The following is a 241,913-nucleotide window of genomic DNA, read 5'->3' as shown; positions in this document are numbered from 1 at the left end:
CAAAGCCAAACCTTTTTATAAAAACTGTCTAAATCTGTCTTTATTTCCTCTCCTCCACCATCTCAGTTCAGGTTCCATCACCAGCTGAAGCTGCTTTCCTTGAGGTCTTCAATAACCATCATCATTGACTACTTGCCATGAAAAACTCTCCCCTGGACTCCATGATGACTCAGCATCTGGTTTTCCTCCTACATCTCTGTTCCTTTTAATTCTTCAGACTCCTCTGGCTGCCTTCTCACTGATGTCTTTTTCCTTGGCAGTTTCATCCACATCCATGATTTCATCTACCGTCTTTAGGCCAATTAAATCTTTGTTTCTCCTGCTCAGTCCTCTATTGGGAGGCACCTCACAGCATACCACATGCAGGGTCACCACTTAGTCCAGGTTCTCTTCTACTGTTTCACATTTCGGGGTGGAAATATAAAATTCATCTGGTTATGTAAGCCAGAAATGCAGCAGTCATCCACAAGGCCTTCCTGTTTCTTGTCTACACAAAACATCACCAACCCATATCAGTTTTACTTTCTAAATGTCAAAGACTTCACTTCTCCCCAACTACATTGCTTCACTTCATTGCTTCACTCTAACCTTAATACTGCAAAGGCCTCCCTTCTTCCATTCTTGCCCCCCTCAGATATATTCTCGTAACAACCAGAGTTAGCTTTTCTTTCTTTAAAAAAAATTTTCTTTAATGTTTATTTTTGACAGAGAGAGAGAGAGAGAGAGAGAGAGAGACACAGAGTGCAAATCGGGGGGGTGGGCAGAGAGAGGGGGAGAATCTGAAGCGGGCTCCAGGTTCCAAGCTGTCAGCACAGAGCCCAATGCAGAGCTTTAACTCACGAACCATGAGATCATGACCTGAGCCAAAGTCCGAAGCTTAACTGAGCCACCTAGGGGCCATCCCCCCCCCGCCCCCCGCCTTTTTAATGTTTCAGAGTTAGCTTTTCAAAATACAAATCTGAACCTGTGTAAAACCATTAATTTTCAATTGCTCTAAGGGTAAACCACAGAATTCCTAAAATGGTCTGGTTTCTCCCACGTTCAGGATCTCATCCCCCACTTCAGTTATTCTTCTCTGGCTCCTTCCCTTCAGATAGTCCCAATGTCTTGGGTTTTCTTCCTTCTGCAACTATTCTTTATACAATCCCTATCTATTCCTATGGCTTTACCAACTATTTGCTGGTAGTTGTCAAATCTGTGTCCAGCTACTACACTTTCTATCAAGGTTTTCCTAGTATTTCAGACCACCATAATGGATCACTACATCATTTTCTCTCTGGTCTGCTTATTCCACTAGAGCCTTCCTTATATACTGAAGCCAGTGATATTCTAAAACATAAATGTGATTATAACACTTTTGTGCAGTTGTCTTTCAGAAACCCCTCCCCTCAGGCTAATCTAGTGATGTTTCTCAAAGAGAATACCACTGGCACTTGAGACAGCTGCCTTGTGCATTACAGGATGCTTAGCATCTCTGTGCCTACTCTTTCCTCAATCACCCCCCACTTCTAACCTAAGAGAGGTAGTTCCTCCCTCCCACAAACTGTTGCAAGATGTGCTTGCCCCCACCTCCTTCACCTGTGGTATTACGGTGCTTCTAACCAGATCCTGATCTACATGGGAGGCTCCCCCAGGCAACCAGTTACCTGTGTTCTCAGTGTCCAGTACAGGCTGGCTGAGGGTCTGCTGCCAATGACTGACTGAAGGAAAGAGGAAGTGAGTTCAAGAAGGGACTGAAGGCTGAGGGGCCAGACATCTACTTGTGGACTCTGGCGCCACAGGCAGGGTACGCCCTCTGGCGGCCACAGCCTTCTCCATGCAAGGTGACAATGAGTTGAAGGGTGCAGGAGGCACCCAGCCAGTGGCCCTGAGGCATTTTCCTGTCTCCAGTCCTCTGGACGCCTCTCCTTCAAACCTGGGCATTGGATTATGGGACAATTAGTGCAAGGCCACAGTTTGAAAAGTCCTCCATCACCATGGAGGTACTCCACCACAGCTTTACTTTCTGCTCCTGTGATGCCATCTCCTGACTCCTCCAACACAATGGCCCCATAGATGTCCTCTCCCCTCCCACACCACCTGCTCACCCACCCACCAATGCAGTCCCACTCACTGGGGGCCATCCACCTTGGTAACGTCTACTTCCGTTGCTAAGGCCCATCTGACAAAAGCCCAGGAAGGGCTTACTGGCTACAGACATTAAGGCATCTCTGTGTTTTCACCTCAAATGGGCTTTCAGTGTTTTAACAAGTCATTTCTCCCTTCATTTCAAAACTCTTCCCTCTCTTGGATTTTAGGATTCTCTTCTTGCTGCTGTTTCTAAGTCCTCTTTATTTGCCTTAAATGCTAGTGTTCCTCAATGTATCACTATTGATACATTGATGGCTCTCAAATTTCTATCTTCAATCCAGATTTTCCTACTGAGTTCCAGGCCCATGCATCCAAGTTACCTTCTGAATGTCCCTCAAGTACCTCAAATATATCCCAAGTTTAACTCTTCACCTCCTTCTACCTCATCGTCTGGCCATGAAACACTCCAAGTTAGGAGATAAATATGGGTTGTGGAGTCAGGAAAGACCTAGGTTCTAATTGTAATTGTGCCCAAGCTATGTTAATATCTGAAAACCCAAGTTCCCTCCTCTATAAAGCCAGAATATTAGTTGCTAAGGGGTCTTCTATAACTCCCCATCACTTACAGAAAGTCTAAGCTCTTGGAAGATCATTAAATATGGCCCTTGCCAAACTCACTAGACCCATTTCCACTTTGTTTTCTGTTTCTTGAATATACCAAGTATATGGTAAGTGCTGTACTTTTTGCTTGGATACTCAGACTAATGCCCCCCCACTCTTCTAACCCAGCAAACTACTATCATCTGTCCTGGAGGTTGGAGCTCAGATGTCGCAGTCTCTGAGAAGCCACATTGGGCTTAGGCAACCCTCCCCTGACAGGGGAAAAGTGTGTTATTCACCACTCTATTCTCAGCAGTAACAAAGACCTTGAGTTACATTTGTGTTGACTGAAAGAAACAAGACAAAGATGGTTTCCAAGAGCATGTATTACACAGATCTGAGTGCAAGAAATGGCAAACGACTGTTAGGTTTGCTTTAAAAGCTCATCAGGCACCAATGCCAAGTCCTGATGCTTTTGAGGGCCTGCTGGGTCTCGGCCTCTCCGGAGCAGGCTGGGCCCAGGCTCCTGGGTGAGAGGGCAGCTTCTGCGTGGAATGTCCTGCTTCCTATCACCTGAGGCATCAGGCACTTTGGTGATGCCCAGGGCTGGCTCCTCTTTCTCTATTTGTGCACATTCGGGCTCCCACAGCCAGGTTTGGCGGGGAAACTCACAAGGTGGATGGACCGGCCCAGGGGCACCAGGTGGCCATGACTTCACCTCCTGTCTGGGAGACGGGTTCTCTGAGTGGACTGGAGTTATGGTTTCCAAATCCTGGGAGCTGGCCATCCCACCTTCCATTGTTGCCTTTCTGCTTGGGGATGCCCTGTCTGGACCCTCAATAAGAAATTTCCAGGCCCATGGGCCTGGTTCTCCAGAGGTCGAGGCGACAGCAGAGGGACTGGTAGGGAGAAGTCCTGAAGAGCTAGGACAAAGTGCTGTTAGTGCCTGGGTATGGAAGTGCTGGGCCTTCCAGCAGCCTTCAGGAGGGATAGGGTCTGTGGGTCCAGCCTTAACTAGGCTGGGGGCCGGTGATGAGGAGCTGGCAGCCTCTTCAAAGGCTTGTGGGATCCCAAGCCTCCTCTGGGGGACACTGGGGCCTTCCATTCCGGGATCCTTCAGTGTGATCTCTGTCAACAGGCCTGGGGCCGCTGAGCCCTGGCTCTTGGGGTCCCTAGACAAGAAGGCATCCTCTTCCTCACCCTCTCCTGCTCCTCTGAGGGGTGGGTCCCGGCCCACTTCTGGGCTTGGTGCCAAGCTCGGTTCCTGTACACCTTGGCTGTTCTCCGGCCCCTCCTTGGCATCATCCTCTGAAGAGTCAACCTCACGGATGGCTTCCTGCTTCTGCAGCGACTCTCGCCGTTCAGCCCGGTCCTGTCGGAGAGCGCCTAGGGCCCATGAGGGAGAAGACTGCAGCACCCCCTTCCCTGGCAGTGACCCTTTCCCAGACAGCACACTCCTGGTCCCAACCACCTCTAGAGGGCTGACTTCCCTGGGCGGCAGTTCCTTCTTTAGCTCGGGGTGGGGCAGGTCAAGGCTATGCTTCCGAGAAGTGGCTAGCTTCTTCTCGGAAGCAGCAAGCGCAGCTGCCAGTTTCTCAGCTGACTGTACCCTCTTAAGTAGTGGTGAGCGGGGCGGCTCTGCACTCTTGGGTCGTGAGAGCTGCCTGCCCAGAGGAGGCGACAAGTGAAGCTTGGTGGGGAAGGCCTGGGCTCCATGTCCAGAAAGGGGTGATGGGGAGCGCTGGGGTGAAGCTGCTGGCGGTGGGGAAGGGGTATGGGCCAGTGGTGACAGAGGGATGCTGCCGGCCGACTTGCGCCGCGGAGAGCGGTACTGGCGCTGGAGCTTGGGTGCCAGGCCGTGCAGGGAGCTGGGTCGTGTGTGCCCAGAGCCGGCTGGAGAACTGGGCACGCTGGAGCTGGGGGAGCTGCTCTGTGATGAATTTCCTCCCACTTTGCACACACAGACAGACACACAAAGGCAGAACAATGTTAGCTGACAGAAGTGACTGAGGGGCAAGGCAGGGCTAGCCCTAGAATGTCCCAGGATCATCAAGGTGACCCTAGCCAGTGAACCAGAGCCCAGGCTACAGAAATAAAGTCACCCTCCACCCCTGTCACCTCCTCCCTAGGACTGCTGAGTCTTTCAGGGGGAAGGGTGAAGGAGTTTCAGAGTGGGGCCGCAGAGAAGCACAGAGGGCCTATAGGCTCTTTCCTACCTCCCAGGGGCTGTCTCTGTGATGTGCAGGGAGCACTTCATACCTGAATGCAGAGCATCAGGGGTCACCCGGTAGCCCTGAGTGGGAGATCGGGGGGAAAGGCTGTGGCTGTGTGTAGGAGAGCCTGGCCCGCTCTCCCCTGATGATAAGGAGCGGTTAAGGGAGGAAAGGCTACGGCTGGTGTGCAACAGGGATGCCTGCTTGGTGATCTTCCGGAACAGGGAGCTCCTTTTTTTGCTGCAGAGACAAGAGTCAAGGGCTGTGTGAGTTGGTGCACGAGGCATAGCATATACTGGGCCCAATAGCCAGGGCTCCGAGCACACACTAGCACCTAGGTGGCTCAGTCATGCTCACCTTTCTTGCCCATCTTTGCCCCGGCTCCGCTTACTCCTTCGGGCCATCTTGGCCTTATAGCTGCCCTTCCGAGCTGGCCCCACTTTAATGGATGTGTTCTCCAAGGGCGTTGTTGAAATAGACACCTTGTTTCCACTCTGGGGAACAGAGCGTGAACCCAGGCTAAGGCAGGGAACATATTTTTGCTCCTACCCTCACCCTCAGGCATGGCTACCCCACAGCTCTAGCTTTTGTCCCTACATTGACAGGTGTGAACCATAGGCCTGTCTTCCTACTTCACAGATTAGGAAATGGCTCCAACTGGAGCCTGGACAGTTTAGGGTTGGGAAAGTGGAGAAGAGGCTCATTTGTCTTGTTCTTCAGTCCTATCCATGGCTCAGAAGGATCCCTGGGCCTTGGTCAGTGAGAACGCTGCTTTCCAGCAAAAGCCCACTGCTATGGGTGCGTCTGTCTTCAGTGCCATGGGTGTATGCACCCAACTCTCCCAATTCCCCGTAGTAAGTCATAGACTTATAAGGCAGGGTCACTGGGGGACCACGTCAGGTAGCATACCCAGCACTAACCTTCAGAATCAGCTCCACCACTTCTGTGTGCACCAGTCCATGCACAGGCTCCCCGTTGACATGAGTGATGAGGTCACCCTGACGAAGCCCTGCCTCACTGGCTGGACCTCCATCCTCCACGTGCTGCCCCAGGGAGATAACAGTCCTCAGCCTGGAGCCTGAGTGTAAACTGTGGGGCCTGGTTCTGCTGTTCCCCACCCCCACTTTATACCCTGAGGATAGTTTAGGCAGAGAAAGAAGCAGGGACAGACAGGCCCTGATAGGGGGAAGGCAGAACAATGACAAAACTGGGAGACAACAGGTCTGGATGGCCAGACATACCCACACCATGTGGTGCACAGTGTAGACGTCTGAGTCACCCATGTAGACACGGATGGCCCGCAAGGTGAAGCCATACTTCTTGCCAGCTCGGTGGATGACGATGGGGGGCCTCGAGCTGCTGAGGGCTGGCAAAAAGTCCCTGCTTGGAGAAGAGTCCCTGGATGATGGGTTGGATGACTGGGAATGTGGGGACATGGGGCTGGCCAATGGAGAGCAGGTGTGTTCTGGAGAAGGAAAGACAGGACTGAGCAGGTCAGAGGACCCTGGCCTGGCCATACTTCCAGCCCAGCTCCATCTAGGCTAGGCTGCTGATGCCTCACAGCTGTAGTCACAGGCAGAGACTAAGCCCAGGGATGTCTTCACCACAGACTCAAGAGCAGCAAAGCCCCTCACATGCCCAAACCACCCCGCTTGGCCCAGGAGGTGATGGCAGGTAGCACTTACTGAATACATACTTGTATCCATCAGGGGCCATATACGCTCTCTGTACGTATTCATACGTCCCAATTACCCTACGAGCTACCACTAGTAAGTTCTACGATTTTTGATGAGGAACTTGAAACTCAGAGAGGTTAAGCAACTTTGTCAAGGTCAGGAGCCAGGATCTGAATGTAAGCTCTCTGCCTCAGAGCCTGCACTCATTACATAGTGCCATCTCGCCTTGTGGCATATGCACACACAACCTGATACCAATGCACACTTTTAGAGACCTCTCATCTCCTAACAAGGAGGCAGCAGTGACACACAGTCTCTCAGATACCTGCCATGCGCAGACCCTGCCAAAGGCCCACAGAGATTCCAGGGCCCTTCCTGTGAGTTTTATCCTAGTTCCCTGGGGGGGCTTACCTGTAGGAATGAGGAGGGACAGGGTTGTGGCTGAGGCGGACTTGATCACTTTGTTGATGGGGCGAGTGGTGCGCTTTTCTGCTGAGTCCCCGGAGAGCAGTCGGTGGCGGGCCCTGCGTACCGCCAGGTCACTGATGGCCTTGGCTGTGGCTCCTTCAGTCAGCTGTGGGGTCCCACGGCCTCCTCGAGTCTCCAGAGCTGTGGGCCCAAGTGAGCACTGAAACCTGCAATGCAGTGGAGCCTCACCCCCCTGCCTGCCTGCAGCATCCTCCATTCCAGGCCTCCTGGCCACCTGCTGGGCCACACCTGGACTGGAGCTGCAGCTCTGGCCAACAGGCTCCTCATCTAGCTTCAGTCGCCGCTCGACTGGCCGTTCAGGGACAGGCCCAGATACCCCTTCTCCAGATGGGGGTGTCAGAAGCCATGTACCCTCCAGCTGCTGCCTCCTGGGGGTGCTGCTAGCCTCCTCAGGGCCCTCAGGGAAGTGAGGAGCATCCAGGAGACCTGAGCAGCGGCGTCGCACTGTCAGTGGAGGGCTTGAGTCGCTCTCCGTGTGGGATGACTCTGACACTGACAGCCTCTTCCGCAATCTGTGAGACACAAGGCCCAGGGTGAGATAGGCAGGTGGTCTCCTTCCTCCAGCTCAGGCTTCCTGAGGGGCTCACAAGAGTTGTAAGTCATAGAACTTCTTTCCTCTGACATTCCCTTCAGCAGCCATCCCTGGGATACCCCCTCACTGCCACCAGCACTGCCCCACAGCATCTGAATCTCGCCCATGATCTGTAACAACTAATGGATGGCTATGCTGCCCACCCTAGGTGGATTCTGGGTGCTCACATCTCAGGGGAGCCAATCACCCAGCTCCGGTCTCGGCCCTTCAGCCCTGCCAGGCCATCAGAGCGGTCGTCCTTCTCCTCACTCAGGCTGCGCTTGGTGGGGGGTGGTACCCGGCGCTCCTCAAGCAGGGACAGCCGCTCCATGCTACTGTACACCTGTGGGCACAGAGTCTGTGCCAGGGACAGGCCCCAACAGCCACACCTCCCAAAAGTATCCTTGGCACCTGAAACCCAGGAATTGGAACCAGTTTTCCCCTTCCCTCCTCCATACCAGATGAACAATTCGAGGAAGCGGCTATTCCACTGGCCTGACTGGGCCTCACCCCTGGCATCTCTGATGTCAGGGCCTGGAGTGGTTCTTGCGATATCTGTCATATGCAGGCTGGGCCCCTTCTTCCTCTTTTCCTAGGGGTAGCCCCGTCACATGCTCCCCCCAACCTGCCCCAGGCATATTCCTTGACAGGTCCTCTTCTCCCAGTCCTCCCCAGCCTGGGCCTGCTCCATCGCACCTTGCTGAACCTTGGAGAGCACGATGAGAACTGGCGGATCTCCAGGCAGCCATCCTCACTCACTTCTTCCTCATCCTCTGAGTCCACGTGGTGGTAGCGCTCAGAGCGGGCTGGGTCAGACACACAGGACAGTTCCCTTTAGAGGCCCTGGGTGGTGCCTCCTTTTGACCTTTATCAGACCTCAGAGGGCTGGAGAAGTGACTCCCAGTACCAAGTGGAGGGTGCACAGGTGTTTCTGGGCAAACAGGTAGGATCCCCACTTCTCCCCATCCCACCAGTGGCCTTACTGTCAAAGTAGCTGGTATCATCCTCTGACTCCAGTTGAGGAATAAATTCAGCCTTCTGGCGAAGAAGTCCTGTCCAGTCCAGACCAGTAAAGAACGGATGCTGCTTCACCTCAGAAGCACTGCCTGTGGACAGGGAGGGTGTGGGCGAGGCGCAGGATGAGCTGTGTGGAGTCCAGGCCAGCAAGTCCAGTGAGAACCCAGACCTCAAGAGGCCAGTCCTGAATGCCTCGGCTATGGCACCTTTCTCCTTGTGCTCACAGGAGCAGGGCAGTCTCAGGATCAGATGCGCTGCCCATATCTGAAGCCTGAGCTTCCCGGTTGCATGGACTCAACCTCCCTCTTCCCTCTTCCAAGTTGTGAGAAAGGTCAGTGGGGCCTGTCCTACCTGCACCCAATCTCTCCAGAGGGTTCTGGTGGAGCAGTTTAGAGGTGAGGTCCTGGGCATCTGGCGGCAGTGCATCCTCCCCCTCAGGCCACACAATCTCATCTGAAGAGTTAGGGGTAAGAGGGAAGGAGTGGTTTAGAGAAGGGTCTCAGAGGTTGCAGGCAGGCAGAGTGGGGAGATAAAGAAGAGGGTTCTGTGGTAAGACATGGGTAGGGAGGCATAACGGGCCCAGCCCAGAGCCACTGAAAGCCTTGCCCAGGACCCAACTCCTTAAGTTCTATAGGTTCCTGCCCTCCTAGGGGGTCGCACATACCCTAGCCCGAAGCTTGCTCTTGATCCAGGACTTCCCCTGTCCTGAAGCTCCAGCTCACCCTGCCTTTACACTTCAGACACTAGTATACTCACACATACACAACACAGGCATATGGGGGATACATGAACACAAATAGAACAAGCCCCACATGACACACACAGTGCACATGTACCCACACACATTCGCATCTAAGAGGCAAACATACTACACATACACACAAATTCAGAACAAGAACTCATAAGCCTCACAGGTGCATGTGTAAATCATATTTGTGGATCCAGACTCTGTCTCCCCAGTATGCCAGGGTGATGGTACCTACCACTGATCACTTGCCCAAAGAGCTCCTCCGGAGTATCTCCAAAGAAAGGGACGCAACCCACCAGGAACTCATACAGGATTATGCCCATGGCCCACCAGTCCACTGGCTTCCCATAGCCCTGACGCAGGATCACCTCAGGCGCAATGTACTCCGGGGTCCCGCATACCTGGGCACAGAGAAGCCAGGCTGGCTCAGCATCCTGAGGTAGCTCATTGGCATAATGGCTGAAGAAGTGGGGATGTTCCCACCTCTGGAGAAGAAAGTCTCTGAAGGAAGACTTGGCTTACTTTGGTTAAAGAACAAGATCAATAGGAACCCAGGGTATCGGATTTGGAACTGTTGGTGGAGTGAATTTACATACTTCCTAACTAACCAAAACATACACTTCTAGCCTGGAACAACCACTCCCTGAGCCCTTAACAACTCTTTCTGGCATCTTGTTCCCATAACTGGCCTCTGTCCTCCAGCCTCTCAAAGGACAGACCCTATAGTTAGTCACATGACTACTACAGGGACTTGCAAATAGTCACAACCTGAACTGTCAAATCAAGGAACATCCAGAGGCTACTCTCAAGAAGCTGGACCATAATCCAGTGGAGACTTGGAGCAGTGTTCCAAGAACAGGCTCCAGAAGAGCCTTGCCCTTGACCGAGGCTATAGGAGGTTCAGGACAAATCTCAGGTTAGTCTCTGAGAGTAACAATGGTTATACGACCTATTTTCTCCAAACCCTGAGGAAGATGATTTTGGATTTTATATCCATATGATTCTTGTGGCCCACCCTATTTTCCAAATGTGCTACCTACCTCAATACCTCCGTGGAACCAAAAGGTGGAAAAGATAGGAGCTCCCAGTCTTAATATCTAGCTAAGTATATGGCCCCCTACCCTTATTCTGAAGTCTGGAACTCAACTCCCAAGGTCTCAACTATCCTTCTGTACCTGCTTGTCCAGGAACTCCCGGGCATCCTTTTCAATGTGGCCCTCATACAAGTTTGTTGTCAGGCTCATGAGGCCAATTTTAGAAAGGCCAAAGTCAGTAAGCTTGATGTGCCCCATGGATGTAATCAGGAGGCTGGGAAACCAGAGAAACAAAAGTATAGGGTTATTTCCTAGTTTTCTAAGAGTGCTGATTTTTTATATGCCAAAATTTCCCAGTCAGGCTTCCACAGGGTTCCTGTGGGATATAAGCAGGGTAGCTTCATCAAGGAGACCGGCCCCTATGAAAAAAAAAAAAAATCTCTGGCTTTGTGAGTACTACATTCTGCACAAGAACTAACCTGCCTTTTGCCCATTCCCCCAACTCATTAATGTTTACTCCCCTCAACTGTATTCTATGCTGGGGGCAAGTACCAGCCAGCTGACGGACTGACTTTCTTCCACAGAAAGATCAGCCGCATCCCAAGGCTCTAGCCATACCCAGCCCTCTTTTCTCACTGGGTGTCTCACGATACCCAGACTCAGGGAGAGGCGAAAGGGGTGAATCATCTTGCTCCATGTGCACAGCTGGTTTTAAAATTTTTTAAAGCTTATTTATTTTGAGAGAGAGAGAGAGAGAGACACACACACAGAGAGACAGAGAGAGAACAAGCAGGGGAGGGGCAGAGAGAAGGAGAGACGAGGGGCAGAGAGGAGGAGAGACAGAATCCCGAGCAGGTTTTGCTCTGTCGGTGCAGAGCCTGATGCCGGGGCTTGAACTCATGAACTGTGAGATCATGACCTGAGCCAAGATCAAGAGTTGGTCACTTAACTCACCGCGCCACCCAGGCACCTCTCCACAGCTGGTTTTAAAGGAGGGTTGATTGGGAGAAACCAGAAATAAGATCTCACAGAGAATGGTCTCTCTGTTCTCCCATTACATACTCTGCTGGGACCATTTCATTTCATGACAAAGGCTTCACCCTGCCACCCCTTTATTCTGATTCCCAAATCAGCATCTGACTTCTTTTATGAGCTTCATGACTACTAACTGCCCAGATGTCTTATGGACACCATGAACTCAACCTGTCCAAAACAGAGTCACACCGCCTAAGTGGTCTTCTCAGAAAATGATTTTTGTTATCTCCGAGTTCTGTGACAAGTAGTTTATTACTTATAAAAATATCCTGGCTCCCAAAAGGTCTTACACAGTAACTAATGCAACAAAGACCAGTATTAATAATTAAAAAATAAATTAAATAATTAATTTATTATTAATTAAAAACAGTTGATTAATAATTGATAATGAATAAGCAATTAATAAATAATTAATAAAATAATAAAATAATTAATAAAATAATTAAAAATTATCCCCAATTTTTTAAGAGGAGGAACATGAGGTTCAGAGAGGTTTAATGAAAAGACCCAAACTCACAGAGTTAACAACGGGTCATTTGAACTCAGGTCTGTCTAGTGTCAAAGCCACTTTTCACAAAAGAGGCTATTCCCCATGCATTAGTCCTGAGCTAGAAGTCTGGATGACATCCCAGACTCCTGCTCCCCTGCTTCTCTTCCACCACCCACCCCAACCTTTTGGTTTCCTTTCTACTTCTTAACACTATCCCCTCTCTTCTGCATCCTGCAGGTGTGGTTGTTTTGGGCCTGATCTACTGCAACAGCCTCACCACCTTTTCCACTGCACAGTGGACTCTCTAAACCTAAACTCTGTCATTCTATCATACCTTTGGCTAACAGGCCCTTTGAAAACTTGTTAGGACCCTTTTATTTTATTTTATTTTATTTTATATGTTTATTTTTGAGAGAGACAGAGGGAGAGACAGAGAGTGAATGGGGAGGGGCAGAAAGAGAGTAGGAGACACAGAATCTGAAGCAGGCTCCAAGGCTCTGAGCTGTCAGCACAGAGCCCGACATGGGGTTCGTACTCATGAATTGTGAGATTGTGACCTGAGCTGAAGTTGGACACTTAACCAACTGAGTCACCCAGGTGCCTCCAACCCTTTAAAATAAAACCCAAACCTAACAAAAAGACCCCTGATGATCTAATCCCTGCCTATCTCTCCAGCCTTCTCTCTTACTACTCTGACCAATTAACGATCTCCATTTCCGCATACTGTAGTTCCTAGGTCTCATTCTCTCACACCTGGGTGGGTGCCTTTGCAAATCCTGTTTCCTGGCTTTAGAAAGCTCCTCTCACCTTTTCCATCTGACTTATGCCTTCCGAGAAGCAGCCTATACTCAGATATTTCTGTTCCCATACTAAACTTATGTTCTATAGGCCAGGGACTATTTTACAGTCCAGATTATAGCGCTTGGCCCAGAGAGGCCAGTAAATGTTAGAACACTTGTTTATCCATCTACTAGATGTGCCGATTCTTTCGTTCCTGCTTGGTTTCTTTAGTGGAGCTTCTCAGTGATTCTTACATGTCACCGAAGTCTTATGTGCCTGCCAGACTTACTGGCAATGGTCTTTGCATCTGGGGTGGTCAGGGGCTAGAGTACTAGGCCTAGACGGACACCCACAAGAGCACTATTTCCTAGCATCCATTCTAGGATAGATTCAAACATGCTGTGTCTGCCTCCATCTATTTAGAGATCCAAGAGAGACCCTGGACAAGGAACCAAGAGTGTGGGCATACTTGTCAGGCTTGAGGTCACGGTGCACGATGCCATAGTTGTGTAAGTACTCCAGGGCTAGCACGGTTTCTGCGAAGTACAGACGCACCATGTCCACAGGCAGGGCCCCGATGTTCTTCAGCAGAGTAGCACAGTCTCCTCCTGCAACAAGCCCAGGCTACCATGAAGGAAGGATCCAGTTCCCTATGGTCTTAGGCTTTATAGTCTCTGAGGTCCCAGAGGAGACAGCCTCACAGAATAGCCTGGTGCTAGAGACTGTGAATCTAGCCCTTCCAACGCTGGTATGGGGGCAGACAGAGTGTGGAGACAAGTAGGCAGCATGGTGAATCTGCCAATGGCTGTCAGGGCCACTGTTCAGGCCAGAGAGGGTAGGAACCCAGGCTTCCGTACTTGTGAGTGGATTTGCAGGGATGCAGCTGCGTTATTTTAGGGTATGAGTCCTGTATATTATAAACACATCTGACCGAGACTTCAGCATTTGTTCACTTATTTTCTTCCTGACAACTATCCTCTGGTTTTCCAGTAAGATAACACCGTAAACTCTCAGCATGTACCCTGAATTAAAAGGGGAGTTTTGTGTTTCAACTTCAAGCCTTAGGCAAAATATCTTTGGCAGTTGTACACAGCAGCGAGAAGGGAAGTGGGAAGGCCACTGGCAAAACTGCTCTCTCTCCCCCATATGCCCCATGATGCTCTTTTATTCCATCCCCAGAACATTTTGTGTTCTCAAGGGGTGATCCCTTCACAAGCCATCAGCCAGGCCAATGGCATTCCTTTCTTCTGAGGGTCCAGATACAGTCCTCCCAGCACGTAACCTTGGGCTATGTGGCTCTGCTACCTCCTTTGTTCCTGCCTGACGCCAGCAGTAGAGACCGTCCAGGCTTTGAGGTGCAGGATTCTACAGCTATTGGGCTGATACATCTTGTCCCAGAATGCCTCTCGTTGCACCTGACATGGGGAGCCGCATGGCAGCTACTGCTCCAGAAGCCTCTCCCTATGAGGGGCAGGGAGATTTGTGCCCACCATGGCCAAATGGTCTCTGAGATCCTAAGGCAGAAACCAATGCCAAAGAGAGATTGGGAAGCTGGGCTCTGAAACTTCACCCCTATTCAAAGCTGTTGGTCTTAGCTCAGGGCTAAGCCTCATGTTGTGCCTTGGCTTCCATGCCAGGTCACCCTTCCCCCAGTACCTTCCACATACTCCATCACCATGCACAGGTGGCGCTTGGTCTCAAAGGAGCAGAACATGCTGACGACAAAGGGGTTCTCGGCAAAAGTCAGTATGTCACGCTCCACGAAGGCCTGCTGGATCTGGTTCCGTAGGATCAAGTTCTGCTTGTTGACCTTCTTCATGGCAAAGCGCTGCCGAGTGGACTTATGCCGCACCAGGAATACAGCCCTGGGAAACACAGCCCGGCCCAGCCCCCATGGGCCCTCAGCAACCTGGGCCGTGCTCCCCACCACCCAGAGCTGGGGTGTCCAAAATGCCTCCTATCACACCTTGTGAATGCACAGAACAAAGGAGCAGGGGTGAGCTTATCGATGAAAAGGATGTGGGCCCCCTGCCCATAGAGCTCTTCAATTTCCCAATAACACCAAGTCCTGAGGACACAGCTCAGACTTCCCCAGAGCTCACTACAGGAGGAGTGCTACCAAGAGAGGTGGGGACCTTGTCTGGGAAAGGAACAATGCCCACGTGTCAGAGGAAAATCAACTCCTGTCTCTCCTGGACTCCTGGCTTTGGAGAGGGAGAGGGTCTATCCTGAGGCATCTGCTGCCCGGAGAATTGGGTATCATATACTTCTAGAAGGAAGAGTCCAAGGGTTGACTTAGCTCTAGTCCTGGCTACACCCTCCCCTCTGCCTTTACCCATAGGCGCCATTGCTGATGAGCTTAATGGTCTCAAAGTCCTCTTCAGAGGGTGTCTTTTTAGTCAGAGATGCCCCACGGCCCTGGAAGACAAGAGCAAAGGCAGAAGGCAGGCATGCTTCTCAGAGCCCACGTGCCTGGGGAAGCTGAGCCCCAGGATCAGCTCAGCTCTTAGTCCTGCTGCGGCCCCAGCCCATTCTTCCTCAGTCAGGAGCTGAATGACTTCTGAGACAGTATGCACAACCACCCACTCCTCCAACCCTCCTTTTAGATATTCTCTCACAGAGGACTCACGGGCCTTTGCTTCACAGGGCCCAGTCTCTGTGATTGGGGCAGAAGCTCAAGCTCTTTACCTCAACTGAATCATCTGTCTCTGGAGTGTCAGGACTGTCATAGCTGCTCAACTGGGCCATTTCTAGAAGCAAAGCAAGGGCACAAGAGAAAGGTGTGCATAGCAATGTCAGTAGTCCACTCACATCACATGACAGGTACGTGCAAAGTAGGCATTAATATTTCCTGCATCTGTGCACTCCTGTGGCTCTATCCACAGAAGAGTCATAGCTTTTGGACTTAATTGCCAAATAATACTGCCACTCCTATTTCTAGAAGTCCAGTGCCATTCATAAGGCCTGGAAAATTCTAAAAAGTTTCACTCAAATTTAGGACAATTCCTGGAAAACAGGGCCCAAGGGTGGGCTATTGGTCCCTATCCTGCTTTGCCGGATGGGGTTGGGGAACAGAGAAGGCAGGAGCAGGATGAGCACAGAGCTGGGACTTAGAAGCCCAGGGTTCATGAAGGGGCACAATGTGAAGCCCCGTGTCAGGACACATCAAAGACACAGGAGAACTTGTAAGGTGGCAGACAAGGAGGTAAGCATGCAGAGGAGGGAGCCATTTTTGAAAATGTAATTGTGGTCTTTTGTTATTGACCTCTTTTGACATTCTAAATCCAACCCAACTGGCCTCACGCCAATCCAGATTGGGTTAATGTCAGGCAGATGCGAACAATTCTGAAGGAGAAGCTGTTTTCTGACAGAGAATACACGGTTCCTCTGATAGCCCTGAGGCCCCTGATGCTGAGTTGTGACTGTGTCCAATCTAAGTCTCTTCTCCAAGTGGCTTTCTTGAGGTTAGAGTTTGTTGGCTGTGGGGCCTCTTCACAGCCACCAGGCAGCATGCTCACCCTCTAGGGGATCCCGTGTGAGGCCCAGTTGACTAACGATGTAGCGGGGAATGTCACATTTAATCCCTTGTCCCTCTTTGGCATGGCCCTCGGCTGCTTCTAACAGGTGGTAGAACTCTTCAGGGTCAAACTCCTGTACCAGGGGAGAGAGGTGGTCAGTGGTGAGGGCTACAAGTGAAGGCTTTGGTTTTCACAGCACATACCTGGAGGAAGATGAACAAGAAGACTTTCTCTTTGTGATGGGACACCCCTGCCTCCGAATACCCAGAAACATCATGATTCATGGATCATGAGAATGGGGACAAAGTTGTCTTCCAGGTGAGCTCCAGACTGGACATCCTAAGCATGTGTTGTCTTCCTCACACTAAGAACCAAAGCTTTTGGCTTCAAGATAGCTCAACCTATTCATCTGGTCCAAAGCCTCTGCCAACCAGATGGCACTATCACACACACACGCACAAGTACGTGCAGGCCTGCCTTCAGATATTTACCGAGCACCTCCTACGTGCTAGGACCGGAGTGCCATGTGGACAGCACATGAGTCCTTGTCTGCACAGAGCACAGAATAGTGAGGATTCTATTTACTGAGTCCCTACTAAGTGCTACACTCTGGGCTAAACCCAGCTAACACCTCTATGACCTCAGTGAGGAAATCAAGGCCCAAATAGATGCACTGATTTATCCATGGTCAGAGAGACAGGAAGGGACAGAGAGCCAACATTCAAACCCAGGCCTGACTCCAAGCCCTGTCCAAGCATGGACTTCATGTTTTTGAGGAAGAGGCCCTCTGCTTGACCACAAGTCCAGCTTCCACGGCTTCCCTCATCTCTGGTCTCAATATTTTGGAGAAACATCCACTGCCAGAGGAGAGTAATCTTACTCTCCTATGAATTTAAAACGTGGATTAATCTACTAGGCAAGATCTGGAAGTCCTTCTAACTTCTTATTCTTTCCTCAGTCCCTGGTCAGAGTGTCTGTCTCCTAAACCCCTAAAGCTCCTCCATCTACCTCTTCTCTGTGCCCCTACCACTGGCCTCCTCAGGCCACTCCTATCTGCACACGAACTGCTGCTTCTGGCTATTTGCCTGGTCATCCTGCCCTCTCTTCCAATTCACCATCCACGTTGCCACCACAGTAATCTTTCTCAGGAGTAAATCTGATGGAATGTTACTCATAAACAAATAGGAACCCATTAGTGATACATGTAACATGTATAAAACAAAACAAAAAAAAATTATGCTGGAAGAAGTCAGAACATACTACATAATTTCATCTACATGAAACTATACAAAGGGCAAACGTATCCACAGTGGAAGAGAGCAGATAAGCGGCTGCCTGGCAGTGGGAGGTGAGGGATGGGAGAGACACTGACTGCAAAAGGCACAAGGGAACTTTTTGAGGTGAAAGAAATGTTCTCTATCTCAGCTGCAGTGGTGATTATGCAGGTGTGTATATGTTAAAACTCATTGAATACATCAAAAAGGATGTATTTTATTGTATATAAATTATGCGTTAATAAAGCTGGTTAAAAAAAGTAAATCTGACCATATCACATTCTTACCTAAACTTTCTGATGGCTCCAAGTGGCCCTCAGGATAAACCCAAACTCTGGAACAGGGATCCTGACCCTCCATGATGCTTCCCCGCCTACCCTCCAGGTTTCTCCCTCACCAATTCTTCACACTCACCCTGTGCTCCATCGAATGCCCTTCCCGGGCAAAATCATAATCATCCTTCATGTCCCCCAAGCTTTGTGTCCTCTAAGGAGCTTTCACCAAACATCCATCCCAAGGAGGACTAAGGCACCTCCTTCCTTCCCCATGTTCTTGTCACACTTTGGACTTCCCTCAGTTGCAACACTACTTGCAGTATCATAATTATTATTTCTACGTCTCCATGCCTCCTACCTGAGGCACTGAAAGACCAGCTCCACTACAGAGGGAGTACCTTAGGCTCAGGGACTCTGCTGTGTTTAAGTCTGTGTCTCCAGTGTGTGGCGTGGAGCAGGTGCTAAGTGCTGCTGCATGATGAACTGATGGACTCGACTTGTGCCAATGGTACTGGCCTATGCTCCTCACCGCCCAAAGCCCACTCACCTGGGGTCTGCTCTCAGTGTGTGGGGGTCAGACGAATACCCCTCAGGACCAGCCATTTTCCTCACAGGAACTCATTTGGGCCCAATGCCAGCATACCACATTTAAACAAGGACGTCAGCAGCAGAAATGACGGTGGTACTACCATAGTTCTGCTGTTAACAGGATACTTCCTCTGTATGCCTCACCCCCTCCCAACCTTCTCTGGAGTCCACTCACCAGGCATTCCAAGAGCCGAGCTGGGCGGGCAATGACAATCATCAGCTTCTTCACCAACTGCATCACAAAAGCCACTTCTGAACTCTCTGAGCGCTCATGAGCCTGTAGAGAACACAAAGGTTGGTTAAGCAATCCACTGGCACATCGTGGTTGGGCTAATGCAGGACTGGGCTGGGCAGAGTGGACTCTGGGGAGACACAAGTTGGTAGAACAGAGACTTCTGCAAAATGAAGGACTTAGGGAAGGCCTGTGTGCCATGAGAGACAGCAAGCCACTCACAGGAACTGTGTGAACTTCAGGACACTACATGACACCGGGGAATGTCACAGAGACCCTGGCTCAAGGGACAATCCTCAGGGGAGTTTCATTGTTCACTCCCCACCCCAGGCAGAAGGTCAGGAATAGAAAGGCTTCAAAGCAGGAGTGATGCGACCAGACAGTATTTTAGAAAGATGGCTCTGGCTGTAGTGTGGATGGTACACTACAGAGCACAAGCCTAAAAGCAGAAAAACCCATTAATGGACTGCTGTAATAATGTGCATAAAAAAGGCATAAATCAAGGCAGGAAGAATAGAAGGAAACACAGTCTGGGGCCATTTCAGAGGTAGATGACTGAGTACAGCGGAGGGTTGGCCGAAGCAAGAAGAGAAGGGAATTGCAACTACAGTTTTAGGGAAAGTTCAGTGAACCCATAAATAAAATAGGAAATGTAACAAGTAGTTCAAGTAAGGGAAGGTGGAGAAGCTCCATTTTGGATTTGCAGAGTTTGAGATACCTAGATTAGATACTCTATTGGGTATTTACTCAGCCCAGGAGCCTTTATCTTTTTTATGGAAACTGCTCTGACTTCTAGTAGCTACAATTGTATCGTGTGGCTGAACCTTCCATCCCACCTCCAACAGCTGACAAGTGTGGATTACTCTCCTAGGAATTTAAAAATAGACGGAAAGACGACTGTTATTTATCGGTGTGCTAGAAGAGTATAATCTACTGTTGGATGAAAAGGGATGGCCACATCTACCAAAGAGACCTAGGAAAAGCAGCACAGAGAAAAATGGCAGGAAGGGGAATCACCACTTCCTGAGCTTCCCACAGTTTCTGGTTTCTAGTTTTGGTCCCTTAAGACCGGGTTGCATTCCTGTCTTTAATTCTCTAAAACCCACCCTTTTCATCTTTATAATTAGTTTCTCCTTCCTGCTTAAACTACTTTGAGTTAGCTTTCTATTACTTACAACCAAAAAATACTAACCAATCTGGAAGTCGAAGTGGGAGTGGAACCAATAAACAGTGGACTGGAGCTCCAATACTGACCACGGGCTAAAGAGAACAGGGAGAGAAGCAGCCAGGTGGCTGTCCTCAACACATGGGCGACAATAGAAGGCACAGAAGATGAGGTTGTCAGAGAGCGTGTGAAGAAAGGAGGAAGAGGAGACCAACACTCAGGGCTGTACCCTGTGGAACATCAACATTTAATACTTTTATTTTATGTATTTTTAAAGGTTTTTTTTTTCCCCCAATAATCTCTACACCCAACATGGGGCCTGAACTCATGACCCCAAGATCAAGAATTACATGCTCTTTCGACTGAGCCAGTCAGGCGCCCCCTAAAGCCAAATGAAAAGCATTTAAGAGATGGGCAAAAAAGGAATTTGTGAAAGGGCAGCAAGACTGCAAGACTGGAGAGAACAGTGCCATGACCCCAAGTGGGGGAAAAGTCCAGGAGACAGATTCACACTGTAGAGCTCTGCAGAGTTGTGAAGAAGGATGAGGATGGAAAGAGGCCATAGGATCTCTTCGGCAACTGGTTGCTTGGTGGCAAGCTGGTTGCTTGTTGACTTTAGCCTGAAACAGTGTTGTGGAATGGTGGGAAGGGAAAGTAGAAGGCAGAAGACTGAGCAGGTTGTTAGACTGAATGGGTTGTTAGTAAAGAAAACTAGCAAATAAAGACCATTACAAAAAAAACTGGTTATGAAATGAAGAGAGAGGCTGGACACTACGTGAAATCTTGTTTATTCTTTTAAGACAACCCAAATAGCCACTTTGTGAACCCTCACTGAGATCCTCTGCCTGTACCTCCCACCCCACCCAAACACATAAGAACAGGAACTAACTGCTCCCTCTTCTATGTTTTATTTGCTTACATGCCATGGTGCCACATGTTTGTTTTTTATTTTAGAGAGAGAGAGCAGGAGAGACAGGGAGATGGGCACAGAGAGAGGGAGAGAGGGAAGGAGAGAGGGAGAGAGAGAGAGAATTTTAAATCCATGCATGGAGCCTGACTTGGGGTTCAATCCCATGACCCTGGGGATCATGTCCTGAGTGTCAGACATTCAACTGACTGAGCTACCCAGGTGCCCCCCACATGTTGTTTTACAATTAGTTATCTGTTTCTACGGCTACACTGTAGAGCCTTATGAACAGAGACACTATGTCTTTTGTTCTTCCTTTACATGCTAAGACTAGCATAGTGCCTCTTACAGAGCAGATGCCAATGTTTGTTGATTAAGTGTTTGAAAGTATGATCTTAGGCTCTGGAATAAGACAAACCTGGGTTTGGGTTCTAGCTCTGTTACTTAAGAAATGAGTTACCTTTGGGGCGCCTGGGTGTCCGACTTTGGCCCAGGTCATGATCTCACGGTTCATAAGTTCAAGCCCCACGTCAGGCTCTGTACTGACAGCTTGGAGACTGCAGCCTGCTTCGGATTCTGTGTCTCCCTCTCTCTCTGTACCTCCCTACCTCACGCTCCCTCTCTCTGTCAAAAATAAATAAACTTAAAAATTTTTGTTTTTTTTTTAAGAAATGAGTTACCTTGGGCTAACCTAGCTTCTTTAAAGCTTTGGTTTCCTCACCTGTAGACTTACAGAATAGTAGTACCTTACCTACAGTGTTGCTATGAAGATTAAATTAGATAAATTAAATGAGATAATGCAGTATCTAGTATGCATTAAGTGCTCTTCAATAACAGTTATGTTTATTATTTTAAATATAAATTTTACCATGCCATTTTCCAAATTACAACCATTAATAATTTTCCCACTGCCTTTATGATAAAACCTAAGCTCCTCACAGACACTTCAGCCTTTGCCCATCCCTTCCTAATTTTCTCTGCAGGCATCCTTCACCTGGTCATGCCAAACTACTTTATCTGCAATTCCTGGAATGTCCCAAGTTCCTTTACACCTCTCAGAGTGGCCTGATTCCTGGGGCTGGCTGGTGCCAGCTGCTGGTGGGCAGACTGACCCTAAGTGGTTGTTCCTGTGTATCTTTTGATGACTCTCATGATGCATTTACTGTTTACATTTGTTTTGTTTACACAGGTTTGTAAATATTATTGCCTAAGATGTTTGTATATAACTTGTAGCTTTTATTTATTCAAAATTCACGTTAACGACTTATGATGGTGTCCTACTCCCACCATTACGTGGTTAAAAAAGAAAATAATTCCCCTCAAAAATTTTTTTAATGTGGAAACAGTAACTTTCACAGGAGAAAAAAAAAAAAGGAAAAAAATAACAACAAAAAATTTTTCCCTAGTGAACTCCTACCTACTTGTCAAGACTCAACTTTTCCCGAACTCTCCATGCAGAGTCAGCATATCTTCCTCCGTGCTCAGAACTGACCTCTAATATTTAGTGCTCACCAATTCACAATTACTATAACACACAAAAGTGAGATAATTCACGTACTCAGTGTAGTGTCTGGCACACAGTACACTTCAATAAATGACAGCTGTTCTTTTTACTTGTTGATGGGTCTGTAATCCCACTTAACAGCAAATTCCTTGAGCTGGAACCTGCAACAAACTTTTTTCTGAATTCCCAGGACCTAGCAAATTAGGGAGCAGATGAATGCACTGACTCCATATTCAGTGTTCTTGCTGCACCAAACAACCTACTCCCAGGGGGACAGGAGTTTGGGAAAACGCCTGAAGGTTTTGGGCAAGGCTCTGACTTTAGCATTTTTGGAGATCAATCTTAGATATACAAACAACCTGGGAAGTCACTCTACCTTGATCCTTTGCCTGATGCCACAATCCCAGATTCCTATCCACTGTTGGAAAGTTATTCTTGAACAGAAACAAAGAGCTGCCAGGGATATGCATGAGAATTTAGTTGCCTAAAATCAAATTTCTACGATGTCTGAATTTAAGTATTATTCTTGAAATAAGAAAAAAAAATTTTTTTTGTAGAAGGAAGTAATTTTTCATCTATTAAATCAAAACTTTTCTCACTGTAACACTTGCCCACTGGGTTAACAGGCCTTTTAGAGAATGGAAAACAATCTGCTACCTATTATATATGAGAAATCTTCCAATATTTGACAGTAATAATCATGGTCATTTTTAATCATCTGTCTCTAGATTCAAGTGTTTCCTAATTAAAAAAAATAAACTCCCTGTTCCTAATTTCTAGACCAACACACTGAAGTCCTGTTTGATCATTAGCCCTGGGTTCTCAGCTCAGTTGGTACTACCCCAGAGCAAGGTCATAGGTCTAGAAGTAATAGGGGCCTGGACTAGGAAATACTCTAGTACACAAAGAGGTACATGTCCTTCCCGTTAAACTGTACTAATGGTGTAGTATGGGGCAACTGTCATTTGAGTGGGCAGGCATCCGACCACCTATTTGTAGAGACCAACAGGAAAGCAAACTCTGGAGCATGAAGCAGTAGTTAAGAACTCACTGGACACTCTGGTCTTGACCATCTCTGGGTTATTTTATCTCTAGCCTCCTAGAGAAGACTTTTCACACTGGGGAGGATCGGGTCTCTAAATACCTAAATCCCTACTAACAAAGTTCTCACCATGTAAACAGAATGTCAGCGAATAGATAAACCCATAGTACAAGCCCCAGCCTGTTTCCCCTTGGCTGAGCAGAACCAGTCTGAAGGCTCTGCTTATACCAGTATTTCTACTAGAAGAAAACTCACCACAGCCGCTGGGGCCACTTTCAGGCTTTCAGTATTTTTTATTTTATTTTTTTTATTTTTTAAAATTTACATCCAAATTGGTTAGCATATAGTGCAACAATTATTTCAGGAGTAGATTCCTTAATGTTCCTTACCCATTTAGCCCATCCCCCCTCCCACAACCCCTCCAGCAACCCTCTGTTTTTTCTCCATATTTAAGAGTCTCTTATGTTTTCCCCCCTCCCTGTTTTTATATTACTTTTGTTTCCCTTATGTTCATCTGCTTTGGGTATTTATAAACACTACCAATGTTGGAGCCTCAGGCAGAGGAATCAGAATCAGAAAAAGAAAAACCCCCCAGAACTGAGTGCTTCTCACACCACACAGGCTTCTCTTAGCAATGCAGGGAACTGAGTAGGAACCAAAGTCCATCAGCAACCACACTCGGGGGTGGACTCTGTACATGAGTAAGGAGGTGGGGGCAAGCTGGCTGACAAGACTGGAAACAAAATCTTAGCCTTAATCTTAGCTTGGAATTAATAATCCACTACCTCACAGAGAATTTACCAGAATTCCAGCACAAGGACACTCACATCTTGCAGAAGTTTCTCTAAATTCTCTTGAAGCTCATAGAAGTAGTGTGATGTAATGAGACGACTCCGAGATTTATCCAGGCAGTCTCGGGCCATCTCAATCACCTGATGATGAATAAAGCTCAAGGTTCCATCTGCCAAGGGCAACACACTGTCTGGAGTGTTGGAGGAAATGAATTCTGCAAGACGCTCTTCCATTTGTGCGGTGGCCTGCAAATAAAAGCAGGAAAAGTGACATTTCGCTTCTAGTTCCAGCTCACTTGGGAGCTCAGCCTGAAGGACCTGGTAATAACCTGAGGATAAGCTCTGTGATCCTGGTTTCCTGATGTTGCATTTGGGGAACCTGAAAACTGGACATATGAAAAGATCACCGTCAGGTCAAGTCAAAACATTACAGTCAAGGCCCTCTCTCACGTGACCTTGCCTATCTCCTCACTTCTTGGAAGATGTGCTCTTTTGCTCTGAGGACCTGGAAGTGTTTGCTGCTCTCCCCCTTTAGCATGCTGCTTCATGCCTGTTCATGCTGTTCCCTGTATGTAGCTTTTTCACCTGCCAAGCCTGACTGGCAAACTCCTATCACTCCTCTAATCTCAGTTCACACATCACCTGTCTCTCCTGGGAAGTCTTTGATTCCTCCAGGCAAATAGGGTTTCCTTTCCTCCATGCTGCCACTAGACCTCCTTGTGTATAGGCACTGCTAGTTTCTAAACATTTCTCTAGACTGGGAATTATAAGTCAGAGAGAATTTGATTTATTTCAGGATCCTCTTACTTGACCTTAGGACTCAACTCAACTAAGCAGATGCTCAGAGAGTGTTTACTGAAGGTGTGAACCTGCCTCTTCACGGACCCAGACCTTCAACAGAGCAGAACAAAAGTTTAGCTCAGAAGCCTCTGGGGGACCTAACTGCACAGTCATGTCAAATGATAAATACACACCAGTTAACAAGTTCATAGCTGCCAATCTAGGACGTGGCCTAATCTTTCCTTTGCCACCAGATGGCAATTTCTGATTTCCAGTGTGTGTTTAGGTGGATATATGTGTGTCTGGTATTTTCATCATAAGCATTTTTGCCACATTTTTACTGTATAATTAATTGGCCATAAGGCAATTTTGCTTTATGAAAAAAATAACTGGTTGACAGTTTGGTTTCATTTCTCCAATAATGCAGTATTCCCATTTTGTATCATATAAACCTTAGCCTTCATAATGGTCTATACAGTGGCACCGAGTTTTGAACCCACATTTCCCATAGAACTTTGGAACATCTATAAACCGACATGTGACAACATGCTAAGAACAAACAGCGTCGAAGGCTTTCACAACAATACAGAACTCAGTTATAAATATGTACCCAAGTATTTAGAGAAACTGATACTTCTCTTAATGAAGGATGAAATTTTGATCAAAAAAGAAAAAGTGTGATGCCAAACAAGGAGATGAATCAACAAGCAAAAACAAAATGTATAATACTATGACCAAAAGACTTTGAAGACAAATGCTTACGTACAATCAACAAAATAAAATCAGTTATTTGTGCTGTATTGCAATTAATCTACACTACACATTTTGAATGTATACAAATATTTTGTGTATTTTGTTTGCAAATAGCCTTTTAATTTTGTGATTTGTTTTTTGTGTTTCATTATGTTCTTTTCAATGAATGTCCCTCATTTATTTTTTGCGACCTTATCCTTTACAACAAAATTGCCCAATGGCCAATTAGTTATGTAGTAAAAGTGCTTATGGAAAAACTACCCAGAACTATGTATATAAACACACATCTAAGTACAAACACACACACACACACACACACACACACACACACACACACACAGTATGTGGAGAGAGAGAGGAAACAGAAGGAAAGGAATCTTAACATATTTTTTCTAACAGTTCGTCTTTACATGAATGACTTGGAGACATCCATACGAAACAAATACACAATGTTAAAATGATAATATAACACCTAACATTTAAGCAGGAGGAGATGCATTTTAAACACTACACACTCCCAAATTTCTTTGTAAGGATCAAGCATAAAAAAATGATTTCCTAGAGGCTCCTGGGTGGCTCAGTCGGTTAAGCGTCCGACTTCAGCTCAGGTCATGATCTCACAGTTCGTGGGTTCGGGCCCCGCATCAGGCTCTGTGCTGACAGCTCAGAGCCTGGAGCCTGTTTCAGATTCTGTGTCTCCCTCTCTCTCTCTCTGCCCCTCCCCCACTTGCACTCTGTCTCTGTCTCAAAAACAAATAAACATTAAAAAAAAAAAAAAAAGATTTCCTAGCTGTTCATTCTGCCTATCTTCTTCACTCTTACTCTCTAATGCCTGCTCCAAGGCATAGAAAGCACAGACCACAGGGCACTGGGCAACAAAGAAACAATAGCTCACACTGAGTGCTTATTATGTCCTGGGCACAGTTAGAAAAGCTTAATGTCCATTAACTTTCATAAACTCTCTATGAGATCAATACTCTTATTATCCCAAATTACAGATGAGGCAAATCAAGCTCAGAGAAGTTAAATAATCTGTCCGGGGTCATATAGCTAGTAAATGGTAGAAACAGATTTAAACCCATTCAGTCTGGTTCCAGAAAGTGTGTCCTTCCTAACTGCTATGCTTCACTGTGTATGTCAGGAGGGAAAGTACAGGGTGTCATATCATTTCCCTAGGCCACCCATGTGTGTCCAGAAGACTATACTGGAGTCTAGAAAAAGGACACTCTCAAAAGAGTAGGAAACCAACTGCGCACTGCAGATCCTATACACAGATGAACAGACCCAGGGAAGTCTGGACAGAGGATGAAGATAGAGGCTTGAGGACTCCATGCTCCTTGCTGTCATGGACAGGGAGGCTGAGTCAGTCCCTGGTTCAGACAGAGCTGGCTGTGTTCTGCAGGAATAGGGCCTGGCACGAGAAGACCAGGTCAGAATGTATAGGCGTGCTGTGCAAAAAGGGAAACAAAGGCCTTCGTTCCATACACTTGGTGGTTTCCAGCCAAACCATAGAGCTGTGGAACCTACTTCTCCACTATCCCAGGAGAGTAATCTGCCTTCCTCCTTCAGCATTTTCCTGCTTGAACACTCTGTCTCCCACTTTCCTGCTCTCTCTGGCCAACCTCCTGCCAGTCCAGCACACCTGTCTGCTGTGCACTCTATGGGCCTGGTAATGAGGCTCTGCTTAAGAAATCTGCATCAAAGGAACGTGCTCTCTGATAGCTAATTCCATTCTATGGGGACCCTGACTTACAGACCTGATGTGCATGGTTAGAAACAGGGTCCCAGTTCTTCCCTTCCTCACTAACATATAGCAGAACATCTTTCTAACATTTCTCTCTAGATACCTCTCCAGGGAGCGAAGAAATATAGGCCCTGCAAGCATGAGCCCCAGACTCATAGTCCTCTGCTGCCTGCCTCTTCTCCAGCAGTCTGGAAGCCTTGTGTTTGTATCCTCCTCCTGCCAGGGACCTTTCTGCTCCTCTTGATTACCTATGGAGAGAGCATTCCATCCCCTCACCCTCAGTCTTCCCACAGGGGCAGCCCTCCTCAGAATCCTTACCTTGGGAAATCTTTCTTTGTACACATGATTCATCATTATTATTTCACTGTCAAAGGAAACTGGGGACCGTCCAGGACTAAATAAGAAAGAAACAACTGTGTTACTTCAGTGCCATGGAACTATCAAGAAGAAAGATGACCATTCCCAGAGTCCCACTCCCACAATGTCTGCAGAGTTCCCTCCCACTGTCTGCAGCACCCACACACTCCCACCTTAATGACTACTGACTTCTAGAGTCTTCCTTTTTCCTGAAGCTCCCAGCATACCTTGTTTAGCTCAAAATGCTGCCATCTGGAACTAGGCTACTTTCCTGCAAGAAGCCTAGCTTTCACAAAGACCTTTGCCAGTGCCTGAAAAGGCCTAGAAAGGAGGAGACTACTTCTGAGACTACCTGTGGTCTTCCTAGGATGACCTCCCCCAGAACAGGACTCTCTGAGTCTTCTTTGCTTTGGCCAGTAGATTGAGTATACCCCAGCATGTTCTAGGAATCAAATCAAATCAAACCACGACCAAAACAGCCAAAGGAAGACACTGTATACCTGTATCTTTTTCCAAACATGCTGGAGCCAATGAGGCTAACTTGGGCTCTGACCTGGGGGGATAAATGAGGCCAATCCAGCTTATAGTATGTTATAAGCCTGGGTCCTCTATACGTTCTCCTTTGACCCACGTGTGGTTACATCTTCTTAAAGGATTTCAAAGTTTGAGCCACACAAATGGATATTTAGGTCCTGCCCATTTTGGTGCCCCTGACATGTGACCCCAACTGAGCTAGGTTCAGAACCGTTCCTCTTTGCCTTTCCTCCCTGGTGTGGGGCCATGGTCTGCCTGCTGTATCAGTATACATTACCAAGTATTTTAAGAGTAATACAGCAATGGGGCACTTGGGTGGATCAGCTGGTTAAGCGTCCGACTTCAACTCAGGTCATGATCTCAGGGTTTGTGAGTTCGAGAACTGCAATGGGCTCTGTGCGTACAGCTCAGAGCCTGGAGCCTGCTTCAGACTCTGTGTCTCCCTCTCTCTCTGCCCCTCTCCTGCTCACACTCTGTCTCTCAAAAATAAATAAACGTTAAAAAAAATTTTTTTTAAAGAGTAATATAGCAGGGATTTCCCTGAGATACTGTGGTCCCCTCAATCTCAAATGGCCGAAGATGTACCCTTTACCCTGTGGATTACGGAGAACACCAAGATTTGGGTGTTCCCCTGAGTGAGACAAAGAAAGGCACTGGGATCCACACTCCACAACCACTCATTTGTGTTTCTCATCCTCTACACTACAGTCCAGTGATCATCTTCATCAGTCTATGAACTCAAACCAGTCTTTATGGTCTGGCTCGGCCCATTCCCCAATACTCAGAGTAGCAACATTACCTGAGGCGATTCTTCCTGGGAGGCCATGCTCCTCTGGGTCCCCACCCCAAACATATTAACCAATTTATTATTTCCCAGGGGCTCTGGAAAGCTGAACTCAGTCATTAAAGTCATGCCCATTTTAATTTCCACCCTCTTCCTTAATCTGGAATTATGGTGCAATTTTATCAGCTAATGCCAAAGAAAAGAGTGAATTAGTCTAAGGATTCACAGACAAATCAGCTGCTACAGTTTGTATGGTTTGATGAGCCCAGATGAATCAGGGAAATGAGTTAGATTCAGATGGGCATTTAATTCTGCTTCTGAAATTGGCTTCTTCCCTAAGTCAGCCACAAGTGTCTTCAGCAGCAACTTTTGTAGCTGGCCTAGTTCATATACCCTGGGATGGTGGGTTCTGCAGCCAGGTAAATATCAGAACAGATCATACTATTACTCTCCTCTTACTGAATGGAGCTTAAAGTATATTTCTACTGCTAACTACTTTTTTTAATGTTTACTATTTCTGAGAAAGGGAGAGACAGAGCACGAACGGGGGAGGGGCAGAGAATGAGGAGACACAGAATCTGAAACAGACTCCAGGCTCTGAGCTGTCAGCACAGAGGCTGACATGGGGCTCAAATTCATGAACCACGAGATCATGACCTGAGCTGAAGTTGGATGCTTAACCGACTGAGTCACCCAGGCAGCCCTCTATTGCTAACTACTTTCAAAGGGAAAAAGAGAGGGACCACTCGACAGCATCATCAGATATGCTTGAGTGTCACTGGACTTAACTCATTTGAGCTGTGCCAAGGTGCTGTGCCAGGGGTTGGCAAACTATGGCCCACAGACCAAATCTGGCCCGCTGCCTGTTTTTGTAAATAAAGTTTACAGAATGTCTGTGGGTGCTTTCGCACTACAACAGTAGAGTTAACTAGTTGCCACAGGGACTGTATGGCCTACAAAGCCTAAATTATTTACTATCTTGCCCTTTATAGAACATCTGCCAATTCCTATGCTGTGGAAACAGGCTGAGTTCCATTGGTCCTGGGGTAGCAGGCAGAGAGGACTCCTTACCTGAGGCTGCGAGAACGGGGCCGCATGGCTGGGGACTGCCGTCCCTCCTCATCTGGTACACTCTCTGTGCTGAAATGTTTCGTCAAAAAGTGCAGCTCATCAGCTGTAGGTTGGAAGGGCAACTGGTGAAGCTTTTCCTGTGAGGAACATGATGACTAAAGGGAAAAACATTAAAAAACAGCATTATAGGCATGTCTAAGTGCAGTCCAGGAACAGAGAGAACTTCCCAGTCAATGTGAACCCAAAGGTAACCAAAATCAGGCCTTCTTTGCTTTGTTCCTTTTAGTCTCCATTGTGTAGGATTCCCCTCTCTACTCCTTCAGAGCCTTTAGTCCTGAGGAAGCCAAGATACTAGGAGCTGACTTGAAAACAATTAAGAATTCCAAACATGGCCCAATGACTGAGATTCCAGACAAGAGCCCACTGCCAACCATAACAGACCTTTGAGGGAGCGAGCCGTGCTACGACAGGAATCCCACCAGATGCAGCAACTGCTGTGACAGCCCTATGCAGCACCAGAATCAGTGAAGTCCCCCTTTCCTGACAAGGGAGCAGGCAGATCTAACACCATTGGCTCAGTTTCTGTTCACCAACTGATGAAGAATCTGGGGTTCAAATATCTAAATCCATTTAGAGTCAAAGCTGCAGCACCACACTGAGGAAATTGTTGCCACAAGTAAGCCTCAACACCAAGTGAAAAATCAGAACTTTTTTTGAGCTACCGGCATAGGTGTCTGTCATGGAATGCTATCACATGAAGCTGTAAATAGCTAGTGGGAGGTCTCCACAGGGCTCTGTCTTGGCCACATTTTTGGAAATAGTTTGGATAGAATTTGCAAAAAGTATCTTCACCCAACTGCCACTAAGATGAGGTAAAATTGGTTTTTTAAAGTATCCCAATAAAATAAGCTGCAGCCATGGGTTGAGTCTATTAAAATTTATTGAACAGGTATATGTCATATATATCTTTATCTTGCCTTAGGTTAAAAAATCATCATCTGAGTAAAGGGTTATAGGGGAAGGGATATTTACCAGGCAGAGATCTAAAGCTTAACTGCTGCTAAAAGACCAGTGAGATCTTTGGATTAATTTATGAGAAACATCTAGGTCAAGGGAGGAAATGATACTCCTTTTACCTGCTTGGTATTCATGAATGTCAAAACTGCCTAGGAAGACCTGAAGAATGGCGGAAGACATGGGGAATGGGTCATCCAGCCTGCTGCCCAATCCAGCCTCCAAAGCCTATAATACTTACTATTTGGCTCTTTACAGAAAAAGTTTGCCAACCTTGTCATCCTGGCTTCAATTAAAACTTGCTCAATGAGGAAGACTCATTTTACCGTCAATTGTGCACAGCAGCAATTATGACATCTGTTGTGTTTTAGGCTAAACCTTCTCTAAAAGAAATATAACTAGAAGTTTTAGAGACAGGCTTAGCTTTTTTTGCTGATATATATCAAACTTCAATATAAAATATCATCCTTCCTTTCTTTTTGAAAGGAAAAGGTGAAAGAGGAGAAGGATGGTCCACCAGGCCTTTGGGACATGGGAGGGTCTATCTGCTCTTGGTTGCAGGTCTAGAAATAAGTTGCGGGAAGATTCTTGCTTAGGATCCCCCATGTCTGGCAAAGCAAAAGTCCATCCTCAAGCCCTCCTCTAACTCAACTAGGAAAAACTGATGCCCAGAGAGCATGCTGGTTAGTTCTTTCCAAAGGTGTTTAATGGATTTGGCTATAGCTGTTAAGGGCCACCACTGCCCCACTGAGCCTCATCCCAAACAACCTGAGTTTGGCTTTGGCGGGAAAACTGAGAATCACTTTGCAGCACACTTTAAGGACAGGCAGCAATAATCCGTAGGGAAGTATTTCCTTGGGGTGATGGAGGTAGAGCCACAGATTTGGCTACTTACTGAGACAGTAGAGCTAGGAGTGTTGGTTCCATAGCCTGAAGAGGGCAAAGAGGCCAAAGACCAGCGCCGTCCATCAGTCCTATGTAAGATTAAGAATATTAGGCAGTTTCCACAGGACCCCACCCTGAGCCCTGGACCTGCCTGTCTTTCCATTAGCATTTTTTGGGCAGCTGGTTCACTGGTAGGCTCTTCTTGGTCTCTACACAGTACTGCTCGGTCTAGTACATGCCTTCATGTCTCTCTCCCACATGGGGCCTATGGTTGTGTGTTTTCCACTGCAAAGACAAACATCTCTGACTAAAAAGAAGTCTGTGACTTTGAATAAGAACATCTGGTATATAATACTGCGGTTCTGAAATAAAAATCTTTATACTCTCAACCTATTTACTTTTAGAGAAGCAATGACAGAGGGCTCCAGCTAAAGGCATCACCACAAGGAGAGAACTGCCACTGAAATGCAGCTATTCCCTTTTCCGAGGACTCCATGTGAAAGGCTCTTTGGTCTTCCCAGGCCACTGGGTTGATGAGGAAGAAGTGGATCACCATCTGTGTCTGAGTATGAGTTAATCATTGGCAAACAGTCCAAGGTTACTTAAGATCCATTAGGGCCTATAAAACCAGTCTTTGAGAATGTTTGTAAAGAGTGACAGTAACCTCATGAAAGAAGAGCGAGGTGGCACAACCTTGGCTGTGTATAAGATTTTGGAGTGGGCTTCCTGCTGCTCTTGAGAGGATGCACCTCAAAGCTCTCATCACAGAGAACCACTTATCTGCTTTGCTGTGGAGGAGAAAGAGCAAGCAGGTATCTGGTTTGACGCTTTTAGTACATGGACAAGTGATTCTTTCCTGGACTATGGGATGTGCTGTTCAACAAGTGTTTTTTCTTATGAAGCCTGGGGGGATAGCCTGGTCTGGGTGAAGATGGAGAAAATTTCTTTTCTGCTCCCACAGAACCTTAGAACATTAGCAATGGAAGACGTTTAGAAGTTAAATACCCTCAATCTTTGAGAAAACACTAAGGTCCAGGAATTTGGGTGATTTAGTCCAGACTTCACAGTTAAGGGGAGTGGGGAGAAGCAGGGAGAGAAAGGAGAAAAAAGAGGACTCAATCTTGCCAGGTCTTTCCCTTTTGAAGCATTCCTCTCCACCCCCACCAATACTCAGCAGCTTTTCCTACTATATTCTGCAAGGGGACAGTCCAGGGTTCCATGCCACATGCACCTGATTCAAACTTCATGCCACCCAGGCAGCTAGTTCTGCTGGAACCTAGTCTCTGAGGCAAAGAAATGTCCAGGAGGCTGCCTGACATGATGTTCTCTCTGACCTCTTTGTTGGGTCCCAAGAGCTCTACACAAGAAAGCAAGTCAGTTCCAGGAAAACAGAGCTCACCAAAGACAGTATTAGTCTAATTCAGCGAGGAATTTCCCAAACCCTTGTCAAATAGACTTTTTCACAGATCGTTTTTCCTTCCTTAGATAGAAATGCAAACAAACTGCAGGGCAGCCATTTTCTGTAATCTGAAGAGCAAGGGCTACCACAGTCAGAAAGAAATGCCACTACAGGATGCCTCCATCTCCTCTGCCTGGTCATCTCATTCGGTGACTGAGGAAATTTGTGGGATTGAGGGTGACTTGTTCCTAGGCTCAGAAACTTGGAATTATTCAGCAATTCTTGCCCCTAAGTGTATGGGCTCTGAGCCTTGGTTCCAGCAGGGGGTTCCCTTAGGGCCTCTGTGCTAGATATGAAAGGCCAAATGTTCATACCCACAGTCAGAAAGACTCATCACAACCAGTTCTCACCAAGCACAACATCAAAAACCATATTGTCTGGCCATGCATAGCAGTTTCCCAGTCCCTCTCCCCATTAAGTCCACTATTACCTGTCTGCTCTGTGGCCATGGCTGTAGTGAAAAGACATATATTATAATGAGAATCATATGGAACCAGAGAGATTGATCTGTTTGAGCCCTGGCACTGGGTCATGCTTGGCAGGGGCAAACTTTGTTTAGGAATGTGTGGAAGTTTGAAGTGAAATTGTAGGATTGATAGACCTATCCTCAGCATTTCATCAAATCTGTGTTTTGTGTGATATTGCAAACCCATGTGGTCCTACAAGGCTCAAGTCAGACCTTAGCAACCTAGCAAAAACAATTTCTGAGTACCCTGTTTGCAGGGTTGAAGTCCGCTTCTCCACCCCTACCAAAACCTAGCTGCTTTTCCTACTATGTCCTATTATGGGGATAGCCCAGAGTTCCATGTTCCATGCACATGACTCAAACTTTATGCCACCCAGCACAGAACTATTTGGATCTCAGTGGTAATACCAGGCCCAGAAATCCCCTAGCTGATCCTACTCCTAAAGCCCAGATAATGAAGCAGAGTCAAGGGCACCAATGGAACATGTTATTCCTTCTGCCTAAAATGGTCTACACCCATGTTCTCACTTTCAACATGCAGGCTCCTTCTTATCCTTCAGGTCTTACCTTGAAAGTCAGACCCCTTCAGAAAGGCCTTACATGACCACCCCGTATATATTCTTTAGCCCCATTCCCTTCCTATGCTTTCATGCAGCATCATGTTCTTTCCTCTCATGTTGCTTATCACAGTTTATAAACGTTTGCTTGTTCATTATTCTTCCCCATCACTCATTCAAACAATAAGAGCTGAGTGAGTACTTATTATACACCAGGAGACACAGCTTTCAACATATTAAGGCATCTCTATTAAAGATACTTTTATTCTGGTTGAGAAGAGATAGAAAACAAGCACATAAGAAAATACCAGGTATTGAAAAGTACTTGTTTGAAAATAAACTAGATGATATGATGGAAAATGAGTGGGCTCCTTTATATTGCATGGTTAGTGAAGGCTTCCTTGATAAATTGACATTTAAGATGAGAAATGAAAGACAAGAAAGAGTTAACAAAGTGAAGATCTGAGAAAACAGCATTCCTTGCAAAGGGAACAACAGGTGCACAGACTCTATTAAGTCTACTAAGTTTTAAGAAAGTAGGCACTATGGTGTGGGTTTTTTTGTTTGTTTTTTTATGGTTATTTTGTTACCACTATATAACTAGTTACCCAGCATAGTGCCTGGGGATACTGGATGCTCAGTAAATATTTACTGAATGAACCAGAAATGACTCAATACCACTTAAAGAGATTGGTCACAGATCTTGCTGTCTCAGCACAGATGTAATCTGAGGCTACAGTTCACACACAAGATAGGAAGTCTGGGGTAAGAAACACTTTCCAGCTGGACTAGGAAAACAAATGCATCAATCCAGTATATTACTATACTAGAAATGCTCCTAAATAGATGCCTGGGTAACTAATTTTAAGTTACACAAGGTAGGAGAGATCTGTCCACGGGACAAACTTAGATATTTGTTTTGAATAAGGCAACTGGGTCAGGAGGAGCACCCAAGTCAGCTATCCAATTTTCCCCAACCTATCCATGTCCTTTTCAGCTATAGAGAATCATGGAGAGGAAAGGGGTGGATTTCTTCTGGGTCCTCATTTGAATGGTGAGTTAATGCTGTTTCGAAGAATGTGCTCTTTTTCTATTATCTCTTTTTAAAAAGGAGTCTAAGTATAGAAACTGCTCTGGCCTCAAGCTGCAAATATCATTCTGTGTCCACTAAAGGTTCCAAATCTGGAGCCATGATTTTTCTGGAGGACTTAATGCCAAATGCTGATTCTAACCAAAAATACTTTTAAAAATAAAAAATAAAACCAGAGAACATGAACTCTGCCAAGAAAGAATTTTAGAAAAATTTTTGAAAAGTAAGGCTTTTTCCATTTTATATGGAGCCATGGTATGTAGTTTGGATGAACTCATCTCAATCAGCTCAGTACTTCTCAAGAGGCCCTGACAATGGGCTGGGCTGTCAGGATTGCTACCACTTCCAGGAATAAGTTTGTATCACTTCCAGAGGGTGAAATGCCAGGAGGAATATAAGCATGGCCTTTTAATGCAACAAATCTTTCTAAATTCATGAGAGGATAAGTGAAGACTCTATAATCTCTTTATCCCCCAGGAAAGATCCTTTCAGCTCCTCAGAATTAGCTGAGTAAGAGGAGTAAGAATAAAACCTTGGGTCCCTCTGAGAGGAGAGGCCATTTTCTCATTGATCACACTAGGATAGCTCTCAGTCAAGAGTATAATGTTTTGGAACATATCCTCAGGAAACCAGAGACTTGTGTTCAGGATTGTAAAAATAAATTCACACTTCTTATATCTACTTGTCCATTCAAACTAAATGCAAATACTAGGGCTTTTTAGAAAGCAAAACGTGAACAAGATGATTATGATGTGGGTGAGGAAAGCAGGGAAGGAATTTTGATGGCTGACTGCCCAGGTAACACACTTGAAGGGCAGTACCTCAAAGGAAGAAGTCAACATTTAACTGACATTCATGCAAATGCCACACATGTTTGTCACAGAGGAGGTTTTCTATCAACTTACCTACGGGCAGGAACAAAGGAAAAGTGAGCAGGTGCATTTGGAGAGAAATTCCGGGGACTATCCAAAGGACTGTTACCTGTGGGTGGGAAAAGGAAAAGAAAGCCTATATGAGGTCTGTTTCTGAGGACTGTGACAACCTTTAGGGAAGAAATCTCCCCCTAGTATCGGCAATTGGCACTCATATAGTTATGTTTTCAGGCTTACCATTAGTTTAATGATTCTCTCTTTGTAAAAGTCTGGTAGTCCAGAGGTTTCTTCCTTGTTCCCAAGTTGCCTGTAACCATCTATGTCTCTCAGGCATCCATTCTAGTTCCAGCGGCAACTTGTCAATTTCCTGCCCTCCTAGGAACACCTCAGGCTCCAATCTGCTTAGTCAAGTTACCCCAACTTTCCAAAAGCTTAAAGAACTCATTTGGTGCAGATGGCATGGCCAAATGCTCAAACATTTCTCAAAGGGCAACAGGACTCCTGGTCTAAAAGTCTCTTGCACATATATCTCCGCACACTGCATCCAAGGCTAACCCAGAAAAATGCATGCTTAAGAGAAACTTAAGTTCTTTGGTGAGGACTTAGGATAGCAACATTCCTTAAAAAAGACCATACGCAAGGGCCAAGTCTGTAAAGCATGCCCAACTTCCTCACAGTATAAGAATTAACTCCATTTTCCCTTATTAGTTTTCACATGTCCCCTGTAACTTGCTAACCTACAGACAGAAGGTTTGAACAAAACTATGGTTACCTTTGCACTAGTTACAACAGTTCTTGGGCCTAAGACTGCCATACTTCTCTGGTCTAACTCCCACCTGGGGGGTTGTATTCAGAAGCTCCTAGATGGCAGAAGCTGTCAATGTGTCTCTATACAAAGGGCCATGTCAAACCAAGTACCATACTCCATTATGTGCTGACTACTCTGCCAATCTCTGTCTGCCTCCCACTTCTGTACTCACTTCCCCACACAGCACCTCTGCGACAATTATGTAAAGCCACTCTCAGGACACCTGGCTGGCTTAGTAAGTGGAGCAATGTGACTCCTGATCTCAGGGTTGTGAATTAGGGCCCCACATTGGGTGTAGAGATTACTTAAAATATTTAGATGGCACAAAAACAGACACTCAGATCAATGGAACAGATTAGAGAACCCAGAAATGGACCCACAAATGTATGGCCAACTAATCTTTGACAAAGCAGGGAAGAATATCCAATGGAATAAAGACAGTCTCTTCAGCACGTGGTGCTGGGAAAACTGGACAGCAACATGCAGAAAAATGAATCTGGACCACTTTCTTACACCATACACAAAAATAAACTCAAAATGGATGAAAGACCTAATTTTAAGACAGGAAACCATCAGAATCCTCAAGGAGAAAGGCAAAAACCTCTTTGATCTTGGCCGCAGCAACTTCTTACTCAACACATCTCCGGAGGCAAGGGAAACAAAAGTAAAAATGAACTACTGGGGCCTCCTCAAAATAAAAAGCTTCTGCACAATGAAGGAAACACTCAGCAAAACTAAAAGGCGACCAACAGAATGGGAGAAGATATTTGCAAACAACATATCAAATAAAGGGTTAGTATCCAAAAATCTATAAAGAACTTATCAAATTCAACACCCAAAAACAAATAATCCAGTGAAGAAATGGGCAAAAGACATGAATAGACACTTCTCCAAAGAAGACATGTGATGGCCAACCGACACATGAAAAAATGCTCAACATCACTCATCATCAGTGAAATACAAAACAAAACCACAATGAGATACCACCTCACACCTGTCAGAATGGCTAACATTAACAACTCAGGCAACAACCGATGTTGGTGAGGATGTGGATAGAGAGGATCTCTTTTGCACTGCTGGTGGGAATGCAAATTGGTGCAGCCACTCTGTAAATCAGTATGAAGTTTCCTCAAAAAATTAAAAATAGAACTGCCCTACAACCTGAAAGGGCAGACCCACGCCGGCCGACTCCATCTTGTTCTGTGTCCTTCACCTTGACCACACCTCCTCCCCTTGAGTAACTCCCCCCCCCCCACCTGCCTAACAGGACTCGGACCGTTCCCCAGCCAATCGGCTGAGGCCACAGCCATTACCTCGCCAACTGCCCCTAGGCCCCAATAAAACCTTTGTCCTTTTGAAACTCGCTCTCTCTCCCCGGTATCTCACCACTGCCTCGGTGCAGGTAGGGATTGAGCTCGAGCTAGCTCGAATAAAGGCTCTTTTGCTTTTACATCAGACTCGGCTCCCTAGTGGTCTTTGGGGATCACGAATTCTGGGCATAACAAACCCAGCAATTGCACTACTAGGTATTTATCCAAGGGATACAGGTATGCTGTTTCAAAGGGGGACATGCACCCCCATGTTTATAGCAGCACTGTCAACAATAGCCAAAGTATGGAAAGAGCCCAAATGTCCATCAATGGATGAATGGATAAAGACTCCATTCTTAGTTTATTTAAAGACTCTATTAAGGAAAACATCAATCTCCGATATCTTACTGATAAATTCTACCAAACAGTTAAGGAAATCTTTCTCAATTGACTGAGCCACCCAGGCACCCCCATTCTTTTTTTTTTTTTTAAGTTTATTTATTTTGAAAGAGAGAGAGAGTGTGTTAGGATGTCCTTAGAACCACAGTAGAGGTTCCAAGTAGAGGATGGCCATCTTGCCAGCGCAACCCAACTAAAAGCCCCTAGTAGCGTGCCAGAACGAATTGGAGGTCAACCAATCACTGAGCGACAGCACAACCGGACGAGAAAAAGGCCCACCCGGACTTAAACCTGGAACCGCAGCAGCTTAAAAACCCCACCCCACCACACCTGGGCGCCACTTCCCTGACTCCTCTCTCTCTCTCCCTGAGTCACGGAACCTCGCCTGAGACCTTAGTTCCCAAATAAAGCCTTTGCTAAAATTTTTTAGCCTCTGACTCCTATCTTTACCCTGCCTTACGCCTGACCCTAACAGAGAGCATACGCACACAAGTGGGGGAGAGGTAGAGAGAAAGGGAGACAGAGAATCCCAAGTAGGCTCTGAGCCACCAGCACAGAGCCCGACACAGGGCTCGAACCCAGTGTGAGATCATGGCCTGAGCTGAGATCAAGAGTCAGATGCTTAACTGACTGAGCCACCCAGGCACCCCTATATGCATACATTCCTAATGAAACTTCAGAAAATCAAATCCAACAATTATGAAAAGGGTAATACATTATGACCAAGTATATTTATTCCAGGAATACAAGTTAGTTAAAATAAGGAAAAATCAATCAATATAACCCACCATTATAATAGGCTGACAAAAACTATATGATCATCCCAATAGACACAGAAAAAGCACTTGATAAAAATCCAACAACCATTTTTTAACATTTATGTATATATGTATGTATGCATAACCAGTGAGATCAGAAAGGAAATAAAATAATATTTATTCATAGACAACGTGATTGTCTAGAAAATCTGACAGAATCTATAATAAAATTACTTATATGAATTTAGCAAGGCTACAGGATACAAGGACAATATACAAAAATCTATTATATTTCTATTTGCTAGCTATAGCTAGCTATTTTTATAGCTATACTTTATGTGATCACGAAGTGAAAATAAAAACACTAGCATTTATTGCATAAAAACATGAATACTTAGGGATAAATGTGTCAAAAGGTGTATAAGAGCTATATAAAACACCGTTAAGAGAAAGGCATTAAGAGGTACAAACTTCCAGTTATAAGTAAGTTATGGAGATGAAAAGTATAGCACAGGGAATATCATTAATACTATAATAACGCTGTTTGGTGACAGATGGTGGCTTCAGTTATGGTGAGCGTTAATGTACAGAATTGTTGAGTCACTATGTTTTAAACCTGAAACTAATAAAACATTAATGCAACTATACTTCAATAATAAATTTTAAAAATAAATTTAAAATATTTTTTTAAATGGTAAGAGAAATTAATAATGGCCTACATAAATGGAGAAATATACCATGTGTAAAAACATTCAATATTGTTAAGAAGTCAGTTCTCTTCCCTAATTGATCTACAGGTTCAGAACCACCCAATCAAAACCCCAGCTGCCTTTTTTTTTTTTAATAGACTATTTTTTAGAGCCATTTTAGGTTCATAGTAAAATTGAGCAAAAGGCACAGGATTTTCCTAATGCCCCCTGCCCTCACTCATGCACCACCTTTTTCTATCAACTACCTTTTGGGTAAGCTGATTTTAAAATTCATAATGGAGGGGCACCTGGGTTGCTCATTTGGTTGAGAGGCCGACTCTTGATTTTGGTCCAATCATGATCCCAGCTCCAATCATGATCCCAGGGTCGTGGGATCAAGCCCTGCATCAGGCTCTGTGCTGAGCATGGAACCTGCTTAAGATTCCTCTCTCTTGGGGCGCCTGGGTGGCGCAGTCGGTTAAGTGTCCGACTTCAGCCAGGTCACGATCTCGCGGTCCGTGAGTTCGAGCCCCGCGTCAGGCCCTGGGCTGACGGCTCAGAGCCTGGAGCCTGTTTCCGATTCTGTGTCTCCCTCTCTCTCTGCCCCTCGCCCGTTCATGCTCTGTCTCTCTCTGTCCCAAAAATAAATAAACGTTGAAAAAAAAATTAAAAAAAAAAAAAAAGATTCCTCTTTCTCTCTCTCTGCCCCTCCCCCAATGTGTGCACATGCTCCCTCTCTCAAAAATAAATTAAAATAAATTAAAAATAAAATTCATATGAAGGGGCGCCTGGGTGGCTCAGTCAGTTGAGTGGCAGGTCAGCTCAGGTCAGGATCTCGCAGTTTGTGAGTTCGAGCCCCTCGTCGGGCTCTGTGCTGCCAGCTCAGAGCCTGGAACCTGCTTCCGATTCTGTGTCTCCCTCTCTCTCTGCCCCTCCCCTGCTCATGCTCTGTAACTCTCTCTCAATAATAAATATACATTAAAAAACAATTTTTTTAATAAAATTCATATGGAAATGCAAAGGACAAGTGGACAAAAAAACACACTGTATGATTCCATTTAGATAAAATTCTACAAAAGTCAAATTAATCTATAAGTGTTGAAAGCACACCAGTGGGTGCCTGGAGATGGGAAGAATTATAAAAGGACAGGAGGAAACTTTTGGACAATAATGGATATTTTCACTATTTTGATTGCGGTGATGGTTTCATAGGAATATATATATATCAAAATTTATCGAAAGGTATTCAAATAGGAAAGGAAGAAGAAAAACTTGCACTCTTTGCAGATGACAGGATACTCTATGTGGAAAACCCAAAAGACTCCACCAAAAAACTGCTAGAACGGATACATGAATTCAGCAGTCTCAGGATACAAAATCAATGTACAGAAATCTGTGACCTTCCTATACACCAAAAATAAAGCAGCAGAAAGAGAAATCAAAGAATTGATCCCATTTACAATTGCACCAAAACCCATAAAATACCTAGGAACAAACTTAAAGAGGTGAAAGATCTATATGCTGAAAACTATAGAAAGTTTATGAAAGAAATTGAAGAAGACACAAATAAATGGCAAAACATTCCATGTTCATGGATTGGAAGAAGAAATACTGTTAAAATGTTGATACTATCCAAAGAAATCTATATATCCAATGCAATCCCTATAAAAATAACACCAGCATTCTTCACAGAGCTAGAACAAACAATCCTAAAATTTGTATGGAACCAGAAAAGACCCTGAATAGCCAAAGTAATGTTAAAAAAGAAAACCAAAGCTGGAAGCATCATAATTCCAGACTTCAAGCTGTATTAAAAAGCTGTAATCAGGGGCGCCTGGGTGGCTCAGTCAGTTGAGTGTCTGACTTCGGCTCAGGTCATGATCTCGTGGTCTGTGAGTTCGAGCCCTGCGTCAGGCTCTGTGCTGACAGCTCAGAGCCTGGAGCCTGTTTCAGATTCTGTGTTTCCCTCTCTCTCTGCACCTCCCCCGCTCATGCTCTGTCTCTGTCAAAAATAAATAAACATTAAAAAAAAAAAGCTGTAATCATTGGGGCACATGGGTGGCTCAGTCAGTTAAGCGTCCAACTTCAGCTCAAGTCATGATCTCGCGGTTCATGAGTTCAAGCCCCATGTCGGGCTCTGTGCTGACAGCTAGCTCAGAGCCTGGAGCCTGCTTTGGATGCTGTGTCTCCCTCTCTGTCTGCCCCTCCCCCACTCACACTCTCTCTCAAAAAAAAAAATTTTTTTTTTAATTAAAAAAAAAAAAAAAAGCTGTAATCATCAAGACAGTATGGCACCCGGCACAAAAACATACACCCAAATCAATGGAACAGAATAGAGAACCCAGAAATGGACCCACAAACATATGGCCAACTAATCTTTGACAAAACAGGAAAGAATATCCAATGGAAAAAAGGACAGTCTCTTCAACAAATGGTATTGGGAAAACTGGACAGCAACATTTAGAAGGATGAACCTCGACCACTTTCTTATACCATACACAAAAATAAACTCAAAACAGATGAAAGACCTAAACATAAGACAGGAAACCATCAAAATTCTAGAGGAGAAAACAGGCAACAACCTCTTTGACCTTGGCCACAGCAACTTCTTACTAGACATGTTTCCAGAAGCAAGGGAAACAAAAGTAAAAATTAACTACTGGGACCTCATCGAGAGAAAAACCTTTTGTGCAGTGAAGGAAACAATGAGCAAAACTAAAAGGCAACCTACAGAATGGGAAAAGATACTTGCAAATGACATAATAGATAAAGGGTTAGTATTCAAAATATATAAAGAACATATCAAACTCAACACCCAAAAAACAAACCAGTGAAGAAATGGGCAGAAGACATGAATAGACACTTTTCCAAAGAAGACTTCCAGATCGCTAACAGACACATGAAAAGACACTCAACATCACTCATAATAAGGGAAATACAAATTAAAACCACAATGAGATACCACCTTGCACCTGTCAGAATGGCTAAAATTAACAACTCAGGAAACAACAGATGCAGGCGAGGATGCAGAGAAAGGGGAAAAATGCAAACTGGTGCAGCTACTCTGGAAAACAGTATTAAAAAAATTAAATTAAAAAAATTTAAAATAGAACTCCCTACGACCCAGTAATTGCATTACTAGGTATTTATCCAAAGGGTACAAAAATGCTGATTCAAAGGGACACATGCACCTGAATGTTTACAGCAACACTATTGACAAGAGCCAAATTATGGAAAGAGCCCAAATGATGTCCATCCATCAACTGATGAATGGATAAAGAAGATATGTGTGTACACACACACACACACACACACACACACACACACACACACACAGAGGAATATTACTCAGCAATCAAAAAGAATGAAATCTTGTCATTTGCAACAATGTAGATGGAACTAGAGTGTATTATCCTATGCAAAATAAGTCAGAGAAAGATAAGTATCATATAGTTTCACTCACTTGTGGAATTTAAGAAACAAAACAGATGAACATAGGGGAAGAGAAGGAAAAATAAAATAAAAAGAGAGAGGAAAACAAGCCATGAGAGACTGCTAAATACAGAGAACTGAGAGATGTTGGAGGGGTGGTGGGTAGGGGAATGGGCTAAATGGGTGATGAGCATTAAGGAGACCACTACTGAGATGAGCACTGGATGTTATATGTAAGTGATGAATCACTAAATTCTATTCCTGAATTCATTATTACACTATATGTTAACCAATTTGGATTTAAATAAAATTTTAAACATTTAAAAATTTAACAAATTATATACTTTAAAACAAAAACTTTGTAAGTTAAATTTTATTCATGGTACACAATTTTTTGCTCCTTTTATTCTGAGTCTAGTACAATTGAAGATGGTTCATATTTTTAGAAATTTTAGGTCTTTTTGCAATTTAGTTTTAAATTTATTTTGTGAGTTGGTTTTATTATAGATGAAAAATAAATGTCACAAAGATACACAGCTCCCAATGGAAGAAGTCCATTACTGGCTCTATTTATTAGATCGTGATACTTGTTTTTCAATTCCACCCAAAGGATGGTAAATTTCTATCTTCTTGTGGTAACAAGCAGTTTCTCTTGAAGATGAATAGAAACGTTTATGTTATATTTTTAACAAATAGGTTCAAAATCTATTAAACCTTTCATTTGGAAGAGGAGAAACATGTTATTTCCAATGTTTTTATGAGGTAGATTTACCTGTTTTAATAGGTGGCATCAGTTTGTCAACAAAATAACATACAGATGGGAACACACCCAAAAATTCATTTTTCAAAATACTCTTTCCATGGCACAAATTTCTTTCAAAACGCAGCTACTTTTTCACTCACTGTTACATGTCACCTTCACCTTGAAAGGATAGACTAAGAATATCTGCCACTGTTGCCTCCATCCCCAATTCCTAGGCAGCATACTACTCAAAACACTTGTTAGCACAGGAAAGTTCACCAAATGTGGAGCACTTGACATTTTGTAAAAGAAAACTACTACAACATTTAGTTTGACCATTCTTTTAATTTGCCACAAGACAACCAGTAAATTTCCTTCTTACACAAACCATTTCAAAGGTTCCCTCCATATTGTATTACAAAGTTTTGTGAAAATGCATCTGTAAGAGAACAGGTGGTTGCCAGGGTCGGGGATGGAGATGGGTGAAATAGGTGAAGCGATTAAGAGTACACTTATTCTGATGAGCATTGAGTAATGGATAGAATTGTTGAATCATATTGTATAGGTGAAACTAATATAATACTGTATGTCAACTATACTGGAATTAAAAACAGAGACTTAAGTAATAGCAAAAACTGGGGGGGGGGGGGAATGCGCCTGTAAGCTGCAATATGTTACAATATGATCAAGGGAAATGATGACTGAGGGTATAGAGGGGCTCAACTCTGTTCATGGTATATTATGTACACTTTGTGACACAGGGTTTAATGTGGGTAGTACCATTGTCAATCCATATTAGTACTGGTAAAACCTGATTTAATTCTCAATTTTCATTGTAAAAAATAAGTAGAAGTTTTATTATTTTCCCCTCATGCCCAAATGGATTGTCTTTAGAGAACCACTTTGGAGAATGTTGCTATTCAAAAATTCTAGGTAGTAGAATGACAAGTACTAAGTGATACATTAGGAAGAAAATGTCCAATTTCAAAATTTAGAATGAACTGAGTAGAAAGAAAAAAGGAGTTAGGGGTTTCTTCAAATAACTCAAATGAAAGGTGATTAGGGCCTCCATATGACCATAACAAAGTCAGAATATATTCACCCAGAATTAGTTTATTAAAGGCTCTCTCTCTCTCTCTCTCTCTCTTTTTTTAAGACAGCGAGAGAGCACTAGAGGATGAGGGGCAGAGAAAGAGGGGGAGAGAGAGAATCCCAAGCAGACTCTGTGCTGTCAGTGCAGAGCCCGACATGTTGTGAGCCCAATATCTCACAAACCATGAGCCAAAATCAAGAGTCAGATGCTCAACCGATTGAGCCACCCAGGCATCCTGGCTTTTTCTAAGTCTTAAACTGAATATGTCCTCTGTTTCTCCTCTGTTGGCCTATTTCTAAATCCTTGATGGCATCTGTCATAACTAAAGGCACTGTATAGTTCATCTTTATTCCCGTGTCAATAAGGTAAATACTTGTTAATTTATCAGTTTTTAAGGTTTATGCATTTGTTCATTACAACTTTTTAGAGCTGGTTCACAAATCAACACTTAATTATCAGATATGGCCAACAAAGTAAGGAAATGGTTTGCAAGGTGTGGGGTAGTTGCCAGGACACAGCCAAAACCCCTTGCCTGTGTCTGTGATGGTAATGTCTCGCAAGAAAATTCTGTAGTTCAAAAGGAAATAATAATGGATTCCCAGTATCTGAAAGCTGACAAAATAATAAACATTGTAATAAGCATTCCTTCCAACTGGCCAGGCTCCAATAGACTTTTCAAAGGTACTATTCTGACACTAACTGGGTGTACTGAAATTTAACCACACAGAGTTAGTGCAGATCTGACAGACAGGGCAAGGTCCTCAAGCCTGCCTCACTTCCTACACCAACTATAAATCTTCAGGGAAGGAAGGTGGCAAAGCCACCTGTACTGTGGACATATTGACTATAAATTCAGAGGTTTCTACAGCTCCCCCCTCCACATTCAATAATTCACTAAAACAAGTCAGAGAACTCAGAAAGCATTATATTTACTATTACAGTTTTATTATAAAGGATGCACATGAGCAAGGTCAGGGAAGGAATGCAAAGCTCCTGTGCCCTCTTCTTATGTAATCAGGGCGTGTTGCCCTCCTGGCACATAAATTGTTCACCAACCAGAATGTTCTACTCTGAGCTTGCTATCTACAGTTTTTATTGTGGTCTCACTAAACAGATATAATTGATTAAATCATTGGCTGCACAACTGAACTAAATCTCCGGCTCCAATTCCCTCCCCAGGATGGCCCAAAGTTCTAAATTTCTAAACATGCAATTGGTCTTCCTTCCCGGTGACCAAGCCTCCATCTTGAAGCTACCTAAAGGGCCACCTTGAACTGCCCCATTAGCTAACAAAGACACTCCTATCATTCAGGATGTTCCAAGGTTTCTAGAAGCTCTGTACCAGGAACCTGAGATAAAGACCAGAGAAATTGTTTATTATACCACCAGATGCCATGCCTAAAAAGTTTGTGCTACTTTTCCTAGGTTTTCTCTACTTCTACAACATTCATTTTACCTTAAAAAGTCAAAATTACTAATATGATGGTTGTAACAGAATAAAATCAATATTTGAATTGGTCTTGGTTTGAGAGAAAATTAAGATGTTAGAATGGAGATGGTTGTGGGGATGGGTTACAAACATGATGGGGTGTAAGGAGTGCACTTGTGATAAACACCAGGTGTTGTACAGAAGTGCTGAATCACTGTACTGTACATCTGAAACTACCATGACACTGTATGTTACCTAACTGGAATTTAAATAAAAACTTTAAAAAATGGAACTATCCTACAATCTGGTAACTGCACTGCTAGGTATTTATACAAAGAATACAAAAATATGAATTCAAAGGGCTACATGCACCCGATGCCTGATTTTCCACATGGACCTGGTGGTCGCGGTGTGGGAACTCCAGCCTGGGAGGATGGTGTGCATCCCTTGCTGCGTCATGGTTCTGCTCTGGATCTACAAAGAATTCCTGGTGCCATACATATGCCCTCTGCTTTCCCCCTTTGTTAGTCGCATGTGGCCTAGAAAAGCTCTTCTAAAATCCCATGATAAAAACAAAGGCAAAGCAGACTGCAAGGGTGCAGACATAAGTGGACTGCCAACAAAAGGACCAAAGGAAATCTCTGATAAAAATAAAGACTTAAAGGGATTGTTCTAAAGGATCTCACTGTTTTAAAAACGGACGTGATAATATGAAGCACCTTGCTTGTAATTGTCTCTGACCTTTTTCTGAGACTAGGATTTGGGATAGGTAGCTTAGGTACTTACCCGATACTAATCAGGAAATACATGATATTTATATTTAAAATGTGTTTAGTGGGGCGCCTGGGTGGCTCAGTAGGTTAAGCGTCCGACTTCAGCTCAGGTCATGATCTTGCAGTCCATAAGTTCAAGCCCCACGTCAGGCTCTGTGCTGACAGCTCAGAGCCTGGAGCCTGCTTCTGATTCTGTGTCTCCTTCTCTCTCTCTGCCCCTCCCCCACTCGTGCTCTGTCTCTCTGTCTCTCTCTCTCTCAAAAATAAAAATAAACATTAAAAAAAATAAAATGTGTTCAGTTATATTTAATGATCTCATTCCTGTGTTCCTTTTTCATTAAGGTAGCTTTCATTTCTATTATTGCAGTTATGAATGAATAGAGGGTTTGTGCCAGTAGGCACTGCTACTAAATCAGTACTCAGAAATCCTTGGGCCTCTAGCTTTTGTTCAAGCTCTTTGAATTTGAGCAGAGTACAATGTTACCGTGAAATAGTGCAATGAGACAATGCAGTGAAAGGAAAAGGGGTTTGGGGGGATGCTAAGGACCTGAAACATAAAGATACAATTACTGCTCAATACAACAGAGAAGCTTACTCAGGAGAGTAGTAATTACTGCTTCTGACTGTGAGGAAAATAGAAAAGACAGGAAAATAGGGGAAACACCTTTGAAAAATGTAATACTTTAAAATATCTAATGTACATTATAAAATTCTAATCCTGTTGCATTCTTTCTATTCTTACAAAGTATACCAAATACTCTGTTCAGTGGGGGGGGGGGGGGGAGAGGAAGAAACAGCCTTAGTGTCCATCAACTGATGAATGAATAAAGATGTCAGATACACACACAAACACAAACAGTGGAATATTACTTGGCCATAAAAAAGAATGAACTTTTGCCATCTGCAACAACATGGATGAGCTAGAGAGTATTATGCTAAGTGAAATAAGTGATAGACAAACACCATATGATTTCACTCATGTGGAATTTAAGAAACAAAACAAAGAGCAAGGGGTAAAAAAAAGAGACAGTGAGATGCAAACCAAGAAACAGGCTCTTAACTATAGAGAATGGATAGTTACCAGAAGGGAGGTGGGTGGGGGGATGAGTTAAATAGGGGATTAAGGGGTGTAATTGTTGCAATGAGTACTGAATGATGTATGGAAGTATTGAATCACTATACTGCATATCTGAAACTAGTATTACACTGTATGTTAACTAACTGGAACTTTTTGTTTTTTGTTTTTTTAAAAAAGAGAGAGCATGAGCAGTAGAGAGAGAGACTGTTAAGCAGGCTCCAAGCCCAGTGCAGAGCCCGATGCAGGGCTTCATCTCAAGACCCGCAGATCATGACCTGAGTCAAAATCAAGAGTCGGGTACTTAACTGACTGAGCCTCCCAGGTATCCCAGTAACTGGAATTTAAATTAAAACTTTACAAAATAAGAAAATTAAGATGTTAGAATGTTAACATTTTGAAGAAAATATTTAATTCTTTCATTAAAATTTTTTGTTTGTTTTTGACAGAGAGAGCGCGCGGGGTGCGCGCACACTCAAGTGGGGGAGGGGCAGAGAGAGACACACACAGAATCTGAAGCAGGCTCCAGGCTCTGAGCTGTCAGCACAGAGCCTCACACAGGGCTCAAACCCATGAACTACAAGATCATGACCCGAACCAAAGTCGGCTGCTTAACCAACTGAGCCACCCAGGTTACCCTAATTTAATTCTTAACAATCACATTATTGAGAAGAACTCTTTCATAAAAAGAGCCAGAAATGGATCAACAGTCCAAGTAACTGAGGTACTATGGAGAAGAAGCTCACTAGAAAACAAGAGTTCAAACAACCAAAAGTCCTAAGAACTGAAAAATCAGCGAATGTATTCAAACCATCAAGAATAACAGGAGTTAGAACTGAAGAGTAATAGTGAGTCAAGAGCTAAGATAACTACACGTGCATTGATGGGTAGTGATACAATTTAATGGTATAAGATTAAAAGTTTGGGGGCATTAAGAAAAAGAGAGAGAGAATAATGAAAAGATAAGGACATCTTCTCTTCCTTTCAGGCCCAATGCTATAAGGCCATGGGAGAGGCAAAAGCTAACACTTGACAGGGTTGTAGGACAATCTTATTCTAACTTTTCCCTTTCCCACAGGATTCCACTAGAACAAGATTGAGCAGGGGCACCTGGGTGGCTCAGTCAGTTAAGCATCTGACTTTGGCTCAGGTCGTGATCTCCTGGCTCCTGGGTTCCAGCCCCATGTCAGGCTCTGTGCTGATAGCTCAGAGCTGGGAGCCTGTTTTGGACTCTCAGTGTGCCCCCCACCAAAATAAATAAACATTAAAAAAAAATTTTTTAAAGAACAAGATTGAGCATATAGGAGATTTTGCTGATAATAAATTCCAGAAGGTACATTGGAAGGGTTTCAAGAGTCAGAGGGTTGAGAAAAAGGGGCAAAACAGGGAATATTCTGGAATTTATAGGAATTAAGAATGTAGCATACAGGAAAGGAGGGTGCCAGGGGATTCCTGTAGTGACAGATATAAACAGGAATAAGGGATGATGAAATTAGCCCTAGTGGATTCAAGGAAGATGGAGTGATGAGCCTGCAAGTGTTAGGGAGTAAAGAGGAATGAATCCTAGGACTTGCTCCAAAGCCTCAAGGAAGTCATACTCTAAATCCCAGTACACTCATTGAAAATTAGATGATATTTAACAAACATCATATAAACATACATGCCCACTGACCTGTTAATCTTATTCCAAAAATTTACACAGTATATTCCATGACTCACCAGTTTCATGTCTACATACACAGGCAGAGAATCCGTTAGGACACAGTTGAATTCTACAGCACCACCAATCAACTGGACATAACTGACATGTATAGACTACTTAATTCAATGACAGCAGAACACACATCCTTCTCAGGATCACATGGAGCATTCACAAAGATAGACCACATTCTGGACCATAAAGCACACCTTAACAAATTTAAAAGAACAGAAATCATACAATGTCTACTTTTAGATTCACAATGGAAGCATACTAGTAATCAATAACAGAAGATAAGTGGAAAATGGCAAAATACTTGGAGATTAAAAACACACTTCAAAATAACACATGAGTCAGAGAAGAAATCTCAAGATAAACATTTTCAACTAAATGAAAATGAAAATACAGCTTACCAAAATTTGTGAGATGCAATGAAACACAGCTTTGAGAGAAATTCATAGCCTTAAATGCATATATTAGAAAAGAAGATCTAAAATTAATCATCTAAGCCTACACCTTAAGAAACTAGATTAAGTTTAAAGTAAGCTGATGAAATAATAAATACTTGAGAAGAGGTCAATGAAATTGAAAACAGGAAGTCAACAGAGAAAAATCAACAAAACTAAAAGCTGGTTCTTTGAGAAGACCAACAAAATGGATAAACCTCTAGCTAGGCTAAGAAAAAGAGAGAGAAGACAGAAATCACTAATATTAGAAATTAGGGGCACCTGGATGGTTTAGTCGGTTAAGCGGCCGACTTCAGCTCAGGTCACAATCTTGTGGTCTGTGAGTTTGAGCCCCACATCGGGCTCTGTGCTGGCCCCTGGAGCTTGCTTCTGATTCTGTGTCTACTTCTCTCTCTGCCCCTTCCCTGCTTGCTCTCTGTCTCTGTCTCTCTCTCTCTCTCTCTCAAAAGTAATAAACATTTAAAAAAAAATTTTTAAAGAAAAATTAAACAAGAGACATCATTACAGGGTCCATGGACATTAAAAGGATAATAAAGCGATGCTGTGAACAGCCCTGTGTCCATAAAAATGATAACCTAGATTAAACAGACCAATTCCTTAAAAATCTAAATCTACCAAAGCTCTGGCAACAAACAGGCAATCCGAATAGGCTTCTATTAAAGAAAGTAATCAATAATTAATAACCTTCCAAAACAGAAAATACCAGGCCCAGATGTACTCAATCAAACACTTAGTAAGAAATTATAACAGCACTCCGCAATCTCCTCCAGAAGACAGAAGCAGAAGGGAGTTAACTTACTCTATGAGCCACAATTATCCTAATACCAAAACCAGGCAAAGACATTACAAGACAAAAACTAAAGACCAATCTCTCTCATGAAAGATGTAAAATCCCCCCCCCCCAAATATTAGCAAATGAAAGCCAACAATGCATAAAAGAAATTATACACCATAACAAGGGGGGATTTATCCCAGGTATGCAAGGCTGGTTCAACATTTGAAAATTAATCAGTGTAATCCATCAAACCAACAAGCTAAAGAAGCAAAATCAAATGAGCATATTGGGGCCCCTGGGTGGCTTAGTCAGTTGAGCATCTGACTTCAGCTCAGGTCATGATCTCACCATTCATGAGTTTGAGCCCTGCATCAGGCTCACTGTTCTCAGTGCAGAGCCTACTTTGATCTTCTGTCCCCCTTTCTCTCTGCCCCTCCCCAGCTTGTGCTCTCTCAAAAATAAATAAAACATTTAAATTTTAAAAATGATCATATTAACAGATGCAAAAAAAGTATTTGATAAAATCCAAAACCCATTCATGATTTTAAAAACTCAGCAAATTAGGAATAGAAGGAAAAGTTCATCAATTTGATAAAGAACACTTACAAAAAACCTACAGTTATCATCATACTTAATGGTGAGAAACTTGAAACTCTCCCACCATGTGGTACCTTCTCACCACTGCTTTTCAAGATTGCAGTGGAAGTCCTAGCTAATGAAGATAAGGAAATAAAAAGTATACAGATTGACAAGGGAGAAATAAAACTGTCTCTGTTCACAGAAGACATGATAGCCTATAGAGAAAATCTGAAAAAAAACCAGAAAACATCCTAGAACTAATAAGCTATTACAGCAAAAATTCAGGACACAAGGTTAATGTACAAAAGTCAACACTTTACTATATACTCTCAATGAACATGTGGAAATATAAATTAAAAGCCTATTGCCATTCACATTACCACTCCCCAAAAATGAAATACTTAGTTATAAATCCAACAAAATATGTGTAAGATCTAAATGAGGAAAACTACAAAGTTCTGATGTTTGATATCAAAGAACTGCATAAATGGAGAGGGATTCCATATTCATAGATAAGGGGATTCAATATTGTCAAGATGTCAGCTCTTCCCAACTTGATCTATGGATTCAACACAATTCCAATCAAAATCCCAGCAAATTATTTTGTGGACGTTGAGAAACTGATTCTAAAGTTTATATAGAGAAGCAAAAGACCCAAAAATAGCCAACTCAATATTGAAGAAAAAGAACAAAGTTGGAGAACTAATGCTATCCAACTTCAAGACTTACTATAAAGCTGTGGTAATCAAGACTGTGTGGTGCTGGATAAAGGAAAGACAGATTAATGGACAATATAGAGACAGAACAGACAGGCAGAAACAAAACCACATAAATACAGTAAACTGATCTTTGACAAAAGAGCAAAAGCAACAAGACAAAACAAATAAAAAAAAACACAATCTTTTCAACAAATAGTGCTGGAACAAGTGGACGTGCACAAGCAAAAAAAAAAAAAAAAAAAGAATAGATATAGACCTTCATAAAAACTCAAACGTATCACAGACCTAAACCTTGATGACCCTGACTATGGCAATGACATTTTAGGCACAACACCGAAGGCATGATCCATGAAAGAAACAATTAAGTTGGGTTTTCATTAAAATTAAAATTAAAAACTTCTGCTATGCAAAAAAGAATAAGGCAACAAGCCAAAGACTAGGAGAACATGTTTGCAAAAGGCCTCTGATAAAAGACTGTGATCCAAAATAATACAAAGAACACTTAAATCAATGATAAGAAAACAACCTGATTAAAAAACAAGCAAAAAATGTGAACAGTACACGTCACCAAAGAAGATGACAAGTAAGCATATGAAAAGATGTTCAGTGGCACCTGGGTGGCTGAGTTGGTTAAATGTCCGACTCTTGATATCGGCTCAGGTCACGATCTCACCAATCAAGAGACTGAGCCCCGCGTCAGGCTCTGCACTAACAATGTGGAGTGTGCTTGGGATTCTGTCTCTCCCTGTCTCTCTGCCCCTCCCCTGCTTGTGCAGGCGCTCACTGGTTCTCTCTCTCTCAAAATAAACATAAAAAGATGTTCAACATCATATGCCATTAGGGATATGCAAATTGAAACGAGATACCACTACAAACCTATTAGAATAGCCTAAGTCCAAAACACTGATAACATCAAATGTTGGTGAAGATGTGGAGCAACAGGAACTCTAACTCACTGCTGGTGGGAACGCAAGATAGTACAGACACTTTGGAAGATAGTTTGGCAGTTTCTTACAAAATTAAACATACCCTTAACCACATGTTCCAGCAATCAAGCTCCTTGGTATTTATCCAAATGAACTGAAAACTTATGTCCACAAAAACTCTGCACACAGATGTTTATAACAACTTTATTCATAATTGCCAAATTTGGAAGCCACCAAGATATCCTTCAGTAGGTGAATGGGTTAATCAACTGTGGTACATTGGACAATGGAATATTATTACTCAGTGCTAAAAAGAAATGAGCTATCAAGGCATGGTAAGACATGAAGGACTCTTAAAATGCATATTACTAAGTAAAATGAGCCAATCTGAAAAGGTCTCATACTATATTATTCCAACTATATGACATTCTGGAAGAGGCAAAACTATGGCAACAGTGAAAAGATTAGTGGATGCCAGGGGTTGGAGGTAGGGAGGGATGAAAAGGCAGAGCACAGGGAGTTTTTACATCAGTGAAACTATTCTCTGTGATAATACAATGACAGATACATGTCATGTACAACACCAAGAGTGAACTCTAATGTAAATTATGGAGTTTGAGGGATAATGATGTACCAGTGTAGGTTAATCGATTTTAACAAATATACCACTCTGGTGCAGGATATTGATAGTGGGGGAAGCTATATGCTATGGGACAGGGTATATGAGAACTCTCTGTGTTTTCTGCTCAATTTTGCTGTAAGCCCAGAAACTGCTCTAAAAAACAAAGTTTATTAATTAAAAAACAACAACAACAACAACAACAACGAACTAGGAAGGTTCTATTTCCAGAATTACTAAGTACCTACTAAACTGACCTTGTAGTAGTTATAATCTACTTACACATAGTAAGTATTTAATAATAAATTGAACTGTATGGAATAAATAGACCTACTTTCAAGTCAACAGGCCTCACATTACTCAACAGATTCCAGACTTAAAATTAAAGTTGAAGGGTCTTAGGACATCCTGTGGACCCAAATATCACGATGTATTAAGACTGGAGGATATAATCTAATGTGAAGTTTGATTTGCATGGAACAATCAGTGCTGCTTTTCTCAACATCTAGGTAAGTAGAGAGTCTACAGCCATGAATTGGGCTTTTAAGTCAATTCTTCCCTGGGTCTGAGGCCCACCTGGATTTTCTACAGTGATCTGGGGAGAGATGATGATGATGACAGGTCACATTTATGGAGTACAAACTATGTTACATGTATTAACTCAAAGCTAGAGTCTACAGCCCTAGACAGGCTGAAAAGAGCAGATGATGTTCTCAATCAAAGCCACCTGAATAGGGAAGATTTAGTCCTGAACTGCCAGGAATCTAAATAGAGAGACAATCATCTCAGAGAGGAGCAGGCACTAGTAACATGCGCAGAATTCACATTATAGTTATGAAATAATGTATAAGGTCTATACAAGCTAAATTTATTTCTATAGATGAAAAGGCCAGGTCAGAGATATATGCTGTTTTTACAAAGTTCCAGTGTAGAGTGCACATAACCCAGTCAATTTGAGGGGGAACATACCTAAACACAATGAGAGCTTTACTTTACAGGCTCAGTATGCCTCCAATTCCCTGGTCCCCCCTGTGCACTTGTGGTGTCTTCTAATATGAGAGTTAGTGTTTGAGAGTTTTATTGATTTCTGGAGAAGGGCCATGAGCACACTGAACAGCTGGATTTGAGCCCAGTAAAGTGAGACCTTTGTCCCAAGGACAAAAATCAATTTCAGAACCACAAGACTCTCATTGTACTTAGACAACTACTCCACATGCACCCTCATTTTCCTTCCTCCAAAGACACAGTAAACTGTGAGAAAAGAGACAAACCCAAGTGAAACAGGTCTGTCTTATCTGGCTTGATGACGAGCTGTTTCACTGCTGTGGTTTTTGTTTGTTTTTTTAATGTTTATTTCTATTTTTTTTCCTATTGTAATCTGTACTTTTATGCTATTTTTTTTTAATTCTCTTTCAATTCCTAAACATATATCCTTAGTTGAAATATTGCTCTATGCTCTGTGGACAATTTACAAACACTTAAAATACTTTCCAGGAAAATTTCATTTCATTTCAACTTGTGAATCCTTTAAGCCTTTTTTTTTTTTTTTTTTAAATATCCAAGTTAGTTAGCATACAGTGCAATTATGATTTCAGGAGTAGATTCCAGTGATTCATTTCCTATGTATAAGACCCAGTGCTCATCCCAACAAGTGTCTTCCTTAATGCCCCTTGTCCATTTAGCCCATCTCCCCACCCCTAACCCCTCCAGCAACCCTCAGTTTGTTCTCTGTAAGAGTCTCTTATGTTTTGTCCCCCTCCTTGTTTTTGTATTATTTTTGCTTCCCTTATGTTCATCTGTTTTGTATCTTAAATTCCTCGTATGAATGAAGTCTTATGATATTTGTTTTTCTCTGACTAGTTTCACTTAGCATAATACCCTCTAGTTCCATCCACAGAGTTACAAATGACAAGATTTCATTCTTTTTGATTGCCGAGTAATACTCCATTGTATATATATTCACCACATCTTCATCCATTCAGCTGTCAATGGACATTTGGGTTCTTTCCATACTTTGGCTATTGTCGATAGTGCTGCTATAAACTTTGGGGTGCATGTCCCCCTTTGAAACAGCACACCTGTATCTCTTGGATAAATACCTAGCAGTACAATTGCTGGGTCATAAGGTAGTTCTATTCTTAATTTTTTGAGGAACCTCCATACTCCTTTTCCAGGGTGGCTGTACCAGTTTGCATTCCCACCAGCAGTGCAAAAGAGATTCTCTTTCTCTGCATCCTCGCCAACATCTGTTGCTCCCTGAGTTGTCAATTTCAGCCATTCTGACTGGTGTGAGGTGGTATTTCATTGTGGTTTTAATTTGTATTTCCCTGATGATGAGTGATGTTGAGCATCTTTTCCTGTGTCTGTTAGCTATCTGGATGTCTTCTTTGGGAAAGTGTCTATTCATGTCTTTTGCCCATTTTTTTCACTGGATTATTTGTTTTTTGGGTGTTGAGTTTGGTAAGTGCTTTATAGATTTTGGATACTAACCCTTTACCTGATATGTCATTTACAGATATCTTCTCCCATTCTGTTGGTTGCCTTTTAGTTTTGCTGATTGTTTCCTTCGCTGTGCAGAAGCTATTTATTTTTATGAGGTCCCAATAGTTCATTTGTTTATTTCTATTTTTGAAAGAGCACAAGCGGGGGAAGGGCAGACAGAGGGGAAGGGCAGACAAGCGGGGGAAGGGCAGACAGAGGGGGACAGAGGATCTGAATCAGGCTCTGTGCTCACAGCAGTGAGGGCTTGAACTCACGAACTGTGAGATCATGACCTGAGCGGAAGTCAGAGAGACACTTAACCGCTGACCCACCCAGGGACACCCAGGTGTCCCGCTTTGGTACTCTTTTATTGCCCAAAGACTGACAAGGCCCATGGCTTACCAAACCCAGGCAGCAAGCTCTAAGTGGCTTCCCACGGTTTCAAGCCTGCTCCATTTCCATTACCCCTAGGTCTGGAATTTCCACTGTAAATAATGTAGCAACGAACAGTGTTTAACCGTGCAGCAACCCCTTTAGCAAACGCTCCCCTGGGATGCAAAAATACATGTCTAGGCTAAAATATATGTCTAACTCAAATGAAGTCTTCTGCCTTATAATTTTTTTATATTCCTCAGTCATAGGTAAATAAATCAGTCCTCATACTGGCTAGAGGAGCTCACGTTCCAAAAGGAGGAGAGTCTGAATACATGAGATCATTTGCTTCAATTTCAGTATGTGAAATCAATACCAACATAAATATTCCTCTCACTTTTGTTGACTCCTTTTCTATTTTTTATGAGTTTATTTAAAAAAAATTTTAATGTCTATTTTTGAGAGAGAGAGAGAGAGAGTGAGCATAAGCAGGGGAGGGGCAGACAACGAGGGAGATACAGAATCCAAAGCAGGTTCCAGGCTCTGACCTGTCAGCACAGAGCCCGACACAGGGCTCAAACTCACAATCCATGAGATCATGATCTGAGCCAAAGTCAGACACTTAGCCGACTGAGCCACTCAGGTGCCCCTGTTGAATCCTATTCTAACAGAGAGAAAGTTATCAGGAGTTCCATGAAGCAGAAAACCATCTTTGTGAGGACTTCCCCTTGGCCATGGTAGGACAAAATGTTAATGAAGCCCTCTTCACATGGCCCCAGATGACTAGAATCGTAACACACTCTCAGTATACCAGAACAGAGGCCATGAACCCAGGATACATACCTGGCCCCAAGATATGTACAAGACCAAAAGAAAAGGTGGCAGGTTAAGGCAAAAAACACCTAAGTCAAAAACAGACTGAACATATTCTCCCATAGAAAGCATGCCCATGAATTCTGTATGCCTCAGTCAGCCACATGAAATGACAATGTGATGTGCTGAACTACACAAAGTGAGAAGTAGGAAAGAAATTAGGCGTCACTGACCACTCTTTTCATTCTGCCTGTCCTTTTTATCATTCCACCTTTCTTAACCTTCAAGCACTCACCTGTGTGGCCATGGAGTGGTGAATGTGGCCGTGGTAGTGTAGGTGATGTGCTAGAGGTCACAATCAAACTCTTACGGTTACTTGTCCGACAACTGCAATGAAAACACAAATGTCAGTTATAACAGGGGCCCACCTTGGGCTCAAGGAACTTAAATGGCTATTGAAGAACAAAAGGGTGACACCATTACATGAGCTGAGCAGTATACCACTTTCAACTGAACCAGGTCAGCAAATCCTGTTTGCCCCAGAAAGATTTCATAATTCATTGTGTTCCACCTTATAATAATTTGTCACCGTCTTGACTTTTGTATTACTACTGCACTTTTCCAATGTTTAGATTTTGCTTCCCAAGAAAACACAAGGAGCTCCTCTAAAGGTAACAACCATGTCTTAAATAGTTTCTAACGAAGAATGATCATGGTAAATTTGATTTAGAAAACAAAAAATACAAGTCACATTCTCATATCTCATAAAAATTAATGTTCTTGCCATAAAAATAAAACCATTAACTTAACCTGTGAAATTTATTTCTTAAAAACTGCTTAATCACTGAATGAAGTAATACTTTCATTTCACCATAAATTTTAGAACAGGCCTGGGTTCCTTCTAAAAACTCTTTCCATTACATGTTAATGCCTGAGGCTTTTTCTTGTAGTTGGGAGAAAAACAAAGCATGATGAAAAGCCACCTTATGCTGTACCTGCCAATGAAAACTGTATATAAATTTATTTGAAAGGCAATTTTGGAAGCTTGCCATTTATATTCATCCAAATATTTACCAAATACCTACTTTGCACCAGACAGTGTTCTAGATGCTAGGGAAGCAACAAGAAACAAGAGAAAGTTTCTGTCCTCAAACTGGCGTACTGCTTGAAGAAAGACAAAGATAGAGGAGTGGAGGGAAGGGGTAGAATGTTCAAGAAATAGTAAAGTGGGTGACAGGAGGGGAGAATGACAGGAAAAGGAATAGCTTATAAAGGCTATGGGGGTAGGTCACAGCCAGACTCTGTAGGACTGGTAGACGGTCATAAAAAACTATTGGAAATGTGAGGAGAAACTACTGAAAGGATTGAGGTCAATCTCAAGAATGCAATTATGATTAGAAATAATAAATACTCTTTCCTAAGAAACCATGAGGACGAATCTAATCATGTCTTACAGCCCTCATTATCTCAGTCACCATCATATCTCCAAGCTTTGCTTTCTCAATTTGACACAGTCTCCCTCTATTCTCTGATCTTCCAACAAAAAAGCTTACACTGTGCCTCCCATGAACTCATTCTGTCGTCAGCAAACTCCCTATATTCTCAACTTCTTTGTTCAAAAATCACTTTAAATTCTAGTTCTAATTAAAACTTGGCCCAACACACACACACGACACCACAGTCCTGGTGAAATCCCAACACTTTCAAACCCAGCTTTCCATCTATTTTACAACCGCACTCAGGCAGCTGAAGATTACTAAAGAAAAATCCAAAGTCATGCTGGCTACTGTCTCTTTATATTTATGATGATAAATATCAAGTGGGTCTCATTAACCATACTACAGTCACCTAGGCAATGTGCGCGCTCGCTCGCTCTCTCTCTCTCTCTCTCTCTCTCTCTCTCTCTCCAAGACAACTAATTTGCACCTTCTCTCCAAACCTCTAGTACTCCTTCCCCAAATCTCATCCTCATATGCTGACTTTGCTTTTTATCCAACTGGGTGTAAAAAGAAACAACACAAGGGGCGCCTAGGTGGCTCAGTCAGTTGAGTGTCCAACTTCGGCTCAGGTCATGATCTCACGGTTTGTGAGTTTGAGCCCTGCGTCAGGCTCTGTGCTGACAGCTCAGAGCCTGGAGCCTGCTTCAGATTCTGTGTCTCCTCTCTCTCTGCTCCTCCCTTGCTCACACATTCTCTCAAAAATAAATAAAGATTAAAAAAATATATATTTCATATTCCTGCTCTACAAATCCACCAACCTAAATTTGTACCCATATACTCATTTCTTATCTACAACAGCAGAAGGAAGACCATACTCCTATTGAAGGCAACTCCTTGAATCTCCTCCTTAAGAAGTCTGCACCTCCACTGCCCTCCCTCTCCTATGCCATGAATTTCTACTTCTTACTGAACCATTCTCATCATCATAAAAACATGCTGTCATTTCTTCAATCTCAAGAAAATAAAAAGAGGGGTGCCTGGGTGGCTCAGTCAGTTAAGCGTCCAATTTCGGCTGATGTCATGATCTCACGGTTCATGGGTTCGAGCCCCGCATCAGGCTCTGTGCTAACAGCTCAGAGCCTGGAGCCTGCTCTGGATTCTGTATTCCTCTCTCTCTCTGCCCCTCCCCACTCAGGCTCTTTCTCTGTCTCAAAAATAAATAAACATTAAAAAAAAATTTTTTTAAAGAAAGAAAATAAAAAGAAAATCTTTCACAGACTTCCCTGACTTGTGCAGTTCTTTCCTCCCCTGTTTAGGAAAGAGTCCATGTAGGTAATTCTGTACTTGTCACTTTCACACCTTCATTTCCTATTGTCTTGTTAGTCCATTCTAAACAGTCATCCCCATCTTTGCCATTAAAACCACTGTTATCAAAATCACCAGTGATTTTGACCCTCATTTCATGTAACCTCTCAACATCATTTGCAGTTTCAACTCCCTCTTTAAAAAAAAAAAAATTGGGATATAATTTGCATTCAATAAAATATATAGATCTTAAGTGTTCTGTTCAATGAGACAATTATATATATCCATATAACATCCAAAACAAAAGATGGAAATATTCTATTACCCCAGAAATTCCCATGTGACCCTTTTCCAGTCAACCCCCTCGTCCCTCAACTACTTTCTTCTATCACCATGTTATTAATTTTGTTTTACTGGATCTCCTATAATTAGAATTGTACACCATGTATTTTTGTGTGTGTTTGGCTTCTTTTGTTCAACCTAATATGTGTAACTCTTCCTGAGATACTTTTCTTTGTTTAGTTTCTGGGACCTGATGATTTCCTGGTTTTCTTCCTCTCACTAGCTGCTCATATTTTATTCTCCTTTACTTGTTCCTTCTCTTCCTGACCTCTAAATAATTTAGTACTGAAGCTCAGATGTGAAATATCTTTTTTCTCTACCTATACACACTCCCTAAATGATTTTTTTCCAGTTTTCCAGTTTTAAATCTTTGATGTTGATGATACCCAGCATTTTATTGCTGACTCTGTGCTCTCTCCTGTGAGTGCAAGACTCATATATTCAAGTGCCTATTTGACATCTCCAACTGGATGCCTTAAAAGGCATCTCAAACTCACACTTCCACAACAGAGCTCTTGAATTTCTAAAATCCGCTACTCCTCCCTACATTGTACTATCTCATTGTATGGAACCACCATTCCTCCAGATGCTTAGGCAAAAACCTATGAATCGTTGCTTATTCTCTTTTCTTCACACCCACATCCAAAACAACCAGCAAGTTCTGTGGAATTATACCCTAAAAATATATCCTGTGTCCAAGCCATTCTATTTCCAATACTACCACTACTTCAGTTAAAGTCTATAAGATATTTTTTCAAAATTTTTTAATGTTTATTTATTTTTGAGAGTGGGGGGAGCGAGGGAGGGAGGGAGGAACAGAGGGAGAGGGAGACACAGAATCCGAAGCAGGCTCTGAGCTGTCAGCAAAGGGTCTGATGCAGGGCTTGAACTCACAAACTGTGAGATTGTGACCTAAGCTGAAGTCGGATGCTTAACTGACTGAGCCACCCAGGTGCCCCAAACTCTATAAAAGATTCCTAAATGATTTTCCTTCCACTTTTGTTCTTCTTACTCATTCCCCTGCCCCTACCAGTCTATTCTTCACCTCAGCCATAGTAATATTTTAAAAACCATAGATGAAATTATGTGAATTCCTTGTTTTAAAACCCCAATGGCTTCCCATCATACGTGGAATATAATTTGGACTCCTTACCACAGTCATTCAAATTAACCCTACTGTAAAGAATTTTGGGGGGCACCTGGGTGGTTCAGTTAAGCATCCAACTCTTGACTTCAGCTCAGGTCATGATCTCATGGTTGTGAGATCGAGCCCCACGTCCAGCTCTGCGCTGAGGGAGCAGAGCTTGCTTAGGATTCCCTCCCTCTCTCTGCCCACCTCTCCCCCTAGCTCACATGCACACTTGTGCACACATGCACGTGCTCCTTCTCAAACTAAATAAACCTAAAAAAAATTTTTTTTAAGAATTTTTTTTTGGGGAGCACCTGGGTGGCTCAGTCAGTTAGGTGTCCAACTTTGGCTCAGATCAAGATCTCTTGGTTTGTGGGTTCAAGCCCCACATCACGCTCTGTGCTGACAGCCCAGGGCCTGGAGCCTGCTTTGGATTCTATGTCTCCCCTCTTTCTCTGCTTCTTCCCCACTCATGCTCTGTTTCTCTTTCTCTGTCAAAAATGAATAAGCATTTAAACAAAAAGATTTTTTTTTTTTAAATTAAGGCTCTTAGGTAAGGTTTTGTATTTTGGGTTTTCTTAAAAAGAATCATACCTATGCTTATTCAATCTCTTGTTCTAAGGGCAAGTAAGATCTAAATATTCTCAAGAAAATAAACTCTAGACCCTTCAAGTTCTGAACATGAGACATTTTACAGAATGTACATATGAAATTATACTGACCATTGAAAAGCTAACCCAGATCAAAGGAATCCTGAGTAGAAAGATATCTCAGAGACTTCTGTACTTCAGGTCACTATTCCCTCAACAGTTACCCTTCCCTCCTTGACTTACTCAGTTTTACCCAATTTTTAGAAAGTATGAGCTCAGATTAGGTTTTATGTGAATTTTCCTTTATTCTTTCAAGCAGAAAAATGTTTCTCTTCCTCGCACCCCCTTAGCACTTGTGGCTTATCCTACTCACAGTCTTAGTGTCACTGTGGTACACTAGAAAGAGATAGGACTTTGCAGTTAGAAGATCTGAGTTTGAGATTGGCTGTTTGACCTTGAACAAGCCTCATAAATTCTCATGCTCTGGTGTTCTAAAATATAAAATGAAGATAATATAAACCTTATGTGTCATTCTGGACTTTTCTCTTTCTTTTATATATCAACCCATCATAAATTTTGTCGGCCTTAACATCAAAATATATCCAAATTCTGATCATTTCTTACTTCTTTCACCATTACCACCTTGGACCAAGCTACCATCATCTTTTATTTGAATTAAGTAAAATAGCTTCCTCACTGGTATTCGTGTTTCCACTCTTGTTCCCTTGTCATCTATTTTTAACAAAACACCCTTTAAAATATAAATCAGAAAAGACTTCCACTTCCAATCATGATGGAATAACAAATAATATATTTACCCTCTCACCTTATATAACTAATAAGCTGAATTAAAAAAAAAACAATTTTCAGACATTGGACAAGTAGTAATTCAGGACAGTGATCGCTAAGAGAAGGGATTACCTGAGGTTACTATCTGAAAAGACCTCCCAGCAACAGTGCAGGGAGGACGTGACCTGCACAGGGCCTGTCAGTGTCCCTGAATTGAAAAAACTACCCAAGAGAAGGAGGTGAAAATTCCTCAGTGTATACATAGGGTTAGGAATAGTTTGTGTTCCTACCAGTCAGAAGGAGAAAACCTGGTAATTCATGGTACAGCAGCAAGAAAATATTAGTCCCAAATGTTACTCTGGTCTTACCTAACAAAGCTTAAAAGCAATCCTTAAAAAGATCAAACTATTTCCAAGTAACTTAACTGTGTCCCAGAACAAGGCTCAAAAATATGGAAAGCAATAAAAAATGACATACCTGATAAAGGGTTAGTATCCAAAATATATAAAGAAGTTATAAAACTCAACAACCTCCCCCAAAAATAATCCAGTTAAAAAATGGGCAGAAGACATGAATAGACATTTTTTCCAAAGAAGACATCCAGATGGCTGACATATGAAAAGATGCTCAACATCACTCATCATCAAATACAAATCAAAACTACAGTAAGATATCACCTCAAACCAGTCAGAACAGCTAAAATTAGTAACACAAGAAACAGCAGGTGTTGATGAGGATGCAGAGAAAGGGGAATTTTCTCACACTGTTGGTGGGAATGCAGACTGGTGTAGCCACTCAAAAACAGTATAGAGATTCCCCAGAAGGTTAAAAAATAGAACTACTCTATAATCCAGCAATTGCACTACTAGGTATTTACCCAAAGGACACAAAAATATTAATTCAAAGAGATATATGCACCCCAATGTTAATAGCATCATCATCAACAGCCAAATTATGGAAAGAGCCCAAATGTCCATTGACTGATGAATGGATAAAGAAGATGTAGGGGCGCCTGGGTGGCGCAGTCGGTTAAGCGTCCGACTTCAGCCAGGTCACGATCTCGCGGTCCGTGAGTTCGAGCCCCGCATCGGGCTCTGGGCTGATGGCTCAGAGCCTGGAGCCTGTTTCCGATTCTGTGTCTCCCTCTCTCTCTGCCCCTCCCCCGTTAATGCTCTGTCTCTCTCTGTCCCAAAAATAAATAAACGTTGAAAAAAAAAAAAAAAAAAAAAAAAAAGAAGATGTGGTGTGTATATGTGTGAGTGTATATATACACAATGGAATATTACTCAGCCATAAAAAAGAATGAAATCTTGCCATTTCTAATGATGTGGATGGAGCTACAGAGTATTATACCAAGCAAAATAAGTCAGACAAATATCATATGATTTTACTCATGTGTGGAATTTAAGAAACAAAACAAACGAACATAGAGGGAAAAAGAAAAAAAAGAGAAGAAAACCAAGAAACAGATTTTTAACTATAGAGAACTGATGGTTACCAGAGAAGAGGTGGGTGGGGGGATGGGTTAAATATGTGATGGGGATTAAGGAGAGCACTTGTTGTAATGAGTACCAGGCACTGTATGGAAACATTGAAATCATTCAATTGTATACTCGAGACTATTATTACATTGTATGGTAACTAAATTGAATTAAAAAAAAAAAAGGAATATGTTCAGCATATAAGCTAAAATTCATAGTTGTATATATAATAAAAAAATTACTAGACATGGAAAAAAGTAGGAAAATACGACCCATAATTAAGGGGGAAATCAACAGACCCAGAAATGACACAGATGATAGAATTAACAGAATATTAAAACTGTTATTATAAATATATTTCATATTTTCAATAAGGTATAGGAAGGTATGAACACGTAAAGGAGAGATTATAGATGACATTTACAAAACACACAAAAAAACTTCTAGAGATTAAGAGTCTCAGATGAAAATTAAACTGGATGGCACTAACAGAGATGAAGCACTGCAAAAGGAAAGATTAGCGAATGTAAGCATAGCAAGAGAAACTATGCAAAATGAAACAGAGGAAAGAGAATTTTTAAAAATGGAAAGAGCAAAAGTGAGCAATGGGACAACTTTAAGAAGACTAGATGAGTAATTAGAGTCTCTAAAAGGGAGGGAGGGACATAAAAAATATTTGAAGAAATAACTGCTGAATAATTTCTAAATTTGATGATAATTATAAACTCACAGATTCAAGAAGCTCAATGAACCCCAAGCACAAGAAGCATGAGGTGGGGCGCCCGGGTGGCTCAGTCAGTTAAGTGTCCAACTCTTAATTTTGGGTCAGGTCATGATCTCCTGGTTTGTGGGATTGAGCCCCATATCAGGCTCCACGCTGACAGCATGGAGCCTACTTGGGATTCTCTCTCTTCCTCTCTGTCCCTCCTTGCTCATTCTCTCATAAATAAATAAATAAACTTAAAAAAAAATAGAAACATGAGTAACCAGTGTACATCATAATCAAATTACTTAGAACCAGTGATAAAATCTTAATAGCACCACATAGAAAAATTATGTAATACACAGAAGCACAAAAATAACAATGACAACAGATTTCTCATTAGAAAAAGATGCTAGCCAGAAGACGGTAAAGAAACATCTTAAAGTACTGAACCCTTGGGGCGCCTGGGTGGCGCAGTCGGTTAAGCGTCTGACTTCAGCCAAGTCATGATCTCGCGGTCCGTGAGTTCGAGCCCCGCGTCAGGCTCTGGGCTGATGGCTCAGAGCCTGGAGCCTGTTTCCGATTCTGTGTCTCCCTCTCTCTCTGCCCCTCCCCCGTTCATGCTCCGTCTCTCTCTGTCCCAAAAATAAATAAATGTTGAAAAAATAAAAATTAAAAAAATAAATAAATAAAAAGGAAAAAAAAAAAGTACTGAACCCAGAATTTAATACCAAGCAAAAATATCTCTCAAAAAGGTAGTCAAAATAAAGACTTTTTTATACATACAAAAGAAGAATTAATTCATTACCAACAGACCTGTACTATGATAAATATTAAAGAAAGGCCTTCAGGGAGAAGGACATGACACCAGATAGAAATCTGGATCTACACAAAGGAAAGAAAAGCACCAGAAATTGCGAATATGCGGGTCAATATAAATCACTTGTTTTTATTTTTAATATCTCTTTACAGGATAATTGAGTTTTAAAGGAAATATAATTTACTGTGGGCTTTACATACATATGTAGATATAAAATGTGGGACAGCCACAGCACACAGGCTGGGAGGGAAGAATGGAAGTGTACCATTGTGAGGCTCTTACATTAAATGTGAAGTGATATACTACTTGAAGGTAAACTGCGACAAGTCAAAATTTTATATCTAAACACTAATGCAACTACCAAAAAAAGTATAGTTAATAAGACAACAAAGAAAATAAAATGAAATCATAAAATATACTCAATCCAAAAAAAGGCAGGAAAAGGAGAAAGGAAAAAACAAGTACAGCAGGACCAAAAAGAAAACAAATAGCAAGATAATAGACTTAAGCCAATTATACCAATAACCACATAAAGTATAAGTGTACTATACATACACTGTCAGATTGGACAAAATAGCGGGACCAAACTATATGCTGTTTATTATTTGTGGCAGCCAAACCTAGAAACTACCTCAAATATCCACTGACATGAATGATAAATCATAATACACCCATATAGTAGACAACTACTCAGCAATAAAAAGGAATGAACTACTGATTCACACAGTGGTTAGATCACAAAATAGGCTGAAAGTAAAAAAAAAAGCCAGACATAAAAGAGTACATACTGAATGATTCCATTTATATAAAATTTAAGAAAATGCTAACTAATCTACAGTGACAGCAGATTAATGGTTGCCTGTCCAGAGGCAAGGGAGGGATTATAAAGAGGCATGAGGAAATTTGGGGGACTTATAGATAGGTTATCTTGACTGTCATAATGGGTTCACAGATGTATCCACATATCAAAACCCATCAAATTATATGCTTTAAACATGTATAATCTATTATGCTTCAATCATACCTCAATAAAGTTCTAAGAAAAAAAATTTTTATAATGTTTTTTATTTATTTTGAGAGAGCACAAGCAGGCAAGGGGCAGAGAGAGGGGAACACAGGTTCTGAAGCAGGCTCTGTGCTGACAGTAGTGAGCCTGATGTGGGGCTTGAACTCAGAAACCACAAGGACAAGATCAGAGCCGAAGTTGGATGCTCAACTGACTGAGCCACCCAGGTACCCCCTAAATTTTTTAATATAAGCAGTATCAAAGTTACTCTTCTGCTTAAATTCTCCCTGTCTCACTGAGAGTAAAAGTCAATGCTCTTATAGCAGCCTACAAGACTCTATGTGGTCTGGATCTCCATTTCCTCTCTCCCTTTTACTCACTCTATTCCAGATACATGGGCCTCCTCCCTTTCCTTAGAGTATGCCAAACCTTTACAAATGATATTTCCTTTGCCTATGTTTGCTCAGATAGCCTCATGGCTTGAACCCTCACCTCCTTCTGTCTTTCCTCAAGTGCAGTCTTCTCAATGAATTTTCCCCGAGTCATTCTATTTAAAATGTAATCTCCTCCCCAAACTCTCTATCTCCCTTTCACAATGTATTTTCTCAACAGAACTTACCACTATCTAACATACTATATATTTTGCACATATTGTTTGCTGTCTCTCTTCCCATTAAATAAAAAAAATTTTTTTTAATATTTATTTATTTTTGAGACAGAGAAAGGGGGAGGGGCAGAGAGAGAGGGAGGTATGGAATCCGAAGCAGGTTCCAGGCTCTGAGCTGTCAGCACAGAACGTGACACAGGGCTCAAACTCCTCAACTGAGAGATGACCTGAGCTAAAGTCTGACGTTCAACCGACTGAGCCACCCAGGCACCCCTATCTCTCTTCCTATTAGAGTCTAATTTCTAGGGGAGCCTGGGTGACTCAGTCGGTTAAGCACCTATCTTTGGCTCAGGTCATGATCTCACAGTTCATGGGTTCAAGCCCCGGGTTAGGCTCTGTGCTGACAGCTCAGAGCCTGGAGCCTGCTTCAGATTCTGTGTCTCCCTCTCTCTCTGCCCTTCCCCTGCTTGTGTTCTTTCTCTGTCTCAAAAATAAATAAACATTAAAAAAAAAAAAAAAGAATCTAATGTCCAGGAGGCCAGGCAGGGGCTTGTGTATGCTTTGCTTACTGCTGTATTCCTCAATTCCTAGAACACTGCCTGGCACATGGCAGGCTTTCAAAATGTACTTGTTAAATGAACGAGTGGATGAATATGCTTTGTTACAAGGATTAAAATAAAAGAGGATACTTGTATACCTGGCACATGAAAGATATATCAAACCATTATGTTTAAACTTCTTGTGTATGAAAATGGAGATCTCTTGGCACTGCAGGGACAGATAATTGATTCTAACTTCATTTGCCATGATTTTATTTAAAATTTAAAATAAAATCCCCAACACTAAAGATCATATTTCCAAGCCACATGCCTTTTTATGAAGGTACACATAATCTCAATTGGCAAATCTGTGACAGCTGCCAGGGGAAAAAAAAGGTCAGACATCCTGGTAAAGATGCCATGACTCAGCTGAGATACAAAACAAGGAACTGGCTAATTTTTCCATTTCAACAGGCTCTGGCCATTTCCCCAGGATCATAGAAAATAAAGAACAGGTCTTAATTCCTTCATCCCAGTAAGACAAAAGTACTGGATGTTTACAGAATCAGCCATGCTAACTTTCAGCTGATGGGAGGAAACCTAGATGCCCCCCCCCCCCCCCGAGCTGATGCTCTGTTGCCTATTGCAAAGACTGTGTTAAACCAGACTGCTGCTCAGTACTATCCCAGTCACTTGGTCACTTGAGCAAGACCTGACATTTCATCCTATAAGCTTCACACAGTCATCTCAGTGGATGGTGGTAGCAACAACTAAAGCTGTGCCATCTCTTTGATACCATCGAATTATGGCCATATTTGGAGAGATCCCAGCCTTCAAAAATTCCTCCTTCCATCTACTAGCAGGTATTAAAATCTGACCCCTGCTTCCCTCCTTGCAGGAGCTGCTATAAACTCATTTAGGAGGTCTGCTTCCCAGTCTGAAGCAATACAGGGTACAGAGTAGGATGCATGGTCTGCAGGCTCCTTATACCTCTCCAAACCCCAAATCCCACAAGTCCAAGTGCTCCTAGAAACTTGAGAACTCTGTAATTGGCTAACACATGGCTACTTCCCTTCAGAATTTAGAATGAGGAAAAGGCCACTTCTGGTTCATTAAGTACGATCAATAAAATATAGAAGAATTTGGGGTCATTTAAGTAAGGTCAAGTACTTCCAGATGTTATTTCAGAGTAACAACCATGATAATGTCCCTATAAAGACTGAAAAGCTAGACTTGCAAATTCATTCTATGAGGTCAGCATTACAAATAAAAACACTACAGATAAAACCAGATAAAAACACTACAAAAAAAAAAAAAAAAACCAGGTCAATATCTCTGATAAACATAGATGTAAAAACCCTCAACAAAATGCTAGCTAATCAAATCCAACAATACATTAAAAAAAATCCACCCACCACAATCAAGTGGGATTTATTTCTGGATGCAAGGGTGGCTCAATATTTGCAAATCAAATAACCTGACACATCACATAAACAAGAGAAGGGTTTAAAACCATCTGATCATTTCAATAGACGCAGAAAAAGCATTTGACAAAGCACAACATCCATTCTTAAAAAAAACAAAAAACCCTTAGCAAAGTAGGTTTAGAGGGAATGTACCCCAACATAATAAAGGCCATATATGAAAAACTGAGAGCTTCCCCCTAAGATCAGGATGTCCATTCTCACCACTTTTATTCAACACAGTACTGTAAGTCCTAGCCACAGCAATCAGACAAGAAAAAAAGGCATCCAAACTGGTAGGGAAGAAGTAAAACTTTCACTATTTGCAGATGACATGATACTATATATAGAAAACCTGAAAGAGTCCACCAAAAAACTGCTAGAATGGATACATGAATTCAATAAAGTCACAGGATACAAAAACAACATACAGAAATCTGTTGCACTTCTATGCACTAATAACGAGGTAACAGAAAGAGAAATTAAGAAAACAATGCCATTTATAATTGCACCAAAAAGAATAAAATACCTAAAAGGCCTGTATTCTACAAACTATAAAACACTGATGAAAGAAATTAAAGATGACACAAAATAATGTAAAGATGTTCCCTGTTCATGGACTGGGAGAACAAATACTGCTGAAATGTCCATATTACCCACAGCAATCAACAGTTTTAATAAAACCCTATAAAAATATCAACAGGGACGCTGGGCTGGCTCAGTAGATACAGCATGTGACTCTTGGGTTTCAGGGCTGTGAGTTCGGACCCTATGTTGGTGTGGAGATCACTTAAAAAAATAAAATCTTTAAAATTTTTTTAAAATGTTTATTTTTGAGAGAGAGAGACACAGAGTGAGCAGTAGAGCCGCAGAGACAGAGAGGGAGACGCAGAATTAGAAGCTGGATCCAGGCTCTGAGCTGTCAGCATGGAGCCTGACACGGGGCTTGAACTAACAAACTGCAAGATCATGACCTGAGATGAAGTCAGACGTTTAACCAACTGAGCCCCCCAGATGCCCCTAAAAAAACAAAATCTTAAAAAAAATTTTTTTTTCATAGAACTAGGAGAAATAATCCTGTGTTTGTATGGAACCACAAAAGACCCTGAATAGCCAAAGCAATCTTGAAAATGAACAACAAGGGGAGCCTGGGTGGCTCAGTCGGTTAAGCATCCGACTTCGTCTCAGGTCATGATCTCATGGTTTGTGGGTTTGAGTCCTGCATTGGGCTCTGTGTTGACAGCTCAGAGCCTGGAGCCTGCCTCTGATTCTGTCTCCGTCTCTCTCTGCCCCTTGCCTGCTCATGTTCTTGGTCTCTCAAAAATAAATAAATGTAAGAAAAAGAAGAACAAAACTGCTGGTATCACAATCCCAGATTTCAACATTTAATAAGATATAATACAAAGCTGTAGTAATCTTAACAGTATGGTACTGACACAAAAATAGGCACATAGATCCATGGAACACAATAGAAAGCCCAGAAATAAACCTATGATGATATGGTCAATTAATCTTTGACAAAGAGACAATATTATACAATGGGAAAAAGACAGTCTCTTTGACAGTGGTGTTGGGAAAACTGGACAGCTACATAAAAAAGAATGAAACTGGAGGCGCCTGGGTGCCTCAGTTGGTTAAGCGTCCAACTTGATTTCGGCTCAGGTCACAATCTTATGGTTCATGAGACTGAGCCCTGCAGAGCCTGCTTGCCATTCTGTCTCTCCCTTTTTCTCTCTCTCTCAAAATAAATATTTAAAAAATAATAAAACTGTTTATTAAAAAAAGAATGAAACTGGACCACTTTCTTACACCACACACAAAAATAAACTCAAAATGGATTAAAGATCTAAATTTGAGACCTGAGACCATAAAAATCCTAGACGAGAGCGCAGGCAGTAATTTGTTTGGCATCAGCCAAGGCAACACTTTTCTAGATATATTGCCTGAAGCAAGGGAAACAAAAGCAAAAATAAACTACTGAGGCTACCCCAAAATAAAAAGCTTCTCCACAGCCAAGGAAACCATTAACAAAACTAAAAGACAATCTACTTAATGGGAGAAGTTATTTGCAAATGATATATCCTATAAGGAGCTAATATCCAAAATACATAAAGAACTGATACAACTCAATACCAAAAAAATAAAATAACCCAACTTTTTAAAAAGCAGACATAAACAGACTTTCTCCAAAGAAGACATACAGATAGCCAACAGACACATGAAAAGATGCTCAACATCACTCACCATTAGGGAAATGAAAATCAAAATCAAAGTGATACCACCTTAGACACATGTCAGAATGGATAAAATCAAAAACACAAGAAACAGTAAGTATTGGTGAGGATGTGGAGAAAAAGGAACCCTTGTGCATTGTGCACTGTTAATGGGAATGCAAACTGGTGCAGCCACTGTGGAAAACAGTATGGAGGTTCCTCAAAAAATTAAAAATAGAATTACCATATGATCCAGTTATTCCCTACTGAGTATTTACCCAAAGAGTACAAAAAGACTAATTCAAAAAGATATATGCACCCCTATGTTTATTGCAGCATTATTTACAATAGCAAAGATATGAAAGCAACCCAAGTATCCATCGAATGATGAATGGATAAAAAAGATGTGGTGTGTGTGTATGTACATATATATATATGTGTATGTGTGTGTATATGTATACACACACACACACACACACATACATATATACACACACAGAATGGAATATTACTCAGCCATAAAAAATAATGAAATCTTGCCATTTGTAATAACATAGATGTATCTGTTGGGTAAAATATTAACTGAAATAAATCAGAGAAAGACAAATGCCACATGATTTCACTCATATGTGGAATTTAAGAAACAAAACAAATGAATAAAAAAAGAGAGAAACAAAACCAGAATCTTAACTACAGAGAATAAACTGATGGTTACCAGAGGGGAGGTGGGTGGAGGGATGGGTGAAATAGATGAAGAGGATTGAGTGCATTTTATTAGCGATGAGCATGGAGTAACGTATAGAATTGTTGTATCATGGGACGCCTGGGTGGCTCAGTTGGTTGAGTGTCCGACTTCGGCTCAGGTCATGATCTCACAGTTCAAGCCCCACCTCAGGCTCTGTGCTGACAGTTCGGAGCCTGGAGCCTGCTTTGGATACTGTGTCTCCCTCTCTCTCTCTGCCCCTAACCCACTCACATTCTGTCTCTGTCTCCCTCAAAAATAAATAAACATTAAAAAAAATTTTTTTAGAATTGTTATATCACTATATTGTACACCTGAAACAATTATAACATTGTAAATTATACTGAATTTAAAAAGTGAATGAGTAAATAAATAAGAAAACAAAGACTGAGAAGGTAGAGTGGGAGAAAAGTGTGTTCGCTCAGTCAATAAAGGGTGCTGCTTAGTTAGAAATAAATCCGTTATTTATCTCTTGCCTAGATTATTTTAACAGCTTCCTAACTATTCTCTCTGGTTTACTATTGTCTCCTATTCCCAGTCTCTTCTCAACACAAGTAGTCACAGTGAAAGCATCAATCAGATTATTTCACTCCGCCCAAAACCTTCCAAAGGCTAATTTCACATGGAGATCACAAGCTAGAGTAATTGCACTAATTATTCCCTCTAGCTGAAATGCTCTTTCTGCAGCAATACAATGGCAAAAATCCCTTACTCTTTCAAGACCTTACTAAAATGTCACCTACCCCATTTCCCTATATGATACTGTGACCTGCTCTCCCCTAATCCCCCTTACTCTACCTTTTCTTTTTTTTTTTTCTTTAGATGACAGCTCTTCTTGGATTAATCAAGTAGTTTTTTAACCCTGCTTCATTGATTTGGAAATTATACACTGTTTTATTTTCTTTTTTAAAAAAGTTAAAGTTTTAACAAGGTTAGCCAATATCTCAACCCTTCTATATAAAATTATAGAATCCTAACTCCAATTCCTTCCTATTCCCTTTCAATTTACATATTATTTGCTCCCGTATTTTGGGTCTAGCTTGCTTTCATATTGCCAAATTAATAATTATTATTGTTTTACACAAGAACTGCTTGCTTAGATTTACTCATATATTTTCCAATTTCTTTGCTCAGCATTTCCTCTTGGATCTCGCTTAGCAATGATTTCAGTGAGAATGTGATACTGATCAACATTCTCAATTTTGATATTTGTCTGAAAATGTCTTTATTTTGCTCAATGACTTCCAATGATAATTAAGCAGGTATGGAATTCTACAACCATTTACTGAGAGTGACTTTTTTCTCAATATCTTAAAGACATTACTCTATTGTTTTATGGCTCCCCCTATTATTACTGTTAAGGAGCTTGCTCTTAGGATTACTGCTCCTTTGTAAATAATTTTTTTTTCCTCAAGTTCCTTTTTTTTTTTTTTTTTTTTTTTTTTTTTTTTTTTTTACCATTAACTTTGGTGTACAGATATAATTCACATACCACAAAATTCAACCTTTTCAAGTACACCAGTCAGGGTTTTTTAGTATACTCACAAGTCTATGCAACAATCACCACTAATTCCAGAACATTTTCATGAAGCCCCAAAAGAACTCCTTTAGCCATAAATAATCACTCTCCATCCCCCATTCCTCCCCCACCTCCCTTCCCAGGAAATGACCAATGTACTTTCTGTCTCTATGGATTTACCTATTCTGGATATTTCATAGAAATGGAATAATACATTATATAGTCTTTGTGTCTGGCTCCTTTCAGTTAACGTAATGTTTTCCAGATTCATCCACATTGTAGTATTTATCAGTACTTCATTTCTTTTTATGGCTAAATAATATTCCATTGTGTGAATATGCCACATTTTATTTATCCATTTATAAATTGATGGACACTTGGTTGTTTCTATTTTTTGACTTTTGAAAATAATATTGCTATGAACATTTGTATGTATATCTGTCTTCAATTTTCTTGGGTGAACTTCCTCCCTGAACTCATTTATTAGAGTTCTTTTAGCTTTTGTTAATTCTTGAGGGTTCTCTAGCTGCTTTTAAGACCTCTCTTTTTATGGTTCTGCAAGTTGACTGCAATGTTTCTAGATGGAGATTTATTTCTGCTTATTGTGCTTCATGATGTTATTTTATTTCTAATCAATTTTGGAAGGCCTCAATCATTATCTCTATGAATACTGCCTTTCCCCCATTTCTCTATATTTTGTTGGACATTCATATTGTATCTTCCATACTTCTTAGCTCTCATTCATACTTTACATCTTTCATCTCTGTGCTGCACTCTAGATAAAATTTTACTCACTTTGGGGGCACCTGGGTGGCTCAGGCGATCTGACTCTTGATTTTGGCTTACGTCATGATCCCAGGGTTGTGGGATTGAGTCCTACATCAAGCTCAGCATGGAACCTGCTTGGGGTTCTCCCTCTCTCTCCTTCTGTCCCTCTCTCCTCCTTGTGCTCTCAAAATTTTAAAAATTAAAAAAAAAAAAAATAGGGGCACCTGGGTAGCTCAGTTGGTTAAGCGTCTCACTTCCGCTTGGGTCATGATCTCAGAGTTTGTGACTTTGACTCCCACATAGGGCTCTGTGCTGACAGTGTGGAGCCTGATTCAGATTCTCTCTCTCTCTCTCTCTCTCTCTCTCTCTCTCTCTCTGCTCACCCTCTCTCAAAAATAAATAAATACTAAAAAAAATTTTTTAATTAAAAAATTTACTAACTTTGTCTATGGCTTTACTATATAACCTGTAAAGTTTTCAAATTCAAGGACACAATATATTTATTTATTTTTAAGTTTATTTAAGAGGGAGAGAGAAAGCGCACACATGAGTAGGAGAGGAACAGAAAGAGAAGGAGAGAGAGAATCCCAAGCAGGCTCTTTGCTGTCAGTGTGGAGCTTAATGCCGGGCTCAATCCCTTGAACCGAGAGACCATGACCTGAGCCAAAATTAAGAGTCAGATACTGGGGCGCCTGGGTGGCGCAGTGGGTTAAGCGTCCGACGTCAGCCAGGTCACGATCTCGCGGTCCGTGAGTTCGAGCCCCGCGTCAGGCTCTGGGCTCAGAGCCTGGAGCCTGTTTCCGATTCTGTGTCTCCCTCTCTCTCTGACCCTCCCCCGTTCATGCTCTGTCTCTCTCTGTCCCAAAAATAAAATAAAACGTTGAAAAAAAAAATTAAAAAAAAAAAAAAGAGTCAGATACTTAACTGACTGAGCTACCCAGCCATCCCAATGACAACATATCTAATTTATTGAATTCTAATTTGCATTCTTCCCAGATACGCCTGGTCTTTTTTACTAAATATATGTGTTTCTTCTCTTGTGTCTCCTTTTATATTTTTATTCATTTTAAATATACTTATTTTATGGGGTGCCTGGGTGAGCATCCGGCTTCAGCTCAGGTCATGATCTCGTGGTTCGTGGGTTCAAGCCCCGCATCGGGCTCTGTGCTGACAGCTCAGAGCCTACTTTGGGCTCTGTGCCTCCCTCTCACTCTGCCCCTCTCCCACTCATGCTCTTTCTCTGCCTCTCAAAAATAAAGAAATGTAATAAAAAAATTTTTTTTAATATACTTATTTTATAATCTTTATCCATAATGCTATTTTCCAAAGTTCTTAGGCTTATAGTTTCTTTCCTTTTTTAATTTGAGAGAGAGAGAACACGGGGTTGGGGTAGGGGGAGAAAGAGAGAGACAGACAGACAGACTCTTAAGCAGGCTTATGCTCAGTGCAGAGACCAACTCAAGGCTTGATCCCATGACCCTGGAATCATGACCCGAGCCAAAATCAAGAGTCTGACGCTCAACCAATTGAACCACCCAAGCGTGACTGTTTCTTTTTTTCTATTGAATCTCAGTTGTGGTGAATCGTTTCCTTTATGATCTGTTTCTTTTGTACTATGAAATCACTTTCAGTGTGGCTTTGTTTATGGGAAAGTTGTACTATGTGATTTGAGGGTGTGTCATTTAAGTGAAATTTTGAGTTTCTAACAGACTTGTCAAGGTTATTACCACCTAGAATCACTTCCTAGGCCACATATACACTATAAACACCAGGCCCCAAATTCACTTGAATAAAAGCCCTACAGTTAAAAATTCTCAAGGGAAACTTTTTAATTATTAATAGCCCTATTTACACAGATGAGACTAAAGAAATTTTCATTTCTCCATGCCAGTGGGTAAACTGTTTTCTTAGTCCACTGGGGGCAAAGTTCTTTGAGGGTCCTAATTATATATGGGGTCTCAATTCTATGGTACCTTAGAGTCTCCTTACCCAAAACAAGCTTAAGGCCTTATCCTCTTTCCCCTAAAGGAAATCAAGACCAGTACACCTCCTCACTAGTCCCTTTCTTAGAAGTTCCAACACTGGTTTCCACCATTCAGGTACTGTTTTTTTTAGAATTAGGTCCTGTGGCATTTTCTTCACAATCTACTGAATTTAGTTATGCATGTAAAGCAATAATCATAATAGCTAATATTTATTAAGTGCTAACCAGGCACTGTTTAAAGCACTACATGTAGTATCTCATACCCTATGGAGTAGGTATATTATTATTCCCTTCATACAGATAAGGAACTTGAGGCACAGACAGGCTAAATAGCTTGCCCTAAGTCACAATAAGGTACTAACATTCTTTGAAACCTAATGTAATTTACATCTCTTTGCTCTGGGACTTTCTTAATGTGGAGCTCCATTCTAAAGATGATTAAGGGGTGCCTGGGTGGCTCAGTTGGTTAAGTGTCCAACTCTTGATTTCAGCTCAGGTCATGATCTCACAGTCACGGGATCAAGCCCAGCATCGAGCTCTGCACTAAGTGTGGTGTAGAGCCTGCTTAAGATTCTTCCTGCCTCTCTCTCTGACCCCTCCCCTGTTTGTGCTCTCTCATTCTCTCAAAATAAATAAATAAACTTTAAATAATAATTTAAAAAAAGATAATTCAGAAGGCATGTATCCACAAAAACAAGGGCATGATTCAGTTGATAGCAGATTACAATAGCCAAACCTAAAAGTCTCAGCAACAAGGTCCTGCAATGATACCAACTTACAGTGAAAAGAAACAAACAAAGGTCTAATGCTCAAATGTCAATGTCCAAGGTATCACCACATGGATTTAAAAGACCCAGAATGCAGGGCACCTAGGTGACTCAGTTGGTGAAATGTCTGACTCTTGGTTTTGGCTCAGGTAATGATCTCACGGTTCATGAGTTCTAGCCCCACGTTGGGCTGTGTGCTGACAGTGCAGAGCCTGCTTGGGATTCTCTCTCTCTCCCTCTCTCTCTGCCTCTCTCTCTCTCTCAAAATAAATAAATAAACTTAAAAAAAATTTTAAAACACCCAGAATGTTTGGAATGAATTGATACTTTTAAAGTAAAAAACATGAGAAGAGGGGAACCTGGTCAAATGTAGATCAGTGTAATGTCCTCCCCTGGAATTGTGTAACATAGTGGGAAGATTCTCTAACGTGACAGTGGCAACATGTCTCCACTCCCAGTCTCAAGATGAAGAAAGAGTTGCCCACCACACCTTAGTAAATGTGCCCACCACCTACATACCAGATAATTCTGTCACTGGTGACTGTAGGTCACATTCCCAGAGTTCTAAATAAATAAACCTGGTAGTAGAGATAGGAGAGAAATTTAAAAGCCCTAGACTGGGAACTGCTTCAGAATTTGTTTATTCTAAGCATGTCTGTATTTCCAATGCCTGGGACAATGGCTGAACCACAGTTGTTATTATTTGGATAACTAATGAATGTGAGAGAATGGTCCTGTCATACATTTTTAAAGCAGTACATCTCTTGGTAATCAAAGGAAAGTGGCCAATGAGACTAAGGATTTTGTCTTTGAATGAAGTATACTTCCACTACAGAGGCCCTCCACAAATAAGGGCCCTGGTAAAATGAAATAGTATAAAGTTACTCCTGATTACACAGTGTCTGGGAAGATGTGGTAAATTTGGTTTGTCTTCACTAGTTTCCACGGTTTCCATATTTCTTTGGAAATTCCAAATTATGAACCCATTCCCAAGTTATATTTCCAGACCAGTTTCTTTGAAAGTTACTGGTTAAAGGGAAATACAAAAATGTCTTGTACTCTATATGTTAGTCCAACATCCAGATTAAACCCTGCATTAGTAACAACCCTCTTCTGCCTCCTTCCTTAATAAATAGCCCAGCTGTCTGTCCTGTGCCCAAATTTCCATAATAGATAAGATTAAAACAGAGTTCTGTTTCTATGAAGCAGACATGAGTACAGAGGCTACTTGAAGGACTAGGCCTCCACTTTCAGTAGTCAAACTCTGTGACAGTGGTTTTCAGTGACAGTTAATTTTAAGGTTCTATGCCAGGCACTCAAAGGACTAAAAAATGTGCATATATAATCAATCCTTGGCCTTCAGAGACCAAGAAAGAAGAAACTTAGATATGTCAGGGAAGAGAACTCAGGCAACATATACTGACACAGGTTCCTTTTAAGAATCTGGGTGTCCATGCTCCATAAAAATGAAAGAGTCAACTAAGAAGAAGGCAGAAGGTCTGAGGAACTCAGAACCCACAGTGGAGAGGTACTGGGAATTCCATGACAACAACTATGTCAGAGGACTGGAGAGTAATCAGTCTAGACCAGAGCAGAAGGTGAGAGGCCTCTAGGAAGAATAATGCTGGGGTGATTTGATCATTTGATATAGAGAAGCACTTTGCAGCTTAGATGGAAAATTTTATAATGAATAAATGAATTCTATATAGAATATAAAGCAATGCAAAGATGAGATAATTATTACCCCCAGGAAAACAAAAAGTCATAAAAGAAAACAAATAGAATATAGCATGTAATGACTCAATTAGGAACAATAACTATGAATTCTTAATAGTTTAACATTGATATAGATAAAATAATTTTTAAAGTAGTTACTTCCTAGTTAAGTATCCCGAATCTTGATTTCGGCTCAGGTCATGATCTCACGGTTTGTGGGATCAAGCCCTGTGTCAGGCTCTGAGCTGACAGCATGGAACCAGCTTAGGATTCTCTCTCTCCTTCTCTCTATCTGCCCCACCCCTGCTTATGCGCTCTCACTTTCTCTCTCAAAAGAAATAAACATTTTAAAAAATAAAAAATAAAGTGATTACATTTAAGAAAATCAAGAGTGGTAAGAATGGAGTAAGAGAACACCCAAGTTTTCTAAGACTTAAAGAACTGACTTTTAAAATTATGTCCATATATTTGACAAAATAAAAGCTAAATTTAAAATGTGGGTGGATTACACATATGTAAAGTGAACAGGAAAAGGGTGGTTGTGATAGAAGATTTGCCCAGATAGAAGAAATGTGTATTAAGCAGTAACATGATAGTAGTGATTACGGTGCATTTTAACTGGTACAACCATGGTTCGAATCTAACCTACAGCAGTATGTTTAAAGAAAACCAGCAAATGATCACCTCAAACCTCTGCTCAAAATCCTCTGACAACTGCCAGAGCCAAGTAAATATCTAACTTAGTTATTAGCATGCCATGCCATGATATGGCCCCACGTGATTTGTCCTACCTATCATCTCTCTACAAATCCACTCTCCCCACACTTTACACCCCAATGCTAAACAAGTCCATGCCATTATGCTTCTACTCCCTTTCACATGCTATTGCTTCTATTAAATACAAGGTCTACCTGACAAGTGTGTGTCAATTCCTCTCTTCTCAAGTCAAGAGTTTCCTCATTTCTAAAGCCTTCCTTGTGTTCTCCAGAGCAAAATGAGACATTGGTTTCCACACACTGGCACTGAATTTTGTATAACCTTTCATTACAGAATTTATTATGCATCTCCACGCAACTCCCACCACACGCCAGGTAGCTTTGTAGGAGAAAACTAACAAACTTTCAAGGAACAAGTAATTCATGTCTTATAAAGTTGTGCAGGAAAATAGAGTAAGATGGAGAGCTGCCTAAGTTATTTTATAACAATAGTATAACTTTGATTCAAAGCCAGATAACAACAGCCTAAGAAAATTATGGGCCCATTTCCTTTATAAATATATATGTTTTAATTCTATAAAATTTTAGCAAACTTAATTTTAAAAAATACTGTGATCAAGTAGGTCCACAGACCCCAGAAGGGCCCTGAGGCCCCTTCAAAAGGACTGCAAAGTCAAAACTATTTTTATAGGAACACTGAGACATCATTTGGCTTTTTTCATTGGGTAACATTTGTACTGATTTTACAACATCAAAGTGGGTAAAACTTCTGAAGCACCTCAGCACAAATTAAAGTAGTCATAGTTTTTTTCACAACCATTCATTTGCGGGGGGTAGGGGGAGACAACTAGATTCACTTAGAATGTTCTTATTGCAGCAATAACAATTAGTAATTTCGTTAAATCCCGACACTCTTTAGAGGCACCTGCCTGGCTCAGTTTGGATAGCATGTGACTCTTGAATTTGGGGTTGTGAGTTTAAGCCCCATGTTGAGTGTAGAGGTTACGTTTTAAAAATATTGACTATCTTTTAAATATTCTACATGACAAAATGATTAATTATGCATTAAATACTACTGCTGAATTATCAAAGTACAATAACTGTGTTGAAGAAGACATGCCATTGTTTGTGAGCCACTTGTTTTCCATGAACATCATTTTACAGTTATTCAGACTTAAGAACCTGCAAACATTTTCTGGAAATGAACAAAACAAGCTTATCACTTTAAGGAAAACAACTGAAAGTATTTGTTGCCAATGATAAGTTTAAACTTTTAAGCAAAAATCAGAATTTTGAAAAACTTGTATCGTGATTTTGACTGCTTCCCAATGTTTATACTTTGCTGATAAGAGTGATGTTGATATTAGCAAATGTGATTTTTTTTCATATTGTACAACTGAAATGTATCAACATTTGAGAGAAAAATAAAGAGAAAAAGTATTTGATATATATCCTTGAATATAAAGAAATTCTCAAGAAAACAGAAAACAAAAGACATTTTCTTAATTTCAAAAAGGATCTTTACTCAAAATTTAAAGGAAAAATTATACTCAAGGAAAACTATATTCCCTTTGAGGCCAAGGAAAAACACAAGGGTACCTACTCTAATTGCTATCCCTAAACCTAACGCCAGAAGCTCTGGCCAATTAAAGTAAAAAAAAGAAAAAAGAAAAAAAGAGAAAACAAAAAAATGAGGATAGCATGGAAAGATATAAAATTGTAATCTTTGCATATACTAGCAATAACTATGTAGAAAACCATTCACAACAGTAGTCAAAACACTTTAAGAAATCCAATGTTAAGAAAGTCAGACAATACAATCAATAATGGGAAGATGAATTTCTTTAAGTCAAAATTCAACTAATAGAAATCTGAGGAGTGTCTGGGTGGCTCAGTCAGTTTAGTGTTGCTCTTTATTTTGAGGGAGAGCAACAGCAAGAGAGAGGAAGTGGATAGGGGAGAGAGAAAGGAAGAGAGAGAATCCCAAACAGACTCTGTACTGTCAGCACAGAACCCAGTGCAGGGTTCAGTTCATGAACTGTGAGATCATGACCTAAGCTGAAATCAAGAGTCAGACCTTAGTTGACTGAGCCACCCAGGCGCCTCTTGCACCTGCTCAAAAGAAAGAAAGAAAGAAAGAAAGAAAGAAAGAAAGAAAGAAAGAAAGAAAGAAAGAAAGAAACCAACCAACCAACCAACCAACCAACCAACCAACCAACCTGGGAAAGACCTGCAAATACAGACACTTTAGCTTATCAGAAATATAAATGAATAGCATTTTAAAAATAAAGATTAATGCAAAACTAGCAGTAATGAAATAAGAATTGTTGGGTATGGAAAAGAATTTAATTAAATGTCTTATAAATTAAAATTATAGACATTGAAAGGATAAATGGATAAAGAAAATATGGCATATACTGACAGTGGATTATTATTCAGCCATAACGAAAATGAAATCTTGCCAAGTGCAACAACATGGATGAATCTCAAGGGCATTATACTACGTGAAATAAGTCAGACAGAAATAGATAAATACCACATGATCTCATCTATATGCTAAATCTAAAACAAAAAACTGAGTTTATGGATATAGAGAACAGACTGGTGGTTGCCTGAGGTGGGGTGGGAGGTGGGGGGCAAAATGAGATACAAATTTCCAGTTATAAAATGAATGTCATGGGAATTTAATGTAGAACATGGTAACTCTAGTTAATAATACTGTATTGCATATTTAAAAGGAGCTAAGAGAGGGGATCTTGGATGTTCTCATCACAAGAAAAAAAGCCTATAACTGTGTATGGTGATGGATGTTAACTGGACATATTGTAGTGATTACTCACAATACATACAAATATCAAATCATCATATTATATACCTGAAACTAATATAATGTCAATTTTAAAAATTACTAAAACTCAATGATGAGGTAAACTCTGAGGCAAAGTAATTAGAAAGAGAATTAGTGAAAGACCGTTTTAAGGAACCAAAGACACAGTGATTAAATGGTTATATGAGTTTGTTTCCTGAATTCTATTTGGGACCATAGTGTAGAGGCCTAAGCACAGACTTAACAACTAGAGAGAAAAAAACTGCAATATAATGAGCTTACTTATCAACCACAGACACTTCCAAACAGTCCACTTCACTGCCTTGGTTCTTCTTCCACATAAACTTCATGGAAACATTTAGACTAGGAAGAACATACCTCTTTTTAAAATAATTAGTAATCCAAAAGGGACCAGAACAAAATCAATCAAAGACACGATAGAAAATTAATGTCTAGAATATATAAAGAACTCCTACAACAAACAACACCAGATTTTAAAATGAGCAAAGGGGGGCACCTGAGTGGCTCAGTCAGTTAAGCGTCCGACTTTGGCTCAGGTCATGATCTCACGGTTTATGAGTTCAAGCCCCATTTCAGGCTCTGTGCTGACAGCTCAGAGCCTGGAGCCTGCTTTGGATTCTGTGTCTCTCTCTCTCTCTCTCTCTCTCTCTCTCTCTCTCTCTGCCCCTCTCTCACTTATGCTCTCTCTTTCTCTCTCAAGAATAAAAATAAATAAATACAATAAAAGGAAAAAATAAATAAAAACAAATAAATAAAACGAGCAAAGGTCCTGAGGGGCACCTGGGTGGCTCAGTCAGCTAAGAGTCTGACTTCAGCTCAGGTCATGATCTCGCAGTCGGTCAGTGAGTTTGAGTCCCATGTGGGGCTCTGTGTTAACAGTTCACAGCCTAAAACCTGCTTGGGATTCTATGTCTCCTCCTCTCTCTGCTCCTCCCCCGCTCATGCTCTGTCTGTGTCTCTCAAAAATGAATAAACGTTAAAAAAAATTTTTTTTAACGAGCCAAGGACTTGAATAGACATTTCTCTTAAGAAGATACATGCATGGCCAAAAAGTACATGAAAAGCTGCTCCATATCACTAATCATCAGGAAAATGTAAATCAAAACCACAATAAGCTACCACTACATACCCACTAGAATGGCTATAATCAATAAGACAAAATATCTAGTGCAGGTAAGGATGTAGAAAAACAACCCCTCAAATATTGCTGGTGGGAATATAAAATGATATAGCCACTGCAGAAAACAGTTTGGAGGTTCTTAAAAAGTTAAGTATAAATTTACCATACAACACAATTTCATTCCTAGGATTCTGTCCAAGAGAAATGAAAACATATGTCCACACAATGACATGTATGCAAATGTTCATAGCAATATTTACACCTAATAGTCCCAAACTAGAAACAACCCAAATGTCCATCAACTGGTGAATGGATTAACAAAACGTGGTCTACCCATACAATGAAACATTATTCAGGAATAAAAAAGAATGAACTACTGATGTGTGCTACAACAAATAAGCCTCAAAAAAATTATGCTAAAAGAAAGAAACCAGAAACAAACTACAAAGTATATGATTCCATTTACATGAAATATTCAGAAACAGCAAATTTATACAGCCAAAATCAAATCAGTGGTTGCCTAAGGTAAGTGGTTGCCTAGGAGAAACAGTACAGTGGTATGATGGGCACAAGGAAACTCTTTGGGTTAAGGGAATATTCTAAATTTAGATTATGGTGATAGCTGCACAATTTTACAAATTTGAAAAAAACTGATGAGGTTTTTTGGGGTGATGGGGGTTGGTTCTTGACAAGAGCTAGGCCTCCAGTATCCTGTGAGTCTTCTTTAGCATATGAAAATCTCATTGGAAACTTCCCTCCACTTTACCTTCCCAAATCCCAAATATATAACCAGTCTCTCCACAGGGTCCAAGGCAGCTCTTCCTCCCCACAGGTCCTCTCCCTGTGCTTTAATAAAATCACCTTTTTGCACCAATGATGTCTTCAAGAATTCTTTCTTGACCATCAGCTCCAAACCACCCTACCTCTGTCACCCCAGAACCTCATCAAAAACCACTGGATAACTTGGAATTGGTGAATTTTACAGTATATAAACTGTATCTCGGTAAACTTTTTTTTTTTTTTTTTTTTAAATTATACAGGCATCTAAGACTATATCTTATGTACTTAGTGGACCTAAGAATCCTCCTTCCTCCTCTTCTTTCCTGAATAATTCAGTCTAGAAGCCATTAGATTATTATGATGATGGCCAAGTGGTTGGAGGGTTGGGGGAAGAAGGCACTCACACATGCATATTACATATATACACATTCTCTAGGAACAGTGAACCCAAATATCAGCAACCATGCCTATCACCCACATCTTGGCTTTTAAATACCATTTTCCACTAAAAGGAACCATGTTCTTTGGAGAAATGGCTAATACAAGGGCTAGAGCAGGGAAGATACAAAATAAGCCATCCAGGAATGTCTTACAGAGCCAGAAAATTAGGAAGTTCTCAAAGAATGGTGGGGAAATGTTAAAAAAAAAAAAAAAAAAAAAAAGCAGCAGCAGCAGCCACCAGCATAAGAGACTCCTCTTGACTAAATATGGTACAATTTGAATATCAAAATATATAATGTTATTAACAGATTACAACCCACTAAATAAAATAAGAGCCCATTGAATTCATGCTGATATGAGAGAAAAAATGAACAGGGAGAAGAAAAAGCTTTTCCTTACAGTGCAGTGCCAACGGACGAGTGCAGAAAAAACGATGGAATTTGAAAAATACCATTTGGCAACCAGCAAAGAATAATAATTCAGCCAAGAAACATCAATGGATGCTAAAAATAGTGAGTTAAAATTTGATGAGAAGTGGGGTAGTTACATAATTTCAAGAAATTTCCCTCAAAATACTTGTTAATTAGAGAGGGGAAAAAATAATCTTAGAGCAGAGAAACTAGCAGATCAAGTGATCAAGGTTAATTTCACAGTAATGGGATATAATGAAAGCCTGTATCACCTGATGGGATGCAACAAGAAGAACACACCATCCTTTTTCAGGAACCATAATTATTTCTGCCAAAGATGCTGGAGGTGACCAGAATTTACCACCCCAAAATACGCTACGTTGGCAAAAGGATTTTTTTAAGCCAAAGGCAACTGAGAATCAAAAGATACGGAAAGAATTCTCTGTCCTCTCATTATCTGCCTGAAACCAGGCAAATTTCCCTTTGAGGAATGTGTCCCTCTGTACCTGGGAGAGAAGAGCTACAATGTGTTTGCATAAACATAAACACTGCATAATGTTCCATTAGTTCCTTCACATATTTCCTATTATTCCCTACAATTTATCATGCCTTAAAACCCAAATCCTCTTTCCTTTGTAAAAGGATACGTAAGCTTCTGAGTCTAACCAGTTCTTTGAGTTACATTTCTTTTCTGTGAATTCCTATATGTGTAAATATTGATAAAAATTGTATGCCTTTCCTATTAATCTTTCCTTTGTCAGTTTAAGTCACAGGCCCCCAGGCACTGAACTAAAAGGGTAGAACAAAAGTTTTTCCTAACAATGCATAACCTGAGCCGAAATCAAGAGTTGGATGCTCAAGTGACTGAGCCACCGAGGTGCCCCTGAAATTATTATTTTTTTAATAGCTGCTAACCTCCAGAGCAATCACCTGAAATGTTCTCAGAATGGCTGTAATAGAAATGAATAAGGCTGAAGGCTGAAAGCTTACTGGATAAACAGCATTCTCTCTCACTCCACCATGTGCTGGGAACTTTCCTACTGCCGATTTGGGCCTATTCTCCCACTCAGAGTATCTAGTATACAGTTGAATGAAATAATGGATGATTCCACCTTAATTTCCTAGGACAGGAAAACTAATTCCCTCCACATAAGATTGGGAAATACATTCTTTATCCTTAAGGAACAATTTAATATGACTTTTTAGTTAGCTACTTTGAGATACTATTTCTCACCCATCAGATTGGAAATAATTCAGAAGCTTGATAATCTATTCAGTTGGCAAGGCTGTGAGCAAATACAGTAGTCCCCCTGCTTTTTAATTTTTAATTTCTTTTTATTTTTAATTGAAGTATAATTGACATACAACAGAAGTCCCCACTTATCAGAAGTTTCGGTCTTGGTAGTTTCAGTTACCCATAGTCGGAAGGCATAATGTCAGAAGGTCAGTAGTACTTAATGCTACATCACAGTGCCTGTATCATTCACCTCACTTCAGCCCATCATGTAGACATGTTATTATCTCACATCATCACAAGAAGAGTGAGGACAAGATATTTGAGAGACCACAGTCACATAACTTTTATTACAGTACATTGTCATAACTGTTCTATTATTAGTTATTGCTGTTAATTTCTTACTGTGCCAAATTTATAAATTAAACTTTATCACTGGTATGTACATATAGGAAAAGACATAGCATATACATGGCTAGGTACTATCCATGGTTTCAGGCATTTGGTGGGTCCCCTGCAAATAAGAGGAGACTACTGTAGACATTATCTTATACCCACTGGTGGAAATACATAATGATATAACCACTATTTTGGGAAACTGGACAATAGCTAATAAAACTACATATGCATTTATTCTTTGACTCAGCATCCGCAATTCTACGAATTTATCCTGAAGGCAAACCATGAAAATTAACTCTTCTATGCTTGATAACTCTATCTATCTGATAAATCATTGAAAATTATTTGTGTCCAGAACTCTCCAGTTCCAAACCTCCTATCTACCAAGACAAAAGAAGGGATTGACCCGAGCCCCTATGACAATCAGGACTGGCATTGGTTTCTCTTCCTGTAGCATCCAGGGACATGAAAGAGAAGCTGTTGCAAGAGCCCCTCCTAAAGAACTCTAAGAAATAACATTTATCTTTGCAATTGCCTGGGCTGTTGGGTTCTTGCTATCTGGATCAGTTCTCACCTCTCGGAGCACCTATGTAACAAGGGTCTACATAAATGGTGTCCCAGGATGACTACTAGGAGCCAAAAGAGGAAGCCAAGGTTTTCTTCAGTTTAGCAATCAGTTAGCAGCTACTTACATGGCAAGCTTCAAGGGTCTTTACACACACAAAAATCTTCTGTCGCACTACTCTGGGTATAGAATCTTCACTACAAAGGAGTAGTTACCAGGTTTGAAACAAGACAAAGAAACTGGTGACATGGAGGCATCAGGATGAAGGCCCAGGAAAGAATCTAGCTAAACTGACTCAAGAGTAAGGGTAACAAATAGATAACAAGGGGGAAATTCCTTTTGTGTAAGTACTGTAGCTAATAAATGGAAAGGGAATGGGAATATCAACTTTTTTTTTGCAAACTTTTAATAAAATAATGGGTCTAAGGTGACAATTATTAATGGCCAATACTATCAAAACACGGGAAAGAGTTGACACAACCTGCCTCCTGACAATTGTACACTGCAAACCAACTACTAAGTATTCTTCTCTGGCCCCCCAAATCAAACTAGAATCAGATCAAGCCACCAGTTTATGAGAAACACAGAGGTCATAAGAACTATGTTAAATAACCACTCAGGGATGCAATGAGCAAAATTCAGAATGTAGGAAAAGTCTATAAGAACAAATATTTACAGATAAAATGATACAGTCTGGGATTTGCTTTAAAATAATCAGGTTGGGGGGAATAGGCAGAGATGCAGAAGAGAATATACTGACCATGAGCTGATAAGTAGACACTCAAGATAGAAGACTACTCTTTGTATTTTGTAATGTTTCTGAGAGTTTCTATAATACAACATTTAAAAAAGAGTTTTTTAGTGAATAAAATTTTCCTACTTCCAGAAACAGCAATGCCATTTAGAAACCTTCAGCTTCTTGAAGTTGAACAATCCAAGAACAAGCCTGTGGCATCTTGCCAAATAGAACTATATGTTTATTCAGAGTTACCTGTAGCCAGGATCTATGAAAAATTCTCTGCTATACAAAGTTTCCTGAGGTTAAGTCACAGCTAGTATTCTTCCTTATTTTACCTTTCTATTTAAAAAGCAAAAGAACACGGGCTGTGACTCCATCAGTTAAGTGTCCAACTCTTGATATCGGCTCAGGTTGTGATCTCTCAGTGGTGGGATAGAGCCCATGTCAGGCTCTATGCTGAATGTGGAGTCTGCTTGGGATTCTCTCTCCCTCACTCTCTCTGCTCTTCCCCCGCTCGCATGTGTGCATCTGCACGCGTGGCTCTCTCTCTCAAAATAAACATTTAAAACAAGAAACAAACAAACAAACAAAAAAGCACTTTCCCTTTCTTAATAGGAGAATCCTATTTCCTGATGATACTCTCAAGCTGTTCTTTCCCTTACCTATGAGGAGAGGGAAAATGAAACACTTTAAACCTAGTTTAATGAATTTTCCTCACTGTCAAAAATAGCCCAAAAAGAGTTTTTCTCATTTTAGTCCACATCCTGCTGCACCCCAACTGGCCAATTTTTAGTAGCAAATAGTGAAACCGCATGTGAGGGCAGAAGAGCACCCAGCTGCCAGTAACAAAGCTTCCGTGGGCAGGACATAATGATAAGTGATACCTAGAGCTATCCAAGGGAAAATAAGAATATGAGAAAACGAACAGAAACAACATGAAGTGTGGGGATCAGCAACATGTGAGTTTTCCAACAAAAACAGCAACACAGTAACTGTTATAGCAGCCTGAGTATTCTCGACAATTTTACATGTATTGACTCATCTAATCCTTACAGCAACCCCTGAAGGGCTATTTTTATCCCCATTTTAATGATGTAGAAAACTGAGGCAGAAAGAAGTGAAGTAATTTGACCACAACAGGGCCAGGATAAGAACAAGTTCTAGAGATGTTCCTCTTTTAGAGTCACTTTGAAAAGCAGTTGTTTAAAAAAAGACAGACAAGGAAAGCAGGTGTTGGTAAAATGAAAATAGTGCTTTCTCTTTGGCAGGAAACAATCTTGACACTACCAAAAAGGGGTTTCAAAGGCTGCCTAGTCTTGGAGGAAGTCCAAAAGAACACCTGTCCTTTGCTGTAAAAGTCTACAAAAAGCCTCTCACACATGTGACACAGGAGGGGTCAGAGGGCTGAATTAGTACCAGCTGCAAACTTCAGTAGTGAATTTGTTTGCGGAAGATGTTTAAGTGAAGGCTGAATAGCTTTTTACTAGACACTGTATAAAAAAGAATTCCTTACCCTATGACCCAGCAATAGCACGGCTAGGAATTTACCCAAGGATATAGGAGTGCTGATGCATAGGGGCACATGTACCCCAATGTTTACAGCAGCACTTTCAACAATAGCCAAATTATGGAAAGGGCCTAAATGTCCATCAACAGACGAATGGATGAAGATGTGGTTTATACGTACAAGGGAATACTACTTGGCAATGAGAAAGAATGAAATCTGGGTATTTGCAGCAACATGGATGGAACTGGAAGATATTATGCTAAGTGAAGTAAGTCAGTCAGAGAAAGACAGATACCGTATGTTTTCACTCATATGTGGATCTTGAGAAACTTAACAGAAGACCATGGGAGAGGGAAAGGGGGGGGGGGAGTTACAGAGAGGGAGGGAGGCAAACCATAAGAGACTCTTAAATACTGAGAACAAACTGAGTGTTGATGGGGGGTGAGGGGGAGGGGAAAGTGGGTGATGGGCACTGACGAGGGCACTTGTTGGGATGAGCACTGGATGTTGTATGGAAACCAATCTGACAATAAATTATATTAAAAAAATAAATAAATAAAATTTAAAAAAAAGAAAAGAATTCCTACACAGTAGGGAGTGGACTAGAGCTAGAACCCTTCCAATATAAACTCTAATAAGGAGTTCTTGCTGCAAACCCTCCCAACTACAGGGCTGACAAAGTCTATGGCAGTTTAAAACTGAATCAAAATATAAACCATTCTATGTTTCAAGAAGTTGCCAACACCAAATTCTTATCCCCAGGAGGCCTAGCTGGGCCAGGGAATAGCCAAAAACACAATTGCCTTTTCTCTCTTCAGGGATACCAGTTACACCATAGACCATATCTAGCATCCCTTCAAATCAGGTTACGTCAACAATGCAATACCCATGTCTGAATGCCAATCAATAGGCTGGAATCATATTCTTGGAAGATGTACAAGATAACTAAAGGTTATAGGGTAAGGGCGCCTGGGTGGCTCAGTCAGTTAAGCACCTGACTCTTGATTTCAGTTCACGATCTCACAGTTCATGAGATCGATCCCTGCATTGGACTCCACACTGATAGAGTAGAGCCTACTTGGGAATCTCTCTCTCCTCTCTCTGCCCCTCCCTTGCTCTCTCTCTCAAAATAAACTTTAAAATAAAGTTACAGGTTAATTAATTCAACCCAAATCATGATCATATTTATTATGCCTCTTAAGGTTGATCAGACCCATCTAAGACATTTAAGAGCCACCATCAAGCTTGCCTAAAACAGACCCATCCATCCTTTCCTATCAAGGAACAAACAGAAATGTAGTATACAGTTAGAGTAGGCATCATTTTAAAACTGTGCCGTAATTGTTCTTCAAATTATTATGGGCAATAATTTGTAAGGTCCTAAGCACATCACTAAGATGCAGTCAATAAGGAAGGTTAAGATTCTGAGCAGGGCCTGTTCTAACAACCAAGCAAAAGGATACTATTTTCTAGGACTTTAGGCCAATGCAGCCAAAAGCCTCAAGGGCTATATTAGTTTGCTAGTGCTACCACAACTAAGTACCATAGACTAGGTGGCTCAAACAAAAGACATTTTTTGCCTCACAGTTCTGGAGATTGGAAGGTGTCGGTAGGGTGGGTTTCTTCTACGGCCTCACTCCCTGGCTTGTAAATGGCTGTCTTCTCTATGTCTGTGTCCTAAATACCTCTTTACAGGGCACCACTTGTTTTAGGACCCACCCCAATGACCTCATTTAACCTGTAAAGACCGTATCTCCAAATACACTCACATTACAGGTACTAGGGGTTTTAACTTCAACTAATGAATTTTAGGGGGACACAACTCAATCCATAACAATAGTTATACTCCATGGGAATAAAAGAGAACTCAATATGGCCACTGCAAGAGAGTTCCCTCTCTCTTGTGTCATCCCTTTTTATTATTTTTTAAAGAGATTTTATTGTTCAATAATCTCTAAATCCAACATGGGGCTGGAACCCACAACCCTGAGATCAAGAGTCACACGTTCCACTGACTGAGCCAGCCAGGCACCCTTCGGGTCATCTATTTTTAGAGGTCAAATTCACTGCCAGTAGCTCTCAATTTTTAGTTCCTCACATTGTTTACTAGAATCATTTTTCTCTTCTTTCAACTTGTATTTTCTCAGTTGCTCAATAACAGTGATGTTCAACAGACTTATCTACATGGTAAGGATTTGTAGAATTTATGTGCATTGCTGTGTTCACTTAGCACTGATTCTGTGCTAGACTTTGAATGTGAATAGAGAGAACAAAACTAAGTTAATGGATGACAGCAATGAGCAGGGGTAAAAGATAAAAGTGAGTAAAATAAGCCTAAAAGAGGAAAGAAGGTAATAAAGACAAGGGCCTGGAAGTGACAGTGGACTATGAAATACCAATTCCCACCCCCAGTATGGGAATATTTAGTAAAGAATGTTATGAATATGTCATTTTGGGAAGAGAAAACCTGGGGCTGCAAAACAATTTAGGTTCAGAATATACTATATTACTCAAACGAAGTATCTTAGATGCAAAAACAGAATACTTTTTTTTTTCCTAACAAAAAGCTTAACAAATACCTATTGATCAAACACACTTTCCTTCTTGAAAAATTATGATTGGTTTCCAATATACCTCTCTCTTGATTCTTCTCATTTCTAAAAAGCCACTCCTTATCAGTCCCTCTGCTGCTAGTTCCTCATCTCCCCAGTCTCTCAAAGTCAGATGGCCCCAGGGCTCAATCCTTTCACATTTCTTCCTTATCAATAGACACTCATTGGATGATCTCATAAATCTAATCATTTGTTTCACTTATACCCTGATAATTCCTTATAAATCTTCAACCCAGAGTTCACCTATCTTTAACTGAATGTCTACTTAGCTATTCTTACAGTTTCTCAGTCTCAGTTCATGGTTCTTCCAGTTTCCTAGCTGCTCAACCTCAAATTCTCAGTCATCCTTCACTCATCTTTTTCTCAAACTCTGCATCTAATCCATCAACAAATCCTTAGATTTTACCTCCAAAATATATCCTCAAATCTGACCACTTCTTACCACCTGTACCACCGTAGGTTCAAACAACCATTGTGTTTTACCTAGAATGTACAGTAGCCTGCCTGCCTTACTTACTTACTTACTTACTTACTTACTTACTGAGGAGACACACAGTGTGAGTAGGGGTGGGGCAGAGAGAGAGGGAGAAAGAGAGAGAATCTCAAGCAGGCTCCATACTGTCAGTGGAGAGCCTGATGCAGGGTTTGAACTCATGAATTGTGAGATCATGACCTGAGCCAAAATCAAGAGTCCGGCACTTAACCAACTGAGCCACCCAGGCACTCCAGGTACCCTTCTAACTATAGCCACAGGGATCCTTTGGATTTAAGTCAGATCATAACATTTTCCTGCTTCAAACCCTCCAACAGCTTCTTATGTCATTCAACATAAAAACAAAAATCCCAGTAATGGATTTAAAGCTCTATTCCATTTGGCTTCTCACGTATGTCTCAGACTTCATTTCCCACTTTTTAGCTCTTAACTCATTCCACATGAGCCTCATTGGATTCTGTGGAAGAACACATGAAGCAAGCTCTTAGATCAGGTCTCTGGCACTTAGTGTTGCCTCTGTCTGAAACACTCTTCCTTCAGATATCTCTAATTCTAGCTCTGTGACTGTCCTTCAGGTCTTTGCTCATATGTCAACTTATGAGTGAGGACCCTCCCTGACTATCTTATATAAAATGTCAACCCCTATGCCTCACATTCCCTATTCTCCTCATCCTGTTTTCTCCGTATCACATATGTCCATCTGTTATATATTCATTCATTAATTTGTCTCCCTCCACTAGAATCTAAGCTCCTCAGAGGGCAGGTATTTTACCTCTTTGTGTTCATTCTTTTGTTCTTCATGCCTAAAACACTGTCCAGCACATAGTATTACTCAAATGCTGATTATACGAAAAGACAGAAAGAACTGAAGAGAAGAAGATTATTTTCAGCAATATGAACAAATCACTTAACCTACTTCAGAATCAAGTTTTCCTGTTGTATAAAATATGGCATTTGGACTAGCTAACCTTTAGAGAGCTCTAGCATTCTGCCATGCTATGCTTCTCCTATGGAGGGGTCAGAGGGCTGTCCAATAGTCACAATGGGCACATAACTGTCTTAACTACTGATATGCTATATTACTTTCTCTTGAATTTTGAATACAGCAGAAATCTCTGAAATTCCTCTTACTCTTCTCTGTGACTTTTATTCTGTTTCTTCCCATCATTAAGGAGAAAGGTCTGGGTTTTTACCTACTTGGCCAAAAGCAATCACTAAGGCCACACTCACATCACAGCAGGTTTCCTTACCTCCACTGCAGTGGGCGGCTGGAACAGGGACTGCCAGGACTGCTGTGAACTCGTGGGTTCAGGAAAAAGGCAAGAGGAGAAGTAGCCAAAGCACAATCAGCACTAAATGGGATTTTAGTGAAGTAAAGAGCTGGAGCCGATGTGGGTGAAAACATGTGCTGGTTTACTTCAGATCCTCGGCAAAGGGTAGAGATTCTGACAAGGTACCACAGTAGAAAAAAGAAGGGTCAGGGATAATTTCTCAACCAAAAAGAAATATATTCAAAGTGGGTTAGTTTAGGCAAAAGACTCAAAAATAGTGGTCAAAAATCATTCTCACATATCATACCTCAGTGTAGTGTTGGCACAGAATGACCATCGAGACTAAAACTTAATCCACAGAATTAAAACCAAAACTTTAAGCTTTGGGTATTCAAAGTATTTAGAATTGGCTTCTGGAAATATATTATAAGTTTACTACAAATCATCAATTAGCAAGAAGTAATATTTTATGTTCAATGACTAAAACTTCCTAGAGAAATGTGTATGTCCGTAAAAGTAAAACATTAATAGTTCATAAATTCGATTATCTCTACCATAACACCAATTTATTTAGCTAATTCTTGACTAATGAGTACATTAAATAACATCATTTAATTCTGTACAATAAATTTTGCTTCTATTTAAATTTTAGTATTTTAGTTTACTTTTTTCCCCTAAAAACAACCTAGCCCTCTTGATGTGTTAAGTCTTAACGAAGACTATTAAGTAAATAACCTCATTAGACTGAAAACAGATGGTAAATATGGATTTCTACTTTGTTGATCATTGATTGATATGTCACAGATGATGAAAAATAATTGACAGATGCACAGCATTTAATTTGCTATAGTAGGAGCATGGCTTTCCATACAAACACCATATTTAGCCACAACATTTCAAAGATTTTTTAAAAACTTAGGTATCACACAGGCACCTGTTTAAAAATGTTAGTTGCCTATGTTGTTACTACTGGCTATTTGAATATGGTGACATTTTACTTGTTTTAATTACATATATTCAAAGGAAATATTTACTACTAATTATCCCTGTAGCTGGCTTCAGCATATTTCTCAGATGAGTACACAAAAAGAGGATACAAAATGATAATGTAGAAGGCAGAAAATTATTTAAAATTACCGGTGTGCACAAATTTCCACAAACTCAACATATTAATAAAAATTACAAGAAGTAGAAATATGGATTAATTCCTCACTTTCAAATAGAATTTTCACTTTTCTAAGGAACTATTTCAAAACTCAACTCCCTAGTGTATACAAGCTACAGCTAATTAGAACATACAATAAGACAGTTCTTATTGGGGCACCTTGGTGGCTCAGTCAGTTAAGCATCCAACTTTAGCTCGGATCATGATCTCACAGTTCATGGGTTTGTGAGTTCAAGCCCTGCATCAGGCTCTCTGCTGTCAGTACAGAGCCCACTTCAGATCCCCTGTCCCGCTTTCTCTCTCTCTCAAAAATAAATAAAAATATTTTAAAAACTATTTTTGAAAAGACAGTTCTTATGAACCTAAATAATATTGCTTATGGAGTTATAAATCTTATCACATAATATGAAGCTTAGTCATGTTGATGAATATATAATTAGGATTATAAATCTATGAAAACCAAATCTCATTCTCTACTGTCTAGTAATTAACACTCTGCAAACTGGTTATACACTGAGGCTAGAGTTTAAAAAGGATTGTTTGAAAAAGGAAAGGTGATTTAGAAACTACTTACTAGCTCCTCAGGGGGAATTTTCCTAAGTTAAATTCAAAATCACTAATGATTACCAACAGCAGTGCACCAACAACATTTGGAGAGCATGATTCTGACCACTTATGTTTTCTTAAACTACAAGCTTAATTTTAAAAATTTAAAGTTTTACTAACAAGTCCTTTTTACTTTAAATGATACTTTAGTTCATGAAGCTTCTTTTTTATGGTCTTTAACTTTTAGTCTAAGTAGGAGAATAAACCATTTTTAAAACATATGCCAATCCTTCTAATTATATATTTCAAACAAGTCCAGTCTTCCAAGGTCTTGTTGAATCATTAATTCAATCAATGAGCATCCACTAACACAGAAGGCAATGATCCAAAGAAAGCCCACTGAAGAAGTATGTCTATTTAAGTATACCACACTAACTCCAGGTAAACACTAACATTCAGGGGAAGAAAATCTGAAGTGCACTCCCTCTACCCTGTGAGTTACACAAAGGCAGTTTAAGACAGATCAATGAATGAAATGGATTCTAGGACACTTCATTCCCTGATCAATTCACTCTGCATTTCTTCATTAAATAAGCCTGAGCAGCTCTTGGAAAAGCTACCCTGAAATGGAAGCCTTCTTCCATTGCCCAGCTTTGAAATCCTTATCTAAGTATTCTTCTATTTCTATTTTATTTCTATATTGGCCAACACAGAAATAAAATTAGGTCACACCTGAAAGGACTCAGGCTTGGATCTGCAAGGGCAGATCTGAGGTCCTGAGCTGACAGGCCAGGGGCAGAAATACAATACCCTCTCTTGTCCAAGGAGAAGATACTTTCACTTCCATTTGTTTCCCACATTCATGGAGCTTGTATAGGCAGCTTTGACAGTAAATTTAAATACACATTTGCTTTCAAGGCAGGAAAAAAGATCTTAATCATTAACCCAGTTCCCCAGGTACCTAAGCACACCTAAAATGATATCGAACTCAATTTTCAGAACTAGAAGCTCCATAGGCCCCTGCCAGGGACCAGTGTTTTGACCTTGAATTTATGAAGCCAGCCCAGCCAGCCCTCTTGGCATCTCCAAAGCAGAGTCTTTATCCAAGCAAATCAAAGTGTGTTAGTTGGCATTAGTTCTTTTCCTGACATGTGCCAGTTTCCACTCAGAGACCCCAGCCTCCTTACTGAATCCGCAGACATGGTGCTCCCAGTCTCTCTCTCCTTCGTTTCATCATTTTCCTGGCTACTCAAGCTTTTGCCCTCTCACACTCACTCGGGAGTCTTGGCAGGAAGTTCTCTCACACAAGGGGTATGCAGTCTATAAGCCAAAGGAAACTTACAAAGGTTTCCCAAACTTAAGAGAAAAATTAAAGCACTGTTCTTCTAAAACATAATATTCAGAATCCCCCCACCCCACCCCCACTGCAAAAGACTTAAGAGCCCAGGAGGCAGCAGTGAGGCACAGTGAGGAGTCCCAGATCCCAAATGAATCAGCTGTCCTCTGAACTGCCTGACATCATTCACACTCAGCCTGTAACAAATCAGAGCGTCAGAGAGCACCTTGTTCCTCCCCAGTGACAAGCACCAAACTCCCTCCCCCACAAGTCAGTTGCAACCTCCAACCCTGAGGCCTGGTAGCAGTGAAGACTCTGGCAAAACCGTAAATACCAACTTGAAAACTCACACTGTGACAGAAATGCCATTAACTCTGTAGGTGTGGGCCACTATAGAACAGCTGTTGCAGTGGGCGGTGGATTGGAAGGAAGAATATTAAGATCCCAAATTGGTAAATTAAGGAGCTAAGAATACATGGGCATTTCTGCAACATTATTCATTGCCAAGCACAGGTCAGGTGAAGTATTACAGTCTTAATGTTAGGACTCAAAGCATAGCCATTATTCAAATTCTGAATTTGACCGATTTAAATAAACTCTGTACTCCCTCCGTAAACAAAGTTTAACATCAATTTTAATTCAATTTCTATTACTCTCTAATCACTTGAATAAGTTTGTGGTGAGAAAAGCCATAGGAAGCTAAGAAAATAAGTCCAGAAAGTATTGGTTTAATTTCAACCAGTAACTATTAATAAAATCATTTGCATGGCAGATGTTACACAAGACATTAAGGTAAGCTACAGAAGAACTCTAAAGAAGTGTAAGCTATTTAACCTTGTATGCTTTGTTTTCCCTATCTGTAGAATGCAAATAATTAAGGTACCTATCTATAGATTGTGGTGAAGATTAACATATGTAAAACAGAAAAGTGCCTAGCACAGAAGTGCTACAGAACCGTTAGCTATTATTATAGGTCTTGCCCTCAAGGAGCTAGCTCCCATTGTAGAGATCAGCCCAGACACACAAAAAACCATCTGACAAAAACAGCCTGGCCTGAAGAAAGCCAAGTGCTCAGGTAAAGCCAAGTGATCAAGCAGAGCTAAACAACAACAGCTAAGGGAGCCAGAGTAAGCAAAAGTCTTGGTTCCCTGCTTCAGAGCACCTGCCAACTCATTTATCTAGATGACAAAGTATGTCAAACTGTTTTTCTAGGGTAACATTCAAAGGATTAATTCATACCCCAACCAATACTTTTCAACTGCAGGTCACAACTCTTTATTAACTCATAAAATCATTTCAGGAAGTCAGGACCAACATTTTCTTAAAAGGAAAACAGAATGAAATAGAATAGAAAATATCAGAGTGCTTCACACAGAACTGTTTTATGAAATATGTATGTTTATGACATCTATTACTGGTAATACATATAAATATACAAGGGCAAACACATGTGATGGGCTGCAATATAAAATCTATTTGTTATTAAGGGTCAGAGTAGGGGCACCTAGGGGGCTCAGTAGGTTAAGCATCTGACTTCGGCTCAGGTCATGATCTCATGGTTTGTTAGTTTGAACCCTGCCTCAGGCTCTGTGTCCATAGCTCAGACCTCAAGCCTGCTTCAGACTCTGTGTCTCCCTCTCTCTCTCTCTCTGTCCCTCCCTTGCTTTAATCTCTCTCTCTCTCTCTCTCAAAAATAAATAGAGTTTATTAAAAAAAATTTTTTTAAAAAAGGGGGTCAGAATCTACAAAATTTGAAAGCCATTGTTCTAATTACCCAAGCAAACTCGCCTCCACCTAGTAGCTACAGACACTCACTCTTCCTTCCATGTACTAGTCCATCACTTGGCTCTCACAGCTCCTATTTCAGAATCCCCTGTTTTCTATAAGTCCTAATGAAAATGGAAACACTCTGAAATCTACAACCTCTCAACAAGTAATTATCAGGGTCAGTCACAAAAGCCCACACTCCCACAACTAAGAAACCAACCATGGTCTATCCCCATCTCAGGCTAAGTTAAGGCCAGCCTTAAGTTTCTAATCAACATTGTCCAATCTCTAATACCCAAGCCCATGCTCCTGAACAATAATAATAGTAATATATAATGATGACATAACAGCAACGAACATTTACACATTTGTAAGTACTTACTATGTACTAGACTCTATTCTAAGCACACTACACATAATACCCAGGTAGTCCTCATCACAGTCCTATAATATATGCGCTATTATTATTCTCATTATTAAAAAAAAAAAAGAAGGCAGCACGAGGATGTTAAAATCATGCCAGTGGTAAGCAGAAAGTACCCTTTCTTCAATATATTCGCACCTAGTTACCCTACATATGAACTATGTATGCTAGCCAGAAGTATTCCTGTCTTCAGCCAAGTTGGTGAACTGAGGTAATCTCTAGAATCAATGTAATGAACCATTGTGCTATAAATACCTTTCAGCAGATGATTCTGAAACAGCAGCAAATACACTTCTCTCTAGCCTGCTGTGCAATAATAAATTGGGAGAGGAGGCAGAGCATGGAGCTCCTTAAATAATGCTAAAGGTTAGAAAATATTTGATTTTTAGAGAATGGGAGTCATATTTTATGTCCTTCATCTAACCCAAAGAAGGCATCACTCTTACTCCCAGAGTTTAACATCCCCACACAAAGCACTTTCTTTATACTTACTGGCATTATAATACATTTGTGCCAATATTCCTGTGGCTGTGTCAGCACTAGGAGGGCTTAACATTTCCCTGGGACTGGATAGCATTCAACAATGTGAGGTATGGAAGATTAAACATCTGCTTTTTCTTATTTGTTCACACAACTATTTATCAACTGCATTACTACCCTTAGGCCAGGCAAGAAGGGTCTCTGCCACAGGCTTCTCACTTTAGCAGTTCTGCAAAATAACAAATACACAAAAATAAATTCATTAAAGAAATGGGTTGCTTCTATCACACTTGTGACTTACAATTCTGTACTGACAAAGTAGAACCCTAAAAATCCATTCTCATGACTTACACTGTTCAAACCTCAGGAAAACAGTTGCCCACATGTTTCTTCCTTTGTATTTTTTAAGAAGACAACCATGTCAGATTGCTGTTATGGACTGTGAAACTGCAAACTTCAGAGAGAATTCTGCTGAGATTATAAAGTATCTGAACAGCAAAGGGCCTTAGAAGTAAGCAAAAAGACAAATTAATTAACCTGTCAAATCCTTCCTCCTCTCAGATAACGTGAATAAAATAGATTTCTTGTCTAATCCAAGTATGGTTCTAAATACAACCCAACAACTATTTACTTAATTTCTTTCTGTTCCAATTCATGGTTCTAAAGATATTTATCATTTACCTCAGTATTCATACCAGAGCACATGGCAGCTGAGGAACATTCTGCAGAATTAAGGAATTTATATCACCAGTAAGTTTATTTATGTGCAGGTCTAGACATAACATATGTAAGGCCAAAGGCTAATTTTTTATGATGATAATTGTGTAGCTAATGCTAAAATTAAAATGTTATCTATAAAACTATACTTAGGAGCACCTGGGTGGCTCATCAGTTAAGTGTCCAACTCTTGATTTCGGCTCAGGTCATGGTCTCATGATTCATGAGTTCGAGCCCCATGTCAGGCACTGACGGCACGTAGCCTGCTTGGGATTCTCTCTCTCACTCTCCCTCTGACTTTCTCTCTCTCAAAAATAAATAAACATTAAAAAAAAATACATACTCAGATGTATCCAGAAATCACAAAATTTTTAAATTTTTTTAATGTTTATTTATTTTTGAGTGAGAGACAGAGTGTGAGCAGGGGAAGGGCAGAGAGAGAGAGACACACACAGAATCGGAAGCAGGCTCTAGGCTCCAAGCTGTCAGCACAAAGCCCAATGCGGGGCTCAAGCTCACGAAATGTGAGATCATGACCTGAGCTGAAGTCAGACATTTAACCGACTGAGCCACCCAGGTGCCCCAAAATCACAACATTCTTAAATTTAGGGTAAATAATTTAAAATACTTAAAAACAAAATAATTTTAAAAGCATGAAAATTTTCAATTTTTTACTTTATATTTTTATAAAAATATACTCAAACTTGTGCTCACTTTGGCAACACATATACTAAAACTGGAATGATACAGAGAAGATTAGCTGGCCCCTGGGCAAGGATGACACACAAGTTTTTATAGTTTGCAATATATTTTTGAAAACTATAAAATATATATATTCAAACTTGATACTCTCTGAATACAATTACATTTTCTTTTTAAATCCTATAGATCATTATAATAATGAGTACAAGATATAATCATGACAGAGATAGAAAAAGCAGGAAAGTAGAACTTAAGAAATAAAAAATCTACAAATAAGTTGTACTGCTTAAATTAAAAAACAAAATTAACGAAAGTCAACAAACTTCACTGCACACAGAAGGCACACATACAATTATTAGCACTAAAGAAAAGATTGAATAAACAGGAAATAAGCCATCATAGTCAAAGAACAGAAGTAAATGCCAATATAGATGCGTGTATAATTGTTCTTAATATTATCTATCTAATGTTTAGCCAAGTAGAAAGGTGTTTTTTTTCCTCCTGTGGTTTAACAGCAAAGTGATCACAGAAAATAAAGAAAAACTTACAGGTTTAATGTAAATTATTTTGAAATTTGATGCTAAAATGACTAAAGATTTAAGCTGGTTGAAAAATGATGAAACAAATGGTCACTAGCAAGACTGAATAAAGACTGAAATGATTAATTTTACTGGAAAAAGTAAGAAAAATCATACCTAACTTTTAAAAAAAAAAATATATATATATATATAACTCAGTTCTATAGATTATAACAGGGACAAAAGTCATGTTAAACAACTTTGTTATATGTAATAAGTTATCTAAGGAGGAAAATGACAAAGTACAAATGACACTTTCATTAACTTGAAACAAAATACAGGTTCTCACTTATGAGAGAACTAAGAAAAAACTCTCAATTTTAGGCATTAAGACTGTCAAACTTTCACCTGCAATTATGAGAGTTATGGAAACAAAAGTAGCTAGTCTGCTACAAAGCCCTATAAAACTAGACAAACTGTATGAAGGAGAACAAAACTAGCTATTCTGCTACAAAGCCCCATAAAACTAGACAAAGCATACGAAGCAGTAGTTTTCAGGCACTGGGAAAAGGCAACACAAAAATGCAAACCCAGAAAAAGGGGAAACATCCCAGTTGTCCCAGCCCTCTGCTTGGGAACACTTTTCTTACAGAGGTACAGACAGCTACAGTTCAAGCAAAATATAGTAGTTCCACCAGGCTGAGAAGGCACTAGTTAGAATGCAGGGTAGCTAATCAAACACACATTGAACATACATCAAGAAAGACCACAGGCTAGACCATAAAAGAAATCTCAAGAAATTTCAAAAGACTGAAATCCTATAAAGTATGTTATCTGAACACAACAGAATTCAAAATCAATTACAATTTTTACATAATTTCCCAACATCTGGAAATAAAACCACACTTCTAAATATGCTATTGATCAAAGGTGAAATGACAAAGGAAATTAGAAAATAATTTAGATTAATTTAAAATGAATACACAACATATCAAACTTTATAGTATGCAGTTAAAGGAGCACTTAGAAGGAAATTATAGCTTTAAATGCTTACATTAAAATGCTTACACTAGGGGCGCCTGGGTGGCTCAGTCGGTTAAGCGTCCGACTTTGGCTCAGGTCATGATCTCGCGGTCTGTGAGTTCGAGCCCCGCTCGTCGGGCTCTGTGCTGACAGCTCAGAGCCCGGAGCCTGTTTCAGATTCTGTGTCTCCCTCTCTCTCTGACCCTCCCCCGTTCATGCTCTGTCTCTCTCTGTCTCAAAAATAAACGTTAAAAAAAATTTTTTTTAATAAAAAAAATAAAAAATAAAATTTATGCCTCTAGATTAAAAACTGAAAAAAGAAAAGCCAATTAAAATTTAAAAATCAAAATATAAGAATACATACAAGTAAAGGCAGAAATCAATGACTAAAACACTGTCTGTCAACTATATCTCAATTAAAAAAAAAGGTGGGGGTGGGAACAGAAGAGCCCTGTCCTGAGGTCTAGAGGCAGCCTCAATGGTTTAGGACATGTTTCTAAAAGGAAATCAATGACAGAAAAGAAAAAATAGAAAAAATTAACAAAGCCAAAAGTGGGTTCTTTGAAAATATTAATAAAATTAATAAAAATCCTAGTAAGACAGAGGCACCCAGCTGGCTCAGTCAGTTTAGAGCCTGTGACTCTTGATTTTGGGGTCGTGAGTTCAAGCCCCACATTGGATGTAGAGTTTACTCTAAAAAAAAAAAAAAAAAATTCCTAGTAAGACAAATCAAGAAGCAAAGGAGAGAAAACACAAATTACCATTCTTAGGAATAAAAGATGGGCTATCGCAACACTTCAACAGACAATAAAAGAATGAGAATACCAGGAACAACTTATGCCAATAACATAAATTAAAAACCTCAAGGGGCACCTTGGTGGCTCAGTCGGTTAAGCGTCCGACTTCAGCTCAGGTTGTGATCTCACGGTCTGTGGGTTCGAACCCGGCATCGGGTTCTGTGCTGACACCTCAGAGCCTGGAGCCTGCTTTGGATGCTGTGTCTCCCTCTGTCTCTCTGCCCCTCCCCTGCTCACACTCTGTCTCTCTCAAAAATAAATAAACATTAAAAATTAAAAAAGAAAAACTCAAAAAATATCTTACCAAAATTGACTTAAGATATGGACAAAATGAATTACGTTAAGTGACATAAGCCAGACATAAAAGGCCAAATATTGTGTGATTCTATTCACATGAAGTACCTGTAATAGGTGAATGCATAGAGACAGAAAGTACAATAGAGCTACCAGAGGCTGGGAAAGCCTTATTTCTTAAAGGCTACAGAGTTTATACTTGGGGTGATGAAAAAGTTTAGAAATATAATGGTGATAGTTGCACAACATTGTGAATAAACTTAATGCCATTAAATTGTATACTTGAGAATGTGTATAATTAAATGTTATATGTATTTTATCACAATTTTTAAAGTAAAAAATAATTCAAAAGGGACTAAGACCCAAATGTAAAAGCTAAAATTACAGAACTTCTAGAAGAAAACACTGGAGAAAATCTTCATGATCTCAGGACAGGCAAGGATTTCTTGGATGTACATAGGATGAATACTCACAAATTGAACTCACAAAAAATAAAAATTCACAAGCTAAACAATATAAAAATTAAGACCTTTTGCTCTTTGAGAGCGCCGAATCCTAACCACTAGACCACCAGGGAGGTTGACCTTTTGCTCTTTGAAAGTTACCGTTGCAAATATTTTTCAAAGGAAAAAGGCAAGCCATAGACCGGAGGAATACAGTCACAATTTATCTGACAAAAGATCTATATCTGGAATGTATAAACATCTCTTAGTAATAATAATAAACTACACAATTCATTTTAAGTGAGCAAATGACTAGAGCACACATTTCACAAAAGAAGATATACAAATAGCCAATTTGTACATGAGAAACACGGTCAACATCATTTTTCATCTGGCAAATACAAGTTAAAACTACAGTGAGATACCACTACCCACCCACTAGAATGACTAAAATTTAAAGTCTGACCATAACAAGTGTTAGTATGGATGTGGGCCAACTAGAACTCTCAATATCACTAGAGGGAGTATAAAATTATACAACCATTTTTGGAGAATTATGTAATGGTTTTTAGAAACTTAAACACTTAACATTTACCATTTGATGGGGAGACAAAAACGAAAGAAATCTGTTTCACAGTTTGGCTCTCTCACCTTTTAAAAGATTAAAAATAATTTAGTCAAAAGAATTTCCACATACCAGATGTAATGAAACTGACATTGCAATATACAGAAATTAAAGAAAATGTAATAAGTACATCTGTATCATGTATTCATTTTCTATCGAATAACATATTATCACAAATATAGCCACTTTAAACAAACTTTCATTAATTTCAGTTTTTGTGAATCAAAAATTTAAGCACAGCTTAGCTAGGTCCTCTGCTTAGGGTCTCACAAAGTGAGACATTCACAGTGTTGCCTAGGTTGTATTTTCATAAGGGAGGCTAGGCTGGGGAAAAGTCCACTTCTAAGCCCAGTATTGTAATTGGCTGAATTCATTTCCTTGTGGTTGTAAAACTGAGGGCCCTAGCTGCTTGCTGGATATCAACTGAAAGCCACCTCACCTCCTTGAAGCTACCGCAGTTCCTTGCCACATGGGCTTTTACAACATAGCTTCCTACTTCATCAAACAAGTACAGTCTCTATGGTGAGCCTACTAACTACAGAATCTTACATACAATAAAATAGTCAAAGGAGTGATATCTCATCACCTGTACTATGTCCTGTTGTTCTGTTAGAAGCAAGTCAAAGGTAGTGTCCACATTCAAAGGGAGGAGCAACACACAAATGTGTCAACACCCAGAGGAGAAGGAAACCATGGGGGCCACCTTAGATTATGTTCACCATACATGACTATAAAGAAGAGTCACTGCCAAATAATCCTAAACTGATCTCTATAGACTACTTTGGAACCAGCAACATATTAAGATTTAGTATGAACATACTGCTATTGTTGGTTTTGTTTATAATATCCCAGCACTGAAAAGATTAAAGAAGAACTTAACAAATGTTATAAGGCCCTAGACGTTGCTTTTAAGAAATGGTGAAATTGCAATAAAAGTGATAGTAATTTATAAGGTGATATTACAACATTGTGCAATATCTTCCATGATGACAATTATTTATGAAACTCCATCACAAAGTTTGATGTGCAAAATTCATGGTTCATCTGCAGCAGAATAAACACCCCCTAAATAGAACTTATTTTTTAATAATGTTAAGAAATAAAATGTCTCAAGAAAGTTAATTTGGCACTTGTTCAAAGCGCCAAAGATAACAATCTTTGTTACTTTGATCAAAGTAACAAGATAACAATTTTTGTTATCTTGATAACACAATTTTTTAAATTTTAATATATCTTATTTAATGTAATATAGTATATTCAAAATACAATTTCAATATATAATATAAAATATTGATGAATTATTTAACATTTTTTCCTAGTTTTATTGAGATATAATTGACATAAAGATAATACCATTTATTTTAAACAATCTTAATTACAACATAGTGATTTTGCTGAAATAAAGCCAAGGAAAAGTATAGGCATTTTAACAATTTATGAATTGCTTGCCTTTACTTTATTGCTCAAACAGATGAGTATCAATATGGGGACAATATTAATGAAATTATGATCCTTGATATTTTGCCAACTTTCAATCATAAATATTGATAATGGAAAAAATTAATAACTGGTTATAACATCTGATTCCCTCATTAGTGATGAGGCTTTTTTTTTAATCTTTAAATGTTTTCATTTTATATCTAGATAAGAGCCATGATTTTCTTTTTTGGAAAGTTACCTGTTAAACAGTACTGCAAGTCCTCCACCAAAATGCCCAATGGATTCACCTCACAGAGCCACAGATGAGAAGTGTACCTCATGTGGGCTGCCCACACATATCTTTTCTTAACTTCTAAAGGTAAATTTTAAGTGGCAATCTGAACTTTGCTGACTCTCTACTTTTATAAGTTTAATTTTCCTCTATATAATCAGGTTTTGTGTTAGGTTTGTTTATGGCTAAGCTACTCCCATTGCTGGTAGCAATGATTAGAGTACTATTTTAATGGCTGGACCACTCGCAGTTATATACCTCAAAAAAATGAAAACATGTCCATAAAAAGACTTGTACATGAATGATCATAGCAGCTTTATTCATAATATCCAAAAACTGGAAACAACCCAAATATCTACCAAACAAATAGTGGTATATTTACACAAGAAAATACTAATCATTAAAAGGAACAAGAGTACTAGCCCCACGTTGGGCAGTATGCTGACAGCTCAGAGGCTCGAGCCTGCTTCAGATTCTGTGTCTCCCTCTTTCTCTGCCCCTCCCCAACTCCCAATCTGTCTCTTTCAAAAATAAATAAACATTTAAAAAAATCTTTAAAAAAATAAATAAAATGAACAGGAGTACTTGAGGAACATGAGGAAGCCTAATACAAAAGAGTCAATACTGTATGATTTTCACATACGAAATTCTGCCATAGGCAAAACTAATCTATAGCCCCAAAAAGCAGATCAGTGGTTGCCTGGAGCCAAGGGTGGAAGGAGAACTGACTGCAAAACCATGCAAGGTATGTTTTGGGTAATAAAAATATTCTACATATTGATTGTTGTGGTAGTCTAATTACTTCCCAAAGGCCCCACCTCCAAATACCAGAAGATTGGGGGATAGGCTTCAACATCTGAATTTTGGGAGGACACAAACATCTTTAACATACTTAAATAATCTCAAAACTTAGCACCTCAAAACATTATTATTAGCTCTTGATTTTATGGGTTGACTATGATTGGCTGGACAGTCTGAGACATTTTTAAATGTTTACTTATTGATTCATTTTAAGATAGCAATGATAAATGCACTGCATGTTAGTATCATTTTAGGAATGCAAGTTGGTACAGCCACTCTGGAAAACAGTAGGGAAAAAACTAAAAATAGAACTACCTTACAACCCAGCAACTGCACTACTTAGGTGTTTATCCAAGGGATACAGGTGTGCTGTTTCGAAGGGACACATGCACCCCCATGTTTATAGCAGCACTATCAACAATAGCCAAAGCATGGAAAGAGCCCAAATGTCCATCGATGGATGAATGGGTAAAGAAGATGTGGTATATATATACAATGGAGTATTTACTCGGCAGTCAAAAAGAATGAAATCTTGCCATTTGCAATTACATGGATGGAACTGGAGGGTATTATGCTAAGTGAAATTACAGAAAGACAAAAATCGTATGACTTCACTCATATGAGGACATGAAGAGACAAAGAGACAAAATAGATGAACATAAGGGAAGGGAAACAAAAATAATATAAAAACAGGAGGGGTACAAAACAGAAGAGACTCGTAAATATGGAGAACAAACTGAGGGTTACAGGAGGGGTTAAATGGGTAAGGGGCACTAAGGAATCTACTCCTGAAATCATTGTTGCACTATATGCTAATTTGGATATAAATTTTAAAAAATAAAAAAATAAAATTAAAAAAAGAGATAAAACAGATGAACATAAGGGAAGAGAAACAAAAATAATATAAAAACAGGAAGGGGGACAAAACAGAAGAGACTCATTGGGGCGCCTGGGTGGCTCAGTCGGTTGAGCATCGGACTTTGGCTCAAGTCGTGATCTCGCGGTTTGTGAGTTCAAGCCCCGCATCAACTCCATGCTGACAGCTCAGAGCCTGGAGCCTGCTTTGGATTCTGTCTGTCTGTCTCTCTGTCCTCTCCCACTCGCACTCTGTCTCTCTCTCTCAAAAATAAATAAACATTAAAAAAAAAAAGGCTCATAAATATGGAGAACAAACAGAGGGTTACTGGAGAGGGTGTGGGAGGGGGGATGGGCTAAATGGATAAAAGGCACTAAGGAATCTACTCCTGAAATCATTGTTGCACTAGATGCTAACTAATTTGGATGTGAATTTAAATAAATTAAAAAAAATTTTTTAATTAAATTTGACCTTGATGACCCCCTAAGAACTGTCCTCAAGTAAATTGTAAATATGTTACAGAATATAAAGGAAAATAATGAACAAAACTTAGCAAGAGGGGCGCCTGGGTGGCACAGTCGGTTAAGCATCCGACTTCAGCCAGGTCACCATCTCACGGTCCGGGAGTTCGAGCCCCGCGTCAGGCTCTGGGCTGATGGCTCAGAGCCTGGAGCCTGTTTCCGATTCTGTGTCTCCCTCTCTCTCTGCCCCTCCCCCATTCATGCTCTGTCTCTCTCTGTCCCAAAAATAAATAAACGTTGAAAAAAAAAATTTAAAAAAAAAAAAAAAAACTTAGCAAGAGAATTTTATTTGCCATGGTTTATAATACCACGCCACAAGTCTGAAAAGCTATGAACTGGTTAAAATCTTAGCTAAGTTTGTTCAGTATTGATGGGCCAATTTCCCTGGTTTACAGTTTATCGCTTTCACCTACAATATTAAAAGCTATTCTTTTTTTTTTTCTGTGTAATATGCCCAGATAGCAATTATTTTGTGTCTTATTAGAATAATTTTCTTTGCTTTATACTGACTAATTACGTCCTTAATTACTTAAGAAAACAAACAAAGGCTCCTCATGAAAAAGTTGTGGTTATTTAAAATTGGTTACCTTCAATGCTCATTTTAAAATGTTTTATTGTCACCCTGGTAAAATACCTGGGTATTATTTCTCAAGCACCAACACTCCTATCTTAAGCATTTTCACTGACAACTCCTTGAAGGTTTGCCTTCCCAAAATCAGATCCTAAATATAGAAAACAATAAAACTTTCAGTATATTTTTACTAACTAAAGCTATCTTAGAGACATCCCATAGCATCCCTGGAAAAATCACAAGGTGTCCTTTCAAATGTACTAGAAATAATTAGATTTGTTTTTTTTACTTTTGATAAGTTTCATGAGAAAAGTTCTCAAATCAGAAAAGACGCTCAGCCCTCCCTAGTTTAAATTTGGACAGGTAAAATTAACATAAATATCCTAAACATTGTATAATTTATGGGAAGCTCCTCTTAGAGATTTGTCAATGCCCTCTTTATACATAAGGTTTCTATTTACAAGTCCCAATGGTGTTTTGCCAGATTTTGGGAAATAAGAGTTTAGTGTTTCCAGTCTTAATTTGAGTTATTATTTAAAATGTTTGGGGGGTGTGCTCACTTTGGCAGCACATATACTAAAATGTTTGGGGGGTGCCCGTGTGGCTCGGTCAGTTAAGCAACTGACTCTTGATCTCAGCTCAGGTCATGATCTCATGGTTTCATGAGTTCAAGCCCTATACTGGGCTCTGCGCTGACCATGCACAGAACCTGCTTGGGATTCTCTCCCTCCCTCTCTGCCCCTCCCCCATTCTCACTCTGTCTCTCTCAGATAAATAAACTTAAAAAAAGTAAATGGGCCGCCAGGGTGGCTCAGTAGGTTAAGCCTCCGACCTCAGCTCAGGTCATGATCTCACAGTTTGTGGGTTCAAGCCCTGTGTTGGGCTCTGTGCTCAGAGCCTGCAGCCTGCTTCAGATTCTGTGTCTCCTTCTCTCTCTCTCTTACCCTCCCCCACTCGCACTGTCTCTTTCTCTCTCAAAAATAAACATTAAAAAAATGTTTTTAATAAAAAAAATTAAAAAGTAAAAATAAGAAGCACCTGCGTGACTTAGTTGGTTAAGCGACCGACTTCAGCTCGGGTCATGATCTCGCAGTTTGTGAGTTTGAGCCCTGCATCAGGCTCTGTGCTGACAGTTCAGAGCCTGGAGGCTGCTTCAGATTCTGTTTCTCCCTCTCCCTCTGCCCTTCCTCAACATGCACTCTCTCAAAAAATAAATAAACATTAAAAAAATAAATAAAAATAAAAAACAGGTAAATAAAACAAAATGCTTAATAGGGCACTTGGCTGACTCAGTTGGAAGAGCAAGAGACTCTTGATTTCAGGGTCATGAGTTCAAGCCCATGTTGGGTATAGAGATTATTTAAATTAAAAAAAAAAACTTCAAAAAATAAAATAAATAAATAAATAAAATGCTTACTTGGTAACAATCTTACTTTTAAAATTTGAATCTTCTAGATAGATGTCTAGGACTTATACCAGACTTACTAAATCTTTTTACTTGAGATCCTTAGTATAGCCTTGGTACACATATTATGCCATAAGATTTTATATGTTATATGTCAAGATTTTTTTCCTCTGCAAAAATTATGTTCATTCATGTTTTAGAAATCAGCTATAATATTCACTGTCTTCCTTGACAGTTCCTGAAAAGAACTACTCTTAGAGACACTTTGTTAGAACGTTTTTGAATTGGCTTTACTATTCTTTTTGTATGACACAGAAAGAACTTGCTGGTTAGCTGCATTATTCATGTTGTAAACTCTCATTAGACCTTTCACCTTTAAAAATTACCAGTATAAACTGACCACAGCTATTTTAAGTCTTTGTCATCTACAGACAGATTCTGTTTTACACAGATGCTAGGATCTGAAGGATCTGCAATAAACTAGAAGCCAAATCTGTTTGTTTTTTAATAAAGGATGGTCTCAGAGCCCCCTGGAAAAGAACTGTAGCAGGTATCTCAAACTACTGACACTTCAAAGAATAGACTCTTGGGTACAGGCTTCTGATACCATTGCATGAACAACTGGACAACTTCCAGACCATTCCACGGGACTGAGTCAGAATTTCCAGAACTCTTTTTAGTTGAGAAGCAGACCACTAAACTAAACCCAGTGAAATGAAAATTAATTACACAGGACTAAATGAACTAATGAGAGATGATTATAGTGATTTGTTTGGAATACTGTCTTAATGTCTGTTTTCTAGACATGTAAGGAAGCCTGCTCTCTTCCTTCTTAAGCTATCTAAACTCTAAAAAATTTAGTAACCTTTGCTTTTATAAATGCAATATTCCTGAATCATGATTCTCAAAGACTCTCTCCCCAGTGAGATTTGAGAAAGTCTTGCTGAATTTACTTACTGAATGCCCTTAAAATATCATTGTAAAAAAAGTTACACAAAAAGTATTTGTCTGAAATGTCATATTTGAGAATGATGTTTACTTATTTAATCAGGTATAATAAGCCACTTTTAAGGAACTATAGTTGACTTTATGGAACCAGTAATTACAAAACCCTCCCAGGAAAACTGCCCTGGTACCTAGCTTTCCAGGGTCCACCCTTCTAGGTGGTAAGGAAGGTCACTTCCTGGAAGGCCCAGGACCCTTAGGACATTTGGGGGATACTGAGAAAAGAAGAATTCACCCAAATGTATCAGTACTGTTGATGAAATATAATACAGCATATTTCTTAAGCTTGCTTTCTAGACTCAAAATACAGATAATAGAGGGGCACCTGGGTGGTTCAATTGGTTAAGGGTCTGACTCTGGATTTCAGTTCAAGTCATGATCTCACGGTTTATGAGTTCACATCCCACATCAGGCTCTCAGCTGACAGTGCAGAACCTGCTTAGGATTCTCTCTCCCTTCTCTCTCTCCTACCCTGCTCACACTCTCTCAAAATAAATAAATAAACTTAAAAAAAATTTGAAAAAAACAATAGAGGCTTTTAAAGTTCAATCTGAGATTCTTTACAAAATTTCCAGAAAAGCAAATTTAAAAGGTCAACGTGAAAAATTAACATTATTGCTACCCCTATTTAAATAACCAAGCCAAACTTAATGAGACCAATTTTGTTTTGTGATCAAGAATAATATTTGAGATTGCGTTAGATCAAAAGGGTGAGACTATAAGGAAACTTGGAATAAGCAAAGAAGAGATAACAATCATCTGATGGGAAACTATGTACTGTTTAGAGAATACACTACTTGTTCTAGCCTTTTATTGCCTTTCAGCTATTTTCCAACTCTGTAAGTTATAGGTAATTGATACTGATACAAACAGTTCTTGTCTATAGATATTATAAATAAATTTTGTAGAGCTGAGGTTCAAATGACTTCCCTTCTCCCCACAGAAAACTCCAGTTTAGTAACCATTTATAAATATAGTTCAACATTTCTTTAAACATATAAAGCTATGTTTCTTTCACTTCTCTGAACTGGCTGCAACATCTGCCTCATTAATATTGAGTTAGACAAAATATCACATTCATTTTTTAAAATCAATAGCTTCACGGGTGGGCACCTGGGTGGCTCAGTCGGTTAAGCATCCAGTTCTTGGTTTTGGCTCAGGTCCTGATCTCACAGTTCTTGGGCTCAAGTCCCACATTAGGCTCTGCACTGACAGCATACAGCCTGCTTGGGATTCTCTCTTTCTCCTTCTCTCTGCACCTCCCCTGCTCACTCTCTAAGTAAATAAATAAACATTAAAAAAAACCAACAGCTTCACACAATTATTTTTGTAATTTGTTATTATGAAACTATGTATGTCTCAGGATAGGAAAATAGAAGGTGTTTTATTTTACAATTTGTTAGCATTACATAAAAATCTAACTTAATATCTCTATTTATGTTCTTGTTCCAGGACAAACAAATGTTAGGAACAGGCCTAACTGCCCACTATGTATTAAACTTTATACCAGGCCTCAAGGATAGAGTATACCCATACAACATGGGTCCTGACCTCATGGAACTTACCATTTGCTATGGACCAAACAGTACCCCTACCACCCCAAAGTCAAATGTTGAAGCCCTAACCCCTAATGTGGCTATATTTGAAGATAGGGTCTTTAGGAAGTAATTAAGATTAAATGAGATCATAAGTGTGGGGCCCTAATCTGAAAGGACTAGTGGCTTTATAAGCAGGAAAAAAAAATCTTTCTCATACACACATACCCTTCCCCCCTCCCACTCCCCTCCAAAAGGCCATGTGAGCACACAGCAAAAAGCATTATCTACAAGCCAGAGAGAGAGCCCTCTCCAGAAACTGATGCTGCTGGCACCTAGATCTTAGACATCTGGCCTCCAGAACTGAGAAAATACATTTCTGTCATTTAAGTCACCAAGCCTGTGGTGTTTTGTTATGGCAGCCCAAGCAGACTAACAGATCATCCAGTGGGAAAAGACAGACAACTAATTCTTTACAACTGCTGTAAAAGCTATAAAGGAAAAGTACAGGGTTTAATGAAAGTACATTCTGGGAAATCCAACTTAGTCTAGGGACAGCAAGGTAAGGGTGAGGTCAGAAAAGCCTTTCATAAGGAAGTGAGATAAAAGCAGACATTTGACAGAAAGTAGGAGCTAGCAAGGTAAATATGAAAGAGCATTCCAGGTCCAGGGAACATACTGTGCAAAACATGGAGACAAAGACAGGAACCAGATTGTATATATAGTCTTATGGACCATGTCAAGACTTTCAGGTATCATCTTAAGAGTAACAAAAAATTCACTAAGCAAGTTCACATAAACATCTAATAATCAAATCTGCACTTTAAAAAGCTTTTTTTCCAGCTATTGTGTAAAGATGGGTGACAGACTGGTGATAGACAAAGAAAGACTAGTTAGGAAGTTATAGCAGTAGTAGAGCCAAGAGATTACAATGGCTTGGACTATATGGACATACCAGTGGTAGTAGAAAGAAGTAGAGGAAATTAAGAGATATTTGAGGTATAATAGAAAGGAGTTATAGGTATAAGGAAGAGGAAGGTAACAAGAATAACAAAGTTTTCTATCAGGAAGTGGTACCATTTAGTAAGCTAGAGAATATGAGAGGAGCAGGTTTTTGTGAAAGGCAATGACTTCAGTTTTATAAATGCTCAAGTTGAGATATTTCTGTGATATCCAAGTAGATTATAGTGAATTGGTAGTTGTGAGGTCTAGAGATAAAAATGTGAGGATGATTAGCATAACAACAGCAATTCTAAAAATAACAGTAACAAAATGGGCTCTCAAAAATTTTCAAGTCCTACGTCCACATACTCACAGGTCACTAACAAACCATATCTATTTTTTAACAACAAAATGGGTCCTGCTAGGAAATTAGTGATGACTATTTTTCCATCCCTGCCAAACTCTGCCAATTCCTGCCTTCCCACTAGAGAGATAGTGTACCTATGTGAAATCAATTCCTATAGAAGCCCAATTTTTAAAAAGGTAGGGGGGGCGGCGCCTGGGTGGCTCAGTCAGTTAAGCATTCGACTTCAGCTCAGGTCATAATCTTGCAGTTTGTGAGTTCGAGCCCCGCACTGGGCTTTGTGCTGACAGCTCAGAGCCTGGAGCCTGCTTCAAATTCTGTGTCTTCCCTTCTCTCTGCCCCTCCCATGCTCATGCTCTGTCTCCGTTTCTTAATAACAAATAAACGTTAAAAAAAATTTTTTTTTAAAAAGACAGACTATAAAGTGTAGCACAAAGCTATGGCTCTGGCCTTCAACATGCTTAAAGCTACAAAAATTTCCTGATTTTCAAAGTTCATAGAGAAACCATAGCCCTATAGCAGGCACCACAGATACAACACAAAGGGTTTACTATGTGTAGCAGGTGGTATCTCTTTTTAGAACATTCTCCAGAAGCATTTATCCAGGCAAATACCATCAAGTTGCATCAGAGTGGGAAAGTACATAATACTGTTTCACATGTCAGTTTCACAGGGGCAAAGTGAGACACATCATATCCTTGAGCCCCAGGAACTCCTCCCTGCTCGCTGCCTATCATTGCACACACTTGGCATTCACTTTCATCCAATATCCAATGTCTAAGTCCACTGCCCAAATGAGTAAGCCAACAATGCAAAAATATAACTATCCCCAAGGACTCTAAGAATAAAGGTCACCAATATCAACACACACACTATGACAGGTGCTTCAGCTACCTCTTTACTCCTATAGTCCATTCTTCACCTCCACTGAACTAACTGCTCAAAGAAATAAAGCAATGACATTTCAAGAAATATAAGGAAAATTACTTTAAGTTGTAATGGGTATTAGAAAAGTTTTACTTTCTGGGTAACTAAAGACATAAACACTATTTACACTGAACTCCTAAAGTGTAGGGTCTAATTATTACCAGTGCTGAAATTCACAAACAAACAAACAAAAACCTATTTGAAAGGAAGTGCCAAAGGAGGCCTCCCTCACAGAACTGGGGAAGGGAAGCCATTCAGTGCTGGTCCAATTGAGGAAAAGCAAAATATAATACTCCCATAGCTTGGAAAACAAATAAAAATAACTTTAGAACTTCATTTTCTCAATTCTTTTTCCACAGATATGTCTACTTTTTTTTAAATGTTTATTTTTTAAAGTTTATTTATTTTGACAGGGAAAGAGAAAAAGCAAATGTGGGGGAGGGGCAGAGAGACAGAAAGTGAGTGAGGGAGAGAAAATCTCAAGCAGACTCCACACTGATGGTGCAGAGCCCAACACAGGGCTCAAACCCACAAACCATGAGATCATGACCTGAGATGAAATCAAAAGTCAGATGCTTAACCTACTGAGCCACCCAAGTGCACCTATTTATTTATTTTTAAGAAGAGAGAGAGAGAGATTGTGAGCAGGAGAGGAGCAGAGAGAAAGGGAGACAGAATGCAAAGCAGGCTCATCACCATCAACACAAAGCCAGATGTAGGGCTCAATCTCACGAATCCATGAGATCACAACCTGAGCTGAAATCAAGAGTTGGGCACTTAACCAACTGAGCCACCCAGGTGCCCCTGTATACTTTCAACAAGATTATCAGCTCCTCTAGGTCTGATAGGAGTTAGGTCTGATAGGTCTGATATTCTAGACTAGATTTTTTAATGCACTGAAAAATATCAAGGTGGGCTTAAATATGAAATAGCTTTCTAAAAATGAAAATGATTTTTATTTCAGAGAGCTACACCTAAAATAAATGGTATGAACCAGGCCAAGAGAACTTACATAACCAACTTGCCCCAACAAAGCCCCTTATCATTGAAGGCCTGGATTTTCTCCTTCCCCATATTGAAATTTAGTTGTTCTCTTCCCTTAAGTGACCAAAGCCAGTCATGAATATCCTGTGGCTTTTCTAAGATACACTATTGTTTATTTAACTTGGTTTGGGATCTAATATCAAAACAAAACAAAACAAATCTACAGGCCCTAAATATCATTTAGGCCAAGTCACCAAACTGAGGCTTAATACCTAACCTAATTGCTCTTATAACCTCTCCCAGAAATGTAGTCTTTATCGGCCAAGAATTTTCTGGTCAGCACCAATAAGGGTAATCTGTCACATGTGCCCTCCCCATCCCTCACAGGAATATGAGATAATCCACTGACTTAAACACTTTCATCCCCAAAGGTGGGTGACCTCACCTCAAATAAATAACACTTTTTTCTGTTTATAACTTCCTTGTCCTGCCTTTAAAAACCTTTCCCTTTCTATATCCCTTTGGAGCTTTCCTCTACTTGTTAGGTGGGATGCTGTCTGACTCATCGATCATTTAATAAAGCCCATTACATCTTCCAATTTACTAGGTAGAATTTTGGGGTTTTAACACTAATTTGTTTTTCTGAAGAATTTACAGCTTCTAACAGGTAATTATGACCTGCTAATAATAAAAACAGTAATAAACTACTGGGTTGTTTTGGGTTTTTTTTTTTTTTGAAAGTTTACTAATAATAGGCATTGCACTAACTTCTATAACAAAGAGCTGAGGGCTTAATCGCAGGCACTATGCCATATACTTTACATGCATAATCTTTTACAGATAAACTGAGGTAACCAAGGCTACTGGGGATAAACTGTCAAAGCTCCTAAGGCCAGTATTTCCATATGTACCTAGATGTGTCTTCCATTTTTGCCTATTCAAAAACACCCTGGCAATTGTTCCTTCCTCTCTCACACATCAACTTTTCCTTCTCTACTGGATAATTTCATTGACATACAAACATAATGTAATATCGCCCATCTACATTTTTAAAAGAGGGCAAAAAAGCTCCATGACCTTTTCCAGCTATCACCTGATTTCTATAATCTTCTTTTCACCAAAGCTCTTTGAAATAATATTACTCACTTACTCCTCCCCCAAAATATCAGAAAAGGAGCAAGAATAATTAAATGAAACTCTATATACCTTTCACTTAAATTTGCTTTTTTCTCTCCCTACTCCTCTTCCTCTCTCTCTGCACACATATGCACACAATTACTTTTGGTTAATTAGCTGAACCACTTGAAAGTCATTTGTAAACACCAGAACACCTCCTCTCTCAAATACTTCATCTACAATTAATCCCTAGCCTAACAAGGGAGAACCACCACACGACCATCATATAAGGAAGTTTAACACACGAAAGAAGGAAGGGAGGGAGGGAGGGAGGGAGGGAGGGAGGGAGGGAGGGAGGGAGGAAGGAAGGAAGGAAGGAAGGAAGGAAGGAAGGAAGGAAGGAAGGAAGGAAAGGAAAGAAAGAAAGAAAGAAAGAAAGAAAGAAAGAAAGAAAGAAAGAAAGAAAGAAAGAAAGAAAGAAAGAAAGAAAGTAAGTTAGTTTAACACTGACACAACAACATTATTGAATAAAAGTCCACATTCAAGTGTCCTCAATTGTCCCAATAGTGTCCTTCAACTATTTTTTAAAATCCATCATCAAACCAAGAATCAAGCATTGCATTTATTCACCAAGTCTCTTTTGTCTCCAATAATCTAGAATACATCCTTAGTCTTTTTTTTTTTTCAATCTTTTACAACTTCAACATTTTTGAGTCCAGGCCAGTAGTTTCTACAGATTGCCCCCTCAGTTAGGACTTCTCTGCTTCTTCCTATATTAGACTGAAGTTAAATATTTTTAACCCAAATATTACATAGATAATACTATCTCCCACTCTCTCTTGAACCCATTTGAATCAAGCTCTATACCCACTGCTGACCAATACTGCTCACTAAAGGTCACCAATAGGGAATGTCCTATTACTAAATCCAAAGGTCAATTCTTAAGTGTTCATCTTACATAACCTGTCAGCAGCTTTTGGCATACTTTCTTCTTGTGGCTTTGGAAACACCACTCTTTTCTGGTTTTCCTCCAACCTTACCGGCTGCTCCTTTCCAATTTTCTTTACTGATGGATTATTCTCACTCCCTGACCAGTAAATATTCAAGTGTCCCAGGGCTCAGTCCTTCTATCTGTTCTTCCTAGACTCACTCACTCACCATGTCAGTGCTGCTCAAACTAGCTGTGGTGAAGGACCAGGTGAAAATTTTAATCCATCGCAAACCACTATAAAATGCAATAGATATGAAATAACAAAAATGATCAAATGCTTGAAGGTTACAACAATATCACTTGCTTATTCTAAATTTTTGTAGTTAATTCACAGCAAATTGGTAACAGTTCTATAACCATCCACCAGTCAGCTGACCCACATTTGAGTAGCATTTAAGGAGTTTATCATCCAATCTCATAACTTTGAATATCTTTTATATGTTGTCAATCTGCAAATATGTATCTCCAAATTAGATTTCATACCTTGATCCCCCAGTTCATATATACAATTGTCTTATCAACACCCTTTCTTGGATGCCAGTCAAGCACCAAAGTCCTGATTCTTTCAACTCCCCCTTCTGCTCCTCCCAAGAACAGTAAAAGAAAACACCCCTGCTCCTCTCACATATTCCCCATCTTGCTCAGTAAATGGCAACTATATTCATCTAGCTATGCAGCCCTAAAATCCTGTAGTCACCACCAATTCTTCTTTCATATACTATAACTATCAACAAATATTGTCAGTTTCAAAACACATCCAGAACCTAAACATTTCTTACTACCTCAGCTGCTGCCACCCTGTCTAAGCTACCATGATCTTGACTGATTTTTCTAACTTCATGTACTTCCCTGCTTTCTCACTTCCCTGCTTCTCTAACTTCATGTACTTTCCTACTTTCTCACTCCCATTCTCCCCACACTCTGAGTATGAAGTGACTTCATTAACACCTAAGAAAACTATTCAGTAGGGAAAGAAAAGTTGGAAATGGAGCTGGCACAACAGCTATCCACATTCTGAGGAATGAAATCAAATCCTTACCTTACACCACATATAAAAATTAATAATGACTCAAAGACCAAAAGTAAGAGCTAAAACCATAAAACTTTTTTTTTAATGTTGTTATTTATTTTTGAGGGGGTTGCCCAGAGAGGGGAGGACAGAGGATCTGAAGTGGGCTCTGTGCTGACAGCAGTAAGCCCGATGCGGGGCTCGAACTCACAAACCATTAGATCATGACCTGAGCTGAATGTGGACACTCAACAGGCTCAGCCACCCCAGAGCCCCTAAAACCATAAAACTCTTAAAAGGAAATAGAGGTAAATCATCACAACATTGTTCCGTTTTCTTAGATTCTGTATTTGCCTATTTGGCCTTTTTTTTTTTTTTTTTTCCAAGTAACCTCTACACCCAATGTGGGGCTTGAAGTCAACATTGAGATCAAGAGTTGCATGCTCAACTGAGCCAGCCAGGCACCCCCCATTTAGCATTTATTAATCATAGAGCCAAACTAACAGCCAAACTTGTTTATATCTCCCCTGCAATCCAGTTTTTGTGAATACGCAAAAATCCTCTTACAAACCTTCTGACCAAACCTGAGTCCATACTCCCAAGCCAATTTATCACACTCACACATCAAGCCAATATTTCCCCTGCCCTGTATCACTCAGGGCCAAGTACCAGATCACTAAAAATCACCCCTACAGTCCAGAACCCACCATTGTTATTCAAAATAGCCAGTCATAAGGGGGCTACCCTGCCTGCCCTTGCCTTATCTGTAGAAACCCCAATAAAAGCTCTGGTTTAGGCTTTTCCCTTGCTCCTTTCTGTCTCCTAACCAAATCTGGTGCTTTCTTCATGTGGGCTGCATGGCCTGCCATGCTCCTTTCTCCTGGAGAAACTGTAAGTAGTAAGTTCTTCTTTCAATAGCATTACTCTCTCTCTGTGTCATTACTTAGTTACCTTTATGTATTAAGGCCCAGGAAAAAAATCAGACCTTGAATTAGTCAATGGTTTATTAGGTAATGATAACAAAAGTACAACCAAATAAAAAGCAAATAAACTGGACTTCATCAAAATTACATATTTCAGCGCATCAGAGGTCACTATCAAGAAAGTAAAACAACTGAGCCTAGGTAGCCCAGTCAGTTAAGCGTCTGACTCCTGATATTGGCTCAGGTCATGATCTTGCGGTCATGAGACTGAGCCCATGTCAGGCTCCACACTAAGTGTGGAGTATGCTTAAGTCTTTTTCTCCCTTTGCCCCTCTTCCCTGCTTGCACTCTCTCTCTCTCTCTCTCAAAATAAATAAACTTAAAAATAGGAATAAGTTCAACTAAGGAGGTAAAAGACCTGTACACTGAAAAAGAAAACTACAAAACATTTCTGAAAGAAATTAAAGAAAACATAAATAAATGGAAAAATATCCTATGTTCACACACTGGAAGACAATATTGGTCAATCTGATAATATTACCCAAGTTGATCTATAGATTCAATACAATCCCTATCAAAATCCTAATGATGTTTTTGCAGAAATAGAGAAACTCTTCTGTCATTCTCATAGAATCACAAACAGCCCTAAATAATCAAGACAATCTTGAAGAACAAAGTTAGTTCTTTGATACCACACTTCCTGATTCAAAACTTACTACAAATCTATAGAAATCAAAAGTGTGGTACTAGTATAAGTATAGACATTTAGACCAATGGAATGGAGAGCCCCAAAATAAATGCTCGTATATATGGTCAAATATACAAAATATATTTACTCCAATGGAGTAAAGACAGTCTTTTTAACATATCATTCTGGGAAAACTAGATATTCATATGCAAAAGAATGAAGTTAGATACTTACCTTATACCATAAACAAAAAGTAACTCAAAATAGATCAAAGACCTAAACATAAGAGCTAAAACTATAAAATTCTTAGAAGCAAATACCTGGAGGAAATCTTTAGGACACTAGATCTGGCAATGATTTCTTGGATATGACACCAAAAGCACAGACAACAACAACAACAAAAATAAATCAATTCATTTCATGAAAATTAACATCTTTTATGTGTGCATCAAGGACACTATCAAGGGAGTGGAAAATGCAACCCAAAGAATGGGAGAAAAAATATGCGAATCATGTATCTGGTAAAAGTTTAATATCCAGAACATATAAAGAATTCCAACAACTAAGCACTCAGAATAAATCACCCAATTCAAAAATGGGCAAGGAAATTTATTTCTCCAAAGAAGGTTTACAAATGACCAATGAGCACGTGAAAAGATGCTCAATATCACTAGTAATTACGAAAATGCAAAGTAAAACCACAATGAAATACCACTTCACACTCATTAAGATGATTATTATTTTAAAAATGGAAAATAACAAGTGTTGGCTAGGATGTGGAGAAATTGGAACCCTCATGTATTGCTGGTTGGAATGTAAAATGATGCAGCTGCTGTGGAAAGCAGTATGGTAGTTCCTCAGAAAGTTAAACAGAGAATTACCATATGATCCAGAATTTCCCCTTCCTTTTTTTTTTTTTTTAAGTTTATTTATTTATTTTGAGAGACAGAGACAGCAGGAGTGAGGAAGCAGAGAGAGAGAATTCCAAGCAGGCTCCACACTCACAAAACTCTGAGATCATGACCTGAGCCAGAACCAAGAGTGCGACACTTAACCGACTGAGCCACCCAGGCACCCCCAGAAAACTCCCTTTCTTGGTATCTACCTGAAATAGAAGTGAAAGCAGAGCCTCAAACAAATACCTGTACACCCATGTTCACAGCATTATTTGCAATAGCCAAACAGTGGAAGCAACCCAAATGTTCAGCAACAGATAATGGATAAAGAAAATGTGATACATACATACTATGCAATATTATTTAGCCTTGAAAAGGAACAAAGTCCTGACACAAACTCAAACATGGATGAGACTTTAAAAAATTATGCTAAGTGAAAGAAGCCAGACATAAGAGGCCACATATTATATAATTCCACTTACATGGAATGCTCAGAATAGGAAAATCTATTAAGATAGAAAGTAGATTAGTGGTTACCAGGGACTAGGGGGAATGCAGAATGAGGAATGAATGCTAGCAAGTAGGGGTTTTTCTTTTGGGGTGATAAAGATGTCTGGATTAAAACAGTGGTAATTCCTGTAAAACCTTGTGAATACACTAAAAACCAGTGAACTGTATACTCTTAAATGGTGATTATATGACATGTGGATTATACCCCAGTAAAGCAAATTTCCATTTTAAAAAAGAAAAAACCAAAAACCTAGGGCAGATCACATCTTTCTCTGATTAAAATTATCCACCCTCTTTCTGTCCCAATCAGCTGAAAATACAAAATCTTTTCTGTAGCCCACAAGTACTACAAAATCCAGCCTCTGTCTATGCCCCACCACCGTCATCAGTCCCAATACCACTGTTCACTAACCAACAGCCACCTTGGCCTCTTGCTGTCCTCCAACATGGCAAGCATGTTCCCACCTCAGAACCTTGGCACATGTGTATCCTCTACATGGACTACTCTTGCCCAAGACACATCAGCATCACTCATTCTATACTCTTTCTGTTCTCTGCTCAAATGTCACCTTAATGAGAATATTCCTAGACAACACAATTTAAAATTTCAATCCCTGCTCCAGGGATTGAAGTAGAAACTTTGCTTAAACCCTACTTTATCTCTAGTATCTAGAATAGTGCCTGCACATAGTAAGAACTTAATAAATATGATGGATGGATGAATTTAAACAAATGAACAAATGAATAGAGGCAAAAAAAATTATATATATATATATATATATATATATATATATATATATATATATATATAATACATACTAACTTGTTTTACAAGGAAACACTTAGTCAAGGGCATTGGCAAGACTCAAGCCCAGGTTGGCCTCTCAAACCCAAGCTCTTCATTTCTAAGCTATACTTCTACTTCCCAATGTAGAGACACTGGAGGGATTACTTGTTAGATGGAAGAGTATTTTGTAGAATGCCAAGATATCACATATATCTAAAAATCCATTTTTTAGTTCCTATTCATTTTAATGCAATGATCATATTACACAAAAAAGCATAATGAGTCATAGCCTCCAAAATTACTGAATTTCATTTATTCTATATTGCCCAGCTACTTTCAAAATTACGCTTATTGAATGAACCTGACTCTCTCTCAAAAGGCAAGACACCAGACTAGATGCAACCTCCAAATCTCTCTGTACCTATAAAGTATACTATAGAGAAAATGCCAAAGGAAATGAGGCTTTATAACTGCAATGGGCATACAGTAGCATCTGCTCTTGCAAGAGCCATTATGGAACAGAGACAAACAGGGATATAAATACAACAGTTCCTTCTCCTTCTAACCAAGACTCATAAGATAATTATAATAACTTTTTTTAATGTTTACTTATTTATTTTGAGAGAGAGGGAGAGGCCAAGGGACAGAGAGAGGGAAAAAGAGAATCCCAAGCAGGCGCTACACTGTCAGCACAGAGCCCAATGCAGGGTTCAATCTCACCAACCGTGAGATCATGACCTGAGCCAAAAATCAAGAGTTGAACACTTAATTGACTGAGCCACCCAGGCGCCCAATAACTTTTTAAAAAGTAATCTCCACACCCAACGTGGGGCTCAAATTCACAACCCCAAGATCAAGAGTTGCATGCTCTACCAATTGAGCCAGTCAGGCATCCCAAGACAATTATAGTAATTTTTAAAACTTCCAGATTCAGCTACAAGGACAAGAAATAATGGGGCAAATGGCTAAGTCACTTGTTTTATTAACATCAGTTTCTCCACACTTACTACAAACTTTTAAGTATTCATTAAACTTACTCAAACATCTTATGTTTTGTGGTTTTTACCTTCCTGGCTTCTCTACTGCAAATGCTAAGCCATCCTTTGCTTCCTACTGCATACTTCCTACAAAGACTTAACCAGCTCTGTGCAAAAGAGGTACCATGGAGCTTCAATTATTTGGGGAGATAACGAAGCACAGAGATGAGGTTAGCCAACTGCCTCATTTTATAAGTGAGACAATTCAGGCTCAGAAATTATAGTTCCTGTGGAAACCACACATAACTTATTAGTGGCAAAGCATAGATTAGTATCCAGGATTTCTGGCTTCCTTCCAGAATGAAACTTTTCTACTCCTCCAATACTAAAGATAAAAAAACTATTGTTTGCATTAAGGTACCTCTGACTTACTTAAAAATAAATCCTCAAAATAGAAGGATGTAGGGGTGCCTGGGTGGCTCAGTCGGTTAAGTGCCAACTTTGGCTCAGGTCATGATCTCATGGTTTGTGAGTTCAAGCCCCGCATCAGGCTCTGTGCTGACAGCTCAGAGCCTGTAGCCTGCTTCGGATTCTGTGTCTCCCTCTCTCTCTGCTCCTTCCCCACTTGTGCTTCCTGTCTCTCAAAAATAAATAAACATTAAAAAAATTTTTAAAAAATAGAAGGATGTCGCTAATTGAATCTTATAGCCTCAAAACTTAGATCAGTGCCCAACACATAGTAGGTATTAGTGTGCATTTACTGCATGGTCAATTATTTAAATGTGAGTTACTTTATTAAAAACTATTTCTGGGGCGCCTGGGTGGCGCAGTCAGTTAAGCATCTGACTTCAGCCAGGTCACGATCTCGCAGCCTGTGAGTTCGAGCCCCGCGTCGGGCTCTGGGCTGATGGCTCAGAGCCTGGAGCCTGTTTCCGATTCTGTGTCTCCCTCTCTCTCTGCCCCTCCCCCATTCATGCTCTGTCTCTCTCTGTCCCAAAAATAAATAAATGTTGAAAAAAAAAATTTAAAAAGTATTTCTGATTCTTTTTTTTTTAATGTTTATTCTTGAGAGAGGGAGAGACAGAGCGTGAGCTGGGTAGGGGCAGAGAGAGAGAGAGAGAGAGAGAGAGAGAGAGAGAGAGACAGAGAGAGAGACAGAATCTGAAGCAGGCTCCAGACTCTGAGCTGTCAGCACAGAGCCCAATGCGGGGCTCAAACTCACGAACTGTGAGATCATGACCTAAGCCAAAATTCGACACTCAACCAACTGAGCCACCCAGGCACCCCAAAAGTATTTCTGATTCTGGTCAATTAAATATTTTAAGGCAGTTATAATAAGCCTAACTTGAGATACCACTAAAATGACCAAGATATTCCTTGAATTTAAAACTAAAATGACCCAAAATTCCTCCAATTTCAAATAAAAAACATTTTCCCAGGATACCCTTCCTTCTCCTCTTTGTCCTCCTCAGCAAACTCCATTCATTGGAGGCATACACTCCTAGAAGCTACCTGCCTCAGGCCCTGATTCATTTCACCTAATCTTTAGCAAAGAGCAAATCACAGAGAACTTACAAATAAGAGGAATCAAAAGAAAAAATGCCAGAAATAGTAGAATAGTGACCAAGTACAGGGTTGGCTCAGTCTGTAGAGCATGCGACTCTTGATCTCAGGTTGTGAGTTCAAGCCCCACATTGGGTGTAGAGATTACTTAAAACTAAAATCTTAAAAAAAAAAAAAAAAAAAAAAAAGGACAAGTGACAAAGTACAAATATTTGCTGAACATGATGTTGAAAAGCCACTCCTTTTTAGTTATGTTATACTTACTCTGTAGATCACTCCATTAAGAGCCCTGATAGCACTATTCCTCAGTTTTTAGAAGACTCCGGATACTTGAAAGCGTGGAATTGAGATTCCATTTAGGTAGAACTAAATTTAAATAAAGGAATGTGGCTCTTAAATAATAAAAGTGTATCCAAATTTATAATTTTTATTTTTTTAATGTTTATTTATTTTTGAGAGAGCACAAGTGGGGGAAGGGTATAGAGAGGGGGACAGAGGATCTGAAGCGGGCTCTGTGCTGACAGCAGTGAGCTCAATGTGGGGCTCAAACTCACAAACCGTGAGATCATAACCCAAGCGAAAGTCAGACACTCAACCAAGTCACCCAGGTGCCCCAAAGTGTATCCAAATTTAACCCAATAGATTTACAGGAATTCTAAAGCTGGGGTGCCTGGGTGGCTCAGTTGGTTAAGTGTTTGACTTGGTTTTGGCTCAGGTCATGATCTCATGATTTGTGGATTCAAGCCCCACATCTGCTGTCAGTGCAGAGCCTGCTTGGGATTCTCTCTGTATCCTCCTCTCTCTGACTCTCTCTCTCTCTCTCTCTCTCTCTCTCTCTCTCTCTCTCTCTCTCTCTCTTCCTGTCTCTCTCTCTCTCAAAATAAATGAGTAACCTTTAAAAAAAAAAAAAGAAGAAGAATTCTAACACTAATACACCTTAGAAAATTCTAAGAAATGGAGCACCTGGGTGGCGCAGTCAGTTAAGCTCTTGATTTTGGCTCGAGTCATGGTCTCACAATTCATGAGCTCAAGCCCCACATTGGGCTCCACACTGGCAGTGCAGAGTGTGCTTCAGATTTTCTCTCTCCCTCTCTCTCTCTGGCCCTTCCCAGCTCATTCTCACTCTCTCTCTCAAAAGAAACATTTTTTAAAAAGAGAATATTGTAAGAAACGAAGCACTAACACATGTATTAAATGATCCTTCCAATAACTATAAGAAAAGAGAAAAACAAAGGTCATGACCTTCATTTTATAGATAAGACCACTAAGGTTTAGGAAATAAAGTGATTTGTCTACATTTACAAAGCTGATTAAGTGACAAAGCTAAGACCAAAGTGTAAGGGTTTCCTACTCCTAAGTTGAGATTCTTCTTGTCAAATCACAGTGAGCTTTCATAAAGCAGACAAAGGGGCTTTATAAACAAAAATCTCACAGGACAACTAATTACTAAGGCATTTTTATACAACTAAATCCTAAAATGACAGTAACAGAAAGAATTACATTGTGTTTCATACATTTACAAAAAATGCATAAGATGTATAAAGTACACTTAATAAATAAATATGAATACTGTTGTGTCCTTCTCCTTATATGCTCTATATGGAAAAGTTTCAAGGCCACTATTTAATCATAGCACTATTTCCTAAGAGTTTCCCAAATCTTAGCAAAATCATGGTGGGTGTGGATTGCAGGTACATAAGAATACAGCTTTCCTGGGCCCCCAATATGGAGATTCTGATTCAAATAAGTTCAGAATCTGTTCAGAACTTTAACAAGCATTCTAGCAAACTGGTGCAGCCACTCTGGAGAACAGTATGGAGGTTCCTCAAAAAGTTAAAAATAGAACCACCCTATAATCCAGCAATTGCACTACCAGATATTTACCCAAAGGATACAGATTTGAAGGTGTACTTGCACCCCAATGTTTATAGCAGCATTATCAACAACTGCCAAACTATGGAGAGAGCCCAAATGTCCATCAATAGATAAATGCATAAAGAAGATGTGATATATGGGACGCCTGGGTGGCTCAGTCACTTAAGCATCGGACTCTAGATTTCAGCTCAGGTCATAATCTCATGGTTTGTGAGTTTGAGCCCCACATCAGGCCCTGCACTGACACACAGAGCTTGCTTGGGATTCTCTCTCTCTCTCTGCCTCTCCTCCCCTCAAACTAAATAAATAAACGTTAAAAAAATAAAAAGAAGATGGGGGCACCTGGGTGGCTCAGTCAGTTAAGCATTTGAGTCTTGGTTTTAGATCAGGTCATGATCTCACAGTTAATGGGTTCCAGCCCCACATCAGGGTCTACACTGACAGCACAGGGTCTGCTTGAGATTCTCTCTCCCTCTCTCTCTCTACCCCTCCTTTGTTCGTGTGCTCTATCTCTCTCTCAAAATAAACTCCAAAACAAAAAGATATAATATATACATATACAATGGAGTATTACTCTGCCATCAAAAATAAAATCTTGCCATTTGCAACAACGTGGATGGAGCTAGAGTGTATTATGCTAAGCGAAACAAGTCAGAGAAAGACAAAAAGCACATGATTTTACTCCTATGAGGAATTTAAGAAGCAAAACAGATAAACATATGGGAAGGGGGAATAAAGAGAGGGAAACAAGCCATGAGAAACTCTTTAGAAATAGAGAACTGAGGGTTGATGGAAGGTTGTGGGTGGGGAATGGGTTAGATGAGTGATGGGTATTAAGGAGGGCACTTGTTATAATGAGCACTGGGTATTGTATGTAAGTGATGAATCACTGAATTCTACTCCTAAAACCAATATTGCACAGTATGTTAACTAACTAGAATTTAAATAAATACTTGCGGTGGGGGGAAGAATTTTAAGAAGTATTCTAGATGATTCTGATTAGCCAGATTTGCAGTACTGCCCCAATAGAATTCTCAGAGAAAAAGCAAGCCAAGAAAATACAAAGCAATTAAGGTCCAGGGACAAAGATTTTCACCAATTTCCCTGGTCCTAAAGCCAGAATAGAACAAACAGGTGAAAGAAAACCTTATTCCTACCCTGAATCCAAACTTAGCTGCTGACCTTACCCCCAACTGTCAAAAAAGTTGGCCTCTCCCTAGTCCCATGTTATGAGACAGATATAGATGCTAAGAGTTTCAACCTGAATGTTCTCGAAAAGCTTGAGTCTGTTAAAAACAACAACAAAATGGTAAATCCCAAAACACAAGTATAAAACTGTGATGGGTACTTAAGTAGCAGCTTCTTCCCAAATACTAGGCAAAAACTGAGACAGAGGAGAGGATTTGGGGTGAGAAGGGATGGGGGGAAAGGGGAGGTTCTGACCTAGCAAGAAAAGTTAGTTGGCCCCCAGCTTCCCTGACAGAGAAGAGTCCACAAGGAAAACACACACACACACACACACACACACACACACACACACACACACACACACACACACGAGTGAGATTCCTCCAAATAATACTTAGAACAGTCCCCAGAAAGGATTCCTAAGCAGGTGTTCATAATCATAATAATCATCAACTTACAAGCTGCCTCTTCTTGGAAGGCTCAACTCCTTCTGAAAAACAAAGCACAAACACAAGTTAGAAATAAGGACACCTCTAAGTCCTACAGGTCTGCATTAAATGTCCTACAGCATTATCTTAATAATGGCAAAAACTAAATATTTCCAAATGATAATTTCTTCCCTTATCTTCTAAATTCAGTGACTAGTCTTCTAAATAAAGACTAGTCAGGTTAACTACCACCTCTTTATTCTTCCTTCCCAAAGTAACATCTCACAGAGTACTTGTAGCATTTTCCCCACTAGATGGAACCATCTCACCAGTGGAGATTATTCCAGATATTCACTGGGCCAGCCATTAACTGTCGATGAACTGGAAAGGATTCACCTATCATTAAGAGTCAGAGATATGAAGGAATGACATGGAATTTTTCTTTAATTAAGAAACATTTTAGATAAAAAAGTATAAAAAATTATATAACAAAGAGATGACTATACTCACTACTGGCTTGAGAACAGTTGGGTCCCTGTGACTTGCTTTCAAAATTTACTAGGTCTCACTCCCCTAAGTCCCCACTTAACTATTCTGAATATTTTATCTTTGCCATATGTCTTTATATTTTCTTACATATATATTCATAAATAATTAGTATTGTTTTATATGTTTTTAAATTATATATTTAAAAATCTGCTGACTTGAACATCATAACTGGGGGATTCACCCATGTGGATATTTTTCACTTTCACACATTACTTCACTCTATAAATTTATTTTGTCACTTATTTATAATATTTATTTATCCATTCTTCAGGAAACAAAATTAATTTTCTTTGCATGTTTTTCTTCTCCATCAGAACAATGCTCCTATAAATAGCCTGTCCTTGTTTCCTCATGTACATTATAAAAAGTTTCTTGAAGTATATAGATGTGGAACTGCTAAGTCATAAAGTACCAAAACTTACTACCAAAAATGATTATACCAATTTATCCTCCCCCTCTAACAATTCCCAGACCTATCTCCCAAATTCCTGACACTTCCAATCAGTTGCCTACTCAACACCTCAAATCCAACATGTCCCAAACTGAGCTCATTTTTTCCACAGAAACTGATTCCAACCGCAGCCTTTCCCCATTTTAGATGATGGTATTTCTATTCTTCTGGTTGTTTAAGCCCAAACCCTAACCATCTGGACTACTGTTTTTCACATACACATCACATCCATCAGGAATTCTTAATAGCTTTAGCTTTAAAATATATATCCAGAATACAACGAGTTTTCAGATATATCTCCACAGACATACAAACTTAGAATCTCTTAAAAACCTTGGATTTAGTCCTGTTTTAGATACTGGAATGGGGGGTGGGTATTAAAGTAAACAGCATAGGGGCACCTGGGTGGCTCAGTCAGTTAAACATCCGACTTCAGCTCAGGTCATGATCTGACAGTTTGTGGGTTCAAGTCCCGCATCAGGCTCTGTGCTGACAGCTTAACAGCCTGGAGCCTGCTTCGGATTCTGTGTCTCCCTCTCTCTCTGCCCCTCCCCTACTTGTGCTGTCTCTGTCTCTCAAAAATAAATAAAAATGTTAAAAAAATAAGATAAACAGCATATACTTGTTATATTATGTAACAATATAGAACACTCTCAAAAAAGACCGGGCAGCAACAAAACATACTAAATACATTAAAATTTCTGCAACAAAATATATGATAGCTATGATAAGTGTGTGAAAACTTCATCTAAAGAGTCTCAGTTCAATTTTGTCACCTGAAGAGTTAAAGTCAGGAAAAAACCTCTAGGTTTCTGCTATTGACAATCTAAGCTACTGTGGTTTCTCCCTGGCCTTTCAATCATCTCCTAACTGGTACTCCATTCCAGCTTCTACCCTTACTCTATAGTCTATTTTCAATGTAGGGTAGTTAGGTCAGGGCACCTGGGTGGCTCAGTTGGTTAAGCATCTGACTCTTTTATTTATTTATTTTTTTTCTGAGAGAGAGAGCAAGAGCGAGCAAGTGAGCGAGGGGCAGAGACAGAAGGAAAGAGAATCTACAAGAAGCAGAGAGAGGAGGGAGAGAAAATCCCTTGCAGGCTCCACACTGTCAGTTGTCAGTTCAGAGCCCAAAGTCGGGCTTGAGCTCACCGGAAGATGGGCTCAAATTTACCTGATGCAGGGCTCAAATTCATGAACCCTGGGATCATGACCTGAACCAAAGTGGGACGCTTAACTGACTGAGCCACCCAGGTGTCCCAGCATCTGACTTTTGATTTCGGTTCAGGTCATGATCTCACAGTTCGTGAGATGGAGACCCCACCCTCAGTCTCTGCTGACATGGAGCTTGCTTGGGATCCTCTCTCTCCCTGCCCCTCCCCTGCTTACACTCTCGCACTGTCCCTCAAAACAAATAAACTTAAATACATATATACATACATACATACATGTCAGACCATAACACTCCTGCTCAAAACCCTCAAATGGCTCCCCAATTTACTCAAGAGTAAAAATCAAAATCCACATAAGACCTAGAAGTGACCCGCCACCCCTCCCCAGTATCTCTGTCCCTTACACTTTGATCCAGACATACAGGACTCTATTATCCATTAAATACATCAGGCATTCCTCTACCTTAAGGTCTTACTCTAAACCACACATTCTGCCTATAATGCTCCTCTTTCCCCCAAATATTTCTTTGACTAATTCCCTAACAGCCTTCAAAAATCTTGGTTCAAGTTTACCTGAGTATGAAACCTACTACCCTGATAGCCCTACACAGTATTACCACTTACTTTACACCCCATCACCCTCTTACTCTGCTATAACTTTTTATCACCAATACACTTTCAATACATTTATCACTCCTAACATGCTATGTAATTTACTTATTATGTTTATTGCTTATTTTTCTATCCTCCCCCGACTAGAATCTAAGCTTCATGAAAGCAAGGATCCTAGTATGTTTTATTTACTAATGCATCTCAATGACTTAGTACAGTAATTGGCATATAGCAGATGCTCAAAAAATAATTGTTGAACACATACTCTCCAATACTTGGTGTTTTTAGACTTTTTAGTTTTACTAATTTAATGGCTGTGATGATAGTATGGTTTTTTATTTTTAAATTTTTTTAAAACCTACAATCTTGAGATCAAGAGTCACATGTTCCACTGACTCAGCCAGCCAGGCAACCCTGATCATAATATGGTTTTAACTGGCATTTCCTATAATTATGGGTAAAATTAAGCAATGTTTTATATGTTTATCAACCACTAGGGTTACCTCAACTGTGAGCTAGCTATTTATACCCTGGCCCATTTTTCTATTAGGTTTTCTGTCTTTTTTCTTACTGAATTATAGGATATATTCTGGATAGTAATTATTTGTAAGTTAAATTCATTGTAAATGTTTTCTCAGTCTTATTTTTTTACTTCTATTTTTAATGGAGTCACCAAAAGATTTAATTTTTATGTAATCAAGTTTATCAATCTTTCCTTATCTTTTTTTTGTATGCAAGAACTGCATCTCTGACAAAAGACACATGAATATATTTACTTAGAATTTTCTTCTAGAAGATTTATAGGTTTGCTTTTCACATGAAGTTTGTTAATATACCTGGAACTTATTTTTACATATGAAAGAAGATAGAAATCCTATTACATTTTTTTCTAAACATATGACTGATTATCTCAGGTCATTTGTTAAATGATGTTGCAATGTCAGTTTTGTCATATATTAAGTTTTCATAAATGCAGGACTGTCTTTCTTGACTATATTCTGTTCCACTGTACTATCAGCCTCTGTGCCATACCATACTGTTTAATTGGTATAGCTTGACAATAAATTTTAATACTTGTAAGGCAAGTCTACTCACATTGTTATTATTCTTAAAAGTTATGGGAGGTAATCTTGGGGCTTTGTTCTTCCATATAAATTTTAGAGTCAACTTGTAGATAAAAACTTTGACACTGCACTCAATTGAGAGTTGATCTGGGGAAAACGGATATACAATACAGACAACTACTATATAAGAACATAGTATACATCTATTTATCTCCTTTTTTTAATGTTATTTATTTTGAGAGAGAGCGAGTGAGTAGGAGATGGGCAGAGAGAGAGAAGGAGACACAGAATCCCAAGCAGGCTCTGTGCTGTCAGTGCAGAACGTGACATGAGACTCAATCCACAAACCATGAGATCATGACCCAAGCCAAAATCAAGAGTTGGACGCTTAATTGACTAAGCCACCCAGGAGCCCCTATTTAGGTTTCCTTTAATATGTTTTAATAAAGTTTGATAATTTGTCAAGTAAGGATTATACAAATATTTTGTTAGATTTATTTCTAAGTACCTTATATTTTCTTGTTGCCATTACAGCCTATTTTTTAAAAATCTCATTTACTAGGGTTCTTGGGTGGCTCAGTTGGTTAAATGTCTGACTCTTGATCTCAGCTCAGGTCATGATCTCACAGTTCATGAGATCGAGCCCCACATCAGGATCTGCACTGACAGTGCTAAGCCTGCTTGGGATTCTCTCTCTCTCTCTCTCTCTCTCTCTCTCTCTGGCCCTCCCCTATCCACACTTTCTCTCCCTCTCTCCAAAATAAACTTAAAAAAAATCATCTCATTTACCAAGAGTTGTATTTCATCACACTACTAACACCATTTTCCTCCAGGTATGGTATGAAAATTTTCAAACATAGAAAACAGAAAAATTTAAAGACCTGTACATCAAACATTCATATACCTACAACCCAGATTGTTAATATTTTGCAGTAGAGGCATGCCTTGTTTTATGGGACCTTGCTTTCTTGCTCTTCATAGATATTGCTTTTTCCTTTTTTTTTCCCCCAACAAATTGAAGGTTTGTGGCAATCCTGCATCAAGCAAGTATATGAGCACCACTTTTCCAACAGCATTTGCTTACTTCATGTGTTTCTCTCACACTTTGGTAATTCTCACAAAATTCCAAACTTTTACATTGTTATTATATTTGCTATGGTGATCTGTGATCAGCGATCTTTGAAGTTACTATTGTAATTGTTTTGGATACCACAAACCTTCCCCATAGAAGATGGCAAACTTAACTGATAAATGTTATGTGTGTTCCAACTGCTCCCCTGACTGGCTGTTCCCCTCAGCTCTCTTTCTCTCCTCCAGCCTCCCTACAATATTGAAATTAGGCCAGTTAATATCCCCACAATGGCCTCTATGTGTTCAAATGAAAGAAAGAGCTACACTTCTCTTGCTTTAAATCAAAAGGTAGAAATGATTAAAGTTAGTGAGGATGGCATTTCACAAGTCAAAATAGGCCAAAGACTGGCCTCCTGCACCAAACAGCCAAGTTGTGAATGCAAAGAAAAAAAAGACTTGAAGCAAACTTAAAATGCCAATCCAGTGAACACATGAATGCTAAAAAAGCAGAACAGCCTTATTGCTGGTATGAAGAAAGTTTGAGTGGTCTGGATAGAAGATCCAAATTTTATTTCCAGTTTTCCATCATGGATTAGATTTGCCTGCTCCAGAACTTCTCATGAAAGGAACAAGTATGGGGGTGCCTGGGTGGCTCAGTCAGTTGAGTGTCTGACTTCAGCTCAGGTCACGATCTCATGGTTTGTGAGTTTGAGCCCCATATTGCAGAGCCCACTTTGGAACCTTTGTCTCCCTCTCTTTCTGCCCCTCCCCCTACTTACATGTGCACACACTGACATGCTTTCTCTCTCAAAAAATATAGGTAAACATTAAAAAAAAAAAAGAAACAAGTATGAATCTTTTTATATAAAACTTCTTTCACTCAGCATGTGGATGAATTTAGAAATAAAGCCACATGTTGCATATAACAGTAACAATATCCAATCATATGAATATACCACAGTTTATTTATCTTTTCTCCTACTAATGGACACTTGGGTTATTTCCAGTTTTGAGCTATTAACATTCCTGTACAAGTCTTTTAATAGGTCTATGTTTCATCTGTCTTGGGTAAATACCTTAAAAGAAGAGTAGAAATGCTGGGTTATAGGATAGGTGTATATTTAGTCGTATAAGAAACTACCAGATCTCTTTCTGAAGTGATTGTAACAAGTTACACTCCCATTAACAATGTAGGAGAATTTTAATTGCTCCACCTTCTAGCTAATATAGTAATAATAATAACTAATAATACAAGAATAGCTCTACATTTACCCCAAGAATTCTAATTGCTCCACATTCATGCCAATATATGCTATCATTTTAAATTTCAGCAGTTCTAGTAACTGTGCAGTCGTATCCTATTGTTTTAATTTGCATTTTCAAGATGACTAATGATGTTGAGCATCTATCTTTTCATGTGCTTATTAGCCATCAGTACATATTCTTTTATGAAGTATCTAAAATATTTTGCCCCTTTTATAATTGAGCTATCTTTTCATTACTGAGTTGTAAAGAATTCTTCATATATTCTAGACACAAGTCCTTTATTAGTTGTTTGATGAATATTTTCCCCCAGTCTGTGGCTTGCCTAACTGAAGTCATTAGTGGTATCTTTGGATGAGCACAAAGTTTTTAATTTTGATGGTCAATATTTTTTTGTGGTTAATGCTTTCAGTATCTTGCCTATGAAAACTTTGCCTATGCCAAGAAGACAAATATATTTTCCTATATTTTATATCTAGATGCTTTATGGTTTTTAGCCTGTATGTTTACGTCTATGGTCCATTTTGAATTAATTTGGGGGTATTATACAAGACAGGGTTATGGTTCATTCTTTTCCCATATAGATATCCACTTATTCCAGCACCATTTATTAAAAACTCCATCTTTTCCCCAATAGATTGCTTTGGCACCTTTGATGACAATCAAATTAAAATAGAATGGGCTATTTGGGGGCTCTCTACTGTACTCTACTGATCTATTTTTTTCATCCTATGCCAGCTATACTTTCTTGATTCTGCAGCTTTGTATTAAGTATCGAAGTCAGATCATGTACAGTCCTTTAACTTTGTTCAAGAATGCTTTGGATATTCTAAACTGCTTGCATTTCCATAAAAATGTTAGAATAAAATTAATTTGTACAAAAATGTCTGCTGTGATTACAGTCCAATTTGGAAGAACTGAGATCTTAATATTGAGTCTTCCAGGGCGCCTGGGTGGCTCAGTGGGTTAAGCGTCCGACTTCAGCTCAGGTCATGATCTCACAGTTCATGGGTTTGAGCCCCACATCAGGCTCTGTGCTGACAGCTCAGAGCCTGGAGCCTGCCTCGGATTCCGTGTCTCCTTCTCTCTCTGCCCTTCCCCTGCTCCCTCACTCTCGTTCTCTCTCTCTCTCAAAAATAAACATTAAGGGGCGCCTGGGTGGCTCAGTCGGTTAAGCGTCCGACTTCAGCCAGGTCACGATCTCGCGGTCCATGAGTTCGAGCCCCGCGTCAGGCTCTGGGCTGATGGCTCAGAGCCTGGAGCCTGTTTCCGATTCTGTGTCTCCCTCTCTCTCTGCCCCTCCCCCGTTCATGCTCTGTCTCTCTCTGTCCCAAAAATAAATAAAAACGTTGAAAAAAAATTTAAAAAAAATAAATAAAATAAACATTAAAAAAATTATAAAAAACTTTTAAAAATATTGAGTCTTCCAACCCATGAACATAAAATTTCTCCACTTACTTACATCTACTTTAATTACTCTAAGCAATGTTTTGTACTTTTCAGCAAAAAGGTCTTCTTTTCCTAAACTTATTCCTAAGTCGATATGTTGAGGCTATTGCAAATAAAATTTTTATTTCATTTTCTAATTGCTTGCTTCTAGTATAGGAACGCAATCAATTTTTATATATTTACTGTTGTATCCTACAACTTTGCTAAATTCATTATTAGTTGTAACTACTGTTTTGTAGATTCCTTAGGATTTCTCTGTATAAACAATCATGTTCTCTATGAATAAGAGAGTTTTACTTCTTTCCACTTTCTTTTTTTTTTTTAATGTTTATTTTTGAGAGAGAGACAGAGTGCAAGCAGGGGAGGGGCAGAGAGAGAGGGAGACACAGAATCTGAAGCAGGCTCCAGGCTCCAAGCTGTCAGCACAAAGCCCAACACGGAGCTCAGACTCACTGACTGCAAGATCATGACCTGAGCCGAAGTCAGACACTTAACCAAATGAGGCACCCAGGCACCCCTCATTCCACTTGATATAACTGTCTGTGGTAGATATCCTTGCCATGTTCCTCATCTGATCAAAGGGGGAAGGAGTTCAATATTTTACCACTAAATATAAAGTTAGGTTTTTCATAGATAATTTTTATCAAATTGATGAAGTCTCCTTCTATTCCTAATTTGTTTAAAGTTTTTATCATGAAGGAGTATTGATTTTGTCAACATATACTGAAATGACCACAGGGTTTTTCTCCTCTATTCTGTTAATGTGATGAATTACAGTGATTGATTTTCTAATGCAGACCTTCCTCCTCAACTTACTATGGGGTTATGTCCCAATAAACCCATCATAAGTTGAAAATGTTATAAGCCAAAATTGCACTTAATACATCTAACCTGCTGAACATCACAGCTCAGCCTACCTTAAATGTACTCAGAACACTTATATTAGCCTACCGGTGGGCAAAATCATCTAACATAAAGTCTATTTCATAATCAAGCGTTGCCTATCTCATGTAATATATTAAATACTGTACTGAAAGTGAATGGTTGTATGAGTACAGAATGGCTGTAGGTATATCAGTGGCATGGTTGACTGGGAGCTGTGGCTCGCTGTTGTTGCCCAGCATCACAGGAGAGTATCGTACTACATTATTACTAGCCCAGGAAAGTAAAAAAAATCTCAAAATTCAACATATAGTTTCTACCAAATGTTCATCATTTTCACACCATCATAAAGTGGAAAACTTGAAGCCAAACCAGAAGTTGGGGGCTGTCCATAATGGACTGTCCATTTCTAGGTATAACCCAACTTTGTTAGATTATCTTTGCTAATATTTTTTTAATGATTTTTGCACCTATGTTCATAAGGGATAATGGTCTCCAGATTTTATTATAATGCTTTTGTCAGATTTTGGTATCAATTATACTAGCCTTCTAAAATTGTCTGAGAAGAGTTCCTGCCTCTATTTTCTGAAAGAGTTTGTGTAAGATTGGTGTTACTTCTTTTTTTTTTTTTTAAGTTTATTCATTTTTGAGAAACAAAGAGAGACAGACCATGAGCGGGAGAAGGGCAGAGAGAAAGGGAGACACAGAATCCAAAGCAGGATCCAGGCTCGGAGTTGCCAACTCAGAGCCCGATGCAGGGCTCAAACTCACGTACTGTGAGATCATGACCTGAGCCGAAGTCGAACCAACTGAGACACCCAGGCTCCCCTCTTCCTTAGTGATTATATAGTTTTCGTTAATAAAATCATCTCGGTCTGGAGGCTTTTATTAAGGATTTTGCCTCTATGTTAATAAGTAAGACTAACCTACATACTTTCTGTTCTCAAACTGTCCTTGTCAGTTTGGGCATCATAATCCTCATAAAATGCAGTTAGGGAAGTGTGTCCTCTTTTTCTTTATTCTGAATCAATCCATATAAAACCAGGAATACCATTCTTTGAACTTACATGACAATTCTGGCTTCTTGAATAGTTTAAATAGGTAACATTAGGTGGGTTATATTTCAGGGCAAAAATAATAAAAATTCTACAAAATGCCAGGGCGCCTGGGTGGCTCAGTCAGTTAAGCATCTGGCTTCGGCTCAGGTCATGATCTCATGGTTCATGGGTTTGAACCCCGCACTGGGCTCTGTGCTGACAGCTCAGAGCCTGGAGCCTGCTTCAGATTCTGTCTCCCTCTCTCTCTGCTTCTCCCCAGCTTGTACTCTGTCTCTCTCTCTTAAAAATAAATATTTAAAAAAAAATTTTTTAATTTCTACAAAATGCCTATGTGCCCCTCTCTAAATCCATATTTTTTTATTTTATTTTTTTTTGAGGGAGAGAGAGCACAAGAAGGGGAGGGACATAAAGAGAAAGAGAAAGAGAATCCCAAGCAGATTCCTCGCTTTCAGTGCAGAGCCCAATGCGGGGCTTGATCTCACGAACTGTGAGATCATGACCTGAGCCAAAATCAAGAGTTGGATGTTTAACCCACTGAGCCACCCAGAGACCCCTGAATCCCTTTTACATAAGGAAATGCATCCATGGAGATCCATCCCTTCTTCTTCCTTACCCATTCTGTGCACCTCTACAAAAGTCTGCATTTGCAAGATGGATGCCCAGAGCTCCCGATCAGTACATTCTATGCCAACCACCCTGGTACCATAAAGACAAGCCTAAGGCAAAGTGGAACAAAAAGAGTTTTCCAATCAGATAAAGGTAGTAGTCCAAAGAACAATGATTTCCCAATCCTCCCTTTCCCAGAGAATATTCATGGCAAATTAAGGAGGAAAGCTGTACAATCAGTAAGTTTGACTAAGGTAAGAGCACTCTCATTTGGACAGGTAACTATAAATCTGATTCATCATCTCATCTTAGAAACTAGGATGGTAGTAGCTAACAATACACTATAACATCAGGTCAAGCTGATCCCACTCAGCCTTCTCTGATCTACTAGTTATCTCTTGGCTCTCCATACTCTTCATGATCTCCTAATTAGCATTCTGAACACATACAAGTCTATCCCACCTTAAAAAAATTCTTCCCCTTAATTACTACACACCCTTCTTCAAGTACTGCCATATCAAGCCTTTTTCCCTTCACAACCACACTACTTGAATGAGTTGTCTACATTCAGTCTCCAACTTCTCACTTCCTATTCATTCTTCAATACACTACAAATATCCCCAGACCTTACCACTCCATTTAAATTATTCTTGCCAGATGATTAATGGTCTCCATGTAAAAAAACCACTGTATTTAGGCCACCATTTCTTTTTCTGACTTGATGCTCAGCAGGATTTGACAGTATCATTCACTCTTCTATCTTGAAAGACTTTTCTTTCCCCCAAACCACATTCTGTGTTAGCTCTATTCCTGAAAATACTATTTAAACACTTTTGCAGACTCATCCTTCATCATCTGAGACCCTTATACATTGACTATCCTTAAAGCTCTGCCTGGAAACTCTTCTCTCTATATTCATTTTACAGATGATTCCCATGTATGTGTCTTCATCCCAGGTCTCTCTCCTGAGCTCTGTAGTCATATATATATATATATATATATATATATGTATGTATATATATATATGTATGTATATATATATATATGTATGTATATATATATGTATGTATATATATATTTTATATATATAATAAATATATATTATATATATATATTATATATATATAATAAATATATATTATATATATATATAATCTATATATAACTACCTTGTCCTTAAAATGTCTAAAACCTCAACTTAGTCTCCTATTCAATCTTCCTCCTCCTGAATTTTCCATTTCAGTAATGGTACCACCAAGTCCAGAGTCATTCTTGATTCACTTTCTCTCACCCTGCAACTCTATTTATTATTCAGCAAGCCTTGCCAATTCTATCTCCAAAACATGTATCTTTAGTCTGTCAATTTCACTTTACTTCCACTGCCATGTCCCGTAGTCCAAATCAGTATCATCATCTTATACCACCTTCCTAGTTGATCTCCCTTTAGTGTGTTCCCCTTGATTCTTAATGTTATATAAATATAAATATCATGTAATTAGTAGCTGTTTTCTAAGTGATACTATGTTAATTTAACAAAACAAACAGCCAAAAATATCTTTTTAAAAATGCAGAACCGGGGGTGCCTAGGTGGCTCAGTAGGTCAAGTGTCTGACTCTTGATCTCAGCTCAGGTCATGATCTCACACTTCCTGAGATTGAGCCCCACATTGGGCTCTGCACTCACAGCACAGAATCTGCTTGGGATTCTCTCTCAGTCTCTCTCTACCCCTCCCCTGCTCTCACTCTCACTCTGTCTCTCTCTCAAATTAAATAAACTTTAGATTAACTAATTAAAATAAAATACAGAACTGATTGGGTCATTTCTTAAAACTCCTCAATGGATAAAGTCTAAAATCCTTTCTGTAGCCTACAGGATGTTACCTGGCTGCTATTGCCTACCTCTTCAGCATCCTTTGTACAACTCCCCAGTCTCACTGGAGTTTTGATCTCTGGGACAGGGCATACCCTCTCTTCACCTTCAGGGTTTCACACCTCTTGTTCTCTCTGCCTGGAATACTTTTCCTTATCTCTTTTTATACATTCCTGGACCTTAGCTTAAATCTCATTTCCTCTGGGAAGATCTCCCCAGACACAGTTTCCCTAGCCTACCTCTATATAATTCCAACTCTTTACTATCGTTAGTTACTTAATTGTCTGTTTTCTGGGAATGACTGTCAGCTCTAGAGGAAGGAAGATCAGTCTTGCTCACAATGACATTCCTAGCACCCAACACAATACCTAGCCTAGTAGGTACCAAATGAATATTAGATGAATAAATCATTGAATCAATCAAGTAAGTAAATGGTACTTACTATTAATCATTATCATCACTATAATGCTCAAAATATCAACTGGAAACTAGGTCAGCAAAAAGGCTTTACTAAAGAAAGGATATACTCTGTTATCACATATTATTTATCGACAGTCTTCTAGCTGGTAGCTATTATAATCATCAAAAAAATGCTTTTAGGAAAGAAAAACATATCCTACCACAGAAATCTACTTTAGTACCATTTACTAACTGGCCTTAAAAGAACCATTATCCCCATATATAATCTTCTCCCCTAAGCTCTGGCAGCAAATAAACCTGCTGGGATGCACAAAAACCTCCCTTTCCTATGTACCATTATTCCTGCTCTGGGCATTATGGTGTTTTTAGCTCCACTTACTCACACTTGAGTGTGAATCTATTTTGTCAGGAGCCAACAAGGAAATCAGTGTATATGCAGCTATGAGGCACCAATGAAACTCTAATGTAATTTATTTCTCTTGTCCCATTAAATAAACATGTTATCACCCTGAGAACAGGTTTCAGTGATACATTATTTACATTATACAGTATTAAGAAACATGGGAAAGAGGACAAAATATAGAGTTCAGAAAATCAGGCTCATGTGATGGCTCAATAACATAACATGTGACCTGGAATTTCACCTACCTCTAAAGCTTAGAAACAATATTTATAAGGTCAAATAAAATAACACATAAGTATGTGATTCTATAAACTGTGACACAAATGACAGATGTGTTGTTCTCATGTGAGTCTGAAGAACAATAACAGCTTGATGATATTAACAAGATATTTCAACACAGTATAAAAAATTCAGGACTCAGGGCACCTGGGTGACTCAGTCAGTTGAGTGTCCGACTTCAGCTCACGTCATGATCTCATGGTTCTGGAGACTGAGCCCTGCCTCAGGCTCGCTGCGTGCAAACAGCGCAGAGCGCACTTCGGATCCTCTGTCCCCCTCTCTCTCTGCCCCTCCCCTGTTCACATTCTCTCTCTCAAAAATGGATAAACATTTATTTAAAAAAACAAGAAAACAGGGGCGCCTGGGTGGCACAGTCGGTTAAGCGTCCGACTTCAGCCAGGTCACGATCTCGCAGTCCGTGAGTTCGAGCCCCGCGTCGGGCTCTGGGCTGATGGCTCGGAGCCTGGAGCCTGTTTCCGATTCTGTGTCTCCCTCTCTCTCTGCCCCTCGCCCGTTCATGCTCTGTCTCTCTCTGTCCCAAAAATAAATAAACGTTGAAAAAAAAAAATTAAAAAAAAAAAACAAAACCCTCAAGGGTCGCCTGGGTGGGTCTGTTAAGCGACCGACTTCAGCTCAGGTCATGATCTCATAGTCCGTGGGTTCAAGCCCTGTGTCAGGCACTGCACTGATGGCTCAGAGCCTGCTTCGGATTCTGTCTCCCTCGCTCTGCCCCTCCCCTACTTGCACTGTGTGTGTGTGTGTGTGTGTGTGTGTGTGTGTCTCAAAAATTAAATAAATAAATAAATAAATAAATAAATAAATAAATAAATAATTTTTTAATAAATAAAATTTAAAAACTCAGGACTCAGACTCAAAATATTTAAATACAGTTCTACTACTTATTTCACTCACTATATCTTGATCAATGATTACACCTTCCTAAATCTCATTTTGCTTATCTGAACACCTGCAATAAAAATACCTACTTTGCCTATCTCACAAAAGTTAGTCTAAGGTTAGAATAAGAAAAACATTTAGGGGCGCCTGGGTGGCTCAGCAGGTTGACCGTCTGACCTCGGCTCAGATCATGATCTCATGGCTTGTGAGTTCAAGCCCCCCATCGGGCTCTGTGCGGACAGCTCAGAGCCTGGAGCCTGCTTCAGATTCTGTGTCTCCATCTCTCTCCCCTGCTCCCACTCTGCCTCCCTCTCTCTCTCTCAAAATAAATGAAGAAAGAAAGAAAGAAAGAAAGAAAGAAAGAAAGAAAGAAAGAAAGAAAGAAAGAAAGAAAGAAAGAAAGAAAGAAAGAGAAAGAAAGAGGAAGGAAGGAAGGAAGGAAGGAAGGAAGGAAGGAAGGAAGGAAGGAAGGAAGGAAGGAAGGAAGGAAGGAAAACAAACATTTAGGGGCCCCTAGGTGGCGCAGTTGGTTGAGCGTCCAACTCTTGGTTTCGGCTCTGGTCGTGACCTCATGGTTGGTGAGTTCGAACTCCACATCAGGCTCCGCGCTGACAGCACAGGACCTGCTTGGGACTCTCTCTCTCTCCCTCTCTCTGCCCTTTCCCCTGTTTGCACGTTCTCTCTCTAAAAATAAATAAACTTAAAAAAAGAAAACAGAAAATACATTTAAAAGCTTAAGTTGGAGCATCTGGGTGGCTCAGTCGGTTAAGCATCCAACTTTGGCTCAGGTCATGATCTCACAGTTCATGAGTTCAAGCCCCACATCAGGCTCTGTGCTGACAGCTCTGAGCCTGGAGCCTGCTTTAGATTGTGTCTCCCTCTCTCTCTCTCTGCCCCTTCCCTACTCATTCTCTCTCTCTCTCTGTCTCTCCCAAAAATAAATAAACATTAAAAAAATTATTTAAAAAAAGCTTAAGGTTTTCATATGAAAAGATGCTCCACATCATATGTCATCAGGGAAATGCAAATTAAAATAATAACCAGGGGGCGCCTGGGTGGCTCAGTCAGTCGGTTGAGCGTCTGACTTTGGCTCAGGTCATGATCTCACAGCTTGTGAGTTCGAGCTCCGCATCTCACAGCTTGTGAGTTCTGAGCTGTCAGCTCAGAGCCTGGATGGAGCCTGCTTCGGATTCTGTGTCTCTTTATCTCTGCCCCTTCCCCAGCTCACACTCTCTCTCTCTCAAAAATAAATAAACATTAAAAAAATTTTCTTACCAAAAAAAATAAAATAAAATAACACTATACATCTTTTATAAAAATGTCCCAAATGTGAAACACTGGCAATACCAAATGCTGGCAAGGATGTGCAGCAACAAGAACCTTCATGTGATATTCTAATGGTGGATATATGTCAGTATACATTTGTCCAAACCCACAGGATGTACAACACTAAGAGTGGACACTAAATTAAACTGCGGACTTCGGGTGATTATAATGTGCCAATGTAGGTTCATCCTTGGCCAAAAAAAAAAAAAAAAAAAAAAAGTACCATTCCGGTAAGTGGTGTTGCTAATGGGGGAAGCTGTGCACATGTTGGGGACAGGAAATATACGGGAAATCTCTGTACCTGCCACTCATTTTTGTTGTAAACCTACAACTGCTTTAAAAATAAATAAAGTCTTTAAAAAAAAAAAAAACAAAACTATGCCTCTCCCCCATCCCCCACCAAGAAAAGCTTAAGGTTTGACAGTCTGGATTATCACTAGTAATAAGGAGTTGCATTTTTCTAATCTGACCCACCTGCGGCAAGGTTGTAAAGCTAATGGATGAGGTACTATTCTCCAAAAACCAACCCTACCCCCAAACTAAGAATATATTGTTTAGAGTCTCTAAAATTTTATTCCCTTAAACTGATATAGTTTGATACTATCTGCTGAAGATGATATTCCCGTATTTCCTTGAACCATATTCTGAAGTTGCAAAGAAAGCTGTATATACTAAATTCTAGAGAAATAACCATTCACTGTTTTTCACTTGTCCACAAAGCAAACTTCTAAAGGTATTACATACAAAATGAGATGGCGCTGTTCACATGGGGAATCACTGTCTATGCGTATTACTCATTATTCAAAATGACTAAATCCATAAAATATTTCCAAAGAAAAGACAAAGGCCAAGTGTCCAAAGGCAATAACCACTACCCCCACAAGTAAATATGCAAGCCAAGAGTCACAAGGCTGGGGCTTGTCCTTTACATCAATCGTCACCAGCATGGAGATGACTGTTGAGGCAAAGCCACCTCTGCCTAAGGCAGCTCCCTCTCTGGGCCTCCCTCACACTTTCTAGTTGAAATCTCACTCAGTCATTCATTCGTTCCTCTTCTACTGGAGCAGCAGTACTCTTCCCAGAGAAGGCAATTAACAGGCTTCAAGAAACATAGCTCAACCTTCCACTCCATTGAGAGTAGAGACTGAGTTAGGTTTAGGAGACAAGGTCTCAACTAACATACAAAATCAAGCGGGGGGAGAAAAAGGCATTCTCATTACTGAGTAACTATATACCTCTTAACAGAACTTGTAAATAGGGGCACCTGGGTGGCTCAGTTGGTTAAGCGTCCTACTCTTGATTTCGACTCAGGTAATGATCTAGCAGTTTCATGAGTTCAAGCCTCACATCGGGCTCTGTGCTGACAGCGCAGAACCTGCTTGGGATTCTCTCTCTCTCTGCCCCTCCCTCACTCATGCGCGCGCGCGCTCTCTCTCTCTCTCTCTCTCAAAATAAATAAATAAACTTACAAAAAATTAACAATGGCAAAAAAAAAAAAAAAGAACTTGTAAATAAACCAATACAGTGTGACTAACATAAATAACACTGCTTGGGGTGAGGGTAGGAGTGGAGAACAACATTCTAGAGCCCACTCAGAATACACTGCTGATGACAATTAACATCATGTACTTCAGTATCCCACTGGATGAAAGAAAACAAATATTTTTAACTACTTACTGAAATACAATAGAAATACAGAAAAGTGCACATAAACATACAACTCAAATTTTCACAAACTAAATACAGTAGTGTAACCAATAGCCAAGTTTTTAAAAAATGAACATCACCATCAACCCAGAAGCATCCTTGTGCCTCCTCTTCTATTTACTACCTACACTTCCCAAGGAAACCATCATTTTCACTTCTAACTTTATAGGTCACTTCTGCTGTTTTGGCATTTTCTTAAATGCAATATACAGTCTATACTATTTTGTGTCTAGCACTTGTATTCAATATGTCTAACTTGAATCCCAGAAGGCAAAAGGTAAATAAAGAAGTTATAATATTTTCAGATATAATGGCTAAGAAATTTCTAAAATTGGTAACAGAAATGAATACACGTATAACAGGAAGTTCACTATACCCAAATGAGCTTAATTTTTTAAAACTCCAGATAAGGTAAATGATAGTAATACCAAAACAACAAGGATGATCTTAAAAGCCAGAAAACAAGACCCATAAACTTCAAAGGAATGACAATTACAGTAGCAGTATATTTCTCAATAGCAATGACAGAAAGCAAAAGACATCTGAATAATATGTACAAAGTTAAAGACAAAATGACTATCAGCATATAACTAGGTACCCATACAATCTTTCAAAGAGAATGACAACATAGAGAAATTTAAATGAATATTAAGTATTTACTAACAACCTACCTATACTAAAGGAAAGTCTACATGACATACTTTAAGAAGAAAAATGATCCTAACAGGAAAGTCTAAGACCCAAGAAGGAATACTGAGCAAGGAAACTAGTAAACATAATTAACTCTAAGTACTGACTACGTAAAATAACAGTAATAAAAATATCTAATTTGTAGAATTTTTAGAAGAAAAAAACTAAAATACTGTAAAAAGCAGCATGTAAGTTTGGAGGAGGTGATGAGAGGGAAGAAGTCCTTGTGTTGTTCAGGAGGGGGTTAAAATTTGAATTTCAACTCATCAGTAGAGTTAGAAAAATTAGGTAAGAAAAACAACCCAAAAAGCCTCTATCAATATTTTTAAATGGCAAAAAAGAAAAGAATTAGTAAGGCATGGAAATGCAGGACATGGAATGCAAGAAATAATAGAGCTGTAACAAATTCAAATTAATCAGTGATCATAATAAATGTAAAGAAATTTACCAAAAACCAAAAAACCTACTGCATGCCATTTGCAACAAATAATCCAAGTATGCAAAATGATAGTTGGCTTTAAAAAACTAACAAAACAGACAAACTTCTGATGCTGATCATAAAAAAAAGAAAGTAAAAACACCCAGTATCAGAAATACAAAGAGGGACATAAGAACAGATTCAACAGATTCTTATTTATTTTGAGAGAGAGAGAGAGAGAGAGAGAGAGAGAGAGAGAGAGAGAAAGAGAGAGAGAGAGAGAGAATGCATGCAAGTAGGGGGTGGGGCAGAAAAAGAGAATCTCAAGCAGGCTCCACACTGCCAGAGTGGAGACTGATACAGGGCTTAAACCCACAAACCATGAGATCATGACCTGAGCCAAAATCAAGAGTCAGACGCTTAACCAACTAGGCCACCCAGGCACCCCAACAGAGATTGTTTTTTTTTTTTTTTTACAAGAGCAAATAATAGAAATACTTTTTTCCTAAAAAAACAACAGACAAAATGGACAAACTCCTATGAATATATCTTATAAACCATACCAAAACTACCTCAAGATGAAATAAGAAGCATAAGTTAAATCCATTCCATTTAAAAAACTGAATTAGACATCATGCCTGAGTTGGGTCTATCCCCAAAATTCAAGTAATTATACAATAGAAAATTTATAAATGTTACACACCTCAAATAATAAAGAAAAAACACCATATTTTCAAATGATACAGAAAGGAAACACATCAAATGGGTACTAACTTATTAAAAGATAAGCAAAGAATCAAGGGAACAGGTGTTCAAGACATTAGAAAAAGAGAGCTTAAAAAAAAAAGTCGTCTTTAGACGGAGACATTAATGTTGCAAACTTAAATACATACTTTCATGGACTTGTAAAGTAATATAATGTATTTCATAAAATCTGAAAAATTATTAATTGTAAGAGATGACATTATTTTAGTATCAGTAAAAATATTTTTTAAGGCAAAACAAAAATAACAACTGCCAATTAATGTATAACACACCATCAAAACACATCAGAATTTCAGAGCCAGTAAGAAAGTAAAAAGATGTGAGCCTTAGAAATGATCAAACACAGTAAATGTATGAAGCAACAAAATATAAAGGATCAGTAGGAACTAGATTGATCAATTTTTCTTTAACTTCCAAAGGTAGCCAAAAAAAAAAAAAAACCCATATCTACAGGAAGTGGTTCACAGACGTACCATTTGTGATTCTGATTTACACAGAATGCAGGAATTTAATTCAGAGACAACAAGGGGATGCAACATTAGATTACTGTAAGATTTCTAAGTGAAACAACTCCATCTACAAAATATATCCTGCTTAGGGAAAAAGTACTGTTAAAATAAAATCCAGGAAGATGGGGTGCCTGGGTGGCTCCATCAGTTAAGCATCCAACTTCAGCTCAGGTCATGATCTCACAGTTCGTGGGTTCAAGCCCCATGTCGGGCAATGTGCTGACAGCTCAGAGCCTGGAGCCTGCTTCAGATTCTGTCTCTCTCTGTACCTCCTCCACTCCCACTATCTGTCTCTCCTTCAAAATAAATAAACTAAACTAAACTAAAATAAAATAAAATAAAATAAAATAAAATCCAGGAAGAAGAGGAACTCTAAAGATCTGAAGCTGGCCTCATTATCTTTGTCAGCACAGATCTTGAAAGTAATCATGATGACAGTAAGAATCTAAAAATTAGGTGCTACATGGTGAAGATGACCAGGAGGCTATATGTACAGAAGGAGGAGAATGACACTCAGGGATGGAAAATGCCAGAAAAGATAAATAAATATGTGAAATATAAACCCCTCCCAATAAAAGGTGAAGGTCTGGAATGGCTACAACATAGAATAGGAATATCTAGGGCGGAGAGAAAAAGAGAAGGTATATGAATAAGATAAATCATTCAATTTTCAAAACCATTTTGTTTACTGACATGATGAAAACATTTAGCAGTACTAAGGACTAAGGAGCACAAATTGCAATTTTCCTTTACTTTTATTCAACTTCATGCAAGAAGGAATAAAAAACATCAGAAGGAAATCACTAGGTTACATTTCTGTCCATATATCGTCATCTTTTTAAAAGTAAAATAACATGGGGCGCCTGGGTGGCTCAGTCAGTTAAGTGTCCGACTTCGGCTCGGGTCATGATCTCACAGTCCGTGAGTTCGAGCCCCCGCGTGGGGCTCTGTGCTTACTGCTCGGAACTTGGAGCCTGCTTCGGATTCTGTGTCTCCCTCTCTCTCTGACCCTCCCCCATTCATGCTCTGTCTGTCTGTGTCTCAAAAATAAATAAACATTAAAAAATTTTTTAAAAAAAAGTAAAATAACTTTTAAGAAGAAAAGGAGTATTTGAAATCTAGCTGGTTCTTGAAGACTTTACTTTTAAGGACAACCATCTAAGCAGAATTACATTTTGTATGAGGATTTCAATTTATTAGGTCATAGTTTTCAAAATATAAAAGAAATCCCAAGAAATCTTTGTCAACAATGCTTCCCAGTATGTTGTCATATGTTCTCCAAAATGAGTGCCCCTGAACAATAGTACTTTTAAGTACTCTCACTTTTGAACATCGAAAGCAGAAAAGAGATGGGAGAAACATTACACGGTTTTCACCTGAGGGCAATAACTTTATCAGCACAACAAATACTCTCAACTCAGAACCTGGGAAACTGGGTTCTCTCTATATATACAATGAAGCCCAATTACTGTGTCTGCCTTCTAGGCAAAAACTTAATGTTGAAATGACGGCATTAAGAGTTGATAATAAAAATTTATTTACGGTAGCCAGTCAGCTGACCTTTCAAAATTAAAATAAAATCATCTCCCATAAAGATCACTGGAAAACAGAGCAAATATAAAAGCACCTTCATTCATTCACAAGGAACTTCAACCTCAAAAGTAGCAATAGGATGAAAGCTGACCCAAAGACCCAAACCTGAACTGCTCTTCAAGTAAAACAAGGTCAATTCCTACATAGGAATAGAGCGTCCTCTAGTCTAAAGGAAAGACACTGCCACATAATCTCCCAGACATCTAAAAGGACCTAAGAATGCTATAGTGTATGAATGTGCAGGCTGAAACCACAACAGCCCTTTCTCTAATAAGTAGGGAGCCAACTTGAGAATTATAATAATACATAGAGCAGAAAAGCTGAGCAAAAGACACTAGATTACCCAACTCTGAACACCATCCAACCTCTGGATTTCCATATTTGAGTCAATACCTTTTTTAAATAACGAAATCACTCAGTCGAGTTTTCTGCTATTTTCAATTCAGCATATCCTGACTCATATACCTAGCCTGTCCACTCACAAGCCGTCTGTCCTTGAGGAAGTTACTAAGATTCACATAGCTGAAAAAATGGCCAATCAGAAAATCTCCCACAGCCTCCACTGCTATCGCCCCCAACAAATCATTAGATCTTCTTGCCTCTACAGCTTACTCTCAACCTGACAATGGAATACAGAAAGGGAGGAATTAAGAGTTTTTCAAAATTTGACCATGGTTAATATGGTAGAATGTGGCAGAACTATAATTTGAACCAATCTTCTGCTCCCTCTTTAAAAATTTCTGCACCTGAAAACCTACCTGTCATCAACATCATGATGACTACGTGAGATAATACATACGCTAACAAAGTAGGGCACAAAATAGGCACACAATAAATGCACTATTTATTACACTGCCACTTCCCAGGAAACCTGGCAAAGAAAGCTGGAAGGATCAAAGCAGGGTTGTATGTATCTTAGCTGATTTTCTGGAAAACTTTTAAGAAATCTAAATTATTCATCAAAATGAAGTCCCAAACATTCATTTGGATTTTCATCTTCTAATCTGAGGTTATCCAGTAAATTACTTGTACACTGGATACATTTTAGCTTTTGTGTGTTTATGTACATAAATCTAAAACTAACTTTTGAAATTTTACATTATAATTTACCTGTTTAAAACAAATAATCCAAACCACTGCTTTCCAAATATTATTTCAGAATGTTCCAATACAGTCTTTTGGAGAATAAACTTTAAAGTAGTAAAAAATATCGGGGGAGGCAGAGAGGAAAGGAGGCTGTAAGAAAATACCCTCCAGTGTCTGTAATCTGGCAATTTGGAACTCCTGCTAGATAGAAACAAAGACTCAAGAGGAAGGGCATCAGTAAACAGGGTTAGTGGATACTGGAGAGTGACTCATTTAGTAGGGAGAAAATGATGGATTCAACACAAAACAGGCACAATAATTGAAAATACCCTCCACTCAACAAATAGGACTCCCTTTCAGAATCCAGGCAACTAAAAAGTTAAATAAAAATATAAATAGGCAAAGCAATTAAATGTGCTTATAGAGCCAGCCATTTTATTAACAGCTAGTGGAACATACGTGACTTATGTATGTTATGAGAGGTCTTCTTGAGTACTTTACACTTTTTAAAATATCCCCCAGAAATCAAATGACAAATTCATCAAAGCAATTGTACTAAAGCCCAGTCATACTAGGAAAGTGCTGAAGATTCAGTGAATGCTCCCAGTAGGCTTTGAATGTTCACAATACAATTAATAAGAAAGATACATAATAACTGCAAATATCATAATACGCCTAAATTTTACCAATTCTGTATGTTTTCTTTCTGAGCACTTTAAAGAAACCAAAATAACGTTAATTCATGATAATTAAAAAGACCCAATGTGCTTTGTACCAAAAAAAGGGGGGGGGGGGCTTTACAAATGTCAAACAAACAAAATAAAAACAAGAGAAATAGCTACATTTCAGGAGACCTTCACAGGTTGATTGATTAGTTCAGTGTTTTATAGGGTAATCTTCACTACGTTAATCCTTAAACTCATTCAATGTTGGACTAAATGAAACTGGCTTGTTCTTTATTAATAAGACCAAGACAGGATGATCTACTTTACAAAGCATGAAAAAATTAATCAGAAAATTTAAAAGAAATGTGGTTAAGTATTCTTTTAGTGCTAAGGACACTGAAACTCCATTGAATGTTATCGACCAGTCTCTCCATTTTCCCCTCATTATTATAGCTTACTTACCTCTTCATGTGTCAAATGACCCAGGACTTAAAGAGGAGAAGGCCTCTAAAACAGGTGTCAGATATATGGCTTTGATATATGGCTATACTCTATGTATATACATACATATGCAAAGTGATAATTTTAAAAAGTTCCTAAAACTATGTGTAGAGTCAAATATATATTACACATATATGTGACTTAATTAAGCAGAGGATGTGGGGAAGCAGGCACAGTGGTAAGGAGCAAAATATGTTTACTGTAAACAATCTGTCAGCAGCAATGTCTAATATTAAAAATTAGACTTACATCCTACAAAGATCTGATTTAATTGTACCACTCATTTAATACAAGTAAATGCAAGCAGCATTCTTTCAATCAAAGTAGAAGGGTCTTAGACAATTTCTCTAATTATAACTATACATGATGGAATAAAGAACTTAGTGGCATTCTACCTTGCTTCAAATGAATTAAATAACATTGGAGCAATCCATTTAGCACATTTTCAAAAGACACTAAGAGGAAGGAGATCAGTAAAAAGGCTTTCTGTTACTCACCTGTAACCCTCTCCTTCGCAGAATACTGGAATCATCCATAATAGATATCAGACAAAAAAAGCCACTCCCCAGACAGTCAACTACTAGTGCCTACTTACTTATTGCTAGATAATGCAAACAATCAATTCCTTTCTCCATGCTGTACCCACTAACCACCACTCCACTAAATCAGTTTTCTCTCAGTCCAGTTTAAGTAGACAATCTCTGCCTCACATCAGAGCCACGTCTTTCTTCACAGCAGTACAGATAAATCTGAATCACCACCAAAATAGGGGAAAATATTTCACATTTGTTTTTCTTTTCCAGGCATACCTCTTTGGTTAAAAATATTTGAAGTACCAAGAAAAGGATAAAGGTCCCAGGAAAAAAAAAATCAATCTTTGATATACTGACTTCATTGCTTATTAAAAAGGTTTGGCAAGCAAAACAAGAGAGTCTCCACCTGCAGCTACTGAGCTTTTAAAATCCATGTCACGTTTTCCTTTCCAAAAAACAAAACCACTTCACATACGTTTTTAAAAGGATAATAATCCTTCAGAAATACAAAGAAAAACATATTATTCTGATGCCTGTATTTTAGGCTGAGGCTGATATAAAACCAGTTATTGTTCTAAGCCGGCTAAATTCCTTTCATCCTTTGTATAGACAAAGCAAATGTCAGATTCTTTCAATATTGTCACAGGCTCTTTTGTTTCTTTATCTCTAGATATGCTATGCTGGTCTTCACTTCTTGGGCAGTAACGAAAGCCTCTTTCTTCATGAGCTTAGATCACTGCTAAGGTCGGTTTCCCTGCTCTTTTATGTACTGGAAGGGGCTAGTACACGTGTGGTATGTTCTGAGCATGGACGAATTCATTCATCTATTCACTGCTGGATAGTACTGTCACAGGAAAAGCTCCCCATTCCATCAGACTTCTAAAAGGGCACAGCATGAAAAAGTCTAGTTTTACTCAGGCTTTATTAATCTCAGAATCGTTTCTTTGGTCACTGGCTGCCATTTTCAAGACTCCAGTCAAGTTTAAAGATGTTTCTAGGGTCTTAATTTATAACTTAAAAATGTGTGTGTGTGTGTGTGTGTGTGTGTGTGTGTGTGTGTGTATATGTGTATAATGTATGTGTGTGTATATATATATACACACACACACACACACACACACATATTTTTAAGAGTTCTAGAGTGAAAGATTAGCTGACAAGATAGGATTTTGTCAAACATCCCATAAGTAATGTTTTAAGCTTTCCAATTTTATAATAATTTCCAGAATCCTAGTAAACATGGGTAATGTGAAGCAAGTTGGTGGTTTTTCCAACAAGTCACAAAAAAAGAAAAAATTGTTAGCAAAGGCAGCACTATATTTTTAGGAAGAGGGTTAAAACATTATTTATCAATTCACAATCATTTGTTCTTCAAACTATGGGACATACTACAAAAATTATTCACTCTCCAAAGGATTGCAGGAGATACTGATCCAAATTTCCTAATTTGACAAATAGATACATAAGGTGCTGTTATACTCTCCGTAGTAGATATAAAAGTATATATAGAGATATATAAAGCAGGCTGTTATACTCTCTAATGAGTTAATATAGCAGTAACTATAAGACTGATTCAGTCTGTACTCAACAAGGAGAAAAGACAAGCTGCTGCTCATATAATTATGGCAGCTGTACCATCAGTCTGAGGCTTAAAGGAAGGTTTATTTACAAAATCTTTTTCTGGTCTTAAAACTGACTCTAAGAACAAGAACTAGCCATACTGCTGAAAATAGCACAGAAAGCAGGATTCATCTCCCTTTCATTCAGCAAAAAATTTCTAATCCTTAGACAACCAGTGTGGTCTTTCGTTGTGAGAGCTAATAAATCCACATCTCCATGGGCTCCTTCCATCTGCTGCTTTAAACAACTAACGGCTGGGTTAGGTCTATGGGGAAAACAAACACAAGACCTGAACGGACAGCTGATTTGCATAGGGTGTACTATCTACTATATGAGTCTCTGCAAAGTCACAGGTTTTTAAAGCCAGAGAACTTCTCCATCAAAATGGATTTTATTAATTAAGTAAAATATATATATCAGCAAAGAGGAAGTAGGAATCAGTCTCTAATCCATCAGTCCTGAGAAATACAAATGGTACAGTATGATAAACTGTTCCGACCAGAAATTCAAAATTCAAACTCTTCATTCATTTACTAATTAAGGAATCATTTATTATGCTAAGCACTGAGATGGGAATGGGGAAAGACTACCAAGTTTAACATTATCCATAAACTAGTAATTCTCTAGAAGATCTCAAATACAATGGGGAAGTCAAATACAAACAAGTAATGATACAATGTGAGAAATTCTATCAAAAGTATGACAAAGTGCTAATAAAGGAATGCCAAAGAAGGCTCAATTCATTACATCAGGACATCTACAAAAAGGCTTCCAGTCGAAGTGCCATCTGGCCACTGAAACTAATATTATAATCAGCCCTTGGCCAAGACAGTCTCTCTTTCCTAAATGTGCACAGCTTAAAAATATTTCACCAGTCCTCACTATGTAAAAAATTAAGTAAAAAACTCCTCCTCTTGGCATTCAAGGCACCCCATAACACTGAAACAATAGATTTCATCTCCACTACTACCTTCCTGTAACTTGGGCCTTCCAGTAAGAAAAAACAATGCACTGTTTCCTAACACATCCCATCCTTCTGTATCTCACATTCTTTGTGGTTAAAAAGGAATATAGTCATCTACCTTGTAAGATTGTTGAAAGGAGTAATTTAAATAACATATACCTGGGGCACCTAGGTGGCTCAGTCAGTTGAGCATCCAACTTTGGCTCAGGTCATGATCTCACGATTTGTGAGTTCAAGCCCCATGTTGGGCTCTGTGCTGACAGCTCAGAGCCTGGTGCCTGCTTCAGATTCTGTGTCTCCCTCTCTCTCTGCCCCTTCCCAACCCGTGCTCAGTCTGTCTGTGTCTCTCTCAAAAATAAATAAACATTAAAAAAATATTTAAACAACATATATCAATGATTCTTAAACTTTTTCAGTATCTCTAATGACACAGTAGAGTGCACTCTGAGCAAAATTTCCTACCACAACCTGGTTTCTTTAAAGTTTCATGTTTTATTCTTGAAACTCATACAAATTTTGCATTCTTCTAATAAACCCTTACTTTTTAATATTAATATTTATAGACACTGATTAAATTGCAGAAGGCTGAGGAAGAATAAGCAGGGAAATGGGAGAAAATAGAGACTGTGAATGCTATTAAGGAAGCCAAGAGCATTCAGAGAGGGGTGAACAGTAACAAATGCTGCCAAGAGACCCGAGAACACCCTTGAATTTACAAACGTGAAAGCCAGTAGTCCCCTTTGTAAGAACAATTGCAGGGGTAGATGTGGGATAAGAGCGGAAGCCCAAGTGCAGTGGGTTACAGAATAAGTAGGAGATGAAGAAATAAAGATAGAGAATCTAAACAGCATTTCCAACTTCCATTTAATTTCATTTAATTCTTTTCTACCCTTCACAAATTTCTAAAAAAAAAAAAAAAAAAAATTGTTCTTAAAAAGGTGGTAGTCAGAGCATAAACAGAGATAGAAGGGATACTTCTTTCACTCTAACATTACAAAAAGCAGGTACAGGCAACAAAATATCTGTAATCTTAGTAGTAAAGAGGCTAGAGACATTTCCAAATTATAGCTATTTTCTTTGTGAAATGAAGAAGGAAATCAGTGTCGCCTAGGTGACTCTGTCAGTTAGGTATCCAACTGCTGACTCAGCTCAGGTCATAATCTCACTGTTCGTGAGTTTAAGCCCCACATTGGGCTCTGCGCTGTCAGCCTGCTTGAAATTTCTCTCTCTGTCTCTCTCTCTCTCTGTCTCTCTCTCTCTCTCTCTCTCTCTGTCATTCTCCCACTTGCTCATGCACATACACTCTCTCTCTCTCTAATAAGTAAATAAACTTAAAGAAAAAAAAAGAAAAAAAGGAAACCAGAAAGCAAAGAGATTGGAGACTGGAGAAGAGCAAGGAAATCTGAAAGGGATCATGTAGAGAACAGATGATGAGTTAATTAAAGAAAAAAGTAGAATTGGCCAACAATGCTGAGGACTCACTGGCATTATTCATCATAATTTTACAGGGCCACCAATCTGCTCCGCATATGGCTTTCTTCAGCAGACTACAGTAACACAAAGGTAAAAGTTTTATCAGACTGATCTACCAGACGGACTGACAAAAAACGGGACAAAAGATTTAGGACATTAACTAAAGAGTTAAAGAGTTAATGGACCAGGGAATCAAAGCTAAAAAGGGAGGAAAGTAAAGATGAAGGAACAGGTAGAAATCAGAAGGATCTAACAGAGATACAGATAAGCCTAAGAACTGGTACACTTTAAGAATAAGTAAATGAATGGGAATGCAAGGTGGTGCAGCCACTCTGGAAAAGAGTATGGAGGTTCCTCAAAAAAACTAAAACTAGAACTAGCCTACAATCCAGCAATTGCACTACTAGGCATTTATCCACGGGATACAGGTGTGCTGTTTCGAAGGGACACATGACCCCATGTTTATAGCAGCACTATCAACAATAGCCAAAGTATGGAAAAAGCCCAAATGTCCATCGATGGATGAATGGATAAAGAAGATGTGGTATATATACACAATGGAGTATTACTCGACAATCAAAAAGAATGAAATCTTGCCAGTTTCAACTATGTGGATGGAACTGGAGGGTATTATGCTAAGTGAAATTAGTCAGTCAGAGAAAGACAAAAATCATATGACTTCACTCCTATGAGGACTTTAAGAGACAAAACAGATGAACATAGGGAAGGGAAACAAAAATAATATAAAAACAGGGAGGGGGACAAAACAGAAGAGACTCATAAATATGGAGAATAAACTGAGGGTTATTGGAGGGGCTGTGGGAGGGGGGATGGGCTAAATGGGTAAGGGACACTAAGGAATCTACTCCTGAAATCACTGTTTCACTATATGCTAACTAATTTGGATGTAAATTTAAAAAAATAAAAAATTAAATTAAAAAAAGTAAAAAAAAAAAAAAAAGAGTAAGTAAATGAAGGAGCTGAAATCCATTAAGCTATAGTGAGGAAGTTTATCCAGCATTATGATTTTAGTAGGGGACATTTCAGTGGTATGACAATGCACAGACTCCAGTCCTGAAGAGGGTACAAAGGTAGACTAGAAATGATGATGATGATATCCAGCAACTGTGATGCTGGAATACTTGTAGGGTCCACATGGTTGCTGAAGATAAAGATAATAAAGATAATGGCAGAAGTTAGGAGACTTATGCCTAATGACAATATGTAACATGAAAAGGAGGAAAAATTAGGAGATTAGTAAATACAACAGCTAGGAAAGGAATGGTTTAGACCTGAGGACTGCTAAGGAAAATTACCCTAACAGTTCACACTGAATCCTGCTTCTAATAAGTTTGATTTATAAATGGATGTATTAATTTAACTGAAACCATTTATTTTATAACTAAATAAACTTAGGACCCAAGAAGGGGATGTAACATGCTTAGAAATGTATGGTAGGAACTTGAACATGTGTTTCTGCTAGAACATACATATTTAACTAAATAGAACAGATGGAAAAGGGTTGCTTATCCTAGAAAAGATGAGCAGAACATCTTCATCAGTTTCTCTACTCTACATTAATATGGTCTTAATAAGACTATTTGGGGGCAGGTACCTAGCTGGCTCAGCCGGTACAGCATGCAACTCTTGATCTCAGGGTTGTAAGTTTGAGCCCCACATTGGGTATAGAGATTAGTTAAACATTAAATCTTTAAAAAAAAAATGCTTTGGCAATAACTAGGTTAAAACTAAACATCTGCATAAATAAAATTGAATACATAAATTTCAGGATAGCTTGCATCTATGTATGTTCTCAACATAAATTATCTTTTCATTCATCAGAAAGTGAATAAAATATCTTATAACAAACTCTATATGGAAAGCTATAAGGAGCTTTAAATGGTAAACATACCAAAGTAAGCACAGTGACAAAATTCACTTTTGTTACAAAACTTAAGCCCTAAAGGCAGTCTCAGAGATTTTCTCACTAGACCTACCACAGCCTCTACCTGTGACATTCCACACAGCACAAAGCACAGAACCTAGAACCTCCGTGGTCCATGATAGGTTCAACAAAGGATTCTTTTTTATTTGTTGCTTATATGGGAACTCACTCAAGTAAAATTCCTTCAAAAGAGGCAGACTTTTTGGGGCGCCTGGGTGGCGCAGTCGGTTAAGCGTCCAACTTCAGCCAGGTCACGATCTCGCGGTCCATGAGTTCGAGCCCCGCGTCAGGCTCTGGGCTGACGGCTCAGAGCCTGGAGCCTGTTTCCGATTCTGTGTCTCCCTCTCTCTCTGCCCCTCCCCCGTTCATGCTCTGTCTCTCTCTGTCCCAAAAATAAATAAACGTTGAAAAAAAATTTCAAAATAGGCAGACTTTTTATGGAAGAAAAATGGGCTCCTCAGGGTAAAAAGACAATTGATTTTCTGATATCTCCTATTTTAGAATTTGCATAGGTTTACAATTAAGATTCCTCCATCAAACCTCACAGGAAATCATTTTGAAAGTAACTCCTTTCATTCACTTATTCTACAAATTAAGTAATCTCTATGTACCAGGTGTAATTTGGGTTCTAGAGATGCAACTGTTAATAAAGAAAAAAAAATCTCTGAATTCTTGGAGTTTCCATTCAAGTAGATTAGGCAGACATTAAACACAGCAATGAATACATTGAATATATAGTATGTTAGAACATGATAAATGCAATAAAGAAAAATAAACAAGGGGACAGAAACGTGAGGATTTTTCATGTAAATTTGATATTTAAGATATTGAATATATTGATGAAAAAGCTATTCTAATACTGAGGCAAATACATTTAATCCAACTCCTATCAAAATCCCATGGCATGGAGGTGGCAAAGAGCCTGTTTGGGATTCTCTCTCCTCCCTCTCTCTCTCTGCTCCTTCCCCACTCATGCACATGTTCATGTTCTCTCTCTTGCTCTCCCAAAAATAAATAAACAAACTTTTAAAAAATGCATCATGAATTTAAATGCAAAATTAAAAACTACAAAACGTTGGAAGATGGTGCAAGAATATCCTAGGCTCACCTCATCCCACAGATACACCTAGGTAACACCCACATCAGTATTAAAAACCCAGGAAATGACCCAACGACTGGCAGAACAGACTCTCCGCCGCTAAATGCAGGAAAAAAAAAACACATGGAAGAGGGTACAATGGGCAGAGAAACAAACAGCTGATCTGAATGCAGGCCCCAACCACCAACAAAAGCTTCTCAGGGGACAACATAGGGAGACCATCCTGAAATTCAGTGCTACTAGACCTCTGGCAAACACCTGGTCTGACTCAACTCAAGTCCAAGACAGCCACAAACTGACCCACTAACAACACAGGGACCGAACCCTGTCCACGACAGGCAAAGAGAGCCATTACAGACAACTAGACTGAAGGTAAGTGTTGCTCAACCACAACAGTAGGGTCACGCAACACACATAGGAGACATCCCTGAAGCATCAGATTCTGGTAAACAGCATACTGGAATACAGAACCTCTTCTTCATAAGGCCACTACTTTCAAAAGCAGGACACATGGCTGCCTTTCCTAACACATAGAAACATAGAGGATTAGACAAAATGAGGAGACAGAAGAATATGTCCCAAATTAAAGAACAGGACAAAAAAATCACAGCAAGAGACCTAAGCAAAACATAGATAAGTAATTTACCTGAGAGAGAACTTGAAGTAATGGTCACAAAGACAAAGATACTCACTGGACTGGAGAAAAGAATGGAACTAGCCCTACAAGAAATGTTAAAGGGAATGGAGGATCTCAGTGAGACCCCCAACAAAGAGACAGAAAACATAACAAAGACCAATCAGAGATGAAGAACTCAGTAACTGAAATTAAAACACACTAGAGGGAATAAATAGTAAACTATAGAAAGTGGAAGAATGGATAAGTGACCTGGAGGACAGAGTAATAGGAAGCAATCAAACTGAAGAAGAGAGAGAAACAGGAATAATAAAAAATTAAAACAGAATAAGGGAACTCAGCAACACCATCAACATAACATTTGCATTATAAAGATCACAGAAGAAGAAGAGAGAGCAAAGGTGCAGATGTATCTGAAGAAGCTGAAAACTTACTGAATATGGAGAAGGAAACAAATCCAAATCCAGGAGGCACAGAGAACCCCAACAAAATCGACCCAAGGAGGTCTACACCAAGACATGTCGTAATTAAAATAGCAAAAAGTACTGATAAAGAGAGAATTTAAAAATCAAAAAGAAAAAAGTTAAATACAAAGGAAACCCCATAAGGCTATCAGCTGATCTTTCCACAGGCCAGAAGGTAACAGCATGATATACCCAAAGTACCGAAAGAAAAAAATCTGCAGCTAAGTATACTCTATCCAGCAAGGCTATCATTCAGAATAGAAGAGATAAAGAGTTTCTCGACCAAAGTTAAAGGAATTCATCACCACTGAACTAGCCCTTCGGCTCAGGTCATAATCTCGCGATCAGTGAGTTCAAGCCCCGCATCGGTCTCTGTGCTGACAGCTCAGAGCCTAGAGCCTGTTTCAGATTCTGTGTCTCCCTCTCTCTGACCCTCCTCCGTTCATGCTCTGTCTCTGTCTCAAAAATAAATAAACGTTAAAAAAAATTTTTTTTAAAAATCAGTCAAGGAATTCACAAAATAGGAGGATGTAAAGTATGACACCATGTATCTAAAATGGGGGAGTGGGAGATAGGAGTAAAACATAGTGTTTTTAGAATGGGTCAAACTTAAGTGACCATCAACTTAATATAAACTGCAATATGCGTAAAATGTTATACACAAACCTAATGGTAACCACAAATCAAAAACGGGTAACAGATATGCAAAAAATAAAAAGAAATAATCAAGTATATCACTAAAAGAAGCCAATTGTGAGAAGAGAGCAAGGGCAGAAAGGAACCTCTACAAAAACAACCATAAACCAAATAACAAAATGGCAATAAATATATAGCTATCAACAATTACTTTGAATGTAAATGGACTAAACACTCCAATCAAAAAACATAAGGTGATTGGGGCACCTGGGTGACTCAGTCAGTTAAGCGTCCGACTTCAGCTCGGGTCATGATCTCGCAGTCCGGGAGTTCAAGCCCCACATCGGGCCCCGTGCTGACAGCTCAGAGCCTGGAGCCTGCTTCCGATTCTGTGTCTCCCTCTCTCTCTGCCCCTCCCCCACACGAATGCTCTCTCTCACTCTCAAAAATGAATGTTAAAAAAAAAAATTAAAAAAAAAAAACATAAGGTGATAAAATGGATAAAAAAGCAAGACCCATCTATATGCTGCCTACAAGAGACTCATTTCGGATGTAAAGACACATGCAGATCGAAAGTGAAGGTATAAAATGCATTTATCATGCAAATGGAAGTGGAAAAAAAAAGACAGGATAGCAATATTTATAATGGACAAAACAGACTTTAAAACAAACACTAGAGGGGCGCCTAGGTGGCTCAGTCGGTTAAGCGTCCAACTTTGGCTCAGATCATGATCTCACACTTCATGTTTGGCTCAGATCATGATCTCACACTTTATGAGTTCGAGCCCCATGTGTTGGGCTCTATGCTGACAGCTCAGAGCCTGCAGACTGCTTCAGATTCTGTCTTCCTCTCTCTTTGCCCCTGCCCCACTCCTAGAAATAAACTTAACTAAGGAGGTGAAAGTCTTGTTCTCTACAAAGTATAAAACATTGATATAAGAAATTCAAGGGGCGCCTGGGTGGCACAGTCGGTTAAGCGTCCGACTTCAGCCAGGTCACAATCTCGCGGTCCGTGAGTTCGAGCCCCGCGTCAGGCTCTGGGCTGATGGCTCAGAGCCTGGAGCCTGTTTCCGATTCTGTGTCTCCCTCTCTCTCTGCCCCTCCCCCGTTCATGCTCTGTCTCTCTCTGTCCCAAAAATAAATAAACGTTGAAAAAAAAAAATTAAAAAAAAAAAAAAAAAGAAATTCAAGAGGACACAAACAAATGGAAAGATATTCCATGCTCATGGATTGGGAGAACAAGTATCATTAAAATGTCTATACTACCCAAAGCAATTTACTATCAAATTTATCAGATTTAATGCAATCCCTATTAAAATAAAAACAACATTTTTCACAGAACTAGAACTACCCTAAAATTTGTATAGAACCACAGAAAACCCTAAATAGCCAAAGCAATACTGAAAAAGAAAAGCAAAGCTGCAGGTATCACAATTGCAGATTTTAAGTTCTATTACAAAACTGTAGTAATCAAAACAGTATGGTACTGGCACAAAAACAGACACACAGATCCCTAGAGCACAACAGAAAGCTGAGAAATAAACCTACCATTTTATGGCCAATTAATTTTTGACAAAGGAGGCGAGAGTATATGCAATGGGAAAGACACTGTCTTCAACAAATGGTGTTGGGAAAACTGGACAGCTACATGCAAAAGAATGAAACTGGACAACTTTCTTATATCATACACAAAAATAAACACAATAGATTAAAGACCTATACGTGAGACATAAAACAACAAAAATCCTAGAAGAGAACACAGGGAGTAATGTCTCTGACACTGGTCATAGCAACATTCTTCTAGATAAGTCTCCTGCGGCAAGGGAAACAAAAACAAAAATAAACTATTGGGACTACATCAAAATAAAAAGCTTCTGCACAGCAAAGGAAACCATCAACAAAACTGAAAGACAACCTACTTAATTCAAGATGGTATCTGCAAATGACATATCCAATAAAGGGTTAGTATCCAAAATACATAAAGAACTTGATGCAACTCAACATCTAAAACACAAATAATCCAATTAAAAAGCAGGCAGAAGATATGAACAGTTCACCAAAGAAGACATACAGATGGCCAACAGAAACATGAAAATATGCTCAGCATCACTCATCAACAGGGAAATGCAAATCAAAACTACAAGGAGATATTATTTCACACCTGTCAGAATGGCTAAAATCAAAAACACAAGAAACAACAAGCATTGGTGAGAATGTGGAGAAAAAGGAACCCTTGTACACTGGTGGCAGGACTGCAAACTGGTGGTGCAGCCACTATGAAAAATAGTATGGAGGTTCCCCAAAAAATTAGAAATAGAAATACCATATAATCCAGGGGCACCTGGCTCAGTCGGTTAAGGTCCAATTCTTGGTTTTGGCTCAGGTCACGATCTCACAGTTTCATGAGTTCGAGCCCCACATTGGGCTCTGTGCTGGCAGTGCGGAGCCTGCTTGAGATTCTCACTGTCTCCCTCACTCTCTACCCCTCCCTCACTCACTCCATCTCTGTCTCTCTCAAGATAAATAATAAATTTAAAAAAAAAAAAAGAAAAGAAAAAAAGAAAGCACATATGATCCAGTAATCACACTACTGGCTATTTACCCAAAAAATACAAAAACATAAATTCAAAGGGATACATGCACCCCTATGTTTATTTACAATACTTACAATATTATTTACAAGAGCATTATTTACAATAGCCAAATTATGAAAGCAGCCCAAGTGTCCATCAATAGATGAATGGATAAAAAAGATGTGGCATATATATATGCAAGCAGCCCAAGTGTCCATCAATAGATGAATGGATAAAAAAGATGTGGCATATATATATATGCACACACACGTGCACACAAAGGAATATTATTCAGCCATAAAAAATGAAATCTTACAATTTGTAACAACATGCTTGGAGCTACAGTTACAATGCAAAGCGATGTCATTCAGTCAGAGAAAGACAAATAATATATGATTTCACTCACATGTGTAATTTAAGAAACAAAACTGGAGTGCCTGGGTGGCTCAGTTGGTTAAGCGTCCAATTCTTGGTTTCAGCTCAGGTCATGATCTCAGTTTAGGAGACTGAGCCCCACATCAGGCTCTGGGGGATCCTCTCTCCCTCTCTCTGCTCCTCCCCTCCTCATGCTCACTCGCTCTCTCTCTCTCTCTCTCTCAAAAAATAACTAGATAAAACTTAAAAAAAAAAAAAAGGGGGGGGGGGGAGTAGAGACAAATCAAAGAACAGACTCTTAACTATAGAGAACAGAGTGTTACCAGTGTTAGGGGAGGGGAGGGAGGGAGGGGGAATGGGTGAGCAGGTGAAGGAGATTAAAAGTACATTTATCTTGATGAGCACTGAGTTAAGATATAGAATTGTTGAACACTATACTGTACACCTTAAACTAATTTAACACTTTATGTTATACTGGATTTAAAATAAAATTTTTAAAAATATGCTTATGAGAAAAAGAATTAGCAATGCTTTAAACAAAACTGCTATGTAATTTAACATAAAGTAATTCATAGTCAAAAGTGTACATAAATAAGCTCAGTGTTCAAAACTTGCAAGATGTACAAGATAGCATCCACTTGCCCTCTGGATCATCCTCTGTACCCCAAAATGCAGAATTATTATAAACTATATACCAAGAGGTTCTCTTGCCCTCTTCTGTCCAGATAGATTCAGCCAATAGGAAGCACTGGCAAAAGGTCAAAGAAAGAAAAGAGGGTAACAGGAAGATAAAGAGGCTATTTATTCTCCTGGGTTGGTTCCTACAGGGTCAAGTTAGGCTGGCCACATCACACTACCACAAGTCATGCCATTATCAGGTCGCCTTCTACATACACCTCTCCTCTATCTCCCTAGGTCCAAGGATCACTTCCTCTCCTCACCCTTTCAGACCTAGGGTTAGTAATGGTACGGGTTAATAACAGTACCAGATTACTACTATTAAGCAGAAAGTACTATGTGTGTGTTGCCATTTCACGATGCCCTGCCCATATCCTTTTATTATAATTTCATAATTTTTTCTATCTGCTGCCAGGACCCTGAGTAATATGTGGAATAAAGATAAATGTATTTTCATCTTTATTTGCCTAAAGAACAGAAATTCCTTTCAATTCATAGAAAATTTTATGTAATCAAAACCAAGTAAAACTCTCCCTATATGTAATCCTGATCAAAGTCTTCAATATCCAAACAGAAAATGGAGTATTAATAAATCCAGGAAAAAAATGCAATTCAAATAATCCAACCTGCCAAAGACTTTTCTCTCCACTTACAAGTCTTGAAATAAACTTCAGAGTCAGACCTCTTTTGAATTCCCACTCTAACACTTACTGTCCTACAGCAAAGCATCTAACTTTGTTTTGTTCAACAATGTTGTATTCCAGACACCTAGTACAGTGTTGACACATAGTGGATACTTCATAAATATTTGTGGGATAAATGGACAAATGAACAAATCTCTGCAGGCCTAAATTTCCTCACCTTTAAACTAAGATAATGATATCTACCTCACAATGTTCTTGAGAAATTAAAGGATAATACATTCAAATGAACCTAAGTATAGGGTCTAGTAAATATTATTACTTTTCTATCCCAACTCAAATTTATCTCCTATAAATATATATATCTACCCTAAATAAATATATCTACCCTGTTTACATGAAAGAATGTACTAATACCCATACTTTTCAATCTTTCCTCAGCACTTGTAAATACACCTATGTATAGCAATACATGACATTAACAATACAATTAAAAGACATTCTGGACAAGATTTAAAACAAAAGCAGAACAAAACCTGCAGTTATAATATTCGTTAACGTTTTCATTTATTTTGAGAAGAGAAGAGAAGAGAAGAGAAGAGAAGAGAAGAGAAGAGAAGAGAAGAGAAGAGAAGAGAAGAGAAGAGAGAGGAAGCATAGGAAGCATGAGCAGTGGAGGGGCAGAGGGAGAGAGAGAGAGAGAGAATCCATCCCAAGCAGGCTTTGCGTGACTCACAGAACTCATAAACTGTGAGATCATGACCTGAGCTAAAATCAAGAGTCAGACGCTTAACCAACTCAGCCACCCAGATGCCCCTGTAGATATAACTTCTAATTTGTGGTTTATAATACCATTTTTTTTTTACATATATGATACTTTATAAAACACTTGCATAAAACTAAAATACATAAAGGGTCACGTATTCTAACTCTCAACAAATTCAATAAGATGTGTTTCAACAGTCCCTTGATCAACCAGCTTAAGTAAAAAAAAAAAATTTAGGGGCACCTGGGTGGCTCAGTCAGTTAAGCATGCTCTTCCGCTCAGGTCATGATTTCACCATTCGTGGGTTCGAGCCCCGCATCTGGCTCTGTGCTGACAGCTCAGAGACTAGAGCCTGCTTCAGATTTTCTCCCTTTCTCTCTGCCCCTCCCTCGCTCACACTGTCTGTCTGTCTGTCTCGCTCTCTCTCTCTCAAAAATAAACAAACATTTAAAAAAAAAAAAAAGCAGGGGTGCCTGGGTGGCTCAGCTGGTAAGCATCCAACTTCCACTCAAGTCATAATCTCATGATTTGTGGTTCGAGCCCCATATCAGGCTCTGTGCTGACAGCTCCAGCCTGGATCCTGTTTCCAATTCTGTGTCTCCCTCTCTCTCTGCCCACCCCACTTGTGCTCTGTCTCACTCTCAAAAATAAAAATTAAAAATTTTTTAAGTAAAAATTTGTTTCAATTTTAAAATAAATGCCTTTTAAAAACATAAACCCACTATTTTTTCAGGTTGCATACAAATTTACAAATTTCTTACAAATTCTTAAGAATTCTTTACAAATTTACAAATTATCACAGAACACAAGATAAAAGTGTTTAACGATCCAAGTTAAGATTAAGCTCTGAATTTGTTCAGGCAAAATAATTGGTCTGGTCTTTTGCTTCTCTCTTGAGGATGTTCTTGAGAAGCAACTAAGCTAATAAACATCCCGTTCGATCTCATGAAAATCTCTCAACTTTTATTTTAAAATCTCTTATGAAACATTACCCTCATACCTTTGAGAAGACACTAGGTGGCATTGGAAACATATTCATTCCTCTTACAAAAAAGAAGAAACCAAGAGTGCCAAAGATAGCAATTCTCAAATCAGCAGATAGCAAATGATCTAAATTCCAAATCTTACTAAATTGAATACTTCACTATCTTATCCTTTCACATATAAAGTTTTTGTTCTCCCCTACATTCCTTTTCATTCTCTATACTCTCTTGGATGATGATTTAATCCACAGCTTCCAAATCCCTATCTATAGCTCTAAAATTGATCTCCTTTATATCTTTATTTCTAACTCAAAAAAGCCTATCTAACAGGGGTGCCTAAGTGGCTCAGTTCAATTTGCGTTGGACTTCGCTCAAGTCATGATCTCATGGTTCATGAGTTCAATCCCCACATTGGGCTCTCTGCTGTCAGTGCAGAGCCCACTTCAGATCCCCTGTCTCCCTCTCTTTCTGCCCCTCACCTGCTCACACACCCACTCTCTTTCTCTCAAAAATATATAAACATTTTTTAAAAAGGGCTATCTAACAAGTGGATATCCATATTCAAAAGACTGAAATTGGACCCTCCTAGTTCATACCATATACAAAAATTAACTCAGAATGGGTCCATGAAGTAAATATAAAGCTAAAACCATAAAACTCTCAAGAGAAAGCAGAGGGGTAAATTTGTATGACCTAGGATCTGGCAATGGATTCTTAAGATAGGAGACCAAAAGCACAAGCAAAAAAAAAGAAATAAATAAACTTCATCAAAATTTTTAAATTTTATGCATCAAAATATATTATTAAGAAACTGAATGGGGCTCCTGGGTGGCACAGTTGGTTGGGTGTCTGACTTCGCCTCAGGTCATGATCTCGCGGCGTGTGGGTTTGAGCCCCGCGTGGACTCTGTGCTGACAGCTTGGAGCCTGCTTAGGATTCAGTGTCTCCTTCTCTCTCTGCCCTTCCCCCACTCATGCTCTGTCTCTCTCAAAAATAGATAAATACCGAAAAAACAATTAAAACAAAAAAGAAACTGAAAAGAAAAATATAGAATGGGAGAGAATATTTGCAAATCATACATCTAATAACGGTCTAGTATCCAGAATATAAAAAGAACTCTCAAAATTCAACAACAAAAAACAAACAACAAAATTTTTAAATGGGCAGGCAGGGTATGTGAAGACATTTCTCCTAAGAATATATACAAATGGCCAAAAAAGAACATGAAAAAAAGATGCTCAAAATCATTAGTCATCAGAGAAATGCAAATCAAATGAGATACAACTTCACATTCACCAGGCCAATATAATAAAAAATAATTTTTTTAATGGAAAATAAATGTTGGCCAAGTATGTGGAGAAACTGGAACCCTTGTACATGGCTGGTGAGGATATAAAATGGTGCAGCAACCATTGAAAACAGTTTGGCAATTTCTTAGAAAGTTAAAGACAGAATTATCATATGACCCCTCAATTCCATCCCTAGCTATATACCCCAAAGAAATGAAAACTGGTACTCAAACATGTAGACATAGACACATGTTCATAGCAGCACTATTCGCAACAGCCAAAAAGTGGAAACATTCCAAATGTCCGTCAACAGATGAATGTATTAACAAACTGTGTTATATACATATAATGGAGTATATTATTCAGTCACAAAAATAAGGAAGTACTGATACATACTAGAATGTAGGCAGACCATCCAAACATTATGCTAGGCCAAAGAAGTCAGACACAAAGGTTACATATGATATGATTCCATTTATAGGAAATACCCAGAACAGATAAATCCACAGTAACAGAATGTATATTGATGGTTGCCAGAAGCTGAATGGAAGGGAAAAGGGGGAGAAGAACAGGTAAAGGGTTTTATTTAGCAGTGATGGAAAGGTTTTATAACTGGATAGAGGTGGTGGTTGCACAATATGGTGAATATACTAAATGTTCACTAACTCTTCATTTCAAAATGGTTAATTTTATGTTATCGGAATTTCATCTCAATAAATTATTTTTAATTTTTTTTTTGATGTACATTATTTTTGAGAGAGAGAGTGTGCGTGAGTGCAACCTGAGGAGGGACAGAGAGAGGGAGACAGAGAACCTAAGCAGGCTGCAGGCTGCATGCTGTCAGCACAGAGCCCAATGTGGGGTCGAACTCACAAACCATGAGATCATGACCAGTGCCAAAAGTGGATGCTCAACCAACTGAACCACCCAGGCTCCCCTTCAATAAATTATTTTTAAGAGGTTATCTAAATCTATACCATATGACCTGTCATCAATATGCTGAGAATCAAACTCATTAATTTCCTCTCCCAAACCTGTTCCTTTTCCTGTATGCCTAATTTCAATTAAAGGTACCACAATCTATCCCTCAAAGTTGTAAATGACTTCATTCTTATTTCTTGATTCTCTTTTATCAAATCCAGCAGTTTTCCATGAGTAAACCTATGTTATAAATAATTGTTTCGGGAAGGAAAACTTCCAGACTCATTCTATGAAGCCAGTATTACTTTGATTCCTAAACCAGACAGAGACCCAGCAAAAAAAAGAGAACTACAGGCCAATATCCCTGATGAATATGGATGCAAAAATTCTCAATAAGATACTAGCAAATTGAATTCAACAGCTTATAAAAAGAATTATTCACCATGATCAAGTGGGATTCATTCCTGGGATGCAGGGCTGGTTCAACATTCACAAATCAATCAATGAGATACATCACATTAATAAAAGAAAAGATAAGAACCATATGATCCTGTCAATCGATGCAGAAAAGGCCTTTGATAAAATTCAGCAATCTTTCTTAATAAAAACCCTCGAGAAAGTCGGGATAGAAGGGACATACTTAAAGATCATAAAAGCCATTTATGAAAAACCCACAGCTAACATCATCCTCAATGGGGAAGAAACTGAGAGCTTTTTCCCTGAGATCAGGAACACGACAGGGATGCCCACTCTCACCGCTGCTGTTTAACATAGTGTTGGAAGTTCTAGCATCAGCAATCAGACAACAAAAGGAAATCAAAGGCATCAAAATTGGCAAAGATGAAGCTAAGCTTTCACTTTTTGCAGATGACATGATATTATACATGGAAAATCCGACAGATTCCACCAAAAGTCTGCTAGAACTGATACATGAATTCAGCAAAGTTGCAGGATACAAAATCAATGTACAGAAATCAGTTGCATTCTTATACACTAATAATGAAGCAACAGAAAGACAAATAAAGAAACTGATCCCATTCACAATTGCACCAAGAAGCATAAAATACCTAGGAATAAATCTAGCCAAAGATGTACAAGATCTGTATGCTGAAAACTACAGAAAGCTTATGAAGGAAATTGAAGAAGATATAAAGAAATGGAAAAACAGTCCGTGCTCATGGGTTGGAAGAATAAATGTTGTTAAAATGTCAATACTCCCCAAAGCTATCTACACATTCAATGCAATCCCAATCAAAATTGCGCTAGCATTCTTCTCGAAGCTACAACAAGCAATCCTAAAATTCATATGGAACCACAAAAGGCCCCGAATAGCCAAAGGAATTTTGAAGAAGAAGACCAAAGCAGGAGGCATCACAATCCCAGACTTTAGCCTCTACTACAAAGCTGTCATCATCAAGACAGCATGGTACTGGCACAAAAACAGACACATAGACCAATGGAATAGAATAGAAACCCCAGAACTAGACCCACAAACGTATGGCCAACTCATCTTTGACAAAGCAGGAAAGAATATCCAACGGAAAAAAGACAGTCTCTTTAACAAATGGTGCTGGGAGAACTGGGCAGCAACATGCAGAAGATTGAAACTAGACCACTTTCTTACACCATTCACAAAAATGAACTCAAAATGGATAAAGGACCTGAATGTGAGACAGGAAACCATCAAAACCCTAGAGGAGAAAGCAGGAAAAGACCTCTCTGACCTCAGCCGCAGCAATTTCTTACTTGACACATCCCCAAAGGCAAGGGAATTAAAAGCAAAAATGAACTATTGGGACCTCATGACGATAAAAAGCTTCTGCACAGAAAAGGAAACAACCAACAAAACTAAAAGGCAACCAACGGAATGGGAAAAGATATTTGCAAATGACATATCGGACAAAGGGCTAGTATCCAAAATCTATAAAGAGCTCACCAAACTCCACACCCGAAAAACAAATAACCCAGTGAAGAAATGGGCAGAAAACATGAATAGACACTTCTCTAAAGAAGACATCCAGATGGCCAACAGGCACATGAACAGATGCTCAACATCGCTCCTCATCAGGGAAATACAAATCAAAACCACACTCAGGTATCACCTCACGCCAGTCAGAGTGGCCAAAATGAACAAATCAGGAGACTATAGATGCTGGTGAGGATGTGGAGAAACGGGAACCCTCTTGCACTGTTGGTGGGAATGCAAATTGGTGCAGCCACTCTGGAAAACAGTGTAGAGGTTCCTCAAAAAATTAAAAATAGATCTACCCTATGACCCAGCAGCAGCACTGCTAGGAATTTACCCAAGGGATACAGGAGTATTGATGCGTAGGGGCACTTGTACCCCAATGTTTATAGCAGCACTCTCAACAATAGCCAAATGATGGAAAGAACCTAAATGTCCATCAACTGATGAATGGATAAGGAAATTGTGGTTTATATACACAATGGAGTACTACGCAGCAATGAGAAAGAATGAAATTTGGCCCTTTGTAGCAACATGGATGGAACTGGAGAGTGTGATGCTAAGTGAAATAAGCCATACAGAGAAAGACAGATACCACATGGTTTCACTCTTATGTGGATCCTGAGAAACTTAACAGAAACCCATGGGGGACGGGAAGGAAACAAAAAAAAAAAAAAAAAGAGGTTAGATTGGAAGAGAGCCAAAGCATAAGAGACTCTTAAAAACTGAGAACAAACTGGGGCGCCTGGGTGGCTCAGTCGGTTAAGCGGCCGACTTCAGCTCAGGTCATGATCTCACGGTCCGTGAGTTCGAGCCCCGTGTCGGGCTCTGTGCTGACGGCTCAGAGCCTGGAGCCTGTTTCAGATTCTGTGTCTCCCTCTCTCTGACCCTCCCCCATTCATGCTGTGTCTCTCTCTGTCTCAAAAATAAATAAACATTAAAAAAAAAAAAACTGAGAACAAACTGAGGGTTGATGGGGGTGGGGGAGAGGGGAGGGGAGGGGAGGGGAGGGGAGGGGTGTGATGGGTATTGAGGAGGGCACCATTTGGGATGAGCACTGGGTGTTGTATGGAAACCAATTTGACAATAAACTTCATATATTGAAAAAAAATAAATAAAAATAAATAAAAAGAATTATAAATAAATAAATAAATAAATAAATAAATAAATAAATAAATAAATGTTTGTATTACTATTTGAGGTACCTGAAGACAGGCAAAGAAAGAGTAACATTTAGTTCATACTTATGACAAGTCTGGCACTATTTTATTTTACATGGATAGTCTCATTTCATCCTAATAACTCTATGAGAAAAGCCCCATAATTATCTTGATTTTAGAGATGAGAAAGCAGAGATTAAAGTTAAGTGACTTCCCTAGACCTATATGATTACTAATCAGCAGGACAAAAACATAACAGTCTACAGCCTCAGCTAGTACTTACTTCTTTTATAAAATAGAAAGCACTCACAATCATTTCATTCAAATATATTTTCTTGAGTAGGAATGAAAAAATAGAAATTGATAAGTAAACACATAAGAGTTTTTTGCAAATATCACTTATCATGACTTCTGGACTTCTATCTCCAAAGAAGGTAGTGGTGTTTTTTAAAATGCCAACAACAAAACCTATTAATACCTCTTTAACAGTTAACAATGTTGCATGACATTATTACCATTCCACCCTCCTGTAGATGCACTTCATTTTGTCCCTACCCCAGTAAAAATTAGCACTCAACAGCAAAAATTTTTCTTTTTGATAAGGTCAAATTGTTCCTCCTCTTACAGCGTGTGCTGTTTTTTGTGCTCTAAGAAGGCTTTACTTCACCCAAAATCACAAAGACTTTCTCCTGTGTTTTCCTTCACATGTCTTATTATTTTATCCATTTCAACTTAATATTTGTATATAGCATGAGATAAAAGTCAAAGTTCTTTTTTTTCCCATGTAAATTGTTGCAGTAACATTTGTTGGGAAAAAAACTGTCTTTTCCCTATTACCTTGGCACATTTATCTATTTCTGGACTTCCTATTCTGTTCCAGTGATCTACATGTCTATTCTAACACCAATATCACATTGTCTTGCTTACCGTACCTTTATAGAAGTAAATTGGATGAAGTGATTTCTTTAAGTTTAGTCTTCTTTTTCAATATTTTGGTTATTCTAGACTCTTTGCATTTCAATATAAATTTGAAATCTATCTTGTCACTTTCTGAAAAAGACTGTTAGGGTTTTTATTAGGATTGGATTGAATCTATAAATCAATAGGGAGAGTTTACATTTGACATTGAGTTTTCCAATCCATTGACATATCATATATATTAGTTTAGGTCTTCTCTAATTTCTCTCAGTGATGTTTTATAGTTAACATGTACTGATCTTACAAATGATTTCTTAAATTTATCTTTAGTTATTTCATATTTTTTACATTTATTTATTTTTGAGAGACAGAGACTGAGAGTGAGCAAGGGAGGGGCAGAGAGAGAGAGACAGACAGAATCCGAAGCAGGCTCCAGGCTCTGAGCTGTCAGCACAGAACCCGACAGGGGGCTCGAACCCACAAACCATGAGATCATGACCTGAGCCGAAGTCCAATGCTTAACTGCCTGAGCCACCCAGATGCCCCAGTTATTTCATATTTTTAAGCTATTGTAAATAGCAGTGATTTTTAAATTTCAATTTCTAATTGTTCATTGTTAGCAGAGAAATACAATTGATTTTTGTTTTTTAATATAGACTTTTGAATAAGAAAATGAAAACGTGAGGAGCGCCTGGTGGATCAGTGGGCTATTGTCCAAGTCTTGATTTTCGCTCTAGTCATGATCTCACAGTTCGTGAGTTTGAGCCCCATGTCAGGCTCTGCGCTGACAGTGCACAGCCTGTTAGATATTCTCTCTCTCTCTCTCTCTCTCTCTCTCTCTCTTTGCCCTTCCCCTGTGAGCTCTCTTTCAAAATAAATAAACATTGAAATAAAATGAAAATGTGAGCCATAGACCAGGAGAATATTTAGAAAGCATAGATCTGATATACAACTAATATCATAATAAATGAAGAACTCTCAAGACTCAATAATAGACAGATAACCTAAAAATTTTTTTAACAGACGAAAGATCTGAACAGATACCTCATCACAGAAGATTTGTGAATGGCAAACACTTGAAAAGTAATTCAACCTCATTAGCCATCAGAGATGCAAATTAAAATCACAATGAAATATGCTTGCATACCCATCAGGGTGGCTATAATTAAAATAATAATACTTCGCACTGACAAGGATGTGAAGCAAATGTTGGTAGAAATGCAAAAATGCCACTTTATGAAATGGCTTGGCAGCTTCTCATACAAATTAACATGCCCTTACCATTTACCATACATCCCAGCAATCTCATTCCTAGGTATGTATCAAACAGAAATTAACGCATAAGTTCAGACAAATACTTGTACACAAACTTTCATAGGAGTTTTCTCCATAACAGGCAAAAACTAGGAACAATCCAAATGATCATCAACTGATGAATGGCTAAACAAAGTCTGATTAGACCCATGCCCAAGGAATACTTTCAGCAATAAAAAAGAACTGCTGATACTCAAAACAACATGGAGGAGTCTCAAAACCATTATGCTAAGTAAAAGAAGTCAAGACACAAAAGGTAACATTCTGTGTGCTTCCATTTATATGAGATCCTGGAAAAGGCAAAAACCACAGTGACAGAAAACAGATCAGTGACAGCCAAGAGCTGGGGCTGGGGGAGAAAACAGACTGCAAACAACAGACACAAGGGATTATTTTGGGGTGACAGAAATTTCAGTACCATGATTTTCTATACTATATCATGATTTGGTGGTGGTAACACAACTGTACACATCTGGAAAAACCCATCAAACTGTACGCTTAAAATGGGTAAGCTTTATCCTATGTACATTATACTTCAATACAACTTACAGTATAGCTACAAAAATCTCCAACTCTCACAGCAGAAAATGCAAAGCTACAGTTACAGACTGAAAGTGGAAGTTGCTGAGTTTAGAATCACTTGAACACAAAAGCGGGTAACACAATATTTGGGTATTTCTATGGGTATTTCTCTTTGAAGGCACAGGTGATAATTAAAGAATAATCATAACAGTTAAGAATGAAGCAGAAAAGGTTCTAAGTAGTATCATGGATTTTTAATTCTTTTAAAAGCATATCCCATATATGTCCATTTCAACAAAGTTCTGAAACATTATTAAAGTAAAAACATAATGATAAAGAAAGCCTTAAATCCTCAAAGCCACTAAACACCTATTAGAATGACTAGAAATTTTTGGGGGCGCCTGGGTGGCTCAGTCGGTTGGGCGTCCGACTTCAGCTCAGGTCGTGGTCTCACTCTTCCTGGGTTCAAGCCCTGTGTCGGGCTCTGTGCTGACAGCTCGGAGCCTGGAGACTGCTTCAGATTCTGTCTCTGTCTTTCTTCCCCTCCCCTACTTGCTCTCTGTCTCTCTCTCAGATATAAAAAATAAAACATAAAAATAAAAAAAAAAGAATGACTAGAAATTTTTAAAAAAGAAAAAGAAAAAAGAGAATAATAAGTGTTAGTGAGGATGTAGAGAAATTGGAACTCTCATACATTGCTAGTGAAAACACAAAATGATGCAGCCACTGCAGAAAACAGGTTAAAGGTTCTTCAAAAAGTTAAACACAGAATTACCATGATTCGGCAATTCCACTGCTAGGTATATACCCAAAGGTATTGAAACCAGGAACTCAAACATTTGTACATGAATGCTCATAGCAACATTATTCACAATAGCCAGAAGGTGGAAACAGTCCAAACAACTGTCAACTGATGAGTGAACAAACAATATGTGTTATATCCATAAAATGGGATTTTATTCAGCCATAAAAGTAATAAAGTACTGGGATGCCTGGGTGGCTCAATCAATTAAGGTCTGACTTGATTTCGGCTCAGGTCATGATCTCACAGTTTTTGAGTTCAAGACCTGCATCAGGTTCTGCACGAACAACATGGAGCCTGCTAGGGATTCTCCCTCTCTCTCTCAAAATAAATAAACTTTAAAAAAAAAAAAAAAAAGGAAAGATGCCTGGGTGGCTCAGTTGGTTAAGCGTCTGACTTCAGGTCAGGCCATGATCTTGCAGTTCATGAGTTTGAGCCCTGCATCAGGCTCTGCACTGACAGCATGGTATCTGCTTGGGAATCCCAATCTCTCTTTCTCTCTGCCTCTTCCCCACTTGCACTCCCTCTTTCAAAATAAACTTAAAAAAAAAAAAAAAGGAATAAAGTACTGATATATGCTATAATGTCGACAAACTTCAAAAACATTATGCTAAATAAAAGAAGCTAAATGAAACAAAACATCACATATTATATGATTCCATTTACATGAAATATCTGGAATAGGTAATCCACAGAGACAGAATGCAATTGGTAGTTGCCAGGGCTGGGATGAAGATAGAATGCAAAGTGACTGCTTAATGGGTAGAGCTTTTTCTTTTAGGGTGATAAAATGTCTTCAAACATTAAACTGAAAGTTCAATCTGGTTTTGAGCTTTGGTACTTTAAAGTTTATACTTTTCTTGGGACCCCTGGATGGCTCAGTTGGTTAAGCATCTGACTTTGGGTCATGTCATGATCTCGCAGTTCATGAGTTCAAGCCCCACATCAGGGTCTCTGCTGTCAGCCAGTGTGCAGCCTGCTTTGGAACCTCTGTCTCCCGCTCTCTGCCCCTCCCCTGCTCTCTGTCTTGCTCTCACTCTCAAAAAAAAAAAAAAAAAGTTTACTCTTGTCCCTGTTAAATCTCACTTGCTAGTTCTTCTTGAACCATCATTTCTGTTTGTGACTGAACTTATTCAACACGGAAAATGTGCCCTCAGCATATGTGATAAGTGTCTCTTCTAGGTCTTTATCAAAGAAGTTGATGGAAATAATTATTAGGGCAGGGACAAGGGGTGCCTGGGTAGCTCAGTCAGTTGAGCATCCAACTCTTGATTTGGGGTCAGGTCATTATCCCAGGGTCATGGGATCAAGCCCTGTGTCCAGCTCCACACTGAGCATGGAGCCTACCTAAGATTCTCTCCCTCTCCCTCTGCCCCTCTCCCCTGCTTCCTACACTCTCTCTAAAAAAAAGACAAGGACAAGAATAGAGGTCTGTATGACCTGATCATATCAGGCTGGTCCTGACACATTAAATCAACCTTCTTTTATAGACATTATACTTCAAACAAGTATTAATACAATCAGCTGTAACATTAGCAAAGAAATCCCAAAAAGTTCTTTACTCATTTAATAAAAAAGTATACATTGCTTACTATGTGTCATATATAATGCTACATATAAATTAGAAACATGATAATGGAAACAGTCATTCTTTGCAGTGATCATTCCTATTGTTAAAAAGAAAACCACAGGCCCAAAATGGTGTCACTTAGGTTAAGGCCTCTAGTCGGTAAACCAATACCTAACTGCAGTTTCAACCCCAGGAATGTAACCTTTAACCTGTTGACATGGAATTTCCTGGTCAATACTCAGAAATTTACTAATAGACCCCTTCTGCTCGCTTTAAGAGGGCAACCTTGCCTAAACAATGCATTCCCTGCTAATAAATTCCTGGGTTTTTTTCTTCCTTTTTTTTTTTTTTTTTTTTTTTTTTTGCTATGCCCTCTCTCTGCCTTTAAAAACCTTTTTTCTTGCTTAACTCCTTAGAGCTCCCTTCTACTTGCTAGAGGGGATGCTGCCTGATTCATGAACCAACTAATAAAGTCAATTACATCTGTAAATTTACTCAGGTTGAATTTTATTTTTTTCAACACTATAAGGCATTATTCTTGTAAAGGCAAGTTGGCCAACAAAGTAAAAAAGAGAATCCCAGGGGCGCCAGGGTGGCTCAGTTGATTAAGCATCTGACCTCAGCACAGGTCATGATCTCATGGTTTGTGGGTTTGAGCCCCACATTGGGCTCACTGCTGTCAGTGCGGAGTCCTCTTCAGATCCTCTGCCCCCCTCTCTCTCCCCCTCCCCTGCTTGCTCTCTCTCTTAAGAATAAACATTAAAAAAAAAAAAAATCCCAAAAGTTCATTCGGAGGATCAAACCCTACCAATTAAAAGATTCTTGAGATTTACAATCCTCCTATTAAAATGCCAATATTCAGTACAGTTCACTGGTTAGGCCAACCTCAGTATAAATTACTTGAACCCAACAAGAAAAACCATCCAAACCTAATCCTTCCATCTGTGGTCTCTGTTTCTAGTTCCTCATTCCCCATTTGCTAATCTCAATGAAAACTCATTCATTCAATAATTACTAATTATTGTACATTATTATAACTGTAATAGGAAACTACTGAAAGACTTTAACCAAGAAAATGGCTAAACATTGGTGCTGCATAAATATTGACAAAATGAAAAAATTGGAAGATAAAACTGAAAGAAAGAAGGTACGGCATAGGTGATACAGTTAAAGGTACTACAATAGCATTGTGTGGTAACAGATGGTAGCTACAATTTTGGTAAACACAGCATAACATACAGAGGTTTGTTTTTTTTTTAATTAAGTTATTTTAATGTTTATTTATTTTTGAGAGAGACAGACAGAATGTGAGGGGTGGGAGGGGAGCAAAGAAAGAGGGACACAGAGAATCCAAAGCAGGCTCCAGGCTCTGAGTTGTCAGCACAGAGCCTGACACAGGGCTTGAACTCATGAACTGTGAGATCATGACCTGAGCCGAAGTCAGATGCTTAATTGACTGACCCCCCAGGCACCCCCCACCTACTAACTTGTTGATTGGCTATGTTGTACACAAGAAACTAATGTAACATTGTGTGTCAACTATACTTCAGCTAAAACAAAACAAAAATCTAAAAGAAAGAAGAATAAACATGATCAGATTTGTGTTTTGGAATTAACAGACTTTAGAGTGAAGAGTGACCTGGAAACGAAGAAGACTGACTACAGTGGTAACATAATAAGGCCACCAAAATGACCTAAGTAAAAAGACTGTAAATGTGGCTTAGAATGGGCAACTGTGGTGAAAAAGAGCAGACCACCTGGAGATGTTGGGAACTAAGGCTCTCTGGGTGATTGGATAGGGAGGGCAGAAGAGGAGTCAAGAAGGACTTCCAGGTCTCTGGCTTTCAACTACTGGGTGGATAATGGTGATATTTAATAAGACAGGGACCAAGGAAGAACTGGTTTAGGGGAATAGAGAGGCAGAACAGGGGCGTTTGGGTGGCTCAGTCAGTTGAACATCCGACTTCAGCTCAGATCATTATCTCGCCATTTACGAGTTCCAGCCCCGCATCAGGCTCTATGCTGACAGCTTGGAGCCTAAGAGCCTGCTTCAGGTTCTGTGTCTCCTTCTCTCTCTGCCCCTCTCCTGTTTGCACTCTGTCTCTCTCTCTCTCAAAAATAAATAAAAACATTTTAAATTTTTTTTAAAAGTAAGGCAGAATAAACAGATGGAGTGAGTTGTATGGTGGTATAGTTCAGTGGATTCATATTAGAAATACAGAAGACAGAGCACCTGAGTGGTTCAGTAGGTGGAACATCCAACTTGATTTTCAGCTCAGGTCATGATCCCAGGGTTGTTGGATCAATCCTCATGTCAGGCTCCTCACTGAGCATGGAGCCTGCTTAAGATTCATTCATTCATATTCTCTCTCTCTCTCTCTCTCTCTCTCTCTCTCTCTCTCTCTCTCTCATATTCTCTCCACCCCTCACTCCCTCTATACCCCCTCCCCTGCTCTCCCTCAAAAAAAGGTGGCATGCCTGGGTGGCTCAGTTGGTAAAGTGGCTGAGTTTGTGAGTTTGGCTCAGGTCATGATCCCTCCATTCATGGGTTTGAGCCCCACATCGGGCTCTGGGCTGACAGCTCAGAGTCTGGAGCCTGCTTTGAATTCTGTGGCTCCCTCCCTCTCTGCTGCTCTCCCATTTGCACTCTGTCTCTTTCTCTCAAAAAATGAATAAGCATTTCTAAAAATTTTTAATTAAAAAAAAGGAAAGAAAGAAACAGGGGCACCTGGGTGGCTTAGTTGGTTAAGTGTCCAACTCTTGATTTTGGCCCAGGTCATGATCTCACCATCCGTGAGATCAAACCCCACGCCAGGCTCCACCCCGACAGCATGGAGCCTACTTGGGATTCTCTGACTATCTCTCTCTGCCCCTTTTGTACACATACTCTCTCTCAAAATGAACTTAAAAGAAAAAAAAGTAGTTCTTTTACAAATCTCCCAAAAGATAAATAAATCAGCTTTTTAAATGGGCAAAGAATATGAATAGACATTTCTTCAAAAAAACATTGCAAATAGCCAATAATCACATTAAAAGGTACTCAATGTCATTAGTCCTCAGGGAAATGTCAATCAAAACCACAAGATACCACTTCAGACCCACTATGATGACTAAAACCAAAGACAGACAACAGCAAATGTTGATGAGGATGTGAAGACATCATATACTGCTGATAGGAATGTAAAATGGTACAGCCACTTTGGGAAAGAGCCTGGCAATTCCTCATTTAAAATGTTAAACATAGAATTACCATACAACCCAACAATTCTACTCCTAAGTATATACCCAAGAAAAATCAAAACATATCCACATGGAAATCTTTACACAAATGTTCACAGAAGCATTATTCACAACAGTCAAAAGGTAGAAACAACCCAAATATCCATCAACTGACAAAATGTGGTATATCCATACAATGAAATATTGTTCAGCGATAAAAAAATGAACTACTGCTACATGCTACAACATAGATAGACCTTAAAAACGTCATGCTAGAGGGACATGTGGGTGGCTCAGTCAGTTGAGCAATGGACTCTTAATTTCAGCTCAGGTCATGATCTCACAGTTTGTGAGTTCAGGACCCACGTCAGGCTCTGTGCTGGCAGTATGGAGCCTGCTTGGGATTCTGTCTCTGTCTCTCTCTGCCCCTCCACCCCAGCCCCTCTCAAAAATAAGTAAATACAACATTAAAAAAAAAAAAAAATCACGCCAGGGGCGCCTGGGTGGCTCAGTCAGTTAAGCGTCTGACTTCGGCTCAGATCATGATCTCGCAGTTTCTGAGTTTGAGCCCTGCATCCAGCTCTGCAATGACAGCACAGGGCCTGCTTCAATTCTATCTCCGTTTCTCTCTGCTCCTCCCCCACTTCTCTCTCTCAAAAATAAGTATTTTTTAAAAAGTCATGCTCACTGAAAGAAGCCAGTCACAAAAGGCCACATATTGTATGACTCAATTTATATGAAATGTACAGAATAGGCAAATGTACAGAGGCAGAAAGTAGATTACTGGTTACATAGGGTTGGGGGAAAGGGAGGATAAAGAGGTGACAGCTAAAGGGTCTAGGGATTCTTTCTGAAGTGATGACAATGTTCTAAATTTGACCGCAGTGATAGCTGCATATATCTGTGAATATACTAAAAGTCACTGAATAGTACAGTTTAAATGGATAAATTGTATCATATGTGAATTATATCTCAATAAGCTTTTAAAAAGAAAAAGTAATTCAGGAATACTCTCTACTTCAGTTGGGCTAGGCTAGGACTCCAACAACCTCAGTCCAGGAATTCCCTATGCAACACAATACCTTAAAATGAAACATTCAATTTTAGTGGCAATAGTTCTCAAAAGGGTACATATTAGAATGAGTTGTAATGCTTTAAAGAAAATACAGATCCCTGGGAACACCCCAGTCCCACTGGATCAAAATCTTTATGATAGTGTATGGATTTATATATATATTTTTTTTACATTCCAGATGTTAAAAGGAAGACAACGTGAGGCTTTTAATAGACATGTTGAGAACAAGTGAAAAAATTTGAATATGGTCTTTATAGTAGATGCTATTATTAAACTGATGTTAAACTTCTTGTATCTGATAATATATTGTTACTTAGGAGACTATCCTTGAGCTTACAAAAAATATTTTTAAGGGTGAGGCACATAAGGTCTGTAACTTGCTTTGAATTGTTTCAGGAAAAAATATACATAAATACACACAGATAAAACAAATATAAAGGTACAACCAAATCAGTCAACCTAAGTCAGCTTATATGGGTATTCGTTGTATTTGAAAATTTCAAAATAAAAAGTTAGGTAGCAGAAAATTCCCGATTCTCCCTGTAGCTTAAGAGTCAAAAACTTCAGGTCAAAAGGAAATCTGACCCCAAAATTAATTTCCCTGTTGCTATAAGAAGACTTTTTCCCCTATCCTCACTTCCCAGGATGGACAAATGGACAAAGCTTTCTAATCCATATGTGCCCAAGATTTATAATCCCGAAGAACAGATGAGATTACATTTTAATGGGAACAAGTGTCTGTTATTGTACCCTGAAAATTACTAGTGTGCTTTGTCCTTTAGAAAGAGGGAAGAGTGTGATTTCAGCAGGAAGTCAATGAGTACCTTCAGTAAAAGAGCAGAGGCACTAAAGGTAAAAGAGTAGAAGATGCAATCACAGGCGAAAAAACTGCCCAGACTACACAGCTTAACTTTTGTTAGATCCCGTCTATCATACAAATCCTAGACAAAGAAAAGGCTCATTCTTTCATCCAGGATATACTGAAGTGCCCAGTACCTTATCCTATCCTCATGTGCTAAATATGTATATCAAAGAGCTATACACAGAAGCAATCTAACTTCACAAGGTTAAGAATCCTGTTTATAAGGGGGTATCTGGGTGGCTAGGTCGGTTAAAGGTCCTACGTCAGCTCAGGTCATGATCTCGCGGTTCGTGATTTTGAACCCTGCATCAGGCTCTGTGCTGACAGCTCAAAGCCTGGAGCCTGCTTCGGATTCTATGTCTCCCTATCTGCCCCTCCCCTGCTGGCAATGTGTGTGTGTGTCTCTCTCTCAAAAATAAACATTTAAAAACATATAAAAAATAAAAACTTAAAAAAAAAGAAAGAATCCTGTCTAGAATACTCTCTCCCAGAAAAATGCATTCATTCAATCACATTGAATCTTCTTGACTCTCCCTACATGATCAGTACCAGTGATAGCATAAGAGAGCAATCAGAATATATTCCATTAAATTCCACTTTCTATACTTCACTTTGAAAAATTAAACTATCTAAATCCTAGAAAGAAAAATAATAAATGTGGCCATGACAAATGACAATCAAGAATTTGTTCATAAAGCAAGGGACCATCTTTACTGACACTTACCAAGCTGGCAGTAAGAGAAGGTGCAGATTGTCCAAGAGACTGGTTCCTCATTCGAACCAGGTTTGATGCTTCTCCTGAAGACTGCCAAGTCACCTGTCCCACACTGCTGTGTACACTGCTGGACAAGGGGAGCAGCTGCTTACCTTCAAACACAAGGTTCAGAAAATATACTTGTAATTATTTATTAATTAACAAGTGAAAATACACACTGATATCAAGTGGATAAAAGTATGCCAATTCAAAACAAAATGAAGTTCTGCCATACCCATTTTAGAATCTGTAGCCCTTTAAAAATTCCAACTGCCTTGGGGTCCCTGGGTGGCTCAGTTGGTTAGCATCTGACTCTTGATTTCGGCTCAGGTCATGATCTCATTATTCGTGGGTTCAAGCCCCGTGTCGGGCTCTGCACTGACAGCATGGAGCCTATTTGGGATCCTCTCTCTCCCTTTCTCCCTGTCTTCTCTCTCTCTCTCTCTCTCTTTCTCTCTCAAAAATAAATACACTGTTAAAAAGATTCCAGGGGTGCCTGGGTGGCTCAGTCGGTTAAGTGTCCAACTTCATTCAGCTCAGGTCATGTCTCACAGTTCATGGGTTCAAGCCCCACATCAGGCTCTGTGCTGACAGTGCCAAGCCTGCTCGGGATTCTCACTCTGCCTCTCTCACACACACGTTCTTTCTCTCTCAAAATACATAAACAAACATTAAAAAAATACAATAAAATTCTCTGTAATATCCACCACCATGCCAGCCCCCAACCCAGACATCCAACCTAGCAAGCTAGGAGTTTTCCAGTCTCTTCCATGCTACTTAGTTTCTCACCAACTCAATGCAACATGAGTGAAGCAGGCAGCTTCTCCTAGACAAGTTTGGCCCCTCGGTTTCCAGAAGACAAACACTGGATCTATAATGCTCTGTCTAGACTCCATGTGTTCAGTCCAGGATGACTGACTGCCTTAATCCCAATGAAAGAATACAAGAAAGTCACTTACAAAGACTGAGTATCTAGAATTGCAATGACTTTCCAATTCAAGTGCAAGTCCCATTTCAACCTCTTCCTTCATAATGTTCTTCACATTGCTGCTAGTTATTTAACCAAAACAAATGTGATATCATTCCCCGCCTTAAAATATTTCTGATGACTCCTTGCTGTTTAAAATAATTAGCCAAACTTTTAAAAAAACTAAAGAGATCCTTGGTGCGACTGGATGGCTCCATTGGTTAAGTGTCTGACTCTTGATATCAGTTCAAGTCTTGAACTCAGGGTCATGTGAGTTCAAGCCCCACACTGGGCTCTGAGCTGGTCATAAAGACTACTTAAAAAAGCAAAAACTTGGCACAAAAACAGACACATAGACCAATGGAATAGAATAGAAACCTCAGAACTAGACCCACAAACGTATGGCCAACTCATCTTTGACAAAGCAGGAAAGAACATCCAATGGAAAAAAGACAGCCTCTTTAACAAATGGTGCTGGGAGAACTGGACAGCAACATGCAGAAGGTTGAAACTAGACCACTTTCTCACACCATTCACAAAAATGAACTCAAAATGGATAAAGGACCTAAATGTGAGACAGGAAACCATCAAAACCTTAGAGGAGAAAGCAGGAAAAGACCTCTCTGACCTCAGCTGTAGCAATCTCTTACTCGACACATCCCCAAAGGCAAGGGAATTAAAAGCAAAAGTGAATTACTGGGACCTTATGAAGATAAAAAGCTTCTGCACAGCAAAGGAAACAACCAACAAAACTAAAAGGCAACCAACGGAATGGGAAAGGATATTCGCAAATGACATATCGGACAAAGGGCTAGTATCCAAAATCTATAAAGAGCTCACCAAACTCCACACCCGAAAAACAAATAACCCAGTGAAGAAATGGGCAGAAAACATGAATAGACACTTCTCTAAAGAAGACATCCAGATGGCCAACAGGCACATGAACAGATGTTCAGCGTCGCTCCTTATCAGGGAAATACAAATCAAAACCACACTCAGGTATCACCTCACGCCAGTCAGAGTGGCCAAAATGAACAAATCAGGAGACTATAGATGCTGGAGAGGATGTGGAGAAACGGGAACCCTCTTGCACTCTTGGTGGGAATGCAAATTGGTGCAGCCGCTCTGGAAAGCAGTGTGGAGGTTCCTCAGAAAATTAAAAATAGACCTACCCTATGACCCAGCAATAGCACTGCTAGGAATTTATCCAAGGGATACAGGAGTACTGATGCATAGGGCCACTTGTACCCCAATGTTTATAGCAGCACTCTCAACAATAGCCAAATTGTGGAAAAAGCCTAAATGTCCATCAACTGATGAATGGATAAAGAAACTGTGGTTTATATACACAAAGGAGTACTACGTGGCAGTGAGAAAGAATGAAATATGGCCCTTTGTAGCAACGTGGATGGAACTGGAGAGTGTGATGCTAAGTGAAATAAGCCATACAGAGAAAGACAGATACCATATGGTTTCACTCTTATGTGGATCCTGAGAAACTTAACAGGAACCCATGGGGGAGGGGAAGGAAAAAAAAAAAAAAAGAGGTTAGAGTGGGAGAGAGCCAAAGCATAAGAGACTGTTAAAAACTGAGAACTGAGGGTTGATGGGGGGGTGGGAGGAAGGAGAGGGTGGGTGATGGGTCTTGAGGAGGGCACCTTTTGGGATGAGCACTGGGTGTTGTATGGAAACCAATTTGTCAATAAATTTCATATATAAAAAAAAAGCAAAAACAAACAAACAAAAAAAAAACCTAAAGAGATCCTCAATAAATCCAGATTATCTTCCTGGCCTCATCTCCAACTCTTTTCCACACCCATTTGCTCACTCAACTTCACGTATGCCCTGCATTTTCACCTGGCTTTATCCTGATCACCCAATTCACTTGAAAATTCTTCCTCTTCCTAGCAAAATCCTAATTCAACATGGAAATACCTGCTGTAATAAAGGTGTGAGCAAAAGGAGTTTTTAGTTTTGTTTTTGCTACAACATATCCTTTTATTGCAACAAAATATGATGCAAATTATTTGGAGGGCAATTTAGCAAAACTTATTAAAATTTTAACTCAAATGTTTGAATCCAGCATTCCACTTGTAGGAATGCAGTAAAATGAAAAAAATAACAGTCCAGAATGCTCACCTTAGCAATGCTCACCAGGATAAAACTGGAAATAAGATAAACGTTCATTATAGTTTAAAGAAATTATAATATCTCCACATAATGAAATACTAAACCCATTAAATGAGGCACCTTGGGGCGCCTGGGTGGCTCAGTCAGCTTAGTGTCCAACTTCAGCTCAGGTCATGATCTTGCGGTTCGTGAGTTCAAGTCCCCGTGTCAGGCTTTGTGCTGACAGCTCAGAGCCTGGAACCTGCTTCACATTCCATGTCTCCCTCTCTCTCTGCCCCTACCCTGCTTACGCTCGGTCTCTCTCAAAAATAAATAAACATTAAAAAAAATTTTTTTAAATAATAATGAGGCACCTCAACATGCAGTCAAGAGAAAAATGTTCAACATTTCCTGTTGAGTATAAAAAGCAGAAAGGAAATATGTGGCATACGATTCCAATTTTGATTTTTAAAATGAAAAAGTTTATGTATATTTACATAAATTTTTAGATATATATTTAAATATAATGGAGCATATATAAATAGTTGGAGAGAGGGAGACAGAAGACTAAGAAGAACTTTTCACTTTGATAATAATGCAGGTCTTTGAACTCAAATTTTTTATTACTGGTATATCTACTTTTTTTTTAAGATTTATTTTATTTTGAGAGAGAGAGAGAGAGAGAGAGAGAGAGTGTGTGTATGTGTGTGTGTGTGTGTGTGTGTGTGTGTGTGTGTGTGTGTGTGTGTATGAACTGAGGAAGGGCAGAGGGAGAGAAAAAGAGAAGCCCAAACAGGCTCCATACTCAGCACAGAGACCAACACAGGGCTCAATCCCACAAACCATGAGATCATGACCTAAGCTGAAATCAAGAATTGGAGACTCAACCAACTGAGCCACCCAGGTACCCTATGGTATATTTACATTTTTAATCAGAAACATGCAATGTTTTTTAAAAATCTAGTTATCTTTCAGGTCTGTTCTCAAATGTATGCTTTACCAAAAAGCCTTTCCATAAAACTCTCTACAAAAAGTAAGAATGGTTCTCTACTCAAAACTTCCATAAGGCCAGAGTAGAGACTGCCTGCCTTCTTTCCTTCCTTCTGCAAATGTTGCCATGTTTCCAGATGACCTGCCTACTCCTCATCTATATATTCTAAAGGAAAGAGATCATTGACTTACCCTATCCACATATACAAAGGCTAGTATCATAGCCCTATCTCCCTTCAAAATAAGGGCTTACTGGGGAAAGGCTTATACATCTGCAAAAGAAACCCATTTGGATATATACAAGTCTGGGCTTGAAGCATACCAAGGTTTGCCAAGAATTTGAGGAAAACAAACAACGTAAGAAGGAACAATATGAACAAATGGAGCAACTGGCCTTTTAGTAAAGAAAGAACTCAGAAGAAAAGAAAACTTAAAAATTATAATTATTCTTACAAGGATTCAAAAGGCTAATGCGTAAAATAATCCCAGTTAAAGATGGCTGACTGAGGACATACTTTTATCTTTGGTCACCAAGGACAGTAAATGAAAATAAAGAAGTAAAATATACAAACAAACAAAGGCTATAATGAGGGAGGGGGATTGACTGAGGAAATGAATAAAATTTGGGGAAAATCTAAAGCAGATAGGTGAATCATAACCAATGGAACTGGGCAAAGAAAGACACAAGGTATGATAAGCATAGAGGAAATTGCAGTTAAATGACGTATGAGGCTACCCTGCAAAATCTCAGATAAGTTCAGTATTCAGAGATACAAGACATCAAAGAAGATATAAAGTTAAGACATAAAGCTGCACTCAGATTAACTGAAAATCTATAGGCAAACACAACCACATTCCCATATTGTACCACCCAGCAGCCAGACAATCACCTCACAGGATAGAAGGGATATGGGATCTCAGAGCAGAGTGATGGATTCTGGTTGTTAGGTGCTCAAGAGAAAGAGTTGATTCAGAAACAAAACTTGAAAAAAAAATTTTGATACAAAACTCAAAATTCTATTTACTCATACAAAATTGAGAAGGTAACACATCCTTATATTCATAGCATTCTGCTATGAAAAGAACCAAAAAAATGGCTTTATGTGATTAAATACATGCCTGGCAAAATAACAATTCCAACAAAAAAGTGCAAAGATAAAGCCAAGAAAATAGCCCTGAAATGGGACAAAAATAAAAAGAAATTTAAAACCATTTACCAAGAAGTATGGTGGGGTTTCTTCTCTATTAATCTAATATTTTTAGCTGAGGCCAAACAGATTCTCTTTTAATATTCTATTGATTTCTGAAAATTATGTCACATTTTAATGGTTTCCCATTTGGACTATAACTTCCTTATATCATTTCTTTCTCTTGAATTTTTTTAAAGACTTTTCAATGGGGAAGGTGGGGAGGCACTACCAGCTTTGGAAAGGATTTTGAAAATGGGGGTGGGGGCAGAAAATCAAAAGGAGTGCCTGGGTGGCTCAGTCAGATAAACATCTGACTCTTGGTTTTGGCTCAGGTCATGATACAGCAGTTCATGAGTTCAAGCCCCACATCGGGCTCTGCACTGGCAGTGCAGAGCCTGCTTGGGATTTTCTCTCTCCCTCTCTCATTGCCCCTTCCCCATTCTCTCTCTCAAAATAAGTAAACTTAAAAAAAGAAAGAAAGAAAGAAAATCAGAAGAAGCAAAGGATGTAAAGTCTACAGAAGTGAGCAGAAAGCAGAAGTCAAATTCAAAGAGAATAACCAGTGACAGTGGTCAACTAGGAGATAACTAACAGGCCCAGGAGGCTACCATTCAGACACCACCAGGAACTAGTAAAGAGAGGAAGATAGCCTTACCCTTAAGTGTTTTATACAAAACTACCACCAGAGAAGATGACAAGTCAACTGATATACCCTTAAATATTGACAACGCAGTCCCATATTTCTTAAAAAACAAATTTAGAGAGGCTCCTGGAAGGTTCAGTTGGTTAAGCACATGACTCAAGTCATGATCTCACACTTCGTGAGTTTGAGACCCACATGGAGCTCTGCACCAGTGATGCAGAGCCTGCTTGGGATTCTCCCTCTCTCTCTCTCTCTCAAAATAAATAAATAAAAGCTTAAAAAAAAAAAAAAAATTAGCTACTCACCTGACAGAGAACTGGCCAGGCTTCCTCTCCGCAACTTACAGTCATCCTGACTAAGTTGTCGTTGAAGTTTAGCTTTTCCAGTGGATGAAAACAGGTCAGGATTACTGAGCTTCCTGAAAAGCAGGGGACTAAGTCCAGTTATCACATCCTTCAAAGAAAAAAAAGGTAAAATATAAAGTCTTTAAGGTCTTTTCTGAAAGTATAAGGACTTTATATTAAACATTCATTACAGTTAAATAGTGCCAGCATTTTATACTTCCTGATCAATAGCTAAAGCCAAAAACATATTTCTTAGTAAAAGCTGTTTGGGTATGCTATGAAGGCTACAGGACACTGATTATAAATGCAAAAGAAGGGACGCTTAGGTGGCTCAGTCGGTTAAGCGTCCAACTCTTGACTTTGGCTCAGGTCATGATCCCACTGTTTCTGGGTTCAAGCCCCGCATCAGGCTCTGCGCTGGTGAGGTGGAGCCTGCTTGGGATTCTCCCTCTTTCCCTCTCTCTCTGCCCCTCCCCTACTCACTCTAAGTAAATAAACTTTAAAAAATAAAATAAATAAAAATAAATAAATAAATAAATAATAAAATGCCAAAGAAAAAACGGGGGGAAGGCTCACAAGATGACACGTTAAGACATTTTGACAGGATGTATTCATAATGAGTACATGTCTAGTTATGTTTATTTATTTTCCTCCTTCTATTCACTCTTCCTATATATCCAGTAAAGAAAAGCATATTTTAGTTTTTAAAAAAAACATAAAAAGCAGACCTTCCTTTACCTGATATACAAGGTTAGAAATGCCTCTACCATTCAATTAATGCTAAAATAAGATATAGAGATTTCTTTATAGGTCAAATAGGAGCTGAATATATGTTTCAATGAAAAAGCATAATAGTACTATGGAGAGGGGTGCCTGGGTGGTCAGTCAGTTGACCATCCAACTCTTGATTTTGGCTCAGGGCATGATCGCAGGGTCATGGAATAGAGTGCCACGTGAGGCTCCACACTGGGCATGGAGCTTGCTTGGGATTCTCTCTCTCTCTCCCTCTGCCCCCTCTCCAGCTCACACACACACATTTTTTGAAAAATTTTTAAAGTACCACGGAGAAAATACAGATAATATGAAACATTGACAGAGCCTCCTCCCATTTGTCTTTATTTTAATCCAGCTCATCCTGCTCCATCCCAATGCCTGTTCCTCTTCACTCAGTAAGCAATGTCAACTCTCTTCAAGATTCAGACATTTTGAAGCAAACATGCACCTCATTGGCAGCATTGAAAGAGAAACTATTTTTAAAAAAATAAGGCAAATGAGACATATCTTTCACATTTCAATGAAAGAAACTAAAACAAATACAGGTAATTAGCACATCAAAGTGATATGGACAGGGCAAAGACAAAATGAGAAACATAAGAAATAACTACAATCTATGTTACCTGCCATTTGAAGAATAAGACTCAAACAACTAGTAAAAGCCACAGTGGGGGAGAATGGGAAAATGCCAACCTTCTTCAGATTTAAAAAAAATAAAAACCTATAAGGTCATACACTGTGATTGGTGGGTTCACAAACATGTTCACAAACATAATACTGGTTGGTGGTGCCTATCCAGAATATAATTTACAAATGCCCCAAAATAAAAAAAGTTAAATAAAAATAACGGTTAAATAAAAATAAAAATAAGAGTAAGTTAAATAAAAATAAAATAAAGAAACAAGGAAACAGTATTTTTAAATTGGTAGTAAATGGATAAAATGATGAAGAGGGATATTTAGGCACTGTATCATTAAAGCAAATGGTGTGTCAAGATAACTATAACAGAAGTTAGCAGGGAGAAAGGGAAACTGGAAGCAGTAGCTAATACAAAAAGAGAACACAGCAAGATAGCACTGTATATTCCCACCATCGGGTGTGTTAAGGATGAAATACTACCTATGCATCAAGGAGAAAGCATGGAAGGAAGCAGGGTTTGGGCACTAAGGCTGATAACCAACCAAAAAAGGCCGGCCACTCACGGAGGCAATACCCCAGCATGCAGCTTTAGGTGGAGTAAGGAAGCATTGGAAGATATCAAGCTGAAGTAATATCCTAAATGAAGACAATAGGGAGAGGGAAAGGACTCATCCCCAAAATAACTTACAAACCAACTACATCAGGAAGCCAGCACTGGGATGCCTGCTACACTGTATGGATGAGCAATTAGTCTTAGCCAGAAAAGGAACAACAACGAATACAGGACTAGAGCAGCACCAATTAAGAGCAAGTCCTAGCCTTTTCAACCTCCCTATTCCCTATCATAATATACCATAGGAAAAAAAAAAGCCAGAAAACAGAAAAAAATAAATAAAAGTATATCACATCCCTTCTTATTCCAAGACTCACCTGTCAAAACTTTGCAAAGGGAAGCAAATATAAATTAAATTGGATAAGAAATTTAATTTTTAAACAATTTTATTTTTAAGTAATCTCTACACCCAATGTAGGGCTCAAACTCAGAACCCTGAGATCAAGAGTCGCATTTCCACCAATTGAGCAAGCCAGGAGCCCCTGAAATTTAACTTTTAAATTAGTATGCCTTTTTTTTTTTTACTGAAGTATATTAGTCATTTCAGAAAAGTACACATATCCAAGCATATAACTCAATGAATTTTCACAAATTAAACATACCTATGTAACCAGCATCAAGATATATATTTAAAAAAAAAAAAAAGACATAACCAAGCACCCCAAAAAGCCCGCTGTGTTCCCTTCCAAGCACTACCCAGGCTTCCAACAGAATAGATTATATAAAGTGAAAAACTTGGGGCACCTGGGTGACTCAGTCGTTTAATCATCTGACTCTGAATTTCAGCTGAGGTCATGATCTCAAGGTTCGTAGGATCAAGCCCTGCCTCACTCAGGCTCTGTGCTGACAATATGGAGCCTGGTTAGGATTCCTGCTCTCCCTCTCACTCTAATTTTGCCCCTCCCCTGCTCATACTCTCTCTCAAAAATAAACAAACTTTTTTTAAAAAATTAATAAATAGGAAATCTTTATATGAATGGAATCAACTAGCCTGGACTTTTTAAAACTAAATTTACCCAAGAAGTCATTAAGGGACAGGATAGAATGAAGCAAATAATACAAAATCACATATAATCCAACAGAGAAAGAAAAAGTATATAGGAGGTAGAACTTCCTTACTAATTTCCATAATAACTTCATATAGTTCTCTAGTTTCCATTCTAGTCACTTATGAGATCCATCCAAGCTACATGTTTTCAGGTTCTATGGGATCCATTATACCCTTTAAACTCTTCCTTTCGGCTCAAACTAGATTAAATTGGTTTCTATAGTTTTTACAATCAAATGATTCTTAAGCAAATTAGGGAGTTAAGGAGGGGAAAGAGTCTAGGAAGACTTAGAGGCTTCTGGCTTGGGTAGTATGCTTATCAAGACAGGGAATACAGAAGGAGAAACAATTTACAAATAAAACACTGCTCTGACAATAGTAAATATCAGCATTAACTACAGATCATAGTACTTTTCCAATAACTATTAGGGGAACTATAAACATTTAACCTGAAAGAAAGAAAACAAAGGAGACATGAGTAACTCTCTAACTACATGAGTGCTATTTCTTACATTACAGGAAATTTCTAACTTCTGAGGACAGAATTAGAACTAATGGATGAAATTAAGGTCATGATCTCACAGTTTGTGAGTTCAAGCCCTGCATCAGGCACTGAGCTGACGGCACAGAGCCCGCTTGGGATTCTCTCTCTCTCCCTCTCTCTCTCTTTGACTCTTTCCCGCTCTCAAATTCTCTCTCTCTCAAAATAAATAAACTTTAAAAAAAAAAAAGAAGAAGAAGAAGGAAGAGCTGTCTAACAGTCAACAGGCCACCTTAAAAAGGAATGGACTGTGTCACCAGAAATACTGAAAAAGGTGAAAGCTGACCTAAAACAGTAATTCTCAAAATGTGGTCCCCCATACCAACAGCACCAGCATGACCTGTGACCTTGCTAAAAAATGCAAAATCTCAGGCTTCACCTCAGACCTACAAAATCAGAAATTCTGACAGAGGGGACCAGCAATCCATGTTTTAGCAAGCCCTCCAGGTGATTCTGAAGCACATGAAAGTTTGAGAACCACCAGACTAGGTCAAAAACTTTCAACATGATCCCACCAACACACAAATATACCAATCAGTTGTGAGGACTGTATCACAAATTACTTAAAATTCAAATAAAGTACTTAGGTTTGCAACCACTTTAATTAAATGAAAGCAGGTTCTTGGTAAACTCTACAATAAAGTCAATTCACCTGTCAATACAACATTCTTCAGTGAAAACTTTAAAAGGCAGAATTATAGCAAGCATCCCAGAAATTACACATAACCTATATTTATTTATGTAACATTATAACAATAACATATCTAACATATGCCAGGTAAAGTTCAACTGTCAAAAAAAAAAAAAAAAAGGGCTGAAAATTGCTTGACTACACAATCTCTACATTTTCTTCCCAACTCTAGGAGCTTCTTGCTTTCTTTTTTAATTATGAGTACTGAGTTGTGCCCATTTTGCCTGTTGCCCTGGGAGCCCTCACAGAGACTTCTCTCTTTTGGCTCAAAACCATCTCCCTCCTCCACAATACCAAAGCAAATCTCACACTAACTTTACCCACAACGCTAGTGTTGTGCTTACACTGTACTATGCTATTAGGATAGGATTCAAAGGAAAGGATTCACAGCTGTAAAACTGAAGTCTACACAACTAAAAACATTTGTACCAGACTAAAAACCTGGATTAACTCTCATTGGGAGTTGTCTTATCCCAAATGACTGGTAATCCAGTAGGTAAAGAGAATTCTATACCTTGTGGCAGATTCTTCCTGATCTACCCAACAAGAGTCAAATCCAGGTGCCACACTAATCAAAGTCCATCCTCTTAATCCCTATCAAAAAACCTTTGCTTGATTATCTATCTATCTATAATGAACTTTGACCCATACCCCAAGCATATCAAACACAGACATAAATTAACTCTAAATGGATCATGAATCAAACTGTAAAACCTAAAACAATAAAACTTAAGAGTAAATTTTTGTAAGTTTTAGGGTTCTTAGATAAGATACAAAACACAAGTTTAAAAAGAACAAATTTATACATTGGACTTCACCAAATTTAAAAACTACTCCTCTTCAAAAGCTACTGTTTAAAAAAATGAAAACAAATCACACACAAGGAAAAATCATTTGCAAAACACATGTTAGAAAGGACTGGCATTCACTATATAGAAAGGTCTTACACAATTCAATAACACACAAGCCAATTAAAAATGAAAAAAAGACTGAACAGACACTTCAACAAACAAGAGGCAAGTACGGCAAAAGAATATACAAAACCATCATCAATATGATTTATCATTAGGGAAACAAAAATTAAAATCAAATGAGAAGTAATGTCAGCACAAAAAAAAAGGTGGGGGGCGCCTGGGTGCCTCAGTCAGTTGAGTGTCTAACTGATTTCAGCTCTGGTCATGATCCCAGAGTCGTTGGATCAAGTCCCTCATCAGGCTCCACACTGCACATGCAACCTATTTGGTATTCTCTCTCTCCCTCTCCCCCACTCATGCACGTGCTCTCTCTCTCTCTCTAAAATAAAACAAAGCAAAACAAAACCCCACAGTTGCAAGCTAACATCTCCCCAGAGAAACAACTGGAAAACAAGCAGAAACTATCAGAACCACCTTTGTCAGAATTCTGGAAAATAGTCAAAGGTTTACAGTCAAGAAAATGCTGAATCAACAAGTAAACTTAAAAATGGTAGGAATGCTTTGTGGCACTTTTATGTGCCCCTGCCCACCCACTTCTTGATGTTAAAGCAGTGTGAAGACATCAGCTGGTGGTCCTAGTGCGGGACCTTGGTCCCTGATTCTAGAAGGAGAACAAATCTTGTTTGCAAATTATTGTTTATAGCTGTTCTCACTTGTCTGGGGGCTGCCAAAAAGACTGACACAAGGCACTCCTTTATTTCACCTAACTCAGAATCTGCTCAAGGCAGAAAAGCAGGAGGCTTTGCTCAAAAACACTGTAAGGTGATCCAACCACCCAGAGCCACGTGGACCAAAAGATTAAAGGTGAGACATAAAACAGACTGCCTAAAGCCTGGGAGGAAAAAGGGAGAGTTTCTCTGGAAAATTTGTGCAATCAAAATAGGGTAATTTAGAAAGTCCAAGGTAGGGGCACCTGGCTCATTCAGTCAGAAGAGCTTAGGACTTTTCATTTCAGGGTTGTAAACTCAAGCCCCACATTGACTGTAGAGATTACTTAAATAAATACACTTAAAAATAATAATAATAATAGAAAGTGCAACGCAAAATGCATGCTCAAGAAAGACCTGAAAAGACTCTAAGCTTTCATTTCAGGCTGATCCCTATGCTCACTATAAGTCTAGCTAAGCAAAAAGTCCATATAGTGGTTTGCAAAGACCCTATAGGAGATAGGTTTGTTTATTTAGATTCTGGTGATCAAGGAAATCTCTATCTAAACACAAGCTAAGGGAACAGAGACTTCAGTACCACAGTACAGTACCACAGTATACACAGACCAAGGAATATAATTTCTGCAAAAATAAATAAACAAAAAATAAATGCTGGGAAAACTCACTAGAAAAATGGACAACTACAGCCTTCAACAACCTAAAACAACAAACTCTGGAGAAAGGGGAAGTGATTTCCAGAGTTACCAATATTCAAATGTCCATTTTTGAACAACAACAAAAAAATCACAAGACCTACAAAGAAATGAGAAAGTATGGACCATTCAAAGAATCAAAATAACAGAAACCATGTCTGAGGAAACCCAGCATTAGACCTAGTAGTAAACTTTAAATCCCTTTCTTAAATATGTTCAAATGTACAAATGAAAGAAAATCAGAAAAACAATGCATGAAAGAAAAACAGGGTTGCATATATGATACTCAAGGAAAGACAATGTGAGCCAAGGATTTTATATCCAGGATAACTAACCTTCAAGGTAAAGGGCACAGGAAAACTGTCACCAATATAAAAATAATTCAGAGAGTATTGTTCCAAGAGGCCCTTCCTAAGGAATCTACCAGAAAACAAGATTTACACAATCAAAATAATTAGAGCAATATCAGCATGTGATTAGCATTAAATATGCAGTAACTTGTAAAATGAATAAATGTACATTCAAAGGGAGAGTACAGTATATAATGGCTATATAATTTGAAAATGTAGATACACATTTTCAACCACAAGATGGAAGGGGAAGGTGGAGACAGCATATACAAAAAAAATTTAACAGTTCTCATTAATCATTGATGGTAGTACATTAGAATTGCCTTTAGAGACATATATTTACGTAGGACAAAGCAAATGCATAATTACTGGATATTCTAATTGTTGGTTCAAAACACTCTCAGAAGCTTCCCGGCTGTAATCTGAAAATGGCCTGTTTCAGGGGTAGGGAGAGACAAAAAAAAAAGAGGCAGGCCACTCCAAGTTGGTAGGTGGCAGTATTAATAACCAAAGGGAACTTACATAACAAGACTTGCCTTGGGCGGCAGCAAGACAAATAGATCTCCACACCTGCCCACCAGATCTTGGTTTATAAAGAGGCCTTAACTAGGTGCAGTCCTGTATACCATGCAGGTGTTTTCAATACTACATCACTATCTCAAGGCTATGTCCTTGAAGAAGCCTCTGGGAGCAGGAAAGGCAAGTGGAACCTATTTCCAAGGACAGGGGAAGGGTGAGGAGCCTCCCAGAGCCCAGGTCCATCCGCAGTCATGTCTTTTTGATAACATTCTCCAATACTTAATTCTTTCACACCGTGAGTCTTTGGGAATATGATTCAAGGTAGGAAATAGAGAAAATACTGATGTAATATACAGGAGATTAAGTTTTTTAAAAAATCTGAGTAGTCCTTTGCAAATACACTGTTAATTGACAAGTAGTTTATGTATTTAACTCTCCACTGACAAGTTTAGAAACAATGACCAACATAATAGCAAAGAGTATCCTTAAGATATAGTTTGCAGTTGTTCTAAAATACCATTTCCCATTAAAAGAAACCAAGAGTTCTTAGAAAAACAGCTAATTCCAGGTCTAAGGTGGAAAATGAGCCCAGAACAGTTTGACCCATGAGATTGCAAAAAAACTATCAAAACTATTAGGATCAGGTCCAAAAGACTAAGAAACCAATTGTTTCTAGACAAGAGGACAATCTGAGATTCAATTAGTACAAGAAAACCATCAGATGCTGTACATTTAAATGCCTGACCGGGGTGGCTCAGTCAGTTAAGCCTCTGACTTGGGCTCAGAAAGCCTGCTTCAGATCCTCTGTGCCCCTTTCTCTGCCCCTTCCCCACTTGAGCTCTCAGTCTCTCTCAAAAATAAATAAATAAACTTAAAAAAAAAAAAGGTTTAAATGCCTAACCACATGAATAATAAGATGACAGGGAACTAATTACCTTAAAAATCAGGCAAACTTGAAAGAAGCCTTTCTTACATGTACTATACCACTGGGAACTAAATAGTAGATGAGGGGAAGCATCTCCTTAAAATGTTATTCCAGTTAATAATTGAAAACAAAATGATAGAATTGTATCACCATTTTGCAACTCCCAATTACTGAATCTTGGCACTGAGCATCAAAACTGCTAAAATCAAAGAGTAAGCAGCAGAGATTACACACCTACTGTTGAAAGACCACACAACCATCTACAATTTTGCCAAAGGAATTAAACCTGAGGCTGGATGAAGCTTCTGTATCCAGCTGTAATTTGCAGGAAATACAAAGGATACGGAAACATTCTGAAATGCGTCATGGTTATATAGTAAGAAACCTACAGGTCAAATGCCCCAGATATTTCTACCTATAAATTTTAAGGAAAAGGAAGACATGGAAGGGAAACCTACAGATTATAAAAGATTTAAGACATATCTTGTGTTGGGGCACCTGGGTGGCTCAGTTAAGCATCTGACTCTTGATTTCGGGTCAGGTCATGATCTTACTGTTCCTGGGATAGAGCCCACGCACCCAGCTCCGCGCTGACAGTAGGTAGCCTGCTTGGGATTCTCTGTCGCTCTCTCTGTGACCCTCCCCCGTTTGGGCTCACACGGGTGTGCAGGTGCATGCACATACACACTCTCTCTCAAAATGGATAAACTTTAAAAAAATAAACATATCTAGTGTTTTTATTTTATTCATTTTGAGAGAGAGGGAGAACACAAGCAAGGGAGGGGCAGAGAGAGGGAGAGAGTCCCAAACAGGCTCTCTGCTGAAAGTGGAGCTCGAACTCCTAAACCTGTGAGATCATGACCTGAGCCAAAATCAAAAGTCCAATGCCCAAGGGACTAAGCCACCCAGGCACCCCTATCTCGTGTTTTTAAAGGGGCAGGACTAAAATGTAATGTTTTAGATGCAAACTTACAAGGAAATGAAAGCAAATTATTACTTTTTAAGTCAGGACAGTTATTACTTTTGAAGGGAAGGTGGGGCTGTGATTGAGATGGGACACATTTATAGAATGGGTGGCAAAACTGTTTTTCTTGATCTGGGTAATAGTTTGTAAGGGTGTTCATCTTATAATTCATTAAGTTATACATTTGTCTTGACTGCTTTTCTGTGCTTCTTATATTTTACAATAAAAAGGCTAAAAAAGAAAAAGAGGAAAGGAAAAAAAAATCACAAAACAAGTGGCCTGCTGCAAAAGTAAGGGAATATTTTGCCACACATAAAGTTAGAGCAGTGACAAAAAACAAGCACAATAATAAACACAGAAACATTTAGTGAGATCCAGTACCAATGAGAAATTCTAAATCTTGATTTGACAACAAAAACAACACTGCAAAACAGACATTCTTTTTTTTTAAACTTTTTAAAGTTTATTTATTTATTTTCAGAGAGAGAGAGAGAGAGAGAGAGAGAGAGAGAGAGAGAGAGAACAGAAGGGGGAGAGGGAGAGGGAGAGAATCCCAAGTAGGCTCCACACTGTTGGTACAGAGCACAATGTCAGGCTCAAACTCACAAACCATGAGATCATGACCTGAGCCAAAACCAAGAGCCAGATGCTTAATCGACTGAGCCATCCAGGTGCCCCCAAAGCAGACATTCTTATCTTCATTTCATATTCAAATCTACTAAGCTACTGAGAGAATTCACACCTAGTCCAAATTGTTTTTTCTCCTATTATATTTAAATTACATTAATAAAGAACTCATACCAATAAGAAAAATAAAACGAAAGAGTGTATAAGAAAAACAAGAAAGTATATGGATAAGAAAGTCACAAGACAATAAATCCAAATAATAAATAAAATTCACTAGCAATTAGGGAAATATATTTAAAACACTGACAAGTCATCCAAACCTAACAAATTACCAGAAGTAATAACCTGATAAAACCAAGAGTTGGCACAGACATAGAGAAACATCACTGATCAAAGTAAAAATTGGTACAATCACTGTAGAAAACAATTTGGCAATAATATCCAGCAAGAGAAATTCCTGTACATGGGCACAAGGAGATAAGTACAAGGATATTTACTGCAGCACTATAATAGGGAAAATGGAAATAACTTAAGGGTCCATTATTATAACAATGGATAAATTGTCATTTACTCAAAGGAATGCTATATAGCCTTTAAAAATTAATGAAACTGATTTGGAGCGCCTAGGTGGCTCAGTCAGTTAAGTGTCTTACTCTTTTTTTTTTTTTTTTTTTTTTAACATTTATTCATTATTGAGAGACAGAGAGAGTCAGAGCACAAGCATGGGAGGGGCAGAGAGAGGGGGAGACACAGAATCTGAAGCAGGTTCCAGGCTCCGAGCTGTCAGCACAGAGCCCAACACGGGGCTCGAACCCACGAGCAGTGAGATCATGACCCGAGCTGAAGCTGGACGCCCAACCAACCGAGCCACCCGTGCCCCAAGTGTCTTACTCTTGATTTCAGCTCAGGTCATGATCTCACAGTTCATGAGATCGAGCCCCACATCAGTCTCCATGCTGACAGCACAGAGTCTGTTTGGGATTCTCTCTCTCCCTCTCTCTCTGCCCCTCCCCTGCTTGTTCTCTCTCTCTCTCTCTCTCTCTCTCTCTCTCTCTCTCTCTCTCTCAAAATAAATAAATAAACTGTAAAAAAAATTAATGAAACTGATTTAAATGTATTAACATAGATCAAGGTTGGCAAACTTCAGCTGGCAGGCCAAATCCTAACCATAGCCTGTTATGTCCAGTCAGAAAGCTAAAAGTAGTTTTTACATTTTGTAAATGGCTGGAACACAAATCAAAAGAACATTATTTCATGAAATATTCTCAATATGAAAAATATAAAAGTTACATGAAATTCCAATTTCAATGTCTATACATAAAGTTTTATTAGAACATAGCCACATTCACTCATTTACATATTATCATAGGTATGCTATCATGCTACAACAGAAATGAGTAGTTAAGAAAAAGTATGACAAAGCCTAAAATATTTATTATCTGCCCCTTTACCGAAAAAGTCTCCTGATCCATGACATAGATAATTCTCAAAAAAATATTGACCAGGGTCTGGGTAGCTTAGTTGGTTACGCATCCAAATGTTGATTTAGGCTCAGGTCAAGAACTCACATTTCATGAGATCAAGCCCCATGTCAGGCTCTGTGCAGACAGTGTGGAGCCTGCTTGGGATTCTCTCTCTCCTTCTCTCTCTCTCTGCCTCTCCCCTACTCTCTCTCTCTCTCAAAAATAAACTAAAACAAAACAAAAACCAATGTTAAATTAAAAAAGTAAGGGCAAAAAGATTTATACAGTAATCATAATTTATATAAAAGTTAAAAACAAATACTGCTTCATCTTACTTATAAATATCTTTAGTAATGGATTGTTTTTCTTCCTTATTAATGCAGCATTTAAATACACACCACCTTTAACAGTGGTTTCTTTCAGGAATGATAGTGGGGAGGGAACAGATGCTAAAAGTAACTGTAACATTTTACTCCCTAAATATAACATTTTACTCCTTTAAAATCTAAAGCAGGGTCCCTGGGTTGCTTAGTCATTTAAGCTTCAGACTTCAGCTCAGGTCATAATCTCACAGTTCATGGGTTCCAGCCCGAAATGAGAGAGAGAGAAAGAGAGAGAGAGAGAGAGAGAGAGAAGAGAGAGAGAGAGAGAGAGAGAGAGAATCCCAAGCAGGCTTCACACTGACAGCTCAGAGCCTGGAGCCTGCTTTGGATTCTGTGTCTCCCTCTCTCTCTGCCCCTCCCCTGCTCAGCGCAAACGCACTCTGCTCTCTCTCTTTCTCTCTCAAAATTAAACACATTAACAACATTTGAGTATCTACTATGTTCCATAAAGTATGTTAGGAATACAAACCTAAGCAAAATAAAACCCTGATACTTATTACTTTTTTACTCTATTTTGCCTAAAGCAGTGGTTCTGATCCTCAAAGTGTGGTCTCCAGACCAGCAGCATCACTTTCATCATCACCTGGGAACTTGTTGGAAATGCAGACTCCAGGCCCTACTCAATCAGAAATTCTGGGTGTCAGGCCCACCCATCCTTGCTTTAACAAGCCTTCCAGGTAATGCCATTAGCCCTGAAGACTGAAAATAACTGGCCCAAAGAAGTTCACACCCATACCCCAAAAGAGTGAGGCTCTGGTTAGGCTCTGGGGCACCTGGGTGGCTCAGTCAGTTAAGTGTCCGACTTCTGCTCAGGTCATGATCTTGCAGTTTGTGAGTTCGAGCCCCGCGTCGGGCTCTGTGCTGACAGCTCAGAGCCTGGAGCCTGCTTCGGATTCTGTGTCTCCCTCTCTCTCTGCTTATTCACCTGCTTGCTCACTTGTTCTTTCTCTCTCTCCTCTCTCTAAAAAATAAATAAAACATTAAAAATTTTTTAAAAATAAATAAATGGGTTAGGCTCACTTAAATGGACCAGTCTCAGGAATTAAGAAAAAGCATAGCTAGAACTGGATAGCCACATGCAAAAGAATAAAGTTAGACCCTTACCTCACACCATATACAAAAAATAGCTCAAAATAGATCACACCTAAACATAAGGTCTAAAACCATAAAACTCCTAGACGAAAACATAGGGGTAAATCTTCATGGGGATCTTGGCTATGGCAATAGTTTCTCAGATGTGACCAAAATCACAAGCAACAACAACAACAACAAAAAAGGTAAATTATACTCCATCAAAATTAAACTTTCGTGCAAAGGTCACCAGCAAGAAAGTAAAAGACAGGGGCACCTGGCTGGCTCAGTCACAGCCCTCACGACCATGAGATCATGACCTGAGCCAAAATCAACAGTTGGATGCCCAACCAACTGAGTCACCCAGGCAACCCAAAGATAAAATCTTAAAAAAAGAAAAAAAAAGTGAAAGACAACTTACCAAATGGGAGAAAATACCTGTAAATCATATCTGATAAGATATCAGATTCTAGATGTCAGATATCAGATATCTAGATATCCTAGTATCCAGAATAAATATAGAACTCTTACATCTCAACAACAAACAACCCAATTTAAAAATGGGCAAAGAACTTGAATAAACATTTCTATGACAAAGATATACAAATGGTCAACAAGCACATAAAAAGATGCTCAACATCATTAGCCTATAGGGAAATGCAAATCAAAAAGCACAATGAGGGGTGCCTGTTAGCTCAATCAGAAGAGAATGATCTTGATCTTGGGGTCATGACTTTAAGTTCCATGTTGGATATAGAGATTACATACATACACACATACACACATACATACATACATACATACATACATACATAAGCAAGTACAATAAAGGGCACTTAGCTGGTTCAGTCAGGAGAGCATATGGTTCTTGATTCGGGGTTGTAAGTTCAAACCCACAAAGGTGTAAAGATTACTTAAAATAAAATCTTTAAGAAATAAAAATAATTTTAAAAACTTAAAAAAATTTTAAAAGTACAATCAGAGATCACTTACATCCACAAGATGGCTATAAAAATTTTATAATCCAAAATAACAAATGTTGAAAGGTCATGTAAAACTGGAACCTTTGCACATTGCTGGTAGCAATGTTAAAATGGGACAGCTAGGGGTGCTTAGGTAGATCAATCGGTTGAGCATCTATCTCTTGATTTCAGCTCAGGGCAAGATCCCAGGGTTGTGGGATCGAGCCCCACATCAGGCTCCACACTGAACATGGAGCCTGCTTGAGATTCTCTTCCCCTCTCTCTCTCTCTCTCTCTCTCTCTCTCTCTCCCTCCCTCTGCCACTCTCCCTCACTTGCTCGCTCACTCGCTCTCTCTAAAAAAAAACTTAAGGGCTTCTGGGAAGATGGCGGCGTAGGAGGACGCTGGGCTCACCGCGTCCTCCTGGTCAATTAGATTCCACCCACACCTGCCTAAATAACCCAGAAAATCGCCAGAAGACTAGCAGAACAGATTCTCCAGAGCCAAGCGTAGACAAGAGGCCCACAGAAGAGGGTAGGAAGGGCAGAGAGGCAGTGCCACTCCACAGACTGGCAGGAGGGAGCCGGGGCGGAAGGGCGGCCCACCGGCCAAGGAGAACCCCCGAGTCTGGCTTGCAAAAGCGGAGGGGCCAGACGGAGGGTGTTCTGACAGCAAGCGGGACTTAACATCTGGAAGGTTATAAGTTAACAGATCTGCTCGGAGAACAGGAGGGCTGGAGGACAATGCGAGGGAGAGTTGTTGAGCCCCAGACCACAGAGCTCAGCTTGGCGGGGAACAAGGGCGCTCGCCAGTGCCATCTCCCCAGCCCAGCCCCCAGCCAAAATCCCAAAGGGAACCAGTTCCTGTCAGGGAACTTGCTTGCACTGCACAAACACCCAACACTGTGCTTCTGTGGATCCATCCCTCCGGGTGGCGGGTCTCACTGCCTCCCAGTGCCACAGGGCCCCTCCTGAAGCGGACAACCAAAGGAAAAGTGAGCTGAGCCTGCCCCTCCTGCCCCCGTGCACCTTGCTGATCCACCCCAGCTAATACACCAGATCCCCAGCACCACAAGCCTAGCAGTGTGCAAGTAGTCCAGACGGGCCACACCACCCCACAGTGAATCCCGCCCCTAGGAGAGGGGAAGAGAAGGTACACACCAGCCTGACTATGGCCCCAGCGGTGGGCTGGGGGCACACATCAAGTCTGACTGCAGCCCCGCCCACCAACGCAAGTTATTCAAGACAGCACAGGGGAAGTGCCCTGCAGTTCCGCACCACTCCAGGGACCATCCAAAATGACAAAATGGAAGAATTCCCCTGAAAAAAACCTCCAGGAAATAACGACAGCTAACGAACTGATCAAAAAAGATTTAAACAATATAACAGAAAGTGAATTTAGAATAATAGTCATAAAATTAATCGCTGGGCTTGAAAACAGTATAAAGGACAGCAGAGAATCTCTTGCTACAGAGATCAAGGGACTAAGGAACAGCCAGGAGGAGCTAAAAATGCTATTAATGAGCTGCAAAATAAAATGGAGACGACCACAGCTTGGATTGAAGAGGCAGAGGAGAGAATAGGGGAACTAGAAGATAAAATTATGGAAAAAGAAGCAGCTGAGAAGAAGAGAGATAAAAAAACCCAGGAGTATGAGGGGAAAATTAGAGAACTAAGTGATGCACTAAGGAGAAATAATCTACGCATAATTGGTATTCCAGAGGAGGAAGAGAGAGGGAAAGGTGCTGAAGGTGTACTTGAAGAAATAATAGCTGAAAACTTCCCTGATCTGGGGAAGGAAAAAGGCATTGAAATCCAAGAGGCACAGAGAACTCCCTTCAGACGTAACTTGAATCGATCTTCTGCACGACATATCATAGTGAAACTGGCAAAATACAGGGATAAAGAGAAAATTCTGAAAGCAGCTAGGGATAAACGTGCTCTAACTTATAAAGGGAGACCGATAAGACTCGTGACAGATCTCTCTACTGAAAGTTGGCAGGCCAGAAAGGAATGGCAGGAAATCTTCACTGTGATGAACAGAAAAAATATGCAGCCGAAAATCCTCTATCCAGCAAACCTGTCATTTAGAATAGAAGGAGAGATAAAGGTCTTCCCAAACAAACAAAAACTGAAGGAATTCATCATCACTAAATCAGCCCTACAAGAGATCCTAAGGGGGATCCTGTGAGACAAAGTACCAGAGACATCGCTACAAGCATGAAACCTACGGACATCACAATGACTCTAAACCCATATCTTTCTATAACACTGAATGTAAATGGACTAAATGTGCCAACCAAAAGACATAGGGTATCAGAATGGATAAAAAAACAAGACCCATCTATTTGTTGTCTACAAGAGACTCATTTTAGACCTGAGGACACTTTCAGATTGAAAGTGAGGGGATGGAGAACTACCTATCATGCTACTGGAAGTCAAAAGAAAGCTGGAGTAGCCATACTCCAGCTTTAATTAAAGGCTGTAACTTTAAATTAAAGGCTTTAAATTAAAGGCTGTAACAAGAGATGAAGAAGGGCATTATATAATAATTACAGGGTCTATCCATCCAGAAGAACTAACAATTATAAATGTCTATGCGCCGAATACGGGAGCCCCCAAATATATAAAACAATTACTCACAAACATAAGCAACCTTATTGATAAGGGTGTGGTAATTGCAGGGGACTTTAATACCCCACTTACAACAATGGAGAGATCATCTAGACACATGGTCAATAAAGAAACAAGGGCCTTGAATGATACATTGGATCAGATGGACTTGACAGATATATTTAGAACTCTGCATCCCAAAGCAACAGAATATACTTTCTTCTCGAGTGCACATGGAACATTCTCCAAGATAGATCACATACTGGGTCACAAAACAGCCCTTCATAAGTATACAAGAATTGAGATCATACCATGCATACTTTCAGACCACAATGCTATGAAGCTTGAAATCAACCACAGGGAAAAGTCTGGAAAACCTCCAAAAGCATGGAGGTTCAAGAACACCCTACTAAAGAATGAATGAGTCAACCAGGCAATTAGAGAAGAAATTAAAAAACATATGGAAACAAACAAAAATGAAAATACAACAATCCAAATGCTTTGGGATGCAGCGAAGGCAGTCCTGAGAGGAAAATACATTGCAATCCAGGCCTATCTCAAGAAACAAGAAAAATCCCAAATACAAAATCTAACAGCACACCTAAAGAAAATAGAAGCAGAGCAGCAAAGACACCCCAAACCCAGCAGAAGAAGAGAAATAATAAAGATCAGAGCAGAAATAAACAATATAGAATCTAAAAAAACTGTAGAGCAGATCAATGAAACCAAGAGTTGGTTTTTTGAAAAAATAAACAATTGATAAACCTCTAGCCACGCTTCTCAAAAAGAAAAGGGAGATGACCCAAATAGATAAAATCATGAATGAAAATGGAATTATTATAACCAATCCTTCAGAGATACAAGCAATTATCAGGGAATACTATGAAAAACTATATGCCAACAAACTGGACAACCTGGAAGAAATGGACAAATTCCTAAACACCCACACACTTCCAAAACCCAATCAGGAGGAAATAGAAAGCTTAAACAGACCCATAACCAGCGAAGAAATTGAATCAGTCATCAAAAATCTCCCAACAAATAAGAGTCCAGGACCAGATGGCTTCCCAGGGGAGTTCTGCCAGACGTTTAAAGCAGAGATAATACCTATCCTTCTCAAGCTATTCCAAAAAATAGAAAGGGAAGGAAAACTTCCAGACTCATTCGATGAAGCCAGTATTACTTTGATTCCTAAACCAGACAGAGACCCAGTAAAAAAAGAGAACTACAGGCCAATATCCCTGATGAATATGGATGCAAAAATTCTCAATAAGATACTAGCAAATCGAATTCAACAGCTTATAAAAAGAATTATTCACCATGATCAAGTGGGATTCATTCCTGGGATGCAGGGCTGGTTCAACATTCGCAAATCAATCAATGTGATATATCACATTAATAAAAGAAAAGATAAGAACCATATGATCCTGTCAATCAATGCAGAAAAAGCATTTGACAAAATTCAGCAACCTTTCTTAATAAAAACCCTCGAGAAAGTCGGGATAGAAGGGACATACTTAAACATCATAAAAGCCACTTATGAAAAGCCCACAGGTCACATCGTCCTCAATGGGGAAAAACTGAGAGCTTCCCTGAGATCAGGAACACGACAGGGGTGTCCACTCTCACCGCTGTTGTTTCACATAGTGTTGGAAGTTCTAGCATCAGCAATCAGACAACAAAAGGAAATCAAAGGCATCAAAATTGGCAAAGATGAAGCTAAGCTTTCACTTTTTGCAGATGACATGGTATTATACATGGAAAATCCAATAGACTCCACCAGAAGTCTGCTAGAACTGATACATGAATTTAGCAAAGTTGCAGATCCAAAATCAATGTACAGAAATCTGTTGCATTCTTATACACTAATAATGAAGCAACAGAAAGACAAATAAAGAAACTGATCCCATTCACAATTGCACCAAGAAGCATAAAATACCTAGGAATAAATCTAGCCAAAGATGTACAAGATCTGTAGGAAGGCTTATGAAGGAAATTGAAGAAGATATAAAGAAATGGAAAAACATTCCGTGCTCATGGGTTGGAAGAATAAATGTTGTTAAAATGTCAATACTCCCCAAAGCTATCTACACATTCAATGCAATCCCAATCAAAATTGCACCAGCATTCTTCTCGAAGCTAGAACAAGCAATCCTAAAATTCATATGGAACCACAAAAGGCCCCGAATAGCCAAAGGAATTTTGAAGAAGAAGACCAAAGCAGGAGGCATCACAATCCCAGACTTTAGCCTCTACTACAAAGCTGTCATCATCAAGACAGCATGGTATTGGCACAAAAACAGACACATAGACCAATGGAATAGAATAGAAACCCCAGAACTAGACCCACAAACGTATGGCCAACTAATCTATCTTTGACAAAGCAGGAAAGAATATCCAACGGAAAAAAGACAGTCTCTTTAACAAATGGTGCTGGGAGAACTGGGCAGCAACATGCAGAAGATTGAAACTAGACCACTTTCTTACACCATTCACAAAAATGAACTCAAAATGGATAAAGGACCTGAATGTGAGACAGGAAACCATCCAAACCCTAGAGGAGAAAGCAGGAAAAGACCTCTCTGACCTCAGCCGCAGCAATCTCTTACTTGACACATCCCCAAAGGCAAGGGAATTAAAAGCAAAAATGAATTATTGGGACCTCATGAAGATAAAAAGCTTCTGCACAGAAAAGGAAACAACCAACAAAACTAAAAGGCAACCAACAGAATGGGAAAAGATATTTGCAAATGACATATCGGACAAAGGGCTAGTATCCAAAATCTATAAAGAGCTCACTAAACTCCACACCCAAAAAACAAATAACCCAGTGAAGAAATGGGCAGAAAACATGAATAGACACTTCTCTAAAGAAGACATCCAGATGGCCAACAGGCACATGAACAGATGCTCAACATTGCTCCTCATCAGGGAAATACAAATCAAAACCACACTCAGATATCACCTCACACCAGTCAGAGTGGCCAAAAGGAACAAATCAGGAGACTATAGATGCTGCCGAGGATGTGGAGAAACGGGAACCCTCTTGCACCCTTGGTGGGAATGCAAACTGGTACAGCCACTCTGGAAAACAGTGTGGAGGTTCCTCAAAAAATTAAAAATAGACCCACCCTATGACCCAGCAGCAGCACTGCTAGGAATTTACCCAAGGGATACAGGAGTATTGATGCATAGGGGCACTTGTACCCCAATGTTTATAGCAGCACTCTCAACAATAGCCAAATTGTGGAAAAAGCCTAAATGTCCATCAACTGATGAATGGATAAAGAAACTGTGGTTTATATACACAAAGGAGTACTACGTGGCAATGAGAAAGAATGAAATATGGCCCTTTGTAGCAACGTGGGTGGAACTGGAGAGTGTGATGCTAAGTGAAATAAGCCATACAGAGAAAGACAGATACCATGTGTGTTCACTCTTATGTGGATCCTGAGAAACTTAACAGAAGCCCATGGGGGAGGGGAAGGGAAAAAAAAAGAAAAAAAAAGAAAAAAAAAGAGGTTGGAGTGGGAGAGAGAGCCAAAGCATAAGAGACTCTTAAAAACTGAGAACAAACTGAGGGTTGATGGGGGGTGGGAGGGAGGGGAGGGTAGGTGATGGGCATTGAAAAGGGCATGTTTTGGGATGAGCACTGGGTGTTGTATGGAAACCAATTTGACAATAAATTTCATATATTAAAAAAATAAAATAAAATAAAATAAAACTTAAATAAATTTAAAACAAATACATAAAAATAAAAATAAAATGGTACAGCCACTGTGAACAGTTTGTCAGTTCCTCTTAAACTGAAACATAAAACTGCCATATGATACAGCAATTCCACTCCTATCCATACAACAAAAAACTAGAAAAAACAGGTATTCAAACAAAAACTTATACATGAATGTTCATAGTAGTTTCATAGCAGTCATCTCTATCATCAAAAGGTAGAAACAACCCATCAACTGATGACAAACAAAATCCATATAAACCATATAATGAAATATTACGTAGTCATAAAAAAATAAGGTACTGATAATGCTACTATATGGATAAATCTCAAAAATATGCTAAGTGAAAGAAGGCAGACATAAAAAGCCATATATTGTATGAATCCATTTATATGAAGTGTCCAGAGTCCATAGCAACAGAAAACAGATTAGTGGTCCCAAAGACAGGAGGAAGGAAGAAATGGAGACTAACTCAATAGGTAGTTTTCCTTCTGGGGTGATGAAAATGTTCTGGAACTAGTGGTAATGGTTACAAAGCATTTGAATGTACTAAATGTCAGTGATTTTATGTTAAGTGTATGTTACTGTAATTTAAGAAGCCAAAGTACATGTGGAGATGGACTGTCTAGGGCCATGTTTTCTTCCTTCTGAAGAAACCTACTGAAATGAGAGCTGAGACCCAGTCACCTTTCTCTCTGGCATACCTTTGCCTTCCTTCTTGGTTTTTTCCTCTTCCACATGGCTGGGCTGACAAAGTGAGAAAAGCCTGAGCACAGCTTTCACTAGCCACCAAGAGTGAAGGAGTATGAGGGTTGCCAGTGACTAGTTCTGCCAGAGGCAGAAGAAAACAAGCTTTTCCAGATCTCCTAGATGTTCCTGAAAAAAGGCCTTTACTTGCATTCAAAATGGTTATTACCCAAAACTGTGGGCCTATAAGAAATGAAAGGAGACTACACTGCTAGGCTGTCTAAACCCAAAATAAGAGGATTTCTACATAGTTCTCGTTGAGGAATTATTGAGGTTTGAAGCCTGGAGCAGGGAGTAACTAGATGTTGACTAAACATGATTCACCTTCCTCCTGGGCACAACTAGATTTTTCCCAGCCCTCTAGCAGTTAGGCATGGCCCTGTGATTGAATTCCCGCAATGGAATATGGGTGGAAGTAATTAAGCCATTTCCAGACCAGGCCCATCAAAACCTCCCACAAGATTCCCCTACCGGCTCCAGGTGACCTTGGAAGCCATGTGCATAAAATGGTAGAGGCTCCATTAGTCTGGATTCTTTTGAATGTATCTGTTACAGTAACTAATATTCCTTAATATAAAAGACTACTAGCATAAGAGCTACTAGTAGCTCTCACTGGTCAAAGGCAGGACTCAGATGTTCCTGGGTCACTTGAGCAAAACCATCACACCTTTGAAATAGCTTAAGTGGGGTGCCTTGGTAGCTCAGTCAGTTGAATGTCCGACTCCTGATTTCAGCTCAGGTCCTAATATCCCAGTTCATGAGTCTGAGCCCCACATCAACTCTGCGCTGACAGCACAGAGCCTGCTTAGATTTCTCTCTATCCTCCTCTCTGTCCCTCCCCTGCTTGCTGTCTCTCAAAATAAATAAACTTTACAAAAAAAAAAAAAAAAGTGATGAAATAGCTTAAAGACTTTTTAAAAATTAATACCAACTATTTCTACTCTCGGCTTTTTAAAACATTCCTGAAAGCCTCACACAGTTGTGCAAATTAGAAGGTCTGACAATACTATATTACCTCTGTTTTACTAAAATATAGGCAGAGAAACTATGTGGCTTGTTAATCTCCCACATATTAAGGGTTAAAGAATTTGTGCATCTGCTACTCAGGTTCACCCTTGGGAAATATTGTTACATTAGAGTTGGCACAACTAAAATGGTATCACAGAATTTTTAAATGTGGTTTCCTTGGCCTGAATTTGTCCTTAATTACATTCTAAAACCTAGGGAGACTACACTATCTCCTAAGCTAGTTACTTAAAGAAATTCATAAAAGGTTCCCTAAAAGCAAAAATGCACAAATTAAAGCCTCCTTTTCAAGTTGAACAAAGTAAAAGAACAGTTCAATAATACCAACAAACCAAAGGTCAAGATACATCTTTTTCTATTATATTTCTTTCTCAAGCCAGACAAGAACACTGAAAAATATGAATTCTATATTCACACATTCTGTGCATGTACCTTAAAAATATAATGATAGCTTTTTGGTATCATGCTTTTAGTAAGTGTTTTACGTGGATTAATTTATTAAATCCTCGGGGTGCCTGGGTGTCCCAGTTGGTCAAGCGTCGAATCTTGATTTTGGCTGAGGTCATGATATCATGGGTCAGGAGATGGAGCCTGTAGCAGGCTCTGCACTGACAGCACAGAGCCTGCTTGGGATTTTCTCTCTCTCTCTCTGCCACCCCCCCCCAAAAATAAATAGGTAAACTTTAAAAAAGGGGAGGGGCCCCTGGGTGGCTCAGTCGGTTGAGCATCTGACTCTGGCTCAGGTGGTGATCTCCCCAGCTCATGAGTTGGATTCCCACATCGGGATCTGTGCTGACAGATCAGAGCCTGGAGCCTGCTTCAGGTTCTGTGTCTCCATCTCTCTCTGCCCCTCCCCTGCTCATGCTCACTCGCTCTCTCTCTCTCTCTCTCTCAAAAGTAAATAAACATTAAAAAAAAAAAAAAAGCTTTCCCTCTAAAAACAAATTTTTTTAAGCCTCACAATAACCCTATGAAATAGGTAATGATATCATCTCTGTTACATATATGGGATAATTAAAGCTTAGAGAACTTAAGTAACTTGCCTCAGGTCACAAAGTTGGAATTTGAAGTCAGAAAATGACTCAATCTTAATCATTACAAAATCACCTAGAAGTATTTATTGAGTACCTTCTATACACAATTTTATTTTTTTATTTTATTATATGAAATTTATTGTCAAATTAGTTTCTATACAACACCCAGTGCTCATCCCAAAAGATGCCCTCTTCAATGCCCATCACCTACCCTCCCCTCCCTCCCACCCCCCATCAACCCTCCGTTCTCAGTTTTTAAGAGTCTCTTATGCTTTGGCTCTCTCTCCCACTCTAACCTTTTTTTTCTTTGTTTTCCCTTTCCCTTCCCCTCCCCCATGGGCTTCTGTTAAGTTTCTCAGGATCCACATAAGAGTGAACACACATGGTATCTGTCTTTCTCTGTATGGCTTATTTCACTTAGCATCACACTCTCCAGTTCCACCCACGTTGCTACAAAGGGCCATATTTCATTCTTTCTCATTGCCACGTAGTACTCCTTTGTGTATATAAACCACAGTTTCTTTATCCATTCATCAGTTGATGGACATTTAGGCTTTTTCCACAATTTGGCTATTGTTGAGAGTGCTGCTATAAACATTGGGGTACAAGTGCCCCTATGCATCAATACTCCTGTATCCCTTGGGTAAATTCCTAGCAGTGCTGCTGCTGGGTCATAGGGTGGGTCTATTTTTAATTTTTTGAGGAACCTCCACACTGTTTTCCAGAGTGGCTGTACCAGTTTGCATTCCCACCAAGGGTGCAAGAGGGTTCCCGTTTCTCCACATCCTCGGCAGCATCTATAGTCTCCTGATTTGTTCCTTTTGGCCACTCTGACTGGTGTGAGGTGATATCTGAGTGTGGTTTTGATTTGTATTTCCCTGATGAGGAGCAATGTTGAGCATCTGTTCATGTGCCTGTTGGCCATCTGGATGTCTTCTTTAGAGAAGTGTCTATTCATGTTTTCTGCCCATTTCTTCACTGGGTTATTTGTTTTTTGGGTGTGGAGTTTAGTGAGCTCTTTATAGATTTTGGATACTAGCCCTTTGTCCGATATGTCATTTGCAAATATCTTTTCCCATTCTGTTGGTTGCCTTTTAGTTTTGTTGGTTGTTTCCTTTTCTGTGCAGAAGCTTTTTATCTTCATGAGGTCCCAATAATTCATTTTTGCTTTTAATTCCCTTGCCTTTGGGGATGTGTCAAGTAAGAGATTGCTGCGGCTGAGGTCAGAGAGGTCTTTTCCTGCTTTCTCCTCTAGGGTTTGGATGGTTTCCTGTCTCACATTCAGGTCCTTTATCCATTTTGAGTTCATTTTTGTGAATGGTGTAAGAAAGTGGTCTAGTTTCAATCTTCTGCATGTTGCTGCCCAGTTCTCCCAGCACCATTTGTTAAAGAGACTGTCTTTTTTCCGTTGGATATTCTTTCCTGCTTTGTCAAAGATAGATTAGTTGGCCATACGTTTGTGGGTCTAGTTCTGGGGTTTCTATTCTATTCCATTGGTCTATGTGTCTGTTTTTGTGCCAATACCATGCTGTCTTGATGATGACAGCTTTGTAGTAGAGGCTAAAGTCTGGGATTGTGATGCCTCCTGCTTTGGTCTTCTTCTTCAAAATTCCTTTGGCTATTCGGGGCCTTTTGTGGTTCCATATGAATTTTAGGATTGCTTGTTCTAGCTTCGAGAAGAATGCTGGTGCAATTTTGATTGGGATTGCATTGAATGTGTAGATAGCTTTGGGGAGTATTGACATTTTAACAACATTTATTCTTCCAACCCATGAGCACGGAATGTTTTTCCATTTCTTTATATCTTCTTCAATTTCCTTCATAAGCCTTCCTACAGATCTTGTACATCTTTGGCTAGATTTATTCCTAGGTATTTTATGCTTCTTGGTGCAATTGTGAATGGGATCAGTTTCTTTGTCTTTCTGTTGCTTCATTATCAGTGTTCTATACACAATTTTAGAAGCTGGAAATATAGCAGTGAGAAAAACAGACCCAAATTCCTGCCCTCATGAACCATATATTCTAATGTGGAAGGATGACAATAAACAGCAAACACGTTAACAGTACCAGGTGGAAAAAAAAAAGAAGATATGCATAAAAAGAAGGAAAGGGAATGACTGACTACGTGTTACTTTATTTTTATTTTAAAAAATTTTTTTAAATGTGTATTTATTTTGAAAGAGAGAGAGGGAAGGAGGGGCAGAGAGAAAGGGAAAGAGAAAATCTCAAGCAGGCTTTGCAATGTCAGCACAGAGCCCAAGGTGGGGCTCGATCTCACAAACAGAGATCATGACCTGAGCTGAAATCAAGAGTCGGATGCTTAACCAACTAAGCCACCCAGGTGCCCAACTTTTTTTTTTTTAATATTTATTTTGAGAGAGAAAACGAGGGAAAAGGGCAGAGAGAGAGAATCCCAAGTAGGCTCCATGCTGCCAACATAGAACCCAACACACAGCTTGATCCCATGAACTGTGAGATCATGACCTGAGCCGAAATCAAGAGTCAGACACTTAACCAACTGAGCCACCCAGCTGCCCCTCTCCCCTTCATTCTTTATCCCCCTTCCTTGCTTTATTTTTTCATAGGACTTATCACCATATAACATAGTACATATTTTATTTTATTACCTGATGTTCCCTCTACTATAATTTCTTGGCCTTTTGGCTAAGATCAAACATGACATTCCCTCTACTAGAATAGACACTTCATAAAAGCAGGGTTTGTGGCCTGCCTTTTCCACTGCTGTAATCCCAAGAGTACTGAAAACAAACAAAAAACTGTTGAATCAAAGAATAAATGAAAAAAGGAGCAGTGCAGGATTAATAAAGTTTTTTTAAGATGGAAAATAATATAAATATTATAGCCATACTGATGAGAACAAAACATACAGAGCATACAACACAAAAGAAAAACTAATGATTCAGGAGTATGAAGGAATGATTTCAAGAAGAAAACTCTTAATTGATGTAGGGGTTGTCCTTGGTAAGAGTAGGAAGAGATTATCCATAGCAACAGGAGAGAGGGCATGGAACATGGATACAGATACAGGTAGGTTGGGTAATTTATAATGGGAGCTTGTGGAAGTTCTCTTCGGATTTTTTCCCCTTCAGTTAAACAGGAAACAAGGATATCAACTAAGAGTAAAGAGGACAAAGAGTTTTGGAGATTTGAGGAGAAAAATTAAACTATCATTTAAGAGTGAATGGACTAGGGAAATGTCATAGGACTGAGTGGCAGTGCTGACAGACTCTTTGAGGTTCCTGATCACAAACTGGGATGTCACCATGGTCATGTTTTTCTCCAGCCACATTCAGCTGCTTAGACACAGGTGCAGAAGAGCCAGAGTTGGTGTAATGATGGTTGGAATTTAGTCAAGCACATATGCCAGAAAGGGGAAATGGCAAAGAAACTGGAGGTACATGCACAGGAATGATTATGATAGCCCATGAAATGTTAAGTTGAATAGGAGGGAAGTCGAAGCATGAGGTGACTGACAATGAAAAGATGGTTTAAAAAAAAAAAAAAAAACATCAACTAGAGGTTCCAAAGACCTTGAACCATTTTTGAAGAGGACATTCTAAAAGAAGTGTGAAATAGAAAAATGGAGGATGATGTGAAGGTCAGAGTGTGGTAAGCTCAAAACTAAGACTTTAGGGGCACCTGGGTGGCTCAGTCAGTTAAGCGTCCATCTCTTAGTTTCGGCTCAGGTCATGATCTCACAGTTCATGAGTTCAAGCCCCACATCAGGTTGTGTGCTGACAGCGCAGAGCCTGCTTGGGATTCTCTCTCCCTCTGTACCTCCCCCACTAATTTGCTTGCTCACTCTCTCTCAAAATAAATATTTTTTTAATCTTACATTTAAAAAAAACAAAGATTTTAGAGGTGGAACAATTATTGGTAAGGATGAAATATACCTAATGAAAATGGAAGTAGAAGGTTCAGGTTGATGTCAATTTCTCCCCTCAATCATTTACTATATATCCATTGTGTTCATGGCTGTGGTAAAGGGAAGAGGAAAGAATCTTTGGGAGTTAATAATGAGGCTAAAAGCTAAAACAAAAGGTTGCCAACTATGTCTCACTAACTGCATTCTGTGGAAGTCCTTACTCCTAATAACATCTAGCCTCTACTCTCCCTTGAGGGCTTTTTCTTCTTCACCCAGGGCTAAGCCTTGATCCAACAACCCCAGTTTTCAACTTACTTGGAACCTCAAGTAGGTATATTAATGATGAAAAACAATCATCACCTGCTAATGAAAAGTAATAATTACCAAGGTACCATAGGGATTTAATCAAGAAAATACAAAGCTAGGTAACAAATTTAGCAGAGAATCACACAGCAGCTAAGACCAGCAATGAAGAAGGTAACAATCATTGCAAGATTCAGCTGCCTTTGATACTCATGACTATAGGTCACCATCAGTAACTGGGGTGGTAAAGCCCTTAGGCTGATCGTTAGGCTAAGAGGTATCCAGGAGAACAGAGACAGAAAAATCAGGAACATTGTCCAACCCACTTCAACCATCCCAGGCTCTCTACTCCCACTACCTTTGACGAAATCAAATCTTCCAAAGCCACCACGTTTTCAGGAGCTGGCCTTTACCCATTATACTTGTGGATAAGAGGCAAGGGAAGGCTAAAAACTTTCTATACTGAAAACTCAAAAGAATTCTCAAATGTCTATGTCTCAATCACCATGTCCAACATTCTATCCCCCACACCGTTGCCAAAGTAATCCAGCTAAAACACAAGTAAGACCATCTTGCTTCCCTATTTATTACACGTTTACATAGTACTAAAGAGCTTCTATAACCCAGGCTCCTTCAGTCTCTTAACTAACCGTCTATGCCTTTAACTTTATGCTCCAGCAATACCAAGTTGATTTTAGTTCCCTACATACAATATGCAGCTTCCCCTCTTTCTTTCCTATGCTTTTGCCAATGTACTAACATTATACTGCAGAGGAAAGAGATGTTGCTGATTTCCATGAAAATAATTTTGCAAATTTCTCAATGGTGCTGAGGAAATATCTTCCTCCATCCTCAGAAATGTCTCATTTCCTTTAATTGGCTATTTCTATCATGCTATTGTTATTCGAATCCCCCCAAATTCAAAATATTTGAAGAATTTTCTATTCATCAATAAATACTTACCAACTAATGTGAGCAAAGCCCTGTCTATGCATTATAGTAGAAAAATTATATCGTTCTTACATTTAACCATTTACAACTTAAAAGCAGAAATGAAATAATACAAAATGAATACAGAAGGATAAAAGTGCTAAAACACTAATTCATTCACCCACTCATTCAGCAAATCTTTATTCAGAACCTACCATATACCATGTAGTGGACAAAACAATGTTATAGAAACAAAATGAGATAAGAATTAGTATTTATTGGGGCGCCTGGGTGGCTCTATCGGTTAGACCTTCGACTTCGACTCAGGTCATGATCTCACGGTTCATGGGTTCGAGTCCTGTGTCAGGCTCTCTGCTGACAGTGCAAAGCCTGCTTGGGATTCTCTCTCTCTCTCTCTCTCTCTCTCTCTCTCTCTCTGCCACTCCCCAGCTTGTGCTCTCTCTCTCTCTCTCTCTCTCTCAAAAATAAACATTAAAAATAATTCTTTTAAGAATTAGCATTTATTAAGTCCCTATCTAATGTGCTTTCTAATCATTTTTTCATTTTCATTTAATATCATAGAACCAAAGCTTTCACTTTCTGGATCACAGATTTTTGAGAACTAAAATTTCAGGAGATTTAAAGATTTATTAAGCCTAATCAAGGATCCTCTTAGGAGGATCTCACATAGAAAAATAACTTCAAAGAACAGTTTCTGTAGCATTTGAGCTAGGCCTGGAACCTTGAGTAGAATTTCAATGGGCAGAGGCAGAGAAGAGTTTTTCAGATGGATGATTAAAATAAGTACACGAAAGTGCCCAACAGTAAACAAATATTTACTGACCGCCAACTACTACAACCAGTTAAAACACTAAGGTGATACAATGAATAAGACAGTCTCTGAGGAGTATTTTCTCTGAGAGACTGACAACCAATTAGCATGCTCATTGACCAAATATCTGTTTCAAGCACCACCACATGTTTCTTTCTTTTTTTTTTTTTTTAAGATTTATTGTTATTAAGTAATCTCTACACCCAATGTGGGGCTCAAACTAACAACCCCTAAATCAAGAGTCACATACTCCACCCACTGAGCCAGCCAGCCAGACACTGCCACATATCTATGTTTCTAATAAATATTCAGACAAATAACTATGTTTCAAATACCACAGTAGGCCTTAGGTGCACAACAGTAAATGAAACAATGTGGGCCTCAAAGAATTTATAAAGCAAAGTCTTGGGGAAACAAGAGAAGCGGCACCTAACTCCAATTCTTCGAATAAAAAGTGGTATCAAGTAGACCTCGAATGCCAAGATCTCCAGACTTTATTCTATGGGTAATAAGCTAATGAAGGTTTCCGAAGATACAGAAATGGAATGATCATTTAACAAATATTTATCTACTACCGAAACTCAGGTAAGCAATGAGTTATAATCTTTTGGGGTTTTTTTTTTACCAGAATGCATTATAAATTAGAGGTTAAAAGACTAAAAGCAGAGTAAATGCACTTAAGGTATTACAACAACCAAGACAGAAGTTTATAAATGCTTAATTAAGGTGATGACAGTGAGAATAAAGATTTGAAAGGCATCATGAAGGCAGAATCAGCAAAATCTGGGTTAGGGGGTCAAGGGAGAGGGGAAGTCAAACACCAAGGATACAACTTCAAGCTGGATGACAAGGAAAAGGAATGACAGGGAAAAGCACATTTCAAAGGAGAAATAATGAATTCTATTTTAAGGATATAGCAAGCCACTGATCTTCTAGAGATCCAAGTCATGCATCCTCTTCAGAACTCACTCCAAAACACCAGCTAGTATGTAGTATAACAAGCATTGCTCCACGTCATGAGGAAAGGAGAGCAAAGTCACCTGTGAGAGTCAATGCTTGTTGATCAGCTAAGCTTACTCCCTGAATGGACATAATCCATTCAGCCTCATAATGCACACAACTGAAATTTTTATCTTTTCAAAATCAAATTATTACAAGTTATGGACTTTCAAGGACACTATCAAATTATAAAAATTACAACGTTAAGATCACAAATGCTGAGTATACTATAGTGGAAACATCAGAGAAAGAAATGGAAATGTAGAGCTAAGGGAAAAGGTCAAGCTTGGGAACTCAGATCACTCTACAAGGAGGTTCTGTGACACAAGGCCATGAATAAAAGAAGATCAGAGACCCTTGTTTCACATCCTAAATACTTGCCATGAATAGGGTAGGCCTGCAAAAACACAAGAGTACAATAAAGGAGAGAGCTAAGAACAGAGGACATATCCTCAAGAAACATTTATGAGAAAAGAAAACAAAAAAAGACACACAGGAAGCAGTCAGAGAAAAAGGAGTGCAGTGGTCGTTATGACAAGAGATGAAAATATCAAGAAGGAACACCTGAGCAACAGTGATAAATAGTTCACAGAAGTCAGAGAGAATGAAGACTGGGCTGAAGACTATCAAATTTAGTCATTTAAAGTTCCCTGGGACTGCTACATATCTCTCTGCATAATTCTTTCACAATGAAAACTTTACACAAGTGCCATGCATTATTTTGTTATTTGAAAAAGAAGTTTTAGTATCATTGTGGACATTCGCACAATGGAAAACTACACAGCAGTGAAAAAGAACCATTTCTACGAGGAACAACATAAATGAATCTCACAGCCATGATTTAATGAAAGAAATCTAGTCAGAAGAGTACAAACCGGGAGATTCCATGTATTCGAAGCTCAAGAAGGGGCAAAACTAATCCATGGCGATGAAGGTTGGGAAAGCAGTTACCTTTGGGGAAGCATAATAACTGGGAGAAAACACCAAGGGGCATACTAGGGTATTGGACATGTTCTACATCTTGATTTGAACAGTGGTTACATGGATGTATTCAATCTGTAAAAATTCATGGGCTGAATGAACCTTCAATTTATGCACTATATTTAAGTCACATTCAATAAAAAAGTAAATATCACACAAAGCAAAAAACATATAAAGTTATTAGTGACCATGAAGACATCAGTTTTGGAACAGTATAAGTGTAGAAGCCAAACTATAAGGGGTATCTGGCTGGCTCAATCGGAAGAGCATGTAACTCTTGACCTCATGGTCCTGGGCTGAGTCTCATGTTGGGTGTAAAGATTACTTATATAAACAAACTTTTAAAAAAAGCACCAAATTGTAATATGAGGAATGTGTACAGGTGAGGAAGCTAAGACAGTGAATACAAACTCATTTCCCAAGAGGGTTTTTGGTAAAGCAAGGCAAAGAAAACAAATTAGCTTAGGTGGGTTACACAATTCAGGGAAACTGTTGTTTCATTTTTTAGTTGAGGTATAAGACAAAGAGAAAATAATATACATAACAAAGGCCTCCGCTGAATGAAAGAGGATAAAATCAAGGACAGAAGTACAGGGATAAGCCTTGAAGAGGAGGATGAATACTTCTTTCTCTAGAATTGAAGCAAAAGATGAGTGAACACAGAAATTGTGAGCTAGAGGGGCACCTGGCTTGCTCAGCTGGTAGAGTATGTGACTCCCAATCTTGGGGTCATGAGTTAAAGTCCAACGTTGGGCAGAGAGCTTGCTTTCTTACTTACTAAATAGATAAATAAACAAACAAATAAAATTGTGAGATAGAGAAGAAGGGAAAATCAAATAACCCTGAACTCTTTTGTGAACCATGCAATAAGGCCAATTGAACCGAGTAAACTGAATCAGGAAAGGATCAGAGCTTTAAGTACATTTTAAAAGTTTCAAGTAGGTACTGGAGAGAATATAAAAAACAATATAAAAAACTGGGGAAATTACATCCAGGGACAATGTTCAGTGGCCTGAAAGCAAGGGCAGAGATAGCGGATGGTGCAGTCTACTCAGAGCTGGGTGCAGAATAAAAGATGAACAAAACGTAGAAAAAAATCCAAGTGCTAGCGTGTGCATCAATGAAACTATGTAATGAAGAATGATATCTAAGTAAAATACTTATTGAACTGATGGAAAAGAGGCAGACCTAATAAAAGTCTTGAATGAGTCAAGGATGAATTTACTAGGGTCTCAAGTAGAGCTGTGCAAAGAGAAAGCTGTCACTAGAGTTCACTACTACAGAATATTTTTCTGCAAGTCGCACAAGGTCAAGGACCACATATTCTCCTTTCACTGCACCTCCTACAGCTACTAGTGGCAACTTCTCCTGCCTCATAAAACTGACCTTTATCCCCTATTTCTATGCTTGATTAATAAATTATACAAACACATCCTATCCATTCAGAAACTCCATGAATAGTTTTACACTGCTTTTTGTTTTCCCATTAAGGTGTTTTCAGTGGTAAACTCCTAGAAGGCAGAGCCTATCTCTCTATAAATTCTGTTCACAGCGCTGGGTTTGGAATTGCACATATGCAGGTGTTTTAAAAAGTGCTTTCTTGTGAAATAGATCGTTACCGAAGGGAATCTTGAATATTTGAACACACTCCACAACACTATATAATGATGGCCAAATAAAAGAATGCTTAGGAATGGCATCTGTTTTTATAACTGTCAGGACAACCTCGAGGAAATAGGATAACATTTACTCTATCATACTGATTTTCCCTACTTTGCACTATTTACCCTTCTGGCTAACTCCTCAGTATCCTTTAGTAAGCCTATTCTTTGCAGTTCATTTACTCCCAGGCCACATTCCAGCGTCCCTTCTTCGCATCCAGAATCCCGGACTACAAACGCTCATAGGACCATTTTTCCAAACCCCTGTTCCCCCATTTCCCTCCCATTCAACCCCAGGCCATGACTTCCATTTTTCCACTCCCCAGTTTTCTGCCGCTCCAGACCTTCCTTTAATCCGGCAGAACTACACAGTCCCCACCCCTCAAATGCCCTAGCCCAAGTCTTCCCGCCTGAGATCCCCCTCCCCCACCGCTCCCATTCAGGCTCCCGCTCCCCATCCTTTCCCTCCCGGACGCCGGCCCGCCTTACCTGCTCCTTCACCTCGGGGCCCGAGGGCCCGGTCCGCTCCTCCAGTAGCTGCCTCCCAGGAGGCGCTCGCCGGCGCGACGGCAAGGGCTGGGGTTGGGGCAGCTCCGCCGCCCGCTGAGCCCCATCCTCCCTGCAGGCGGCCGGTGGTGGCGGCTGCGGTCGGTCGCGGCAGCGGCTCCGCTTCATATCTGTGGCTGGGCCCCTCGGGCGTCAGCGCCACGACTGTCCCGGCCCCGAACGGCCCCGGGCCGCAGCGCTGCCGCGCCAACCACCGCCCGCGGCCACCATGGCCGGGCAGGCGCCCGAAGCCACCGACCCAGCTCGCAGCTCTTCCGCGCTTTCTGGGGCTTCAAGCGCAGCAACCTCCTCGGGGCTCCTTAGGGAGGCGGCAGCATCGCCGCCGCCCGTCTTCTCCCGCCCGGCACACGCTTGGCCGGCCACCCGCCGCCGCAGCCGCCGCCACCACCGCCGCCGGCTCCCCAGCCAGCAGCCAGCCGGCGCGCCCGCCTCTGGCCCGGCCCCGCCCCTGTCCTCCCCACCTCGCGCGCGCGCGCACGGGGAACCCGCCCGCCACCTCCGGCCGCGCGCGGCCTCCGGCGCACGCGCCAGCGAACGGTCGCGAGAGACGCGCCCGTGGCCTCCCTGCTTGGTGGGTAAAGCGGAAGGGGGCGGGCCCTTGGCGCGTCTGCTGCGGCTGGGGACGCTCATTGATCTTTTCATTCATCCATTCATGAAATTGTGTGCCCGGCCAAGCTAAGTGCTAGGGATCTGAAAGTGAGTTAGAACCGATTAGTGTCTTCAAGGATCTAGGGGGAGTGGGAACAGGAACAAGGAGACAAAATATGCAATTAATTAATAGAATACTAACGTATGCCTTTTTATTGACCACCCACCAACTGTCTTCACTTGGCGCTTTGGATGCAGGTTTGCTCATTCTCGTGTTACAAATAAGGACGAGGTGAAGTGACATACACCAGGTCACTCAGCAAATCAGTGACCAAACTAGACAGGATTCAGATTCTTGCTTTTTGTCCCTTTCTACTGTTTCCTGCTGCTTCCAGAAAGTAAGACAAGGTATGGAAAGTCCTATAAAAGAAGAAGAAGTAATGGATTCCTTCTGGGAGGAAGAGGAGGACAAAAAGGCTTCTGGAACAATCCTCATGATTCCCCACTGACAATGAAGTCATATTATAGCCCAGTCTAGCCTGGCCACAGCCAGTCCAGCTGTGGCTTGGGCAGCCCTGCCTGCACTTCCAATGACTCATCTTCTCAGCAACGTGGCTTAAGTTCAGCCCTGTCTGGCCTCCTCCTTCTGGCTTTAGCTGGTCTGCCACAATGTTGCATTTTTCCTGTTTTGTCTTGAACACAGTTCTTTCTCATAAGGCTTTCCTAAAGGCTTCACCCATTTTTCCTGAGCCTCCTCCCTGAACCCTCTTTGAGAAGTAATAGCCAGCATTATAGAGTACTTACTTACTGGATACCAGACACTGTGCATTCAATTCACACATACACAAGCAAGAGGTAAGTTATATTATTTCCAGTTTACAACTGAGGAAACTGAGGCTCAAGTTGCATAACATGCTCAATATGACATAGGTCATAAATGCAAAGCCAGGATTCAAACCAAGGTCTGTCAGATACCAGAGCCTACATACACAACCAAGCATACAGCCCATTATCAGTCTGCCCCTGTATTCCCTGTTTCAGTTCCTCACCATCATCCATCCAGTTTCCTCAGCCAGAAATTTGGAAGTCATCCTAGACTCTTTCCCTTCTGCCCCCACATCCAAGTAATCAACAAGTCCTTGTTGCTTCTGTGTATCTAGTCTGTCTCCTATTTCCATCCCAATGACACCACCTTAGCTCAAGTCCTACCTTGTCTCACTTGACTGGGAAACTTTCTAAACTGGTTCACCTACATCCACTCCCTTTCTCTTCAAACACATCCTCCAAAAAGCCTTTCCAAGCCTTTCCCAGGGCACCTGGGTGGCTCAGTCAGTTAAGCATCTGACTTCGGCTCAGGTCATGATACCATGGTTCATGGGTTCAAAGCCCTGCCTCAGGTTCAGTGCTGACAGCTTGCTCAAAGCCTGGAGTCTGCTTCGGATTCTGTGACTCCTTCTCTCTCTGTCCCTCCCCCACTCACACTCTGTCTCTCTGCCTCTCAATAATAAATGTAAAAAAAAAAATTTTTTTTAAAGGTGATGTTACTCCTTTGTTTAAAACAGTTAAATGGAGGGGCACCTAGGTGGCTCAGTAGGTTAAGCGTCTGACTCTTGATTTCAGCTCAGGTTATGATCTCACAGCTTTGCAGTTTCAAGCCTTGCATCAGACTCTGTGCTGGCAGCATGGAGCCTGCTTGGGATTCTCTCTCTCCTCTCCCCGTCCTGGGCTCACGCTGGCTGTCTCTCTCAAAATAAATAAATAAACTTTAAAAAAAAAAGTAATGCTTATTTGACAGAGAGAAAGAGAGACAGATTGTGAGCAGGGGAGGGGCAGAAAGAGGGGAAGACACAGAATCTGAAGCAGGCTCCAGGCTCCAAGCTGTTACCACAGAGCGCAATGCGGGGCTCAAACTCACAAACTTCAAGGTCATGACCTGAGCCGAAGTCGGAGACTTAAACGGCTAAGCCACCCAGGTGCCCCAATAAATAAACTTAAAAAAAAAAAAAGAGTTAAATGGATTTCCACGACCCTCAAGATGAAATGTAAACTTACTATAGTTGACATGGCCATCCAAAATCTAGTCTCTGCCTTCCTCCCCTTCTCCTATTAATCTGTGCTGTATCAACTATTTACAGTTACACCAGCTGTCTATATTGACCTGTATGTACAGGACCTGCCACATTCTTGGGTACAAACCACAGAAACAAACACCACATCCTACACCTAAAGGGGAATTTATTGGAAGGCTGGATAGAAGGGTTCACAGAATTGAACAGAGATTGAAGAAGCAGGCTTATAAAATTGGCAGGAAACAAAAGGCCTCTACAAACTGAAAACCAGGAACAATTTCAGGACATTGCTGTCACCACCACTCCTGCACTACCACCAGACAATGTACTATGCTGCTGCCACACACCTCCGTGAAAGGATTCTAATCTTTTCATAATTATATCACCATTCCAGATTAACTGTCTCAAGCAGGAGAATCCACTGACTCAGCCTTGAGTCTAGTCCTTAGGGACTAGGAATTCATTCCAACTTTTCACCTTTCACTATGAGGACTAGGAAAGTAAGTGCAGCACACAGACTCTAAGGGGGCCCTCATGATCTGCCTCCTCCTCAGTATTTATGCCTTTGTGTGATCCCCTCCCCTTGAGTGTAGGTGGGACCCATGACTTACTTATAACCAATAGCACATAGCAAAGGTGATAAGATATCATTTTCCTGATTACTTTAAAGTATATAAGGATCTGTCTTGCTAGCAGCTCCGCTCTCACTTTCCTAATGCCCTTGAAGGAGCAAGCTACATATTCTGAACTGCTTATGGAGAAGAATATGTGGCAGGAATTTGCAGATACCCTCTAGGAGTTAAGAGCCAAAGAGCCCAGAAAAACAAACAAACAAACAAACAAACAACTTCAAAGTGCTCCATCCTACAACCAAAGGAAATTAATTCTACCAACAACCTGAATGAGCTTGGAAACAGATCCTTCTCTAGTTGAGTCTCCAGATGAGAACTCAGCCCAGCCATACCTAGACTCCTGATCCACAAAAACTGAGTTAAGTGTGTATTATTTGATATATCTTTTTAAAGTTTATTTATTTTTGAGAGAGGAAGAGAGAGAGAGACAGAGTTGTGGAGGGTCAGAGGGAGAGGGAAACACAGAATCCAAAGCAGGCTTCAGGCTCTGAGCTGTCAGCACAGAATCCAACGTGGGGCTCGAACACATAAACTATGAAATCATGACTGGGCCGAAGTCAGATGCTTAACCAACTGAGCCACCTAGGCATCCCTAAGTGTATGTTGTTTTAAACTGATAAGTTTGTGGTAATTTATTGGACAGTAATAGAAAACAACAGCCAAACAAACAGTCAGCCAGAGATGACCATGTGATACAATCTGGCCCGAATCTACCCTCACCCCTGTGTTCCCCAGCTTAATGAATGACAAGCCATTTTTTTCAGTTTCTCAGGCCAAGACCTCAGAATGATCCTCAAGTCTTCTCTTTCTCATACACATCATATCCATTCCACTAGCAACTCCTATGCAAATTAAGAGGATATTACAAATATCTAGGAGAGAGGTGATGATGACAAATACTAACAGAGTGATGGTGGTGAAGGAAGAAAGTAGATGGATTTTAGAGAGACTCAGAAAGTAGAGAAATAAGACCTATTGACTGTATCTGGGTGGAGAAAAAGAAGATGAGAACATTTCCAAGTTTCTGGTGGGGCAACTGAGGTAGGGGACAGTGGAGAAGTAGAAATTTGAAGGTGATTATGATTGTCTTAGATGTGTTTGCTCTTAAGTGCCTATGAGATGCCCAAGTGAAAATGTCCAGTGAGTTATTGATTAAATTGACTTAGAGCTTAGAACTAAAAGCTACCAGTATTTGCATGTGTAACTAATATAAACTGTTCCATAATCTTAGAGTATAAATGTGATCACATCTCTTTTCTCTTTTCTATTTAGTCAGGCCCCTCATGTCATATTATCAGGAAGTCTAGTATCTCCTCTTTAATTATCTAAAAACTCCAAAGTTCTTTTATATTCCAAAAGATATGGTGGTTACCTATTGTTATATAACAATCTACCCCAAAATTTGTACCTTAAAAAAAAATATATTGATTTTAGCTGACAATTGTGTGGATCAACTGGGTGGCTCTTACGGTCTGGGTGAGTTTAACTGGTTACTGCCAGGTTTGCAAATGTATCTTCAGTCAGCTGAGGATTGGCTGGTGGCTAGATAATCTAGAACAGCCTTTCTCACACATCTGGCAGTTGGCATGCTATCGTCCATGGTGAAAGGAGAAACTAAGTCACATATCTCTCATCCTCTAGCAGGCTAGCTTGAACTTCTTCACATGGCAGCAGTGATAGGAGTCCCAAGAGCAGGAAAAAACAGCAAGCCTCAATGTGAAAGCATTTTTCAGGTCTTTCTTACTGTCATGTTGGCAATTGTGTCATTGCCAAAGCAAGTCAGTGTGGGAAGGGACTAAAGTTATATAGCAAGAGGGAGTAAATTCAGAGAGGGGAAGAATTTGTGACTATCTTTGAAATCCTACTCCAGGAAGATCAGTCCAACTGCCACAGTCAAGTCTAGCTAGAATTAAATTAGTCAATTAGCTTCATTGCTTCCTGGGGCCATATTATGGACTGAATGTTTATATCCCCCCCCCCACACACACACACATACACACAAATTCATATGTGGAAGCTCTAACCCTTCAGTTCAGTTATATTTGGAGACAGGGCCTCTAAGGAAGTAATTAAGGTTAAATGAAGTCATAAGGGTGTGGCCCTGATCCAACTGGATAATTATCCTCATGAGAAGAGACACCAGAGAGTGCTTGCTCTCCCTCACCCCAGGCATGCACGCACCACGGAAGGCCATGTAACTATATAAGGAGAAAGCAGCCATCTACAAGCGAAAAAGAGAGCTCTCACCAGAAACTGAATCGGCAGGAACTCTGATCTTGGACTTCTAGCCTCTAGAACTGTAAGAAAATAAATTTATGTTGATTAAGATACCCAGTCTATGGCATATTGTTATAGCAACCCAAGCTGACCACATAACAAGGTCCTCCTAATCCAACAAATGTTTTTTTGAGGGAGGACAACTCCATTCCGTTAGTGCCAAACTTAGCCAAAGATACCCAGATCAGAGTTCCCACAAGGACTTGTGGGAACTTATAAGCTTCCACAGGAAGCTCAGGTCCCATACATAGCATCATCAAGCGCCAAAAAAATAAGCAGTCCCAGGACAAATTTCCCAAGGAGCCCACATTCTAGGGACCAGCAGTTTTTCTTCTCAAATACTCAAAATGCTCCCTTTCCCTAGGGAAGGATTGCTTGCTAATCCTCCTAAGGGAGGATATTCTCAGTGTTACTAGTGGACTGGAGAATCTACACATATCCTCTTGGAGAAGGCTGCTTTCAGTGATACTAAAATGTTCTACTCTTCCATGAAAGACTCCCAGGTGATTCAAAGGGGTCCATGTTACTTCTAAGAGTCAGCTTCAAAGATTCTTTATTATAATAATGGCAAAACCAGATCTTGTTCCCTATTATCCATTTTCCCCTTTTTCTATTATTGGACATATGGCCACCTAAAATAAAGACAAATTTCCTCAGCCTTCTTTGTGGCTCATTCAAGATGTGAGCGTAAGAGATGGGTGCAACTTTTGAATTATGCTATTAAAGGGAAAACACATGTATTCCCTTTCTTCTTTTTTCTCTTCTTTTATCCTGTTGCTTAGAAAGTGGTCAGGGTAAAATCTATCTTGGACCACAGGGAAGGGGTGAGAAGACATCCTAGGATGACAGTGCAGCAATGTAGAAAGTTCCAAGATGAACTCATGGAGCACAACTGGCATCCTTGCCTTCTTTACTATTATGTGATAGACAAGTACACTTCTACCTTGTCTCAGTAAATTTGGATGTGTGTTACATGTAACCAAACTTCCACTGTTATCACTTAATATGGTGATTTCTACTATCTGTCATTTTAGAAAAGCTGATGCATCACAAATGTAATCTTAGGCAGCATACCAGCTACAGATGTAAATTGAAGCCATATTAAATATATTAGGATACACTTGGCAATAAGAAAGACAGGAGTCTTATGGAAATGCAAGAATAAAAGTATAGCTGTCACCAGGGAATTTGGAACTGGAACCATTTTTCCAGGACCTTCAGTAGTAGTTTAGGGCATTTTATTCTATGCTTTGTCATTATCATGACTAAGTTTCCCTGTTGAGCACTGCTTTAATTCATGTGTTTTTTTGCTTTTCCTCCCAGAATCAATCAGTTTATTTATCCTATTATTTATTTATATCATCACTTCTGCCTACCAATATTTTCTACTTAGCCAAAATTTTGTGTTGATCATGGCCTCTTCTCTACTAACTGACCTCTCTATGCAATTTTAAAATAATCACTTCCTGCTTCTAATGTCTGATCCATTCCCTACTTCCTAATTCATTTGCCTAAGGTTGGGAAACTAACTGGCCAAACTTTACCTGTCGAGTTACTTTATAGCTACTGCATAACCTATACATTATTAGTCAGGGGTACCTCCGTGGTCCAATCAGCAATGTCTACGAATTGGGAAGATGGTGTCTTGTGGTACAGAATATGACTGCCTAGGACTAACCCTCAACAGAAGTATGGGAAGGATAATTTTCCATAAAGAGGAATGACAGACTTATCTGGAGTTATGAGTAACATGTCTTGGACAGATATACTGGAGGGGAATAAAAGTGGAGACCAAAAACCACATAGAAGTCTATTAGAAAAGAATAAACAAGAGGGATCAGAGTTTTATAGTAGTAGAGCTAGAGAGGAAGGGACTGAAGAAGAGTCTGAAGAAGTATTAAAGATGTAGAATCACAGGACTTGAGGAGTAGCCAGAAAGGGGAAAAAAGAAAATGGGATAAGTCAGGGATGATTTTCAAGATTCTACTTTAAATAATCAGGTGGATGGTGATGTCTTTCATTGTCCTAGAGAATACTGAAGGAAGAGCAAGTTTTATAATTTTGTTCACTCATTTACTTATACACTCAACAAGTATTTGCTTCATGTTGCATGGAAGGGAAACATCGAACAAATGCACTTACTGGATGTTATAAAGAAGTACAACTTTGGAACATGTTGATTTTGCAGCATCTATGAGATATACCAGATGGATAAATAGGTCTAAAGTTCAGGGAACACTCTCAGCCAGATACACATGTGACAGAATAAAAATTACTGAGGCACCTGGGTCACTCATTCGGTTGGGCGTCCGACTTCAACTCAGATCATGATCTCACAGTTCGTGAGTTCAAGCCCCGCATCAGGCTCTGTGCTGACAGTTCAGAGCCTGGAGCCTGCTTCTGATTCTGTGTCTCTGTCTCTCTCTCTGCCCCTCCCCAGCTCATGCTCTGTTTCTCTCTCTCAAAAATAAACATTAAAAAATATTTAAAAAAACAAAAAGAATGAAAATAACCAGCAAGCAAATGCTCACAATCTTCACTCCCACCCCCAAGTCTTGCCCTGAGAGTTCTATGGATGCCAGATTGCTTCTTTGGACTTTGGGAATGCAGGATAAGGAGAATGAGAAATAATAATTTAAGGGATAAAAGAATTAGAATTTAGTTCAAGGGGCTAAGTTGATCTACTTAAGAAAGAGCTATAAGAAGGGAGGAAAGGGAAGAGGGTAGAAGACAGGAGGTAAGGAACCAAAGAGAAGAAAACTGTGTGGGAGGCTGGGAGTATTTGTTTTGTGGTGAGGGAAGTGGGTAAGAGAGGAAGAGGAGCTGTAATGAGTATTGCTACAAATCCTCTTCTCAGTTCCCAAGCAATGCCTGTAAAGGACTTGCATCATTTTGAAGTTACTTTTGACTGCTGAACTATGTACTTCTCTAAATATGATTCCCTGCAGATACTGAGCCATGTAGCCCTCCCTCATTGATTGAAGGTCACATATAAATTTGAAGTTGTTGCAATATGTATGTGTATATATAAATATATAAATGTGTGTGTGTATATATGAAAAGTTGGTTAAGGAAAGTGAGGAAGCCTGCAACTTCCAAAGCATCTTAAACTCACAGATGCTCCATCATTATAAACAAATGGCAGCTTGAGACTAAAATAAGCATTATAATTTCAGAGTATAAAATTAATGTTATAATCTGTGGCAACGTGAAATAATGATATAGCTAAAGATGGTGGGAAATACGAGAGGTTTAAAAAAAGAGGATTTCTGGGACTCCTGGGTGGCTCATTTGGTTAAGCCTCCAACTTTGGCTCAGGTCATAATCTTGCGGTCCGTGAATTTGAGCCCCATGTCAGGCTCTGTATGACAGCTTAGAGCCTGGAGGCTGCTTCAGATTCTGGGTCTCCCTCTCCCTCTGTTCTTCCTCCACTTTCACTGTCTTTCTCTCTCAAAAATAAATAAAGATTAAAAAAATGTTTTTAATAAAAATTAAAAAGATATGACCAAAAAATTAAATAAATAAAATCTTAAAACAAAAGAAATTATATAACAAACATAAAAAGGTTGTCATCTTAAAACAAAACAAAACAGGGGCGCCTGGGTGGCGCAGTCGGTTAAGCGTCCGACTTCAGCCAGGTCACGATCTCGCGGTCCGTGAGTTCGAGCCCCGCGTCGGGCTCTGGGCTGATGGCTCAGAGCCTGGAGCCTGTTTCCGATTCTGTGTCTCCCTCTCTCTCTGCCCCTCCCCCGTTCATGCTCTGTCTCTCTCTGTCCCAAAAATAAATAAACGTTGAAAAAAAAATTATTAAAAAACAAAACAAAACAAAACAAAAAACATTCTTGACTGCTCAGAGCAGAAAGAAATTTGGAGATCATCAGGAGCAAGTTATTCCAAGTGTGGTCCTCAGACATGAGCCAGTTGGCAAACTGTTATTGGTCTATAAAGTTATAAGTAAAGAAACTGACAGCAATTTCTCAAAAAAAACATTTATAATATTTTGGCAGAGTAATATTATGTCTGTGAATCTAATTGTAAGAAATTTTACATGTCTGTCTTATTTCATTTTCTTCCAGTTTTCTCCTTTTTTTTTTTTTACTAAGGTATGATTGACACACCACATTATGTTAATTTCAGATGTACAAGGTAATGTTTTAATATTTGTGTATATTTCAAAATGATCATCACAGTCTCCATTCATCTCCATACATAGTTACAAAATTTGTTTCCTTGTGATGAGAACTTTTAAGATCTACTCACTTATAGTCACATGCTATACATTATATCTCCTCAGATTTATCTTATAACTGGAAATTTATGCCTTTTTTTATGGCTTATTTATTTTCAAGAGAGAGACAGGGAGCATGAGCAGGGGAGGGGCAGAGAGAGAGGAAGACACAGAATCTGAAGCAGATTCCAGGGTCTAAGCTGTCAGTGCAGAGCCTGATTCGGGGCTCAAACCCATTAACCACAAGATCATGACCTGAGCCAAAGTGGACACTTAACAAACTGAGGCACCCAGGCGCCCCAGGAAATTTATGTCTTTTGATTCACTGATTTTGCCCATCCCCTGCCTCTGGCAACTACCAATCTGTTCTATCTATGAGCTCAGTTTTTTGGCTGGCTTTCAGTTTGTTTTTAAAGGTTCCACATATCCATAAGATCACATGGTATTGGTCTCTCTTTGTTTGATTTTACTTAGCAGAATGCCCTCAAGGTCCATCCATGTTGTTGCAAATGGCAAGATTTCATTCTTTTTAAAGTATGACTGGGGATGCCTAGGTGGCTCAGTGGGTTAAACATCCAACTCTTGATTTCTGCCAAGGTCTTAATTTCACGGTTTGGGCTCCGTGCTGGGCATAGAGCTTGTTTAATATTCTCTCTTTCCCTCTCCCTCTGTGCCTCCTCCACTTGCGCTTGCAAGCTCTCACTCTCTCTCTCTTTCTGTCAAAAAATTAATTAATTTAATGTAATTAAATAAAGTACAGTTGAATAATATTCCATAATATATACGTACTGCATCTTCTTTATCCATTCATCTGTTGTTGGTGGATATTTAGGTTGTTTCCATGTCTTGGCTATTATAAATAACACTACAGTGAACATGGGGGTACCTATATCTTTTCATATTAGTGTTGCTATTTTCTTTAGATAAATACCTAGAAGTGGAATTACTGGATTATGTGGTAGTTCTATTTTTTATTTTTTGAGGAACCTCCGTACTGTTTTCCACAGTGGTTGTTTTTCAAGTTGTTTCATTGTATTTTACAAAAATATCAGCCTATGCAATTAAAAAAATTATTTTAAGTCTCAGATAGTTGAGAAGCACTGACCTAGAGCAGCAGCAACATTACCTGGAAATTTATTACAAGTGCAGATTTATTGGGATGCCTGGGTGGCTCAGTCAGTTGAGCATCCGACTCTTAATTTTGGCTCAGGTCATGATCTCATGGTTCGTGAGTTTGAGCCCCACATTGGGCTCTGCACTGACAGTGTGGAGCCTGCTTGGGATTCTCTCTCTCTCCCTCTCTCTGCCTCTCCCCTGCTCAAATCTTCTCTCTCAAAATGAATAAATAAACTAAAAAAAAATGCAAATTTGACTTTTTCTTGTTTTAGGTATTGTGCTGAGTAGGGCCCTCTGAGGAAATAACAATTGAGCTAATCTGATGGTTGAATACATGTTAGTCTGGTGAATATCTCCAGAGCTCATGCTCTTTGTATTTTACTATGTTACCTTTATTTGTTCCTTAATTCATTCATTCAGCAAATATTAAAAGAATGCCTACTACATGCCAGGCCTTATTTCTGTTGAACAAGCTAAGATGAATATAATTCTTGGACCCACTGAATTTATAGTTTAAGGGAGACTTCAACTTTTATAAGGGTTTAAGTCTATGTCTTGAATTTCTATTAAGTTCTGCTTTCTTTTCTTCCATTAGTAATGTAGTACCAGACAGCTTTGACAACTGTTGCGTTATATAATTTTTCAAGTTGGGTAGACCTCTCTACGCAACAGTAGGATCTTACTTACTCAATACAATTTCCTTAGGTAATCTCATACATCCCTATGACAAAATACTGTGTATTGTTGACTTTCAAATTAATAATTTCAGTTCAGATTTCTTTAGTATTGTTGTTTATTGTTATTTTCAATAACTCCATTTTCTTTCATTTACTCAAGAATATCACTCCAGAAACGCTGCCCCTTCTCTCTTATATCATAATTTTCCCTCTCTGTTCTGGATCATTCTTTCAGTGTACTTAAAGTTTCTCTTGTCCCCACTTCTACCATCAGCTACTCCTAATACTTTTTGCTCCTCTGTGCAGCATAATTTCTAAGAATATTTGTCCATAAATCAAAACCACACTGAGATACCACCTCACGTCGGTCAGAATGGCTAAAATGAACAAATCAGGAGACTATAGATCCTGGTGAGCATGTGGAGAAATGGGAACTCTCTTGCACTGTTGGTGGGAATGAAAACTGGTGCACTTGCTCTGGAAAACAGCATGGAGATTCCTCAAAAATTTTAAAATAGAACTACCCTATGACCCAGCAATAGCAGGATATAGGAGTGCTGATGCATAGAGGCACATGTACCCCAATGTTTACAGCAGCACTTTCAACAATAGCCAAATTATGGAAAGAGCCTAAATGTCCATCAACTGAAGAATGGATAAAGAAGATGTGGTTTATATATGCAATGGAATACTACTTGGCAATGAGAAAGAATGAAATCTAGCCATTTGCAGCAATGTGGATGGAACTGGAGGGTATTATGCTAAGTGAAATAAGTCAATCAGAAAAAGACACATACCATATGTTTTCACTCATATGTGGATCTTGAGAAACTTAACAGAAGACCATGGTGGGGATTTGGGCGGGGGGAAGAGGGAAAAAAAGTTACAGAGAGAGAGAGGCAAACCATAAGAGACTCTTAAATACTGAAAACAAACTGAGGGTTGATGGGGTGGGGGAGAGGGGAAAGTGGGTGATGGGCTTTGAGGAGGGCACTTGTCGGGATGAGCACTGGGTGTTGTATGAAAACCAATTTGACAATAAACTATATTTTTTAAAAAAGAATATTTGTCCATATATACTATATCTAATCCCACTCCTCCATCCTATTTTTAAAAGTCGTTTTATTATTAAATTTACAAACATGGGGCACCTGGGTGGCTCAGTTGATTAAGCACCCAACTCTTGATTTTGGCTCAGGTCATGATCTCATGGTTTGAGCCCCACATCGGACTCTGCGCTGGCAGTGCAGAGCCTGCTTGGGATTCTCCCCCCTCCCCCCCTCCCCCACACTCTTCCCTTCCCTGCTTATGCATGTGCTCTTTCTCTCTCAAAACAAATAAATAAACTTTAAAAAAAAAAGCTTCCCCTACCACCACTGCACCAAAACTTCTCTGGTCAAGATTATCAGTACTTACCATGCTTTTAAACCCAAAGATCAGTTTTTATTTAATGGTTTCTCAGTTGCATTTTATATATTTGCTCATGCCATACTTCTTTTGTTTTCACAGAAAATTATAAAACAAAGTACCATTACCACCCAGGTTGTATAATTATCAACATTTTGTCATTCTTGTTTATTTATGCTCCTCTGGAGTATTTTTTTTTTTAATTTTTTTTTCAACGTTTATTTATTTTTTGGGACAGAGAGAGACAGAGCATGAACGGGGGAAGGGCAGAGAGAGAGGGAGACACAGAATCGGAAACAGGCTCCAGGCTCTGAGCCATCAGCCCAGAGCCTGACGCGGGGCTCAAACTCACAGACCGCGAGATTGTGACCTGGCTGAAGTCGGACGCTTAACTGACTGCGCCACCCAGGCGCCCCTCCTCTGGAGTATTTAAAGGAAATCCTAGACAGTATATAATTTCAATATATATCTGTACAGATAAGGACTTTTACAACATAACCATATTGCATTTTCACACCTAACAAAATTAATAATAATTTCTTAATATCATCTAATACACAATCTGTGTACAATTTCCCCCTTTTGTCAAAAAAAATATCTTTTTGCAGTTGTTTTGAAAATTCTTTCCAAGCAACATCTACACAATGATGTGATTGATATATCTCTTAAGTCTCCTTTAATATAAAACAGTTTCCCCCTCCTCCCTTTTTATGCCATTTAGTTGCTGAAGAAACCATGTTATTTGTCCTATAGAATTTCCCACATTCTACATTTAGCTGACTGGATCCTTGTGGTGTCATTCATATATTCCCCTATCCCTAGTGTTTCCCTGCAAATTTGTAATTATATCTGGAGGCTTGATGAGACTCGGTTTTATTTTTCTTGGCAAGAATACTTTATAAGTGGTGCTGTGTAATTCTCACTGCATCCTATGAGGAGACAACACAATAAATTGTGCTCTTATTTGCAATGATGATAATAAGACTGACGAACTTGAATCCATTCACTATAGGTTTTCCCATCAACTATTCACCTAATAGTTTAGGAGACAATGAGAATCATTAGGGAATCTAAGTCTAATGTTTCATTTTATGGAAAAGCCAATATATGTGCCTGATTCTCTTTGTTCACCAATTTTCAGAGTAATGACTGCCCTGCTCTCGCCAAAGGAAACCAATGGGTATTGGAGGTTTATAGTGGTTACGGGCTCATAGTTTCAATCCATGTTAGTCATATTCTTAGTGCTCAAATTATCCCTCTTTTTTTTTGGATAGTGGGAGAGCATTTAGGTTGACTCCTGTATCTTTTCATTCTTTTGACGAACCCCAGTAGTCTTTGGTAGTCTTCTTGCTTTCTGGAAAAAAGGACATCCCATGATAATCTTGCACATTTCTTGCATCAAGCCTGGAATCAGTCAATTCCCTCCTTATTGTTATATTTTTTCACTTAACTAACACCTAAAAAATGACACTTTTATCTATCTAGTTGCTTAAGCCAAGAATCTGGAAGTCATCCTTGATGCCACTGACTTTCTAAACCCCTCCATGCAGTCAGTCACCAAATCCTCTTTGGTCTATCTATAGAGAAAAATCTAAAATTGTTCATTTATTATCTCTACTGCTATCTCTCTAGTCCAGGCCATTACCATCTTTCATTTGTACAACTGAAATAGCAAAAGAAATCTGAAATAGATTACCTCTTTCTATTGCCCCTTCGAATCTGTTCCACAACCAGCACTGGCTTTTTGAAAATGTAAGTCAAGAGGCTGTGTTTACTGCAGCACGTTTTTTGTGGGTTGTTGTGTTTTGTTTTGTTTTTTTTTTAGAGGGAGAGAGAGAGCACAAGTAGGGAGAGGGGCAGAGGGATAGAGAGAGAGAATCCCAAGCAGGCTCCACACGCAGCATGGAGACCAATGTGGGGCTTGATCCCATAACCCTGGGATCATGGCCTGAGCCAAAGTCGAGAACTGGATGCTCAACCGACTGAGCCACGCAGTCTCCCTATAGCATATGTTTTGACAATTTCTATTTCTAAAAACTTTATTGAATTTGGGCACCTGGGTGACTCAGTCAGTTAAGCATCCCACTCATGACATTGACTCAAGTCATGATCTCTCAGTTTCATGAGTTCAAGCCTCAGCTCAGGCTCTGTGCTGACAGCATGGAGCCTGCTTGGAATTCTCCCTCTCTCCGCCCCTCCTCTGCTCACACTCTCTGTCTCTCTCAAAATAAATAAATAAATTTTAAAAATAAATAAATAAATAAATACATAAATAAAAATTTCATTGAATTTGAACAATGAATAAATAATGAATAAATAAATTCCAGTTTGTGACAAATTCCTAGACCAAAGCTAACAGGGTCAATGGTCCTGATAATGTTCTAGCTATTTGGCTGGGTGATAAATTTGCTAGGGTTTATTTTATTATGCTTCAAACTTACATACATGTTACATACATTATTTTGCATGTATCTGTGCAAGACACATTTATTGCTCACTAAATATCCATATGATCCCCTACATTTCCCATCATCCTTTGCAGTTAGGTGGGATCATGTGACAGAACTGAACAATGAGCTATGAAAGGAATAGAGATAAGTAAACTTCAATGTGTAAAAGAGAGAGTGTAAGTTTGTCATGTTCTCCCTTCCCTACAGGTGACTGCAGAGACTTATGGAAAAGGTGGAATTGTTAAGTTATCACATGGAGGACAGCTAACCTTTTGAGTCAGACTAGAATCATCAGAATGAGCAAGAAACAAACCTTTGTTTTTGTAAGCCATTAAGATTTTAGGGTTACTCTCTAGCCTAACCTGCCCTGACAAAACAATATCTAATAGTATATGATTTTCAAAAAACAAAAACATTTTTTACACATAGGATCATATTGATGGATAAACTGGAGCTGAGAAAGCCACAGCCCAGAACATGCACAGAAAAGTCTAAAATGGGAGCGGAGGGGTACCTGGGTGGTTCAGTCAGTTGAGCATCCGACTTCTGCTCAGGTCATGATCTCACAGCTTGTGAGTTCAAGCCCTGTGTCAGGCTCTGTGCTGACAGCTCAGAGCCTGGAGCCTGCTTCAGATTCTGTGTCTCCCTCTCTCTCTGCCCTCCCCTGCTTGTGTTCTGTCTCTCTCTCTCTCAAAAGTATGTAAACATTAAAAAAAATTTTTTTAATGGAGGTGGAAATCAACTTGTGAGACAGAGAATTTCTAAATTGGATTGAGCTAGAGCAAAGAGCATCGAAAGGGAAGCAGAAATAAAGATATTAATTGAAGCACCAGGTGATTAAAATTTAAAAAAAAATTTAAGATAGTAATTGAAACACTATCTATAGAACAGGTACACTATTTAGCATCTTCTCTCTCTCCACAGGCATCCACTAGTTTCCCTGTTATTTCAAAATACATCCTGAGAATAAATGGAAGAATCTGCACAGGGGAGTTCATGGCCTAGACTCCTTATTTTGGTATTTGGGTGAGGGAAGTCTTGTTAGCTAACCCTCTCTCCATTTTAATTATATATCTTCCTCAGAAAATAAACTCTGGCATCAAACTTCTTATCATCTTTACTTTCATATATGTAATAATTCAGAA

General features: G+C 39.7%; 2 protein-coding genes and 1 non-coding gene across 11 annotated transcripts; 2 read left to right on the top strand and 1 right to left on the bottom strand.

Moving 5' to 3' along the window:
* Positions 1-3,038: 3,038 nt before the first annotated feature.
* Positions 3,039-225,673, bottom strand: MAST2 (microtubule associated serine/threonine kinase 2). 9 transcript variants are annotated; one of them, XM_023258635.2, is made up of 31 exons: positions 225,247-225,673; positions 192,073-192,220; positions 185,839-185,981; positions 130,841-130,872; positions 95,380-95,574; positions 58,639-58,730; positions 36,419-36,494; positions 33,831-33,851; positions 31,952-32,030; positions 30,043-30,197; positions 27,615-27,690; positions 24,056-24,265; positions 18,554-18,655; positions 16,242-16,374; positions 15,412-15,473; positions 15,059-15,141; positions 14,380-14,588; positions 13,193-13,331; positions 10,560-10,692; positions 9,620-9,785; positions 8,988-9,089; positions 8,603-8,725; positions 8,316-8,425; positions 7,808-7,962; positions 7,277-7,560; positions 6,971-7,168; positions 6,125-6,348; positions 5,804-5,926; positions 5,241-5,377; positions 4,930-5,123; positions 3,039-4,620 (listed from the first exon to the last, which is right to left on the bottom strand). In XM_023258635.2, exons 1-31 carry the CDS (start codon positions 225,430-225,432, stop codon positions 3,095-3,097), a joined length of 5,616 nt encoding a protein of 1,871 aa, XP_023114403.2. In that variant the 5' UTR covers positions 225,433-225,673; the 3' UTR covers positions 3,039-3,094. The 9 variants fall into 9 exon arrangements, with proteins under 9 accessions (XP_023114403.2, XP_023114405.2, XP_023114404.2 ...); XM_023258637.2 differs by having other exon boundaries at positions 7,400-7,560; XM_023258636.2 differs by lacking the exon at positions 33,831-33,851.
* LOC102901608 (UPF0729 protein C18orf32 homolog) lies at positions 47,479-47,721 on the top strand. The gene has a single exon (XM_045034862.1). The coding sequence runs from the start codon at positions 47,479-47,481 to the stop codon at positions 47,719-47,721; it is 243 nt and encodes an 80-aa protein (XP_044890797.1).
* Positions 102,542-102,649, top strand: LOC111562060. Its single transcript, XR_002745119.1, has one exon. It is a non-coding gene; the product is annotated as a U6 spliceosomal RNA (small nuclear RNA).
* Positions 225,674-241,913: the final 16,240 nt, after the last annotated feature.

Source organism: Felis catus, chromosome C1 (assembly GCF_018350175.1).
Source record: "Felis catus isolate Fca126 chromosome C1, F.catus_Fca126_mat1.0, whole genome shotgun sequence".
Lineage (NCBI taxonomy): Eukaryota > Metazoa > Chordata > Mammalia > Carnivora > Felidae > Felis > Felis catus.
Note: the sequence above shows the minus strand (reverse complement) of the source record. Positions and strands in the feature narration are given on the sequence as shown.

Excerpts from the sequence above, each read along its gene's own strand:
- MAST2 (XM_023258635.2), bottom strand. The coding sequence starts at position 225,432 with ATGAAGCGGAGCCGCTGCCGCGACCGACCGCAGCCGCCACCACCGGCC. Across the intron at positions 7,561-7,807 it reads GTGATTGGCTCCCCTGAGAT|ATTGCGGAAGAGGCTGTCAG; the intron begins GTGAGCACCCAG and ends TGTGTCTCACAG. Across the intron at positions 4,621-4,929 it reads CCCTGATGCTCTGCATTCAG|TGGGAGGAAATTCATCACAG; the intron begins GTATGAAGTGCT and ends GTGTGTGCAAAG.
- LOC102901608 (XM_045034862.1), top strand. The coding sequence starts at position 47,479 with ATGGTGTGCATCCCTTGCTGCGTCATGGTTCTGCTCTGGATCTACAAA.